The following is a 242,687-nucleotide window of genomic DNA, read 5'->3' as shown; positions in this document are numbered from 1 at the left end:
TCATAAAGGGCTTTCTCATCTGTTCCGCGCAACAGGCGTGGTGCGGGAGACGTTTGGCCTCCGTTTCCCAGACAAGGAGAGTAGGCCCAGAAAAGTTGTGGTTCACTCAAGGTCACACAGCTAGAATGGGAAGGAGGCTGATCGGGGACTCAAACCAGTTCTGACTGAGAATTCGGGGCTCAGAGGGAAGTTGGAAACAGAGGGAGAGGGAAAGCAAGGTTAACTAAAACAGTCTACCTAAGTGATAAGGTGGTCTCAAATAGGATAGAACTATTTGGGGATAATGAGAGAAAGGATAGCCTAAAACAGGAGATGCAAAGCATTCTGGAGAAGAGTTTAACTGTAACGCCACATCTTGCACTTTCGCATACACTGGGTTTCTCTGCTTCTGCCGGCCAACTTGGGACAGTGGCATTTCCTGGCTCCAGCCACCCTCCTTTCCTCTAGTCTTGAAGGGGGCGGAGCGGGGAAGTAGGGGGTTGGGGAGTAGAGGAGGAAAGGGGTGGAGTCGCTGGGGTGAATAAGTCCCATGATATGTGAGGTATCCACCGCCTGGGAGAGCATCACGTGTGGGAATGACACAACACCCAAGCCTCAAGCGGGCTGAGTCAAGCATGGCTTCCCCGTGTTCTCATCTAGCCTGCGCAAATGGGACGGAAGACACTCCCAAAAGCCCCTTCTCTCCCCCGCAGGTGACTCAGGAGTGCTTCGGCCCTGACTTCTCTAAAAATAGGGGGAGCGAAGGCAGGACTTGGATAAACAAGGGTTTAGTGGGGGAATCGAGCACCTCCTGGGATCATAAATACCCTCAAAGTTATGTTTACAAGTTCATGTTCTTCCTACCAAGCACTAGCTTGTCCTCCAAAGTCTCCCGATCTGAACCCACCTGGAAACCCACAAGAACAGTATGGAGGTTGGGTGAGGGCCTACCTATAAACTCAGAAAGACGAAAATGAACATACTAAGCCTTATGAGGTTAGAAGGGACGGTATTTGCAGCCTGTACTGTCCCTCTTTCTCACCCTCACCCCACATCCACCTTCATATTGTTTGTGTATACGTCCGGGTGTTAGGAATGCCGATCAGCTGGTTGGGTGTGAGCCCCAAATGCCCTTTCTCTCCTAAACCTCACATTTGAAAACCACAAAACAAGAGTCTTGCTCTGGGTCTTTGTTTCCTCTTTTCTTTTTCTCTTCTTGAGGGCTGTCACTTAGGCAACCTACCTCTGTATATGCCTTTATTTTCCTGGGAGTCAGAGGAACAGGAAAACTTAGGGCAAGGTTTTACTTTGTCTTTCCACAACATGATCATATACATCAGAAAATTTATGGAAAAAAATGTCTGTTAATTTTCAGGTATGAGATTATATTAAAGTCTTCATAATAAGTATGCTTCTTTAGGTATAAATTCAACATAGATGTGAGATATATATTTATGTCTTGATTTAAGCTTCTGCTAGCTATCAGAGATCACATTTAATTGTTTAAAATAGAATTCAGCCAAATATCCATCAACTGTTGAAAAGATAAATAAAATATGGTATATGCATATAATCCAATATTTATTATTCAGCAACACAGGAAACATGCCACAACATGAATGAACCTTGAATATAGTATGCTAAGTAAAAGAAACCAGTCACAAAGGACCACATATGAAAAATCACTGGTTGCCTAGGGCTGGCTGGAGGAATGAGAGAAAATAAGAGTGACTGCTAATGGGTATGGGGTTTCTTTTGGGGGTCATGAAAATGCTCTAAAATTGATTATGGTGATAGATACAAGACTCTGAATATACTAAAAGCCATTGAATTGTACACTGTAAATAGGTGAATTGTATGATATGTGAAATGAATCTCAATAAAGCTGTTAAAAAAATAAATAAAATTTATGGCTATGATGACTTGATAGTAAACCCAAATGGAGGCACCCAACTCAGAGTGATAGAGTGGAAAGAAAGCACTGTTTAGATTGAGAAACTTGTATTCTAGTATGAACAACATTTTGAACAACTTGGGCCAGAAACAAAAAAGTCAGTAGTTACTGAGTACCTACTGGATGCCAATCACTGTGATAAGGACCGTGAGCCTCAGCTTCTTCATCTGTATAATGAAGAGGTGTGTTACAGAATCTGTAAAGATTGCTTGCAATTCTAAAATCCTATGATTCTCGTTTGTAGGTGGGAGTAAAAGACAGGAGAGAGGGCCTTGAGGCTGAGTCCTGTAAGTCAACTCCTAATTATGTAGGCGGTAATACTACCCCCTGTGCTCAACTGCCTAGATAAACCCCCAGCACCCATCTCTAACTCCAAGGGCCAAGATTATTGTTAAAGACTCAGAGTCATTCAGGAAAGCAGGTCATGTTGTGGACTTTAGGGTAAGTGTTTACTCTTGATTCCTAAAAGGAAGGAAATTCCATTTTGAGAGGTTCTTTGGCCTTGCAGAAATAGTAAGGATGGTAATGGGGCAGCCGAGGGGAGGAGTTGATGAGGGCAGGAAGGGAGGAGTTTTTTCCTAAGCACAATAACTATAATCACTGGAACTCTGAAATTACTAGTCCTGTTATTTGTCTAGCCATCTGGAACTTTTACAGTTATGTCTCTGTGAATCAATTTCTCTGGTTTCACAGACTACGTTTCCCCCCATGGGGAGAGAGGGTTGCTGAAAGAGGAAGAGAAAAGAAGGCTCCCAGTGCCTAAGGCCCCCCACTTATGGTGGTGTGAAATGATAAGTGATTCATCACCCCATCCAAACTAGAACGGGCTTGGTGAGGCAGTCTAGCTACGGAACTCACGATTCTTGAAAAGTGCCAGAGGATTTTTCTGAACCCTCAGTTTTTCCTTTGAAAACCTTTTTAAGGTGTCAGGATACAATGGATAAATGCATCCAGGTTCAGGTTGCAAGCAGGCCTCTAGATGAAAGCAATTCTCTTGTAACACCCTCCTCCCCTCCCCCCTTCCCCCCCCACCCCGAACTTTGGACTACCAGAAATTGCCTCTGAGACAAGGAGGCTGAACATATGGCTGAAGCAAGAATCCCAGTATCTGGGGCTGTTTTTGATGGGTCCAGGGTATACTGGTCATATTTGTGCTCAGGTCTATTTTCTCTCTACTTCCATCTGACTTGGGTTAAGTGGAAGAGGATGCAGCCCATCACTCAACTCTCAGTATACTTTTTACACATAGAGCGGAAGTTCACTCTGGGAGTAAAAGATATGTCTTGAAAACAGTGAGTTTGAGGAGCAGCCCCGTGGCCAAGTGCTTAAGTTGGTGTGCTGTGGCCACCCAGGGTTTCGCCAGTTTGGATCCTGGGTGTGGACCTAGCACTGCTCTTCAAGCCATACTGAGGTGGTGACCCACATGGCACAACCGGAAGGACCTACAACTAGAATATACAACTATGTACTGGGGAGCTTTGGGGAGAAGGGGAAGAAGAAGGAGAAGAAAAAAGAAGATTGGCAACAGATGTTGGCTCAGGTGCCAATCTTCAAAAAAAAAACAGTGAGTTGGTTGGATTTTCCCCCCTATTATAGATGAAATACAGGGGCTGGCCGGGTGGTGCAGCGGTTAAGTGCACACATTCCCACTTTGGCAGCCCAGGGTTTGCTGGTTCGGATCCCGGGTATGGACATGGCACTGCTTGGCAAGCCATGCTGTGGTAGGCATCCCACATAAAAAAAGAGTGAGGAAGATGGGACGGATGATAGCTCAGGGCCAGTCTTCCTCAGCAAAAAGAGGAGGATTGGCAGCAGATGTTAGCTCAGGGCTAATCTTCCTCAAAAAAAAAAAAAGAAATACAACTCACTGTAGAAAACTTGCTAAATGCAGAAAACCACAGAGAGGAAAATTAAAATCACTCAGATAATCCCATCTCCCAGATATGACATGGTTAATGGTTAACATTTAACAATCCTAGGGTGATCCAAGAAGTCATCATTGCCTTTGTGGGAAGGAAGTCAAGTGCAAAGGCCTTGCTTTCTCTGGAGCAAGTAAGTATCCCATGAAACTTGCCAGCAAGCAATCTAAATTTTGTCCCCCTACTCCCTCACTTGGGTCTCCTAAGTAAATAGATGAGAAAGGTATAGATTAGAATTTTAGGAAACATCAGACAAACCTGGAGCCCATTTCCCAAAGTCTTTAAAAGATTTCACTGAGGATGACATTTCAAATCCATTGTAGTTTAGAAGATAATTTTGATATGCTTATTAACAGTTACGCTGAGAAAGGAAAGAGGATGAGAAGAAACTGTCTAATTTTTCTAAATGCCAATTAGTTTATGTATATGATTTTGGGGGAAGATCTCAATGACCCAAAATATCACTCCTGAAGTCTACCATCTTTAAGAAGTTGGTGCAATTCAGCCAGCACTTGTTGCCTGTTAAGTGCCGAGTCCTGTGCTAGGCTCAAGGTGAAGGTGCTAGGCCAAGGCCGAGATGAATCAGGCACAACACTTGCCCTCAAGATGAGCAGTCTAGTAAGGGAGGCAGGCCTGGGAAACATAAATCACATTCAAGTGCAACAATCTCAATATGTACAAGGTGCAATGATGGTAAAGAGGAAAGAATCGTTAACTCTTTCTGGAGGTTATTTAGGTAAACACCTCCTGGGGGATTTTGCAAAGGGGAAGGTAATCTAGGCAGAGGCTTCTTTGGAGGTTAACTCACAGAGAAATATGATTTATTTGTTTTGTTTAAATCTAATCTGGCCTACTTCCTGAGACCTCTCTCACAGAACAGACCTCATTCAAAGGAAGCTTGGTCTAAAGAGATTATTGAAACAGTCCCTTGAGGTCACATGCAGTCTCTCTTGGATAAGAATGCTGAGTCTTTGGGCTAATCTCTCTCCCTCCTGCTCCTCCCCTTAAGAGTATTCAGAGTATGGGGGAGAAGTACCTCTTCTGCCACATCATCAAGTGGATAAAGGTGAATGGGGACTTTGGCTCCAGGCAGTGACCTTTGCTCGCTGTCTTCTGGTCTCTAAGTGATGTTCCTTGCTTGCCTGGCCTCTGGATATCCAGCTGGCCTTCGAAGTTGAAGTTTTGAGCTGCTGCTACTCAGGGTCCATTCTTTTAGTATCGCTCCCTGTCTAAGCTGGCCGATGTTAGGGAGATGTCTCTGAAGTCTGCCTGTGATAGTAGCCTTCCCTGCAGCCCTCACTTCAGAGCCACCTGCTGCCACCCTAAGTTCCCTGGCTAGGCTTGGGAAGGCTGAACCTCTGAGCCTCCCACAGCCCAACCCCACAGCACAGCCAGCTTGCTGTGCTTGTTCCCTAGGTTGGTATGGGGTGGTCTTCAGGGCAGCATCTTTCTGAGCCCCAGATGAGAGGAGGGTAAGGCTCTCAGGGTTACTTTCATTTATTCATCCACCTGCTACTCTCTGGGACAAAGCCTGGACTTCCGAAAAAGTGTACACTGATAGTTTTATTTTCTTCATTCCTGTTCTTCTTGCCTCCATCCTACCAATCTTCCCATCTGAAAAGTGAGGCCTTTTCTCATACGTTCTTTCTGCATCTGAACTTCAACTCCCAGTGAAATCTTAACAGTGAGCAGAGGTATTTTCTCTCCAGCTTGGGAGCCCTGCAGGCTAGGCTACTGATCTGCCAAAAGTGGGGGGTACGGGGCGGGGGGCAGGGAGGCAGGAGGCGGTAGAACACTGTGGGTAGGGACCAGGAACTTTGGTTGGCCAAGCTGATGTCTTGGTGCATATGCTTAAGCTGATCTTACTTAGACCTTTCTCTTTGCATTCCATCTCTATCTGTCTAATCTGCCTCCCTGCCTCCCCATCCCCCATGGGCAGGTGATGGCGATGGTATGGGTGTGAGAAATATCTGAGAGATCCAATGGTCAGAACTTGGTAGATTTAGAGGGTGACCGAAAGCGACTCGTAGATTTCTGGCTTGAGCAAATGGGTAGATGGTGGTACCACCAATCAAGAGAGCCAATTCAGGAAGGAAAGTAGCTTTTGAAAATAATAAGTTCACTTCAGACACTTTTGGTGTGAGGTGCTTCTGGACTAGATCACAAAGAAAGATGGTGGTTGGACAAACCATTCAAACTCATTAATTTATGAACGCAGTTAAGCCTTGTTTGTGGATAATACACCTAGGAAGAATTACTTTAAGAAACACGTGATCCAATATTCACCCTTTACGTTTTGTTTAGTCAGCTGTTTCCCACCAAATAGCTAGTTAAAATCAGCAACCCTGAGGGAATGGCAATTTCTCTGGGTAAAGGAAAGAAGCCTGAGCTAATTTTGGAGTTTATATCACTGCTTCTTAGGAAGGGAGACGGGAAAAAGAAGTTAGATTAAGAAAGAGCATTAGGGGCTGGCACGGTGGCGCAGCGGTTAAAGTGCGCACGTTCTGCTTCGGCGGCCCGGGGTTCGCCAGTTCAGATCCAGGGTGCAGACATGGCACCGCTTAGCAAGCCACGCTGTGGCAGGTGTCCCACACATAAAGTGGAGGAAGATGGGCATGGATGTGAGCTCAGGGCCAGTCTTCCTCAGCAAAAAGAGGAGGATTGGCAGATGTTAGCTCAGGGCTAATCTTCCTCGGAAAAAAAAAAAAGAAAGAGCATTAGCGTTTTTTCCCCCAACTTTCCTCCCATTTTATAGCTAAGGAGACTGAGGCATAAAGAGTGAGAAGCTGTGAGTAGAAAGCAGAATGAGGGCACTGGCCACAGGGATGGAGGGGTGGGGAATGGAGATCCCAGAAGGTGGGAAGGAATCCCCAAAAACTAATTACAAAGACCACTGTAAAATAAGGCAAAATTGCTTTCAATTTGGCGCAGGATGGGTCCTGTCCCATGAGACTTTGCTACTTCTAGACAATGTATGGAACCTATCCTCAGGTTGCCACATCATCAAGAGGAGAGCTGACTATTCAAAAAGAAACTATATACGCGTAATCACTTTGCAAACTGTAAAGTGCAGTTACAAGTATTGTTAACACCAACCGCTATTCCTCAGAAAAGTACACAAACCCAGCCCTAAGGACAAGGCCAATCCTCAAGCAGAGAACAGGATATGAACAAACTGAAACACAATAACATACTGTTGAATATATTTTCTATTTACGGTAATCAGCTTATCTGAAATAAAACAGAGAAAGAGGGGCTGGTTGGGAACAAGGTGTGGTGTCTGGTCAGAAGGGAAATAATCCAGAGTCTCTATGACCTTTGTCACTTTTTTCCTCCACATGTTCATGTATGAAAATGACTCAGCCCTAATACTGGCGGCTTATTTTTAGTGGAGGCAACAGAGCCAGTTGAAAACCTAAGCATAGTAACCCCTGCCAGTCGACAGCCTCACACATCAGAAGCGGGGAACAGATACTCATTTGTTCATTTCAATTTGATATGTGTGACTCAAGGGGCACCAGAGAGTCTGTGTCTTTCAAGAACGTATTTGTGCTTTCTCTTTCCTTCTGCCACAGTGCTGGAAACTCCCTGTGGGAGAGTTACTCCTTTGGACGTGAGATTCCAGCATTCCAAGTTCCTGCAGGCAGCGGAGTGGAGTCCAGTTCCCTCATTTTCCCAGCGAGGAATCCTCCACAGTCCTGTGTACAGTTACAGCTGTGTCGGAACTAGTACCTAGAGCTCCAGACTCTCAGCTCAGTGCCCCATTCGACCTCCTGTTTTTCAAATTCCCTTCAAAAGCCAAATAATATCATACATTTGATATAAAACCATAGGTCTACAAGAAGCTATGTCCTGGGCGGATGTCCCATTCTAATGTAATGTAAATGTTGCATATAAGGGAATAACATTCTGTTGTTCACTACCAAATTAGGAGAAATAAAAACTCAGAGGGATGTATTCTTTACTACTTTATAAAAAAGTTAAAATTTAAAATCAGCCAAACACGAAGCAAGAAACAACAGTGATTGAGAGAGTACAAGGGGTCTGGAGTTAGCTGCTGGGGTCTGATTGAGCTTCTGCCACTTACCAGCTGTGACGACTTTGGCAAGTTACTCCCTGTACCTCAGTTTCCTCATCTGTAAAATGAGACTGAGAATAAGAGAACCCATCACATAGGGTTGTTGTGAAGGTTCAATGAGGTAATACACATAAAGCACTCACAATAGTGCCTGGTACGTAAGTTTTCAATAAACCTCAGCTAAGATTATTAATTGCTGCACATTTATTAGCCAGGAGCCACGCCCAGCTCCCTTTCCTGTGGGCATCTCTTCTTACTACAAGGCACTGTTTTTCACCAAAATCACACCCAGCATGTCTCTAGCAGTGTCTCCTTTCTCTCAGAGGGATCCTGCATTTTCTTCTTCATGCTTATGCAGGATGATTTTTTGTCCCTTGAAAACTACAGAGACCAGATATGTTCTGAGGAAAGGGGCCCACTGGAGATGGGACTCAAAGTCTTGACATGAGAAGAAAGCTTGAAGTAACTGGACCTGATTATGCTATTGAAGAGCAGCCTCCCAGGAGATCAGTGAGCCATCTTCAAAGAGCAGGTCATGTAGGGGGAGGACTAGAGGGAGGATTATAAGCAAAGCTATCAGGAGGTGCATGTTTTCTCAATATAAGAACTTTTTTTTATCTCAATAAAGCTGAAATTTAAAAAAATTTTTTTAATCAGTGTGAGTTGTCTGAAAATGGTTAGAGGGCATCTTGGGAAATAGTGGAGTCCCCAGCCGTGGAGTTGTTTAAGCCCAGCTTAGGCAGCACATGGCAGCGAGGTAGTCAGGGAAACACAACATGGGAGGTGGAATAGGTGAATTTTTGTTTTTTGACTTTTTTTTTGCTGAAGAAGATTCACCCTGAGCTAACATCTCTTGCCAATCTTCCTTTTTAAAAAAAATTTTTATGTGAGCCACCACCACAGCATGGCTGCTAACAGACAAGTGGTGTAGGTCTGCACCCGGGAACTGAACGCAGGCCGCCCAAGTGGAGCACTCGGAACTTAACCACTAGGCCACTGGGGCTGGCCCAGAAATAGGTGAGTTTTAAGATGCTGTTCACTAGATTTGTGATCTTAAAATTATTAGGCTGGCAAAATTTACCTTTGGAGCCAACTACTCCCCTTTTCTGGTACTTTTTCTGATTCTAATATTCTACCTCCATTGGTCCTCCATTGCTACTTGCTGCCATGGGCCACCTAAAGTCTTATACTGCGGTATCTCACACAGGCCCACCAGCTTCTCTACTCCTCCTTCTGTACCCAACCTTTAGTGTCCTGATCCCAACCAGCTGTTAAAGGAAAAAATTTAAAAAGGCTCCCCAAGCTAATTCTTACTAAAATGTAAATGGCTAAGTCATTCACTTTATGTGTTCCCTTCTCAGTGGTACATCCCTTTAAAAGGAAATACTTGTTTGCTAGTCGTGTGTTTGGTATAATCACAAGTATATAAAGATAAACAAAGACTATGAAGGGTACTGGAATATGCCACCCTAAAATACACTGCTTTGGCCTATGGTTTATTTTGAGCTAAAGGCCATTGAGACCATGCAGACTGGGGCCAGCCCAGTGGCATAGCAGTTAAAGTCTGTGTGCTCTACTTCAGTGGCCCAGGGTTCACAGGTTTGGATCTACATCCCTTTCATCAAGCCATGCTGTGGCAGCATCCCACATGTAAAATAGAGGAAGAGTGGCACAGATGTTCACTCAGGGACACTCTCCCTCAAGCAAAAAGAGGAGGATTGGCAGCGGATGTTAGCTCAGGACCAATCTTCCTCACCAAAAAAAAGAAACAAAAACCAGTAGACTCAAGAAAAGCTCTAAAAACAGGGCACAAGTTTTCCTTTTGTAAAGAAAATTTACATTTATAAACAAAATTTCCATTTGTAAAAGGCATCTCCTTCCCCCTAACCAGGAAGAGGAGGACTCTTGACAACTCTGATTAACAGAGAAGTCACCCAGTTAAATCTGCATAACAAACCTCACTACACAACATGTGTTTACCAGACTTTACCTGCCCAGACTTGCCTCCTCTGCCCAGAAGCCCAAAACCCCTTTTTCTTTGTTTAGTCTAAGACGGTATATGAGCCCAAATTCTAACCACTCCTTGAGGCTGCTTATCACTGGCTGCTCCCATATGTACGTGCATCATGCACGTATTAATAAACTTCTGTTTGTTTTTCTTTTGTTAATCCATCTTTGGCCAGTCTAATTTATAGGGTCCCAGCTGGAGAACCCAAAATGGGTAGAGGAAAAGATATGACTGGAAAGAAGTATGCAAATAATAATTTTTAGGCTGGTAGGATTAATTTTTCTTTCTTTTACATTTCCTTAAATACTGCCTTTGTAGTGTGTCTCATTAAAAACAAAAGCATGACACTCATGCTCATCCTGATCAGAACATGAGTAAACTGTGGAAAAGGAAGACCTGTTCCTACCAGGGATCTCTGGAGCCCTTTCCCAGAGGTCATTTTGTCTGACCTGTCTGACCTGTCTTCAACCGTCCTAGGCAGATAGTGGACCAAGTCTGGTTCCTAGACCGGGCTTCCAGAGGATTTGTTCAACCTGCTTTTATCCCTTCAGTGTTTCTCTTGTCTCCCTTTCTTCACCCAACTCCAGAGAGTTTTTCTCGTTCTTAGTAACTTCAATTTCTTTTTTTCCATGAGGAAGATTGTCCCTTAGCTAATGTCTGTTGCCAATCTTCCTCTTTTTGCTTGAGGAAGATTGTCACTGAGCTAACATCTGTGCCAGTCCTCCTCTATTTTGTATGTGGGACGCTGCCACAGTGTGGCTTGATGAGCAGTGTGTAGGTCCGTGCCCAGGATCCGAACCCATCAACCAAACCCCAGGTCACTGAAGCTGAGCACGCAAACTTAACCACTATGCCACTGGGCCTGCCCAATAACTTCAATTTTAATTGCAGAAAGTTTAGGGGGTCTTTCCAGACTACTCTCAGCTGGGTAGCTCCTAGAAAAGGACTAGATGCACAACTAGGCATGGGGACAAGGAGAAAACATTCCAACTGTGAGGCATGCCAGGGAAAGGGCAGAGGCAGGGTCATCTGGCAGGAGATGAAACACTCCAGAGAACCAGAATTGGATTAAACTATAATTTGTGGATTTAGAGGTAGGAGGTGAAAGTCCAAGGTACAGTGGCTGGACTGTGACTACACTGAGAAAGGAGAGACAAGATTGCAGCATACAATGCATTAATGAGAAGAAGGCAAAGACATGTCCTCATTTCCTAGCCCTCTTAGAGTTATGGGGGCCATTTGACCAGTTCTAGTCAATGGGCTGGAAGGAGCCATGATAGGTGTCACCTCCAGGCCAAACTAAGCATTTAAAGGCTACTGTGTGACCCTCCAGCTCCCTCTGCCCTGTTGTAGAGCAGGAAGGCTTTGTTTTGAGATGGCAGAGCCACACACTGAAAAGAGCCAGGCTCCTAGGGTCACGGCAGCGGGGAACTAATTGCAGAGGTGCTGCCTTGGAGCAGACTTTGGGCGAGTGAGAAAGTTTGGTTTCATTCAATGCAATTGACTGAATGTTGTGTCCCCCCCAAATTCGTATGTTGAAAATCTTAATTAATTAATTAATTAATTAATATTTTTTGAGGAAGATTAGTCCTCAGCTAACATCTACTGCCAATCCTGCTCTTTTTGCTGAGGAAGACTGGCCCTAAGCTAACATCCGTGCCCATCTTCCTCTACTTTATATGTTGGAGGCCTGCCACAGCATGGTGTACCAAGTGGTGCATAGGTCCACACCCAGGATCTGAACCAGCGAGCCCCAGGCCACCGAAGGGGAATGTGCGAACTTAATCGCTGCACCACCAGGCTGGCCCCCTGTTGAAAATCTTAACCCCCTAGGTGATGGTATTAGGAGGCAGGGCCTTTGGGAGGTGATTAGGTCTTGAGTGTGGAGTCCTCATGAACGGGATTAGCGTTCTTATAAACAAGACCATGGAGAGATCCTTGGCTGCTTCTACTGTGTGAGGTTACAATGAGAAGACTGCTATCGAGGAGGAAGGGGATTCTCAGCAGATGCCATCTGTTGGCACCATGATCTTGCACTTCCCAGTCTCCAGAATTGTGAGAAATAAATGTTTGTTGTGTAGAAGAGGAAGAAATTTTCCTGTCCCCTTCTAGGTTCTTCTGGCTGGTCTAAGAATTAAATCGACAGGAAACAGATGAACAGGAGAAAATCAAACAAAACTTACTAACATGTATATGAGAGAGACCCAGAAAGACTGAGTAACTCACCAAAATGGCCAAAGCCATCACCTTAAATACCATCTTCAGCTGAAGACAAAAAAGGATGTTGGGTGTAGAGGTTTGGGACTTCAAAGGGAAGGAGGCAATTCACATGGAGATGGAAAAGCAAATGTTTGGTAAACAAATGTTTGCCATGCCCCGCAGAGACAATGGGACCTGGGGGTCTCTAGGCCCTGGTCTCCCACCTAGTCTCCCCCACTCAATTAGCTCTTTGTAGACATCTCTGGTGATAGCTCTGTTCCTATTACAGGCCATTTATCTGAATTCTTTTAGGCAGTTAAGGGGGAGGTAACAAGAAAAACTTTTTGAGTCTTTTGTTTCTCAAAAATAATCCTCATGTTAAAGAGACACATTTTGGGGTGGTAAATTTTGTTCGCTTTGACTTGTTTATAAGCTGCCTAGTCTATGGGTTTTTTTTTTTTTTTGAGGAAGATTAGCCCTGAGCTAACATCTGCCGCCAATCCTCCTCTTTTTGCTGTGGAAGTCTGGCCCTGAGCTAACATCGGTGCCCATCTTCCTCTACTTTATATGTGGGACGCCTACCACAGCATGGCTTGCCAAGCGGTGCCATGTCCGCACCTGGGATCCAAACAGGCAAACCCCAGGCTGCTGAGAAGCAGAATGTGCAAACTTAACTGCTGCGCCACCGGGCCGGCCCCAATGGTATTTTTGTTACAGCAGCTGAATGGACTAAGACATTCAGCCACTGAGACTTGGGGATTGATTTTTTTTGCTGCAGCACAACCCAGCCTATCCTGACTGATACAAAAGGCACTCCAATCATAGTATTAAAGAAATCACAGATTATGTGGCATTCAGCCCCAATCTGAAGAGGCTGAAGGAAGGAAGGAAAGACACGCTGAACCACTCCAGTATCAGAATCATCATCAGTGAAGACGAGAGACCAGACCCATGTCAAAGGCTCCCAGTAGGGGTCCTGGAGAGTCAAACCACATGAAAGCAGGGAGGGGATTGATGCTAAGTCACTGTTCTGCATGTTGAGCCTCTTAAGCCACATACTCCTTCCCGCAGAGAGCCATAGCCTGAAAGACTAACCAGGCCAAGGCAAATGGAGAGACTGTTACAGGCAAAGAGCCCATGTTTTTGCTAAAGACTTTATTATATCTAGGTTTAGAAAGTGGAGATAAGAGGAGGGTTGTAAGAGAATGTAAAAATAAATGGGATTGAGGAGTGTAAGTAGAAAGATCAGTGGTATCAGGGTCCTCGTTCATAGGCAAGAGTAGAAAATGCAGAGATGTCAAAGGAAGGCAATGTAGTTGAATAGAAAGAAAAAAGATGACAGATGTAATTTGGGTTGGATTGTGATCCTTAAGTTCTCAGTGGGCCAGGGAAGTCTATGATTTCTGAGGACGTCATCATCTATGGTGCATAGCACGATAGTTAAGCACGTGAGCTCTAGAGCGATAGTAAGATAGATTCACAGCCAGGCTCTGCCTCTTAGAAGTCTTGTGGCCTTGGGTAAGTTGCTTAACCTCCCCATGCCTCACTTTCCCCATCTGTAAATAAGAATTAGAGTTGTGGGGCCAGCCCAGTGGTGCAGCAGTTAAGTTCGCACGTTCTGCTTCGGTGGCCCAGGGTTCGCTGGTTCGGAACCCGGGTGTGGAAATGGTCCCGCTTGTCAAACCATGCTGTGGTAGGCATCCCACATATAAAGTAGAGGAAGATGGGCACGGATGTTAGCTCAGGGCCAGTCTTCCTCAGCAAAAACAGGAGGATTGGCAGCAGATGTTAGCTTAGGGCTAATCTTCCTCAAAAAAAAAAAAAAAGAATCATGCTCACCTCCCATGGTTGTTGCACCAGACTATGTGAAGAGGCTCTCTGGATTTACTTCCTCCCTTAGCAAATAAAGCAGGTTTCCCAAAAGCTCACCCCCCGCCCCCAAGGATCAAGGCTTCACTCAGTATATTGAGTGAGAACATTGAATATCCCTATGCATATTCTAGAGCCAGAAGCAGACAGATGACCTGTAGTTTTTGCGAAACAGAGGCAATTACCTTCACCAAATGATCCTGCTGTTTGATTTATAGTTTGATTCTGGAGTCAAAGGTGGGAGGGTTCATACTTCATTCTTGCTTATGGGCGGTGAAGATCCCCTGGGGGCTCGTTCCCAATTAGCGTTATGAATGTTCTCTCTTTGCCCTGCATCCCAAGATGCCTTTCTCTTCCTCACACGTGGGCATAATGCATTAGTTGCTCTGAGTCCTTAAATCATTAATAACAGGACAGGCACAGCCTGAATCAGTTCTGCTCTTTGCACAGTCTTGGAGCTAGCCATCTTGTTGGTGTTGAATTATGATTTCTTTGCACCCCATAAGGATCCCCCGTGGAAGTGAGACCTGGGGATAAAGCCTTGAGCAGATTGAGACAGCACACATGTAGTTGAGGTCCAGCTCTGGCGCTGCACAGATTGGCTTAAATCCTGGTTCTACCACTTCTAGCTGTTTAAACTTGGGCAAGTTACTCACCCTCCCTGAGCTTCAGTTTCCTCACCTAAAAAATGAGGATAATAGCAGTATTTATCGCATTAAGTGTTTATGCGGATCAAACAAGTTACTGTAAGGAAAGCACTTTGTGCCTGGCACAGATCAGGCTTTCAATAAATGTTGGCTATTATTATTTATTTCTGTGTAACACGTGAATGGTAATTATTGCTCCATTTAAAACACTTTTTAGACCTGCAGATCACTATTATGCAGATAGTTCCTACAAGTCTCTCCTTAGGGCTAGCACCTCCTGAACCCGAGATAAAAGTCCTCAATTGATGATTGCATATTTTCTCTCTTGTGTCACCCTCCATCAGATACGTTACACCAAACTCCTCTTCCTCTAGCTGGCTTCCTCTGGTCTTCCTTATTTCTGTTAATATCTTTATTGTCACAGTTTCTTAGGTGTAAAATTTTGTCACTCGTAGCTATAAAAAAAACCCGAACAGCTGACTTTTATTATTTACTCTGTGCCAGACACTGTGTTAAATTTCTATTGGATTACTTTGTATAAGCCTCGCAACAATCTTATGAGGTAGTGACTATTATTACTCCCACTTAGCAAATATAGAAACTGAGGCTTAGTGATGTTGAATAGCCTGTCCAAGGTCACACGACCAGTAAGTGGCTGAGTCAAGAATCATTCCTGTATCTTTTGAAAATGGACCCACGCCTTAAGCGCTATCATTGCTAAGATATAGTTCCTCTCTATTCTTTTTAATCATAGCTAATCAATTCCCAAATCTTGTCAGTTTATCCCAGGAATTCTATCACAAACATTCCTTTGACCACTTTTATCCTCATACCTTGATTTCTGATGATGTCACATCTTCCTAATGGGTCTCTTTGCTTCTGGCCTCTCCCTGCCCAATCTGCCATCCAGATTACAGCTAGATTTTTTACTGTCTAAAACATAGCTCTCCCACATACCAGTGAATCTTAAGTAAATAGAATCATCTCTTTTGGTTTGTTTGTATCTCTGTGAAGTGAGTGAACAAGATGGCCTCGACAGTTTTTTTGAGTTCTAGAATTTTGCGATGTTTCTCATGTCACTGTTCTATCTCCAAAGCTTCAGTGACTTTCCATTAACTACAGCCAAAGGTCTCAGCTTCTTAGACTCGCATTCAAGGCTTGTTGCTAATCTGGTGGTCTCTCCCCTCACTGTTCTATAGAGCTCTATTAGGAGTGTCTAATCAGTTGCTCAGACATTTTCTACTTTTTTCTGCTTGCAACCTTTGCTCTTGGCTATTTTCCTGATCTCCCAGGATCTATGGACTTAGCTATTTACCATCTTCTTCTTGTGTATCCAAATCCTCCCTCCTATGTGAAATCTCCCCCTACTCTATCAGGGCAGCCCATGACCGCTCTTTCTCTCTCAGTGCAGTTCACTAAACATTACTCCTATTATTTTGAAGGGTACTATATTTGATTGGCAGGGATTTGTTTTTAGCAAGAGGAAGGTGGGAGGCCAGTGCTCCTGATGTCTGAGGTAGTAAATTCCCATTCTCGAGGCTTCAAGCAGAGACTGAATCCCCTTGCTAGAATTTCTGGAGAAGAGATTGGTCCATATGCTCATTAACATTATTGTTAGCTTTAAATTCTTACTGTTTGCTGATTTGGTTTGCAGAAAAATTTACCTGTGGAAGCCTGGTGGTTGTATGTAGGGTTGGGAAAGGAAGGTTAGGGTGAGTCATGTAATTAGGATGGCTTCCAGGAAGAGATGAGATCTTCCTGTTTAGTACTGCCCACCTCCCTTCTCCAGCATCTGCCTGGGCAAGACGCTCCTCACCTAATAAGGCTTAAATCATCATGTTAAAAGAACCTGGCTCTAGGACATGGTATTGTAGAGCCTATCAATCAAAGCATTGGAATCATTAAACTCTCAGGCTCCATCCCAGACCAACTGAGTGAGCATTTGCACTTTAACAAATCCCCATGGGGCCAGTCCCATGGTGCAGCAGTTAAGTTCCGCTTCGGCAGCCTGGGGTTTGCCAGTTCAGATCCCAGGTGTGGACCTATGCACTGCTAGTCAAGCCATGCTGTGGCAGGCATCCCACACTTAAAGTAAAGGAAGATGGGCATGGATGACAGCTCAGGGCCAGTCTTCCTTAGCAAAAAAAAAAAAGTGGAGGATTGGCAGGAGATATCAGCTCAGAGCTAGTCTTCCTCAAAAAAACCCAAATCCCTAGGTGATTCATTTGTACATAGAGGTTTTAGAAACACTAGTATGGTGGACTCCAACCACTAAAAAGGAGCTTTGTAGGGGCCAGCCTTGTGGTGTAGCAGTTAAGTGCACACGTTCCAATTTGGTGGCCCAGGGTTCATTGGTTCGGATCCCAGATGCGGACATGGCACCGCTTGGCAACCCATGCTGTGGCAGGTGTCCCACATATAAAGTAGAGGAAGATGGGCATGGATGTTAGCTCAGGGCCAGTGTTCCTCAGCAAAAAGAGGAGAATTGGCAGCAGATGTTAGCTCAGGGCTAATCTTCCTCAACAAAAAAAAAGAATCTTATATAAATGTCAATAGTATGTAACTTCTTTTTCTTTTAAACATTTTATTTTTCCTTTTTCGCCCCAAAGCCTCCCAGTACATAGTTGTATATATTTTAGTTGTGGGTCCTTCTAGTTGTGGCATATGGGACGCCACCTCAGCATGGCCTGATGAGTGGTGCCATGTCCAGGCCCAGGATTCGAACCAGTGAAACCCTGGCCCGACGAAGCGGAGTGTCGAACTCAACCACTGGGCCACGGGCCAGCCCCGAGTATGTAATTTCTTGCGCTTGGCTTTTTTCACTCAGCATAATTCTCTTGAGATCTATCCAAGTTGTTGCCTGTATCAATAGTTTTTTCTTTTGTATTGCTGAGTAGTGTTCCATGGTATGGATGGACCATAGTTCGTTTAAGCATTTACTTGACGGACATTCGGGTTTTTTCCAGTTTTTGGCCATTGCAAATAAAGCTGCTCTGAACATTTGTGCACAGGTTTTTGTGTGAACAGAACATAAATCTTGGGGCTGGCCCCATGGCCAAGTGGCTAAGTTGGCAGGCTCTGCTTCCCTGGCCCAGGGTTTTGCTGGTTCAGATCCTGGGCGCAGACATGGCACTGCTCATCAGGCCATGCTGAGGTAGCATCCCATATAGCAGAGAAGGACCTACAACTAGAGTATAAACTATGTATTGGGAGGCTTTGGGGAGAAGAATAATTAAAAAAGGAAAAAAGGGGCTGGCTCGGTTGCAGAGCGGTTAAGTTCGCATGTTCCATTTCGGTGGCCTGGGGTTCGCTAGTTCGGATCCCAGGTTCAGACTTATGTACCGCTTGTCAAGCCATGCTGTGGCAGGCGTCCCACATATAAAAAGTAGAGGAAGATGGGCACAGAAGTTAGCTCAGGGCCAATCTTCCTCAGCAAAAAGAGGAGGATTGGCAGTAGATGTTAGTCAGGGCTAATCTTTCTCAAAAAAAAAAAAGAGAAAAGAAAAAAAAGAACATAAGCCTTAATTTCTCTGGGATAAACACCTAAGAGTGCAATGGCTGGGTCATACGGTAAGTGCATGTTAAGTTTTATAAGAAACTGCCAAACTTTTCCAGAGGGGCTGTACTACTTTATGTTCCCACCAGCAATGTATGACTGGATCCAGTTTCTCCTCCTCATTGACAGCATCTGGTGTTGTCACTATGTTTTTATTTTAGCCATTACGACAGGTGTGTAGTGATATCTCATGTTTTTTTGTCTTTTGTTTTAGGAAGATTAGCCCTGAGCTAACTATTGCCGATCCTCCTCTTTTTGCTGAGGAAGACTGGCCCTGAGCTCACATCCATGCCCATCTTCCTCTACTTTATACGTGGGATGGCTACCACAGCATGGCTTTTGCCAAGCGGTGCCATGTCTGCACCCGGGATCCGAACCGGTGAACCCTGGGCCCTGAAACGGAATGTGCGAACTTAACTGCTGTGCCACTGGGCTGGCCCCTCAGTGTGGCTTTAATTTGCATTTTCCTAATGGCTAATGATGTGGAACATCTTTTCTTGTGCTTATTTATCATCTGTATATCCTTTTCAGTTAAATATCTATTCTTATCTTTTGCTTATTTTATAATTGGGTTTTTTTTTTTTTTTTTTTTACTGTTGGGTTGTGAGAGTTCTTTATATATTCTAGATACAAGCCTTTTTTGCTGGATATGTGGTCTGTAAATATTTTCTACCACTGTAGCTTGTTTTTCCATCCTCTTCACAGGGTCTTTCAAAGAACCAAAGCTTTCATTTTCAATAGGGTCCAATTTATCAACTTTTTCCTTTTATGGATTGTGCTTTTGGTGGCAAGTGTAAAAACTCTTTGCCTAGCTCTCAGTTCTAAATATTTTCTTTCTTTTTTTAATTGCGATATAATTGACATATAACATTAAATTAGTTTCAGTTGTACAACATAATGATTCTATATTTGTACATATTGCTAAACAATCACCACAATGTCTAGTTACCATCCGTCACCGCACAGTTACACATTTTTTTCTTGTGATGAGAACTTTTAAGATCTACTCTTTTAGCAACTTTCAAATATACAATACAGTACTTAAGATTTTTAAACCTTTTTCCTAAATGTTTTATAGTTTTACATTTTACATTTAAATTTATGATCCATTCTGAGCGATTCCTGTTTAAGGCAGGAGGTTTAGGAAGATGTTCACTTTTTTGGCCTATGGATATCCAGTTGCTGCAGCACCATTTGTTGAAAGGGCTTCTGATTCCACTTTTGTACCTTATTCCACCCATTCCTCAGAGAACAGTCAGAACGAGTTTTTAAAAACGTGTATCAGATGATGTTCAAAGCCCTCCAGCGACTTCCCTCCACCACACTTGCTGCCACTCCCTGCTGCAACCCTCGCCCGGATGGTCAGCCGATTGCTCCCTCCCTTCTTGTAGGTTTGTTCCATCGTCACTCGCTCAGAGAGATTTCCCCAACTACCCTTTTAAAGGAGTTTACTTCTTCCACCTTTCCTTCTTGCCCTGCGTTTTCTTAACAGGACCTACATCATGCAATCTATTGCCTATTAATTTGCTCATCTGTTTATTGTTTGGCCCTCCCCCAACCCCATCAGAAGCTGCAAAGGAGTCCACTGCTGTAGCCCCAGGCCCTGCAGTAGTGCCTGGCACACAGTAGGTACTCAATAAAGACCTTACTGCTTGACAGGCTGGAAGGAACGAGTCAATGTAAAGCGACAGCGACAGTCCCCTTCTGGGTCAGGCGCTCGCGAGCGCCACCTCTCGGGAAGCCAATGGCTCGCGAACGAAGGAAGTGAGTCACAGAATCGCAAAAAAAAATCAACGGAGCTTGCCGGAAGGGCACGAGAACGCAGTGCCGGAAGTTAAACCTCGGAAGGTTGCTCCGCAGAATGACGCCCGACTCACCGCAGGAAGCGTGGGCGAGTGGTGCTCTGCAAAATGGGCTCGGCGGCAGCCGAGCTGCGCAGGAGCGTTCCGCGCGTGCGGGCGCCGGCAGCCACGTGGGCCGGGGCAGGTTTCCGGTGCCGGGTGCAGCGGGCGCCGTGGGATCTCGAGCAGCTGGAGGGGTGAGAGGGGTTCGGGTTCGAAGAGGACTGCGAGCAGTGCGTGGCCGGGGATGGGGGAGGTGAAGAGGGCGGATGGGTTGCGCTGTGAGAGGTGGATCGGGTGTGGGGGACACCTGTCATCGCACGTCCCCCCACGTGGACTCGCCTTTGTCCGCGGCTGCCGTTCCCATCAGGCCGCCAGGATGGGGATTGTGCCCTGTTTGTCGCTGTCCGGTGCAGGGCTGGGCACGCAGGTGGCGCTCAGTGAGTGCGTGCTTAGTGAATGACAGGCGTGGTGCCACGGTGGGTGTGGAGGGCCCTCTATAGGGACCGTTCCTGGCTCCTTAGCCCCGTCTTCTCCTGGGGAATCCATGCTAGTTTCCAGCTGTCATCGGGAGTTCTCCGCCAGACCTGGGTCTTTCTCTCTTTCTCTTGGAAGGGCAGGGTCATTACCGTTTCAGACACTGTTGTGTTGCTCTTATTGAATTCTGGGCCCTGTGGCTTGGTACCAAGGACAGACACAGGAGTAAACCATTCCTGTTCAGTGGTCTCCCCTTACCCACGGTTTCGCTTTCCGAGGTTTCAGTTACTCGCGGTGAACCTCTATCGGGAAATATTAAATGGAAAATTCCAGAAACAGATAATTCATAAGTTTTAAATTGCCCGCCGTTTTAAGTAGCGTGGTGAAATCTCGCGCTGTCCTGCCCGGGATGTGGATCATTCTTTTGTCCAGCGGATCCACGCTGTAATATGCTACCCGGTTAGTCACTTAGTAGCCCTCTGGGTTATCAGATCGACTGAGGCAGTATCGGGTGCTTGAGTTCAAGTAACCCTTATTTTACTTAATGATGGCCCCAAAGCGCAAGAATAGCGATGTTGGCAGTTCGAATATTCCAAAGAGAAGCCGTAAAGTGCTTCCTTTAAGTGAAAAGGTGAACGTTCTCGACTTAATAAGGAAAGAAAAAAAATCGTATGCTGAGGTGGCTAAGATCTACGGTAAGAATGAATCTTCCATCCGTGAAATTGTGAAGAAGGAAAAAGAAATTCGTGCTAGTTTTGCTGTCGCACCTCTAACTGCAAAAGTTACGGCCACAGTGCGGGATAAGTGCTTAGTTAAGATGGAAAAGGCATTAAGTTTGTGGGTGGAAGACATGAACAGAAAATGCGTTCCGCTTGCTGGCAACATGTTGCGCCAGAAAGCACTGAATCTATATGAAGACTTCAGCAAGGGATCCCGTGAAACGAGTGACACCAAGACATTTACTGCAAGTAAGGGATGGTTACACAGATTCAGGAATAGGTTTGGACTGAGAAATATAAAAAGTACTGGAGAGGCTGTGCCTGCCGCCGAAGAAGCTGCTGCCACATTTCCGGCAGAGTTGAAGAAGTTGATTAAGGAGAAAGGATACCAGCCAAAGCAAGTCTTGGATTGCGATGAAACCGGGCTCTTCTGTACAGTACAGTACGATAAAATGTTTAGAGAGAGACACACACAGCCACGTAGCTTTTATTACAATATATCGTTATCATTGTTCCATTTTCTTACTAGTTATTGTTGTTAATCTCTTACCATGTGTAATTTATTAGTTAAACTTTATCATAACTATGTATACATAGGAAAAAGCATAGTATATATAGGCATACCTCGTTTTATTGCACTTCGCTTTATTTATGTTTTTTTTACAAGACCCTCCACGAGCAAAAAGATTACAACTCACTGAAGGCTCCGATGGTGGTTAGCATGTTTTGGCAAGAAAACGTTGTTTTATTAGACAATGTTATTGCCTACTTAATAGACTACAGTGTAGTGTAAACATAACTTTTATTTGCACTGGGAAACCAAAAAATTCATGTGACTCGCTTTATTGCAAGGTTAGCTTTATTGCAGTGGCTTAGAGCCAAACCTGCACTGTCTCCGAGGTCTGCCTGTATAGTGTTTGGTGCTGTCCTCGCTTTCAGGCATCCACTGCGGGGTCTTGGAACGTATGCAGATAAGGGGAGACTGCTTTATACAGGCCGCAGACCAGGGGGGAGACAGACACACAAACAGAAAATTCTAATATACCCTTAAGGTGCGGTAATAAGAGGTTAACAACTACAGTCCAGGCAGGTGGAGCCAGGCGCCGGTGCTGCTGTCCACACCGGGGATTGATTGTCTTTCAAGGTGCGGGCCTCCTCCTTTCTCATCTTGAGACAAAGCAGGTTGGGAACCAGACTTCTTTGTAAAAGGAAAGGTCTGGAATAGTTGCTCTCTAGGCTTCCTTCCATCACGATGTCCCATATCAGATGTTATTAAGGGCTCTAGTTCTCCCACAATCCTCCATTTATTAGTTAGTCACACTATTTATTACGCCTTATGCTGTAGCATAAATTTCACAGGGCTGGGAAATAGGGATTTTGGTCCTCATTCTGGTGTTCTAGATCTGTTTCCTTGTTTGTGAAAGGAAGGGGAAGTCATCTCTAAAACCCCTTCTAGTTCTAATACCATGACTGGCAGTAGATCAAATTGTATTTCATACTGCCTTGTCCCAGATGTAGCTTTCACATTAGCAGCGTAGTTTTCCTCATCTTGATAACTGAGAAAGATAGTCTTTTTTCTTTTTCTTTCTTTCTTTTTTTTTTTGGTGAAGAAGACTGGCCCTGAGCAAACATCTCTGGCCAATCTTCCTCTTTTTGCCTGAGGAAGGTTGTCACTTAGCTAACATTGGTGGCAGTCTTCCTTTATTATGTATGTGGGACACCACCACGGCATGGCTTGGTGAGCAGTGCATGGGTCCACACCTGGGATCTGAACCCACAACCCCCTGGGCTGCCAAAGCGGAGCGTGTGGACTTAATCACTACACCACCAGGCCGGCCCCAATAGTGTCTCTTTTTTTTTTTTTTAACATTCCATACCTTAGTTCTGCCACAGTATTGGGTATACAGCAGATGCTTAATAGAAGCTTATTGAATCAAATGGGATAGAAATTATAGCCCCTGCTCTTGGACCCCTCCCCACTCTGGGGTGTTAGCTCATCGATGAAGAGACTGAGGGCGGACTGGGTTTTTCCTAGAGAGACCTCACACTGACGTGACAGACTTAAACCAGCTTTACGGGATAATCTGCTTGGGAAGGATCGTGGTGCAGGCAGGGTATTCAGTGCTGTTTCCTTCCCTCACCCGTCCGCCCGCAGGACCATGGCCCACAGCGAGCGCACCTTCATCGCCATCAAGCCTGACGGGGTCCAGCGCAGCCTGGTGGGCGAGATCATCAAGCGCTTCGAGCAGAAGGGCTTCCGGCTCGTCGCCATGAAGTTCATGCGCGTGAGTGGGCTCCGTTCCTCTTCCTGCTCTTCTGTAGTCGGGGGCATGTCGTGGGTCAGCCTCTCTCTTTCTCCCGCCCCTCCTTTTAGTCTTCTCCATGTAGGGTGGACACAAATGTCCTGAAACCTGGAAACTCCTCTGCAGCCTAGCGTCGTGGCCAAGTCTTGGAACAAACCAAGTTATCTAAGACTTTTGGGAACAGCCCGCCTTTCCCTTAGCAACCCCGGCCCGCGTGTTACTGCAGCGCTGCGATTTCTGACTCACAGCCCCAGGCGTGTTTGCGTTTCTGCTCTTGAACTTCCGGAGCAGATGATTTTAGAGAACTTCCTCCTTTTTTTTTTTTTTTGAGGAAGAGTAGCCCTGAGCTAACATCTGCTGCCAATCCTCCTCTTTTTGCTGAGGAAGACTGGCCCTGAGCTAACATCCGTGCCCATCTGACTCTATATGTGGGACGCCTGCCACAGCATGGCTTGCCAACCCTGCCATGTCTGCACCTGGGATCTGAACCAGTGAACCCTGGGCCGTGGAAGCAGAACGTGCGCACTTAACCACTGTGCCACTGGGCTGGCTCCCTTTCTTCTTTTTGAGGCAGCTTATTTTTTTAGCAAGAAAACTCTTTCCATCCTTAGTTATCACCCGTTTAGTGTCTGGCATATATTAGGCACCATCGGGGCGCAGGGGGAAAGCTTGTTTTGCCCTTGGGGGAGGCCCATCTCAAAGAGCAGAGAGGAGACATCTGTAAAGCAATATTTCAAAAACTGCAAAGGATTGATTGGCCAAGAAGCCTTCTTTTTTTTTTTTTGAGGAAGATTAGCCCTGAGCTAACTACTGCCAATCCTCCTCTTTTTGCTGAAGAAGACTGGCCCTGAGCTCACATCCATGCCCATCTTCCTCTGCTTTATAGGTGGAACAACGCCACAGCATGGCTTGACAAGTGGTACATAGGTCCACACCTGGATCCAAACCAGTGAAGCCCAGGGCGCTGTAGTGGAACGTATGAACTTAACCACTGTGCCACCGGGCTGGCCCCAACCCGAGTGCAGTTTAAATTGTTTGATTTACAATTTAGTTCCTGTGTGATGTTTTAGAAAAACCTCCTTAATATAAGAGAGAGTCGACTGGTGTTACCGCTGAGGGGAGAGTGATGGATTGATTAGAGCAGAGTGTTGGACAAGCACTGCTGTCCAGAGTGTTTGCATGTTAGATTAGGTTTTGAAGGTAAAGTGAAATGAAAGTATTATTGATCAGGCATTTACCATGTACTGGGCACACATATTTTCTCATCCAGCCTTCATAACAGTGCAGAGAGGTGCTTAATCCTCTTCCCGTGGTTGTCAGTGGGGAGGAACCTGAGGCTTGGAGAGGTTAAGTAGTGTGCCTGAAGGCACACAGTCATTGATGCCACTGGGATTTTCTTTTTTTGCTGAGGAAGATTTGCCCTGAGCTAAAATCTGTGCCAGTCTTGCTCTATTTTGTATGTGGGACACTGCCACAGAATGGCTGCCACCAAGTGGTGTAGGTCCACACCTGGGGACTAACTGGGGCTGCCAAAGCAGAGCATGCCCAACTTAACCACTAGGCCATGGGGCCGGCGCCTGCAACTGGGATTTTAACTCGAGTCTCTCTGACTCCTAAGTGCATACATTTTCTCCTCGATGCTGAGTTTCCTATCAAGGATGTGGGCTTGCTGAAGACTGGGAGGAGCGATAGCTGGCATGAGTCTACAGGGTTATTTACATCTGATGTGGAGGAGGGAGGCAAGAGAAAACTGGAGGCCCCCCGCACCCCAAAAAAGCCTGTGATTGGTTTTGCAGAGTAAAGACAATCAGAGCCAACTAATAGAATTAAAACAGGGACTGGCTCCGTGACGAAGTGGTTCAGTTCATGCGCTCTGCTTCAGCGGCCCAGGGTTTCACTGGTTCGGATCCTGGGTGCGGACATGGCACTGCTCATCAGGCTACGTTGAGGTGGCGTCCCACATGCCACAACCAGAAGGACCTACAGCTAGAATATACAACTATGTACTGGGGGGCTTTGGGGAGAAGAAGAAGGAGAAAAAAAAGATGGGCAACAGATGTTAGCTCAGGGCCAATCTTTAAAAGAAAAAAAAGAATGAAAAGAGTGTTCTGGTAAGGGAAGGCCAGGTCAGTGTGTGGGAGTCTACCAATGTGGGTCTTCCATGTGGATGGAAGCGGGGAGGTGGGTGGTTAACATGAGTGATCACATGGTTATCTGGGGGCTGAACGGTAGGACATTCTGGATTTGCTTTTTGGCGGCAAATCTCCACGTTTGTGGGTATCACTGACGTGTGCAACATGCCTCATAGAATGCGGTACCACAGAACTGGAAAACTAAGGGGCCTCATTAGACCCTTCACAACCGTGTGTGCAGTGGCACAGAGAGGACGCAGTGGCAACGAGTTGGAACTGCCAAGCAGATGGTTCGCGCTCTGGCTAACTTGATTCGTTCCTACATTCCCGCCTTACATTGTGAGAGCTTCTAATTCATTCTGCGGCAGAATGATTTACTGCTAGATGTCACGTGCTTTTGAGTGGTTTGCAGATCCCCGTGGGGATTGCATGATCGCCACACCGGGCCTTTGTCCTCCGAGCAGATGTGAAGCGTCCCTGAGAAATGGCCTGGCTCAGTCTGCTTCTCCTCGAATGCTGAGACCCCTTCCCTCATCTCCCGCTAACATTTTAGTTGAGGCTTGCTCTGGGAATGGAAATTCATCATGCTGTTAGTTTTCTTGTCTGCGATGAGGGGGCTGGATTCGAGTCTAGTGGTCTGTGGTTTATTCTGATCAGTCAAGGGGGGAAACTGGCACAAAGCTGAAACAGTTCTGGCCTCCTCACTGCCCCCTCTGCAAGTGTTGAGAAGGAATCGCTATAACGGACTCCACGAGCTGAGAGCTCATGTTTCAAACGGCAGGGCGGGGGAGTGGGAAGTCACTAGATTGCTGGTTCTTAGATAGTCTTAGGGCCAGTTCTCATTCTCTCTCCTGCGCTGTAGGCTTCTGAAGACCTCCTCAAGGAACACTACAACGACCTGAAGGACCGTCCATTCTTTGCCGGGCTGGTGAAATACATGCACTCGGGGCCAGTGGTTGTCATGGTGAGTGTGCATGTGTGGGAAGTCACTGTGAATGGCTCAGTTGGGAGTGAAGGGTGGCTGTTGTGATTCCTGCTTCTCATGCCGGGTCCTCATGGATGCGGAGCAAGCTGGGGCTGGGAGGGTTAGACAGTTAGGATGTGTCAGCTCGCTGACACACCAAAGACAGGATGAACTGAAGACTCACGGCTGGGAGAGGTCAGGAGGGGTTTGCCCTATTGGAAGCTCCCGGAGTGGGGGGAGATGGTCTCGTGTTACCACAGTAATTCTTCTCCAAGTGTGTATAGGTTGTCATCTTTGTGCCAGGCTCTTTTCCAGGCACTGGGGATACAATCGTGAATGAGAGACTAACAGGTACCTGTTTTTGTAGCTTTCCTTGCCTACACATTTTGAAAGGGGAGGATGGGCAGATAATAAAGAAACCAAAAAATATATGTATCAGCTATTGATTAGTGATAGGCACAGAAATGAAATAGGATGATGTGATAGCAAGTGATCACTTTAGATTGGCTGGTCAAGGAGCATGATTTTCAAGCTGAGATCTGAATGAGAAGAAAGGCAGCTCTGCACAAATTCACAGTAAAGAGCCTTCTCAACTAAGAAAACAGCATGTGCAAAGGCCCCGGGGTGTGGACTTTTTGAAGTACAGAAAGAAGGTTGACGTGTCTGAAGCCTGGTGGGTGGAAGAGAAGGTTGAATGAGATAAGTTAAGAGGCACAGGTGGGGCCAGTTCATGTTGGACTATTTTGGCCATGGACTTCATGAGTCCTGGGCAGTTATGGGAGGTTTCACACTTGGCATTTTAAAAAGGCTACTCTGGCTGCTGTGTATTGTGCATTGTAGGGGCTGGCCGGGTGGCACAGCAGTTAAGTGAGCACGTTCTGCTTCGGCAGCCTGGGGTTTGCCGGTTCGGGTCCTAGGTTCAGACATGGCACCGCTTGGCAAGCCATGCTGTGGTAGGCGTCCCACATATAAAGTAGAAGAAAATGGGCACAGATTTGTGCTCAGGGCCAGTCTTCCTTAGCAAAAAGAGGAGGATTGGCAGCAGATGTTAGCTCAGGGCTAATCTTCCTCAAGGGGAAAAAACAAAAAGAATGGATTGTAGAAAGGCAAGAGTGGGATCAGGGAGACCAACATTCCCAGTGTGGGAACAAGTGGATACTCTGTCAGTATTTGCCCAATGAATGAAGGTCATTTTAAGGGAGCTTTTTCTTTTTTTAAATTAAGAGTTTTCGGGTTTTCTGCTGAGACTTCTTTTCTTCCTTGACCATGTCTTCTTTTGTCCTTTGAGGTCTGGGAGGGGCTGAATGTTGTGAAGACAGGCCGAGTGATGCTCGGGGAGACCAACCCTGCGGACTCCAAGCCTGGGACCATCCGTGGGGATTTTTGCATCCAAGTTGGCAGGTGGGAGTTGGTGCTTTTTACCCTTTCCCATGATCCAAGTTAGAATTCGAGTTCCTGAGGATGGACATGAGACCATATGCAGATCAATTTTTAACCAGAGTTCATAGTATTTCTCCCTCTGAAGTTGGTGTTCGGCTTCACGGGCTCTTCGCCTTTGGTTGTCAACATTGCTGTGGTTGTGTCTCTTGAGAGGGTGGACAATAAAAAACTCTGGTACAACACGCTCTCCTGGCCAGCGTCCTTCCAGAGGGCTTTCACTGCTTGCATCAGTGTTCCTGGGAGGGCTGGCTGTGGGGAGGGTGTCTTCATCCTTATGTTAACTGCAGTCCTGGTTTCTTTCTTCTGACCCAGACTGATGTACGTGGAGCTCTGGCTTTTTCTGCTGCGGCCGCTGTAGGCTTTCTGGCACTGGGAGTGAGGGGAGCTTCTGGGTGGTTTAATCCTTCTGGTCTTGGTCACACGGCCATCTCTTTCCCCATCCAGGAACATCATCCATGGCAGTGATTCCGTGGAGAGCGCAGAGAAGGAGATCGCCTTGTGGTTTCAGCCTGAGGAACTGGTCGATTACAAGAGCTGTGCTCAGAGCTGGATCTACGAGTGACGCGGCCGCAGACCGCGGTGCTTTCCCACTCCCTCGCCTCCCCTCCCACAGGCAGGGGCCAGGCTACAGCGAGTCTAGTTATTTCTGAGAACTTCCTTGTAATCTGGAGGGAAACTCTTGGAGCTGTGAGGGCTCCCTGTACAGTGTTACGTGCTACCATCAGATTAAAATGTTGCATCCCGTAGTTACTTTGTCTGGCTGTATTGCTTTGTATTCTTTTTGACTTTTTCGTGTGCTCTGGCTAACCTGAGCTAATAGAGAGAATAAATACTATAGAAATTATTTATATTGGCCTGAGAGATCACACACACACACACACACACACACACACACACATGTTCTTTGCCTGTTCCTCTCTTGCCCCCTGCATCCCGTCCACTCTTGGCACAGCCAGTCACCAGGCATCTGTCGAGGAGCTGCTAGGTGGCCAAGACTGTACTGGATGCAGAGAATTCACTAGAAATAAAAGATATCCTTCCTGCTCTTGAGAAGCTCTCAGGGACTCAGTTGTAACTACTCCAAAACAGAAGAGCTATGCCGAGAGTGGGCCTGGGTCCCTGGGATGACCTCAAAAGAAGATACAGAAATCTTGTAAGTAGCTTTGATTTGTTAGGATCTTGATTTGGTTGCTTCAAATGTCATGTGTACAAGATGGAAATCCACTTGTCTTTTATTTGAAAGTCCAAGCTAAAGATCTTCGGTACAGCACCGTGATTACAGTTAACAATCCTGTACTGTATACTTGAAATTTGCTGAGGGGGTAGATCTTAGGTGTTCTCACCATGTGCACACACACGCACACAGGAAAGAAAATGGTAACTGTTAAGTGATGGATATGTTAATTAGCTTGATTGTGGTGGTCATTTCACAATGTATATGTATATCAACACATCAAGTTGTACACCTTAAACACATACAAATTTTGTCAATTATATCCCAATAAAACTGAAAAAAAAAAAGTCCAAGCTGGTAAGTAGGGGTGGTGATAGTAGGGCTCATCCTTGGGGTTGTCCAGGGACTCAGTTCCCTCTACCCACTGCAAAACCCGTTACCACCCCTATGCCCTCCAGCAAGTTGAGGAGGCAAGTGGAAAGAGTGTCCCTTACTTTTAAGGGCACAACTCTGAATTTACCACCTTCACTTCCCCTTGCATCTCACCAGCCAGAACTTAGTCCTGTGGCTGTATCTGGTGACAAGAAAAACAACAGGGACCAGCCTCGGGGTGTAGTGGTTAAGTCCATGCACTCTGCTTTGGTGGCCTGGGTTTATGCCTTCCATCCTGGGCATGGACCTACAAGACTTGTCAGCCACACTGTGGTGGGCACCCACATACAAAAGAGAGGAAGACTGGCAGAGATGTTAGCTCAGGGCTAGTCTTCCTCAGCCAAAAAAAAAAAAAAAAAAAAAGAAACCACCACAACTGGAAAATGTTATCTTTATTTGGGTAACTTTGTACCCAGATAAAACTCAGGAGTTCTAATATGAGAAGGAAGAAAGTGGGGATAGATAGTGGGACAACTACTGATTTTTGCCACAAACTAGCAGGTTTTCTTTCTTGGTACTTTCCCTGTTCACCTGGGTTTGGTAGAGGCAACTGAGGGGAAGTGATTTCTCAGGAGGAGGCAGAGGAGGTCAGTTGGGATGGGGTTATTGTCTTTTTCCCCAGCTTTATTGAGGTCTAATTGACAAAACTGTAAGCTATGTAATGTGTGCGATGTGATGACTACATGGTGAAAGGATTCCCTCCATTGGGGGCTCCCTTGTTTTCAGCAGTGAAGGGCTCGATGAGTTTCTGTCTCACACAGAGGTGGTTTGCTTTGGCGGGTGAGAGTACCAGGACTTCTGGGGAATGAATACGTGTGTCAGGAGGCAGGGCGGGCTATACCTTCCCCAATGACAGTCTTTCCGGAAGGAAAGGAGAGGTGCAGGGCCCAGGGCTGGAACTGACGGCACTGCCAGGAGGCAAACAGCTCTCCACAGAAATGTCCAGTGAAATCCCCAGATTCCTTTCCACACTCGACGCTTGGTAACTGAAAATGAAGCCCAAATAAGAGTGTGCTTCAGACTGAGGCCAAAGGCAACACCGGGTGTTCCTGCTCCAGAACGAGGACTGCCAACGTGCTGTGGTTTAATGCTCAGCAACTAGAAGTCTGCAAAGCCAACGAGGTGTAACAGAGGCCTGGGTTGTCAGGACCAGGAGGCTGATGACACGTGGTTCCCGCGGCCGGCTCACCGTCCTGAAGAGAGACAGACACAGGGGCTCTGACCCTCCCCGAGATAAGCACTGATGGGCAGGGGTCAGTAAGTGCTGAGGGAGGGGCTCGCTGACTGCCCTGGGGAAGCTGGACACCACCAAACCGTGGGAGTGGAGGTGGGAATTGTCTGCAAACGGATGACAGGCCTGATTTGTCTGAGAGGATCTAGAATCTCGTCAAGGGTGTGTCTCAGACCGAACTGGATAATCTGACCTGACCACAGCCCTGCTGGGTGGGGAGGCCGGCAGGGAGGGAGCAGGCGCACTGCGGACAGCTTGGGGCAGCTCGCTCAGGCATCGCAACGCCGGAATGCCCTCCTCCAGGGAGCGGGGAGTCCTCAAAGCGGGACGGGGGTCCGACAGGGGTGGGAGGGGGCTCCGTGCAGGCAGAGGGGAGGTGGAGGCTCCTGCGGAGGCTACCAGTTTGAATGAGGGAGGTTGAACCAGGACTCGGGCAGAGGGGAGGGAAAAGGAAAACGATTTCCTCGGTGGAAGGATCAGGACTTCTGGGCGCAGGAAGAAGAAAGCTTAACTCTGGGTGCTCGGGTGGCTGGGGAAAGCAGGTCGTACTGACCGGGGAGAAGAACTCAAGAGCAAGAGCAGGTTTTCGTGCGCGCGCGCGTGCGGCGGGTGGCACTGAAGGGAGGAGGTGGGTTCGGACGTGCGCAGTCTTACTGGCGAGACCGGTAGGAGACAGGCGAGGAGGAGCAGAAATCACTTCCTGCCCCCGGAGCCGCGCCCGCTCAGTGCAAAGCCGGGGCGTGGACAGCGTGCTCCGGCCGCGTCGGCCCCGCGGGTTGGGCGGCAGGCCCTCCGGGGTGTGGCCGCCGCGCGCCCCTCCTCCGCCGCGGCCTCGCCTCCGGTGGTCGCCCGGCTCCCGGCTCCTGCTCCGGCTCCGGCTTCAGCTCTGCAGCGCGCTTGCACCGCCCCGCCAGCTCTCGGTAGGGGTGGGACCCTGCCCTCTCCCCCCCGGGGCCCTCACCCCGCGCCGCGTCGGCGGATTCCCCGCCCGCAGCCGCCCCCCGCCCCCCGAGGTCCCTGAGCTCTGCGCTGGCCCGGGAGCCCTGTCGCGTCCCCCTGCGGGCGTCCGGGGACTGCCGAGGGGCGGCGGCCCCAGGCCGGCAGGGCGGAGGCGCTCGGGAAGCCACGTGTCCCTGCGGCGGGCGGAGGGGGAGGCGGGGCGGGCGCGGCCGCGGGGGGTGGGGAGGGGCCCACGTGGTCTCGCGGCCGGGGGTCCCGGACCCCGCACAGCCCGGGTTGCTGCGGCCCCTGACTCGACTTCCCGCCCGCAGGACCATGGCCAACGTGGAGCGCACCTTCATCGCCATCAAGCCGGATGGTGTGCAGCGCAGCCTGGTGGGCGAGATCATCAAGCGCTTCGAGCAGAAGGGATTCCGCCTCGTGGCAATGAAGTTACTCCAGGTGACGCGCCCTCTCTCCCCGGCCCCCTCAGTAGCAGGGTCGCGGGTGTTTTTCCTTCCCGGCAGGGGCTCGTCGCGTCTCTTTTCCGAGTCGGGGTCCCACTTTGCTGATGTCGCCCCCGCGAGAATCCCTTTGGCCTTTGCCCTCTCCCCTGAGCCCTCTGGCCCAGTGACCCTCTCCCGAGGCCCGGGGGACAGACGCCCTTGGGAAGGTTAAGCGGAGGTAACGTGACTCCTGCTCGGGGCTGGCTTCCTTCCCGTGGCTGCGGCCCGTGGGCTGCCGCCTGCCCCGGCGTCGCAGCGGGGCAGCAGGGAGTGAGGAGAGCCTGCTCCCCGGCCCCCTTCCCCTGCCCCATGCGGGGCTCCTTGTGCCGAATGGAGGCCTGGAGTCCTTTGTGCGTGAGCTTGCAGCTCTGAGATGACTGAGGATTTCGGTGGGGTGACCCTTCCTCTGCCGACTCTCTGGCGGAGGGCAGTTACTGTATTTTCCACATTAAATTTGGGGCACAGATTTGGACCCCCAGGGATAAGTAAGTAAGTACGGACGGAAATTTTAATCAATCTCGTCAGTGAAGAGGAGAACGTTCTGGGTTAACATCTGAAGTGTTTAAAAGGGCATTGTGCATGGGCCAGAGGAGTTTGATATGACCTCTGTCTGGCATATTTATTTCCTTCAATTGCAGCCAACACTTAACTCCATAAATCTAGATTTTTCTTTTGAGGAAGGTCAGCCCTGAGCTAGCATCTGCCAATCCTCTTTTTGCTGAGGAAGACTGGCCATGAGCTAACATGCATGCCCATCTGCCTCTACTTTATATGTGGGACGCCTGCCACAGCATGGCTTGATGAGCGGTGCCGTGTCCGCACCAGGGATCCGAATTGCGGACCCCAGGATGCGAAAGCAGAACGGGCACACTTAACTGCTGCGCCACCGGCCGGCCCCCCTAAATCTAGATCTTCAAACCACCTACGTTTCAGGATTATGACCTCCATAAGTCACTGACATTCTCAGGGGTTCTTCATGATTAGAACAATCTTTCTGCTAAAATACCGTCAGTTTCGTGGTTTGGATGGCATTTTGTTTTATATGCACCTTAGGGATGTGGGCTAAAATACGGAACAGGGCTTTCGGAGGACCTACCCTGGTAATGGGGGTTCTGAGGTTGGGATGGAGGCATATCCCAGCCTTTCCAGTTTACTTCCTAACTGGCACCTCCTCTTCGATGCCAGGCCTCTGAGGACCTCCTGAAGCAGCACTACGTTGACCTGAAAGACCGCCCATTCTTCCCCGGGCTGGTGAAGTACATGCACTCTGGCCCCATCGTGGCCATGGTAAGTGCTTGTTGAAGGTAGGGATAAGTGTTTGTTCCTGCCGGTCCTGAATGGCAGATCCCATGCAATTCCTTTTCCTACTGTCAAGGTCTGGGAGGGGCTGAATGTGGTGAAGACAGGGCGAGTGATGCTCGGAGAGACCAATCCAGCAGATTCCAAGCCAGGCACCATTCGCGGGGACTTCTGCATTCAAGTTGGCAGGTAAGTCCTGAGCGGTGCCGATGACTCTTCCTCAAAGCCACTCAAATGGGGTATTAAAACAGACATTTTTGGCATATCCCAATTTTAGAAAAAATTTGAACTTTTAAATTAGGTGGTAATTATCATTGGATGAAAGCTTTCTTAAATAGTTACTTCCCTAGGCTGTTGCAAATTTTAACTAACGCGTTGCACAAGGGAGCTGCATGTGGTAGGTTCTGTGACACAACAGCAAGCGCAGAATGTGGGGAAAATAGGAGTTCTAGCCTCAGCTCTGCCCTTGGTGGCGCTACGTCCACGAGTGTGTCACTTAACCCTCTGGTTCCTTCACCTGTACAAGAACTTTACAGAGCTTTGAGATTCAAATGGAATAAAGGCATTGTCAATAAGCATGTCTTGGTTGGGCTTTGCAAATTATTCTAAGAAAATGCAGCAGAAATGGCCCTTGATAATGGATAGATCTCATCTAGTTCTGGGTTTGGTCTGGCTGTTCCTGTATTTTTTTCAAATTTGAGAAGGAATGTTTTGTGGCACAAATCTTGGGGTACAAGCACTATTTTGAAAACTTGGAAGCATAATAAAGGTCAACCAAGGAATACTTTTGAGCAAGTACTGCAGAGTTTTATACCTGCTTTTAAGAGGAAATACCCTGGGGGTAGTCTTCTGCTTCAAGTGGCATTTTGGCTCAAAAGGTCTGCAGTGGCTGTCCTTTGTTTTATCCATTAAACAGACTTTTGCACTTTAAAATGTAACTAGTAATTGTTCTCTTTCTTAGGAACATCATTCATGGCAGTGATTCAGTAAAAAGTGCTGAGAAAGAAATCAGCCTCTGGTTTAAGCCTGAAGAATTGGTTGACTACAAGTCTTGTGCTTTTGACTGGATCTATGAATGAGATGGGGAGGGCATCAGTGCCCTATGGCACCACTTGATGTGTCCCTGGACACAGCTCTTCATTCCACTCACTTGGAAGCAATAGGATTCATCTTTCTTTTCTAAAGCGTATTTACCAATAAAGCCTTTGGAAACTGGGTGCAGCCTCCTGTGCTTACTTGCTACTAAGCTGGAAGAAGTGACTTGGTTCCCTGGCTATCGTAGCATTATCCAGAACTAATTAATCCTACTTACTATGGAAGAACGATCTGATCCTTCTCAGCGCCTGAGTCTACTTCCAGACTCTAGGAGGGGAAGCAGTGAGGCTGAAGAGGACAAGTGTGGCGTTGGTTGTGCATCAAAGGAAACTAAAAATAATGAACATCATAAATATCCCAACTGCTTTAGCTGATGTAGAAATGTGCGTTTCTGTACAAAGAGTTTTGAAACTTGACGGAGTGAAACAGATTAGTGAAGGGGTCTAGATTTACATTTTTGTTGGGCAAGTTACGTATGAGGAAACAAGCCTGCAGACATCTGTAAAATGAGGGTAATACCACTGCAAGGCAGGGTTCAATGAGCTAACGGATATAAAACACTTAACCCTGGTCCACAGCTGGTACAGGCACTCCCCACAACCCTGCCCCCGCTTCCTACTCTCTTCCCTGGGATGAGAGTGTGCTCCCACCTGTTTCCTGGGCTAGAGGCAGTGCGTGGTTACAGAATTCATATTGCCTCCTTTTACGGTTAATTTTGCTGGGTTGGCAGTTGTAAAATGATGCCAAAGAGCACCTATCAATATGAATAATCTGTCACTATCACCCAGAGTCTGGCTTAAAAATCGGAGATTACTTAAAAATCGGAGATTACATAAACAGACTGACAGCCTGGTAGAAAAATGTGTCAGGAATTTAGTTTCAAGTCAGCAATTGACAAGAAATTTAACATTTTCTAAGTTTTTCAGTTTCACATTTAATCTCAGGTTTATGCTACATGCTTTCACTACATTAAGTAGAAGTAAGTTTGATTATCAGAATGACAGGTTGTGGAGCAGGCCTGGGGATTTGCATTTTAATGTGCCCCGGGGTGATCCTGTGCACACTGGATTAGCAGCAGCAGTTAAGTATGGGCTCGCTCTGTGCCAGGGCTGTTCTAAGAACATTACCCTCACGAATTCACGTAATCTTCACAACTCTTAGGAGGTTGGTATTAGTACTCCCATTTCACAACAGGTTACACACAGCCAGGTTACAGAGCTAACAAGGGAAGGAGTCACGTTCCAATGCAAGCAGTTCGCGTGACTCTATGCTCTTAGCCACGATGCTTTACTGCCTTTATACAGTTTTCCAAATGACATGAGAAAATCCTGAGTTTGGAGGGTTAAGAGAAGTCAAATTTGGAGCCGTGAGAGCTGAGAAGGATGCGAGTGTTATCACTTCCTCGGGGAGACATGAACGTGAAAGGGCAGACGATGGTGAGAGTGAAACTACTCCCTCTGGAGGAAGGTCGGGTCTTGGACCTAATCCTTTCCACCAGTGAGGTGTGTGGAAGTGCACAACTCACTCATTCAGAACCTTTTATGCTTTCAGTAAGACTTTGAACACATAGAAAATGCAATATTTAAAATGCATTACTTCTGACATAACTGTTTGTTGTTGATAGGCAAGTCCTATTTTGGCCTGCTTGTAAGGCTGGGAATTCTCAGTTTGTAAAAAGGAAGGAGGTTTTTTGTTTTTGTTTTTGTGAGGAAGATTGTCACTGAGCAAATATCTGTGCCAATCTTCCTCTTAAAGGGCAGAAATTAGGTTTTATTTTTGTTTCTCTTGGAATGCATTACATTTTTCCAAAGTGTGATGAAATTAACCCTTGAAGAAACCCGATCTATCTCATTACTATCTTATATCTGTAAAATTCTCTACAAACTGCTTTTACAGTAAAAGTTGAGTAAGTTTCCAAAGAATCAGCTGTTGGTAAAGAAGGGTGTCTTTGCATTCCCTCTTAAACAGGAAGAGCTAGCTAGGATAATTTATTTACATCCTACGGACTTTGCTGCTAAGGTTAACAGAGCTAAAAAAAAAAAAAAAGTCCCAAGCAAGTGTGCCAATCCTGAAACACCATGTTCTAGCTAAAGGGACTTAATTTCCCCACACGTGGTCCACACTCACCTCTGTCCCTGCTGTGGGTTGTGCCTTTCCCCTCTCTGTCCATGAAATCCTACCTCAGATGCAACCATGTCCATCTACCCACCCAAAGTCTCTTTCTCCCTTGTCAGCTAGTAAATTCTTCCTCGCTCACATGCTTGCTCTCCTTTGTCTGATTACATGCTCTTCGAGGAAGGAACTGATCTGACCTTCGCAGGGGCCTTTGATTGCTCATCAAAGGCACTCAGTATTTTGAATAAAAGAGGAAACCCCTCAAAGACCAAAGCATATTAAAGAATTGCTCAAATACAACTTAACTTTAACATTTTATTTTGTGTAAAAAAGGGCAAATTTAGTGAATTATTTTCATCTTGTACACAAAGTTATAATTTTAATGCTTTTCACATCCATGCTGAAAATTTGCCATTTGGTAAAAATGAAAGGAACATAAAGTTCTCTGAAGGAATTTTTCACGCCATTATATACACTTCATGAGAAAGTTTCAAATACTTTCTCAATGATCACAAGTTACCAAGAAAATAAAAGATTAAATTTGTACAGATATTGATCTATATATCAAATACATACAGAAATGATGTAAAAACCTTATGCAGTTTACTTTGACCTCTGTCCTCAAAAGATTTGCCCAGGGACAGATGCTTTTCTTTTGTACAAATGATTGTGGCTTTATTTAAAATATGAAAATCAAAGGAAGAAACCCAGTTTAATCACAGTATTTTTAAAATCCCTTCCCAATAGTAAAGGATCATTACCAAATATATAGCACCATAATACAAATATTGATGGGAGAGGGTATTCACATCACGCAAAATTAATAATAATAAAAACAAACAAACACTGAAAACCCGTGTTAGTATCCGTAGAAGAAGTTGTTGATAACAGCTTTAGCTTTCCTCATACACAGCAAGGAAAAGGTTAAAGAGTTTAAACTACGAAAAGTCTCCAAATAATCCTAATGGGAAAAAAATCAAAACAAACCCAAGGTCAGCAGTACACTTAGAAGCGGAGAAGAGCAGGGGCTATTGAGTTGTACAATTGGAGTTATGGCTAAGACGTGCATCTCCTCTGCAGTAACTTCTGTTCTGTTCAGCAGCAGGAGGAGCTGGAGTCTGAACAATGAAGAGGGCTTCAGATTGTGTTTAGACTGGAGGAAGTCCTTACCAACCTTTAACTGGTGGTCATGGGATCGAGACAGGAAACACTCTATGAACAGATGGGAAATCTGGAAACTCTCAGAGCCTGGTTTTGCTACAGAACTGGAAGCTTATAAAACCTGGCTACAAATGAGCATTTCACAGAACTAATTACCAGGCTCCAAGTCAAATCCCTCCTGGTTTATTCAGTTCCCCAGAGAGCTTTTAGGCCCAAAGCATTGGTAGGCACGCCATACATCTGGCTTCTTGTGCCCATGTCATGAAATCAGAGTCCTGGGTTTAGTTCAATGAGCCTGAGAATAAAGATTGTTGTAACCTTTGCTTTGGAAGTCTTCTAGGCTTGAAGTTTATGGGAAGATTCTTACAAGTTAAAGATTTGGGAAGTGTGAGGATGTCACATTTACAGTAGGTCCCTCTCAGTAATATTGTTTAAGATAAATATCCAGTAATTTAACAGCTGAGTTCACATATATTTGACACATGAGAATCAACTTGGCGTTGATATAATCTGCATTTATGCCCCTAAAGAGTCAGTATTAGGAAATGTTGACATGCGATTCCATACATTCTTACACTATAAAGTAACAAATTTTACTTCCAGTAGCAACTACAAAACCTTATGTTATTAACCCCTCTTGCATAGAATGAGGTAAACCTGTGCGTATTACCAATGCTATTATTCCCAAAAGTAGAGCAATATTTTAGAAAATAAATTGCTGGTTTTTAACGTTCTATGCATTTTAAAATTCAAACAAAAATCTTACCTAAAATGGTCTCCTGGGGCTTTCCATGAACATTTTTTAAAGCATTCCATAGGCTGAAGGACTGTAGAGGTTAATCATTTTGATTAATTTCTAATTAGCCCTCCCTATATTCCAGAGGAGATGGTCAATATTACCACTCTGAAGAGGCCAGGCTAAGACCCAGAAGCACTTCGAGAACAGATGCAATTAATTCCTGAGAGTTTAGTTTATGAACCTCACTGGTAAACGCTAGAGCTCTCATTCAGTCACAACTCAGAAAGTTAGAAAATGCAGAGAACAAACCTTTCACCAATTTATCCTTCTATCTTTGTTTTTAAAGGAAGCCATGTGAATTTCAAAATAGGGAATGTTCAAAATGGTCCAAATTGGTTATTACTGTTAAAATTAATTCTGAATACAATCAAAGACAATTCATACTATATATATATATATATATATATATATATATGGAATTTTAAGAAAATTAAATTCTCTTTCAAATTAGTTTTCTAACAAATCCAGGATAGTTAAAAGCAAAGCTGGAATGATTTTGAAATTGAAACTCATTTTGCCTTTAAACAACTGTTCATTTGATTCTTGTGGTAATACAGAACATCTGTTTCGGGGTGTGGTTCTATCAAGTATTATCTCACAGTCTGAGGGAAATGGCAGAGAACTGATCAGAATCCCGTTTGTGGGGTATTTTTTGGTAAGGAAAATAAAATAAACTTAGGACAATATTGCATTTTTCCCCAACCCCTCACTATGTAGACTGAGATCCTGTGTATCTTGTCAACCATTCCAGTTTAACACTTTAGTGTTAGGATAATTTTAATCATTTTTTTAATTAAAAGAGAACACATAAAAGTATCCAGAGTTCTTCCAGTTTCATATAGAACTCCAAATACATTTTCACAGAATGAAAAACATTTCTGTACAAACATTTAAAATGGGCTGCAAGAAAGGCGAACAAGCAGAACTGACTACCCCTTCGTGACCTCTGTGGTGAAGAACCCTGCAGGAGGGTTCATTGCATATTTCTGCAGCAAAGGAAGCTGGAGATGTGACTGGCCTAACTTTGAAAATCCCAAAATCTCCCAACAGGTACCAAGAAGGTTCATTTGTAATGACAGTTCATTTGCATTTACAACTATATCCTTCTTAAATCATTTTCTTCAATCCTGCTACCTAAACTTTAATCTTACCAAAAAAGTTAGAATTTCAGTTCTTGTTAACAATGCACATAAATCCAAACTTGGAAAATATTACAAAATTCTTTCAAAAGCTTCAAATACAACACAAAAATTGTCCATCTTTATAAATTGAAAAATTTCCCCCCACGACTAAAATAGTTTCCCCACCCACCTGAAAAATCTGGAACTGAAATTTTCTATGTTTAGCAAAATGTCCCAGTGGAGTAGCCGCGCTGCACAGCTGGATCGATTAGAAATCAGTCCTGTGTAAAAGGCGTCCCCTCCCGCCCGCAGGTTCTGAGCCATCTCATGGCTCTTGCTTGATGTAGAAGTTGGCAGAGCCATTGCTTTCCTGATCAGAGGCTCCTTGCAGGAAATTATAATCCTCTCCGTCTATCAACTCCTCCTTCAGCTGCAATGTGGTCACTGCGTGGAAGAGAGAAAGAGTTGATAAGCCTCGCTGGCATATTCACATTGCTCTTAATCTTCACATTCGTCCAGCCTCACAGTTAATAAGACGACTTCTTTTCTTTAATAACTCTTAAAATTACCCCCCTGAAGTATGAGCATTTAATTAATTTTAATTTTCAAAGTATATCAGCAGTCAAAGAAAGACCCAAAAAGGAATAATACTGCATCCTGGACACTGCACGATGAACATCTTCAATGAAATGCTCAAGGCAACAGTGCTCACTAATCTGACTAATTCGAATTGTTCTTATGATCAAGTATTCACTTTTATATCAATGTCTATACAAACAATGACATATTTCTTGCATGGTTCTGCATTATAATATTTAATAAGTAACAATGCCATAAATATGACTTTAATATAATGCTATTATCATCTCCAAGGAGTACCTTTATTAAAAAGACTCCCTGCAGGAAAAAGGTATAAATCTGATATTAAATAATATTAAAATATTATAAACAGTATAAAAGGTTATCTATAATATGAATATTACTTATATAAATTAATATAGTTATAAAAATAACAAACCTGAGATTAGATAAATACCTATATTAAAAGTAAAATCATGGAAAACTTCAGTAATCACTTTAGGCAAAATAAAAATTTATTGACATCATCAACATGAAATCATTGGTGCAAAATGGCTAATATTACCAATGGGATCACATAACAGAGGTACTGCCTGAGTTCTTATCTGATGACTTCTTTTTATTTTTTATTTTGCTGAGGAAGATTCACCTTGGGCTGACATCTGTTGCCAATCTTCCTCTTTTTTGCTTGAGGAAGATTCGCCCTGAGCTAACATCTGTGCCAATCTTCCTCTATTTTTACGTGGGTTGCCACCTCAGTATGGCCTCTGATGAGTGGTGTAGGTTTGGGCCCAGGAACCAAAGTGGAGTGCACTGAACTTAACCACTAGGCCACTGGGGCTGGCCCTGATGACTTCTTTTTAATGAAAACAAACCAACAGTATGAGCAGTCCTCAATGTATGAATAGGTCACGTTCCCAAATGTCTTTATTTCTACACACAACTGTTTTTCAGTTTCCAATATTTTCAGTCGGGTTTTGGTTTCTGTGTAGCCACTAAAGTCACAGAAGCCAGAATTCCTAGTGACCAGAGGGCCCTTTCTAACACCTGGGCAAAGATGAAGAGAAAGAAGAATTTTTTCTTTGCTAGGCTCAACACTGGTCTTAGACAAAAATTTTAGGCCTAGTTTAATTCTGAGATTTTCTGTCTCTTTTTACAAACCCCCTCTTGTTATTGCCCCTCAACACAACTACCCAGGAACTTCAGAGGGCCCTAAATCCTTTCCCTGAAGCCTACCCTCCACCTCCTACAGAGCTCCTCCAAAAAATTCATCGCTACTCTTCTAAGGAAAATGATCTCAGCTAGGTGTTTAAAACTGGGCTTACTAACTACCAACCTCTCAGAGATGTGTTTGGTTACTGTTTAACCAAAATTGAGTTGGTGAAGTTTCAAATAATGTAAAGAACGGGTGATCTGGAATGCTAACACACTCACTGGAATCTAATCCCACGGTGAGAAGTGCTGACGTTCTTCTCCAACTTTTCAGCCCACACAGGTCTGCTAAAGCAGAGGTCACAAACTCTGCTTCCCCCCTCACCTGTGCCCTATGGTTCTTTTAAAATTTGATGGGATATTTTGAAACAAGAGATTTCAGATAAAAAACTGAAAAGTAGGGAGACTTGGCCACATGAGACTAGCATTCTTGAAGGGCTGTGACCAGTGGGAATGGACTGGCTGCTACATGTTTTATCTGGGCAGCCTGAGGCCTCCTTCCGCCAGTGCTGGCCACAGGTAGGTATGGACGTGCATACAAGGTGTGACTCACACTCTTGCTGGTTGTGTCGCTCACTGAGGTAACCCTCTTGCTTCCTGAAGACACTGGCTCCAAATAAAAGGTAAGAGTTTTTTCTTCCATGATGGATCTTTTCATTATAATTAGTGAGAGGATGCACACAGTTGGCCCTCCATATCCGCGGGTTCCACATCTGCAGATAAGAAGGGCTGACTATGGGATTTGAGCATCCTTGAATTTTAGTATCCAAGAGGGGTCCTGGAACCAAGCCCCCATGGATATCAAGGGATGATTATATGTGGAATGTAAATTGGGAACTGCTCATACAGAAAAAAATGTCAATTTACAAGGAGAATTAGGACTCAAAGTATTTAGATGAGTGGTAAACCAATTAAGTTTTCATTGAAGCAGTAACTCGACAGTGTCTCCAAGTGCAACAATATTAAAATGGGTACAGCTTTAAAGTCAAATAGTGCAATCACAGAGAAATTCTTCATGTCTTGATTTTAGTTATAAAAGATTAGTTTCAAAAATAATGGTCTTTGACATCTTATTTCGTAATTTACAGAATAATCTTTTGAGAGATGCCAATTCATTTTATTTTACCTTGGTACTTGTTTTGGTAAATGGTGGTAAAAAACTTTAATAGCCCAAAGACAGAAAGGCGAATACACTACGCCTATAATAATAGAAAACAAACCAATCGGGTGGTTGAAAGGTAAAGCCAACAAGACCGTGCGGTTCTTCCTTTCCTGTAATAATCACTGAGTATAATGAAAATGCTTTTATGGGGAACGACATCTAGTATAGAATGGTTATCCTTCAAATCCAACCAACATGCATTAATAGTTAAGGACATTTGAACAATACCATGAAAATAAACCCATGGAAAAGAAAAAAACCCCAAGTTTCATTAAAGGTGCAGTACCCACAATAAAAGGTTGATTAAAACAACATCTTGTTATATGATGACCAGATGGCTAAACGAATGAGAAAAGAATTACTTCAAGACCAAACATGTTCCATTCAAACGGATGCCTGTTTTCCGTTTTTGAAAGGTAAGCTGAGATTCTACAGCACATCCTGAAGCCGTTCGCATTTACTGTTAACAACCAATTTCTGGATTATGCTTCTACTTGTGTTAAAATAAGGAAACAATGTGATTAAAAAAAGTAACTCAAGAAAAGGTGAAACATTCACTCAGATGCGTAATGTTTTAATGCAAAGTTTCACTGTTTTCATGGAACCTAAAATAAAACCTAGATGATATCGTCACACTAGTCATCTCTCCTTACCAGGCCTTACTCTCAATGAATGATGGATGAAATAAAATTGATCCTGTGCCTGAATGTCACTTTCTACGCAAATGTATTTTCTTGGCTCCACTTAAGGAAGTCACTTTGCTGACTCGAATCACTAACATTTCAGGAGATAAACTAACGGAAATCAGGTTCCTAGCTAGAAGCCCATCAATAAGAAACTCTCTCAATAGCTAATCAAACTGTACCTTTCAGATAGTTAAGACAGCAACGTGGTCCCTACAGAGTCTCACCAGAGTAAAACCACACCAAGTCTCACAACAGTGCCCCCAGCTCAGACAACTCTCCAGATACTGGTGGGAGAAGGAAGTCACTTAGGCGGCCTGTGGTTTCCATCCTCGAAGTCAAGTTCTGTTTTACATCAATCAGTAACCTCTCACAAAACAGGACATGCCTTCAAAATCAGTCTAATGCTTAAACAAAATACATCTAAAATCTGATAAAAATTCAAATAGATTCAGAGCTCACAATAGCCATAATTAATTACTTAGGTTCAAGAAGACACAGACTATTTCATAAATAACAAGTACAAAAGGGAAAAAAAGAGACAAACCAGAAAAGAAACCGATATGCTCTTTAGATAGATTTGAAGGTTTTTCCATTAAAGAGCAGAGAAACTTGGATTTGCAGTCCTAATCTTTTACACAAAAGAAGTACTGTGATTTCCTCTGGATATAAGGATATCAGAGTGATCTTCAGAGAAAGCGACTGGGAAGGGTCAAGATGACCAATACACTGTTAGGGAGGCAAAGTTAAAGAACACATCCAAAAATGGCACAAAACCCCAAAAAACCAAAAAGGGCCGATGATAACTTCAGGTGCAAAAATATTAGCAAACAGTCAAATGAGAAGAAACAGAGCTAGGTAGGCACTAAGTCCCATCAGGGTTTTCAACAAACAGAAGACATTTTAAAGAATGCTGCTTAGATAAAAACAATTTAGTTTAAAAGCAATAGTTAGGATACGGCAAAATATATGTTAAGGAAGGTACACCTTTGACTTTGAAGCTATCCGATCTGCACTCACGTCTATAGTTCATCATGCGCAAGTGAAACTTTCTGACGTCCTATAATAATATGTTTCTTCTTAACAATTACAAAGGGCAAAACCATTTGCAGTCTTCCTTACAATCTACTAGCTTGGCCTAACCAATCAAACTCAAATTAAATGTCATTAACCTAATTAATCACTGTACACACATAAATATGAAATTATGGAAATTTCATTCAAATTCAACAACAGAATTATACAGGTATTTTATTTCCAACTCCTATTATTCAAGTTGATATTACTCAACTAAGATTGTGGTAAATGTTACTACCAGAACCAAAATTACACTGGAACACAAAACACATCCTTTCTAATGAATGAGACACTCTGGAATGCTATGAACAAAGCTTCATCTTTGGATCTGATTAATCAAGTTGATCCCTAATGGCGCGTTTCTCCCCCAGTCAAGTTACAAAGAATTCTGCAATGAAAAATGTTCAACTATTTTAATGAAACCATGAAATAATACAAGTTGTTTCACAACTCTATCAACTGAAATTATAGCTTTACCATATTTTGAAGCTCACAATTGGTTTCTAACAATATAAAATCCTTCCCTCATGATTCATCCTAGTGAAGTGATTACCAAGGACTAGTGAAAATGAATTTTTTAGTTGAAAGAAAAAGAAAATTTAATGAGTCAGCGTCTGTCATGACAGACCATGCTTTGTCTCCCACCACCCTGTCCAGACCTTCACCCTCTGTGGTACCTGAGGTGCTGATGGGACTAATTACCTGTTTTGAGGCTGGGACTGAACTCTCGGCTAGTGCTGGGAGGTGGGAAGGCCTCCGGGGCTGTCTGTGCTGGAAGGGTTCGATATGGAGGAGGAGTCAACTCTTCGTCACCAGAGAAGCTCCTCCGCACCCCACCTGTCATGGGCAGGCTTGACAAACTGACAGGCTTCTTCCCAATTGGCATCTTCCTCTCTAAATATCAAGTCAAACTAAAGTAAGCTTTTACTTACATGCGTGGTAAGAAAAGTGCATTATCTAAAGTAGGAGAGGTTGTGTTGCATAGGATACTCTGAGAAGAGAACCAACTATGCAAGGTTTGTATTTCTGAAAGACAGGGGTGAGTGACTGTGTGTTTGAGTGTGTGTGTAGGAGTGGATGATGGGGAAGATTATTTCTAGTCCCCGAGTCTGGTAATCCTAGGTCCTGACTCTCAAATAAATTTAAAACAAAACAAAGCAAAATGAACTACAGAGAGCATTTAGTGCGGAGAATAGAATAGCTGGCTAATTTCCTTCAAGAAAATTTTAGCTTCAGGAAGGTTGAAAATCCAATGGAAGAGAGAGAGGGTTTTAAAACCCTACTTGTAGGTAGCATTTCATTGCCCATATAAAGCCAAACACTGGCCTTCAGGGAGAAATCAGTTTAATAAATGTATTACCTGGGTGACAGGTACTGATAGGAAATGTGCTCCCCTAACTTTGGTTTTATAATCCACTCCTTTAGAAAGCACTTATAATTCTTATTCTGAAAAGCATTTTTAAAATTTAAAGCTTGTTGCCTGCAAGTTCTTAATCTAACGTCTTTTGAAACACCCTCTTGTTATAGTTCATAAGCAAACAGAAGCCTCTGAAGAAATACAATGCTTTCAGCACCAAGAAAAAGAATACTCCAAACTTTGCAAATATGAACCACCAAGCATACTGCATGAATCAGGTTGAAAGCTGAAGGATACTTACATATCCTTGGACTATAAATTACATCTCTTTTCTTCCAGAGTAGACAAATGACCCAGGCAAGAGCAATCAGAAATTATGCTTTGCAAAAACAGGACTAAAAGATAAATCTAAGTCAGACAGTATTCCTATGTAAAACAATCTGGAAACCAAGCTACTAGTGAGTACATATTCAACTCTCAACTGCGAGACCAAAATCATGTGTAGCAATCACTGAGACTTTTTCTAATGTACTATACACTGAGAAGTAAAAATGCAAGGAGAATCTCGACTTCTCTAGTACTCACTCAAATAGCCCCTGAAGATGGTACGGAAATTAGTGCTGGCTTTCCTGTTCTAGAAATTTCTGCTCTAAAATGACTAATCCTTGAGAAAAAAGGCTTTCGAAATTGGACAGATCACATGCACACAACAGTCTATATCATCCTCTTGGCAGAACGTTCCTCTTACTTTTCAAAAGCACTCACTATGCCTTTACAGCATGAACACAGCTCAGCGGAAAACAAGCTAAAACAATGAAGCCAATCAACCGTCTACGTCTGTAAGAAAGGAGTATACCAAAGAACACACTGACGGATGACTTTCGGCACAAAAAGACCAAAGAGCTATAAGATGAAACAACAGGGCCAGCATGTAATCCCCTGTAGGCAAACTTAAAAACAGATAAAGGTTTGGTGGCCTATCTGCCATTGATATAAATCTGGAGGCAATGACTTAGGTTTCTGGACCCCAAATTCTTTCATATTTGGGTAAGTTTTGTGGGAAAAATGTCTACCTAATAAACCATCAGCTGAGTAATATATAAAAAAATAAACGGAGTAGACAGTACCCCTACAATGAAGACTGCTTCTTCTTCAACCACTATAATTCCTTATTCTCAATTCCAAAATTCAAAGACTTTTGGGAAACTTCAGCAAAACCAGACCTCACTTGGTGATACTATTTATAATCTTTATTTGACCCATTTAATGTAAATATTTATATATAGTTCGCTTCAGAAAATGCTCCAGAGTCTTCAAGGGGTGTTCCATAATATATGCTACACGGATTGTACTTCTTTTCTGAAATCTGAAAAATTCTAATTCTGAACACATCTGGCCCCAGTGGTTTTTAATAAGGGACTGTGGGTCCATAGTTCTCTTCCTTTCTATGTCCAAAGGACAATTTAAAGAGATGATGTCATTATATTAAGAGCTATTACAATGGTACTATTAAAGAACACATTACATTTATAGCTAAATTCATTTTTCCAGGTAATCCAGAAATCTGGTAATGTTAAACATCACTAAAAACTAAGGGTACTGATATTATCACTTCATTAATTTCATATTTCTTCCCTTGTCCCTAGCACATTAATTTAGAATCATTAGACCCCATAAGCCAGAAACAAACCCTGCAAGAGTCACACTGAGGGAAGCATGTGAATATTCAATACTCAGAAATTAGTTCCAAAATGTATACATCATATAGCCACTAATAAAATACATTCATAATTCACTATCTTGGAAAGAAAACCCTGAAATCTCAAAGTCTTGTCCAACAGAAAGTGAGAAGACAGGCTAAAGCAGCCTATGCTAGTCAACCTTACAGAAAGCTTAGTCATCATGTCTGCTAAGATTAGTCAGTGACAAAGTTCCCATGTGAATTCTCCTAATCATTTCCAGATAAATGGGAACTCGCTTTGATCTGCCTGGTCTGGCAATGCTCTCCACAGTTCTTTTAGGTGACTATCAAACCTGGCAAGCAGCTAGTAGGAAAAATCATTCTGAGCCTATAAGAGGCTTAGGCCCATAACATGAAAGGGGGTGCGAGACCGGCCCGAAGGGTATCACTGTTGTGAGGCTGACTTGGGTTTCCCACTCGGAGGAAACTAAAGCACCAGCACAGGGGCTGGGAGAGGTTTTCAGTTCCCCAGTGAGAAAATGATCAACAGATAACTATATTCAGAAAGGCAAGGGGATATTTAATTCTGTGTGCTGCTTCCATCTCTTGGTTGTTAATGAGAGATTAGCACTTATTTGAACATATGGCAAATCAGCCGGAAAAATCTGTTTTAGTTCTCAAATGCACTGTTTACTTTGAAAAAATCTTTATATAAAAATAATCTTATCTCAGAAGGAAATATTCCCTAAGTTTCCTAAGAGAAAAAACTGTGGCTTTTGATGGTAAGGAAAAAAGATTTTAAAGAATCAAATAGAGCTGTCAATATATTTAATGTTATTTTAGCTATTAATGCCAATAATCATTCATTGTAAGGTAAAATATAATATAGAAAGCATATTTAGAAAAGTTTTCTGAGCCTGACTTTGTTAGCCATCAACTTGAATTTCTTAGAAGTAACATTCTAGAGAGTTTTTATATATAAGAAGGATAGGGTTATTAGGCTCTGAGTCTACTGTAAGCATCAAGCATCTGCTTTTTAAATTTGTTTAATAAAAAAGGTTTTAAAAAAAGAATTTACATATTCCTTTACATATTACCTTGAGAATCATTTATAGACTGTTCTTTACCGTATGTGTTAAATATTATGGTGATCATTTTTCCTGTCAATCAGAATATAAGCATTTCTCATTACTGAAAAGGTTTGCCTTTTATGGCATACTGCACCTTTAAGCATAATACCTAACGCACAGTCATCAGCTCTCACAAGGGATATCATTTTCTGTGCGAGAATACCGTGACCCCAATCGGTTAGCAACTTAGGAAATGTATTAAACACCACGTGGTGACCCACTTTTCTTATGTCCTTTGTACTGCTGGGACTTAGCCTTTTTCTTCTGTTTTGATGAACCTGACTGGCTTTCTCTTGATGCTGAAAAATAAAAGGGAAAATTGGTACCAGATAACTGCTTACAACTCTAGACACAACTTAGATGAGCTATTTTTACCAAGACCACTATGCTTACAGAAGTACATGATACTGTGAAAACAAGGGTACTTGCTCCTGCAAAACCATACACCTCAGTACCAGACAGAATGCACTATTGATTCATAAGTACTTATATACCAATACATTTTTAGCCTTTAATTTTAAGCTCATTAAAATAAGTCTAATTTGGTGAGTGCTCTTACTGTTGTGTTTCTATAGTCATTATGTAACTGACTATTGAGTTCACACTGCCATGGTACACAGGGTCTCATTCTGTGATATTGTTGTTGAGTCTTAAGATCTTACCTGGCAACCAATCAGACATAGGTATATTCTTGTCCTGTGAGCTCACAAGATGATTTATGTGAGACAGTCCTCTGGAGAATTGCTGATTTTTACAAAAGGACACCTTTTCTGTATACCAACTTACACTGTGATGCTGGAGGCTGTAGTTGATATCCAGTTAATTGACACCACCCTACAGGATAGAGGTCAGGGGACTCACAGTCTACCCACTGATCATACTCTTCTTCCCATCCATCAAAATGTATCCTCAAGAGACGGTGAATAATTCGAGTTACTGTGGCTACACATATTAATCGTGGCTCCATGAGATCTACTGCTTCTAGTTTCATTCCTACACGAAATCCGTGATTTGGAACATCCTGACATGGAGAAGCAAAACATTAGCAACGGTGAAAAGAAGAATGCATATCTCCACTATCACTAAGAAAGAAAAAAATAAGCAATGTAACTAAATTATGTAACAAACCAAAAAATACCAAATAATTCTTTAATAACTGAAACATATAAGGTGAAGCACTTAAAAACTAGTTAGGAAATGTATTCATTTCTATTTTACTCAGATTAAAAAGGAAACAAAGTGTGAAAACAAGCTTCAATTCCTAGGTAAATACTTACATTGCTTTATTACTATATATTTGCTTATATTAATGTCCATTAAGAATTTCTAATATAAGACAAAGACATTTTGATCAACAATTTGCCTTTGTGAGGCATCAAAAAAAATTCCACATGATTATTATGATATAATTTAAATTTACCTTATTAAATAGTTTTACTGGTGCTGCAATGGAGCCAGTTTCCCTGAGGTAGTCAAACCATTTAAAAGGAAGTTTTGTATAACCTGGAACACACAACTGGTTTAAGTAGCAGTTCACTTAAAATTAGCATAAAATTAAAATGTAGGTTAAAAAAAGTGAGTACAGACGAAATCTCAGATTTTAGGTTATGTGATAAACTTTTAACTCAAGCTCTAGTACCGTTGAGTGCAATAACTTCTCGATGTTATAAGGATTTCCCATTTTTAGACAGACACAGGTGTACCAACTAGTCCTAATGCATAAGCGACTCTCCTCTCCTCTGTCTACCACAAGAATGACAGACTTTCTTTTTCCAACCCCTGGTTTAGAATAGTCTAGTATTTTACATCTTGCAGTGATATTTTTCTTCTTTGCAAGAAAGAAAACTGGCTGGGCAAATACTATTTTTATAGACCTTTTAGCTTCTCCCCCTTCTTTTCTTAAGAGAAAAACTCAAGGCTGAGATATTGAAATTAGGAAAGTCACAGGTTAAGCCATGAGAGCTATTTAAGGGTATGCCTTCTTTTAAAAAGCCACATGGTAATCTGAAGATGTAAACTTGCTTTCCCCTCAAAGGCTAAAATATCTGTTTTTACAAAAAGTTTATGTATGCAACAGCTCATTAAGCCTACGCCATCATTTCGAAAGAGCTTAAAAATACCAATTCATATTATAAAATGCACAGATGCTTAGGAAAAATTCTATACAAATGTAGTTTATTAAGGCTAGCTGAAATACAGTGCTCTATGTTTTTAGAACATATGTTTATATACACATAAATGGGTATGTTTATATATACATATAGACACATATATATCCACACCAACAAGAAATCTAGGGCTTTGTTAAATGTTGTAAACAGATACCATGTAAAAAGAAAACAAGGATGAAAACCCAGTATATATATACATTAGGATGAAGTACCTCTGGGTGGAGTAAGTTCAATCATGTTAATTTCACAGAAACCAACAGGGAAAATAGAAGGGGAGGTTGCATGATAACAGAACCAGTCAGATCCATCTGCTGCTTCTGAGCCATCGATCCCAATCATCAGGAATCCATCAGCCAGCACCTTTTAAATTAAGAGAATTCCAAGTATTTGAAATTAGACATCGCTATTATAAAAATGATCCTTTAAGTTGACGTTCTAAAAGAAAGGAAAATCTATTACATAAAGGTCTCTTAAAAGTGAAAAATGCTTCTTTATCGAATTATTTTAAATAATGGAAATTAAAACGAAAAATCTATTAAATTAGTAAATTCTAGTGTGTACAAGAAACAAAAGCAGGGTTACAGAGAAGCCACTGCAGAGGTCTAGGAACGAGTGCCTGTGCCCACGGCTAAGGCTGCCGGCTGCCTGCTGCTGTGGCTTCAGGAAATTGGGCTGAGCGCTCTGCTCTTTTATAATTTCACTATCTAGCCTTGGCGAGGCTCTAAATCCTGCTCAGTAGTAACTTCACTTCTTTCCTTCTCATTTATCACATAGAGTATTTTTCCCAAACCTTTTCCACCTTCTTCAAGCTTCAACTTTACCTGTCTCATTATAGAGATAACCATGCTCCTCCACGACAGAAGCTATGTTAGGGTCCTCACATTCCTTCCTTCACACCTTAGATTGCTGTAAAAAGTAGTCCTTTTCCTGTGCCTCCCCCACACCCACGACAAACTTCTCTGTCGTCCTATTACCACTGGTACCTTGCTTCAAAAACACCATCTCTTGTACTCCAATGTCTCCCAATTTCTATTATATCAACAATACTTAAAAGTATTCTATTTGAAACAGTTCACACTTACAGGAAAGGTACAAGAACAGTACAATGAACTCCTACATACAGCTCACCCGGAGACGCAATTCAAGTTGTATACTATGTAACTCCTTGCAGTCGGATTTCTGTCCTTACCATTGAACTGCTAAATTTGCCAATGATCTCCCAGTTTGTCACATCTGGTGTCTTTTTCCCAACATTTCCCCTCTTCAAACTCCAGCTTCCCTGCAGTATCCGGTATCTGTTGACTATTCTTAACTTCTGGAAACATCTTCTCCTGATTCTCATTACATTACAGCCTAGTGATCAATCTGCTCACCTCTCTGATCATTGCTTACACATTTCTTTTGGTGGCTGCCCTTTCACTGCCAAACCTTAAGTTTCTGATTTTGGCCTTTTCTTTCTGTCTGGTGATGTCATCCATCCAGGGCTTCAATAATCAATCCTATGCCAACAATTTTTCAAGTTTTATCAGGAGTTTGTCTCCCTTCCAGTGTCCCGAGCCTGCATTCTACCTGCAGGCTGAACATATTATAGTACAGGGCGTCAAACCAACAACTGCTTCTCTTATTCCTTCAAAGGTAATGAATCACCAGGTCCTACAACTTCTCCTAAACATCCAGTCCCTTGGTCCTTGCCATTAACTCTGTCCCCACTATCTTGTTTGATACCATTCCTTTTGGCCTTCCTCTATGGACATCTCTCTCTTACACAGTTTAACCTTCCCTGGGTAGGACCTCTGTTCATGCCAGAAACCTTTACCAACTTACCTTGTTTAACCAAGAAAGCTCAGAGGGCCTGACCAAGCATTCAAAACCTGCACTACCTGTTCCACATTATCTTTCAGTATCTGCCCGCAAGTTCCTTTCTCCTACTTATTTCTACTCTATTGGATATGTACAGTAACTTTCTCTTCAAGCTTAACAGCTTTGCCTAAGACCTCTGGAAAGGACTGCACCCACTCACGTGGCAGTCCTTTCTCCCTTTCTAAAAAGAACTGACTGGACCAAGGTAGCTAACCTTCAGGGGACCAAGCTAAAGACTAGGGTCAGCTATTTAGATTCTCTCTCAGTAATTAGAATGAACAGACACAGAGACTGTTGTCAAGCCATGGGTTGGACCTGGAACTGAAAGGCTGTGATACAGAATAGGGCTAGGGCCCACCATGTGCAGACTGAGTGAGTGAGCAAGACACAATTGAGAAAGAGTAAAGGAAAAGTGGCACAGACTCAGAGTAGAGAAGAGATGGGACAAAGAGGCCCCTGAGAGGTGGAGAGACTAACACTGGGTTTATGTCTTTCCAGTTCTCATCTGTGTCCTCGCATGTCTGTGAGACTGCCCACTGTGGAACCATCCTAGAGCTAACTTTAGTGTGTTTCTGTTCCTTATAAACAGAAAGCCTTGCCTAGAATAGCCAATGCAACGGGTGTGATGTGTACTGCATGTGAACTACCTGTCATCCTAAACGTGGCCTGTACTTTCCTATCTTGATGCTTTTGTGCACATTCTCTTCCCATGGCACAGTTTCCTCCTGCATCTCTGCTGGGCCTCATTCTTCCCATCCTTCAAGATGTTTTCAAATATTCTGTCCACTATAGAGCTTTCCCTGCCTCCTCTGAGAAGATGTGATCTCTCCTTTATTTGCAATCCAACAGTACTGTGTACCTTTCTTAAGTCACAGTTAATCTTGTATTAAACTTATTTTTATACATCTTACCTTGCTCTACAAGACTGTAAGCTTTTTAGAGTCCAAACAAACCTAGCATGGCAAGCATCAACTAAGAACTTCCTGAACGAAGTATGACCTACTCACTGGGTACTTCATCTTCATCACACACAAGAGACATTCTTTTGAGTCTCCAGGTGATTCTCAAGTACTTCGATGGTTAAGAACCACTGATCCAGAATCTACTTACGTAAAGCTGTAACTTAAATTGTGATGCGCATTTCAACACAGTTTAAAATCTTAAGCCCAAAGAATTTAAAACAGTTATGAAGGCTGCCATGTCCCAGGCACCTACATTCAAGGTCTCACAGTTAGATATGACTGACTCAAATTCTTGTCTTCCTCTGTACCTAACTAGTGATCAGAACCACCTGGAGACACAAAAGAATGTCAACACTAGGGCCCCAACCCAGATGGATTGAATCAGAATACCGGGGTAAGAAGCCTGGTCACCAGCATTTTTTTAAGTTCTCCAGGGGATTTTGTTGCCTGCTGAGAAATGAGAACCACTCTTCTAGATCTTCTCAGAAAAGCAGTTTTAGAAGAGAGGAAAAAGAGAAAAGAATGAAGCGCCACCAAAAGAAAGAAAAAGGCACAAAAAGGAAACACAGGAAACCGAAGATAAACTTGGCTTCCCGACAATTCTGTGCTGGACTAGCTTTGAGCAAGAGGTAACTTAAATAAACGTTGTTCCTCTAACTTAGGATATACTTCTGTAAATAAAGGGAGCAGACTCAAGATGACCATCTGGACAAGAAGCTATAGAAAAAGAGAACCTGTGATAAGAGAATTCAAATTTATTTTGAAATTATTAGTAACTTTCTATCCAGTGAGGATCCAGATACACACATTTTATGTCAAAATGAATGTTGGGGCCTCTTTCTCCTACTACCTTAAACCCAGTTCCTATAACTGCATTTCTATACTTTAAACCTATTCTCTTACCTTTCTAATGGTCGCAACACATATTGTAGAAAGATTTAATGGGTCAATAGCTTCCAATTTCATTCCTTCCTTGAACCATTCCCCACTCTGGTCTACTTCTTTTACCTAAAGAATTACAGGAAAGCACATCAACCGTTACAAATGTTATCATTTTAATAATTAAAATGTTACCAATCTGAAAAGGTTTACCAGATGAAAATACCAAAAGCCTTCTCCTACCTACCTAATATGAAAACTCAAACTTCCATTAGGGAATAGAGAGAAGTCAGGCAAACAGACAAAATTTTAAGAATAATTACAATCAATAGTTGTGACACCTAAGGATTACACGGTCTTAATTCTTTTAAGTGAACATATGTAATTGTGATTTTCATAATTTTAGGAAAAAAACCCACAACCCTCTTTCAAACCTAATTTACAAATGAGGGTTCTTATAAAAACTTCTTACCTTAGCAAATAAATGTGGTGGTGTATCAAAATGTCCATCCTGTTTCTTTGTAATATCTACAAGGAAAAGTTACACACTAATCTGTCAGCATTTGTGAGAAGACCAAAAACCACGTTTCTTTGAAGGTTTCAAACTCACAAGGTATGTATACTCTAAAACATGGCAAAAATACATGCCTTCTACATTTATGGTGAATAATATTCTTTAATAGTCTTTCTCTCTTCAGAGTACATGTGCTATTAAATACATTCCACCATTGAAAATGCTGGGAATTAGGGAATTACAGCTTTAGAAGTATGTCTTAATGTGTTTATGATTAAGTCTAACCACATTTAATCTTGCTATTTTGAGGAAAATTGAATGGAAAAAGAAAGGTTATCCTTAGATCTTTCAAATGGGCTGGATAAGAAAAGTATAAGGAAACAAATGTAGTCATGAACAAAAGTGTTATTTTTTAAGTGAGAACAAGTGGAAGGAATATAAAGGAATTAGTTGGGACACTAACATTCTAGTGGGAACCTTCCCTTATTAAGGTAGAATGAGCAGCCCAGACAACTGGAATGCTATTTTTGATCTATGCTATTCTATAGAGAAAAATAACCAAGTAGTACATTTCAGTCTCAATGATAACTTTCAAAAGGAGTTCTTGTGACAGGTGCTTACCAGATCTTTTGAATCGATGGCCTATGCTTCGAGACCAACCAATATGATGGATCAACGGGCTGTGCATATGGCACCAGAAGTCATCTGTTCTATCTTCACTCTCTTCGTACACTAGTCTTAATCTTCCTCCAATTACACTTTCCACCACTGCCACTCGTGTTCGACACAAATGCCTCTTGTCAACCACTTCTACTCTCATGCAGGGTTTGAAAGGATACTGCATACTCTCGGAAACCTTGAAACAAAAGCAGACAAAAACTGTTCAGAATTCATGACAAAGGTCTACAAATAATTTTAATACTGTACTATTAAAAATACTGAGTACACTCAATATTTAACAGAGGTCATTCTAGCTCACTAAAGCAAAAACTTTGGAGTTACTCCTTTCTTCAGAGCTCTCATTTAACACTGCAGTCCTTTCTAAGGTCCTGTCTTTACCTTTTGTGAGAAATCGGGAGGAAGTGTTTTGGCACCAGTAAGTCGTTTCACTAGAAAAGCTTTCCAGTTTGTATACTTATGCTGAATAGCTAAAACAAAAGAAATAACCAGTTACACTTTGGCAAAGAGCAGAACTGCTTCATAAACTATTTGCTAAAAAAAATAGTCACAAATCTCCCTGCAATTTAGAGTATTAATTAAGATTCTGAAGAAGAGTAACAGAAACAGAGAAAACAAGTATGTCTTGCCAACAAGTAAGGTACTTGAAACCAAAATATAGTATTTTAATTTATCATCCTAATGTTACTGTGTGTGAAACTGCACTAAAGCACATATATTTAAATTATAGTAAAGGTATAAGCTACTTACTTCTGGGAGGGACAAGAGGTTTTCCACTGGCTGCGCACCAACCAACTGGATGGATATCAGAACCACAAATATTGCACCAGAAGTCCAGACTAGAGTCATTTTCAAATCCTTCATATCTTAAAAGGGCATTGTAACCTGAAACCAACAAATCAATCACCATATAAGAAAATGAAGAGAAATAAAACAGGATATAGCTGCTGGCAGTGGTTGTCACACGTCTGTGCATCCGCAACAGAATCACGAGCAGGGCTTGCTAGACAGACAGAGGGCTGGGCCCCACCCGAGAGGTTCTGGGTTCGAAGGTTTTGGCTGAATCGATAATCTGCATTACTTTCTTTCTTTTTTTTTTTTTAAGACTGGCACCTGAGCTAACATCTGTTGCCAATCTTCTTCTTCTTCCCAAAGCCCCCCAGTACACAGCTGTATATCCTAGCTGTAGGTCCTTCTAGCTCTGCTACATAGGATGCCGCTTTAGCATGGCTTGATGAGCGGTGCCATGTCTGCACCCAGGATTCAAACTGGTGAACCCTGGGCCCAGCCCTGGAATCTGCATTTCTAACAAGTTCCCAGGTGATGCTGGTGCTACTGGCGTATGGATCAAACTTTCTGAGAACCATTTGTACAATGCAGTTTAACTGTTTTCAGAGCATGGCTTCTTCCTTTCAATATATTTTGATTTTATCCACAGCTTCTTAAATTCTAGAAAAGAAATTCTCAGTGAAAACAGGTGTGGGAAAGTCGTACTAGAATATAGTTTTGAAAATAAAGCAAGAACATTGTGGTAAATTAGCAAAACCTTGTCAAATCACAAAAATCTAGTTAAAGTATATTTCAAAGAAACTGCTTTATCCAGCTGACTGGGTGACCAATTATTTTTGGAGAATTTGGATGCTGATACTTTGAGTCTAAATTCTTCTGTTTATTTGGAAATAAGATTCAGAAATGCTAGGTAAAGAAGTTTAATAAACACAAATAAAAGTATGTGAAATCACTTGAAAACTCCATGTACTAAGCAAGAGAAAGCCTCATTTCCTAGAAAGAACAAAGAGTATATGATGGATCCTGTTCATAAATTTAATAAGCCTTATGTTGATAAGAGATTAAGGTTTAATTTAATGCCCTTAGCAAAATAAAAAAGGCCCAATAAATTTGCATCTGAGGCTGGGAGCTAAGTTCAGTCAGCATTTTCATGTGTTACTATCTATGATGAAAATTTATAACATGAATCCTTTAGTTTTAAAATTCAATAATTCACAGAACCATTTATGAGTTTGCTGTTGCTGAGCTCTAGTTTACGATTAACATCAGGCTCACTTACAAAATGTCATTAAAGTGGCTAAAATAAGACGATGCAATCAGATAAAACAGAAACGTAAAATCAGAGATGGGAGGTAAAAATAATTCTTGGATATTAAATATATTGATCTTTAGAGCTATTTAAATACAACTGACAAACATCTAGGACAGAAACAGCATACCGCTGTTTTAAATTATGGTGTGGAGAATAATAGAGGCATTGAGAGATGCTTATTAAAGCTGGGGAAACGTTTCACGGAAAAGGTGGGAACTGAACTGGATAATACATTAAGTACAGAGCATGGGCCACTTGTGCGAGTGAGCAAAGGCAGAGAGGTGGCAAAAAACAGGCTGCATTAGGGAGGACGGAGACTACTCTCATTAGAACAGATTATTTATGTTGCGGAGCAACAAAAAATTTGGTCAGTGGTATATGGTGCAACTCATCAATAGCTGTAAATGCTGACCATCTTGATCCTTTAAGGACAAAGAAGCTAGTAAAGACACTTGAACAGACAAACAGGATTAAGATCATTTTTAGGTAAATTGAGTCTATCACCAGTACATGTGGGCATTTTGGGAAGAAGGCCGGAGTTAAGACTAGAAAGAGAAGGATGAGTGAGAGACCTCTTCCAGTATCTCAAGACAACTCTTCTGATCTGAGTGGCGGCCCCTCCTCTAAAGTACTACAGTGTCCAGCTACACTACTCAGTGAGCACCTCGCCATAAAGGTATTCAACATTTGGCAGATGTGAACTTGCTGGAAAAAACAAGTCTTATACTTCTGCATATCACCTAATGCACTTATTTCATGAGCAATAAGGAAATAAGGCCTAGGCTACATGGAAACAGCGGGAATGAAGAAAAAGGAAGAACCCAAGACATACGAAATTACCAACCCTGGTTTACTTTTGGTATTATGGATCCTATCACTCTTTTTAGTACCTCAACTTTTTGTTACTTTTCAAAGTATTTTCCTATACCAGAGGTTGGCAAACTATATTGTGGCCCAAGGATCTGGCCTACTACCTGATGTTTTTTACACTCTGCCATGCAAAAATGGTTTTAACATTTTTAAATGTTTGAAGAAAAATCAAAAGAAGAATAACATTTCATGATTCATGACAATCACATGAAATTCGAGTTTCAGTGCTCACAGGTGAAGTTCTACTAGAGCGCGGCTATGCCTGCTCATCTATGTCCTGCTACAGCTGCTTTCAAGCTACAATGGTAGAGGTGAAAAGTTGTGACTGAGATTGTATTGCCCACAAAGCTGATATATTTACTGCCTGGTTTTTACAGAAAAAAATTTGCCAACCTCTCCTCTACCATCATATTTATTATTTATTTGGCAACACTTGCAAAACTGACAAATATGCTTTCTTACAACTTACAAATATAATCAGCATTTTCTAGTGAAAATAGTAACAATGTGTGCTGTTCACCTGCTAATTTTACAATCCCAGCAATCCAGAAGACTTTGGTAGGCAAGCTGCAGTCTGTATTAGGAACTTCTACTCTCACATTTTCTGAGATATCACCCCAGCAGGTCCCCATAGGTGCCTGTCATATAAAAATTATTAAATTATTATCTTATTAACATAAAGCCTAAAACATGTCATTCAAAATTAAACATGACCATCAATAATGGAAACATTAAACTAAAAATGGTATTTAATTCACTCATTTTTCTCTAAAAATAGCACTGTTATTTCTCTTTCCACAGAATTCTATTTGGCAAAAACCAGGGTCAGGGTAAAGCTCAAGAGGAAAAGAATTCACATATATTAGAACAGATCCACGTCGACTTCAAAATTCAATACTGTCCTCATACAAGAATTGAGCAGCAATTTTTTCAAAAGCTGAATCACAAACTTGGTAGGAGATTTCCCAGGATAAAGCTGACTTAAGAAACATTATTTTTAATATGCACTCAATAAACACAGTTTTACTTTAATTTCTAACTTTAAAAGATCTGGCCAAAAGGCAGAAAGAAAAATAATTCCAATCAGCAATGTGGTTCCCAAAAACACAGGAGAAACAAAACTTAGTTATCTACATTTTCAACTTAAGTTAAATCCATAGAACAGAAAGATAGTCTGTTAAAACAACATATGGCAAAAGCACTGGATAAAGTTATTAAAAGGGTGGGTTGAAGAGTCTTTGGAGACGCGTACCATGGTAAATTGTTAAATAATTTATTATTTCTAAATTTCTCACGTAGGAATTACTGTACCCAAGAGAAAACTTTCAGTGTTAGAACTGGTAACCACTTGCCTCCACACCAAATGGTTAAGATGGGGACTCAGAAAAATGATTAAATGAACACCACAAAGGGATTTTTCCAAAATCTAACATAGGTTCCCAAATTACAATTTCCATTACATTTTAATCATTAGAACTTGAGGCCATTTACAATTATTTGGGGTTTATGTAATGGTTAATTAAATCAAATAAGTGAATTCAGGAATATAAATGCTGATAACACCAGTCTCTGTGGCCCTTGATAATCTGGCTCCTCATTTAACTTAGAACCTGATCATAGAGAAAAGGATTAGGTGAGGTCATAATAAGAACAAATCAGGGAAAGACAAAATAGCTTCGAAGCTCAAAGATGAGCAAACAAAGACATCCAGCAGCCACACGAACCAGCCAATATGAACGCCGGGCAAATGTCTTCCACGCAAAGCCTCTCCTACTTTGGTGAATGCTAACCAACAGGAGGGTTAACCTAAAACTACTCGACCCCTACCCTCGATAGTTTATGGCATTTCTGAAGGAGAGGAAGAAACTGTCAAATATACTGAACTAGGATAAGTCTTGAAACCAAAGACAGAGTCAATTTACGGCTATTGCTTTAATTAGCAAGCAATGACTATACTCCAATACCTTGGAGACAGTGGCCTATCTCAACTATTTGTGATTCTGGAAAGGTACACATAACTATCTCCCTGAGCTGTGTGGAAAATAATACATCCACTATGACTATCTCTTTCTGCTTTTTTTAAATTGAAAGACTGGACTCTTCAGGTTCTGCTATCTCCCCCTATATCACTCTAGACTGTAGGGCCATCCCTATTGCCAGCAGATATGATCAGAAAAGGAGAGGCTGGAAGGAAGACAGCTAACAGATTAACGTATATTAACACAAAGACCATGTATTCGTTTCTGTGAGGATGAACCAATTAGAACAGATAGATGCAGTTAAATATATGCATTAAATTAAGGCAGACTATCCACCCTTCTTTGGCTGCCAAAGCCTGTGGAACAGGTTTATCTTTTGTTGAGAAGAGGCATGGTTACGCTGACAAGGTAGGGGTTAGGTTGGCACACTGCTAAGTGATTTTGGCATACAGGACTCCCCTTTGAGCGAAGATATGACAATGTCATACTGACTTTTAAAAAAAAGCTTTAACAACTGTTTGGAGAAAATAACTTTTAGTCATGTTTTATTAAAGAAAATAAAATATCCATATGCTCACTTAAAAAAACAAAGCTAAGGTTCCCTTTAGTGGGGGAATATTAAATAGTTTTGGTCCCTACAGTCTGGATTGGTATAGGAGAAAGTAGCAGAAAGTGACATTTGTTCTTGCCTGTAAGGTTGTGGTTCTGCTAGGCCCTCTTAAACCAATCCATATGGTTCACTCTAAGAAAAAAAATGAAAAAACAAAAACAACAAAAAAGAGCACCATAGTCATTGCATAGTATGTGCTCAATGTGTTGAAATAAGGTAATTTCACAGATACATCTGCCCTTTTGTTTAAAATGAATATTCTTAAGTGTGGAAGACTAAATGACCCAGGGCTTGACAGCCATCTTCATCCAAGTCATCTGTCTTCTCTTGCTGGCAGGAGGGACACCTCTGAAAGTCTGGATTGGCATAGCATGAACTAGCAGAACCATAATTTACAGGTAACAACAAATTTACCTTCCAGACTCAGGACGAGAGGTCCACCTCAGGCTCCTCCCAAACCAGGAAGATCTGCTTCACCACTTCCTGCTCCAGGGCCACTCGTGAGGGCTATCTGGGAGCGACTCTCCTTCCCTGCAAGGTAAGCTGTCATCAGGTCCTGCAGGACACGGCCAAATCCAAACGCTGAGGGCTCCCCAGCACAAATGTTTGACAACCTCCACCTGACTGTCTGTCTGTAAAAAGACAACTGGGTGGGAAGTCTTAGTTTCTGCACTTCAAGAACATTTCCAGATGGTCCAATAGCCCAGATGGCTAATATTTAGACTCTCATAGAGGGCTGATACTCTGCACTTATGATGCTTTATGGCAGAAATACAAATTTCCCTCCACAGAGCTGCCAACTTACAACTTTCAACCACCCACAATCTTTAGTAACAAAGAGTTTAAGTGGGCAGACGTTAGTCCTGAAGTTGCACATAGGTAACCAAGAAAGAATCAATCCCAATAATGATATGGCAATGTACAAAGAGCCACCATTAAAATACCTTACGACTAACAGGCATATGGTCACTAAAGTACATCTAATAGAGAAAGACAAAATATTATTTTGCCAAAAAGGGGAGAAAACATTACAGGAAATTAATTAGAAAGAAATCACAACTCTTAAATACTACTTGCTGGAATTCGGAGGAAGTAGAAACAAGAAAAAACACTGTTCCCTCTTTCTCCAGAAAGTCCACTCATCCTGTGACTTGATACCATAATCTACTTTTTGAGGTGGTGGCAACAGGGAGATGGGGTGTGCAAGGACAATACAAAAGGAAATGGGAGGCCTGGGGTAGAAGAAAGATTAAGAATGAGGGAATGCTATTTACATGTGAAAAGAGCTAGGAAGCAGTGACGACTAATTTGAAAGGCATAAAACAGTCCATAATTTTTTTTAAACCATATTATACTGTTTCAGAATTGGGAGATTCCAATAGAAAAACAAGAAACATTTTAGAAAAAAGACTAAAATTTAAAAAAAATCTAGATTATTTAGGGTTTCTTTAAAACATAAAAAACAGATGATTTCTATATTAGAGTCCACTGCTTTCGTGCAGAAAATCTATTTCATGGCAACACTCAAAAAAGTTAACTCAGATAGAGCACTCATAAATGACAGAAATGAATTCAAGTTTTATTTCCATTAGAAAGAAATTCTGCAATCTAAGATGACATATTGAAGATTCTAACGAGTTAAAATGAACACAAAGTCATTTATTTTCAACTTTCAGTAGAGTCATGTATATGTGTGGTCAAGGCTAGGGGAAGAAACAAAAAATAGTTTTACTTGAAAGAGATTATTTTACTAATAAACACATAACTGAGAAATGGATTAAGAGTTTTACTATGAACTATTGTTACTGTATATACACAAACAAAAAGGCCTTTGTTTTTCTCCTTAAAGTCCGAAAACATAGTTGTGATACTTGTTGCAAAGAAATATGGATAACCTTATCTGCTCAAAACAGTGGGCGTGCAGGTGAGGCACCCAACAGAGGATCAAAACAGATCACGTAAGTAACACCAGGGGTATTTGGGGGGGCAGGATGAAAGAGTATAGTAAACTTAGCTTCAAGTTACAGCATATATGTGTACAAAGGACCTTTTATAAAATACAAAACTACAACTATCCTCAAGGGAGAAAAAAGTACGATGATTACATTTCTGGTCTTACCAATGACATGACCAACAAAACACCAGAGTATCAAACAAAATAAATCTGATTGTAAATACATGACTGGAGGAATAGGATTTCAGCTTTTGTATGTTTCATGTACATTTAATATTAGCACATTTTGGCCTGTGCTGCACGCCTAGGAAAACTATTTCACTTGATTTTATAAGGCAAATAATGGAAAGACGAGCGCATCAGTTTAAAAGACTATAGTCTTTTAAAAAAAAAATTAAGAGTGCTTTAAAGGTAAGTGTTCTGCATACACACAGACCAAGTGGAGGCTCCCCTGGGTTCAAACATATTACTAAAAGAAGAAAATCATCTGTGAATTTCATTCATATATATAATGTACCTAACTGGCATGTGGCACTACAGTAGTATTTTGGAGATTCTTTCAGTTTAAGGATAGTTATGGATACTGTTTTTAGGGGCTGTGAAATAACAGAAAACATATATATTGGTCTCTGTCCCTGGTTCCTGGTACAGAGCTCTTAAAACCTTTGTAATTTCCTAAGTGGTAAGAGCACTAGGAGCATCTTTTGTTCTCATATTTGGTCTCTGACCCAAGGTCCTGACACAGAGCTCCTAAATCCCTTGGAATTTATGGGTGACAGGAGTGTCTTTTCTTCTAATGAGGTGACTCTTGGTATATAGCTTCAGGATGAGAGCTGGTCACCAGAAAGACCAAGCTATGATTAGAAGCTTGGAACGTTCAGTCCTATACCTCATCCTCCAGGAAAGGGAGAGGGGCCGGAGACTGAGTTAATGACTGATCATGCCTATGTGATGAAACCTCCAGAAAAATCCCAATATACGCAGTTTGGAGAGGTTCTGGGTTGATGAACAAGTGGAGGTGCTAGGAGAGTGATGAGCCTGGAGAGGGCATGGAGGCTCCATGCCCCTTCCCACATACCTTGCCCTATGTCTCTCTTCATCTGGCTGTTTCACCTGATTCCTTTATTATATCCTTTATAACAGACTAGTAAACGTGTTTCCCTGAGTTCTGTGAGCCACTCTAGCAAATTATCGAACCCAAGGAGGGGGTCATGGGAACCCTGATTTAGAGCCAGTAGGTCAGAAGTATAGGTGACAATCTGGAACTCGCGACTGGTGTCTGAAGTGGGCGCAATCTTGTCAGACTGAGCCCTTAACTTGTGGCATCTGATGCTAACTCTACGTAGATAGTGTCAGAACTGAACTGAATTATAGGACACCCAGCTGGTGTCAGAGAATTGCTTGATGTATGGAAAACCCACACATCTGGTGTCAAAAGTCTTGTGTAGTAGGAGTGTGTGAGTAAAGGAGAAATACAGAACTGAACCTATAGGGGCTTAATTCAAAACCACATCAAGAAAAAAAAGGAGAACCAGTCCTGATGGCCTAGTGGTTAAAGCTGGACGCGCTCTGCTTCAGAGGCCTGGTTTGGTTCCTAGGCGCGGAACCACACTAGATTGTCTGCCACTAGCCACGCTGTGGCAGCAGCTCACATAGAACGGGAAGGACACACAATTTAAATATACAACTAAGCATTGGAGCTTTGGGGAGGAAAAAGACAAAAAAAAAAAAAAAGGACTTTACCTCAATGAAAAGCAAGTTAAAGCCCAAAGTTGAAAATTACAATCCAGCTACTGAAAAAAGTAGCAAGAGTTTCTTTATTTATAACAAGAGATAGATTAGATGATTTTTAAGATGCCTTACAGCTTTGTAACCATATGATTTAGGATTAGTGAAAAGTGCTATTAGCTAATTCGTGGTTTCCAACCTCAGAGACTGCCAAGGAAGGGGGAGCCAAGGGTCAGGGGCCAAGGCTCCGGCCACACCACCCCGCCCCTGCCAGACCAATCAATGCAGCTTCTTCTTATCCTAGCTGTGTTTACTAGGGAAAAGGGGAATTCTGCTGCTAAAAAAAAAAGCCTGAAAAATACCACCTAGATAAAATGAAAGATATACCAGATATATGGCAATCATAATATACAGATTCCTAAGTAGATATATTTAATGAGAACTGAGGCTCAATTTCCATTGCTAATTATAAAAATGTCAAGCACCGTTGTAATCAAGTAATCACAGCAATTATTGAAAAGGATATAGTCCTATATCGTACTTTGCAGAGACTTCATTCCCAGAAGATTAAAGACACACCATGGAAAGAGGAATTCTTCTCTTGAAATTCTATAACTTTAGAATTAATCACAATCACATTTAAGTGCTGGCAACCATAAAGCATTTACTTGGAACCCTTAATCCAGAAGAGGGTGGGTTACGTTAAAGAAACAAGGCATTCGAGGCTCTGCCAGGGCCCCATGCCCAACTCCTGGTGCAATCACAACAGCTCTGCTTCCACGTTACACACTGGAGGTTTTTTATTTTTTGGAAGATTAGCCCTGAGCTAACATCTGTGCCCATCTTCCTTCACTTTATATGTGGCATGCCTACCACAGCATGGCTCACCAAGCAGTGCCATGCCCGCACCCGGGATCTGAACCAGCGAACCCCGGGCCACCAAAGCGGAACATGCGAACTTAACCGCTGCACCACCAGGCCAGCTCCTGGAGGTTTTTTAAAATCATGTTTGAAAAAGAATCTCCTAGGAGCAGGGAAAGGCTCCCAAACTCTGATCAAGTTGGAGACAAGGCAGATGTAGAGTCTAGACGAAGGGGGCCCGAATGATGAACCAGACTCAGGGCAGGTGTTAAGTCTCGGAAGAATAGAAGATTGATGATACAAGGCAGGGTCTCGCGCTTCCAGCAGCTCCTGACAACAGGTTTTCTAAAGTCAAAGCCAATAACTCTCTTTGGAGACCTAGAAAACGATCTTGGGGGAGAACCATGAAGAGTCAACTCTAAAGGACAAAATCAAGTGCAGTATGAGGTCTGACCTCTAAACCAAATGGCTTCAAATGAAGATGCTGGTTAAGGCAACAACGCAAACCCACTTGTACTAAAATACACTAACAAATTAACAATATAAATGTTTTCCTATTTGATAAGGAGAAGGCAGTAAAGAAAGATGAGTGGACTAGGAAGGCACAGGGTGACAGATGCCTCAATTCTGAGCAAAAAAAAGGAGGCTCCACAGTATGATTATTAATAATCCAGCTAAGGTTAGCTGCTCTATTTTTCATCAGACAACACTTCAATCTTAAAAAAGCAAACTCAAAAACAAAATCAATCAATTTTAGTATCAGAGATTTTCTTGCAAAGAACTTTAATATAGTATTACTATTCAAAGATAAAGACATGAAAAAAGTGATGTTTTTGGGACTCTGAAATGCTATTTTTTAAATATCCTGACTACTTAGGTAAAATAGCTTGACATGGTTTATGATATTAAAACATAAAAAACAGACTATTAAAATAAAGATAGGAAAAGAGATAAAGGCTATTCTGAAGGAGACAACAGACAAACATTCCAGGAATCTGCAATAAATTATCACAGCTGAGAACTTAATCTAGTCCTGAGCTTCTTAGTACCAGAAGGAACTATCCCTCAGAGGAGAGAAAGAGTTGCTTTGTAGTTCCCTTTAAAGCTGCTGCTGCTGTGTATTTAATATACCTCACAGATGTGACCCTATCATTAGACATTACAGTGAAATACATCACCTACTTCGCACTGAGATGAAGCATCTAAGATTCCACTTAGGCTGGTTCAGATAGTCAGCACGCGAGCATCTAAGGACTTAACACCCGTAGTTTCAAGAAAGAAGACTCGCAAATGAATCAACTCAGCTTTAATTTATGTTTCTGCCACTGAATTAATATTCTTGACCTTGCTCAAGATCCCTTATTGACCGTGAATGAAGGAAAATTCATTTGGATTTCCAGAGCAAGAAGTCAAGCTCAGTTCTGTCCACATGCTGTTATTTAAAAGTAAAGCCTTAACAAAATGCTAAGTGCAAACAAAATTTCATTCATTAATTTACTAAATTCTCTCTTCTTCTTATACATGGTCCGTAGCGGACAGAACCTTTAAATATAAATTAAACTTATAGTCGGGTTTAAAAAAGCATTGGACAGAATTACTCAGATAATTGAATCAAAAGGAATAGAATCAAAAGGAAAGAACTTATCATTAGGTATATTTTTAACATAATTCTGAATTATTTCAGATGTTCTGTAACAATTTACTTGCTAAAAACATCTTGCAAAGGGTTTTCCATGATATACAGCACATATTTCAGCCCATAAGAATATATTACTAATAGTTTCTTCTTTGTTTTTGTGATTTTACATTTGGAGACAAAAATAAAACGAAGAAAGAGCTTTCCTTTTCTGAATTATCAGGTCAAATCACAAAGATTTAGGTAATATAAATGATGGATGGTTTCTATTAGGTTGAACCACATGACATTGCTAATATGCAACCACTTTTGATATACAAAGGCAGCAATTTTATACGATTCAACTTAATATGAAAATCAGACGAGAAGAGTACTTTTCCTGGTTTAAAATAATTTCAGATTGCAATTTCTTTATACTAAGGTTTTACTTACAAAACTTACTGAAGTTATTTGTAGCTATTAATAAGTATAATAATTAATAAAAAAAGACATTTCCACTGCAACGTATAAGATAAAAACCTTCTAAGGATAAAATGTTTAGGTGTTATGCACCTTCAGATTTAATCAACTAGGAAGTATGTTAATACAAGGTGAGAAATTCCATACTCACATGTTTAAAGCAGGTAACTGGAGCTGCTATAAAGCTATTGCTATTGATGTAGTTGCCCCAGCTGAAACCTTCCATAGAGACTGCTGCTGAAACAAAACAAAGGTAGATATATTACAATGCTTAAATCTTCATAAGAAGGCTATTACTTTAAAATGTGAAATAATATGAAATTAATTTATCACCTTTAAAGAAAGTTTTCTTTTTTTCTGTAAGGATTAAAGAACTTCTCTAGAGAAACATGAACTTTAGGATACATCATATTTGCAAACAAACAGCAGTTTGAGTCTTCTTCACACAACACGTGCTCCTTGGGACGGAGTAAGAGCTCTCCAGTTAGGAAAGGCAGAGAACAGCGGAGAGCAGAGGTGTTCAGGCTAACAAACGCTGCCATGGCTGCCTTTGTGTCTTTATTCCCACGCAGCTCTTACTGTGCACCTTGGTGACATGTCCATCCAGCATCTACCATTTAATACATTTACTGCCTTTCTCCCTGCTTACCTCTTTACCTTTGCACTCCTGTTAAGAATCTTCCATTAGAAATGGTCCTTTCTTATTACTCTCTTCTCCCCAACCCCTTTGAAGCCTGCTAAATGTCCTACTTCTTTGCCAATTATCTCCACAATGCTCTCTACCATCCATGGCGTAGAGAATCAGTACATAAAAAATAAATAATAAACCAAATAAAAAACATTAATATTAAGGAGATTGCCACAAGTACTAGAACTTGTGAATGCAACTATTCTCTTCTAGAATAATTTACTGATACCAAAACCATCATCAGGAAGCCTAATGTCATAATGCGTTAACAGGGCATAGAAACAGCTTAGATAACCAGAATCCCAAATTAAAATGTCACTAATTAAAACCAGATGAATCAGTATCAAATATTTCACCTTTACTGCATTCACCCATATTACCTGCTTTAGTCTTTGCTTGATTTTGCAAGGTAGCTTGATACTGAGCATAGGCGGCTAGTTTAGCAACTAAAGGTTGTTTCTGAAGAACTTTTGCTTTCTTTGTTGGAGGCTTACCCTAAAACAAGAAGAGTTAAGTAAATAGGATTCTTTTTCATCCTCCCGGACACTGAAAACTCACTTGATTGCACACTACTCATTCTGCTTAAGTAAACATCGAGGGTTTAGAAAATTATTCAAGCGGAGGAAATACATAAAGAATTTTAACATGGGAAATCTTTTCTGGAGTTCTGCTACAATGTAGATTTCTAATATGGGTAGCAGAGCTGGCACAGACTAAAACAGCAATATGCAAATTAATATGTTAATAAAAAATTACACCCCATAAGATGTTAAAATATAGGCTGTGGTGGATACTTGATTCCTTCTTATACTAGATAAAACCAGTGGTTATTCACTCATGCAGGTTGCCAAGCATTGCTATTTATATGGTAAGAGAAGATAATTTAATGTTTAAAGAGCAAGTGACTGAGGTTTATACCTTTAGTGCTAATGCAAAAGATCAATGACAAAATGATCATTGGCCAAATTCAGTGTGACAAACTGCCATCCACTTGGGTACAGACCACTGCTCAGGATCTTTAGGTACTGTCTATCTGAAATATAGAAATACATCTAAGTGATGTATTTCCTTAATTTGGGGGATTTAAATAATCCTTTCAGTGCTATGTAATGATCACAATAAGTTAAATGAGAATAAGAAAAATGTGATCACTCAAGTAAAATACATTACAAAAATCAGTTACATAATGCCTTCAAAAAGTTTCTATGCCACAATACCAACAACTTAGTCAAATCATCAAATCTTCAGTCATTTTGTAGGCACTGATGTCTGTTTCAAGAAAGATGATTTTTTTTCCATATCATGAATGTTTTCAAAAAGGTCAGTTGGATTAACCAAATACATTTGGTCAAGGTATCATATGGGTTGTAATCTAAACTACAAAGCAAAGATGATGGGAACATAAAACCAAAGGGTAAATTATTTCCCCGCAAATGTTGAAAGATTCTGCCTTGATGTTAACTCAAAAGAAAACAAGGGGGGAAAAATGGATTCAATTTCTATATATAAAAAGTTGTTTATTATATTTATACTTGTTTCGAAAAAGCGTAAGTATTTTTAACTCACTTACACAAACAGTTCACAGTTTATTCTGGATAGTATGTCTTATCTATTTATAATAGCTGTTCAATTTTTAGACTGAACAAACTTTGGGACTCACCTATTTCCTAAAAATGTGGGGTGTAAAATGACAACTGGCCAATTGGGCAGAGGTGGAATGCAGTGAATCACAGTCAAATGACAGATCAACGGTGAAAGCCAGAGAAACGACAGACAGAAAGAATACGAAGGTCTCTGTACCGTTACCTGAAGTCTGGCCAAAATGCTTGCCTTCTTGGAGTTTGACGAATAACTTCTTGAACATGAAACGCTGCAGAAACGCTTTGTTTTAGAGTAAAAAGCATCTCGCACACCAACCATCCCACACATTTCGCAGGTAGCTAATTAACAAAATAAAAACATGGGCATTATGATAATATAATAACACCAATTTTTACCTAACAGTTTAATAATTTCTCCAACTGTCTAAAGGTTTTAATTTAAAAGTTTTCCTTAAGAGAAAATTTCTTCTATCTGTTACACAAATGATAAAATACCTACACAAAAATGAGAGAAAAAGACTGGTATGATGCCATGGCTAGGGGGTCCAGAAGGTCTGAAAATAGCTCAAGGTCAGAAAGACTTTAAAAAGGGTCAAAAGACACACAAATGTAAGTCAGATTCAACTAACATTTCCTAGTGCTCACCCAGCACCAGGAATTTTCATATACATCATGAGCTCCAGTGTTTGAAAGGATTATAAACAAAAGATGAAAAGAAATACAATGCCACTGAGGATTAATTCAAAGTACAGCACAAGCCTTTAAAACACTGCAAAGAGTGAAACCTAAAAAAAGCCAACTCCTGGAAAAATCCTAAGGGCAATGTGAAGATTTTCTTAAGTTATATTCAGAGGATGAGAAAAAAGGGATGGGTTCCAAGCTTGAGGTAAGTGCTCCATTATTCAGTGATGGAAGAAGGCAACAGAACTCTAACTATTATTGTGCCTCTTTGGTAAATCAGCATAATGGACAATAATCTGAAAAGCAAAATTAGAAGAACAAGGATCACAAGCTCAAAAAAGACAAACAGGTACATACCCAGCAGCAGACTGCAGAGTTATACGGTAGTTCCATTTTTAACTTTTTGTGGAATTGCCACATTGTTTTCCATAATGGCTGCACCAATTTACATTCTCACCAGGAGTGTACAAGCCTTCCCCTTTCTCCACATCCTTGCCAACACTTGTTAATTCTTGTCTTTTTGATAGAAGCCATCCTAACAGGTGTGAGGTGGTATCTCACTGTGGTTTTGATTTGCATTTCCCTGATTACTAGTGATGCTGAGCACCTTTTCATGTACCTAATGGCCATTTTTATATCTCTTTTGGAAAAATGTCTATTCAGGTCCTTTGCCCATTTTTTAATTGGGTTATTTACTTATTTGCTATCGAGTTAAATGAGTTCTTTATCTATTTTATTAATCCCTTATCAGATACAAGGTTTGCAAATATTTTCTCCCATTCTTTCGGTTGCCTTTTCAATTTGGTGACTGTTTCCTTCGTTGGGAAGAAACTCTTTAGTTTGATGTAGTCCCTCTCTTTATTTTAGCTTTTGTTCCCTGTACTTTTGGTGTCTTACCCCAAAAGTCGTTGCCAAAACCAATGTTAAGGAGCTTTTCCCCTATGTCTTCCTGGGGGGTTTTTACAGTTTCAGGTCTTAAGTCTTTAATTTGAGTTAATTTTTGTGAGCGATGTAAGATAGTGGTCCAGTTTCATTCTTTTGCATGTGGATGTCCAATTTTCCAAACACGATTCATTGAAGAGACTATCCTTTCCCCATGTGTGTTCTTGGTGCCCTCGTCAAAAATTATTTGACTGTGTGGGGGCAGGCCCTGTGGCCAAACGGTTAAGTTTGCGCACTCAGCTTCGATGGCCCAGGGTTTCACCGGTTTGGATCCTGGGTGTGGACATGGCACCACTCATCAGGCCATGCTGAGGCGGCATCCCACATGCCACAACTAGAAGGACCCACAACTAAAATATGCAACTAGGTACTGGGGGGATGGGGAGAAAAAGGAAAAATTTAAAAAAAAATCTTCAAAAAAAAAAATTAGTTGACTGTAAATCAGTACCTCGAAGAGATTAGCTGCACTCTCATGTTCAATGCAGCATTATTCACAATAACCAAGATAAGGAAACATCCTAAATGCCCTTTGATGGATGAGTGGGTAAGAAAATGTGGTAATCGGGGCCGGGCCCGTGGCGAAGTGGTTAAGTTCACGTGCTAAGCTTCGGGGGCCCAGGGTCTCACTGGTTCGAATCCTGGGCGTGGACGTGGCACTGCTCATCAAGCCATGCTGAGGCGGCATCCCACATACCACAACTAGAAGGACCCACAACTAAAAATACACAACTATGTACTGGGGGGCTTTGGGAGAAAAAATAAAATCTTTAAAAAAAAAAAGAAAAAGCATTCTCATTCTTTAAAAATAAATAAATAAAATAAAATGTGGTAATACATATATATGGTATATATTTATATATATAATAGAATATTATTCATTATAGAATATTCTTCAGCTGTAAGAAAAAGAAGGAAATCCTGTCATTTCTGACAACATGGATGAACCTGGAGGGCCTTATGCTAAGTGAAATAAGCCAGACAGAGAAAGAGAAACAGTGTATGGTATCACTTACATGTGGAATCTTAAAAAAAAAAAAAGCCTATTTCACAGAATGGTGGTTGCCAGAGGTTGGGAAGAGGGGGAAACGGGAGATGTAGGTCAAAGGGTACAAATCTTCAGTGATCAAAAGAGTAAGTTGTGAGGATCTAATGTACAGCATGTGACTATAGTTGATAATATGGTATTTTATACTTGAAAGTGGCTGAGAGTAAATCTTAAGTGCTCACACCACACACACAGTTAACTATGTGAGGTGATGGATGTGTTAATTATCTTGATCTTGGTAATCATTCCACAATATATACATACATCAAATCACCACATTGTATACTTTGAATATATACCATTATATCTGTCAATTGTTCTTCAATAGAGTTGGAAAAAAAGATAAACAGAAATAGAGTTGGAAAAAAAAATAATATAGCAAACAACTGTCTGAGTGCGTTCAAATCTCCACGCAAATGGGTAACACTGGAGGGACTTGTAGTTTAACCAGTACTTATACATCTATGAGAAATCACGGAAAAGATAAGGTGCCAGGAGATTAGGGAGGAACAAAGGGTGTCTAAGGTGGAAAAAGCGGAATGGTTCTCTGTTGTAAAATTCTACAACACATTATTAAAAAGGTTTGTGATCATCTTGGTAAAACAACTGTGCTCCCAAGGGAACAGAGTATCTTTGCCAAGAATTATACCTGTCAAACTAGAGCTCATGACTAGGATGTGAACTCCATCAGGGCAGGGACTTTATTCTGTATCGTTCATCTCTATCTCTAGTATATGAAACAGAGTCTGGCACATATAAAACTTTAATAACCTTATTTCCTTTTGTGATAAGAATCCCAGACTAGGGAGTTATAACCACATCATGGCAAGCTATCTATTAGTAGGAGTTAACACACTTGATACAATCTCTCATGTAGCTTTGTCAATAAAGGGCTGAGAAGTTTAAGCTGAAGTAGAAGACACTTAGGTAGGTTTTAACTGGTTGGATGACCACCCCTAGTGGGTCCTGATAAATGAAGTCAAGTTTTTTGATATGGTCTGTACCAGGCCCTGTGCTACTTAACTTCAAAGTCTAGAACAAGACCTACAGGGCATTATTATCGATGACACAGCATTCAATATTAGATGACAGAATTAAGAATCAAAAATTTCTAAGACCAAAATTTATTAAGAAAAAGGTTACATGGGGATCTTTAAAATCTTACACCTTGGGTTTAAAAAATCAACTGCAAAAGCCTAAGATTAGTTTAAATTGGTTTAGTTTGTGTGGTAAAGATCAAAAGGTTTCAGTTATTTGCAAATTCAGTATTAGTTTCAAAAAAGCTAAAGCAATTTTGCTGGTATGAACGGAAACACAATGTCCTGAAACAGGGAGATACAGGCTGAGCTGCCCCGTGCCCTCATCACACAGCGGGGCCACCCCTTTGCCTGAGGTCTTTTCCAGGACGTGGGACTTTCAATCCTAAAACCAGGACAGTCTCAGGCAAATCAGGACAAGGTGTCACCCTACACCATACAATCTGAAGTATCCCCAGAAGAAAGTGAGCAGGATGTTGAGGAATTAAATCACTGTGATACTGTGAGAAATGGCTGAAGCAACTAGGGTTACTAATGTACCCACGACACAAACTAGAACTAAGCATTCTAGTGTGAAGAGAAGAGATGTCATTGTAACGAGGACTGGAATTATTCTAATAATTCAAAGGGCAAAATTAAGACCAAAAGACAAAAGAGCAAGGATAATTTTGGTTCAATATAAAGAATCTTCTGGTAGTGAGAGATACCCTATCACACTGGCACTATTAAACAGAAAGCCTCGTAGGAGGAATTGTTACAGAGGAGACCTACCTTGACAGCCTCTTCCCACTCTCTAAGTCTATCCTACATGCTGTAAGGTGCACAGGGATTTACTAACCAACTACAGAATTTAAGTCCACATTAAGTTTCTAAACAGCCTTTTGCTTTCATCTCATTCTACTTGCTTTCCACCAGAGGTAGTAGGTAGGCAAAATAAAGAGATCCAACACAAACCCAGTGATCTGATCTAGACCCACAAGTTTCAGACTGTGTTTCTGCAAACTGCCCTCTAAAAATTCTTAGGAAGGGAAATGAGAGAAGAAACGGAATCAAACACACTCTCAAAGATAAAGCTGCATGACAGGTGAAGGCTGTTCCCCTGACGGCAGAAGTGTTTCTACTCACCCATGCCAGACTTGCCATCTGGGTAAGTGTAGACTTGGCCATTGTTTTTGATAATTGGGAGATTGGAAGGTAAAGGAGCAACTTCTTCTTCACTCTCCTCAGAGCTGGAGCTGCTACTTGTGTCCTCACTGCAGCTGTCATAACCGTCAAACATCCCGAACGAGTCTCTTCTCCTCCTTCCGGACTGTGAAGAAGGTTCAGTCTTAAAAGTAGAAGAAGTCAATAATACATGACACAGCACTCATACACACCCCCAAAAGACCTTAGTTGGAATGTCGGCATGTGAGATTTGAAAAACGAAAATCTAGCCCTGAGAAATAATAATTTTATTTTATAAAGAAAAGCTAAATGTCTGTGTCAAAATGGAGCCCTCCACTTTGGTGAGGAACAAATCTATTAGCTACTGTGTTAGCTAAAAAGAACAATGATGATGGCAAGAATACCGAATGGGAATCAGCACATCATCATGTAATTCAAGTTTTGCCATAAACTAGGCGTGTCACCTATGGACAGCTAATCTTCGACAAAGGAGCAGAGGGCCTACAATGGAGAAAAGAAAGTCTCTTCAACAAATGGTGCTGGGAAAACTGGACAGCCACATGCAAAAGATTGAAAATTGACCAGTCTTTTTCATCACACACCAAAATAAACTCAAAATGGATCAAAGACCTAAAGATTAGGCCTGAGACAATAAGTCTTTTGGAAGAGAATATAGGCAGTACACTCTTTGACATCAGTTTCAAAAGAATCTTTTCGGACACTGTAACTCCTCAGTTGAGGGAAACAATAGAAAGAATAAACAAATGGGACTTCATCAGACTAAAGAGCTTCTTCAAGGCAAGGGAAAACAGGATGGAAACAAAAAAACAGCTCACTAATTGGGAAAAAATATTTACAAGCCACTTATCCGACAAAGGGTTAATCTCCATAATATACAAAGAACTCACACGGCTTAACAACAAACAAACAAACAACCCGATCAAAAAATGGGCAGAGGACATGAACAGACATTTCTCAAAAGAAGATATGAATATGGCCAATAGACACATGAAAAGATGTTCATCATCGCTAATCATCAGGGAAATGCAAATCAAAACTACACTAAGATATCACCTTACACCCGTTAGATTGGCAAAAACATCCAAAACCAAGAGTGACAAATGTTGGAGAGGTTGTGGAGAAAAAGGAACCCTCATACACTGTTGGTGGGAATGCAAACTGGTACAGCCACTATGGAAAACAGTATGGAGATTTCTCAAAAAGTTAAAAATAGAAATACCCTATGACCCAGCCATCCCATTACTGGGTATCTATCCTAAGAACCTGATATCAGAAATCTCAAGAGTCCGTTGCACCCCTATGTTCATCGCAGCATTATTTACAATAGCCAAGACGTGGAACCAGCCTACATGCCCAGAAACTGATGATTGGATAAAGAAGATGTGGTATATATACACAATGGAATACTACTCAGCCATAAAAAAAGACAAAATTGGCCCATTCACAACAACGTGGATGGACCTCGAGGGTATTATGTTAAGCGAAATAAGCCAGTCAGAGAAAGACAAACTCTATATGACTCCACTCATAGGTGGAAATTAGTATACGGATAAGGAGATCTGATCGGTGGTTACCAGGGAAAAGGGGGGGTGGGGGGAGGGCACAGAGGGGGAAGTGGTGTACCCACAACATGACTAACAAAAATGTACAACTGAAATCTCACAAGGTTGTAATCTATCATAACATTAATAAAAAAAAAAAAAACTAGGCGTGTCACTTCTCTATAAAAAGTTTAGATAATAGGATTTCTTTTTTTAAAAAACTGTGTTGTAGGGCCGGCCCTGTGGCCAAGCGGTTAAGTTCGTGCGCTCCTCTTTGGTGGCCCAGGGTTTCGCCGGTTCGGATCCTGGGTGCAGACATGGCACTGCTCATCAGACCACGCTGAGGCAGCATCCCACATACCACAACTAGAAGGACCCACAACTAAAAACACCCAACTATGCACTGGGGGGCTTCGGGAGAAAAAGGAAAAATAAAAAACAAAGAACAAAAACAAACAAAAAACCTGTGTGGAGGGGCCAGCCTGGTGGCCTAGTAGTTAAGTTTGCAGGCTCAGCTTTGGCAGCTTGGGGTTCACAGGTTTGGATCCTGGGCGTGGACCTACACACTGCTCATTAAGCCATACTGTGGTGGCATCTCACGTACAAAACAGAGGAAGACTGGCACAGATGTTAGCTCAGCAACAATCTTCCTTAAGCAAAAAGAGGAAGATAGGCAATGCTGCCACAGCATGGCTGACGAGTGGTGTAGGTCCATGTCCGGGATCCAAACCTGGAAACCTGGGCTGCCAAAGTGGAGCACACTGAACTTAACCATGGGGCCAACCCCCTCATTTTTCTCCTTTAACATAAACAATGGTTAAAAAAAACCCAATTATCTCAAGCTAAACATTATTTCCTTTTCAAAGGAAAGGCACAAAGAAACGATATCATCTTCAGTGAATGCTACTTATTAATGCTCCTCTAAAAGATGTTTCCTCACTCAAGTCACAAAAAAACTGCCAACTAATATTGCCACCCCAACCTTTTCTGAAACAAACTCCAAAACTTCAAGTTTAGTGAGGAAAGTCAACAGAAAGTAAGAGACCACAAAGAGAAAAAAACCAGAATGTGTGAAATGAAAAAAAAAAAAATCAAACCATCAGTAAACAGACAGTGAGATAGAGTGAAAACTATTAACCAAAAAAATCTTTAGAGTTTGTCACCTCTCCTTATTCTTTTCCTTCAGTTAACATTCTTTTTGTATCATCTTACACTTTATGCATAATTTCTTTTCTGGCTAGTTTAACTTCTTAACATGACCAGTGAGAGAGCTGAAATCTGTTGTCCAAAGTTTGATGAGACATAACCATGCAGATGGGTCTCTTAGTATTGAATAAACTGTCATTTTCAGATATGCCAGTAATTGAACATTTGCATTGAGACAGGAAACTGATTTTCACTTCTATCAGGTATCATTATGAAAGTAACAAAATGGGTTTCTTAATCCACACAACAGAAATATCATATACCCAAATGAATACTGTTCTTTCTTTTTTTCCCCTAAGCTAACATCTATGCCAATCTTTTTTTTCCCTTCCATCCCTACAAAACCACAGTACATCGCTGAGTATAGTTGTAAATTCTTCTGGTTCTTCTATGTGAGCTGCCACCACAGGATGGCTACTGACAGACGAGTGGTGTAACAGTTCTGTGCCTGGGAGCCAATCCCAGGCCACTGAAGCAGAGCGCACTGACTCTAACTGCTAGGCATCAGGGCTGGCTCAATACTGTTACTTTAAGAAGTTCCCTGGGGGCCAGCCCAGTGGCACAGCGGTTAAATTTGCACGTTCCGCTTTGGTGGCCCGGGGTTCACCAGTTCAGATCCTGGGTGCAGACCTATGCACCACTTGGCAAGCCATGCTGTGGCAGGCGTCCCACATATAAAGTAGAGGAAAATGGGGACAGACATTAGCTCCGGGCTAATCTTCCTTAAAAAAAAAAAAAGTCATCCCCTTGGGAGGCTGTACACATGTTCTAATAATATTGCCACAACCTCCAACTTTCTTTCAGAGCTCTCCTTTAGACCCAATTTTAAAAAGAAAAACCTATTGTTTGTGATCACTTAGAATTATTCTCCCGTCCCCCAACAGTTTTCCCTAGCTAATTTAGCAGATTTAGTTCTGAGTAACTTCCTGGTATTTCTATAAACCAAACGTATCTTCAAAGAATCAAAATTTGCTACCACCAGGAGATTTCGAAAGAATAAATAAGACTCTGAAGGCAATTGGAAAGGAAAAGCCTAACAACGCTCTGAACTGGTAAGGTGGGAGGGAATGGGACAGTCCTGGGTCAGATGAAGTGTGGTGCTAAGGACACGGAAGTCTGACAGCCTTAGGTTTGAGACCCAGCTTTGCCATCTAGTACCTGTGAACTTGGGCACCTTAGGATTTTCCTCTCTTCTTCATTCACATTCCCCAACTCTTTATCAAGCATCTGTGTGTCTCACAGTAACGAGGCTACGACAGAGAGGCATACAGAGCAGACAAGATCCACGGTTCTCAAAGGTTACAGCCTACTGGCGGGAGAAATTCAAGCAATGCCACCTGATGACAGAGTAAATAACTAAGCCTGGGTAGTCAACTGAGATTGAGTGGTGAGGAAAGACCCTGAGGACAAAAAAAGGCAGCCACTTGAATATTCTAGGCAAAAGAAAGAGCAAGACAAAGACTTCCAGGCTGGAATACACTTGGTGCATTGAAAGGTGGGAGATGAGGCTGGAGGAGGATGCAATGACCAGATCACAAAGGGCCCTTGAAAGCCAGAGTAAAGAACTCACGTATTTTTCTCCCTGAGGGTAATGGAAAGACATATGAAATATTTATCACAGTGCCTGGAATACATACTTAAACACTGGCTAGCCTTCTAAGTTCTAACAAATTCATACAGCCCACCTCCATGCAAAAATGATCTTTTATACCCATAGTTTTCATACAAGTTTGTCCACTTTACAGGCAGCTTGGTTAGCAGCTAATGACATATTCATTGACCCTTAAATGTCAGTGTAAAATATCTTATTCTGACTCTACTTGTCACGGAATATAATTTTGAAATTTCAGGGGGTTAATTATTATGAACATTCTGGTTTCATTAGAGGCTGTTTCCATTAACACTGGGAAATTTTCTTTACTTCAAGGCCTCTTTGAACCTTTTCCAAATCATGTTCAAGGAAAATTGTTCTAGAGAAATGTTCTCTGACCTTTTCCACAGTTTCAGCACACAGAAAATGATCATCATACAATGTAACGCGAATAAGCCCCTGGATGCACCCAGCCTGAGGCCTCTGACTGTCCCAAGTATCGCAGGAATGAATATCTTGACATACACACAATGCAGGACACACTAGTTGGGACGCTGTGTTCTACTTGGGGAATATTGTTCCTTAAGTATTTTTTCTTAGATTAGGATGGAATACTTGTGAACTACACATATGAAGTGTAATCACTTTATCCTATGTAAAACTTACCATTTATTTACTGTAGGGGAACTTAACTGGAAACTCCTGCATCAGACCAAAACCTCTAAGGGGGCTGCAACTTCAACAAAATTTGCCAAGTGGGTGGGAAAAAAATTTGGACTACAAGCCAAGAGGATGACCTACAAGGGAGCCTTTTCTGCCCATGCTCTGGGTGGAGAGGCTTCTCTGAGATTTTGTAATCACAGGCCTGTCCTCCTGAGGGTGTCTCAGGTTATAACTTACCCTACCCTAGATGGTCAGGAAATCCCCCTAGGCCACTAGTGCTCCTTGCCACCAGCAAAAGCAATCCTAAACCATTTCAAGAAATAATCACCTACAATTCAGGGCTTTCAGTATTGCCACAGATTTTATCAAATATGAGGGCCCAATCAAATGTCAAACACACAATAAGCAATCCACCACAAGCCAAGTGTCAGCAGAAATAGATGAGGAATTCCAAATAGTTAGGTACCAGACTTGTGAGAGACAGAATATAAAATAACCATTCAAGAACCGATTAAAAAGAAAAATATTACTGAAAAATGAGCAAAGGAATATAAAGCAATCAGGCAGATTTGAAAAGAACCAAATAAAACTTTTGTAAATGAGAAATACCGGGGGCCGGCCCCATGGCTGAGTGGTTAAATTTGTGTACTCTGCCCTTGGTGGCCCAGGGTTTTGCTGGTTTGGACCCTGGGCGAGGACCTAGCACCGCTCACCAAGTCATGCTGAGGCGGCGTCCCACATAGCAGAGCCAGAAGGACCTACAGCTAGAATATACAACTATGTACTGGGGGGCTTTGGGGAGAAAAAGAAGAAAAGAAAGAAAAGATTGGCAACAGATGTTAGCTCAGGGCCAATCTTTATTAAAAAAAACAAAAGAAAAACATAACTGCTGTAAGTAAAAAGAACAAACTCAAAACACCTCAATGGATGGGACGAACAGCAGATGAGACATGGCTAAAAAAGAACTGGGAAAATGAAAGATACACATTAAGAAAATACCCAAACACAGCAAAGGAAAACAGAAACATGGAAAATAAGAGGTTAAAAGAGCAGAGACAGTGAAGATCTAATAAATGTCTGATACACATTCTCAAAGGAGAACATGGAGAACTGAGACAGGTAAAGCTGAACGAGATACCGGCTGAGAGCTTTACACAAATAATGAAAACACGAATTCACAGATAGACCTACAATACATATTAAGCACAACAAAAACATATCCACACCTAAAGAGATCTCAGTAAAAGTGCAGAACACCAGAGAGAAGATTTAAAAACCAACCAGCCACCACAGTGAATCTCACTAGTCACCACGCCCAACTCAGGCACATTCAGTCCCATCACCTGCTTAGTCACTAACCATTTAATATGAACAGACAGGCAAGGATCACTAATCATTTGAGAATGGCCTCTAAGAATGGGAAAGACCAAAAATGAATCTTCAGGAAAGAACAATCTAAAGGAAACAGAAACAATGCAGCGAACAAAAGGAAACTTCAAAAAATGAAATTAATTCTTCAGAGATATAAGAATGGAATATTATCAGTGAACAAGATAGATCTTGGAATTTAAAAACAGAAGAGGCAAACAATAAATTCAATAAATGGATAGTAAAATCAAGGAAATCGTTCAAAAAACACATGTGTGTGTATACATGAGACAGCAAGCTAGATAATAAAAGAGGAAAGATATGAGTTAAAACCAGAAGATCCAAAATCCAAAGAACAGAGATATTCAAGAAAGAGAAAAAAGATGTGGAAAAATTATATAAAGGAATGAAAAAACAACAAAAACTCCAGGAGCAAAAGAAAGAGTTTCTATATTGAGACACCATGTAAGCCCAGCGTAATGAGTAAAAAAAAAACACACACACACAACCTATACTGAGATACATCATTATAAAAATGCCAGAACTCATTGGCAATAGATGTTAGCTGAGGGCCAATCTTCCTTACCAAGAAAACCCACAAAAAACAAAAACAAAACTACAGAACAATATTCCTCATGAATACAGGATGCATATATTCTTAAAATTTTAGCAAACTGAATTGAACAACATATAAAAAGAATAAGATAGTATTACCAAGTGGGTTTATCCCAGGAATGTAAAGCTAATTTAACATTTCAAAAGCAATAAATTCACCATATTAACATAATAAAAAAGAAGTCATATGACCATTGTAAGAGATGTATAAAAAAGCATTTGACAAAATCCAACATCTATTCCTGATAAAAACCCTCAGCAAACTAGGAATAGAAGAGAACTTCCTCACCTGATAAAGAGCATTTAGAAAAATCCTAAAGCTAGTATCATATTGGTGAAAACCTGGATGTTTTCCCTCTAAGACTGGGAAAAAGATGAGTATATCTGCCTTTGTCACTTTTATTCAACATTATAATAGAGGTTCTAGCCTGTGCAATAAGGCAAGAAAAAGAAATAAAGGAATCCAGATTGGAAACAAAGGAAGAAATAAATCTTTATTCCCAGACAACATGACTGTCTATGTAGAAAATCTGATGGAATATACAAAAAGCTACCTGGGCTAACAAGTGAGTTTAGCAAGGATGTAGGACACAGTAAATAATATTACAAAATTAGTTGTATTTCTATATACTAGCAACAACCAACCAGAAAATGAAATTTTAAAAAATACCATTAAAAAATATGAAATAATTAGGAATAAATCTGGCAAAAGATGTGCAAGACCAATACCTTGAAAACTACTAAATGCTACTGAAAAACTAAAGAAAGATCTAAATAAATGGAGAGATGTACAGAAGAACCAATATTGTTGGATCAAAAGAATCAATATTGTTAAGTGCCAATTCTTCCCAAATTGATTTATAGATTCAACATAATCTAATCAAAATCACAGATTTTCTTTTTTGGTAGCAATTGACAAGCTGATTCTAAAATTGATATGGGACTGCAAACGACCTAGAATAGCCAAAACAAATTTGAAAAAAAAAACAAAGCTGCAAGACTTAACATTTCCTGACTCCAAGACATATAAGGAAGCTACACTAATCAAGGCAGTGGGATTTTGACATAAAGATAGACAAACAGATCAATCAGAACAGAACAGAGTCCAGAAATATACCCACACGTATGTGGGTCAATTGATTTTTGACAAGGGTAAAAAAATTCAGTAGAGAAAACAGTCTTTCAATGAAAAGGTGCTGAAACAAGTAGATAAACACGTGTAAAAAAAAACAGAATTTTGGCGCATACTTCACATCATACACAAAAATTAACTCAAAATGGATCACAGACCTAAACGTAAGAGCGAAAACTTCTAGAAAAAAAACTGGAGAAAATCTTCATGATCTTAGGTTAGGCATAAAGTTTTTAGATATGACATGAAAAGTATGATCCAGAAAAGAAAAAAATTGATAAACTAGACTTCATCAAAATTAAAATCTTCTAGTTTCTGAAAGACACTATTAAGAGAAAAAGACAAACCACAGACTGGAAAACAATATTTGCAAATCATATATCTAATAAAGGATTTGTATCTAGGATATATAAAGAACTATCAAAACTCAGTAACTGAAACAACCTAATTATAAAAGAAAACAGGTGGGCCGGCCTGGTGGCACAGTGGTTAAGTTTGCACGTTCCACTTTGGCAGCCCGGGGTTCATCAGTTCGGATCCCGGGTGCGGACATGGCACCGCTTGGGAAGCCATGCTGTGGTAGGCGTCCCACATATAAAGTAGAGGAAGATGGGCATGGATGTTAGCTCAGGGCCAGTCTTCCTCAGCAAAAAGAGGAGGAGGGGCAGCAGATGTTAGCTCAGGGCTATCTTCCTCAAAAGAAAAAAAAAAAAAGGAAAAAGATCTAAACAGACAATTCACATAGGAGATATATGGATGGGAAATAAGGACATGAAAAGAGGTTTAACACCATTAGTCATTAGGAAAATACAAATTAAAATCACGAGATACTCTTACACATCTATTAGAACGGTTAAAATTTTAAAAAAATCCTCTGTGTAGCAAATGGAACCTTCATACGATGCAGATGGAAATGCGAAATGGTACAAGCACTTTGGAAAACAGGCAGTTTCTTAAAATGTTAAATATACACAATTTACCACCCATTACACTCCTAGGTATTTATCTAAGAGAAATGAAATAGTATAATTTCTATACAGAGCCATATATATGATCATTAATAGCTCAAAACTGAAAACAACTCAAATGTCCATCAACAAGTGAATGAATAAACAAACTGTGGTGTATCCATACGATTCCATTTTGCTACTCAACAATAAAAGGAATGAATTATTGATACACACAACATGGATGTATCTCAAAATAATTATGCTGAGTGAAAACCAGAGTAAAATAAAGAGCACATGCTGTATGACTCTATTTATATAAAATTTTAGAAAATGTAAACTAATGTTAGTGACAGAAAACAGATCAGTAGTTCTCTGGGGAAGGGTTGGGGACCAGGGGTGGGAAAGAGAGGTTGTAAGGGGGCATGAGGAAATGTTCAGTGATGTTCTTTATCATGATTGTGGTGATGGTCTCAGGAGTGTACACTTGTCAAAACTTATTAAATTGTACACTTTAAAGATGTATAGTTCTAATTTTCTGTCAACTTTACTTCAATAAATCTGTTTAAAAAATCTATATCCAGTCAAACTATCAACCAAGCGCAATGGTAGAATATAGATATTTTTAGATATGCCAGGACTCAAAAAACTTAGCTCCTAAATTCACTTTTTCTCAGGAAATCACTGGAAGATATGCTTCATTATAACATCAAAGTAACGAAGAAAGAGGAAGATCCCACACAGGAGAGAGGTGAAGGGCATTTCTAAGACAATGAGAAAGGGATGTTCTAGGGTGACAGCTGTACAGGAGGCCTGGAAAACCAGAAAACCAGATTATCTTAAAGAAGGCGGATGGAGGATGGCTCTGGAGGGGCTCCCGGTAAAAACTGAACCTTTGTATTTGACACAGTTTGTTGGAGCGTTTGGGAAAAAAAGCAACGGACACTTCTAATATTAACTAAATAAAAAAAATGAGACAATTATTAACTCCAGGAAAAGAAGTTACACCAGAAAGGAAACAGTACAGTGACTGGCTGAGCAGCAGTAAATACTATTCATAGTTATACAAAAACATTAATGATTTAAGTAAAACTTGTGATATAAGGCAATGAAGTGGATAAGTGTGAAAACATATGGTGATTCCTCATCTCCCAATGAAATTAGTAACAGAAGTCAGTTTTTTGATGAACTTGAAGAAAATTTGGGGGAATGGAGATAAAAAGGGCAAACGTCAACTTATGTTTATTGCCCAAGCTATATCTTTTTTCCATAAACCTTAATTTATTAAATTTAAATGACTATTATTTATTATAAGATTATGTTCTCTCTACTTTCTTTTATTTAAAGATGGTAATAATAGATGGTTATTTTTACCATAGAATATTCAACTACTTACTTGGAAATTATTTATAACTTATATAATTTTAATAACACAAAGACCATCTGGATATCCTTTACCTTGATTAACTAGTTATTAGCATTTTGACCTACTTATTCCTCTCTCTCTCCATTTTTTTTTCCCCCCTGAACCATTTGTGAGTAATCTGCATGTTTCAAGGCCCTTTATCTCTAAATCAGGGCTAGCTGCATAGCTCAGGTTTCCCAACAGTGGCAATACTGACGTTTTGGACCAGATAATTCTTTGTTATGGGAGGCTATCTTGTGCATGATAAGATGTTTAGTATAATTTCTGGCAATAACATCTCCCCTAGTTCTGACAATCAGAAGTGCCTCGAGGTATTGCCAAGTGTCCCCTGGGGTACAAAACCACCCCAGTTGAGAACTAACGCCTCCTACTTCAATGTGCCTTTCCTGATAAGGACATTCTCTTACATAATCACAGCTCAGCTATCATCTTCAAGAAACTTAACATTAACCCACTACTTTCATCTACCATCCATATTCTGTCAACTGAGGTCTTTTTTTCTCCAGTCCAGTATCACATATTTCACCTGTTACATGTCTCAGGTCTTTAATGTGGAAGCAGACTGTTTTTCTTAACATTTGACATATTTTAACAATACAGCTCCCCCCTTTAAGAAAAAGAGTGGCCGGCCCAGTGGTGCAGCAGTTAAGTGCGCACATTCTGCTTTGGTGGCCCGGGGTTTGCCGGTGCGGATCCCAGGTGCAGACATGGCACCACTTGGCAAGCCATGCTGTGGTGGGCACCCCATGTATAAAGGAGAGGAAGATGGGCACGGATGTGAGCTCAGGGCCAGGCTTCCTCAGCAAAAAGAGGAGGACTGGAAGCAGTTGGCTCAAGGCTAATCTTCCTAAAAAAAAAGAAAAAGAAAAACTTTACCTTTCAGTTCTAGATTTACAGAAAACTTGCAAATACAGTAGATTTTCTAGACATCCCATGGCTTCCCCTATTAACATCTCAGATTAGTACTGTACATTTGCTACAATTAATGAATTAATATTGATCTATTACCATTAACTAAGTCGATACTTCATTCAGATTTCCTTCATTTTTACCTAACGTTCTTTTTCTGTTCCAGATCTCACATTACATTTAGTTGTCATGTCTCCTTAAGCTCCTCTTGGCTGTGACAATTTCTCAGGTTTTCCTGGTTTCTGATGACCTCGAGTTTTGGAGCAGCACTGGTCAGGTGGTTTGCTGAATGTTTCTCCAACGGGATTTGTCTCAAAATTTCCTCACGATGAGACTGGGGTTATACGTTTGTTTGGGAGACAGATCACAGAGGTCAAATGTCCCTTGAATCACATGATATCAAGGACACACACCACCACCATGACTTATTACTGCTGATGCTGACCTTGCTCACCTGCCTGAGGTAGTACCCATTAGGTTTCTCCACTATAAAATTCCTCTTAACCCTTTTCTACACCATACTCTTTCAAAGGAAGTGACTATGCACAGCCCACACTTAAGGAGTGGGGAGTTATGCTCCCCTTCCTTTGAGGATGGAGTATCTACACAAATTATTTGGAATTCTTCTGCATAGATTTCCTCTCCTTTTCTAAGAAAAGTTTCCTCCTTTTGGGTTTGAGGTTTTCTCATTAGATTCAGGCTGTGCATCCCCAGCTGAAATACTACATAACTGATGCTGTATCTCTCAGGGTAGCAAATCCAGACTACACGATGTCCATCTGCCCCTTACAGGTGATGCCAAGCTTGAAGATCTAGTCTAGCTGTGGTCCGGTTCTCCACCGTAGTCTTTACTATTTTCCCTCTTAATAAGCAATCTATGGGGAGAAACTTAAAGACCATGCAAATATTCTGCTCATCAAAATTTCACTCCAGATTTAGCATCCAATGACGACTCTCAGCCAATCTTTTTTGTTTTTTTTTTGAGGAAGATTAGCCCTGAGCTAACATCTGCCGCCAATCCTCCTCTTTTTGCTGAGGAAGACTGGCCCTGAGCTAACATGTGTGCCCATGTTCCTCTACTTTATATGTGGGATGCCTACCACAGCATGGCTTGCCAAGCAGTCTGTGTCTGTGTCACCAGGATCTGAACTGGTGAGCCCCGGGGTGCCAAAGCAGAATGTGTGCACTTAACCACTGCACCACCGGGCCGGCCTGGTCCAATCTTTAACTATGATTTTCCAACCCCAGAATCATTCCATATTCATCAGTTGGCATTCTTCTGTCAGGAACATCTGTTTTTTCTCTTATGGGTATTAACTCATGGATTCCTGCTTCCCAATAATTTATAATTCATTATTGTCCTTAATTATTTGAGGGCTCAAACTATCCCAGATTTGGGCAGTGGGAACCTCTTCAAGCCAACTCCAGTGTCATTGTGACATGCCCCTATCATTTTCTGAGCAATTCTTTACTCTCTGGCATAATAAGATATCCTAGGCTTGGCCCAGCCCCGGTGGCCTAGTGGTTAAGTTCAGCGCGCTCCGCTTTGGTGGCCCAGGTTCGGTTCCTGGGTGCAGACCTATACCACTGGTCTGCCAGTGGCACCAATGCTGTGGTGGCAGCTCACATACAAAAAGAGGAAGATCGGCCATGGATGTTAGCACAGGGCAAATCAGCCTCAGCCAAAAAAACAGATATCCTAGGCTTATTTTAGCTTATACTCATTTTCCTGTTCCAGCCCTGGAATCAACCATTTCTCTTAAGAGCCTTGGTTTCTTTTAGTGGGGAATGATAGTAGAAATAAAGATCTAGGTGCCCCGTGTGCTCATTGATACTGTGTCCTTCAGTGCATTGAGTTGGAATATACACACATACACCTATGTGATAATGTACACACATGTACTTTAGAAAACCATGAGTTCATACTTCTACCTTGAATTCCAATGCAGTATTTGTGTTTTTCTTCTTCCATAGTGAAAACCCTGGCTTGCAACAAAATAACACTTACTCATTTGCTCAATCCTTCTATATATTTCAATGGTTTCAGAAGCACAATATCCATACTGCTACAAAAAACAAACTTTGGGTTTAGAATTTCTCTGTAGTCCCTTCTCCCCAAACTGAGGGACAGGGTACTGAGGTGAGGAGTTACTTGGATTAGTTATTTTGCCCTCCTTCAATGTGCTTATGTCACTGATCTGAAATAAGTTGGGTCTGCCCTGCTTTTACTTTTTAGTCTCCCCTGCCATCCTTATTGAATTAATTTCATTTCTGGGGATTATCTAAAAAAAAAAAAAATCACCCTGCTTCCAAATATAAACAACTATACAAAAAGGTGTAACTTGGAGAAATGTAATTTCCTTTCCCGCCTTACCACCCACCCTCGTAGGCAGGTAACCAACTTTATTGCTTTCTGGTTCATCTTTCTTGTGTATGTTTGCAAAGGTAAATAGGTTTATGCATGTTTCCTTATTTCCTCTTCTTTCTTACACAAAAGGCCACACACTAAATTCTTCTGTCCTCTACTTTCATTAATTTAGAAATATCGCCTGGAAATCACACCATTTCAGTGCATAGACATCTCCCTCATTCTTTTTTCAGCTGCAGTACTCCACTGTGCAGATGTTTATCCAATCTATTGTTTGGATATGTAGTAGTTTTCAATGCTTTACAGTTCCAAATATTGCTGCAATGAACAAACTTATGCACATACATATTTTTTAATTGCTTAAGGTATACCTTCAGGGTATATTTTCAGAAGTGGGATTGCTGGGTAGAAGGGTAAATGTATATGTAATTTTGTTAGATACTGCCAAAATTCCCCTAAGAATTTTGCCATTTGGAATTGGCACCAGCAACAGCGAGAGTGTTTGATTTTTTTTGCCAATATGATGGATGAAAAGTGGTATGGCAGTGTAGTCTTTTTCTTTCTTTCTTTCAACTTTTTACTTGGAAATAACTTCAACCTTGCAGGAAAGCTGGAAGAATAGTACAATGAAATCCTATGTACTCTCCTCAGATTCACCAATTACTACCATTTTGCCCCACTTGTTTTATTCTTCTCTCTAAACATATAGATGTTTTCCTGAACCATCTGAGAGTAAGTTGCCCACATTATGTCTTTCTGACCCAGACTACTTCAGTGTGCATTTCCTAATAAAAACATTTTCATAACTACAGCACAGTTATAAGCTTCAGGAAATTTAACATTAATACGATACTTTCCAGTTATTTACCATCCACTGTTCGATGGACCCAATAATGTCCTTTGCAGCATTTCTTCCCTCCAGTCCAGGATCACATGCTGTATGTCTCCTTAGCTTCCTTTAATCTGGAATATCATTTCTGAAGAACGCAGCTCCTCTCCCTGCTTTTTAACACGTTTCCCATTTGGGGTTCATCTGATGTTTGCCCATAAGCCTACCCAAGTCATGTATCCTTCTCAGAAGATACATCCAGAGGCCCAAGATGCCTATCCGCCCCTCACTGGTCACGTTAATTTTGATTGCTGTGTCAAAGTGTTCAGCTTTTCTACAGTATATTTAGCATATTTCTCCTTGCAACTAATAAGCAATCATGGAGACACACTTTAAAACACACAAATTTTCTGTTCTCATGGAAATCCCTCCCCAGCCCTAAATTTAGCATCCAGTAACTCCCGCCAAAGCAAACATTACTATGATGGCCACAAAATGCTTTTCTAATTCTAGTTCTCCTTCACCAGTCAGCAGGACATCCTCCCATCGTTCCCTTTAGATCTACCTATTCTTTATCACTATGGGTTCACTAACTCCTATTTTTTTCCTCAATGGTTTATAATCCATTACTTCTTTATTATTTATTTTGGGGCTTAAATTGTCCCACGTTTGGCTACTGGGATCCCCTTGAACTGGCCCCTGTGTCCTTTTGACATGCCTCCATCAATTTTTTTTAATTTAAAAAAATTTTTTTTATTGAGTTATTGATAGCTTACAATCTTGTGAAATTTCAATTGTACATTAATGTTTGTCAGTCATGTTGTAGGTGCACCACTTCACCCTTTGTGCCCACGCCCCACCCCACCTTTCCCCTGGTATCCACTAAACTGTTCTTAGTCCACATTTTTAAATTCCTCATATGACTGGAGTCATACACAGATTATCCTTCTGTAGCTGGCTTATTTCACTTAACATAATTCCCTCGAGGTCCATCCATGTTATTGCAAATGGAATGATTTTGTTCTGTTTTGCAGCTGAGTAGTACTCCATTGTATATATGTACCACATCTTCTTTATCCATTCGTCTGCTGATGGACACTTAGGTTGCTTCCATGTCTTGGCTATTGTAAATAATGCTGCAATGAACATTGGGGTACATAGGACTTTTGGGATTGCTGACTTCAAGCTCTTTGGATAGATACCCAGTAGTGGAATGGCTGGATCGTATGGTAGTTTTATTTTTAATTTTTTGAGGAATCTCCATACTGTTTTCCATAGTGGCTGCACCAGTTTGCATTCCCACCAGCAGTGTATGAGGGTTCCTTTTTCTCCACAACCACTCCAACATTTGTTACTATTAGTTTTAGATATTTTTGTCATTCTAATGGGTGTAAGGCGATATTGTAGTGTAGTTTTGATTTGCATTTCCCTGATGATCAGCGATGATGAGCATCTTTTCATTTGCCTATTGGCCATCCGTATATCTTCTTTGGAGAAATGTCTGTTCATGTCTCCAGCCCATTTTTTGACCTCCATCAACTTTTGAGTACTGCCTTACGTGGTGGCATATCAAGATATTCCAGGTGCCAGCTCCAGGGCATAGTGGTTAAGTTCAGCATGCTCCACTCTGGTGGCCTGGGGTTTTCGGATCCTGGGCATAGACCTAGACCACTCATCAGCCATACCGTGGCAGCAACCCACATACAAAGTGGAGGAAGACTAGCTCAGTTGTTAGCTCAGAGCTAATCTTCCTCAAGCAAAAAGACGAGGAAACTTGGCAACAGATGTTAGCTCAGGGCAAATCTTTCTCAGCAAAAAAAAAAACAATAAAAAAGGTATTCCAGGACCATTTTGTACCTATGCTGCTCCAGCCCTGAAATCAACCATTTTCTCAAGGAGCTCTCATCCTTTTTAGTGGGGATTGGCATTAAAAACCAAGATATGCACAGTATAGTTTTACACTGAGTCATTTTTGTATTTTTACATGTGTGTGCAATTTGTCTGTTCTTATCTTTTGCCTTTTTTTCTTTAGGGTTTCTAGTCTTTTAAACATTTTTTTGAAGTTCTTTATATTTGGAATTTACCCTTTGTCTGTAATATATGGCAAGTTTTGATTTTGCTTAGTCTTTTGCCATGAAATTAAAATTTCTTTTTATGTAGTACAATTTATCAGTATTTTGTTTCATTGTATCTTGATTTTAAATCATGGTTAGAAAATTTTTCCTTATATCATGGAATAGAAAAATTCACCCATATTTTCCTCTATTTTTAGTTTTTTATATTTAGATGTCTAATTCATTTGGAATTTATTCTTATGTATGGTGCAAAGAATGATCTAATACTATTTTTCCCAAATGGTATCTAGTTGTGCCAACATCTTTTATTAAAATGTCTATTTTCTTTTAGTGATTTGAAATACCAGTTTAGTAAAGTACTAGATTACATACTTTCCATATGTAGTTGTGTCCATATCTGGACTTTATACTATTTTACTGGTCTTTTCTTTTTTTTTTTTAAGATTTTTTATTTTTCCTTTTTCTCCTGAAAGCCCCCTGGTACACAGCTGTATATTCTTTTTTTTTAAGATTTTATTTTTTTTTTCTCCCCACAGCCCCCCAGTACCTAGTTTTTAGTTGTGGGTCCTTCTAGCTGTGGCATGTGGGATGCCACCTCAGCATGGTCTGACGAGCAGTGCCTTGTCCACACCTGGGACTTGAACTGGCGAAACCCTGGGCCGCCAAAGAGAAGCATGAGAACTTAACCACTCGGCCACGGGGCCAGCCTCCACAGCTGTATATTCTTAGTTGTGGGTCCTTTTGGTTGTGGCATGTGGGATTCCGCCTCAGCATGGCTCAATGAGCGGTGCCATGGCCACGCCCAGGATCGGAACCAGCAAAACCCTGGGCCGCTGAAGCAGAGCGCGTGAACTTAATCACGTGGCCATGGGGCTGGCCCCAAGTGTCTCTATTCTTGTGCCAATATCTTGCTTTTTAAATTATAGAGGCTTCCTAGTATATTTCGATTACTGGTAGGGCCAGGCCCCCCTCAAAGGTCTTCCCTTTAATGTTTTGATATTCTTGCATGTTTATTTTCCCAAATGAACTTCAGTATTAACTAGTTTAGCTCTATATCAAAAAATTGCTGGTGTTTTTATTGGGATCTCATTAAACCTACTAATTTAAGAAGAGACATCTTCAAGATGTTGAGATGTCTTAACCAAGAACACGGGATTCTTTCTATTTGTTTAGGTTTACTTTCTGTCTTTCAGGAATGTTTTATAGTTTGTTTCATACAGGTTTTTAAACAATTCATGTTGAAAGCAAATCCCTAGGAATGTATTTTATTTATTTTTTTGTTGCTATTGCAAATGTGATTTTCCCTTTTGTTATACTAATTGGTTACTGAGTATACAAAGCTTTATTATTTTATATCCTGCAATCTTGCTGAATTATTTTGAAATAGTTTTATCATTGATTCTCTAGGGCTTTCCAGATAAATCATCATGTCACTGCAAAGCAATTTCTTTCTTTCCCCATCATTATGCCTATAATTGTTTCTCTCTCCTGTTTGTATCTGTTCCCACTTCCAGCACAATGTTAAATAGTGGAGACAAAGGGCACCCTTGCTTTGTTTCTCATCTTAATGTTTCCCTATTAAGACACTAGCTTCAGGATTAAGGTGTATCTATGTATGTTAAGTGCAAAATCATGTTAAGGTCCCCATTCTTTCCCATTTCTGTTTTCTCAACAGTTTTTATGAGGTGAATTTTGTCACAGACTTTTTCAGCATCTATAGAGAATGATTTTTCTCCTTACACCTATTAATATAATGAATTCTATCAGAGGAGTTCCCAATACTGAATTATCCTTGTATTCCAACTGTAAACCTCACTTCATCATATCTTTTCTTAATATGGTGTTAGAGATTGCACAATATTTAGGACTTCGCATCAATATCCATAAATATTTACCTGCAACTTTCATTTCTTGCTCTATCTTTAACAAGTTTAGAAATTGGTACTATTTTTGCTTCATAAAAATAATTAGAGTTTTTCTTCATCTTGCATGCTCTGAAAAAATTCATGTAGCAGTGGGAATATATGGTCTCTGAAGGTTTTGCAGAATTTCCCCATGAAATCACCTGGGCCTGGTGTTTTGTAGGATAGCTCCTTGATAAATTTCTTTATTTCTTCTATGGAAATTGTCTAAATTTTTTCTTTTTAATCTCTAATGAGGTCAATTTTCTTAAACTGTATTTTCCTAAGAAATAATCAATTTCATCTAGGTTTTCAAATTTATTTGCATAGAGGGGTGCAAAATTTTCTCAATTTCCTCTGTATCAAGTTATATTCCCCCTTGTCATTTCTTATTTTGTATATTTTTGCTTTCTCTTTTCCTCCTTGATTAATCTAGCTATTTATTTTGTCAATTTCCCCCCAAAAGTCCAGGACTGATTCATTAACTAGATACACAGTGTTTCTGTTCATTAACTCATTAATTTCTACATTTATCTTCAGTATTTTCTTTTTGTTGTTTTCTTTTGGCTTATTTTGTTGTCCTTTTTCACTTTCTGAGTTGGGAATTTATTTATTTTCATTCTTTTATTTTTACTGGGTTAAACCAAGCAGATTAGGCCCAGGATGAAGTTACTCAAGCTAAGCTTCATGTCAGCAAACCAAAATCTACCACGTTTCTATGCTCAGCTCTCCCAGAAAAAGCAGTCCCAGGTCATCCTATCAGCACTTGCCCATTCAGCACAAGTTATTTTACTACACTCCAAGACTTCCCTTTGCTCCATTAAGGACGGTACCCTCACTTTCACCAATCAGCAAAAGCCAGTGTAACTTCCTTGTTCCTGCTCACTTTGGTCTAGAAAAATCTTTCACCTTGCACAGCTCTTTGGAACTGCTTTCTATCTGCTAGATTGGATGCAGCCCAATTTATCAATCGCTTAATGAAGCCAATAAAATATTTTTAAAGTTTCCTCAGTTGAATTTTGTTCTTTAACAACTGATATAGGCATTCAGGACTATGAATTTTCCTCTGCTCGCTGACTGAAATATATTCCACAAGTCCTGATTTGTAGTATTTTTATTATCATTAGTTTTTAGAAATTCTGTAATCTGTTTGCATTCCCCTTTTACCCCAAAGTTAACTTTTTTAATTGAGGCATAATTTTAAAAGCATATCAAGATGCAGAAGTCTTCTGTTACTCTAGAAAGCTCCTTTACGTCCTTTCCCAGTCAATCCCTCTCTTCCCCAGAAGAGTTCTAGCACCATTAATTTTGCATATATTTAAGGTTTTACCTAAATGGAATAAAACTGTATGGACATTTTTGTATATAATTTATCTCACTCAGTGAGGAATTTTTGAGATTTTCCCATTTTATTGCATGAATGAACGGTTCATTGCTTTATACTGCTGAGTACCATTGCACTTTACCAATCTATTAGTTCACTTATTCACTCTCCATCCAGATTTGACTACTATGAATAAAGGAGCTCTGACAATCCTGTACAAGGTTCTCTAACATGACAGGAAGCTTCTAAAGTTCAAGGTGGAAGTGCCCTTTTGCTTTTTCATTTTCTTGTATGGGACCTACTGATGTTTTCCTAATATATGAACAATTTTTGTGACTATTATGTATTTGAAAGGGAGCATATTCTCTATCATTAGAATGTAGTGATGGATGTGCGTGAAGATCTGCCTTATTATGCTGTTTAGATCTTTCATACCCTTAATCTTTGTCTACTACACTCATCATGTGCTGAGTATTGAAGTCTCCAATTTTCAGTCTTTTTTTTTTGGTGAGGAAGCTAACATCTGTGCCAGTCTTCCTCTATTTTATATGTGCAATGCTGCCAAGCACGGCTTGATGGGTGTTGTGTAGATCTGCGCCCGGGATCCGAACCTGCGAACGTTGGGCTGCTGAAGCAGAGCATGTGGACTTAACTACTACACCACCGAGCCGGCCCCTAGTCTTTCTTTTTACTACTTCCATTTTTATAGTTTCTGCTCCAAACAGACTGTTGCTGCATTATTTGGTTCATGTATATTTATAACTGTTACATCTTTGTTGTGAACTGTGGCTTTTAGCATTATAAACTGTCTTCCTCTGCCTTATTTAATGCTTTTTGGTTTGACTTCTACTTTAGCGTCAGCATTGCCTGTCCTACTTTCTTATTATTTCTATTTGCTAGTCTATCTTTGTCCATCCCTTTATTTTTGGCTGTTTTAAGGGTCTTCATATGTTATAAAGTTGGGTTTCGATTTTTGAGCCAATTTGAAAATCTTTTTCTTTTAGTTGGTGAGAGAATCCTCACGGATATGACTGGTATGTTTCATTTCAATTCTGTCTTATTATTGTGTTATAATTACCATGTACATTATGTAATATTTACCATGTGATATTTTTCACTTCATGATGGTATTCTTTGGCCTTTTAAAACTGTCTTTCAATATTTTCATTTTCTTTCAGTATATGGAAGGTTTGTACTTTTTTTCTAGTGCTTACCTTTGAATTAATCTCTTTTACAGTTCTAGGTATCTTTCTTACCTAACCTTTCCCGTCTTTCAGTTTCATATAGTATCCTTTGAATCCCTTGTAATAGCTAAACTATAGTCATTAATCTTATTCTAGTTTTCCCTTTTCCTTCCCCCTTCCATGTTTTTTAACTGCATTCTTTATACTTTGACAGAACATATAACATTTACGTACTCTTCTTCTTCCTATGTCCCTACTCTTGGTTTTAATCTTAGCTCAAAAAGATACAAGAAATACTGTCACAGTCTTTTTGCAGAAAATTTCCTAAACATCTCCTTTAAACAAAGCTCACCCTTTAACAGTTTCCTCAGGAAGGGCTGGTCAGTACAGCATTCCCTGAGTTCTTGGCGTGTTCGAAACTGTTTTTATAGTCTTGACACTTGAAGGACAGCTGACTGGACAAAGTCTTTGGTTTTTTTTCCTTATGCTGCTCCACTATTGTCTTGCTTTGTATGCTGCTTTTAAGAAATATGATACCAGTCTAATTCTCTGGCCCTTGTAAATCACTTTATCTTTGTGCCTGGAGGCCCTGAGAATTTTTCTGTATGTTTAAAGTCATACAGCTTTACTAGAATATATCCTGGAGTTTACCTTCTGAGATGAACTTTTGATGTATAAATTCAGATCTTTTATTTCCAGAAAGTTTTCCTGGATTATAGTTTTAAACATTATGTTTTAAATCTTTTTCCTTCTTGAGGGACACCAATCACATGTGAGACTTTTTTGATCTATCTTCCATTTAAACTCTCAACTAAAAAAAAAGAATTTCATTTCATTCTCGTTTCCCTGCTTTTCCTCAATGCCTTTTATTATATTTGCATTTCAATCTACTGTTCAGTGGGAACCTTAAAACAGTCTTCGTTTCTAATACGATTTCAGTTTTTTCTCCTTTTCTGTTTAATCTACTCTCACTTTATTACTTCCTGTTTTTGTTCCTTTCTTAGTTTTATATTTCTGATTCAAGGTGGTTTTTCCCCCCATCACATCTCCAAATATTAGTTTGAGGATGTTTTATTTCATTTCGGGTGTTTCATCAATTTTCTTCTGCCTCATGTTTTTCTTTTTTTTTGGGCGGGGGGGGTAGAGATTTTCATCAGCTGAAATGCTTTGATTCACTGTGTTGTCTTACAGAAGTTCTCTGTGGATGTGGTCCATTCTTTTCTACTTCTATTCATTTCATGGTCAGAGTTCCTAGTTCACAAATGCTCTCAGGTTTATTTTCTCTTTTGTTTCCTGAAGGGTTATTGATTATTTCTTCTCTCTCTCCTCACTTCCATGGCGTTTAGTCTCCGTCTCTTCCCTATAATAAGGTTACCAGCTCTCACACTGCGGGCTTTCAAGCTCTTCTCCGAGCCTAGAACTGTGAACCATCACATTTTAAACCTCTGTTCAGTATTTTGGAACTTAGTGTGGATTTTTCTCTTTAAGAAATGATATTTTAGGGGCAAGCCCGGTGGCCGAGTGGTTAAGTTCATGTGCTCCACTGTGGCAGGATCCCACATGCCACAACTAGAAGGACCCACAACTAAAATATACAACTATGTACCAGGGGACTTTGGGGAGAAAAAGGAAAAATTAAAAGAAAAGAAATGATATTTTGCACTTCATCTAAGTCATCCATGCCCCTAAACTCTTTCAGTGAATCTGTTAAGCCGTCCCTGTCCCACTCTTCACATCCATGGGAATGGGCAGAAGGAGCTCTTGGAATCTAATTTAGTTCTTACAGGTAATTTGAAGGCTGTGGTAATCTGTTTGTCAACAACACTGAAGGCATGGGTGGTATGCGATTTATATGTGCTCTTTGTTCCTTTTATAGGTTTATAGAAAGGTGGGTAGGAAACCTGGATCAGGCTGCTCCCATTGTTCTCCAGACCCGGAAGTCTCACCTATATATTTCAGCAATATATTAGAATATATTAATTTAGAAATATTGCTTTTGCCATTTCATGAAACAGTTCTCTTGTCATCACTAGAGTCACTCGCCCCGCCCCCCTATGAGGAAAATTGGCTCTGAGCTAACATCTGTTGCCAATCTTCTTCTTTTTACCTGAGAAAGACTGTCCCTGAGCAAACATCTGTGCCAATCTTCCTCTATTTTACATGTGGGATGCCGCCACAGCATGGCTTGACGAGTGGTGTATAGGTCTGCACCCAGGATCTGAACCTCCAAACCCCAGGCCACCAAAGCGGAGTGCACAAACTCAACCACTACGCCAGCTGGCCGGCCCCTAGATTCACTTTTTATAACATCTGTTTTCCAGAGTAAGTCTTCTTCATTTTCATCTAAGTTGGTTCGGCAACACATTTTGCTCTATAGGAGTCTATCGGTAAATTCCATATGAACCTCTTCTTGGACTATTTTTGCTAGTGATTTGTAGACGGCCTCTTATGATATTAATACAATTAATATTTATAGGATGCTTAGTATGTGCTAGCGACATTCTGAGCACTTAACTGTATAGTAATGCAGTCATTCCTTTCAACTATCATTACTCCCATTTCATAGATGAGGAAGCAGAGGCTCAAACAGGCTAAGCAACCTGCTCAAGTTCATACAGCTGAAATGAACACTGGCAATATGAATCAAGGGAATAATCTCAAATCTATGTTAAATTTTAACCTTCTTTCTTTTTCTTAATTATGGTTCTGTCAGCTGACTTCTGAAAGTATAGAAAATAAGGATCAAATAAAACTGTTTCAGGTAATGTGATTTTTTGAATACTTTGCTCTCCAAAATAAAACTGAAAAACCATGTTAGGTGACTGCTTAAGGCTTTGAATATAAGGCGATGGGACGATTGCAGGTGAGCAAACCTTGCCTAATATTGGGGCAAATAAGGTAATTCTTCATCCACCACAGAGGAAGTCGAAAGATATCATCTAAAATTCACACACTCAGTAAGGTAAGCCTAGTATTTAGAATTATAGAGTAGATACTAGATGAAAAAGCTAAAAAACCTAAAAGTAGTTGTTGCATGAGAATTGAACTGGGAAGAGAAAAAGATTGCTGCAAGGGACCTGTTTTTGGAGGTACTTTTATCATTGTTTAACATTGTACTACCAAACGCATGTATTATTTGTATAAAAATAAAACAATTTTTATGAAGTATAAACTACCTTTTTAAAATAAATTACAACAGCAAATATTGAGATTGATGGCATCTGGCACTGGCAAATTTATCTGTGGGAGAAATACCACTCATACACACTCAGCAGGAAAGCAAACTTATGCCATTTTTTTGGAAGGCAATTTGACATTACTTATGAAAACAAAAAAAAAAACTGAGTATGCCTTTCATCAGGTAATTCCACTTTAGGAATGTGTACTTCAGAAATACTCATAGGACACAAGAATCTATGTGGCAGGACGCATCTTACAGTGGCAATGTAATAGCAAAAAACTGGAAGCAAGCTAACCATCAGTAGGAAAACAATCAGCAGTAGTTAAAATGCTGAGTGAAAAAAATAAATTACAAAATGTGAATAGGATGACTCACTTTTTATTAAAAGAAACAATATATGCTGGTATATGCAAGGTTGATATATCTATGTTTATTTATTTATGCATTTAGAAAGGTCCTAGAAGGAACAGCTAACTGTTAACATGGTGAAACGGGATGGGAGAATAATTTTCTTTTCTATATTTTTCATTTTCTTTTTTAAAACAGCAAATGCGTAATACTTCCGTAATGAAAAATAAAACCAAGGAGGCTTTTATGGTGACAAGATGTAAGGAGTCACAAATCACAGAATTTCATTTCTCTACTATAATTGTCACCCTGATGAACCTCCCTCCCTATAAAATTCATAAAGGAATAAAAAGGTATAATCATTAACTTAATGGAATAATCAACCAGAAGTTCCAAGTTCCAATAAAAGTGTAAACTTTTCTGGAGAAATTTTACAGAAGATATTTCAGATTCCAAATGCAAACAAGTATAAATATGTAACAAGTATTAATAGTATAATTCCAATTTGAATAAACTCATCAAAAGTTAACCAACTCTCCATTATTCAAATTAATAGGGAGCGGTGGCCCACAAAATGTTCAGAGCTTTATATTTAGTCTTGAAACACAAGTTTCCTAAAGCCTTAAATTTGAAAGTTGTATGCGTGAACTCACAAAGGTAAAAATAAGAATTAACAGACATTCTATGACTGGACCCAGCAGGAGTTAGAGAGCTATTTAGCTCTTGCTGGTCTTGTCCTCATTCCCACCATCAGGATGGAAAGCACAGCCTGGCATAGAGATACAATTCACCGGCCTCAGCAAAATGCCTTCATTCCTTCTAAGTTTACTATTAGGAGGAAAATAAATTGTAAGGATTTGAGATCATTGGGTTTTTGTTTCCCCTAAGTGCAACGTGAAAGAAAGAATAAATTCATATCAATGATACAATCAAGAGGAAAGTGAAAGCAATACTATCCTGAATAACCCCCTAGAGAAGCTGACAAGTACCAGGGACTGATAGGAGAGGACAATGTTCTACATACGCTAAGATTTAAAGCAACAGTGAGCAAAAGGAAGCTATTCTTTGATCTATAAGAATTAAAAATTTCTACCTCTGGGTTCAAGTTCTGGTTCTATCACTTGAGACTTTGGATATAATAATTACTTGGGTCTCAGTTTCCCTCTCTTCTAAATAAGGAAAACACCACTTACCACACAGGAAGGACGTATGATAAAATAAATTCACATGAATGGGCTTTCAGTTCTTCAGAAGAAAGCTATGAATCCTTAAGTATGAACCTGAAAAGCTAATTAAAAATAAGACGACCACGTCAAAATTAAGTCTGAAACACCGTAGCCTAGAGGGTCTTTAAGATCATTATCAGCTATCAATTCTACCCCAAATAACAGAAATTCATACTATGGCTGGGAACGTAGGCAAACGTAGTTTGTGCAATGAAACGCTATCATTTCTTATTATGTTAATACAGCAAAAATAAGTTAAACTGTTATTCAGTGATACACCCGAAATAAACTGATGTAAAAGGATATTCTCTCAGCATTTTGCTTTTAAAAATATATTTGGAGCTGGTTGCTCAAAAGATATAATCATTGACCAATAATAACCACAGGGTATTGATGAAACAATTAAAATAGGGTTAAACACGTGTACACAAGGGGGTTATTTCTCTGGTGTATAAAATAATTGGAAACTAGCTAATTGAAGTTTTAAAGTCTAAAAGTAAACTAATAGATGGTATTATCCAATATTTATTGAGCAATATATACAAATCATTAGGCCAAGCACCAGACATACAAAAAAGTGCTAGATTTAACATGCATGCCCTACGACTAGACTGCAAACTATGACCAGACAATTGGGAGGACAAGAAATTATTATATTAATTAATGAGCACTGTATACAACCTATTCTATAATAAAAGAAGTAGGAATTAGGTTAACACAGTGGCAAGGGAAAAAGAAAAAGGGATTCTGGGAAGATATCTTAACATCTTAACTATCATTTATAGCAGCTTACGTTTTCTTATATAATGGTCATGACATCTGATTGGAGGTTTACAGAAACCTTGGGACAGAGGCAAGGCTGATGCTTGGCCTGTATTTTAGATGGGAAAATGAAGCTCCAAGAGATGAGGCAATTTGCCTAAGCTCACAGGTCAGGAAGTGGCAAAGCTAGAGCCTGGCCAGTTTGCCAACTCTGTCCAGAGTTCATTTCTGCTATGCTAAATTTTAAGTTACTAATACTAAAGTGAGAACCAGAAGGGAGCCCAGAAATCTTCAAATGCAGTGTTTTCCTAACCAATCTGATCAAAAACTTTCTTGGCATGCACGAAAAACATAGATTCCCAGGCCCCACTGCAGACCTACTGAATGGTAACCTCCAGGGTAAAGGTTTGCATTTTTACAAGAGCCCCAGAAGGTGATTCTAGTGATTAGTTGAGCTTGGAAAACACTTGTTCTCTATCTGCATGTCCAATATGGCAGACATGTGGCTATTTAAACTCACACTGATTACATCAATAATAAGAACAATTGAGTTCCTCAGTCACACTAGCTACCTTTTAAGTGCTTAACAGCCACATGTGGCTACTGACTACCTTATTGGACAGCACAATGATGGACATTTCCATCACTGCGGAAACTTCCATTGGACAATGCTGATTCTAGACCAACCTTTCAACTGTGAGGACGAGAAAATTGAGGCACAGAATCTTGTCCAACAAGTGCCCAGAAGCTGCTTAGTGGCAGAACTGAAACTCTAACCTTGTCTGCCAGGGCCCTTCTTACTACATCCCTCCATCCCACCTCAAATTCAGGGTGTATTCAAATGGTATTATTTTCTGTCCACCTTTTCTTATGGGTTCCAGCAAAACAAGAAGAGAAATTCTAAATTTGTGGAGGAAAAATAGGCTTATTAAAAAATCATGTTCAAATCTAAACCAATCTGCAATCTTTGTATAAAATTAAAGGTAGTCTTGGACACTTAAGAATATTTTGGTGTTACAAGCATATCTTAGCTTGTTTTAACCATTTTAAGTTCTTCCTTTTCTTTGTCCTGAAGTTTTTTATCTTTCTCTTGGATTTGAAATCCTGAAACTAATGATATATTTTAACTGGCTTAACTTAAAATTATAAATGTGAAAGGGTTACATCTAATTTAGCAAATATTTTTAAGGATGAAAAATAGAGAAGCAAGGAGCAACCAAAAGAATAGTGACTTGTCTAATTTTAGAATGTGGTCACTCAAACCACTGAGCACTTGCGGCTTAGAGTAATTTAGTGGTTTAGTATTTATGACATTAATATGCTGTTTTCACATCTAAGCTATAGTTTTACCTTCTTTTCACTATTTTGTTATACTTTAAAACAATTTCAATTGCTTTGTTTGAATTTCCAATGTAACTGAAGGACTAGAAGCATTTGAACATCCAGGAAGGTTTAGACACCAACCAGGTCAACATACAACCAGCCATAAAAACTGTAACAGCGTCTTCTTTAAAAATAAAACCAGTTGTTCCTGTCTAGTATGTTTAGAACGCAAATGTCTCCAAGTCAGTCAACTTAAGTCATGACAGTTCACGTTTCAAGTAAGCAGGAAAATAACTTGGAACTCTGTATTAATTAAAACTTCAAAGATAGAATTATACAGCTCTATTAATTTCTTACAGTATCTAGTATTCATTTCCATGCTAAAGTCAGTGACTAGGCTGAGGAAGTATTATATGTCAAAGTTTGTACAAAATTAAAAATTAGATGTCAAAAAACATGACCCAACATAACACACTTATGAACAGATACTTATTCAAGACAGTTTTTGCCATAATTTGCAAGGCATCAGAAGCCTTGAGAATGGTGTTCTATATAAATAGAAGCTACTTGTTATTCAGAGAAGGAGGTGGTGTAAAAAAAGACAGTTATTTTCTTTCTAAACACTCATTGGTGTTGAGGTAAACAGATGAAAAAAAAATACAGCCTAAGCACACCAGAGCAGAGCAATAGTCTCTAAGTCATACAAGAGAGAGAAAAAAAATGTCTCTGCTCTAACATTTTAAACAGGGGACTGGGAGCTTAAAGTGAAATTTATTCTCTGGCTTTTAGACCAGATTCATGACTTCTACATTTTATCTGGTATGTCTTGACTCCCACCTCACCATATTAGGAAGAGGAAACATGTGCCCCCAAGATTCTTATGGCAATAAGACTTCTTTTGGAGGCAGCATAGCTCACCAAATAAACGAAAACATTAGAAAAACACTAAGTGACAATAGCAGAAACTGAACTATCTCAACCATCAAATAAATATTCGTGCATACTAATGTAAGGAGCATGAAAAATAACACAAACTCTAAGCAACTACTAAAGTGTTTCAAAAATTTCAAATCTCATAAGAGTTAAAACAAAAAAAAAGACAAGAAAGAAAGAAATGAAAGCATTGTGAAGGAGGGACCCTGAGAAGGAAGTCCAGCTTGAAAGGAACACATGGGTCAAAAGGAGGAGGGGGGAGTTCTGCTGACCATCCCTCTACCAGGAGATGTTTCTAACAGCTTCTGTACTATCCCCTAGAAGCATTTTTAGGCATCCTTAAGAAGTGATTTAGGCAACAAGCAAATGTGCTTTCAGATATGGGAACTAGAGAGACGATGCTGAAATTTTTAACTTCAAAAACACGCACTAGTGAGAGAAAACTCTCATGAAATCCGAAACCGTAATTCCCAAGCTTCCTGTTGAAAAATATCAGCAGTTCTCAGACATATAAACCAGCACATTTGAAACTGACCCAGCAAAGTTTTCAGCTGGCTCTCACTCTCTCTCAAACCCTCCTTCCTCCACTTCCCTGCTGTTCTTTCCTGGCACACAAAATATAGGCCAATGAGCAGTGGGTGGGTGAGGAGGATGTGAGAGAAAATTTGAGAAGTAAAAAACGGAGCAACTTAACAAGGACATGAATGAGACTGAAGGGTCTAATAAGGGCAGGCAAACAATAATTAGAACAACTGAAAAACGGACTGGGTTTCCTGGGCAGCAGCGAGCGCTCAGTGTTCGCAGGGGTTTAAGCAGAGGCCAGACTACCTACCACTTGTCAGAGAGGCTGCAGAGGGGACGGCTGCTTTGGGTGACCTCTAACGTCTCTTCCGACTCTGAAACGTTAGGATTCTTATTTCACAAAAGAGAACGCAACGGTCATAGAAGCCCACCGACCTAGAACCCTCTCAAACGAGCGGCCCTGGCGGCTGCTTCCCAAACACCACTCCCACACGTGCCCACCCCGCCCCCTTTCAATATTTCCACCTCCACGTGCAAAATGCCTCGCGGCACTCACCCCAAAGCGTACAGGTGCCTTCCCCCGCAAAGCACCCAAACCATGCCCCCCTGGGGGAAGTGAGGACTCCACTCTCCCACCCTGGGTAGCTAAAAAAGGAAAAGTCTCAAATTCAGCCTTTCCCCCAAGCCAGAGCTGAAGGGGGGAGGGGGGGCGGAACGCAGAGAAAAACTTTCTTCTAAATTTTTCTTCCAGAGAGTGGAGAGAGTAGAGTAAACCCGGACGAGTCCGGGGCTGAAGGGGTGGGGGGAGGGGAACCCCTGAATCGTTTAACGGCCGGTAGGGGGAGGGGGGCTCCGGAGGTGGAGGGGGCGTGGGATGGAGAAGCAGGCCTGGGAGCGGGGTCAGAGAGCTGCAGGGCTTCCTGGGGTCGGGGAGCTGCAGGGGTCCCCCCCACCTGGCACACAAAGCGGCTGCCGCGCTCGGCTCTCACCAGATCCTTTGTGTTTTCCATCAGGGCCTCATGGGTAAGGGTTGTCCGTGCTCCCCGGGCCCGCGGCGCCCCCTCCCCGAGCTGGGGTCAGGCGCCTCTCCCCGGGACTACGGCGACTACAGGGGGGCCCCGGTTGGGCCCAGACCGGTGGCGGCTGCGGCAGCCCCCGGATTTCCCCCCTTTAACTCGGGTGGCCCCAGGATATCAACAACATTAGCATAGCCCTCCCTCCCCAGCGCGCCTGCGCCGTGACCCGCGCCCCGATTGGCCCACTTCCCTACATACCCTCCTCTCTCTCTTCCAGCGTGGGACCCTCTGCAGGCTCCGTACTCCAAGGGCCGTACCAAGGCCAAGGGGGGAGGAAGGCAGTTGGGGCTCGTGTAAAGTCGAGTGGTTAAAAAGTCAGGAGGAGGAGCAGAGGTTTCACGCAGTCATCTTAGTTTATACTCTGACTTTCTTGTGCTCCTTTCACTCAGCTGCAGCTGCGAAGTTGTGTTGGAAAAAATTTTCCACTCCGGTCACGCCGCTTCCCCCTCCACCCGGAAGATTGGTCCTCCCGGAGGAACTCCCATACGGGGAGGGGCCCGTGCGGGGAGGGGGCGTTACGTAGGGAGCGAGGGCTGGTCACGTGGCAGCAGGCTGCGCAGGCTCCTTCCGGCCCCCCGGGGCCTCAGCCTCGGCGGACAGCAAGGAGCCTTGGCGCAGGCGCGGTGAGGTTCCACGTGAGCGCCTGCGTTTCTTCTCAAACCCGACGATGCCGCCGGAACGGAGGAGCCGAAGGAGACCGGACCGGAGAACCGGAGCGAGGCCGGACCGGAGAGTCGGAGCGGGGCCAGGCGGGCCGCCCCGAAAGGCTGCTCCTTCATCCCAGCGGAAACCGCCGGCTCGGCCGAGCGCAGCGGCCGCTGCGATGGCAGTCGCGGCGGCGGCGGCGGAGGAGAGACGGCTCCGGCAGCGGAACCGCCTGACGCTGGAGGAGGACAAGCCGGCCGTGGAGCGATGCCTGGAGGAGCTGGTCTTCGGCGGCGGCGAGGACGATGAGGACGCGCTGCTGCAGCGTCTGGGAGGCCCGCGGGTGAGGGAGGCCGCGGCGCGCGGGCTGGGCGCGCTCGGGCGGGGCGCGCGGTGGGCGGTGAGCCTTCGGGGGCGGAGCCTGGGCGACCTGCGGCGCCGGGGAGCGCTCAGGTGGGCGGGAGCCCGAGAACGCGGGCGCCGGGGACGCCGGAGAGAGTCTCGCGAGGGCGGGGACCGCGCCTTTCTCCGCCCCCGTGGGAGCCGCTGGGCCTGGTATTCAGCAGGCGCTCACCACGTCTTTGTTTCGCGAGCTGTAGTCGTGCGCATCTTTCGTGGCTCAGGCCCCCGCATCCTCTCCATCTCCAAAATGTTTCTTCCCTCGTGGTCGTTCGATCGCCTCCCGTGATAGCGTGCCGTGATTCACGAGTTCCGCTTGGTTTGTAGAATCAGAATTCTTGGGCACGGGCCTGGGAATCTGTGTTTTAACCATGTTCCCAAGTGATTGACTCGCCAGCTTTGGAGAATGACCGTGTACCTATTTCTCTATTCCACGAATATTTGTGAGCCCGTTGGGTGCCAGATACTTTTTCTGGCAATGAAAACCCTGCGTGATTGACTATAATTTTCCAACACTATTGTCATCCCTTTTATTCTATACCTGGCTTTTCTTCCAAGATGGGGAATCCCAGGCATTGTTCTAGGCAGTAGATGAGAAACAGTAATGGACAAAAACTGACAAAAATCCCTGCTTAGGTACTGCTCGCAAAGGCAGAAGGTAAAGGAGTTAAGTGAAATTCAAGTATGTCAGTGACAAGTGCTTAAGGGAAAACAAAAGCATTGGGGAAAGGGAGCTGAGTGTGTAGGGGAGGGCTGTGAAATTTGACGAGGGAGGCCCAGGAGAGCCTCACTGAGGATTGCTCAGCTTCATAAACAAGGCAGACCTGGCAGGAATCAGCTGATTGCTAGAACCTCCTTTGGTGCTTCTGGGAGAAGCTGCGAAAATCTGGTTGGGAGATGGAGAAATACAGCTGGAAATTGCTGAACCGTGTGCAGTTTCCTAGTCGGGAAAGCAGTCTATGTGAGGTGGGATTTCTTGGGCTCTGAAGGATCAGAGGCCCCTAATAGAGCGAGTAGAAATCACTTGGACATTTCTGCCATGTGGTTTTCGGAAAGCTTAAGCTCACCTTAGGGGGCCTTCTGTGGTTTAGATTTAGATTTGATAGTACAGTGTAAAGTTTCTTAAGGAGGTGGGCGGTCAAAAACGGTTGAGAAAAATGGAGAAGTGTGTCTAAGAAGATGAAATCGTAATTAATTGTGACATTCAGTCGTGTTGTTTTGTCTTTGATGCTGATCTGCCTCTGGTCCGGTGCTTTCTGTAGGTCTGGACTTTTTCCTGCTCCTTCATCTGTCAGCTTACCTTCGGTTGCTCTTGTCTGACTTGGTCTTTTCCGTTGAGCACATTGACTTTCTCTCCTTGACTGTTCCCTCTTACCTCGCCTGTCCAGCATGTGGTGCCATTCTCCAGTCTGCTCAATTTTGTTCTGCCTCCAGCATTTGCTGCGGTGGCATTCTGTCTCATCATTCATCAGAGGGCCGGAGAAAACAAAGCATTCTACAAGCTGTCTCACTGCGAGGTGTGTGTGTCTGCCACCAGAGCATGTGAAAAGCTCAGTGCGTGAGGGCTGTTCGTCTTCTCTAGGTTCAAGCGCAGGAAGACTCGGGTGACTCTGAAGTGGAGAATGAAGCAAAAGATAATTTTCCACCTCAAAAGAAGCCGGTTTGGGTGGACGAAGAAGATGAAGATGAGGAAATGTAAGTTGCCTGATTTTTTTCCAGAATCCCTGTGGATACTTTCAAAGTTGTTTCACAGGTTTTAAAAAAGTTTTTTTTAAGAATATGTGATTATGTGAAGACTTGAAAAATATTGGGAAGTATGGAAAAGGTCATTCATAATGCCACTGCTGAGGTAGAACCCTTGATAACACGTTGGTGTGCTTCTCTTCTCCTCTCTCTCAGTGCTGGATGGAGGAGTTGAGACAACACAGGTTTTTTTTTTTTTTTTAAAGATTTTGTTTTTCCTTTTTCTCCCCAAAGCCCCCCGGTACATAGTTGTGTATTTTTAGTTGTGGATCCTTCTACTTGTGGCGGAGTGCGGGAACTTTAACCATTCGGCCACGGGGCCGGCCCAACAACACAGGGTTTGGTGTCTGACCTGAGTTTGCCTCCTGATTTGGCCAGTTCCTAACTGACCGTGGGCAAGTTTAGAACCTACCTTGTCTTGTTTGTCAAATAGAGAGAATAATAGTGACTGTATCAGAAGGCTCATGAGATTGAAGGAAATAATGTATGTAGAGCTGTTCACACAATGCCTGAAACTGAGAAAAGGCTAAAAAAAGTTAGTACGCACAATATGTACTTTAAAAGATGAGAATCTACTGTATTGCATGTATTTCTCCTGCTTTACAAAAAAGCTTTATCCCTGTGGTCGAGTGGTTAAGTTCGTGCGCTCTGCTGCAGGTGGCCTAGTGTTTCGTTGGTTCGAATCCTGGGCGCGGACACGGCACTGCTCATCAGACCACGCTGAGGCAGCGTCCCACATGCCACAACTAGAAGGACCCCCAACGAAGAATATACAACTATGTACTGAGGGGCTTTGGGGAGAAAAAGGAAAAAAATAAAATCTTTAGAACAAACAAACAAAAAAACTTTTATAAACATTTTTTTTTTGAGGAAGATTAGCCCTGAGCTAACATCTGCTGCCAGTCCTCCTCCTCTTGCTGAGGAAGCCTGGCCCTGAGCTCACATCCGTGCCCATCTTCTTCTACTTTATATGTGGGACGCGTACCACAGTATGGCTTGCCAAGTGGTGCCGTGTCCGCACCTGGGATCTGAACCGATGAACCCCGGGCCACCAGAGAAGCGGAACGTGCGAACTTAACCGCTGCGCCACTGGGCCAGCCCCTTTGTAAACATTTTTAAATGGGTCTATTATCCGTTGTATGAATTAACCATAATTTATGTAGCTATTGTTGGACATATTTTATTTTTCTGTTTAATAAATTAACGACAAGATAAATATCTTTATGCATAAATCTTTTTCTTTTGTAATTATTTCTTTAAGAAGGATTCTTTGAGGTAGAAAATACTTAATCAAACAGTATAGGCATTTTTCAGGCTCTTGATAAATACTGTCAGACCAACCATGAGATTCTACCAATTTACTTCCCATTGAAAGGTGTCTGTTTCACTCCATTCTTGTAAGCAGCGATTTGTGTTTTTTCAGACTTTGTCAGTTTAATGGGTGGGAAATAGCTCCTTAATTTGTGTTGCAAAAACATTTTCTTTAGTTGTTGGTGTTTATTAGAAGTATTCTGTATTATGTCTGACAATTGGAGACTTTTTATTTTTTAAATAAAAATATATTTAAGGAGTACAGCATGATGATTTGCTCTACATATACCTAGTGAAATCATTATTACAGCAAGCGAATTAACATATCTATCTCTTCACATATTTACTATTTTTATTTGTGGTTAGAGCACCCGAAATCTACTCTCTTAGCAGATTTCCAGTATATGGTATAGTATTATTAATTATAGTCATGATGCTGTAGATTAGATTTCTAGACTTACTCATCTTACGTAACTGCAACTTTGTACCCTTTGACCAACATCTCCCCATTTCTCCCACCTCCCTGCCCCTGGTAACCACCATTCTACTCTCTGCTTCTGTGTGGTCTGCTGGTTTTGGATTCTACGTATAAGTGAGGTCATGCAGTATTTTTCTTGTATGTCTGTCTTATTTCACTTAGCATAATGTCCTGCAGGTTCCTCCGTGTTCTCAAAAATGGCAAGATGAGACTCTTTAATGATCATAGTAATCAGCTCCTTACATGTTGAGAATTTCAAACCTTTATCTGTCAAATTCATTGCAGGTTTTCTCCTCGCTTTCTGTTTGCCTTTTAATTTTGTTTTTAATGTTTGACATTCAGAATATTTACATTTTTATATAGTCACACTTATGAATCTTTTCTCCTTTTTTTTGCTGGTTTTAATAGTAAGGAGTCCATCAGAGAGAGACAAGGGTTTGCCTATGTTTTTCCTTCATAGTATTTTAAGATATGGTTTTTATGTATTTAGCTCTTTGTTTTGCCTGGAAATATTTTGGTGAATGGCATAAGCTGTGTCTAGATAAGCCATTATGAATTTGAAATGTTAGCTCTTCAAAGGGTAAACTCGATGATCTGAAATATTGGAGACTCCTGTTTGTTTTGGGAAGAATGGAGAATATGCATATGAGATGTTCCACATCTTACAAATCTTGACCTGTATTGTTCAATTAAATGTTTTCTCAAATATTAAAGCCAACAACTATTTATGTTGATTCTTTAAAAATCGTTTAAAGCATGCTGTTGTGTTTTTTATAGGGTTGACATGATGAATAATCGTTTTCGGAAAGATATGATGAAAAATGCCAGTGAAAGTAAACTTTCGAAAGAGGAACTTCAGAAGAGACTTAAAGAAGAGTAAGTGTCCTTTGTCGTATGATTTGACCAAGAGGTATTTATAACAGTAGTTTATTTTGAGTTGCTCAGTCTTTGGCTGTAACAGCTTTCTGGGTAGTGAGATTTCCATTTTGAAATAGTAAGAGCATTGCTACTGAAAGAAATGGTTAACTTCTAGCCTTTTGCGGGGAGAGGGAATGCAACAAGTACAAAATATTTGGAAGGAACTTGTAATCCCCCACCCAAATAGAATCAGTGATAATATTGCTTACTTGCTTGTTCATTTATATAATGGTAAACCATCTCTTGCTGCAACTTCTAAACTCTTCTAGTTGAACAGAGCTAGGAAATAAAATGTATATTTTAAGGTAATGATATTGTATTGCTATTTCCAGTTCAAACTTGCAGATCTTTAAAAATATTTTAAAATAGTTTTACTTTTGTATTGACATTTTTCTGTATTCCTAGAGGTTCATTGCATTATCACTATTTTTATTAAAGTAGGTTTATTGAGGTGTAATTTACACACAGTGAAATTTACCGTTTTTAAGTATCGTTCTATGAATTTTGGTAAACACGTATAGTCATGTAAGCACCACAACTATTAAGATATGGAATCGAGATATAGAACATTGCCATCACCCCAAAAAGTTCTCTTTGTACTCAGCCCTCTCCTTAACTTCTGACCCCTTTAGGCCCTGACAACCACTCGTCTGTTTTTTTGTCCTTATAGATTAGCCTTTTCCAGAATGTTGTATAAATGAAATCATACAACATGTAGTCTTTTGAATTTGTTAAACACATTTAGTGAATTTATTTCAGATATTTTATTTTTCAGCTTCAGAAGATCTTTTCAGCTTGAGGTCTTTTTTTTGGTTTGGTTTGCTTTAGTTCCTATTTCCCCTTTTCTTATGTTCATACTTCCTTTAAATACTTGAATATATTTGTATGAACTATTTCAGAGTCTTTGTGTACGAATTCCATCATATTTGTCATTTCTGTGTCTATTGCTATTGACTGATTTTCCTTCTGGTTATCAGTCATATTTTTCTGCTTCTCTGCATGTTTAGTAATTTTGATTGGATTCTGGGCGGTGTGAATGTTAAGTTGTCCAATGTCTCAATTTTGTTTTTTGCCTTTAGTGAGTGTTAAACTTTGTGTTGGCAGACAGTTAACTAGCTTGGAGATCAGTTTGATCCCTTCAAGATTTGTTTTTAGCTTTGTTCTAGACTAGCATTTACTCTAGGCAGGTTTAGCCCCATTACTAAGGGATCTCGACTGAATGCCCTGAGTGTTGGCTAAGGCCCTCCCCTCTGACTGGTTGGAACTCGAGTGAGCTTTGGTGAGCAGCTTACAGCTCCCTAGTGGTTCTTTGCCTGACCTCGTGGAGTGTCATCCTGTGAGCGCGCAGCTTGGTGTTCAGCAAAAGTGTCTGTGGACTGCTGTGTGCATTCTGGAGCTCTTTCTCTTCCTCTTCCACCGTCCACTGCCCCTCAAATTCCAATTGTCTTGGCCACTTCAAGTTTGAGCTTTTTCTCCTTGACTCTGTGCCAGGGTCTTATAAATGCCCTCAGGGAGAAATCCTGGTGATGGCGAGGCTCACTTTGTTATTTCCCTTTTCAGGGCTCACAGTCCTGTGTTGCCTGTTGTCCACCTTCTGAACACAGTTTGATATATTTTGTGCAGTTTTCTAGTTGTTTCTGGCTAGTAGACTTAGTTTGGTGGGCTTGTCTATACTTCTGCATCGAACAATTAAAATGACTCTCTGCACTCTTTGGGATCCCAGTCTCAGAATATAGCTATCATGCTTCTCCTGAAGCTTGTTTTTCCAGTGTGGAACACTCCTATTAGGTCAGAGGATGGGTGGTATTTTGTATGTGCGTACCAGTCTGGTTGTTTTCTGTCAGATGTGTTCCAGCGTGCTCTGTACTATAACATTGGTTTTTAAGTACAACGAGACTACTTAGTCCCAAGATCTGGGATGTGCTGATATGAGCAAATAAGACAACTTTGTAACTAGATGTAGGTAGTTGACAGCAAGTATGTATCCAGGTGTCCTGTAACCAGGTGTCCCGTATCTAGGACTGGTTGAGAAGGTGGGGTTTCCAATATAGGCAGGTTGGGACTTATTCTGTGTGAGCAGCCCTTCCGTTCTTAAAAAATAACTTCTTTGGAAGACATTCTACACGTGCTCCCAAGGGTGATCTAAGCTACGCTCTTTAAATGTATCAAGCTCTATTTACATACAATGGTTACCACAAAATGTTTTTTATATTTTTGCTTAGATTCCAGCATGCCATGGGAGGAGTACCCTCCTGGGCTGAGACTAAGAAGCGGAAAACATCTTCAGATGGTGAGTGTTGCTCCCTCTGTTTGAGTTAGTAAATAAGTCCCTATCCCTGTTCTATTGTTATTTCAGCTCTCTCATGAGGCTCGTTAAAATCTGGTGTTTCAAATATGTCTTTTTTATTTAAATGTCTGGTGTTGAAGTCTACCATTTCTCTGTGGGAAGTCCTTTTACAACAGTTTAAGGCTTACTTGATAGCATATTCTCCATGGTAAGGACAATAATAGATGAATTTTCTGTTGTTTTATCTGAACAGAACTGTGTTGCATTGAGGCATAGGATTAAGGGAAAATGAATTCTTGATTCAGAGCCCCTTCTGAAGGCACTGGCCCCTAATCTAGTGGTCCACTAGGAAGTGAGATGTCTTCCTAAGGAGCACACGTCAGGTCAGGCCCCGGTTATTCCTCACTTTATAAAAACTTATTTTTCAACTCCAGGTTTTAAGTTGGGCTTGTAATATAACTGTTTTCTGCTTTTTAGATCCTTGACTTTAGATATTATAAATATGGATAGTTGAGTGAAGATCTGATTTGTGTGCTTGGAGTTACAAATTTTAGACTTGGGGTTGACCTGTGAAATCCTCTAGGGAGTCCAGAGTGTGTCCTCCACATAATGCAGGAGCTCCTTCCTTAACGTCCTTGCTATCTGGTGAGCTTCTGTTTGATTACTGCCACCACCTCTCCCTCCCTTCTCCCCACCCCAGTCAGTCCTCGTGGGCTTCAAGTACAGGGAGCCCATTCAAGGAGCCAGTTGTTTTATATAATTCTGTTGGAAAGCTCAATCTGTTATTTTATTTTTTTTGGTGAGAAAGATTGTCCCTCAGCTAACATCTATGCCAGTCTTCCTCTATTTTGTATGTGGGATGCCACCATAGCATGGCTTGATGAGTGGTGTGTAGGTCTGCACCCAGGACCTGAACCCGCATTTAAACCCCAGGCCGCCAAAGCAGAGTGTGTGAACTTAACCACCATGCCATCTGGCTGGCTCCTAACGTTTTTTTACATGACATAATTTTTATGCCCTTGGTCACCAGTCTGTGCTCCTGGACAAAATAAAAGTTCATCATCTATTTTAGAATGCGGCATTCATAGAACTACAACATTTTAGATCTGAGTAATTATAGATAAGGTTATGCTAGCTGTTGAAAAAGAAAACCTCCCAGATCCTCATGGCTTAATCCAGTAGAAGTTGTTTTTTTTATATGCGCAAAATTGGAGTGGTGAGAAGGCAGTGATGTACCTCAGGGCCCAAGTTTATAGAAGTTCTGCCATCTTCAGGCTGGGTCTTTCAAAGTTGGCCCAGATGTTGACATCCACTTGGCTTATGGGGAAGAGAAAGAGGCTCACCCAAGGGAGATTCTCATTGGCCTGTCCTGGAAGTGGGACATGGTACTTTCACCCACATTTTATTGGCCGCAATTCAGTTACAAGGCCACGCTAACTGCATGAGATACCAGGAAATGTAGTTTGTGTCCAGAAGAAAAATGAAATGGCTTGGGTCAACAATTAGCCAGGGTGCTGCCATCTAGGATATCTTAGTCTAATTCATTCATTTTACAGATGAAAAGAGTGAGGTTCAAAAAGATCAAATTGACTTGTCTAAGGTATGCTTCTTATTGGCAGAGTGGTGACTAGAACCCAGCTTCACAGCTGTTTCCAACATGTGATTTGTTGTTTTTATCTATAAGTACTTCATTGAGTATCTTTAAAAGAGAAGTGCTCCCTTCTTTAAGCGTTCCATGATGCTGTCATCATACACTTCAAAAATCAACAGTAATTCGTTAATATTATAGATTGTTTTATTGTTGCTGTTTTGTTCATTTATCCCCCTCAATCTTTTTAGCTTGCTTTGTATTCTGCTTGGTCTTCATAGTGCTTTTGAACCTGGCTTGATGTTTTGGAAATTCTTACCTATTATCTCTTCAACTATTTTTTTTCCAGTCTTCCTTTCCTTCTGGGGTACCAATTACATGTATGTTAATTTTTTTTAACATATTCTCTGCTCTTTCCTGTATTTTCTATCTTTTTTGCTTTCTATATTTTAATCTGGATTATTTTTTCTGATCCATTTTTCAGACCACTGATTCTCTCAACTAATTTTGATATACTGTTAAAAACATCCTTTGGGGTCTTAATTTTAATTACTGTATTTTTCAGGTCTAGAATTTCCGTTTGGTTCTTTTTTATTTTATTGAGGAAGATTAGCCCTGAGCTAACATCTGCTGCCAATCCTCCTCTTTTTGTTGAGGAAGACTGGCCCTGAGCTAACATCCGTGCCCATCGTCCTCTGCTTTATATGTGGGACGCCTGCCACAGCATGGCTTGCCAAGCGGTGCCATGTCCGCACCCGGGATCCGAACTGGTGAACCCCGGGCTGCCAAAGTGGAACGTGCGAACTTAACCACTGCACCACTGGACTGGCCTCCATTTGGTTCTCTTTTTAATAGTCTAGTTCTCTGGCTCAATTCTCAACCTTGTCTTTCATTATTCTTGAACATGCTAAACATAATATTTTTAAAGTTTATGTCTGATAACTCCATTGTCTAGATCCCCTGCCAGGAGTGCCTGTCTTTCCTTAGATTTTCAGTCAAGTTGTCTTACCTTGACCTTGTTGTATTTCACTGAGTGCTGGACATTATATATGAAAATAGTATTGACTAATTAGAGATCTAGGACAGTATCATCTTTTCCAGAGAGTTTGTGTATTTGTTTCTGGGTAGGTGGCTGGGCAAGGGGCACTGACAATCCCAGAGCATCTTATTCCAGTGAGAAATTGTGGGGATTCAAAGCTGCTTTCAGTTCCTGGAAGATTTTCTCATAGTTCTTCGATTTCGCCCTTAATCTTAGATGTAGCCTTTTGTGGCTCCGATCCAAAGCCTGGTGATTTACCAGATCCCCTTAAGAACCTTAGAGGGCCTTTAGTGCTGCTTTTTGCCCTCTTAGCCCCATGATTGTTTTAGGAACTCTGCTCAGCTTCTCAGCTTTCTGGGGAAAAAAAAAAAAAAAAACCAAAAAACCAAAACACAACTTTGAAGTTCCGATTCACAGTTTGCTGACATCCATCTGTCAGTCAACCGTAAGTTCTGGTTCTTTTTCATGTGAGTTATTAAGCTAGATCTGCTGTCCCCCCTTTTGTCAATTTTCCAAAATTATGAGTTACTCTTTTTAAATTAAATGCTGACTTTATTTCATCTTGTTTTAGTCACCGTCTGTAAATGTGTGTCTTTTATTCTAGAGTCAGGCTTTGATTTTAACCATATATATTGAGCTCTGTGTTATCTTTTTCTTTTCCCAAATTTATTTTGCTGTTTTACCAATTGCAGCTTAAATAAAGTGGTTGGGAAGATGGGAGGGAAGTTGAAGTTTGAAATATAGTCATTGGGGTAGGTAATGGCCATCTCATTGATTCTAAAGATCAGCCTTGTGGGTTTGTTTGACTTAGATGAAAGTGAAGAGGATGAAGATGATTTGTTGCAAAGGACTGGGAATTTCATATCCACATCAACTTCTCTTCCTAAAGGCATCTTAAAGGTGAGAGTCAGTGAAGTTGTACCTACCCAGCTAATTACCTCTGAAATCCAGTATGCTTCCCAGTTACAAATGTATGGATTCCTGTTAGCTGTGGGATTAAATCTGTTTGCTGTTGTTTTGCCTTGGTAAATACTTGTTAGTTTTTTTTTTCCATTTGCAAAAATGATCAAGAAGATTAAATTATATCCCCAGGAATCTTTTAGGAGTCCTATGTGATTTCTCCTTTGCATTTCTCTTCATTTCTGTTGGCACCAGCCTCATTCATGCTGCTGTCGTCTCTCACGCTGTGTACTGCAGTAGCTTTGTGACTAGTCTCCCCACTTCTGCTTGACTTCTTCCTAAACTGTTCTTCATCTAGTAGCCAGAGGGATCTTTTAAAAAATAAAACATCAGGTCATGTCACTTTTCATTGCTTTTTGAAAACTTCTGCATTCCTTATCATACTCTACACTGCCTTTCCTGATCTGGCTTCTGTCTACGTCTAAAACTTCATCTCAGACCTTTTTTCCTTTATTCCCTCCTCGAGCCACACAGGCCTTCTTTTCTGTTTCTTGAACATGCTGAGTCTTTTCTTGCCTCAGAAACTTTGCTCATTCTCTTCCTTATACCTGTCTGTTCTTCAAGCACTGCTAATGGCCAACTTGTTCTTTCCTTTCTGCTCAGATGACACCTTAGAACTAAGTCTTTCCTGGCCATCCTATCTAAAGTGGCCTACTACTAGTTACTTTCTAACTCGTCACTGTGTCTAGCTTGTTTGTTGGAGTAGCAGAGTGCCTGCCCAGCACAGTGCTTCAGTTAAATATCTGTCAAATGAACAGATCTGTCTCTGACATAGATATTTTTCTCCATTATAAAATCGTCACATGTGTTTCTAGATAGAGGAAGGGACCCTGTTATGGCAAATTATTAGGAGACAGTGATTCTGTCTCTGCCCATCTTAAGACAGTTCATTCAGCTTCTCATAGGGTGAATTCGTTGAAAACATAGTCACCATAAAGATTTAACTTCAATGGTTGCAAACAAAGCATACATATACTTTCTTTTTTGTGTAATTGAATTTCTTTTTCCCCCTGAGGAAGACTTGCCCTGAGCTAACATCTGTTCCTAGTCTCCTTCTTCTTCTTTGTGAGCTGCTGCCACAGCATGGCCACTGACAGATGAGTGGTGTAGGTCTGTGCCTGGGAACTAAACCCAGGCCACTGAAGTGGAACATCCCAAACTTAACCACTAGGCTACCGGGGCTTGCCCTATAATTGAATTTTTAATACAGAAGGAAAGACCTGTAAAAACAGAAATAACTGGAAACAGTTGAAATGATGCATGGGATCACCATTACTTAAACCAGCAATCTTGTACCCTGGGAGGAGAACATAAGCAATCCATGTGCAACCATAGAACCGTGGGGATGACCACATAGTGCCTCTTATTTTGTGCCTTAAATGCAACGAGGCTGGAGTAGGAGTTTTAAGTAAACATTCCCTGGAAGTCAAAGTCTCCTGACCCAAATGGGTGTGTCGTGGGGAAATGACTGTATCCTGGTGCTCCATGACCTTAATGATTTAATCCCCTCATGAAAGATGATAAAAATGAGTTATTACATAGTAAAATGACTTGCTAGTTGGTAGCAGAGCTTTGGTCTTCTGATTACCATTCCAGTGCACTTTCTTCTGCCTTATAACTACTTTATAATGTCTTTCCTTCGTGTTTTAAAGCAAATAATGTTAATGCATTTGAATTGATAAAATTCCAGCTTTATTTTTCTGTAGATGAAGAACTGCCAGCATGCTAATGCTGAACGTCCTACCACTGCTCGGATCTCATCTGTGCAGTTCCATCCTCGTGCACAGGTTGTGATGGTCGCTGCACTGGATAACACTGTGTCACTGTTTCAGGTATGCATTTTTAAATGAGGACTTGGAGTGCAAAGTGTACTACCAGGATACAGGGTCTATGGGAAATTACCAAAAGGAATGTTTTCTACTTGCTTGTAGGTTGATGGAAAAACAAATCCTAAAATCCAGAGCATCTATTTGGAAAACTTTCCCATCTTTAAGGCTTGTTTCAGTGCTAATGGAGAAGTTGTTTTAGCCACGAGTACCCACAGCAAGGTTCTTTATGTCTATGATATGCTGGCTGGAAAGTTAATCCCTGTGCATCAAGTAAGAGGTAAGGTTTGTATTGAACACATAACTGGTCATCTCACCCCTTCCCCGCCCGCCCCCGCCCACAGCTGAGTTCATTTAACAGTATTTAGAACCACTTTTTTCCCTCCCCATAGGATTATTAAAAAACAAGAGTTTCTTTAGTTTTAGTATTTGGAAAATGGCATTGTGTCGTTGAGATAGTGTGTTTGAATGAAAACAGTGAACTGACTTTGTATTGAATACTTATTATGGGAAAATCATAATTTGGAAATGTCTCCCCCAGACCAGAAAAGCAGTTACAGATACTTGGCTGCGAAATTAGCAATTGATGCAGCTGAATGAGCATGAGCCTGGGAGCTGGAAGACCTGGGTGCCGCTTCCTTGGACACATCACTTCACCTCTCTGATCTTAAAGAAATTTGGATACCTTCTGGTTCTTCTAGTGTTTGTTAGCATAGAATTTTGGTTTACAGTTAAGGAAATAAGCACTGCTTTTGGAGGTTATGATGTGTTTTGAAGCATGAACTATCTTTCTTCTGTCTTACCCGTTCTTCCCCTGCGTTCCCCTGCCCCTGTTACCACAGAAAACATGACACCTTCCTGAATCCTTTGGGAACCAGGGCACTTGTACTGAGGTTGGCTGGGTTACATTATAAATCTTGGGAGGTGGTGTTGGCATGTGCTGCAGCTCGCTGGCCGTCTCCCTGTTAAACTGCCCCGCTGTGGGGCTGTAAAGGACAGGGCTAGCTCTGTACAGCGTCTTTCCTGCTAGTGGTTGAAAGTGAATCAGGCCAACTTTAGAAACATTTATGATGTTTATTTTCAGTGTTTCCAAACTTCTCTTTTTCTGTGTTCCCTGACACCTTTAGTGCTCCTTTCCGTGTAGGTTCTTAGTTTATCCAATCATGCTTTAAACTGGGCTTCTCAGACGTTAGTGTCCATGTGAATCACCTGGGGATCTTGTTAAAATGCGGATTCTGATTGTGTAGGTCTGAAATGGGGACTGATTTCTGCATATCTCACAGGCTCTCAGGTGGTGCTCATGGTGGTGCTGGTCCATGGACTGCACTCTGAGTTGAAAAGCCTTAAAGCATCTCCCATGTTAAAATAGAAAACAGTATATAGTAGTTAGTACTTTTACGTATCATTCCACTAATCAAAAGGAATGGGCCTTGGTTCTTTCCTTAAATCCTCTTGGGGAAAACAAACCAGGGGTTGGCCAAGATAGAGTAGTTAGTGACATTTACTGTGATCTGCTTGTGTTGAGGAGTGTGTATCCTAGTCACCAGCTACTTCTAAGACACAGCATTTATCTTTCCCTCTCAATATTTTCCCTTCTCCTTTTGACTCAGTAAGCATAGCTGGTAATGATGATAATAATAGTATTGATAAATCAAAGAGATTTCTTTTTGTGGTGATATGCTATTGAATGCTATTCTCACTGTCTCACCATTATTAAACACTCTAAATAACTCAGAAAATTGAGGACATTAGAATAAGGGGGGAAAATTGCTGACCAGTTAGGATATGCAAGCCTTATCCATATGCAAATTTGAAAAACGAAGAATACAGGATTGATGTAAATAGTGTGTTCCATTAATCTTTTGGGGTTCATAATGTGCGGTCCATGGACTCAGAATTCTCTGGATAGAATTCAGGGGCCTATGAAGTTAGGTGGGAAAAACATGACATCTTTCTTTTTACTCCCCTCTAACTGAAATTTAGCATTTCCTTCAGTCATGGATGTTTTGAATAATCATTAATTTGAGAAGGGGACCATACGCTTTACCAAACTGCCAAAAGGTCCTTGGCACAAAAAAGGTTACGACCCCCACGTTTCTAGTTCTGACTCCCAAAGCAGTTTCTGTTATATCATTTAGACAGGCATTCTTCAGAGAGAAGTCTTGTTCTTAGTAAACGTAGAAGGAGTTTCACCATTTGGGAATCACATTAGTTGGTCAGGCAGCCATTTTGGTGATAGGTGTTATGGTGTGGTGATCTCAGCCTCAGTGTTCTCTTTCTCTGAACTCGGGCCATAAGTGTTGAGAGAATTTTTTAAAAGCACTTGCCACATGGTAAATGCTCAATAAATGGCAACTGCTGACCTTGTTAGGAATAGCATATAACCTGTCTGATGACAATGAGACTAATATTTTAATTTAGCAGCTTAGAATCAATCCACTTATCGTCCTATGGAATTTGGCTCTATTCTAGTTAAATTGGCCATTCCTTTTCTTAACAGGTGCTCAGTGATTGACCTAAAAATCTTATTCACAAATCTATGAAGATTTGTATCTGACATCTTTAAAGCATTGTATCTTCTTTACCTAGGCCATATTATAAATTTTATCTGACTCCTATTTTGAAAAGTCCAGCATTTGTAAAGAGCAATTATAATACTATTTGCATTAATCAGTATTTTTTTGTGAGGCTAAAAGCAAAAGGGTATATACATATAACTATTATAACACACTGTAAGCTTGGATGAAAATAGTTGTTTCTTATTTTTGCAATTAATTCCTAGAGCAACTACCTGTCCTCATTTGTTTGAATTCTGGTGTTTCCTCCTTGAAGACAGCCCCTCTCTGCTGAACTGCCCAAAAACACAGGCTTACTCAGGCCAAAAGCATAAGGTCTTCAGCCACCTGCAGGCAGTGAGCAGTGGACTGTGTAATGAGTGCTCTGGCGCTTTGCCTGTGCTGCTGCCGCACTGGGTCTGGTTTCACACCGGGTCTCTGTTCACACTGGTCCTGCACAGTGTGAGGGAACTTGGTTCACTCTTGCTCTGATGAAACCTGTGCAGTCTGTAAACCTCCAGGGCTGCTGTGGTGGCTAGCTTTAGGCTCCATGGTGAATACTTTTGAGTTCTCTTTCATGTTCCCGCTGCCCAATACCGTGCCATTAGGACTGGGTCTGGAGGGGTTTCCAGCTGTAGCCTCACCCAGTGCTAGAACTAGCCTCCCTCCCCTGCTTTATTGTGTAATGATACTTTTCTTATGTTTGGAACTATTTCTATATACTGTAGTCAGTACGTAAGGTTTGTCCAGAATTTGGGGTGAAAGTTATTAGGAATAGATTCATTGTGAAGCAGCCTGGTCATCAGCAGAAGTAACCCCAGTGATTGGAAATAATGTGTCTGGATTGATTCCAATCAAGGGACCTAGGGTGTCATCTCTGGGGGCAGGACTAGAGTGGGAGGCTCTGTGTAGTGGTGTGAACCATCTAGACAAAGACCGTTAATAGGATAGAGATGGTCTGTAGGAGCCTTAAGCAGCATTTTCCTGTAGGGGAACAAGGGCTCTTCACTAGGTTTTTCTAAATTCCCTTTCTCTGATTAATATTTTAACTTAGCAACTTAAAATTTTTTTAAATAATTTTTTTTGACTAGGCAATAACGTTTACATGGTACAAAAATCTAATACATACGAATGGGTGGACAGTGAAGGTCTCTTCCTCTCCGTCTCCCTGGCCACCTCCTTCCCTTCTCTGGAGGTAGCCAATTGTACCCATTCTTTATGTATCCTTTCTTTTAGACAGCTTTTTAATAAGTAACTTGGCTCTCTAAGCAGTGTGATGTCAGAAGGAGTCTCCTGCATAGTCAGTACGAGACTTTTAGGTCTGGAAAAGGGACATGTCCCTTTGTAGATAAGTAAATTGACTCTTTGGTTTGTATACCTAGCTCTTGTGACTTGGTTACGTGAGTCACATCTTGAGAAGCTAATCATCTCTTGAATATACTGATATCTTGTGTTTGTTTTGGATCCACAAAGTTAAGGGTTAGACTCCCATTCATCGTGGGAACTCTAGTAGGTGGCCAGCAACTAGTTTCCACATGTTATGTCTTTGGCTGTCTCTAACGGCAGTATATTTCCCTCCTTGTAATCAGCTTTGTGACTAAGAAGTATAATTTATCCTTTTAGTTAATTGCAGATATTGTTGCTTGTATTTGGAAAATTAGTTGATATGTTACCTGTTTGGAGAGCTGAATCTCTGGGCTGCGATTAAAATGGTGAATGTTAACCAAGACAAGGAAGAGAAGTGTGCTAAACACTTTTTAATGACGTTATATTTGGGTCATGCTTAATGATGCATGGTGTCAGACTTATTTCGAGTCTGAGCCTAGGTTTTGGTTAATTTGAGCCACTTAGATGTTTTAAAAGGTCAGAAAGTCTCAATTCTCAATGAAAGATAGCTTTATTGAAAACCATATTAATCCTTATTTAATTGAATCATCTCCTTAGGTTTGAAAGAGAAGATAGTGAGGAGCTTCGAAGTCTCGCCAGATGGGTCCTTCTTGCTCATTAAAGGCGTTGCTGGATATTGTCATTTGCTGGCAATGAAGGTGAATCATTATTAGTTGCTGCTTGCTCTTCTAAGATTGAGGCATTAGTGTAGGAGTAGTCTTGAACCGTACCCTATGGTGTCCTTAAATCTGCCCCTCAAGTAGAGGAGCACAGTGGGAGAAGTTCCTGAGTATAGGGGAAAACCAGGTTGAGTAGGTGCCACAAAAGGGAGAGCTAGATTGTTTTATTCTGCACAGTGTGATTCTCGCATGCACCTGCTAACCATTTGGTAAGTAATACTTATTGATCTTTTAGACTAAAGAATTGATTGGGAGCATGAAAATTAATGGAAGGGTTGCAGCATCCACGTTCTCGTCCGATAGTAAGAAAGTATATGCGTCTTCAGGTAAGTTAATGACATGATGATCTGAAGCGTCTTTGAAGCTTTCGATGTGTTTCCATTTCAAATTTAACCAAAAACTGTGTTTTAGACTTTCTTATTTCAGTAAGAAAATCAGTTTTATTTTTAGAATTCATTTTTCATTGCCATTTGTCTCCTCATAGCAATAACTGCTGATAGTGAAGGGCTAACCATTTAATATGCGCTGTTAACATGTTTGGAGCAAAGATGGGAAGAAAATGCTTATTTAAAAGATGATTCATTTTAAGACTTCCCTACTTTCTTTTTGAGACGTACTTAGAATCATCACACCTTTTCTTTCAGCCCCTTTAGACTTCGCTATCATTTGGAGTTTTCTCCGTTATTGACTGAAAACAATTGAGATCTCATCCTTTCTGACATTTCTGTGGTTCTCTTGACCAACTCTCATCCTGATGGTCTCTAATGTATGCTCTCTGCCCTTCTGACTAGCCTGGGTCATCTTTGGCTCTCACTCCCTTTCCTGAAGGCTCTTTGAGGCCATCACAATCGCAGAGTAGCTCATGCTGTTTGGTGGTGGGAGGTATGAGAGTGGTTCTGCCTGGGAGTGGTAGTCTGCAATCTCTGCAGAGCTTTTTAGCATTATTTTAATTTTACCTCAGCTAGGAACATTTGATAATATGGCATTACTTTTTTTAAAAAAGGATTTGCTTTAGCATTGCCTCATGTTTAACTTTCATTCTGGTTTTGTCCTAGACTCAACCTTACACAAAGTTGAGTTACTTTGCATGTGTATTTTTTTAAATTTACTAATATAAGAAGCTCAGCAGCATACATATTCCCTGTATTATGCTAGGTGTTCTGAGAGGTAAGGAATAAATATTGGTTCAGAGTGATGTTCCTAATGAAATGGCCCTTGGATTCTGGAAGTTGAGAATTAGAGTCAGTCAGTGGGGGAGAAGAGGTGGAGGGTCAGCAGAGATACTGAAATTTGGCGTATAAATTGGATGCAGGTGCAAAATATTTACAAAGTTGGTCCCTACTCTAGAGGTCTAGTTTACCATACGGAGGGCCCTGAAAGCAGGGAAGGAGCGGTCAGAAGGCGACATCTAGATGAGCTTCCCGCCCGTGAGCTCTTCTCTTCCCATTGCAGTCTTTGCTCCGTAGACTAATCTTTAGACACCTTTCTTTATTGTAACATTACCCTGCAGACACATGTGATGGTTTTAAAATTTGACCCTGTTCAATTTTTTCCAAATGTATTTTACTACTACCTAACCTAAACCCTTCTGCCAGCCTGTCAAGTTTTATTTGTCTAGGAAATAGTTGAAACAGTGAGATTCATTGAATTCTCATTGGGGGAGATTAAGAGTATAGAAGAGTGAACTTTACAGCAATATCCACAGAAAAGGAAGAGATGAAATAGGTTTGAGATGAGTGTAGGGTCATAGAAATGTAGAGTGAGTGTGGGGAACAGGGTGATCATCTGTATCGAGTGCTGTAGGAGAGAGACAAAGAATAAGGACTGATTTTGGCAATTAGAGGGTCATTTCCATCATGAAAATATTTCTATTCTCTTCAGATTTAATATCCCCTCTTACTTTGCACACATTCTCCCTTCTCTAAACTATTTGTGCTTACTGCTCTCAGTTAGCATTTCTTGTTATTTAAGTGACTTGGTAATAGATAAATTGTGTGTGTCTTATTTAAATGGTGAATTCCCGGTGGTCTGGATCAGTTTGTTCTTCACTTCCTCCTCCTCCGTCGTCAGCATCGTCAGTCTGGTATCTGAGTCACCCAGCCTTACATTCGAGGTGCTCTAGTACCTCGTGATAGATGTTGGAAGACATATGCTGGTGGGTATTTTGTTTTTTCAGTTTTTGCTCCAATAACTTATTGGAATAAAATGTAGAAACTTTTTCTAGAAGCTAAACTCAAACCAAGACTTTGTGATTTTTTCACTCTGAATCTGAAGATACTGTGTAGTAATGACTAACTGAGGGTGCAGTTTTCTATGTATGAGACTGTGTATACGAGAAATATTTTTAGGCCGCTTTTCTAGACCTAGGACACTTAGAGTAGGTCATCATTTGTAGTCCCTTGTACTGTTAAAGAGGGACTAAGAATGGTCAGTTCACTTGCCTTTCAAGTTTAAAGCAAAATTAACTGAACCCTCTTTTGGCTCTTTCATGCAGCGGATGGGGAAGTTTACGTTTGGGATGTGAACTCTAGGAAGTGCCTTAACAGATTTGTTGATGAAGGCAGTTTATACGGGTTAAGCATTGCCACATCTAGGAACGGACAGTATGTAGCTTGTGGGTAAGTAAAGAGGTTCTAGTAACCTTTGATCACCTTGTGCTAATGAGAAAATATTAAAGGGTTGAATGTACTAGATGGTGCTTGAGTATAAAGTGTTCAATTATAGGAAATCGGTAAACCCAGATCTTTTACATTTTATTGTCTTAATGCAATGCTTAAGAATAATAATAATGGTGGTTTATCAGCTCTTTGGCAAAGAAAATACTAGACTGCCTTACATCATTGTATTTTCTCTTACATTTGAAGCATGTATTTGGCCACGTCAGGTTTTCCTGTTAGCTTAGTTTCTTGCCATTGATGAGGAAGTAGAATAAGATAAACTTTGGGTTTAAGTCTTAAAGATACCTAAGTTATTTTTTCCTTTATCTAGGAGGTATAAACCAGAAACGTGTTCCTTGGAAATAGTTTTTTGTATTGTAGAAACTTGGAAAATATTATCTGGAACATGTTACTGTGTTACGTTTATTACACTTGGGAAAAGATGGCTTTATTCTCCTACTTGACTCTAAAGGTGCAGGGTGGGAGGAGGCGCGTTAGATATTTACTCGTGATTCTAAACTGTCTTACCTACCAAACCATTAGGCAGCACGTGTAATTTTAGAGGTTTCAGAAGTGGATTTTTATGACTTTCTTAGACTAAACACAAGTGATCCGGAGAGATTTCAGTCAGATCCTGTCTGGGAGGGAGGTCAAAGGGGTCTTGCCTGTCCAGAAGCAGAGCGTACTCACCACTCTTTCTTCACTTCACTCCCTCCTTCAAGGTTAAAATTGAGGAACTGCTTGTAAATATCCCTACGCCCATTTGAAAATTGGTCAGCTACTACCTTTGGGGCCTGGGAGGAAAGGAAAGTAGAACCAGGCTGTGGAGCTTGGAGACCAGGCCAGCATCACGTGGACAGTGAGGCAGTAGGACAGTGGCAGGTAACTTGGTGTGGGAGTGCCCGAGTTAAGGTCCTTCCCTTTCGTGTGTTTCCACTAGTCAAACACCTGTGCCACCCTATAGGCAGGAACAGCTCAGTGTGAACCCCGCATCTGCCAGAGTGCTGTGCACTGTGGCAGCAAGTCACGATTAGCAGAACTTCTGGGAATAAAGCCCCTTTTAAATGAAGACTGGTGTGTAAACTAATGACAGGCAATTTTAAGTAGAACTGCTTTTGCCTCTGTGTGGGACAAGAATAACTGCACACAAATGACCTTCGTTCAAATTTGTGAAGTTAGTCTTTTTCTGGTCCTTGCCTTTCTTTTTTGTATCACTTTTTTTTTAATGCCCTTTGAAGGGTCCAAACAGGAAAGAATCTAATATTAGTAGTTTAAATTCACGTGATTTTAATTGCCCGTTGGTGTAATTGAATTCTGATGATTCTGATATGCTTGGTCAAAGAACATTGTTAAACCTGCAAGGAAAGGCCTTAACCTTTGTTAGAGGAATTTCTGATGTTAATAGGCAGGTGGGGAAGAGTTACTGGTGGTGGAGGAGCCAGAGGAGGAGAAGCTGAGCCCACCTGGCTGTCTGGGTGCCAGCTCCCTCCTTTCCTTTCTGTCGTGTCGTGTCGTGTCCCGTCCCACCCCGCTGCCTGCAACTGGTGTGAAAGCACTCTGTTCTGGCCTCTGCAGCTGGGAATTAACTCCTTCTTTGATCTCAGAACTTATGTGTTAGTATCGTTTAACTCTTCTCGTTCAGTGTCCTGACATAGGATGCTTTCTATGTGTGGTTTTGCTCTGAAAAGGAAATAGAGCAACTAAGAATGTTGCAAATAGAGAGCTCTTTTCGTTTATGTTACTGTTTTTTTACAGCTTTGGTTAATCTAAGGATTGCTGTATATTTTTAGCAAGTTTTCACAGTAATTCATCCAACATCAGTGTTAAACGTTCTTGGGAAGTCATTCTGGATTAACCCTTCATTTTATAGATGGGGGACTGATGCTCTGAAGCGTCCTGAAAGACACAGCTGGAAGGATTGACCTTGAACTCTGCGGTCTTACTTTTTCGGGTGCCGCGGCCTTCTCCCTCCACTGGGTAGAATCTGTAGTTAACTGGTACCTTGGCTGTATCTTCTGTAAGTGAAGAAGGGGAAAGAGTGGAGACATGGTGTACTCTCCCTTGCATATGACAGCCCTTTGTATGCATAGGCCCTTGCAGTCTCAGAAGGTAGCTCAGCAAATTCAGAGGGCCCCATAAGGTGACTTGGAGACTCCTCTTTGTTTTGTTGCTTTTGCTTTATTTTCTCTGCTTGCAGTGAAGAAGTTAGGAATGTCTCATGCTCTAGCCGTGGCACAGATCCCTAGCTTGGGCTCCTGCCTTTACTGGGGTATGCAAGCTATAAAAACCACTTTGGGGTCTTTGCATTTTGAGAATTGTAGGTCAATGCCATAGAAATACCTGTCTTCATATTTTCAAATCAAAATTCTGTCAGGTGATAAGACGTTTGTTGACTTTAGTCTTCATCAGCTTGTTAAAAATACACAAATTAAGATGGTCTTTTTACTTTGATTTCCATCTAAGTAGTTTTAAATTGTGCCTTGAATAATAATTATGGTAAAAAGATTATAATATTAATAGCAACCTTTTTTCCAGCGTTTATTGTGTGCCAAGGTCTGTTGTTTTCCATCTGTAACTATGTATGTATGTGTGTGTGTATATATATTAACTGTATATTTGTGTGTGTGTGTGTCCTTGTGAGGAAGATTGACCCTGAGCTAACATCTGTTGCCATCTTCCTCTTTTTGCTTGAGGAAGATTGTTGCTGAGCTAACGTCTATGCCAGTCTTCCTCTATTTTATGTGGGATGCCACCACAGCATGGCTTGACAAGCAGAGTGCTAGGTCCGTGCCCGGGATCTGAACCCGTGAACTTCACGCCGGCAAAGTGGAGTGTGTGAATTTAACCGCTGCGCCACTGGGCTGGTCCCTATATATATTTTTATATATAAATGAATTCTTGTTTCCTACTCCGAGATATAGGTACTGTTTTTTCCACTTTACAGGTGAGAAAGCTGAGGCACTGTGAGTTAGGTAACTTGGTTGAGGTCACACAAATAGTACGTGGTGGAACCAAAATTACAACCCAGATAGTCTGGCTCCAAAGCCTGAGTGCTTCACCCTCCACTGCCGTGTTTTAAGGCACACCTTTTGTTTGTGTTTTTTAATGTATAAATGGGACAGTTACTAGAAGTTTTGTAAATTAAGGAGTCTTAGAAGAGGTAAAGAAAATTTGTAGTGCAGTGTGTCTTAAATGTGAATCCTTCTGTGCCATCTACATAATCCCTTTGGAAAATCGTCTTCAACCATTCTGTGCTTCAGCTTTTACATAGCTTTATCTTTTATCTTTTTAAGTCTCTAAATGTACCTTGGATTGCTATTTTTCCTACTTACATCTGAGTTCTAAACCCTTAGCTTAAAACTTTGCTTCAGGATTTTTGTGATTTCAGTAACCTACCTGGATTTGGAGATGTGGAAGATAGTCTTCTGTAATTTAAAGCTAACAAATGGAAAGCTTCTCTTTCATCTTTGAACTGTAGGATATTTTCAGTGTTAGTTTATTCTCATCATGATTATCCTTTTTGTCTTCTCTCTCCATTTGTTTGTATATCTACTTTTAATTTCTGGATGGTGTCTTAGTGAAATCCTGCATGTCCATCACAGTAGCCACTAGCCACATATGGCTCTTTAAATTTAATTAAAATAAAAATTTAGTTTCTTAGTGGTATTATACATTCTAAGTGTGCAGTAGCCACGTGTCTGGTGGTTCCCAAAACAGCACAGATACAGCACATTTCCGTCATCACAGAGAGGTGTACTGGTAGCACTAAATCAATCATTTTATTGATAAGGAAACTAAGGGCTGATTTAGGTAATTTAAGTTTTGTTTATTGGTTGTTACTCATTAAACTGGTTATCTGCAGAGCTGGATCTGGAACTCAGGTTGTCTGGTTCCCAGTTCTGTGTTCTTTCCACACTGACACCTCCTGAATATTTTCGTTTTATTTTAAAAGAATAGTAGATAATTCAGAGCTATAGAAAAGTATGAAATTCTTTGAGGTAGGGCCTGGAATTAATAGTTCTTTAGTTTTAACAGTCTCAGTAAACATTTAAAATGGGTCTCATTTTACTTCATCTGAGACTCTTCAGGACGTGTATGTTTTATAATGCAAGAAAAACTTGTTTTATTCAGTGGTGTGTTTTTGCCTTGGTTTTCTCTTTCATGAAAGCATTTATTGAGCGTTGAGCTAGGGATTGTGGGTTAGAGGAACAGTACATCATCAGCCCACAGTTCATGATCTTGTGGTGGGGACAGATGTACATGTTTCTCTGTTTACTAGACAAGTTATCCTAAGGGCTGCCTTGAGATACAGTGTTTTCTAGGAGTCTACGGAATGGTGAAGGCTGTTAGAATTGAACATCTGGAACAATTTGTTTTGGAGATACTTGCACTTGAGCTGGGCATTGTGAGGGTTAGGTAGTATTCAAAGAAAAGCATTGCAGATTGTGGAAAGGGTAAAGGTGTGGAGGCGAGAGAATTCAGGTCTGCATTCCAAGTGGGGTGTAGACGGGATGACTGCAAAGGTAAGCAGGCAGGGATGACTTGTGAGGCGTTTTATGCTGTGTCCATGAGTGTGGACATTATTTTGAGTGGAAAGAAACCAAAAAAGGGTTTTTTTAAGCAGAGGAGAATCATGATGATGTCTGAATTTTAGGGTTTGAAGTAGATAATTCATGTGACAGCCTTTAGAAGGGGAACAGATCGCAGGGAGATGAGCTTTGAGGTCACTGCAGTAATCTAGGCAGTAGGTCATAATCACTAGGGCAGGGGGAATGGGAATGGGGAGGTGGGCCAAGGATGCTTGTAACGGATCTCATAACTGCTTAGAAAATTGGGAAGGGAGAGAAGCAAGGACATTCTCAGGCTCCAGGCCTGAGCAGCTAGAAGAGTGGACTTGTCATAGGATGAGAGAGGAAGAGGAGGAGTTGTGTCAGAAGGGATACGTTCATGTGGCTGTGTCGAAAGCAGTTAGAAATGTGGTGTGGAATTACAATGAAGAGGCTGATTTGGACATGATAGGTGATGGGTGGTCGGTCCATGGGAGTAAATGAGATGAGTGAGACACGAGAGGTAGGTCGAAAATAGAACTTTGGGGGCCGGAGTCGGTGGAGAAAGAGGTGACTGAGGATGAGAGAAGAAGTAGAGTTTAGTCTTAGAGAATTGAGTAAAGGAGAGGCTTTAGTTCTATTTAGAGCTTGTTTGATTTGAGGTTCTGTAGGACAGCTGTGGCTGTGGTTTTGTCTTAGACTCTTAATTTGAGGAGCAGACTTCCTTGGGCCACCCTCACGTGGCAATGAAGGGGCAGGAAGCAGCTGCATAGGAAGGTCACACGCAGACCGAGTGGGGTTGAGGCCTCGGAAGGAGGCAGGCGGTCCTGGACATTGGGCGGTTTCCGGTCCCTCAGTGGCGGTGTGTTTGTGTTCTGTGGTGTGGAGCTGCAGCTTCTCTCTCCCCTTTTACCTACATTCTTGGCCTTACTGGTTTGCCTCACCCTTGTTTCTCTGAGTGTGGTCCTTAGATGCCCTCCAGCCCCACAATACCTGAGGTAGTGGTTTAAAACCAAGATTCCTGGGCTGCACTCCAGCTCTGTGGATCAGAATGCTGGCACAGGCGCATGGGCACATGGAGCCCAGGAAGCTGCTTTTAACACACTCGGTGATTCTTATGCACTATCAAGTGTGAGAACCAGGGTCTTATTTGCATTTTTTCCTCTACCTCAGGGCATTTCAGCTTCAGCACTGTTGATATTTTGGATGGCTAGTTCTTTGTTCTGGGGTGTCCTGTGTACTGTAGGAAGTTTAGCAGCATCACTGACCTCTAGCCACTAGATGCCAGTAGCACAACTACACCCCCCACCCCTCAGCTGTGACAATCACAGTATCTCCGGACATTGCCGGATGTCCCTGGGGGTCACAGAATTGTCCCTGGTTGATAACAACTGTTCTGTCTTACGGTACCTTCTTGCTCATATTGTTAATTTTTTCGTGGCCCCCATGTGCTATATGCCTTTTCTTCTTTGACTCCTACCACCACTGCCACCATGGTTCCCAGCCCCAGTTCATAAGATAAACGTTGATCTGGCTGATTGCTGTCATTCCTGTTTGGAAAGAGTTTTGTGTAGCAGGACACTCTGGTTGCTCATCTACTGTGGATTGACTGCCCTTGATTCAGGAACCTGCTTCTGGTCCCATCAGCTGTGGCTGGGGGTGGAAGGATCAGTCTTGTCTGTTTCTTTGGTAGGAGTTCACGGGTGAGTGAATAAAAGCATGCTGATCTGTCCCTTTGTTCCTCTTCTCCCCCTCACCTGTGGTACCCTGGCTTTTACCTCCTGTCTGCCTTCCCCAGCTGAGGCCTACCTATTGCACAAAGCTTCCTCTGGGGCAGCTTCACCTCAGCTAATTTTTCCCTTCTTTGAGGTTCTAGATCACATATGGAGCTTGGTGCTGAGTGATGTTTCTTTTGTGTTTCTGACTATTTCATGCAGGTGTATGTTTTCTGGGATAAATTCCTTCTGATATTCTATTCCTGTGACACTTTGCACACCGCCGGACTTGTGGAGATCATTCAAAAATATCTACTAACCACTGTTAGTAGCATATTAGAATCAGTTATACTCTTTTAGCACAAATGGCATTATAGGAATAAGTTGCCATATCTCAAAATGATTAACTTGTGCCATTTTTCTTCCAAAAATTTAAGCAACAGTCAAGTAAGAATTAATAGGCATTATTTTAGGAGCCTCTGCTGTTCATGGTGGTAAGATTTGATCTAAAATTGATGTTTACAAGAGAGCTATATGGGTTATAATTTTTTGTCCTTAATCAAGATGGATTTAGACATAAATCAGTTTTCAGCAAGAAGAGAGATTTAGTATAAAGTAAATACGTTGAATAGATATTTTGATCCAAGTCAAAAATATAAATAAGGAAAAGATGAAATTTGTCTTAGTTTGGGCTGCTGTAGCAAAGTACTATAGACTGAGTGGCTTATAAACAACAGAAATTTATTTCTCATAATTGTGGCAGCTGGAAGTGTGAGATTAGGAGGCCAGCATGGTCAAGTTCTGGTGAGGGCCTTCTTCCAGGGTGCAGTAGGCTGACTTCTTGCTGCGTCCTCACATGGTGGGTAGAGAGCAAGAGAGCTCTCTGAGTCCCTTTATAAGGGCCCTAATCCCAGTCATGAGGGCTTCACCCTCATCACCTCATTATCTCCCAGAGGCCCTACCTCCTAATACTGTTACTTTGGGAGTTAGGATTTCAAACTGTGAATTTGGGGAGGGCCTTATGAACAAACATGAACAGTCATTCAGTCCATAACAAACTTATATAAACCAAGGATATATATATATAGTTTCTCCTGAGTAGTTAGCATGGTCTACATACAGTGAGCTCTGTTTAAGTTAAGGGATCCTTAGAATCAAATAAGAAAATGTATATGTAAGTAGTTTGAAGACTTTAAACTACTAAATTCTAACACTGTTTGTGTTGCGCGCTGGCTATAATTTCAAGCCATTGAATCTTTAGTGTGAACTGACTTTGTCTTGTTTATGCCTTGTGTCTGGTTCATTGTAGGTAGTAGTATTAAGTGGATAAGGGAGGCTGTTTGAGTGGTAGGAATGAGGGTACACTTGGTGGAATACGTGTGTATCACTCCTGTGAGTTTGAAGCTTGATTTCTTGCATCTTTCAAGTTTGTATTGCATTGCATTTGCTAATTAAGTTTTAACTAAGTATCTATGAATTACAAGTACCTTATTCCTGTTGCTTATAAATGATGCCCATAACATTAGGTGGTCTGAAGAGTGAGATCAAAGATGTTTACTGAAAGCTCTTGCCTGTTAATGAGTCTGTTGATGATAAGGTCAGGAGGTTTTACTTTTTATGAATATTGGCTGTACTTCGTTGCTGGCAGATGTTCTGGTAAACTTGGAGTGGATGATCACCTCCAAAACTCTTGAATGTAGATATTCCCAGTAGAGCAAAACTAAGATGCCTGCTATTGCTGCTGCTGGTCAGCACAGTTTTGGAGGTTCTCACAAGTAGAATAAAAAAGAAAGGAGGAGATCTCAGTTGGCGAGGAACAGCTGTCATTCACACATTGGGATGTTAGGTGAGCCATAAGTGCCGGGAGAATGGTGGTCTCCGTCTCTTTTGCTCACCTTTGCATCCCAGGCATTTAAATAGCGCCTTGCATGGAGTTGACATTGAGTAAATATTTATTAAGGGAATGAATAGTGGAGAGTCTCTGCCTTCTTGGATTTTCCAGCTAGACTCAATTGAAAAGCTGCCAGAGTTAGCACGAGTTGAGCAAGACTGCAGTAGACCTGGTGGAATGTGTCTAGCTTTGAGCTTGGGATGAACTCTCCAGCGCTGCTCCCTTTGTAACACGAAACGACTGCAAATACCAGTTTATGGGGTTAAATCTCTATGTGAAAGCCCTTTTGCTTGTTTTTAATCTGTTGTATTCGCTTTTCTCTTTGCAGTTCTAATTGTGGAGTGGTAAACATATACAGTCAAGATTCTTGTCTCCAGGAAACAAACCCAAAGCCGATAAAAGCTGTAATGAACTTGGTCACAGGTGCTACTTCTCTCACCTTCAATGCTACCTCAGAGATCTTGGCAATTGCTTCAGACAAAATGAAAGAAGCAGTCAGATTGGTAATGTTTCTTTACCCTTTCCTTTTATCATTGATAATTTTTAAATTAAATTGAAAACATGGAAAGATAACAGGGAAGCAGAGTGTTGGATTATTTTTAAAAGAGTAGCTTCTTTTGATGTAGAAATTATTAGGATTGTAGCTTTTGGGTGTGGTTATAGAAATGCACAGTAGCCACCAAATTTGTATTATGTCACTTCTTTTGGGAATGCTGTGCTGTCCACCTTAACATTTGTTAAGTGATGGTCTGCATTTTCAGGTGTTTCTTTTGACATATATGTTAAAGAATCTGTTCAAGGCAAACACTTCATTTCTCTAGTTTTCTTTTTTCATCTTTCTTTTTAAGGCCTGTTGTCTTAATGGAGTGGAGGCAATTCTTAGATTTTCAAAGTAAATTGAGCTTGAAAATAAGTTGTATAAAAAGATTACAATTTAAATACCTAGGTAGAATGTGTGACTGTGTCTGTGCCAGGAGTCCTCAGGACCACCCCCAGGTTTGGCAGTTTACTAAGAGGACCCCCAGAACTCGGTCTGTGGTTGTACTCATGCTAAGAGTTATTACAGGGAAGGGATATAAAGCAACGTCAGCGAAGGGAAAAGGGGTTTGGGGCGAAGTCTGGAGGAAACCAGGTGCATGCTTTCACGAGGCCTCTCCTGTTGGCATCACATGGGACATATTTAATTCCTCCAGCAAGGAGTTGTGACAACATGTGTTGTGTTGTCTACCAGGGAAGCTCATTTGAGACTTAATGCCCAAGCTTTTTGGTGGGGCTTGACCATGTAGGTACCCTCTGCCTAGCATGTACCAAAATTCTAGGCTCCCACAAATAAAAGCAGGTGTTCAGCTTAAATCATGGTGTGCAAATGGTTTAGGCATGGTGAGCCATCCTTATCATTTAGAGAAAGTTTCACATTAGTGTAGGGACCTGTTTACCAGTCAGGTTCCCAGACACCACCTAAGGGCCGCACTTGCAAGCAGGCCTTTCTAAGGATAGCAGCCTCGGGCCTGTGTTAACCTCAGAGCTCAGCTTAAATGTCACCATCTCTATGAAGTTTCCTCCTCTTCAGGCAGAATCAGTTTCGTCATTCATTTAACAGTTACCTGCTCTAGGCACCAGCTATACAGACGGTGTAGAACTTTGAATGGCAGTGTTGTGTTGTGCTGTTGTTACGTGTATACCACCAGATTGTAAGCACTTTACAGAGACTGTTTTTATCTTGCTCACTTAGCATACTTCATCTGCTTTGTATAATAGTATATAATTTATAAAGGTTTACACAAAAAAATTTTGAGCCAAATAACTGTCCTCAGAGGATTAATGTACCCAGAGTCAACAGCTAGTAAAGGGCAGAACTGTGCTTCTAGAGTCCACATTTTTTCTAGCACTTTAGTGGTTTTCCAGCTGAATTTCTCAGAGCCCTAGAATGTGTGCAGGACTTCTGACTCAAGTAGGGCAAGGAGGGGGCTGAGCTCTTATCTGTGTCTGATGGAGCAGCTTCGCTGTTACCTGTGGTGTACGTTAGCATTCTGCATAAGATTTTCTTTGAGGGGAGAAAGGATTCTGCTGGAAAAAGAGTTAGAAAAATGCAGTATTGTATTTATTGCCTGTCTGTTGAGTGACTCATTTGATATATGAGAAGGTTCTAATTCAAGTCGGCTTGGAAATCTCCACTCCTATAACGGGAGTAGTGAGCTAGTGCATATTAACCTTTTATCGTTTTAATGGTAGTAAATTGTTTTAGAAAACCATGGGCTCTGTCTCCTGTTGATATAATACGTCTGCAAGACGCCTAGTAGTTAGTTCTGCCTAGTTTGCTTCACTGATCATGGCGGCACTTACGTTTTTTTATTGTGGCAAAATCACACAAGGAATTCATTAGTAACAGCCAAATCCCATTTTTTATAATTTTTTTTTTTTTTTTTTTTTTTTTAAGATTTTTTTTTTTTTTATTTTTTCCTTTTTCTCCCCAAAGCCCCCCGGTACATAGTTGTATATTCTTCGTTGTGGGTCCTTCTAGTTGTGGCATGTGGGACGCTGCCTCAGCGTGGTTTGATGAGCAGTGCCATGTCCGCGCCCAGGATTCGAACCAACGAAACACTGGGCCGCCTGCAGCGGAGCGCGCGAACTTAACCACTCGGCCACGGGGCCAGCCCCCAAATCCCATTTTTTAAGTGGTAGTCAACCATAATATCTAATGGAAAGAAGCCAGGCAGAGCAGTTTCAGAATGCTTCAGTGAAACGGTGGTAGTATCAGTAAATGCAGTCTCTTATTATAATGATCCAAACCGTCCTGTTATCCCACCACAGAGCAGGATTATAAATCCACGCCACTGCACCAGTTAAGAGACCCAAAAGTTAAATTGTTGTTAACACCTACAGTCTTGGATGCGGTAGAAAGTTGTGGAACTTCTTATCCATTAAATTAAGGATGGGTGAGCTTTTACTTGTTGAATTTTGATATCTGGGCCTTTATGCCGTTGGAGATAAAAGGAACTTTCTAAGATTAAGAAATTGGGTTTTTATGGGACTTTTTATTAATTAATAGTTCAATTATAGCTTTTAATACAAGAGCCATAAGGAGAGGTTAGAGCGCAGCTGACCCTAACCAGGTGGGGGTCATTGGTCTGAGGGAGGATGTGCTAATGCGGAGAGAGATTACACTGGGGGGCTTTGCGAACAGATACAGTTGAATCTCTTAGGAAAGGACATTGTAAACATTTTTGCCCCTGATATCCAAGTCAGTAGAGGAGATAAAATATAAAAATAAGTTGTCACTAAGTTGGTGTTTATCCTCTGTCAGAAAGAACACACCAGCCTGTTGTGTGAAGGCATGGCCCTGTGTACAGTTGTATAGGTTATGCGTTGGACAAGGGCACCACGTCTAAGGGCCACCGTTTACACCGTAAGCTTTGTAAGTGTCTGTATTTAACACAGTATTCCTGGTACTCTGTTCTCTTTAGCTACAAAAATGCACAGCTGCCCTCTGGTAAAAATGGTCTTTAAAAAATAGCTGTGTCTTGTGCCCCAGTTTTTACTCTGTAGTGAGCTCCTGATTTGTAATCAGCACTTGGCTTGAGTATAAAGTTACATGAATCCAAATTAAGAGACTGTTTTTTCCAATTTAAGTTAGAAGATAAAAAGAGTGGTTTAATATAATTATCTTTAACAAGTCATTCAAGTAGAAAGGTTGGTTCTGGTGTATTTTGTTTTGGAAAAGTCAGAAAAACAGCTCCTCAAACTTCAAAGTCATGCCGGGAAAGTTCATGAGCAAATGTCTGGGGCATAGTTTAAGGGTATTGGGTTACGTATAGGATGGAAACAAAAGTAAGGCGTTGGACAGTTCTCTTCTTGGCACTCACAGCAAATGGTTATTTCCTGATGGTCTGCTCCCATGATGCTTTGGATCACCTGTTCAAAGTTGGTGCATACTGGGGGGATGCAAACTTGTAAAAACCTAAGCAAAATACAATTAAGAAGCCAAACCACTTATCAAAAATTCATATAATTTCTGCATTCTCAAACCAAGTGTAAATACATTTTGCATATCCATATTGTGGCTTCTCTCCTAAAATAATAGCCTGCTTTACTAAGTACTTTAAAAAATATATACTGAAATTTTCCAAGAAATCTGTATAGAAAGTGGTGTTTAAGAAATTTAAAAGTTAAGATTGAATCAGGGTTCTGCTTTAATGGGTCAGGACCACTTCTCATTAGCGTTAATGTCTTTGCATTGATGTCACACTGTGCAGGCAGAACCTGCCTTCTGGAGAAGTTGAGAATAACTGGAAATGGCTTAGAGATTGACTGTGAGCTTTACTTTGTTGAGGAAATGGTCACTGTTATGTATCAGAAGGAGTAGGGCCTAGTAAAGTGACTGACTGAAACCTGGTTGATAGACAGATGTATATATTAATGGGTTTTACTCTGTACTTGTCTGTGAAAAATCACTTTGATTGAATGGTTTCAAGTCTCATCTAAAAGTGTGGAGGATAACAGACTACCAAGATAAATAGCTGAATGAGAAGTCTGTATGTATTTGAATATGAAAGGTGTTAGATTTCTTAGAAGAGCTGGAGAACATTTGAAAGTGAGAGTTCTTAAAATCCTAGTTTGCTTAAGATAACTGCTTCTGTGCTTGGATTTTGTTTACCCACAAATTGGATTAGCACTTGTCTCACCCATCTTGGATTTGGGCCCATTCTTCCCAGAAGTAGACTCTCTTGGAATAATAGCCTCTGCCCCTCCTCATGCTTGGGCCCGGCCTTGAGGTGAGCTTTCGGTTCGCTCTAAGTCAGAACAGTTTGACTGGATGAACCAGGTTTTCATGATTCAGTCTTCCTTGAGGAGAGATGGCAGAAGGCAGAATATATGACATAGTTGAAAAGTAAACGTGTATAAAGGAAATAATGTGATATTGGAAGACTGTGAATTTGCGTAGGCTTCAGTTATGTAAAATCAGACTCTTCCTAATGTTTAAATATCTGTTCCCTGTGACCAAATTTTAGTCTTCTTTCCTGTGGTCATTAAGTTAGAGCAGTAATGGGTACTGCTGTTGACTTTTCACGTTAGTTTATTCATTCGTTTACTCATTCAGCAAACGTTTAGATCTCCCAGGCACCAGGGTAGGAAAAGCATCAGAAAATGCTTTCTTCTTTTTCCTCCCTGCCCTCTCAGTTAATAGCACGTTGAAAATCAAATTTTAATTTTGGAACACTTTACCTCATTAAGAGAACTATACCTTATGTGTGCTACAATCAAATGCACTTTCTGTTCCAGCAAAAAGATAAAATGAAGACTAGATTTTAAGAAAGATGAGTTCCCAGTTGTTGCAATTTAAAGCTTTTTATTTCCTGCAGGTTCATCTTCCTTCCTGTACAGTATTTTCAAACTTCCCAGTCATTAAAAAGAAGAATATTTCTCTTGTTCATACCATGGATTTTTCTCCCAGAAGTGGATATTTTGCCTTGGGGAATGAAAAGGGCAAAGCCCTGATGTATAGGTAGGTATTATTTATGTTTGAAAGAAATAGCGATAAACTTGAAAATGTGAAGAGATGCTATCATTACATTCCTATTTCTACAATTATGTACAATGTATTAATTCTACAATTTATTAATCAATTACAATGAGAAATTATTAAATGATAAATTGTAGAGTGTTCAGCTTGACTCTCATTGTCATTGTCTAATAAAATGTGCATTTTTCTACCATAAAATGTTACTAGCAGAAAAGTTCATTGAGGGAATTTGGGGGGTGGGGCGGGAGTGTAAGCTGTATTTTGAGAATGTCAAATTGAAAAAAAGTAGCCACTTTAATAATAATGCCACTTTCTTGGTGCCTTATGTTTTGATTAACCTTTGTTGATTTGACAATTCACTACTTGTTAGATTTAAGTGATTTTTTTTTTTTTTTTAAAGGGATTTCTTTCCCTTCAGCTGTAAATAAGGATGTTAACTACAAAGATACCGAAAAGTTAGGCTCTGCCCAGGTTCTTTTCTGCACTCAATATATTTGGCTATAAAGCAGGAACAGACAAAATCTCATTGTATCATTGCTAGAAGATATAGGTGACAAAGTGGCTCTTTGGGGAGCACTGAAGAGCTGGAAGCCTGTGACTTAACCCACAGCCCCCTTTCCTCGCTCCCTTGTGTTGGTAGTGAATGCTGCATAGAGGCCTGTGTTTATGTTCGTATGCTCAGGGAAGGCCTGCTTTCCTAGTGAACTGAAATCTAGGGTGAAGAAAAGGAGGAATGTAAATCGGTTTTCAGGAGATGGTTGTGAAGAGAGAATATAACAATAATATGGTTTAAAGTTCTACTTACTTTGAAAGGAAAATGGGTTACACCAGGAAAATTGATAATTCCATCAGTGTCATTTTGGATCATTTTTGGAGTGATTCTTTCCATTTGGATTCTATAAAAGGATGCAGATTATTACTGTACTTAGAAATTCTCTTCCAAAGCTTTGGTTTATTATAATAACGGAAATATTTTTCTCTAAGTCCCAAAGGCCATTAGATTTTTCACCAGAGCATTGCTCTCTAGTGAGACTTTCTAGCAAATGGGTTGAACTGACAGCATTTCTTTTGGGTATGGCTGATCAGGTATTTCACAGACCCCAGTTTGATGCTTAGGAGCAAGCTAAAATCTGAAGCATTAGCACTAGGGTCCTTCAGAATGTCAGACAGGGGAGTCTTATCCTAGCTGGCTGCTGAGAAGGATTGTGATTACATTCCCCGCCTCCAGTCTTCCTAAGTGCCGTTTCGTGATCTGAGTGACAGTATGCTGGGTAATCAGAAAGTTGTTGAGATGATTTCTCTTTTACTTTTTCAGGTTGCACCATTACTCAGACTTCTAAAGAGGTTATTTGAAGTAAGGACATCCTGTTTTATTGGTTCTACAGGTTTTAAGGTTGCACCCATTGCCTCAGTTGCTGGAGGGACTAGATTAGCTGATGTCTGTGTCTTTGCCCCTGGGTTGCTGTTGTCTTCAGTTAGGGTAGGAGGATGGAAGTAGATCAGGTACAGTCTAGTTGGACTTAGACCTTCTGTGGGAATTTCTTATCCCAAATCACAACACTCTGGCTCTGTTCTTCTGAGGTCAGATCTCTAATGTTGTATTCAGTGATGGTCATGAAAATTGTGATTACCAACCATTTAATCCACAAATGAGAATAGACTTGAGAGAGAGAGAGAAGTGTCTTCAGGTATAATTATAGCTTATGCGAGCTCAAGCCCTTGTATTCTGTGTGTGTTTTTTGAGAGATTATAAGTGACATGCCCAGCTAGTTAATGGTGGCTTGTCACAGAGCTAGTTAATGGCTGGGTCTTAGTTTTGTTACCCAGTGTTTAAAATGGTAGGGCATGCTTCCCTTCCCATGGCTTGACCTTTGACCTACGATATGGTGGTACTGAGGTTGAGCCTTGCACTTGGCCTGTTCATCACAGTTGACTATTTGGTCTTCTCTGAGATCCATAAATGTTGAGGAGAGACTCTGGGAGGGCATATAGATTTAATTAGGGAGAAGAAGTTTTGGAAGCAAAGGGATTTTGAGCAAAACAGCCAGGAGGGGAAAGCAGTCCAGATATCCTGCCTCCCAAAATTACAGTGCCAGTACGTATTGTTTGATGACTAGCAGCTGTAAATCAAGTGTGTAATTTCTCTTCTTTCCTCAGATCCAGTTGAGCCACAAGAGAAGCCTGTCCTGATATATCTTCTCAGAAACTTTCCTGAATGTGCGATAATATATGGATAATGATTTATTGAGCCAGCTGTGTTTAACAGAAATGTCTTAATAAACACGTGGCAACTTTTGTTTGAAAACAAGTGTATGTGGTTCTTCCCTCCCCACCTACACACATGCACACTGACTTGTATGCGTTTCTTTTAAGACTAAACATGAGAGAGAGGAAACACTGGTCTGTAGCAAAAAATAATAGAGGCAGATATGTTCCTATTTCACAATGAACCCTGATGAATAGTTCCCCCTTTTTCAGCATAGGTCTCTCCATGTTTTGGGGATTGGATAACAGAGGCTCTGATGAGCTATGGAGGTCATTTCGCTTGAGATGATGTCTCATGAAATGAATTTTGAACTTCAGGTTTTCCTAGAAAGGTGGTTATGGAGATGAAAAGGCTTTTCTGGGCTTGGCACTTGGAATGGTTATCAATGCTACTTGTCGGGGAAGAGGCATGTGAAAACCTGGCACACTTGTCCTAAATATTAGCCACTCCGCTTCCTGGAAATGTTCATTATGTCAACTTAAATGTTTCATTTGACTTAGGTTCCAGGGTTGACAATTGGTTCCATAATTCTTTAATCATAGTATAAGCTTGCTTTAGACTACTTCCTACATTTCTTGGGAAAAACTGACACTGTATTAGATATTTAAGTATTAAAGGGGTTAGTTAGGAGAAGTATCAACTAGGTCTATGAACTTTCACCCCACCTCCTTGCTAAACATGGAAGAGAAAAGTCAGGTGAGAGGAGGAAGTTTTTCCAGTGACAAAAAATGGCTCTGGCTCTGCCCAGAGAAGTAACAGATCCCACTTAACTGTCTTCAAACAAACAGGGCAGCGGCAGGTATCTTCAGGGTCTTCAAGGCCCTTCCCAGTCTACGGGCGATGACCTTGAGCAGCCCAGTAGGTGTGGGTTGTGTTCGCGTATTTCAGCATCTTTCTAAAACAACATTTTCTGTTCAGATGGACTATTGCTTTGTGATTGTGGAGACCCTTCTTCTGTTCCCTCCTTTTTCAGCAACATCTTCCATGATTAAATAATAGTAATGCTGAAAATTTCAGATTCCTGGCCCGGGTTGGCTTGTTAGGGTTATTTCTCTCTCGAGTTGCTAGGGGGCAGTGTTGGATTATGTGAGTAACTGAAGGCGAGGTGTTTTATAGCTTTTTACGGTCACCTTGTCTTTAGCTCCAGCTAAATCGTTTGTTTCAGAAACGGACACCAAGCCTTGTATGTGCTTATTTTGCTTATGGTTTTCAGCGTGTGAAAGATTTACAGGAATTTACCATTCTAGAGAAAACGATGGAAGCAGAGTTTAAGTTTTAACTCTACCTTGTTAACATGGCCGGATCGTTTTATACTCTACTAGAGGCAGAGTAAAGAATTCCCAGTTCTGATCTCCAAGATAGACAAATGTGCTATTTGTTCTACAGAGATGCTGCCGGTCCTCTGTCTTGTCTTTTCATGTTTTTTCCCCCTTGATGGGAGTTGGGAATTTGAGTCAGCCTCTCATTTCTACCCCTTGTGGCCAGTGCCAAGCTAACTCTTCAAGGGGATGAGAGCCACAATCATGAGCTCATTTACACAGTTCTCTATTGGCAGTTGCTAAGATAGCATGAATGTGGCTCGTATCTCTGTTTTGGGGGCCCATCTTGAGCTGTGAGGTGGTATTTTGCCGTCCAGAGCCACACAGAATGTAGTTGGGTTTACTTGGAGTGATGAATTGACAAGTTGACATCTTCGGAGTGTCCCACTCCTCTCTCCCTCCATCCCTGCTCATATTTGTTGAACTAAAGAATTATTAACCTATTGAAATTTCTCTTGTTTGAACAAATTACAGATGAGAAGTCTCTTGCCTTGCTGGATGTTGTGTGCGTGTGTGTGTGTTTCTGGTGGGGATGTGTGACCCTTTCTAAGTCTGCACAGAATGAAGTGACTAGCTGCAGGGTTTGTGACCAGCATGTTTACACTTCAGTTTGGGAATGGATGGAAGCCAGCAAATGCTGGAGAAATGAAGTGCTTGCTCACACCTGCAGTCAGCTCTTAAACTACTTGGGGTCCCACTATGTGCATCTTCAAGTTAACACAAGAAACAACATTGTCTGTTGTGTTGTTCTGTTCTGGAGGAAATGGGGCAAAAAGTGTGGAGAGGTCGAATGTGGGGTGGGAACAGAATTTCTGAGCCCCTGGTGCTGTACTTGTGCTGACATGAGGATATTCGCACAGTCTCATGAAATTCTCATTGTTCCTCTCTGTGGGAAGTAATAATTTCTTTTTACAGAGAAGTAAATTGAGGTTCAGAGAGGTCGAATATCCCAAGCCTAAAGCCATTACCACCACTGACCTTCAAGGTAGGGTGTGCATACCCCAACAGTATACAGCCCTGTTGAGGTATGCACACCAATTAGATTGTGGGGAGGAAATTCTAGAACTTCTTTGCTGTGTGAAAATATGTTTGTTTTTTTTTTTGAGGAAGATTAACCCTGAGCTAACATCTGCTGCCAATCCTCTCTTTGCTGAGTAAGACTGGCCCTGAACTAACATCCGTGCCCATCTTCCTCTACTTTATATGTGGGATGCCTACCACAGCATGGTTTGCCAAGCGGTGCCGTGTCTGGACCCAGGATCCGAACGGGCAGACCCTGGGCTGCCGAAGCGAAACGTGTGAACTTAGCTGCTGTGCTACCGGGCCAGCCCCGTATGTTTGTTTCATAATGTATTTATATTATAGATCATGTAGTTAATTTATTAAAAAATGTTTATATTGGGGATATATACTCAAAGATTTTTTACAAAAGGACCACTGATTTAGATGCCAAACCTACTGCCACACCAAACTTGACATATCCACAACTGGACACATTTCCACACCCTTCCCACCACTTTCCCAGACTTGCCTTTGTATTCCCTACGATGTTAACAGCTCCTCCATTAACCTAGTCACTTGAGCCAGGTACCTAAGACCCACTTTAAACCTGAGATTTTTCTCTACCCATGCCCCCACCACAAAGACTACTCATTGAGCAATTTTTCTCTCACAAAGTCCTTTTTGTTCCTATCCTACTGCCGCTTTCCCAGCTCTCATCAGCACTCACCTGTTAATCACCTACTTCACGCTTTTCAATTGGATCTCCACGTTCCAGCCAGACATTTAAAAAAACCAAAACGTGGTTATTATGGAAAACTGCCAACATACAAAAGAAGAGAGACTAGTATAATAAATCCCCTTGGGTGCTTCAGCATCCCACGTCAGCAAGGATCAGCTCCTGGAAGTCTTTATATCCCCACCCACAAACTCTCTGGTTATTTTGAAGCAGAGCCGAGATGTATCATTGCATCTGTAAATATTTGAGTATGTATAGAGATGTGTTTTAAAAATATAAATCTCAACATGCCACTCTTGCTTAGAATCCTTCAACAGCTCATCTCTTCCACACTCTTTAGTTTCTGCACCTATGGAAAGGGTATAAAAATAGACCTGCCTCGTAGGATTCAGAACAGCTCCCGGCCTGGAGTACGCTCTCAGTGAGCCTTAGCTGCCGTCATTATCATCATGACCGCCGTCAGGTACAAGATGATACTCAAGCTCCTTTGCTGGGCAGAAAGGCCCATTATTTCCGCCTCTTCCCATCACTCCAGCTTTCTCGCTCACCTTATGCTCCAGAAATCTTGAGCTACTTGAAATTCCCTGCATAAGTCAAGCTGTTTTCTCCCCCATGCCTTTGTTCTTGCTGATGCTTCCTCCTTGCCTCTTCTTTTTCCACTTTTCAAACACTGTGCATCCAGCAAGACTCAGATGGACTTCCGTTGTAGTACCAATATGCTTGTGCATTTGTTTCTTTGTTTGTATGGTCTTTCCGTGGAAGATTGGATGGCTTTCCAAAAAACACAGTAGAGAGAGAAAATATAATTGAATCAGGGCCTGGGGAAATGAACATAAGACAGGAAATTAGACCCCAAATATGTAGGCCATATGTGGTTACTAAGTTGAGCTGTAATCTCCCCCCCGTTTTTGGCCTAAGCGATAGTCAAATATATTTTTTTGAAACAAATGTATTTCAAGAAAGAGTGAAAGTCCTCTTTCCCCTCCCTAACCAAGGGAACCTCTGTTAACAGTTTGATGTGTTTTTAGTAGTTTTTTTTTTTTGTCATTGAGTCAATTATGTGTCCAGCTGCAAGAAACAAAACCTGGCAAATAGCGGCTTAAATCATAAGGACATTTATTGTTTAAGAAGTCCTTAAAGGTGGGGGTCAGCCCCGTGGCTGTGTGATTAAGTTCGCGCTCTGCTTTGGTGGCCCAGGGTTTCGCCGGTTCGGGTCTTGAGCGTGGACATGGCACCACTCATCAAGCCATGATGAGGTGGCACCCCACACGCCACAACTGGAAGGACCCACAACTAAAATTACACAACTATGTACTGGGAGGCTTTGGGGAGAAAAAGGAAAAATAAAATCTTTAAAAAGAAAAAAAAAGAAGTCCAGAGGTGGGTGACTAGCTTCAGAATCCATTCGGTGGCTCAACAATGCCCCATCTCTGGTTGGTGTGTCTGTGTTTCTCTTCACCTGTGTCTCATGGCTGCAAAATGGCTGCTGCACCTCAAGTGCCACATCCTCACACACCGTGAGAGCATTCCAAAGTGGAAGGAAGGGATGGGGAGAGAACAGCTTTCCTGGCAGGGCTTTTCCTTCCGACCAAAGGAGAAAGTCTTTTCTAGAAGTCTCCCTGCAGACTTCCCTGTGTTTCCTTGGCAGAATAGGGTTACAGGCTCACTCCCGACCAATCACTGGCAAAGAGGACCAACTTCCCATAAAACCAATCATGCTTCATCCCAGGGGCTGGCGGTGGGGCCTGCTTTTCCTGAGCACATAGCTATCTGCCCGTTGATTGAAAACACTGGGCGTTCTGTTTGCAAGGAGGAAGGGGGAGTAGGACTGACTCTTGGGAGAAAACCAACAGTGCTTACCATAGATGCATGCTTGCATTTAAAAATTTTTTTGTTTTATCTTTTAGTAGCAAGGGGCCCAAATTGTAATATTGTCCAACTCACTATTTTCACTTACCCAGCAGACATGGCAGTGCATATGGGTTTACCTCCTTTGTAACTATTGCATAGTATCTCTGACTGAGGAACATTTGGGTAGTTTCCTGTTTTTTATCATTGCAAACAATGCTGCAATTAACTTTCTTATACAGGTCTCTTTGTACCAAAAGGCTATGACAGTGACATTCCTACCAACAGTGGATGAGGGTCCCCTTCCCCTCTTTCTCTTTGACAGCTAAGCAGTGACAAAATTTTACCACTAGATATTATTGTTTATAATCTAATGAGTGAAAAACGATACCTATTATTATTTTACTTGGCGTGTGCTATGATTTTGATTCCTTCCATTGAAAAAGGACAATAAAAGTGATATGATTCACATTGTCCATAAGAGAAGCTAATCCTAGTTCCCCAGGGAAAGCAGACTCCCCCTCGCACCCCCACATTCTTAACAGGATTTGTTAACAAATCTCTCTCCTGCTGGTAGTTTATCCATCTTTGTGTCTCCAGCATCTAGTTCAATGCTTGCTCCACATATTAGATGTATAATTTTTTGAGCTTTAAAAATCTGACTTGATTACAGAGAGAACAAAGGGTAAATATGGACTAAGCACATTTTCTGGATCACAAATCAAGATGCATAGGTTGACTAAGGGTTTTTGTGAGAAACTGTCTTCGAGGAACAATATGAATGTAGAAATGACGAAACTTCTGAAGTATTTTGATAGTTTATACAGACAGCAGGTCAGAGTATTTGGAATTGGGACTATTTTGGAGGTTAAGCCTTAAGGAAGAGCTTAAGAGGGAACGCTGAGGTATAAGGAGAGATGAACTGTAGGTAGCCGGAGGCGAAACTGAAGTTAGTGGTTTTTAGAATAGATGATGAGTTGAAAATAAACCGTGAAACTTTGAATCAGCCAGCAGCTGGCAAATGTGTTTTCTCATTGACAGCTAAGCGGTGATAAAATTCCCTCACTGTAGGTCCTGACTCCCCTTCAGAAAGCTTATGTGGGCTTGGCATAGTAAAATGAAATCAAATTCCCAGAAGTTCTTCCAGTAAGATGATATACTGTTATTTTTATATGCCTCTCTTCTCCCTCAAACCTTTGCTTCCTAAAATGTAACATCTTCCTCCTGTGGTCCTCATCTGGATTTTCAAATCATCCATCCATCCATACATCTATCCATCCATCCATCCACCCACTCACCCATCCCATCCACCCAATGAATATCAATTGAGCGCCTGTGTATGTCAGGTACTATGTTGTTCATACTGGATTCCCAGCACTCATGGACAGATACAGTGCCTCCCCTCATGGAGGGCAAGTCACACATCAGACAGGTGATTACAAATTCAACAAGTGTGACCAAAGGAGAATGGCAGAGTGCTTTGCCAACATGGAGCCTGGAAACTTGACCTGGTCCGAAGGATCCTGGAAGGCTTCCTGAGGAAGCCATGCTTCAGTTGAGTTTGGAAGAGTGAGTAGGAGTTCACCAGGAGAAGGAGGAACATTTCCTTCCTGTCCCTCCCCACCACCTCGCCCCATTTCTCCCAGAGGCCTGCCCTCCGTGATGCTCTGTGGAATTCCCCGTCCCACTGTGAAAACTCCCTGTGCATCTCTGATTGCTTCTCTTTATCGGGAACCCTGGGTCCTCCCTGAAGCTCCTGGTCTCCAGCGACCTCTCCCTTCAATTTGGTTGCTTTGCCCCAGCCATCCCCTCCCCTCTCTCAGTTTGGTGAGAGGGAAGACTACAGCGACTCTTTCTTCTTAAACAATGTTCTAATATGACTTGGAAAGGGCATGGAGTAATCGTTTTGTCTTATTTCCAAATTTTGGATAACTTTTCTTATAACAGTTATAAGGCACTTTAGCAGTGGGTCCAACACAGAGTAAACTCTTAATATATGTTATATTACTCCTATTACTATTTTTAAAAGCCTCTGACAGTACATTGCCCGTAATAGGCACTCCATAAGTGCTGAGTCCCTTCCTCCATCCCAGTGCCCCATGGCCCAGGCAGGGCAGAGCAGTAGGGCCCCAAGAATCCTGTTTAGGAGGGACCTTGGAGGTCATCTGATCCCGACAGTGGAGTGCTTTGTCCAGGGTCACACAACTTGTTAATGCCAAAGTGAGCTAGACTTGGGATCTAGGTCTTAATGCTCAAACCCAAGTGTCCTGACTTGCACTTTAATGCTCTTCCTACTACAGTACCGTGTGCTCTCCAGTCTCTGTGGGGATATTAGGTGGGGCTCACTATCTCTGATCACTGAAAGGGTGACAAAGCTTTTGAGTCTGTGTTCTCAGAGGCTCTCTTGTCTCCTCTGCAAACAGTGGGCTGTCTTGTGCAACCCTGGACACTCCTAGGAACTCTCTCCTCTCTGGGAAGCATCTCTGGCTGCCTCTCAGGAAGGGAGTGGGGTGGGCAGAGGATGCAATGCCCCTTCCTGCTATTTCCAAATCCGTCCTGTTTTGAGGGTTTGGAGGACCTGTGTTCCTATCTCCCTAGATCCCTCAGTCTTTGCTTGGAGGTGCCCCCGAAGCATCCCTTCTGCTTTGCTTGTGGAGGCATTGCCTTCTAGGCGGCAGTTGGTACCTACTGTGCCTCTTCTGTTCTGTAGTTTTAAGGACACAAGGTCCTTTTAGAGATGTGCTCTGGGAGGCAGTACGGCATCACAGTTAAGAGCACAGAACCCGGAGTCAATCTACTTGCTTTTAAATGTTGGCTCTAACTTGGGCAAATTATTTATGCTCTCCAAGTCTCAGTCTCTTCACCTGTAAAAGAGGGACCACAATGGAGGCCACTTCAGAGGGTTGATGAAGAATTAAGGGATCCTACAGTGTATATAAAGCACATGGCCCAGTGCCTGGCACATGGCAAGCATTCAATAAATGCCAGCTGTTATTATTTTCTCATCTGATCCTACAGCAGCCTTGGGAGGCAGGCAGGGCATGTGTTATTAACCCTTTTATACCCTTGGGAAGGCTGAGTTTCAGAAATGTTAAATGACTTGAACAGAGGTCACAAATCCAGTAAATGGCAGTCAGGACCTCAGGTGTCCCGACTCTGAGTCCAGTGCTCCTTCTGTTCTCAGTGTGGCCTCTGGAACGAATGGTGATTCCCCTGGGGACCTGCCTGACTGACTTTCATGTCTGTGAATTCTCTCTCCTTCCTGCTGCTCCTCCTCCTGCCAGAATTCTGCCTGGTGCCAGTCTCCAGAAACCCACGGGCCAAACCTCTGCCTGTCGCTCCGATGCCATCAGGACGCAGGTATCTCTTGTGAGGGATCAGAAGTGGTCCTCAGTGGCTGAGAGGCTGCTGGGTTGGTTCATCCACGCAGGGGGTGCATTGACCCTTCAGCTGGCCGTTCACTTAGCTGTCTGTTGAGTGGAATTAGTTCAAGTCCCTACAACTTGAAATAAGACCTATCATATGTTTATGCCTTTGAAAATTGCATAATCATTGAATTCTTATAACAGGTATTGTAGCATATATATGCTATTGCTGAAAAGGTACTAAAGAGTTTTTACACTAGGGTACTTCCTACAAAGGGTAACTTGTTACACAATGCCTCTGGGTGTCTTGCTTTTGTATATCACTAAGAAAATTCCATTTCGTTCCATAAAAGCATTGGGTTTCATCCTTTTTTATTGTCCAAGGCATTGGCGGGGTAGATGCTAGTGCTTCCTTGTTCTCTGACCTGTGGAGTATTAATTTCTGAAGCGAAAAACTCTTTCACCTGTTGGCTGGGTGACTCTGGGTAAGTTACTGAACCTCTCTGAACCTTAGTTGACACATCTGAAATGATGATAATTATCCCTCAGAGATATGTAAAGCGTTCAATGAGATGATGTGCATAAGGGACCTCACATAGCAGTGTGCCTGAATTTGGTACGTGCTTGGTCAGCCTGAGTTTATCTTTACCTTATGTTTCTATCATCCTTCACACTTACCCAGCCGTAGTCACATGCATTATTCTATTTTCTTCTGACCCTGTGGAGCACATGGGACCAGCATTAATTTGAAATATAGATGAATATGGCTAAATTGCCTTACAAAAACCTTTATCAGTTTATACTCCCATTGACCCTGTGTGAAAATCTCTCATTTACTATCTTTACTTAGCATACTGGAAATTTTTAATTGAAAAATAAAACACAGATACAAAAACCCACACATAACAAATATGTGGCTTAATGAATTATTATAAGGCAAACACCACCCAGGTCAAGAAATAGAACTTTGCCCCCACTCCAGGAACCCCTCCATGTGCCCCATCCCGATCCAAAGCCTTTTTTCCTTATAAATAACCACTCTTCTGACTTTTATAGTGATTATTTCTTTGCTCTTTTTAGGTTTTTTAGTTTTTGTTTTTGTTATTTTAGTGAGGAAGATTGGCCCTGAGCTAACGTCTGTTGCCAATCTTCCTCTTTTGTTTGTTTCTTCCCATAGCCCAGTGCATCATTGTATATCCTAGTCGTAGGTCATTCTGGTTCTTCTACATGTGACACCGCCACAGCATGGCCTGATGAGTGGTGTGTAGCTCCATGCCCAGGATCCAAACCAGGAAACCCCCGGCTGCTGAATCTGAGTACACAAACCCAACCACTTGACCACTGGGCTGGCCCCTCTTTTCAGTTTTATTACTCAAATGTGTGTTTTGAGATAATATTGTTTAGTCTTGCCCATTTTAAAAAATATGGTATTTCTTTTAAGTCTCTTTTAATCTGTAAGTTCCTCCTCTGTCCTTTTTTTTTCTTTACAATTTGTCTATTGAAGAATTCAAGTCATTTGATTTGTAAGTTTCCCGCAGTTTGGGTTTTGCTGATGGCGTGCTCATAGTGCAGTTCAGCATATTCCTCAGTCCTCTGTTTTTCTTACAAATTGGCAGATTGATCAGAGACTGGGTCAGAACTCAGGGTCAATCTCTTTGGCAAAACTCTAGGTAGTCTTAGGCATGACTACAGGAGGTGCCGAATGTCTAATGATCTTTCTTTTAATGCTTAAGTTCATTAGGGATTGTGGAATGGAGAATTAGAATAGAGTGGAGAATTAGAATAGAATTCTAATTCTGTCATTTCTCTTTCATTTATTAGTTGGAATAGTTTTATAAGAGACACCTTCATTTATTATTTGGTTGCCCAGTGGTACAGTCAACTAGAAAAGGTGTGATAAATGCTGGATTATTTCCCTCTACTTACCATTTTTCAAGATGAGGAGTTAGTTTCCTATCATCCTCTGAGAGTGACCAATCTTTTTTTTTTTTTTTTTTTTAAATCATCACAGACCTATGGACTTAAGTATATTTGACAGGTTTTAATCTATTGCAATTATTATCACTGAAGCTCAAGTTGTACCATCTTTGGCCAATAGAAGCTTCCTCAAGTTTGCTCCTGAGTCCTTTTTGACATGACTCTAGCAGTTTTTTAATTGCTTCTTCACTATTTGGTGACAGTGTTCTAGATTCCTCTTGCATATTTCCTGCTCCGGACCTGGAATGATCCATTTCTTTGAGGATTACTGGTTTCTTCGAATGAGAAATTGTCTTTCAAGGCCACACACTCTGGTTGCTAGTGATGATCATTGTCACTGAGATTAGCGATTGTTTCCAGACTTTCTCAGCAGACAGAACTGGTGAGGGGGTTGGGGTGGGGGTGGATAATTTATTGCATGCGGATAACACTTGTCTGTGCCTTTGTTGGAGGAGGTCATCAAGAGGATGTGACCGCCAGTTGACCTGAGAGCTGGGCTGGCAATTAGAGGCTCCTCAGCCCCTCCCCTGTCCTTGGAATGTACACTCTACCTGCTTTTCCTGCACTAGAAGCTGCCTCAAGGACACAAGCTTGAGAACAATGTGTTGTTGAGACCATCTGGACAGTATGAGTGATTGAACACAGTTAAGGCCTCTATATAAACTTTAAGATTCTGGTAAGCGGGCGCGGCTTTGTACTTGTCTGCAGCGCCCAAGACAAACTGCATTAAGTAAGTTCCCTTGCCGCCTGCCAGTCTGGAGTGTCCTGCCTCTTTCTTCAGTCTCACCTTGCCCTCCCCCTTCAGGTGACAGTTTCAGATTTCACCCAGGAAACTCCCAAGTTTGCAAATCAACAGCCTTTTACACTCGAAGGTAAGTTTTACTAGATACTAAATCTTTGGCTCACACTTTCTTTCCTTGAGTATCTTAAATATGTTACTCTATTTCCTCTTGGCGTAAAGTGTTGCTGTTGAAAAGTCTGATAATTATCTGAATTTCTTTCCCTTATTAAGTCATATGTTCTTATTTTCTAGACAGTTAAAGGGTTTTTCTTTTTCTTTAAAAAGTCCAGTAATTTTACTAGAATGTCTTGGTGCTGGTCATTCTGGGTCAATATTCTTAGGTAAGAAGTCTGCTCTCTCAATATGAAGTTTCAAATCTTTTTCTGTTTCAGGAAAGTTTTCTTGAATTATAGTTTTTAGTATCTGTTCTGTTCCCTTGGTGTGGTCTTCTTTAGGGACTCTATTAATCTGTATGTATGATTTTCTTTGTCTATCTTCAATATTTGTCAGCTTCTCTTGAATCTTTTTTATCTCTTTCTTCATTTCCTTTTCCCCCCTGTTTTTCACCTTCTATTTCTCTTAAGAAACATGTTGTCTTTATTTGATCTTGTGTTCCTTCTAGTCTAGTCTTCATTTCTGAAATGATTTTTTTCTTTTCTTTTTAATTCTTCCCTGAGTTCTGTCACCTCACTTCCGAGTTTTTCTAATTCTGGTTTATAATTTTTTTTTATGTCTTGTAGTTTAAAAACTGTGTTTGAGCTTGATTTGAAACAGTCATAGTTTTATTTTGTTTTGTGGACATGTCTTTCTGTTATGCAGTTTCTCCGAGGTGTGGAGCCCAATCCTAGAATTAAGGCCCCAGTCTTTACCGCAGACCCCTTACACTACCCGAGAACTGGAGAGGGCCAAACCTTTCCCCATTTCGGCTGCTGTTTTCAGATTGGCCCTCCATTTTTCCTGGTCAATACCTGTGGGCTATTTCAGGGTTCTCCTCTTCTCAGGTACTGCCTAGTCGCTTCTCTTTCTCTCCTTTCTCCTGCATGGATGTGGCCAGTGCTTAGGTCTTGTGGCCATTGGTAGTTTGTCCCCATTTGTTTGTATTTGGGGGCTCATGAGTATACCATTCGTTTGTATTTGGGGGTTCATGAGTATACCATGTTACATTTTGATGTAAATGTTGCCCATTTTTGGTTTATTATCTAGTTGCTCTGTTTTTTGTTTTTTTGTTTTTTTTTTGGATTTGGAGATATTGAGAAATTATGATCCCACTGCTGCCATCTTCCCAGAATTCTCTTTATAACAATTTAAAATTTTTTGTGTGATATCATATACTGACATTAGGCTTAGTATATAAATATACATAAAATATATAATATAAAATAATCATATACGATAGAATGTGTATAACATATAATCATATTATATATGTATATTTGTGTACCTGTATATAATTCTACCACTACAACAAAATGTAACAAAAAGAGAGAAAACAATTACCCAAAACCCACAATACGTTAGCTGTTTTGCGTTCTTCCTCTGGTTTTGTCCATCAGATTTATTGGTTCATATCATACTTCACTCAGATTTAAAAATTTTTATCAAAGCCATAGTATGCATGGTTAAGAAATCGAGTGGTGCTGAAGGCTTACAATGAAAAAACAGTCCCTGCCTCACCCCTCCTAACTCTCAGTCCTACTCCTTACAGGCCGCCATTTTGAATCCCTTTAGCTGTTTCTTCTGGTAGTTGTTCCCATATCTCTAATATGCTCGTGCTACCATTCCATGGTCTACCGTCTTCAGACACTTCCTGATTACTCCCTGCTGTAACAAATGAGGATTTATGTCTATTGCACCAGTCTCCCCTCCCCATTCAATCCTCCCAATGTGGTAATTTCATTATTTTCAGTTAAATGAGTTCATTATTATGACCATGTAGATATTATTAACTACAAAAGGAAGTAGTATATTTTGATTACATTTAATTTCTTGTATTACCTTCTTTTATATCCACCTCCCGCCTCCCCCCTGACCCCCTAAGCTGTGCCATTGGATCAGTGTCTGCTCTCTGGAACCTTTCCTTCTGCCCCTATCTGGATTCTGGGATTCTCCTTGACTGCTCTCTTGGTTGTTATCCTGTTTCCCGGTCCCACATCTTCCATTTTGTTGGTTTAGTTCCTTGTTTTGCTGTAGCATATTCTCAAATGATTTCCTAAAATAAGGTGTATTGGAAACAAATTTCTTTAGAACTTGTATATGAAAATATCTACTTGAATCTGAAAAGTACCTTCCTTAGAATTTTGAGGCATTGTTCCTCTGGCACATACTGTTACTGTTGAGAAATCTGAGAATATTCTGATTCTATTTACCTTCAAGGTAACTTTTAAAAAAAAAAACTCTTCACTTGGAATCTTTTAAAATCTATTCTTTGTTCTTGGTACTGTAAGACTCTATAACGACTTGTTCTGATAGGTGTCTTTGTGCATCCTCTGTTCTGGGTACTCAGTGGAATGTACCGTGTGGAAACATCAACTCTGGGAATTATTTTCAACTATTTCATCCTCTCTAGTTTCTCTCTTCCCTCTTTTCAGAACTCCTAAGTCAATAGTTAGAGTTTGGACCTCTTGTGTGGATCTTCTATGTCTTTCTTTTTTTTTTCCTCTCTCATTTTCTGTCTTTCTGTGTTTTTATTTTGATTTCTGACTTTATCTTCTGACCTTTCTCTTGAATTTTCAGCTTTATCACATATATTTGAATCTCCTGCTCTGGTGATCTAGTGGTTAAAATTCAGCACTCTCACCACCACTGCCTAGGTTCACTTCTCGGTCTGGGAACCACATCACCTATCTGTTGGTTTTCATACTGTGGCTGCTGCGTGTTGCTGTGATTCTGAAAGCTCTGCCACCAGTATTTCAAATACCAGCAGGGTCACCCATGGTGGACAGGTTTTAGCAGAGCTTCCAGACTAGACAGACTAGGAAGAAGGACCTGGCCACTTCTGAAAAAATTGGCCACAAAAACTCTATTATTGGTCGTAGAGCATTGTCTGATACAGCTCTGGAAGGTGAGGTGATGGAGCAAAAAGACTTCATAGAGTCTTGTTCTTATTTTATGGATGCACTATCTTTTCTACTCTCCTTTAAGATAATATTTATAGATTATTAAGTTAGAATGTCACTATTTCTTGTTTATCTTTTTTTTTTTTTACCATGTGGGAGGTTTTTTGTTTTTAATGTTCCTTAAATAATCTGGTGATTCTTGGCTGGTCCTTTCAATTGAAAGAATGAGGCATGGCCAAGCTGATGGGAGCTCCGTATGTGAGTGGGAAGGGGGCACTGTATGACTGGCAGGCTTTGCTTTGGGTAAATAGAGAAGATACTATTTCTGTGCTGGAGGATAAAACCAGAATGAGATGGTCTTTTTTCCTGGGCCGACTTGATGTTTTTCCAGAGAAGAAACATCTAATCTTCAGCCACAGCAGGCGTGGAGAAATGTCTGCCTCCTCATTAGTGCTCTGTGAGGCTGGGGGCTGGGGGTGGGTGGTGGCAAAGAGACAGGTAGGGGTCCACTCTTCCTAACACAAACTTTCAAACAAGCAGAGGGATCACCTGTGTTTTCAGCCCTGAGTTTCACTTCTGCCTTTCTCTGAACTGGAGTCTCTGAGCCCTGAGCCTCTGCTGGGTTCTTTGAGGGCAAATTTCCTCTCTTTTTGTCTGTAGCACCCCTAGGAATATGCTCTAGTGGGCTTGCTTGCCCTGCTACATCAATTATCACTCTTCCGTTGGCTTCCTGATGTCTACAATTCTGTTGAAATCCCTTATTCACAATATACTTTCTCACTCCCGTTCTCTTTTTTGCGGGCATTAAAAAAAAATTCATTTACTATAAATTTAATGGAACCTAAAAAGAGAGAGGAGATATATATAGGTGTTCAGTCTACCATCTTCAACTGGAAACTTCTGGTATTCCAATTTAATGAATTTATATGACAAATTATTTGCTGGGCGACTGGGCAAGGCTATTTCTAATTGTCTCCTTTGGGCATGTATAAAAATATGCTTAATGTATGTCTCTGTGGACATATAAACCAAAAAAAGAGATGGCGCTCATTTAGTTAAGCTCCCTCGAATGGAATCGGTGCTGGGAAGTACCGGTGAACAGAAATCTGATTTACATTCTGCTAGATAGTGGAGTGAACCCAATGACACAGGTTTACTGCATTTGATTGTACTTTGGGCTTGTATTATTATCTCAATATTTTTGTGTTAGTGACAAAGAGAAGACTTAGGGTGTCTGGGATTCTTTGAAACCTCAGCACTAGATTGATTCTCATGACTGGAGCCAGACTCTGGCTCAGAATTCCAGTTTCTAAGCTTCCCTTCTTCGCCTTCTTAATATTCCTGCTGCACCCTGTACCCACTAATCTTTAAGTATCTCGTGATCAGGAAAAACGTCTAGCTCATCTTTGTGTATGCCGCATTGAGCACAGGGCCCAGCACATACCACGCCGTGAATGGACAAATGCTTACTTGTATGACTAGGTGTACGGTTTGTATTACGCGTTTACATATTTGTCTCTTCCTGTAAGAATGTAAGCATCTCAAGGGTAAGGATCAGCTCCTACTCATCTTTGCAACCCTTTTCTTAGTACTCACTGAATGAATTAACAAGACTAAGTGGGAACAGAATGTCAGAAGACCTTTAGCAAGGACCCATCCTTTTTGGGTCTCCTGATGTTTTAAGGGCCAAAAGTAATTTCACAGCTGTGGCTTCTAAGATTAAGAGAAGAGCTTGAACAAAGGCAAATTTACTCAAAGCACAGCTGTATCTGTGCATGTATTCAGGCCTGTCCCCAACAGCAGTACCTCCCATCCCCAGTTTGTGACAGATCTCAGAGTTGCATCCCCCAGAGCTGGCAGCATCACTTGTGCTGCTGGAAAAATGCATTCTTGCTCTCCTTAGCAGCTGATTAAATTCTATTCCCCGTGGTGCTTGGAGCTTACTTGAAGCCAGGGGAGCGGGGGCTGCCTAGACTAGATTTCTTCCTGAAATCTCACCAACTCCTAGAGGGCCCACCACATAGTCCCTGTTGCATGCACACTTCAGGTACTTCCCCCATCTGACCACAGGCCCAGCCACAGCCTGTGCAGTGTGCCCCTAGAATGCCACAGTAGACTTCTACCTGCTTCCCTTGGGGACAGCCTGGTACTCCACCCAGCTGGTTTCAGAGGCCTCGTGTGCTCCATAGCCTCGCCATGTTCTGTGTCCCATGCAATGTTGATGGTGATAGAACAATCCTTTGATGAGCGCTTACTGATGTGCCAGGTGTCAGACTAAGTGTGCTTCAAACCACATTTCATGGAATTCCCACAACCCAGTGAGCTCAGTATTATTGCAGATGAAGCCTCTGAGAAGTAAGGCCATTTTTCTCAAGGTCACAGTATGCGTAAGTAGAAGAGCCAGGTCTCAAACTCAGGCAAGTTGAGTATCCAAAATCTATGTTTCTAATGACTTGTCACAGGAGGGGTCCCAGGAAGCAGGCTCTGAGATGGAGATTCATGTGCAGGAGATTATGAAGAAGTGTTCCCAGGATGGACACCTGCGGAAGGGATGGGGTGAAAGCAGGAGGGGCAGAGGAAGGAGTTGAGCACTGATGAAGTCCCAGTGAAAGCCTCAGCCAGCCCTGGAGGACAGGGGAGCTGGGAGGGCCCTTTGGAATTATCCTGAGTCAGGTGCAGGAGCTGGAGGAAGGAGAAAGCCTGCAAAACACTGGAGGAACAATTCTATGTCCTCACTGCAGGGAAGCTTGTTGGTTCATTCACTTACTTGCTCATTCAGTCATTCATTCATTCGATGTCCCAGGTTTGGTGCTGGATGCTGGGAGAATACCAAGTGAAGTTTACAGTCAACATGGAGTTGATGAACACACGAGCTAGTGGAACTCAATTTGGTGGGTGCTAAGATAGAGGTGTGCACAGGGCTCCATGAGAAAATGGACATGGGCACTGAAGCCAGTGGGAGAAGCTGAGATATGTTGCCTTCCCAAGGCTGACTGAGCTGCACTGGGAGAGGGGGAGGAAGGGCATTCCAGGCTGTGGGAAAGGACCCTGCTGATGGCCAAGAGAGTGAGCTGGGGTCAGAAACAAGGTTATCAGACGTGCATGTGGGAGGATGATGAGGTAAGGGACTAACTTGATGTGATTTACCCCAGATTCTCCACCCCTCTTGATTCTCATCAAGAGAGAGGAGAGCAACATTGCCCTATGGGGGAACGCGTGACAGAACATAGAGGAGAGGTGGCAGATTATTACCAAGTTCCAAAGCCACAGGAGCAGGAACAAAATAGAAAGATTTTGGAAGAAGATGTGATCAGCCAAAAGCAATTTTTGTCCTCGTCTCCATTCCTGATAGATGAAGATGCAGAGAGCATGGGACTGGACATAAGAGGAGAAGCTGGGATAGTGAGGGATGGGTAGGGGGAAAACGAATGGTGGGGAAAATATACCAGTTAATTCTTCCAAGTACTATCCCACCACAGAGGAGTGCAGATATGTGGGCGGAAGATAAAGAGTAGATGAATCCCAGAGGCGGGACAAGCTAATGGTCAAGAATCCAGGGTGGGAACCTGACATCAAAGAGGATTGTCTGAGCTGGGGGCTGTGGACCTCAGGCTGGGGTTAGGGACCGAAGGGTGTGACCTTGCATATGTGGACTGAGGTGGGGCTACACAGGGTGAGGGTGAGAGCACAGGCCTCCAAGAAGGTAAGTAGTTTGCCCATGAAGAGAGGACAGGGAGGCAGCTAAAGAGGTCCTACCAGCTACCCCATGCTTGCCTCCAGGAACCAGGCCAAGTAGACAGAGGCAAAGTGAATGTTTGGCAGGGACCCAAGCTGAAGACCGGCTAGAGTCAGAACGGGTCAGTTGTGGAAGAATTTCTGAACAGTGGATTCTGAGGTGGCTGTGGCCCAGTTTGGTGTCTCCGACCTTGGCTTGGCATGGAGATCCCGGAAAACAAAGCTACAAGAGCAAAAAGGAAGGATGGGGATGCAATGAGTGGCTCTTATGGACTGAACTGTGTCCCCCCCCCCAAGTTCATATGTTGAAGTCCTAACCCCAACACCTCAAAATCTGAATGTATTTGGAGATAGGGCCTTTAAAGAGATAATGAAGGTAAAATGAGGTCCTATGGGTGGCCTCTAATCCAATATGACAGGTGTCCTTATAAAAAGAGAGGATTAGGACACAGAAGACACAGAGAGACGACCACGTGAACACACTGCAAGAAGGTGACCACCAACAAGCCAAGGACAGAGGCCTCGAAAGAAAGAAACTCTGCTGACACCTTGATCTCGGACTTCCAGCCTCCAGAATTGTGAGAAAACAAATTTCTGTTGTTTAAGCCGCCCAGTGCGTGGTATTTTGCAATGGCAATCTCAGCAAATGCACACAGTGGCCATCCATTCTCTTCTCTAAGTAGATTCCAGGCACACAAGTAATTGTTCAAGAAATGCTTATTGAGCACATGCGAGGTCCAAGCACCATGCAAACTGCTAGGGATAGTGAGGGATAAGGTACTCCCTGTCCTTAAGGATCTCACTGAAGGAGAAACCTTTGTAGAGGAATTAATGATCAGAAGGAGCTTCCTGGAAGAAATACTAATAAGAAAACCCAGCAGCTCAACAGGCGCTGTCTCATTCGATTCCCACAACAACAGTAGGGGTTGTTATCTGCATCTTCCTTCTGCTTTAGGGGTTCAGATACTAAGGTTCAGAGAGGCAAGTTCAGGGTCACAAGCCAGTAAGTGGCAGATATTTGGAGATGGATTCCTAATTCTGAAGCTGCATCGTCTCTAGTGCATCTCATTGACTCTTGCTGATGACACCTGTTCAACTTTGGAGTCTTGGCCAGTGGGATATTGTAGCCCTGGATATTCTCAAGATCTGATGTAAAGCTTTTGATATGGGAGGATTTCTGACCCCATTCCTCAAGAAGCAATAAGTTAGAGCACACCTCTTTAAGATAACTTCTGGGTATTTTCACAGTTGGAAAGAATCCATTTTTGGTGATTCTGAAGACCCTGCTTGGATTCCACTCTCCAGCTCTCAGGAAACTCAGGCCCCCTCATTTCTCCCTGGGTCTCACTGTTCACTTTTTCCTTCCATGAGGGGGAAGCTTCCCCAGACCCATCCAGCCTGTGGGACACACAGAGCTTCGTGAAGGATGCTCTGACCTGTGGTTCCTGTGATTGGTAGCTGTGATCATCGCCAACCTCGGGGAGCCTGCAGGTGGGGGGAGTGAGTGGCTGGCATCTCTGCTAAGAAAGGTGAAATGCATATAATTGCCACTGACATTTGCCTCTGCTGTAAATCCTCTCAAAGAGATCCCAAGTCTCTAATGGAATGCCTTCACAGGGAGATGGCATCCACTTGATGAATCAATTGTGGCTTCATTAGTCTCTCCCTGATATTTAATAGTAGCTGATACTGAGCACTCCAGGGGCCAGCTCATGTGCCAACACCAAGAGGAAAGGGGTCAGGCTGGGAGGGGTGAAGTCAACAAGGGAGGGGGCTGCTTTTCCTCTGGTGGGGGCACGTCCCTTGTCATGCTTCCTTACTCAGTCAGTTCTATAAAGGAAGATGAAACACAAAGAGAGAAAAATAAGCAAAGAATGCAATGGGAAGATAATTAGAAAGTGGGGGAAAGAATGAGATCTGGTATTTATGGGCACTCAAATCCCTCCTGAACTCAACCATTCTGGATTCTTCTGGAACTTCTGTCTACACACATCACCTCATTTAATCCTCACCCAGGCCCTCTGATTATCTTCATTTTGGAGAGAAGAAAGGGGGGGTTAAGGATTTTTGCCTGGTTGCCCAGGCATAAAGACTGAGGAAAGGCAAAGTTTATGCCCTTTGTACTACTCCAACATAGCCCAGTTCGTTTAAAATTAGAGGTGGGCAAACCACGCCCTGCAGGCTAAGTGGACGCCGCTGCCCAAATTTCTGGATGGCTATGATCTAAGAATGTATCGTACATTGTTAAATGGTTTAAAGAAAATCAAAAGAAGAAGAACATTTCATGACATGTGAACATCATAAGAAATTCAAATGTTGGTGTCCATAAATAAAGTTTTTTTGGAACACAGATCTGCTCATTCATTCACAGATTAGCTCTGGCTGCCTTTGCCCTACCATGGGGGTTGAGTGGTCATGACAGAGGCACTATGGCCAGCAAAACCTAAAATATTTACTATCTGGGCTTCTACAGAAAAAGTTTGCCAGCACTGTTCAGACAGATTCCTGGACACTTTGAATGACAGAAGAAGAGACGAATTGAGTTCAGACACGAATGCACACTGTGTTGATAATCGACTTTGTTAGACATAATTAAGTACTCCCAGTTTCAGAAACATGAAACACTGTTCTGTTGCCAGCCAGGAATGGCCCCGGAAGGGTTTTAGGATTTATAAGCATCATTAAATATTGCAGTAGAGATTGTTCAGCCACTTCAGTGATTTGCCTTGAAGGTACTTAATATTTTCAAGTAAATGCCAGGGATGGGGTTTTGAATGTAACTTGAAGACTTTGCTAATTTCTTTGTCCCTTGATTACTGCATGTGTGATTACTGCAAAAAATATTTACTTTCCCCAAATTTACTCAGCTCAGGGTTGGTGGCTGTCTAATTTATCAGTGTTGGTGGTATATATCACATTTGTCCAATTCAGGTAGAAAGGAGAAGCAAAAGAAGAAAGAAAAGAAGACAACCCATTGTAGGTTCTTACGAGGTCATGGTTTTATCGCAATACACTTTTAAAAGAACATGCATGAGCAAGTTGTCTCACTTTCCAATCCAAGAATGTTTGATTCCCCTGTGATGAAAAATTCTCTTTTCCAACATGGCTGCCTTGGATTCAAGAAAGTCCTCTTGTCCTCAACGTTTTTTTCCTGCTCATGATCCTCATGAAGATGGCAGGTTGACTGGATTTGTCCCATGTCTTCCTCAAGCTTTGCTTCTGTTGTGAACCTCTTGGACTCTTCTGGCTTAATCTTCCTCCCCACTGTTGCCATTCTATCTTAAACACCCACCTGCCTTACCTGGAGGTACATGTCTTATCATAGGATACTATCTGTCCACCTAGCTATTTCCTCTCGACCACGAGCTTCTTAAGGGGTGCTGTCTTATTTCTCTTACTTCTGTACCTCCAGCAACCTAAGAGTGTTTACCACAAAATTGATCCTTGTTAAATATTTATTGAATGAATGAGTGAATGAGTAGATAGGCTAGGGGGGACTTGCTAGGGAGAGTGCCCACTGGGGTGAAATTCTGGGACTGAAATGCATTGTTCCCATCTCCTGTGTATAAGAGAAAAGAGACAGTATCCATCAGCCCTCTGAGGAAGTATTCTCTTGACCACAGTGCCCCTTTGAACAGAGACAGGGGGAAACAGGTCTAGAGAAGGTAAATGTGAGGATTGAGGCTTTAAAACAAGCCCACAGACCTGCTGTCAGTAACGAGAACCACTTGCGTACAGTGCCTTGTGGTCTCCATGACCCCATTTGGACCTCCATAATGACCCTGTCGGGTGGATGTTGTTTTCTGTTTTACAAGGGAAAGAAACCAAACTCAGAAAGATTATCTAACCTCTCTGATATCACTTACTTAAATAAACAGCTGAGTAGGGACTCAAGCTTGGTCTTCTCTCTAGAACCTGGTAAATATTCCTCCAGGAGAAAATCGACCTATCTTTATAGTGGTGACTTCACAGAAAAATCTAAACGCTTTTTGTTCTTGCTTTCTGGTAATCTTGACTCATATAGGTAATTATCACATTCTCACACACTCTTCTCCTCCACCAAAACAAAAGAAAATAAAACCAAAAACAGATGCATTCATGCTCTTTGTCACAGGGCTTTTAATTGCTCTCTTACAATCGTTTTAACTGTAGAAGCCTGCCCTGCAGGGATGGTGGAAAGAGCTAGAGGGAGAACAGAGTTCTGACCTCATGGTGTGCAAGGATTAACACAGGGAGAGCCAAATTCAGTCATCAGATGCAGGCACTAGATGAGATGGGGGCTGTGGGCAATGCAGGAGAAGCTGGTGGGAACTGGCACAGAATAGATGCCGAGAGCAAGGTCACAGCCCAGCCAAAGGGTCAGAGACTGTGACTGCAAGTGAGGCTGTGGGTCGGCGTGGGAGGGAAGGTCCACCTGCCCACCGCTGCAGAAGCCTTGCCTGCTTTGTTTACTGCTGAATCTAGAAGGGTCCTGGTGTTTTCTGGGACAGAGAGGCTGCCGATTCACTCTGGCCAAGGTTCAGGGCCCAGTCAGGGGAGTGGTATAGCATTCATATCGGACCTAGTGGCTTGGGTGGGGTTTGTATGAGAAATTATGGAACCTGGCCTTTGTCTGTAGGGACACAGAGGAAAGTCTGACTCAGTGCTCTCTTTGTATCTCTCATGGTGTTGGGTACTGTGCCGGGCACACAGTAGGTGTTAAGCTCAATGAATGGCACTGCCAGCCATCCACTTCCCCAGAACCAAAGCCAAGAGTCAATTTTGGTACCTCTTTCTTTCACCCTCTGGTCAATGATATGGCTGTAATAGCTTGTAACTCTGACCGTTACCCTCTACCCTGTAGCCACCACCCAGCCCAAGGTGACGGCACCTTTCTCGGAGTTCTGTGACAGCCTCCTATCTGCTCTCTTATTCCCTGGAGCGTGTGCCTTCTGCCACTGCCACCACTCCCAGCCTGTCCTCTACACTGCATTCAGGGATCTTTCCAAATGCAAATCTGACTATGTCCCAGAGCCCCCACTCCCTTTCCATTCTTTAAATCTCATCTCTAACATCACCTTCTTCAACCAGGTTGGGTCCTTCTGTTATTAGCTTTGTAAGCACCCTATACTGTTCCTTTCAAGCCCTTATCATGGTTTTTAATTACACATTTTTTGGCATGTGATTAATTTCTGTCTCCTCCACTAGACTTTAACTTCCACAAGGGGAAGGACAGTGTCTATTTTTTGCTCATCCATGACCGTGTTTCCCAAGCAACCAACACTTGGTGATTGTTAAATAAATAAATAAATTTTAGTGAATAAGGGAATTCATAAACAAACTGATGGATGATGTGACAGGGAGTCGTGACTCAAGGCAGCCTGCTGTGCAGGGATCAAGGGAAAACCAAACAAGACAGAACACCAGACTGAGACCTCTCACCTCCCGCGAGAAGATGGAGACTCATTTCTGAAACACCCACTTAAAAACATGTTTCGTTATTCTAAAATGCTTCTCTAAATGGATGTAGTGAACTGAAACTGGGAATCATATAATGTAATCTGACAAAAAAAATTAAGCAAATTGGCTCCTATCTAGGCAAAAATAGACAGACTAGAAACTATAGCGTAATATTCATGGATCTTTTAGAGCAGAGAGGAGGAGAGAGTGAAGGAGCGAAGGCAGGTGTGAAGGTGGGCTCGTATCACGGTAATGTGGACTTCCTTCGGCCACTTGGTGCTTGAATGATTTTGGCTTTGGACCAAAGGCATTGCTTCACTGTGCTGCTTTCTCCAGAAAACACGTCTCCCTCCACTGTGCATCTCCAGGTTTCATTGCCTTCAGGGATGGTTGAGTTGACCACACTTTACAGAGGGGACCACTGAAGCTAAGTGAGGATAATAACTAGGCCAGAGGTGACAAATACATGTTTTCTCCTTAGCCCAAACCCCTCCTTCATCCAGTGCATATGTACCGCTCCATAAATGAAAACCATTCTTAGCTGTGGCCGGGAATCTATGGTTAGTCATGTTAGCTGTTGGAGATAAACATTTATCCCTCAAGTCCCCTCTGTGGGTTGGTGTCCAAAGGACTAGCCTAGCTCCCAGTCCCTGTTTCTAACCTCCCTTGAGTCAGGAGCAGGTGGGAAGGGGTGGGAGAGCAGAGGTGGGGGGCAGCGGGAAGAGGGGCAGAGTTGTGTTAATAAGTATTGATAGTGCGATAGAAAGATCTCAGGAGTTGGAGGCAGACACACTAGGGTCAGATCAGGGCTGATCTTGTAGGAATTTATTAAACCTCTCTGAGCTTTCGCCTTCCCATCTGTGAAACAATTATAATAAGATCTGCCTTGCAGGATCACTGTAAGCATTGAATACGTAAAGTGGCCAGCAAGGACACCGTGCATACGGTTGGGAGCCATTAGTATTCGCTCCCTTCCCTTTTCCTTCCTTTCTCCTTTAGGAAGTAGCATGGTGCAGAGGATGGCGAGACCAACCTGGGTGAGATCCTGCCTTGGCTATGGATTAGCTGTGCGGTCCTGCACAGATAGCTTAACTTCTCAGAGCCTCCCTTTCCTCATCTGTAAACAGGGGATAGCCAGGGAGGGAGGGCCATCTCCCAGGTTGAGCCTTACACAAGATAATGCACGCACAGTTCCTGGTGCAGACTTGTGGGGTGAATTCGTTATGTGCATATTTCCTCTTCCACGTTGCTTTGTGGATTGATGGAGTGATTCATAGTTATTTGCCCATCTGGGGTGATTGAGTCTTACAACACGTACACACACGCACGGACACACACATGCGCACACACACACTCTCGAAAGGAAATGTGAGTCCAGGAGTAGCCCCACAGAATATTAACCAAGACATCTGCTTTGACAGCCTGTCTGCACAAAGGGTTGTTTGTGGATCCCGCGTGCATTGGTATGCCAACCGTGTACCAAAATCCTGCCTCTGTACAAGGCGGAACTTCTGTCGCAGACGGACTGGGCTCTGTCTGAGCCACTCGGCTTCCCAGACATCCTGATGACAAAACTCCCTCTCTGTTATTTCCGGAAGGGTAGCTCCTTTCATTTCATTTATAAAAATGACCATAAAAAGGAAACCCAAACCTCACATCCTAAGCTAACCCCAAGGGCGTTTTTTCTACATTTGTCCACAGATGAGGTAACATATTCCCTTTTTAGAGGTGTTCTTAGCACCACGGTTTTCTGGAAACGTGGGAAGGGTGAGTGTTCCATGTGCTGAAGAGACAGGTGCCTTCCTCTAGCATCGCTAGTTCTCTGGAAGCTCCCAAAGCAGCCATTTTCCATCACCATTATGTGAAAGCCAGAGAGAGGAGAAAGGGTTTCTATCAAAATTCTGCCTGTCCCAGACTGTGTTTAAATAACTCCCTGGTTTGAAGTCAGACCCACCTGAGTTTAGTTCCCGGCTCAGCCATTTACTTACCTTGAGGAGATGTCTTAGTCTTTGTAAACCTCGATTTTCTCATCTGTAGAATGGGCGTGGGAGGAGCGTTACCACCTCATAAGCTTGTTAGGAGGGTTAAATGCTATAAGGAAGGTGCACCATCTGGCATGGACAGCATAGCCACCGGCAAAGTCACTCCCTCCTTCCCTTCATCTTCTTAATCTGTTCAAAAGTTGAGTGACTTAGGTGTGATAATGGTAAGCTCCCTCAAACAGGGAATGATTCTAGATGGCCACCTAGCCTAAGAGGACAGCAGGTCTCCAGGTCACTTCTGGGCAGCCCTTGCAGGGCCTTGGAACCCATTTGACGGAACAAAGCGAGGCATGTAGGAAAGCTGTGATTGCATATGCTGAGGCCTGATCCCAGGGCGCCCTCTCACCTGCTCCCCAGGCCCTACCTTCCCACTCAGTCTTTCTCACAGTCATTCTGCAGTTGTGGTCACTGAGATGAGACTTCCTTCTTTCCCACTGTGCAGGTGACATCATCTGGGCACTGAGGACCTTCTGGTGGTAGCTGGCTGCTTCCTGATTGGCTGAGGTTTAAGCAGTGCATAATGATCACGTGTCGTGTGCATAAACAGTGCTTAATGATAAGTCAGGTGTTGCTTTCTTCAGGCTGTTGCATCTCTACCCCAGCCCCGCTCCCCTGTCCCTCAGGCAGTTTTGTCTGCCCTTCCCTTTTCAGAGCGGATCAAGGGAAAAAGCACAGGTCTTGGAGTCAGACCACACATTCAGGATCAGGACCTTCATGTGTGACTTCTGACAATGATTTAACTTTTCTGAGTCCCCCTTTACTCATCTGCAAAATAGGGGGGTTATGGCTGTCTCAGTGTTTTCCAAAGGGTCTTCTATGGAATCCTGGTTTGAGAGGATGCCACAGGTATCACAAGAACAAAGAGGGATGTGACCAGATAAGTGTGGGCAACAGTGGGTCAGGTGAAGACAAAGACTCTTCTGCACTGTAGGGCTTCTCTTCATGCAATGTGAATCTTCAAGAAGGGGATATAATAGTCAACATTTCCAAATTTACTATTATTATTTTTTTTGGTGAAGAAGATTGGCTTTGAGCTAACATCTGTGCCAATCTTCCTCTATTTTGTACGTGGGATGCCACCACAGCATGGCTTGATGAGTGGTGTGTAGGTCCATGCCTGAGATCTGAACCTGTGAACTCCAGGCTGCCGAAGCGGAGCATGTGAACTGAACCACTACACCAGAAGGTTGGCCCCAAACTGATTTTACCCCATTTTCCCCACAAACAGAATATCCCCTTAGACGTGAAAGGTGATATAGTGTAGTGGTTCAGGACACTGACTTGGGAGCCAGAGTGCCCGAGTACAAGGCCCGCCTTTTCCACTTACTAGTTGTATTAGTTATTTACTGCTGCATGATAAATTAGACAAACCTAGTGGCTGAAAATAGCACATGTTTATTATCTCATACTTCCCATGGGTCAGGATTCCTGGAGAGCTTAGCTGAGTCATTGCTTCAGTCTCTCTCACAAGGCTGCAATCAAGGTGTCAGCCAGGGTTGGGGTCTCATCTGAAGTCTCTGCTGGGAAAGGATGTACTTCTAAGCCCATGTGGTTGTTGGCAGGATTGAGTTCCCTGTGGGCTGTTGGCTAGAGGCTGCCCTCAGTTTCTTGCCATGTGGGCCTCGCCAAGAGGGCAGCCTGCTTCCTCAAATCCAGCAAGGGAACAAGTCTGCCAGCGAGATGGAAGTCACAGTCTTATGTAGCCTATTCATGGAAGTGACAGCCTGTCACCTTTGCCTTATTCTCTTGGTTAGAAGCAGTCACTTGGCCAGTCTACACTCAAGGAGAGAGACTATGCCAGGGCTTGAACACCGGGAGGCAGGGCTCATCGGGGGCCATCTGAGAGTCTGCCTGTCCCACTAACATCACACATGACAACTTAACTCTGTGCCTTAGTCTTCTTATCTGTAGAACTGGGATGACAACGATGCCTTCTTTATAAAGTTGTAATTAAATGAGTTAACATATAGAAAAGTATCTGGCAAATAGCAGGCACTATATATATACTGGCTCTTATTATTACCAAGTCCGGTGTCTGGCACACTGAGAAAACACAGTCAACATTGGTTGAATGAATGAATCAAGGATTTGACTTGCACTACACGGAACACACTTTGAGAACGGCAGCCCTCCTTAGAAATGCTGCAAGGATTAAATGCAAAGAGCTATGTGATGCTCCTGGCACAGCCCCTGGCGAGTGCCAGGTCCCCACTCGATGCTAGGTCCCCATCCTACTTCGGGTTTGTATGTCCAGTCTGAGATTGGAAGCCCAGAGAAGTCAGGTCCAGTTTCCCCGTTTACTCCTCCCGCTCTTTCTCCCTCTCTCTCCCCCTCCTACACCAATAGTAATTTTCTCAGTACAGTGGCTGGTATGATGCCATGAGCAGTTAAATGCTTCATAGGGGCTGTGGATGAGGTTGGCAATGACAATTAAGTGTACTTGAGGGGACTGAGCAGCAATGGAAATGAGGCGAATGGGAATAAGAGAATAAAGATCTAAAGAAGCAGAAAAAAAGAGACAGAAAGGACCACTTTGAAGAGCAATGCTATATTTTCTCTATGTACCTAAGAGGTGATTTAACATTCACTCCTAAAATCTTGAAAAACACAGTCCTACGTTTTTCCTTCCATCTTAGCTGCTTGTAATTACTGTATTCAAAGCAGATATTCCTTCTCAGTCTTATTCTCCTCGGCAAATGTCTGCATGGCATCCACCTTTTTTGTGTGTGTGAGGAAGATTGGCCCTGAGCTAACATCTGTTGCCAATCTTCCTCTTTTTTGCTTGAGGAAGATTGTCACTGAGCTAACACCTGTGCCAGTCTTCCTCTATTTTCTATGTGAGATGCCACCACAGCTTGATGAGCAGTGTGTTGGTCCATGCCCAGGATCTGAACCTGCGAACCCTGGGCCACTGAAACAGAGCACGTGAACTTAACCACTATGCCACCAGGCTGGCCCCTTGGCATTTACAATTGATTTGTTTTGCAACTTTCACTATACCTCTTGAGTTAATAAAAACAACTGACAGCTGCCCCATGCTCTACGTTTGCAGAGTGCCTTCATACACATTATCCCTTTGAACCTCAAAACAATCCAATGAGGCCGATATTGCTATTGTCCTCATTTTATGGTGGACAGAAGACTAGGGGCCACTGAAATGAAGTGGCCTTGAGCAGATGTCAGCATCAGAACCTCTATTGCAGCATCAAACTCTGAGCCAAGGCATTCTTCCCACTGCAGTGGATACTAATAGGAAGCTGTTCATAAATTGTGGGAGATGAACTCAGGTCCTTCTATAGCAATGCCACCTGTTGGTTGCTACCGGAGGAACAAAGAGCAGCTTCGATTTTGAGGAAGAGTTCTCAAAACTCTTTCTACTGGGCCTCCTTGAGTCTCACAAGACACCTTTCTATTTTAAGCTGCCTTCCTTCAAAGCACAGAAACAATTGGGAGCCAGGCAGGGGAAGGGGAGAGCCTTCCTGGGATGGTTTCCTTGGCTTGTCAGGAAAGTTCTCTGACATCTGTTGGCTTCTGTGCCCCATGTTGGCTGTCCTCCACAGGGCAGGCACATTGCTGTGATGCCAGCCACTGGGCAGCACGTCCAGGGACTCAGGCCACTCCTGTCCCTCATTGCCCAAAAAAGGGTGACAATAACAGCCTCTGAATGTATTCCCCTTTGCTGTCTGGGAGAGACCAGTCTGGAGCACAGTTTTCTTGTGGAGATGTCCTGAATCTAGGAACCTCCTGGAACCAGGAGACCCTACCTTCCATGCCCATAGTGCTTTAGTCCAGAGGTTCTCAACCAGGAGTGATTTTGTCCCCTTTCTACCCCTCTGGGGACATTAGGCAATGTCTGGAGACAGTTTGGGTTCTTCCAACTTGGGGGAGGGGAGGGCTTGTTACTAGCATGTAGAGGGTAGAAGTCAGGGGTGCTGCTAAACATCCTACAGTGCACAGGACAGCCCCTCCAACAAAGACTGACCCAACCCCAAATGTCAGTAGTGCTGAGGCTGAGAAATTCTGCTTAGCTCTACTCTTTTAGAAGCTTCAACGGGGTTGGGGGTCCAGGTGGAAGAAGGAGGCAGCTGCCTGGTTGTCTTGGCCACTTCTGTAGGATGCTCTTTAGGGATGGGCTCAGACTGCTAAGTAGGTACTTGTTTCCGGGGCACCCCATCCCTTCTTACTCCCTTCCACTTACCTAGCCCTCCCGTGTCTGTTTAATTCTGCTTGAAACCAGTGCTGTTTGACAGGGCAGAAACGTCTTCCCCGTAGTTCCTATGCCTGGCCTGCTTTTGGCCGTGGCCTTGATGGCTCTGGTTGGGAATTCATGTGTCACTGTTTGGAGAGAGTCATATTTTTTACAGCAACATAGCCCATTTTACCTTTATAGTAATTGTTTTGGAATAAGAAGTAATCATCCAGGACTGACCAACTTGCTATACTAAGCGCTCCTTCCTCACTCCTGGCAAATTGCTTTGAGAATTGAACAAAGCCCGGCTCAATCATGCAGGATATCCATTCCAAAGGATGCCGGGGAAGTGAATCTCTGTTAAGCCAGCCCGAGTCATGCCTCCTCCTCCTTCTTCCCAGGGATCAAATGGTGAGCGTGCGCTTCATCCCGCATGCCCCTCCTCTTGCGGATGGGCGCCTTAAGCCTGGGGCTTGACCAGGGCATTTGCGATGCTCATGGGGCTGCATAGGAAACTTGTAGCAACAGACTGTTCTGTTAAAGAGCTTTTGGTCCTTGGGGCTGACGTCAGAGTCGGCGCTTTCCACGTGGCTGTTGAAATTAATTTATGGCAGTCTTTCCCTGACATAGCTTTTGTGGATGTTAAATAGGTATTGCATGAAAAAGTAGTCAAATGAGTTTGGAGAATCCGTGTTCTTTTCCGCAGGACTTCTGATGGTCTTTAAATTGTTAACCAGCTGTGTGAATTGTTAAGAGGAGGATTATAGCATGTAGTAGTCCACACATTTATTTGGTCTCAGAACTCTATTTTTATGGAGCATCTCCCATGATCAGTGATCCACAGGATGGGATTTTGGAATATTGCAAAGGGAAAGGGTTTATCTCCTCTCCTCTTTTTTCCCTCCCCTCCTCTCCTTGTTCCTTTCTTTCTCTCTGTCTCTCCCTCTCTCTCTCTCTCTCTCTCTCTCACACACACACACACACACACACACACACACACACACACGCACACTCAATTGGAGGGGGAATATGCTTCCAGGAAATGTAATGAGTTTTTTTCCTTGTCTTGAGCTCCTTATATAGATATGATCCAAGATCGTTGTCTTAAAGAAGTCCTCTTTTTATTCATATAACTTCAAAAGTGCTGCTCCCTCTCCCTGTAGGGAGTACTCACCATCCCTTTCCCCAAGCTAACTCCTGCTCGCTCACCTTCTAGGGCTCAGCTTAAAGAGCACATCATCGGAAAAGCTCTTCCTGACCCTCCTCCCAGTGGAGATCTGGGACCACATCCCATGGAGCTCAGCTCCTTATTAGCTGCACGAACTCACGGGTTCAGCTGTCAACATAAGATTGAGATGTGTTAATTATCCTCATCTTGGTAGTCATTTCACAGTGTATATGTTTATCAACTCCTCATGTTGTACATGTTAAATATATACAATTATGCTTGTCAATTATTTATTTATTCCTTGATAAAGCTGGGAAAAATTTTAAAAATTAGAAAATTAAAAAATAAAAAGATTTTAAAATTAAAAACAAGATAGCCTATACATATGATTTCTGCATGCACCTGGCGTTTGTATTTGAAGTCCAAGAAGAGGGTGGTGGTTACTCGGTGCTTGAAGGATGATGGCAAGGCTAGGAGTTGGCAAACCCAGTTCTTAGGCAGAGATCTTCCCTCCAGCTGGAGCGGAGGTCCCCCCCAGAGTCCTGCGCTGTGTGGAGGTCTGCCTCCAGGCAGCCGCTGCTGCTGCCCCACGGCGGGGAGTCAGGAGCCCAGGGTTTCAGGCACACTTTAAATACCCTCTCAAGGCCTGAGGTCTGTGATTATGCAGGTGATGGAGCTGTAACATGCTGATCTCCTAGATAATTATTTCCATTTCTATGATCTCCCCACAAACCGTATTATAGAGACTGTTGCCGCCTTGGCTGTTAACTATGTGATTGGGAGTCAAAATGAACGGGATAGCATGAGCTAACATCCCCGCAGCACCATAAGGTTTATGAGTCAAGTCTCAGAGCAGCCCTGTGAGCCCATTGTCTCTGGATGATGCTGAAACCACAGCCGTTCTATTCATCCTCTTACTCATTGAACAGATACTGATGAGTTTGACCCTGAGCCAGGCTCCATCCATGCTGGGTGTGGGGCATTTAGAAATGAATAGGATAAGGTCTTTACCCCCAGGGGCATCATCCTCCACTTCTCCAAACCAAAAGCTCCAACCTCTCCCCCGCTGCACCTCCAGTCTGCAGCCGGGTAAAATTGAACCTCTTGAGTTCACTCACTTTCCATCGCTGCCACCATTACTCTAGCTCATCCATGTCACCTCTTGCCTCAGTGGTCCAGCTCCTTCCTTTACAGGTGAGGAAATTTAGGAGGCTCTTTCTCCTCCTCTCCCCAGGCCCTCACCTTGGCGTGTAGAGGAGGGAACTTTTGCATCCTGCCTCTCTCCTCAGGGGAGTGCTGCTGTGTAAGCTCAGTTCCTCTTTCTGCCCTCTTACTTGTTTCTCTTCCTCTAAAGCAGAGGATTGGTTTAGTCATGTTTTACTGGCGGGCAGGGTTCCTGGTGTGTCCACTCTGCCTTTTTGACATGTTTGTCCCAGGATTCAAAGAACTCTGATCTCACCCCTTGCCTGACCAGGTGGGACATCCTCGAGGTCCTGGGGGTCTAAGGTCTAAATTTGGGGAGGGAGCAGGAGGTCTCTACATTGGCCGCAGTCCAATTTGTGTTTGCCCTTCCAGCTTTGTCAGAGGGCTCTTCCTTTTGGGCGTTAATGGGTACAAAAGCTGCCCATTAGTAAATCTTATACTCTTTTTCCTCTTGTGTGTCTTTCGTGGAGAGGAAAAAAGGCAGGTGTCAGTGTTCTGGCCCCAACCCTACCCCAGACCTCTAAACTTAGAGGCAGAGAGGGTAAGGGGCTCACTCAAAGCTGTGGGGGCTCTTGGCAGATATGGGACTTGAACTGTGGTCTCTTGGCCCAGTGCTGTTTTCTCCACATCTCTCTCTCCTCAAATGAGCAGAGCTCACCTTTGGCGCTCTGCTTGTTGAAAAGAAGATACAGCCATGTGGACACAAAGATAAAAAATGGACTCTGGACCAGAGATACTGTGGTGTCTGAATTTCTAATCTCCCCTGATGTCTTAGTTGCCTCATCTGGAAGAAGGCTTAATCACGGTATCTTCCTCCTAGCGTTATGATGGGCATGAGAAGAGATCATCCATCGAGCGTGCACAGCATAGTGCCTGGCAGAGAGTAAGTGCTCAATAAATGTTACCTATTTTTATTTCCTACCAAATGAAACGATCAAAAGGCTTTCAAGATGGAAAAATCTGGGCCAAGAAAAGGAAAACAGAGTCCAGCAGATGTGAAGTACAAGCCGAGGTGTTTCCCTAATGACCAGTGAGAGCACCAGCTCTGGTTTCAAGGAGCGGTAATTCCCATCTGGAACCCACCTGGGTATTGTAACTCTTCCCTGCTGGCCGTGCGGCCCAGGCTGAATGCTCTCAGTGTATGCGTCTAGAACACCACAGGCGCTAATATCTATAAATAGGGAGGAAGCCAGAAATGAGAGCTCATTAAGTTCTCACTGACTGCTGAAAAGTAAATTAGAAAAAATAAACAGAGCCGAACATTTGTGTAAACCTCAATCTTTTTGATGTTTTTCAATTAGCCGAGCCATTTTTCATGTGAAAAATTAATAGCTGTCATGTGCCACCTGGCTATAGAATCCAGTGACAAATTTGTTTTAATGACCGCTGTCATATCTCTGGAGTTAGCTAGGCGTGACCAGTTACAGGCCATCTGGGGTGGGAGGAGGCAAAAGGGAGGGAGTTGGCCTTTCCCTCTGATGCGCCAGACACTGTGCTGATCTCAGGAGGTACACCATCCATTGAATTTCCTCCAGGGCCTGGTGAAGCCATTATTATCCTCCTTTTATAGATGAGGTTCAGAGAGGTGAAGGAACTTGCCCAAGGTCACACAGTAGATGAGCAGGGCAGTCTGATTCTACAGTCTGTTCTATTAAGCCACACTGCGCAGAGGGAGAAAGATTCAGCAGGAAGGCAGGAGGTGTCTGGGAGGCTCTAGCGGGCAGCCTGAAGCAGGGGTGGGGCTGGAATGAAGTGAAGGCAGTTGAAGTGGGCGGAGTCCAGCTGCAGGAACTCTGGTGTAGGAGATACTTAGGATTCAGTTGGCAGGGAGCTCTCTCTGAATAACAGAGTACCTGCCTCCAAACAGGGGCTCCAGTCACTGGGAGAGGGACAGCAAGAGCAAGGCAGGAGTCAGGCAGGATGTCTGTCCAAGGGGGGCCCTGAGTTAGCAGGTACTCAGCAAACGTTCAGTAAGACCATTGAGCAGTTTATGAGAATAAGACCTTAGAGGCCGACACCGGGGCCGAGGCCCATCTCTGATGCTGGAGCAACCCCATGAGGGTGGGATAGCAGCAAGGACGGCTTTGTGCTGAGGCCACACTTTCAATCTGGGGCTGCCTTTGCTTGGGGGAGTGAGGGAGGCACAGAGCCGGCATGCGCGGTCAGAGACCTCAGCCTGGGCAGAGCTGGAGCAGGGGTGCAGAGCTGGGAGCAGGCAGGGCCTGACCTCCATGACGACAGCCTTCACCGATTGCTGGACGGGCCTCTTTACACTCAGCATCTTTCTTCACGAAACAGCATCAGGAGAAAGACACTACTATCCCTTTTTGTAGATCAAGAAGCAGAAGTTCAGAGAAGTGAGGTAACTTGCTTAAGGATACACAGGGGCCAGCTGACAGAGTAGAAATGCAACCCAAAGACCTGTGTGTGTTCCACCTTCCCCCTCCGTGCCAGCTCCCTGCCATCCCCACGCAAACAGTTGATTACTTTCTCCATCCACTCCTTCCTTCCTGCCCAGAGGTGCAGAAACAGCAGCAGCCCTGGCTCTGATTTCCTGGGCATTCTAACCTGGATGGAGGAGATGGCCTTGGCTGTAGGGACAAATCTGCTGAGGATGGCGCACACGTGGACGTCCCGGACTGAAAGTGGGACCACTGGACCCGACAGTTGCAGCTTATCCTTCCTTTTGGTAACGCACGATTGGGCAAGAGAAGAAAAAGACGCTGCCCAAGCGATCCTTTCATTTCAAAGAGAATTTCTCCAAGGTGCAGGATCAGTGGATGCGATCCCGGCTGTGGCAGGTCTCCGCTCCGGGGAAGGGCAGTTTAGGAACGGCTCTGCCGTGAGGCAGGGGAGGGACCCAGTGACCTCAGCAGGGTTTCTTGCAGCCACAGGTCCTCTCAGGAGTTTTGCTGATTGGTTTGAACTTGACTTTGAACCTGGTAGTAGATAGAGGTGTTAAGGTTTTACAAAGGTCCCTCTTTCTATTTGGTTTCCTTTCTATTTCTAATTACTGAAGTTTAGAATTACTCCGTTTGCCCTTTTGTAGTTTGGTGACTGCTATTTTTTGTTGTTGCTGTTTCTTTTGGCCATTTGAATATTCTTTGATGTCTACACCAGCAGACTCCTGGAATTCACACTCTTCTTCCTGACGTTTCTGGAGAGACGGTACTTGTTCCAGCTCTGGCCTTGCTGGCCGACTGTTAAAAGTCAGTTCTCTCTGTCTCTGTCTCTGTTCCTCTCTCTTTTCAGCATTATCTATCTACCAATTCATCCATTCATCGATTAAACCATTCGTCTGTCTAACTATCCACCAATTATTCCTCCAGGCATGCCATGGCTCTGTGTTAGCAAAGATTAAGATGCTTGGCTAAAGGATGTAGACCACTCATGCTTCCCGATAGGCATAGAAACCAAAGAGAGTTAAAAGATATAGGGAAAACTCAGTTAATCTCAAACCTCATCTGACTTTATTCTCTTTCTTCCCCTAAAGTGTTCTTTTGTCTGTGTTGGAGACAGAGAAGAAGGAAAATCAGACACGTTGACTGGGGTTCTAGACTCCACCTCTAGAGGGCAGATTTGTAAGTTTGAAGAAAGGAGGGTGGCTACCCAAGGATCCTGAGATCAGGTAGTCAGGGGCCAGAGTGGCTGTGATGCTGCTGCTGGTTGATCCCTCCTGAGTGACCACAGCAGGCCTCTGCGTCTGCGCCCTAGATCCCAGGTGAGGGTTTGGGAATCATTGCTCACCCTTGATCAGCTTGTCCTTCGTCTTTGGCATCGTTCCATACATTCCTGACTCCAATAAATAGTCTTGGAATGGGAAGGTCCTGAAATCCTCTCCAGGCACCGATCTGTCTCTCTTTGTGGCCCTGTAAGAACGCCGGACAAACCTCTGGTGTCCCAGGGCTGTGGTTTCTCTGCTTCCCTCCGTTCTCCCAGAATATTCTGGGTTGAATGAAATCGTGTTGCTTCATCCTTCTATTTCCATCAACACGTGGAAGTGGATTTTATATAATGGCTATTAAAAAAAGTTCTTAAATATTTGAATTCTACTTCAGCAGGTCTGCTGAATTTAAAGCACCATATTGACAAATTTCTTTAATAGTGTCATATCAAAAAATAAAGCTTGATGTTGTAATTTTCTGCAGTAACAAAAAAAGGATATCTCTCTTATAATATGTTGTTTAAGGTTGCGAACTGTCCTTTCTTCAAAGGGATCATTTTAAGAGTGAGGACTTAGAAGTCAGATCCGTTGGGTTCAAATCCTGACTTCACCACCAATTTGCTGTGTTACGATGAGCAAATTGCTTAACCTCCCCCTGCCTCAGTTTTCTTATGTGTAAGATGTAGAAAGAGTGCTAGTAATTACTATGGTTTGGCTAGTGATGCTGTGGATTGGCTTGCTCGATCTCCATGCTGCCCTCCTTCCAGGCTGCCTCCCTGTACTTTAGAGCCTGGAAAGCTAAGTCTACGTTTTCCAGATGCCCTTGCAGCCACGGTTCAGAATGCAGTGTAGGGTCTGCTAATCAGAGACATTTGCCTGGGATTTGGAAGGCCGAGTGAGGAGGAGGCACAGACCTTCCTCCTGGCCCTTCTGCTGGTAATCAAGGGTGTGGAGCAGCAAGAGCTTTTGCAGCAACGTTCCGGTATCCTGTCCCCAGCCTCCTGGGATGAGAGGTAGTTATGGGAACAGCAGTGGGGGTGAAGGATCCTTGATCCTAGTTTCCGATGGCTGGCTCACAGCGATGAGCTGTGCTGTGGACTCAGTAGTTCAAGTGTCGGCCTCAGGGGAACACCTCCCAAAGTTGACCAGGTCTTATTGTCCTGGAAATCAGTCTCGGACACCTAGACAGCCCTTCTAATGACTTTGTGGTGCCCAATTTCCTTTATGACATCCCTTCCTGCTTAAAAGACCCGGAGTTGTTCCAGTTTCTTATACTGACCCCCGAGTGATGCAAGTACCTTCCAGGGTTGTTGTGAGAATTCAGGGAGGTCACGAAAGAGCTAAGCGTCAGGGCCTGGCACGTGGTTGCATAGTCAGTGTTTCAGAAACATCAGTTATGATCACCTTTGCTGTTCCCGTTATTCTATTCCAAATTCTTGTCCTCCCCTGGTCCTGGGAGCACAGCTGAAAACAATAGGCAGCTGTCATCTTCCAAAAGGTCTTACAGTCCAGGGGACTTAAAATGAGATTCATTTTTATGAATTGATTTTAATGATCAATAATAGTTCCTTTTATTTACTTATCTATTTATTTTTGAGGAAGATTAGCCCTGAGCTAACATCTGCTGCCAATCCTCCTCTTTTTGCTGAGGAAGATTGTCACTGAGGTAGCATCTTCCTCTACTTTATATGTGGGATGCCTGCCACAGCATGGCTTGATGAGTGGTGTGTAGGTCTGCGCCCAGGATCCAAACCGGCGAACCCTGGGCCCCCAAAGTGGGATCCGTGAACTTAACTGCTACGCCACTGGGCCAGCCCCAGCAGTTCTTTTAAAAAAATACTCCATTCCTTTTTTTGAAAAAATAAAAAGCTGGCCAACCAACATCACCAGGTCCCTCATTTTTTATTTTTTCACGCCTGTGAGTACGGAACGCCTGGGAATCCCCATCCTAGATGGCACCCCAGCCCCTGACACCATACCCTGTTCCCAGAGGCCAGGCCTCACGCTGCTGGGAGCAGCCCATGAGCTTCGGGAACCCAGGGAAGCCGAGAGCTCAGCTCCTCCTTCTGTGACTGCACTTGGCCCGGTGACTGGCAGGAGCAGGTCTCGGGGAAGCAGGATGAATGAATGAACAGCTGGATGCCCTGCCTGACACTGGTTTCCCAGCCCTGCATCTGGGCCAGCATTTCTCAGCTACGCCCAGACATTAGAATCACCTGGGAGCTTTAAAAAATTCTCATGCTCAGGACTCAACTCCATGATTTAATCAGTTTGGGGTGCACCCCTGACCTCTGTATTTTTTAAAGGCCCTTTGATCCCCTGTCTCCCACCAGCAGCCCTACGAATCACTTCCTGCAGGACCCCACAATATAATGATTAGCTGTAGGTATGTAAATCCTATTGGAATCCATTGCAGTGGTCCCAGCGGTCTGCTAAGAAGCAGCAACATCAACCAGTTTGCGTTTAGCTTTCCTTTGTTGTCTCTCCACCCTGAGCGGGGCGGGCGTGACAGGGGGCTGGGTGAAGACCCAGTGACCCGGTGAGTTTGGTGAGAGGTTCCTCCTTCACCCCCTCAGTTCCAGGATCTGCTCTTGGGCTTCTCTGAGGCCGTCCTCCTGACGCCCGCCAAAGAACTTGCTTCATTCTGACTTCCTGGGAGTGACATCCTTGGGAAAGATAGCCTCTGTGCACTCCCCCATCCCTTGGAAACATGTAGACATTTTGCTATTATTGTTTAAAGAATGATTATTGCTGGAACCTTTTGTGCGTTCACAATGTAGAGAGAGGAGTAGTTTGGCCAAGAGTCTGTCTGAGTATTTCCATCTTCTTCTGCAGGAGTCTCTGGTTCTGGGGGCTGCCTCCCGCCCGTCCTATGCAGTGTGGTGGGCAGTAGCTGGAATCCATTCCAGTCATTGCAGTCTACGTTTTGCACGTGCTGTGAGGGCGCTGGGGAATCAGAGATGGACAAGAGCCAGTGCCTGCCTTCCAGGCTTTCGCAGCCAAGTCCAAAAGGGCAGCAATGTCACTGCAACCCCAGAAGCATTTATAGGGAAAAGGCAGACTGCGGTTGAACAAAGCTAGACTCTTAAAGGGAGAATGGACATTTGCCAAGTGGAGAGGGAGGGGAAGGGCATGGCTAGCAGAGGAAACAGCCTTGGCAAAGGCACAGAGGCAAGCTGTAGGGCACAAAGCGGGAGCGACAGCAGCAGCGGGAAGAGGCCAGGTCATGAAGGTCCTCCCAGCCAGGCTCAGGAGCTGGGATGTGGTCCTGGGAGAATGGGGAGCCATGGAAGGGTTTAAGCAAGGCAATGACTTACCAGAATTTGCCTAATAGAGGGATTCCAGGCAGGACTGTGTGGCGGAGAGGCACAGTGTTGGATGCAGATCCCCCAGATTCTTATCCTTGCTGTGCTGCGTAAATAACCAACTGTCCTTGGACTAGTCGCCTCGCTTCTTTCACCCTCAGTGTCCTATAAAATGGGCATGATAACAAATTATAATATCCTCCTATCCAGAGGCAGAAATACAGTAGGAAATCTAAAGGAAATGTGTGTCCTTGAGCAGCTGGGCCTATTCTGGGTGCTGGGGTTCGGGGTTTAGAATCCCTTTGAGTGGGATGTGCGAAGTGGGCTGGCTCTGCTCTGTGTGGCAGCAGATGTGAGGCTGCCTAATCCCCTGTACATTCTAAGCCTCCCCACCCCTCACCCCTGCAAGGCTCCTGTCCCCACTGCAGGTGGCTCGTCTCGGGTGCTTTCTAGGGAGAGTGCACTTCCAGGTGGCACATTGCCCTCTCCTCCCCAAAGAGGGATGGGGATAGGCAGGCTCCCCTTTGGCGCCCTCAATGGCATGATTGCCTGCCCTGGTGGGAGGAGGTGGGAAAGTCATGCACATGTGCCCAGAGGAACTTCATGGCCCCAAGGATGCTCAGAACAAAATTGAAGGAAACTGTTTCAAGAAACAGAGGTGGCTTCTTGCTGAGGTCAGTGGTTTGTATTGTCATAAATAGGCCAGGATGGTGTGGAGAGGCCTGGTGGGCAGCTCTAAGGAGAGGGTGGGTGGAGCTGAAACCATCCTAGTCACTTGTGCCTGCATGAGGCAGTCAAGAATTTCCTCATTCCGAGTTCTTGTCTTGACACCTGTTTGCTGTGTGATCTTAGAAAAGTCCCGCAACCTTTCTGGCATTTGTTTCTTTATTTGCAAACAGGGGTTTTGAGATCCTTCGTAGTTCTAAAATTCTGTGGTGTTAATAACTACACTAGGGGCTGGCCCCATGGCCGAGTGGTAAGTCCATATCCTCCACTTGGGCAGCCCAGGGTTTTGCCAGTTTGAATCCTGGGCACAGACATGGCCCTGCTCATCAGGCCATGCTGAGGTGGCGTCCCACATAGCAGAGCCAGAAGGACCTACAACTAGAATATACAAGTATGTACTGGGCGCTTTGGGGAGAAGAAGGGGGAAAAAAAAAAGAAGAAGATTGGCAACAGATGTTAGCTCAGGGCCCATCTTAAAAAAAAAAAAAAGACACAAGTTAATATCTGGTAATTGGAAATAACAACTGGACTTTAGTAATAAGAAATTATACTTGAATCAAGTAACTGGAAATACTGAAACAATTTATTTTAATATGTTCTAGGGTTCTGACTTTTCATTATTTCCAGTTCACCTCCCCCAGTCCTCTCAAAGGCCTCTAATTAGCTCATAGGCCTTTGGGATGATGGTGATCGAACCCAACTTATGTGAGATGCATTCAGGCCCAAGATGGAGGGAGTCTTGGCTTAGTGGTCCTCAAGCTCTAGCAGGCATTAGTGTAAAAATGCCCAATACTTGAGGGGGCCTGAGGGAGACCCCTACTGTATTAGTCTGCCAGGGCTGCCATGACAAAATACCACGGACTGGGTGGTTTCAAAAATAGAAATTTATTGCTCACAGTCCTGGAGGCTGGAAGTCCAAGATCAAGGTACCTGCAGGGCTGGTTTCCCCTGAAGGCTCTGTCCTTGACTTGTCTCTACATTCTCCCTGTGTCCTCACATGGCCCTTCCTCTGTGGGCCCTCTCCTGGTCTCTCCCTCTTCTTAGAAGGACACCAGTCCTATTGGGTTAGGACCCCACCCTCATGACCTCATTTAAGCTGAAGTCCCTCCTTAAAGGTCTCATCTCCAGGTGCAGTCACATTGCGGGTTAGGGCTTCAACCTATGAATTCTCAGGGCACACATTCAGTCCATAACACTTATAACCCCCAAATTCTAGCATTGTGGGGAAGTAGAATTGAAGCCAGATGATCTGAGTTCAAGTTGCCTCCTTCCCTGACCCCACACTGCTCTTGGGCTAGCTCCTCCCCTTTCTGGGCCTGCTTTTTATTTATTTTGATTTGATTTGATTTTACTTTTTCTGGTGAGGAGGATTGGCCCCGAGCTAATGTTTGTTGCCAATCTTCCTCTTTTTGTTTGAGGAAGATTGGCCCTGAGCTAACATCTATGCCGATCTTCCTCTATTGTGTATGTGGGACGCCGCCACAGCATAGCTTGATGAGCAGTGCGTAGGTTTGTGACCAGGATCTGAACCCTTGAACTGTGGGCTGCCAAAGTGGAGCACACAGACTTAACCACTACACCACCAAGCTGGCCCCTAGGGCCCGCCTTTTAGAGTGAAATGACAGGGTTTGAGCAGAAGTCCCCTCTGGCTGAGCCATTCTAGGTTCCTAAGGGTCAGGACACAGTCTAAGGAAGGGGAGCCCAGCAGGTTCCATGTCTGTGCAGCGCAGATGTCAGGGCAGGGTCCACATGTGGGCTTATGTGAGTGCCGTCCAGGGTTGCTGCCCTGCAGGGTTTCTGGGTATGATTTTTTATGACAAAACAACATTTTTCTCTTTGCATCGACTTTGATGGCAAGATCCCTGCTGCCACACCCTTTTGGGATTCCTTTCACGTGCTCATAGCTTGATGGCTTGAGAGGACCACTCCCCATCAACCCAGCTGGGACTTGATAATCTTACAGAGACCAGTGAATGACGCACTTCCCAGGAATCCTAGTGTGGTGGGACAAGCTGCGGGCTGAGGGTCAGAAGTCTTGGGTCCCAGGTCTGTTACAAGATTCAGCAGCTCCTCCTGGCTCCCTACCTGTAAAATGATTTAGGGTGAGCTCACTGACTTCTCGGCAACAGGGATGGGAGATGGTTTGTTTTTTTCAAAAATTTTTTCTGGCTTTATTTGCATATAATTGACATATAACACTGTGTGAGTTTAAGGTGTTCAACATGCTGATCTGATACACTTATATATTGCAAAATGCTTGCCACTGTAGAGTCAGCTAACGCCTCCACCACATCACATAGCTACCATTTCTTTTTTATGGTGAGAACATTTAAGATATACTCTCTTAGCACCTTTCCAATATATAATACAGTATTATTAACTATAATCACCATGCTGTACATTAGATCCCCAGAACTTACTCCTCTTATAACTGGAAGTTTGCACTCTCATCTCCCCAACCTCCCAGGCCCTGGTAATCACCATTCTACTCTCTGTTTCTTTGAGTTCAGCTTTTTTAGATTCTGGTACCAGCCCTGATACTGGTTTCCCTACATTAAACCCAGCATATGTGGGGTTAAAACAAAAGTGCTCATTTCCTGCTTACTCCCTGGCTTCCTGGCTCCAGGATCCACTATCCTCCCTGGAGACAAATGGCCAAGGATAACTACCTGGATTTGTTATCTTCTCCCCACAAGGAGCTACAGGCTGGTGGGAAAGCTGCTGAACAGCAAGGTCACGGGCTCCCTCCTCTCTGCAAGCAGTCTCAAGGCCAAAGACAGGCTGGTGGGAAAGCTCTGACCAGCAAGGCCATATGCTCCCCCTCCTCTCTCTAAAACCCCAAATAAAAACTCTTCCTTTTAGCTTTTCAGGGAGTTTGGGATTTCAGTGTTAGCTGCCCTTTCTCCTTGCTCAGTGCTGTGCAATAATAAAATTCCTGCTTTCTTCCACCACACCCGGTGTCAACGGGTGCTCAACGGGTGAGCAAACTTGCTTCAGGTTAGATATCACTTCCACATATAAGTGAGATCATACAGTATTTGTCTTTCTCTCTCTGGCTTATTTCACTTAACATAATGCCCTCAAGGTCCATCCACGTTGTTGCAAATGGCAGGATTTCCTTCTTTCTCATGGCTGAGTCATATTCCTTTGTGTATATATATGTATGTATATATACACCACATCTTCTTTAGCCATTCATCCATTGGCAGACACTTAGGTTGTTTCCACGTCTTGGCTCTTGTGCGTAACGCTGCAGTGAATGTGGGGGTGCAGACAGGGAGGGAGTTTTGAGTCCCCTTCTGGCATGGATGTCTTAGGATTCTTCATGCCCTCTAAGAGCAATTCTTTGCTTTTCATATTCAAATAGACTTGCCCTTGCATCTCTTTTCTCTTTTCCCCCATCCAGTTGGCATCACTCAAAGTTCCTTTTAAGATTTTATGACTTTTCTGAAATTATTTTCCAAGTCTGACTAGCTCTTTGATCCAGCCTTTGTGTTTTCCTTTGGCACTGCGGGTAGGAGGCAAGCGGGCCGCGCTGGGGGCAGGCTTCCTTCTGGGCCACTGACAGTTGCTGTGGCCGTGCAGGGCTATCATTACTGTCATCCTCTCTGCACAGGCAGAGTTAGGTTTTGATCACCTTACTCTGGTTTGAGAGCTGTTGTCTGGTTGCTCACGGAACAAATGCTTTGAGTTTCTTCCTGTGTCACCCTGCAAAGAATTTTCCCTGCTACTTCACTCTGGACCCTAAGCTCCCTGAATGAATGGGCAGCTGTAACGCTGTTGTGTTTGAGTGCTGACAAAGGACCAGGAGATCAGAAATTGGGGTCCAGGAGATGGGAGCCCTCCTTTCTCTATATTTCCTATCTGTAGAGACTCTTACACTTTAGCGTCTTAATCCTTGAACCTGATTTGTAGTCCTCTCTCAGGGCTGCCATAACAGAACACCACAAACTGGGTGGCTTAAGACAGTAGAAATCAGGGTGTCCCAGGGCCAAGATCCCTCTGAAAGCTTAGGAGAGACCCCCTCTTTGCCTCTTCCTATCTTCTCGTGGTTTGTGGCAATTGGCGTTCCTCGGCTTGCAGATGCCTCACTCCAATCTCTGCCTCCTTTCCCGCATGGCCTTCTCCCCTCACGTGTCTGGGTGTTTCCTGATAAAGACACCAGACATTTTGGATTAAGGGTCTATTCTCCTCCAGTATGACCCCATTTTAACTAATTACACCTGCAATGACTCTGTTACCAAATAAGGTCACATTTTATGATACTGGGGGTTAGGACTTTGATTTTTTTTTTTTTTGGTAGGGGAAGACAATTTAATACATAACATCACTATAAGTGAGATCCTGATTTTTATAGATGAGAAAACAGGCTCAGAGAATTTCGTGACTCCTATAAATTCATACATACGGCAAGTAGCAGAGTCAGAATTCGGGGTGTAACTCACCCGGTTCTGATGCCCACATGTTCCTTACTATAACAGGGCATTTCTACTCACAGCCTCTGGATCACCTGGATCAGAAGCACCTGGGGCAGGGGGTGCTTGTTTCACACACCTGGGCACAGGGAAACTGCATTTTTAGTGAGCTGCCCAGATGCTTCTGAGGCATGCAAAAACTAGGGAACTCCTGCATTACATCTTGGTTCCCGTCTCGGGCTGAGGGAGGTGGTGAGTTGAAGAGCTGCTGGCTGTCCAGATGGGAAGTGGTGGGTGGATGAGTATAAGAGCCAAGGTCTAAACCGGTGGTTCTCGCTCTCTACTGTGAACATGTACCATCCAGGGATCTTGTTAAAATGCAGATTCAGATTCAAGAGGTCTCGGGTGGGAGCTGTGTTTCTGCATTTTTAACAAGCTCCCAGGCCATGTTGATGCTGAGTTTCCACGGACCACACTTTGATTCGTGGGGCTTTAACAGGCTGTCCTAGATGAGACATGGAGGGTGATGAACCAAGTGTGGATTCTCCATCCTGGCTGCAGTTTCGGACCCCTGGTGAATTTTTGACGTACCAATCTCCAGGGGCCATCCCTAGAGAGTGTTGGTATTTTGTAAAAGCTCCTCAGGTAATTCCATTGTGTGGCCAAGGTTAGGAAACACTACTGTGAAGCAAGATGAGGGACATAAGAACACCCATGTAGAAGCGGGCGTCGGCTTTTCCCTTGCCCTGTACGACTTCCTTTGGAAAGTCTCTGTCTCACCCCACTGACTTGCTGCTGCTAATCCCGCAGCTGGATTCAGAGCCAAGGAATGAGGTCTAGTTCACCTGCCTGGAGGGGATGGGGTGAGGGGCTGTCCCTGTGCCCTGCTAGTGTTTACGCCAGACCATGGGGTGCTGAGCTGCAGGCTGATGGGGGTGTGAGTTTTCCCAGGGGCCCTGGAACTCAGACTGTTGTTCTTTCCTAGCTGGAGTTCAAATCCCTGACTTCCTCTTTTAAAGTATCCCCTCCCTTGTCTACCAGCCCTTTACTCTCCAACTCACTTCCCTCCTCCAGCCATTGGACGGCTTCTCTGATGAGCCCACCACACCCAAGCAGTTCACACTGGGTAGGGTCCGCTCCAGTGGGCAGTGTATGGGTTGTGTTTGTTTGACTTCCGTCCCTAACAACCCCTCCCCACTTTGACCTGGATTTGACAGTCATATTAAACTGTCTCTGGGGCCCTGTAGTGGGAGGTAGTTTAGAGCAGCAGTTAAAAGCTTTGGCTTCAGGCCAATCTGAGGTTTCTGCCCAGCTCTGCCTCCCTCTAGGCTGTGGTCTTGGGGTAGCTTTTTAACCTGTGTCTCAGTCTCCTCATCTGTAAAATGGAGCTGAACAGTAGTTTCTATCTCACAGGGATAATGAGAATTGAACAGGAGGATTTATGGAAAGCATCTAGGACGGTGCCTGCACATGTAAACGTGTCTTCATAGCGCAAGTCTCTGGAACCTGGGTGACGCTGACAGCAAGGGCCCTCTGCTGCCCAGGGCTCAGGACCCTGCTGGTCTGCCTCTGTCCCAAGAAAAGGGCAAAATGGGCAGGTTTGAAAAGAGTCCTTGGGTCAACTCATTCCTCATGTGATCCGTCTGTTCTTTTCTATTCTTCTTCTCTCTTATCTGCTCTTAATTTTTTTTTAAAACCACACTTCTGGAGTAAATTGAATTGTCATTCAATGAGACAATATGATGCAGTGGTTGAGAACAGGGCCTCTGGAGCCCACTACCTGGCCTTGCAATGGCTCTTTAGGAGCTATGTCGGCTTGGGCAAATTTCTAACGTCTCTGCATCTCAGCTTCCTCATCTGTGGAACGAGGATAATAACAGGACATGTCTTCTAGGGGTGCTGAGACAGTGCAGGGAAAGTACATAGGACAGAGCCTGGCACAAAGACAATACTCAGTCTCTATGACTTATTGTTGACCACAAACCCTATGTTATGAGACTTCCCATCTCTTTTAATCCTAGAACTACCCTGTGAGGTAGGAGGTGTTATCTCATTTCACAGATGAGGAAATGGAGGCTCAGAGATTTGGGAACTGGCCCAAGGTCATAGAGCTAGTGAATGGTAGAGCCAAGATTTGAACCTTGGACTTTTAACTAAAAATTCTGAGGTCTTTCTTCTCTGGGAGTTCTTAATCTGGGGACCAAGAACACCTGGTGGATTATCTGTAGGTTTCATTGGTTTTGGGAACCCTTTGGAATTGTTTCAGAATTGGGTGTTTGTATTTTGGGGGCAAAGTCCATAGCTTTCTTTAGATGCATGGAATGAACCAGTGCATTATGCCAGCTTTCTTATAAGATGCAAAAATGGTTTAATTAACTCCAAATATATGAAACTGCCATTGCTGAGATCATGCAAATAATTGAGCTCTAATGCAGCTGGATTTCTAGAATTAATAATTTCTGCATTCATATTCAACGCACATCACACTAGCGCCTCTAGTGCCATTTTGGTCTCAGTGGCTTCTGAGAAGGATAGGATGGTCCAGACACCTGGACCAGTCACCCCCTGGAGTCCTGGGCTTCAATCTCAGCTCTGCTTCCACCCCCCAGGACTTTATCTCCCTTGCCTGTAAAGCGTGGGGATTGCCCAGATGGTCTTTGAGTCTCCCCTGACCTTCATGGGTCATTTTGCTGACGTCTTTCTTATATGAAGTCAAGATGAAGATCAGGAGTCTCCTTTCTTAATCAAGGTGCAGGCACATTTTGGGTAGATGGGGTAACACAGCCAGTCAGACATTCATTTGCTACATCTGGGGATGAGCAAAGTTGAGTGGGAGCCTCATGCATAACTCCTCCTCTCTTTTCCCCCTCTATGGTCACTACTGAGGACTGTAGGGTTAGAGTTGGGAGAGGCCATGGAGGTAGCTCTTAGTTTATCCTCTCATGCTCCTGAGCAGCCTGAGGCCTCAAGGTGGGGAGTACCTTCCATAAGGTCACGTGGCTAGGAAGTGGTTGGACTGGGACTTGAACCCAGGTTTTCAGACTCCAATTCCAATGTCTGTACAAAGCCGAACTAGTACACAAAGAGACCTAGGGATCCTGTCAGGACTACCCAGGTGTGACGAATCTGTGGGCTCGGGGGATCCTGGGACACATTTCTAGGAATGCTGTGCTCTCCCCTCCCAGAGCCTCATCATGGACGTAGCCTTCCACTCATTGGAGGAGGAGAGGCGAGGATGGAAGGGGAATATTGGTCCCAGGGTATGTGCCCCTATCCTGGACAAGGGGCAGTGTCGATGCCTTCAGCCCCCTGGGGCTCTGACCTAAGGCTGGCCATTGTTGACAGCACACTCCAGGCTGCCAGCTTCCTTCTTCAAAGGGCCCCCAAGGGGGATTGGACATAGGCTGTCATGCTCCATTCCTAGGTGGCAGATCCCAGAGTTAAGGGAGAAAAGACCCCACTAGGAGCTTTCCTTCCATCCCTGTGACTGTTCTCAGGGCCTCCCTCCCTTTGGAAGCTCTGGGTCCACTCTTCACATTCTGAGGGGGGAGCTGGGGAGCTGGAAAACATGCTGGCCCTGTCGGTCAGCTCCGCATCACTTGGTCATCTCACCCACAGATCAGAGTGGGAATGGATCCAACCTCCTGCTTCTGGGTTCGGGGTGGTCAGAGCCAGGGCAGGTTCCACTTGGGGCTGGGAGGAGGCCAGCATGGCAGTCAGGCACGGGGAAGTGGGTGAGGGTGCTGAGGAGGTGGGGTACGTGAGATGCGTTTCACAATGACAGGAATGAGCCTTGAATTCTTTCATCTTCCTCAGCGGCTTCGAAGCCCCTGGATGGAGCACTGCATGGGCACTGATAGACTCTCTACCAGAGCGTTATTCCCTGATCCTTTGTCTCACATCACTCTGGTTATCCTGCATCTGCTCTGACAGTCAACAAACACTTGCTGAGCACCTACTGGGTGCCCGTAAAGGAGACCCAGGCAAGGCCAGTTGCTTCAGTTGAACGCAAAGGAGGGAGGGATGAATTTTGTCGGAGGGATGTCAGAGAGCTTTCCAGGGGTAACGATTTTGTTTGCTTTTTTGTTGGGCTTTGGTGTTTCTCAAGGATTTCTTGATGTGAAAAATGGAGAAGGATTTCCAAGTAGAGGGAACAGCTTGACTGAAGGCATGAGCTTATTCAGAGAAGGGGGTGCAGACTGGGGTGGCTCAGGCCAGAGAGTGTGGGCCCTCGTACGTCACGCAAGGCATCTTAGGCTTCACTCTTTAGTGACAGGGGGCCAGGGAAGGGTTTTAAGTAAGAAAGCAGCAAGGTTGGCTCTGTTTTGGAGAAAATTCAGTCACTTTGGTGGCTGCTACAGACTGAATATCTGCATCTCCCTCAGATTTACATGTTGAAAGCTAATCCCCAGGTGATGGTATTTGGAGCTGGGGCCTTCGGGCAAAGCCCTCGTGAATGGGATTAGTGTTCTTATGAGAGAGACCCCAGCAAGCCACCTCACCCCTTCAGTGACGTGAGAACACAGCAAGAAGAAGGCTATGAATGCGGCCGTGGGTTCTCATCAGAACCAACCATGCGGACACCCTGATCTCAGACTTTCAACCTCCAGAACCATGAGGAAGAAATTTCTGTTATTTATAAGCCCCCCAGGCTGTGGTGGTTTGTTATATCAGCCAGAACTAAGACAGTGGCTGTGGAGGCAATAGATTGTAGAGAAGAGACCTGAGAGAGAGGGTCGCTCCTGCAGCCGTCACAGTTTCCTGGGTGATCTGTGATGCCTATTTCTTAACACGACTCTTTGAAGAAGCTAGGGTTACCTCTTTGAAATGAACTAACCAACCAACTAACCAACCCATCGCCTCTCCCCAGTTTCATAAGGATTCTAGATGGCCAAGATTTTACTCTCTTTGGTGCTTGTTAAAGGATGTAAGGATTAAAAAGCAAACTTCAAATTGCCCCTGGGGTTCCTTGGCTAGACTGAATGTGGGTGGTGCCTGGATGTGGAAAATCCTTGAAGTTCTTTGGAAATAACAGGAAAATGGGTTCATTATTACTTTCCCTTTGCTCTAAGCACAGGGTCAGTCGAAAGAGCTTGGGGGTCAGAAGTGTGGATCCTGGAGTTAAACCCCGGGTCAGCTACTTCCTAGCTATGAGCCCCTGGATTAGTTTCTTTGTCTTCCTGACCCTCAGTTTACCTAACTGCAAAGTGGCGATAATAATATCTAACCCAGAGAATGAAATGACAGGTGCGTCTAGGATATTTTCTGCAGGCATTGGGTAAGAGCTAGTCTGTCGATAGGAAGCAGGAATTCTGCCAGTGACTTCATAGTGTGGGGCATCTCCAGGGAGTGGCTCTCCAGGCCTGGCCTTCCAGGCCCACCTGCCAGTCACTTATTCCTTTAGTCCATGTGAGTGGGCATCCATGTCAAGCCAGGCTCAGAAAGAGGAGCTGGGACGACAGGATGTGAGAACCAGCATCTGCCCTTAGGGGACGCAGAGATTTGTGCCAGGAGCAGCATGGGCTTTTTCTCCTAATTCTGCTTCTCCCTGGTTGGTTATTAGCACTCTTATTCCTCCTGAGTGGGAACTGCTACTGCTAGGGGCAGCATCCCTGGGGGCATGCTGGCAGCAGGGGGTTAAGAACCAGCCAGGAGATGCACCTGTGGACCCAGGAGGATTGAGCTCCTTTTCTCTCCAGTGATGGGTTCACTATCCCTGTCCTTCTCACTGCCCATACTGGTTTCTTTTTAATGTAAAAAGTAACATGCATGGTTACATATGTTCTCCTAAAATTATATCTTGCTAGCTGCCTGTTCCTCCATCCATCATAATAATGGCTAACATGTGAAGCTTTTCCCTCACTGTCCCGAGTCTTTCAGAGTTGAGTCTCTCACTGTGAGAGAGATGCCACTATTGTCTCTGTTTTTAAGAAGAGAAAATGAGATATGCAGATGTTGAGTAATTTGCCCACGGTCATATATTAGGAAGTGGCAGAGCCAGCCAGGATCGCCTGCAGTTGGGCCCCAGAGCCCAAGCAGTGAACCCCTAGAAGCCACACAGCTTTTCTGCTTGTGGATGGCACCGAGACACGCCCGTGGTGACTGGCCCCGAGTACTAACGCTGGCTATTTCTGAGTGGCTGGATTTGGGGTGATTTGTGACTGTCTTCTTCAAAGTCTTCAGTAGTGTTTTAATTTTTAAATGATGCGCATGTACCATTTTTATAACAATGAAATAAATTAAAAGAGCTAGTCGCAGAGAATCCCCAAAGCATATGGTTTGCAAGAGACTAGACGGGAAACAGGGGTTTGTTTGTTTTTGGTCAGGCAAAGGGAAGGGCTGTGAGAGGCAGTCGGAGGAAGCCACTTTGATCTTGACCGTCATCGTCTGGTGCTCCTAGGACACTGACGGTGGTTGGGATGCTTTACGGCCTCACACTTCCTCTGCCACTAGATGGCAGTCACAGCACAACGATGGACTGGCTTGCAGCCTCCTTGAAGAGACTTGAGTGCCTGTCTCCTGACTACAGAGATGCCTCCTGGTACACAGTGGGAAGAAGGGGCTTTTAGAGAGAGATAGTAAAGCCCACATCCCCTGCTCACCCAAACCCCAGGCAGCCAGGCCGTCGTATTCAGATGGCTTCTGGCGCTGTACCCCACAGCTCTCCCCAAAACAGGGCTGCATCATCCACTTTGCTTTCTAATGAAAGAGACATAGAGACAAAATGACATAGAGGTTTCCGGGCTTGGGATGTGCACCGCCAAGCCTGAAGAATAAGTTGTTTCTAATCTGTGTGCTTATTTATCCTGTGATAATGTAGATTCTTTTTGCTCCACAGAAAGAAATTGGTGCTGGCCTTTCGGGTGCAGAGGCTACAAGACAAGTCCCAGAACAGGAAGCTGGCAGCCTTCACAGGGGTCTTTCCAGGTGAGTGGCTAGGAAGGGCAGCTTCAATGGAGGCCCAGCTTTGGGGCCAATCCCTAGGGAGGAAGACTGCCAAGAACAAGACTGGGTCCTGGTCCCTGTGATGACACTGGGGAAGAGCACAGGTGACTGGGGAGGGAACGTTGGAGTGGGGGCCACTGCATTTCTACCCCTTGAATGCCCAATAGGGACTGGACTCAGGCGTGGAAGCAGGGGCAGGACTCCTATGTCAGTTATTTGCTAGCTGCTGTAACAGATGCAACTTCAAATGCTGGTGACTTAGGACAACAGAAGTTCATTTCCTGCTCGTGTAATGTTTGAGCTGGGTGATCCTGACCAGCAAGCAGGCAGCTCTTCTCCAAGTGGTGATTCGGGGACCCAGGCTCCTTCTAGCTTGTGGCTCTGCCATTTTCAACACGTGACTTATGAGCACTCTTAGAAGAAAAGGAAAGAGCATGGAAGAGCATGCATGAGAGGTTTTAAGGGCCAGGCCCAGCAAGGGTGGAGACGTCGCTCCCACCTCTATTCCATTGGCCAGAAATGAGTTGCATGGCCACGCCTAACTACAAGGAGGCTAGGAGATGTGGTCCTGTGTGTGCCCAGGAGGACGAAGACGTGGATTTTGTGTATAATTAGCCAGTCCCTGCCCCAAGGCTCATTATTGAAATAGCTGGACTATAGAGTTTATCCCAAAGAAATAATTAGATTTGCATACAAATTTGTGCAGGAAGATGTTCATTTCTCTGTTCTCATAAAAGTAAATATTTAGAATCAACTTAAATATTTAGCAATAAGAGATAAAGGGCTTATGGTCTATTTACACAAAGGAATTCTATGCTGCCACTAAAAATCATGCTGTCGAAGGATGAATTTTGGCCCCACAGTTGTCAGAGTGCTTTACTAAGTAGTAATCCCAGGAGGCCCAGGACTCATGTAAGGCAAGAATAAAATACAATCAGACATTAGCTATTTTCATTTAAATGTTATACCACTTAGAGTCATATACAAAATATTTACTTTAAATATAATGCTTTAGAATATTCTCTCTGCATTTTTAAGAACACATTTCCTCAAAAGCAAAATGCACAACTGAATTATACTGCAGACCTTGTGGGAGACTGTTTCATCCTCTTCTTATCTCCCTGGTTCAGTGTCTGGCTCCCACCCTGACCATCAGCCTCGCGGGGCAGAGACTCTGTCAGGCTTCTTTACTGTGCTGCACACAGTGCGGGGCCGATAAAAGGCATTTGGTAAATATTTATTGACTAAAGTTCAGTTGAATAGGATGACGTCAAATGAAAAAACAGCTTGAGTGAAAAAAGCAAGAAAAACCTCCAAACATTCAGTATGATACCAGTTACCTAAAAAGAAGTTCATAGAGGCATTCAAAAAGACTGCAGAACAGCATTGTGTCATGTTCTTTCCTTTACAATTGTCTCTATTTTCCATTGTTTTTACAGCGGATCATTTATATAATCATTCACATCTATTGTTTGCATAGTCACGATGAAAAGAAACAGTTGTTCTTAAAAGAGACGCTGTAGGGACCAGAAATGCGACTCTGAGTCTGTATCCAATACCTCCTGGCAATATGGGGAGGTGTGGGGAGCTACTGAAATCACTGATGCTCAGACCCTTAGTCTGTGAGCTGGGGCAGAGCCCAGCCTGAAGCTGGGGAGCTGAGGAGCTGGGGGCACGGAGGCGGGGGCCTGGGAGGGGAGCTGACACTTCTCTCTTGGGTGTGCATCCTGAGACCTTCTTGATGTTCCCCTGGAAGTGTGAGCATGTCCCTCATCTGTGCTGAGAGTAGTGGTTTAGCCTCTGGGAAGAAGTGTGGGGTGGGGGAGATGCCATCACAGCAGCACAGGCTGGGCAGTTGGTTCTGTATCCCTTCTGGGAGCGTCCCCACCCTCCCCAGGTTGCCAGATAAAATACAAGATGCCCAGTTAAATTTGAATTTCAGATAAACAGCAAATCATATTTTAGTATAAATATGTCCCAAGTATTACACATTTTACATAACTCTACCAAGCTCCAGAGCCTTGAATTGGTGAAACCTCCTGCTTTGTAAGAAGGGAGGAGTTGTATAAGCCCCTATCATAGTTGGGACCCTAAAACCAGTCAAATTAGCCTCCTGACACCCTCTGTCCGCCTCCTTTTCCTCTTCTCAACTTCTGCCTTCCTCCTGCAAGACAGCCAGCAGCCACGTCTAAACCCAGGGCTGCATGGCCAGCCTCAGGCGTGTTGCTTCAGGGTGTTTCCCCTGAAAAAGCCCTCCTGGGGCAAATCGGACCTGCAGACTCTTCTAGGTGCCTTTGCAGGGCTCACTCCCCTTGGCAGCCGCTTTCTTCTGGTGACTCTGCCCCTTGTTGGGCTGCCACCTCCCAGGTCTCTCTTTCCCTGGGTCCTCAACAAAGTTGCAAGGCTCCCGGCTTCTCCCTGAGCCTCTTCTGCCTGAAAGCATCTTGTTGCCTTTTGGAGGTTTTCTCAAGACTGCCCACATCTCTAGGGGAACAGATCTGGATAAAAATGACAAGCATTTTCATTGTCATACATTTCCTAGACATTTAAAAACATTTGCAAGAGCCATCCTGTGGTGTGCTGGCACTGAGTGGGGCCTAGCAAGGGAGCAAGGGAGGTGGAGGGAGAGAGAAGCCAGGGAAAGATGTTTCCAGGCTGAGAAGCCAGGGATGGAGTCGCCGGCTGGGCTTGAGGCCGGGAAGACTTCACACTTCGAAGCAGAGTGTGGGTGGAGTCCATGCGAGGAGACAGAGGCAGAGAACAGGATAATCTCGCCAGCAAATGAGGCAAACAGGGGTTCAGAGGCGAACATGGAAGGGTCTGATTTGAGTCCAGCAGATGATGCACTGGGACGGCCAGCTGTCTGCCCTCCTGCCTAGCTGCCAGGTACCAGTGTAATTGGGAGCAAGGCCTGCCTCTCTCAGGCCCGCTTGTCAAATAAAAACCAAATCGTTCTTTTGGGTTGCTTGTTGATTTTGAAAAGCAAGTCTTCAGAGCAGGGTTGTGAATAAATCATCAATGAATATGGGATTTTCCATTTTTCAAGACAGTAGTTCGAACCAAATGAAGTTGCCAATACTTCTCTGCTTTGGACCTACAAAAAGATTGGTTTATATGCCATGATCATCAAACTACACACACACAGATGCACGCATGCACATAAGCATGTATTCCCATGCACAGATCGACTTTTGTTACCTGGGGTTGGCAAATTGGCTCAGAATGACCAGCCCTGTCACAGGCAACTGCTGCTGCTGACAGCGTGACAGAATGTCTCCCGGAGTTTTCCTTGGAATTTTAAATTGAATTGAACAAGTTTGCACAATATCTCTGCTTACTCAGTGCTGCCTTCTTCCGGAGAAAGTGCTTTGCTTCTGGTTTCTCCAAGAGACCTCACAGCCTTGGTGGAACATACCCCTCAGCCTGTCCCAGCGAGTCAGGGAGAGTCCTGCTGGGGTCAAGTTCTCTTTGCTGCAAAGCCTGCGGTAGTTTTGGAAATGTCAGCCACACCCTGAATTGTTGTGTGTATTGCTGTTGTCAACTTGTATATTAGCTGTAACTGTCTGGGGCCTCCTGATCCTTCTGCTTGTCAAAAGGCCTCCTGGATTCTGTGCTTTTCAACCATTGTCCTATGCCTGTGACCCTGTGACCTCCTGAGATGTTCACATGTGAGAAGGAAAACAGAAGGAGACTAGATGTCCCTGAGAATGTGGGCAGCATGTGGAAACCCCACCCAGGATGGTAAAGCAGGTTCAAGGCCTGTGCCAGTTAAAACAGCAGGTGGCACAAAGTTTCAGTGAGACTGAAAGTAGATGACCTGGACAAGTCCAGAAACCTGGGGAGGAGAGTGTTTGGCCTATGAGTATTCATGTGGAATGCAGTCTGTTGTGATGGGGTGATATCTTCTTTAACTGTCCTAACATAGGTCCTTTATTTGCTAGCTGTGTGACCTTAGGCAAGTTACTCAGACCCTCTGAGCCTCAGTTTTCTCTTCTGTAAAATGGGGAGAATAACTCTTACCTCATGGGGTGGCAGTAAGCATCTGACGAAGAAAGATGAGAAAGGTAAACTGTGAAAGCTGCATGTAAATGTCACATGAGCTGAACAGTGAGAATTCCCTTCGTGGAGGGCAGTTGAGGGAGGGAAGAGGTAGTTTCTCTGAGACTTTGAGAATCAGACCATCAGAGAACGAACCCACTAGCCTACGAGGAAGAATGGACTGCAGTTCTGGGGGAGTGGACAGGAAGGGAGCTAGGTTGCTAGGGAACCAGACTGAGTCTTGCTGGGATGAAGTATGCGATGCAGGATGCCAGATGTTCATGATCAATTTGGACTCTTCTGAGCTGCCAGTGACTGAGGGTTCCCCCTGCACTGCCAGAACCATTGTGTGGCTTCAGCCTGCTATTCTCTCAGGGCTCTAGAAACATAGAGGGCCCAGGAGTATCTCCCTTATAGACTATTCTTCAAGGGCTTAGAGACAGTATGTTGTCGTGTAGTGTTTTCCAAGCATCAATGGCCATACAACGCTTTAGACATCATAATGTAGCAATGTACAGCAACAGCAGTTTGAGCATAAATGTTCAATAATCAGCATTGAAATCTTGAATATACACAGAAATTACAGGACAAAGTACCTGCCATAACCTGTGATTTTCTAAGAGATGCTTCTGCTAGGAGCTCCATGGTACCTGGTACTTACCCGTCACAGCACTTGGCCTCCTTGCAAAGACAGAATCTTAAATAAAAGTGATGGAACACAACCCAAAGTAGCTTAAGCCAAAAAAAGAAGAGAATTTCTTGGCTCAATTACTGGAAACATCAGTGCGGCAGCTAATTTTAAGGCTCTGTGTCTCTCTCTCCTTCTCTCAGTTTCTTGGACATGTTATCTCCACTGACGGCAAGATGGCCATCAGCATTCCATACTTGCATCCTACCAGTGGCTTAGCAACACCAGCGGAAAGACAGGGTCTTTCGGGATAGCAATGGCAGAAAAGTTCCAGGGAGACTCTGATGGGCTTGTCTGTGGTCTCATGGCTATTCCTGAACCAATCATTGTGGCCAGGAGGATGGGGTTTCCTGGTTGACCTTTTGGAAAGAGTGGGTGGAATCGGCCTCCTTTCTGTATCACAGAGAAGGCATTCCCTGTTGGAAAGGGGAGTTCTACTGCTGGAAGAAAGGGAGGAGTAGGGTGCTGGAGGGCAAAAACAATGAGCCCCTCCTGCAGTACTTTAATGCCACAGCTCGTGAATTGTCTACTGCTAGCTCTCCCAGGCAAGGACTGTGTCTGTCTCACTCACCACAGTACCCTCAGCATAGCACTTGGCACAGAGTCAATGCTTAATACATGTTTATTGAATTGATGGACAAATGAACAAATGAATGAGATACTTCAGCAAGTTAAGTTGGTAAATTCTGCATCTTTAATGAGACTTCCTTTTATTCGTAGGTATAACATATGGTTTCTTTTTTTTAGAAAATTGAGATGAAATTTACGTAACATAAAATTAATCATCTGAAAGTGTACAATTCAGTGGTATCTAGTACATTCCCAATGTTGTGCAACCAGCACCTATATCAAGTTCTAAAACATTTTCGTCACCCTGAAAGAAAACCCCTCAACTATTAAAGCTGTCACTCCATTAACCATGCTCCCCACCTCCCGCCTCCCGACCCCTGGGCGGTCCTTGGCAACCACCAATCTGCTTTCTGTCTCTATGGATTAACCTATTCTGGATATTTCATATAACATATTGTTTCTTAATGAAAGTAACAAGTTTGTGGGGTATTTTTCTTAAATTTACCAAACTGAAGAAAAATAATTACTTCTAAAATTTGGTGACAAAGTACTCAAAGCAGCTTGTGCCAGTTTAATGGAGAAAAAAGGGATTACCAATCCGCCTGAGTTCCTTCCAGAAGTCAAGCCCAGTCAGAGGGTCTGGTACCAGGGTCTGAAGACTTGCCAGAACTCTGTCTTTTGTCTCTACTTCTTTCCACCCATCAGTTGCTTCTTTCTCTGCTCAGATGGGTTTTTTCTGCTTTTTGGAGCGTGTGGCAGAAGATGCCCTCTCCCTAAATGACAGCTTTATCCCTTCTGTTCCTGCCGCATTCAGAGGTTCTGGATCCACTTCCTAATTTCTAAGAGAGGGAACGGATTGGTCTAGCCTGGACCAGGTGTCCTTCCCCAGTCCCACCAACTACTGAGGGTCTCGGAGCAAGGCCATCTGATGAAAGAGCTCTATGGAGGGCAGAGGGTGACATGGACCCAAGCCAGCAGGGAGAGGACCAGCAGCTACTCAAAGGCTGGGGCTTCTCATCTGGAGACCTGCCTGTGGCTCGTAAGCCAAAGGGCTGCTCTGGCCTCCTGGAGCATGGCTGTAATTGATTTTGCTTTAGAGGATTTCATGACCCTTCCTGAGATAATAAAAAGGACTAACATAAAATTCTCCCAAACAAAATCAATTGCTTTCCTTTTCCCACCCGCATCCAGAGGCAGTCTGTCGTTCCTCTGAGTGAGCAGACTCCTGAAGCGTGCAGCCAGGGCCCGGGGGAGGCCGGCTGCCTGGTCTGGAGGGCGTCCGTGCCAGTGTGAGGCAGGTTTTAGCGGGCAATCTGAATTACAGTGTTCTGAGTCGCACGTCCCTCCTGGACCTTGCCCTAGATCTTGGTCCAGGAGGTTTTCGACTCCTCCTGACAGAAGACTTTGAAGTCAGCTGGCTTCCTAGTGCCAGAGGAGGAGAAGGTGTGCATCTGGGGCTTAAGCATGGTGGTGACAGGTTAAAGGTGGGGATTCCCAGCTACTCGGCTCATAAAAGGCATCTTCTGGGCAGTGGTTAGGAGAAGGGCCCCGGTGTCTTCAGGTGGGCAGTAAGCATCGAACTGCTGTGGGCTCCACTGACAGCTAAGCAGAAAGAGTTCTTTGCTGCAAGAGCAAGGGCCACACGCTCAGGAGCCTACCTGGAACCATAGTTCCAAAATCCAGGTGAGCTCCGGGTTCCAGACCAACCCAACCAAGCACCCCTGTAGACTCCCCAGGTTGAGGAAGGAGAATGAGCATGCACTTTGGAGCCAGGCAAAACTATGTTTGGATTCTGGCTCTGCTTCTTATGAGTCGTGTGACCTTAGACAACTCAGCCTCAGCTTCCTCGTCTATAGAATAAGGCTAATAATGTACATCTTCCGTTCTATGGATGTAAGGATCATATGAGGCACAGAGCTTAGCTTGGCAGTACAAAGGAGCTATGCTCACCCTAAAGAAACAAAAACTGTTGAATGTGTGATTGCACAGTTGGTTAGAAACAACACTCACTGCTTTGGTTTATCCGGAATCTCTCTTTATCTGTGTCCAAGCTCATACCTTAAATTGCTGCTTGTCTCTGGGCAAGGGGCTTCAACTCTTTTGTCCTCAGTTTTCTCATCTGTAAAATGAGGTTGTTAGATAAGATCATCTTTAAGGTCCCTCCTGGCAGGGAAGGCTAGGCACATGGGGTCTTCTGGGAAGGGAGCATGAGTGCCCCAAAGCCTAGTCAAGGCTGATCACTTACAAGACTGCCAGAAACCGAGGGCTCCTCCCTTGGAATCCAGTGATCTGGAAAGACTTAAGCAGAGAGAGTGCTTTCTCAATGTGTGTGGAGGAGAGAGGCGGGCTGCCATTTGACATTCCAGATTTTGTGCTTTGCTAATATAGCTTGAAGTTACCAGTCCAGGAAGGCTTGTGAATTACAAATAGCTTTTCAATATGAAATGCCATTTGAGTATGATATCAAAGATGACTCATTCATACTGGCAATTTACAACGAGTAGAGGGAATTATCTTTTTATAAGGACTTTTCCATGTAGTTTGGGAGCAGAAAATCCAACGTTGTGGAAGATAGTTGACCCAAGGAACCCAGAGCCACAGTATCACCATGATAATGGCCATTTCTATGGACATCCATGAATCCTTGTTTGCAGTACTCAAGAAATGGGTTTGGGCATTATTCGGGAACCAATTTATTTGTTCCCTCCCTCATACAGCTCAGCCCAGAGTAATCATGAAACATGTCAGCCATTTTTCCTGGGATCGCAGGCTGACTTCGGGCCTCTCGGAATGGACTGTGTGTGGTGATGGACCCATATGTATGCTGACTGACAGGTACTTCTCCTGGGTGTGCTGGGCGAGGAGGCCACACCTTGTAGGGGAGAGGACACTGGAGTTGGAGACAAACTGCCAGTCTTAGTCCTGGCGCGTCTCCTTTACTTTGTGGTTTTGTACCAGTTGTTTCATCTGCCTGAGCTTCAGCTTCTTGTCTGTAACATAGAGAGAGACCTCTGTGCTCCCTCCCTCCCAGGTAAGGTTGTCAGGAGGGGGCGTGAGATAACACATGTTGAAAATGCTTTGCACACTGTAAAGCTCTATCATCTCTCTATCTATCCATCCAATCTATCTATATCTATCATCCGTCTATCTGTCTATCATCTATCTATCTATCTGATATTCTGCTTATTGCAACCACTGTTGCTAGTTGATTATTATAGCTCCTTGTCAGTGAAGATACCCTCAGTCTTTGGGGTAAAAGGGGATTCTGGGAGGACTTGGGGGGGCTCTAGGGGGAGGTGGTTTACTTTGTTACCCCCTTTATCCATGGTCCCCCAGCTAGGAAGGGTGGCTCAGTCTTTGACCTTGCCTACACCCACGCCGATGCAAATTCCCCAGTGTTTTTGAACTCTGCTCTGTGGAACCTTAAATCATTCAGGGATTCTGCACATGTCTGATGGTCACTGTTGTAGACGCTGGGGATGCAGCAGTGGTCTTCTTACTTAATGCCCCAATGATGGCTCTTGTACCAACTGGTGGGATTGGAATCCTCATCCACCTCTGGCTGAGGGTATACTTGGTTACCTTGTTTGTCCCCAAATACAAACATCTAGAAATGCCCATACACATCATGCTGAGGAAGCCTCCAGACCTCTAGGGCTGCATGGGGCTCCTCTCCTTCTCCCCTTTCTGGGGTTTGGTGATCTACTGGAGAGCGTTCGCTCAAATATGCTGCTCTAAGTTCCTTAGCCGGGCAACCCGGGGAGACAGCAGGGCGCCTGCAGGATGCTTGTCCTTGCCAAGTGCAGGAGTAATTAACGTGGCAAGAGGAGGGAGGGGAGCAACGTGGATTTCATCACTTGGCAGCTTCGCCTCTGGAGAATATGGTGTGATTTGGGAAATAACCCTTTAGGCTCACTGTAGCATTTTTCTTTGAATAAATGACAAACATCCATCATGTAATACATCCCTTGCAACATTTCAGCCTGTCACCAATGACCTTATTGGAAAGAACATTTGATTTAAGATTTAAACCTTTCACGACAACCTCTCTTAGCTTGGATACATATATTTGAGATAAAATTAATGTGGTTTTTGCCTGCGGTCAAGCAGTAAATCCACGACTTTTCTGGGTTTAAGAATTAGCAATCTTCTTTCTTCCCCCCTCTGCAATTCTTTAAAACAAATGTGCTTAAATATCAGCCCCCACCAGCTCCTGGAAATATAGTGGGATGACTTCATCCATTTTTGACCAACTGATGGTATATTCTCTGAGGTGTCAAAAGAATTATTATCTTATTTTAGGAGTCAAGGTTGGAGCAGCAAGTGTCTGTTATTCTCTCTGATAGCTGTACATCAGATTCTTAACTGATGTCCCCGTGGCTGAGGAAATGATTTAAGTCAGGAGAAAAGACAATGAATATTGTAGGGGCATCTGACAGCTTCCGTAAAGCTGAAGAAATGTTGTTGCTTCTGTGAGAAGTTTTACTTTAAAATGTATCCATCTGCAACACCTTAGTCCAAACGTTTTTAACCTGTGATAGGACAGATGTGGCCCTGACCTTGGGATCCTTCTCTTAGGATGTTCAAGTGTGCACACCAATTTTTCCTGAACTAGGCCAATTGATGGGGGATTGGCACACGAATGCAGCATTTTTATGCTTTTAGGAAACTGCAGCCTCTTCTGAGTCCCGACCAGCTCCTTGAGGAGGTCTCTGGCACCAGAGGGCAGTGGCCAGTGACGCATCTTCCCTGAGGAAGGAACTGAGTCCCTTACTGAAATGGGATTGAAATGGGGAAAGTGCCTACGCTTGCACCACAATGTGCCAGGTTCTGCACCAGGCAGTGTTGCAGGTGAACGAGACAGACATGGTCTCCGAGCCTATGGTGGTGACGTCCAGCGGGGGAAAACAGGTAAGTCAAGAGGCAATTACTAGAACGTTGATAAACGCTGAGAGAGGGAAGCACGGGGCCCTGTGAGAATATATGGCTGGGGGAACTTACTAGTCGGGGGTGCCTGGATGCCCTCCTGGGGGAGGTGACATTTATGCTGAGGCCTGTGTTTGTCACAGTGGAAGCGTGGAACATAGGCCATGAAGCAGGGCTGGCTTCTGCTCACCCCACCTTACAGAGATTGTCATGAAGATTCTACTCCAGCTAACTCTTCTTCCTGGGGCACGGCCAGAATTACCCTGACCCCCACGAACCTTTCTGAAAAATTTATCACCCACACTTCCTCTTCCATTAGGCTGGGGTCCCTAACCCACAGGGGGCCCTATTTCTTCTTTGTGCACAGATCCCTGGTGGGGTGGTCTCAATGACTCTTCAGGTTTCCCAGAGAGGCCTGAATTCCAGGGGGCCCTCCATTTAGTCTTTCAGACTGGGGCCCTCAACCCACATGGAGAAAGAGTGCATACCTGAGGCTCAGACTGGTTTGAGAGTCAGGTTATGGGACATAGAAAAGACCAGCACAAGCTCACCAGGGGCCTGGGTTGGCCCCGAGCAGAGCCTTGGGGAGTAATGGGTCAGGACTGGGCCTGTGGACTGGCTGGACCTGAGAGATATGGTCAGGGCCACACAGCCCCGAATGCCTGGCAGGCTGAGCTCGTTTAGGGCACAGAGCTCAAACTGGGTGGTCCTTGGTGGTGAGGCTTGCTGGGTTTGGGGTGTGGTGCCTCTTCTGTGTAATGGAGAACGGGCCCAGCTTCTCAGCATTCTCAGGAAACTTCTTCCTGTGTCAGCCCTGAGCTCCTTTGCAGGCAGACCATAAAGGGCCCCGGGCTTGCACCCTACTACCTGGGGGAATCTGCCCGGGGACCCTCCCAAAGGGGCTCTCTGCCTTGAAGCCTACCCTTGCTTTCCGTTCTGCTTGGGCTCTGCTCCTGCCCCCATCCATCTGGCTCTTCCCTGGATTTCCAGTCACACTCTTGTCCTGCAAACTGCACTAGGCCCCCAGCTCTGAATCCAGCCCATTCCCATGTACAGCCCTTCATGCTGAGACTCCAGCCCTGTCCTGAGCATGGGGTCCTTGCTCTGGAAAGCTTGGGACAGGCTCCTGGGCACCCCTCCTGTCCCTCTCAGGGCAGGCCTGGGGCCCTGAGAGAAACCAATTGGTGGCAAGAGCTCCAGGTGAAAGGCAGCTGCTGTGGAAACCCAGACTGCAGTAGAGATTGGTGTGTAGACGGTGGGAGGAGCTGGGCCGCCAGAGGGTGCTGTGGCGGAGGAAGGAGCTGGGAGCGAAGCTCTGGCCCAGGGAGGGGGGATGCACAGGGGAGCTGAGAGGAGTGATCCCTGCCCTCCCCAGTTCCTTCCAAGATTGGGTGGTGGCCCGGGGCAGGGAGGAGAACAGATCCCTGCACCCGAGACCCTGTAGGTCCAACTGAGGAGAGCGTTGGAGGCGTCAATCCCTGACCTTCCCTCACATGAGCTCCTCCATATCTGCTCCCCTCAGCAACACCATTTGCTTTGCTTATGTCAGAAGCCGGGAGTCTCCTTGCCATCCCTCTCCGTCTCCTTCCACAACCAGTCCACCACTCTTCCCCCAAAACATCCGGAACCTGTTCACATCTCTCCAGCCGAGCTGCCTCCAGGTTGGGTCACTCCTGGGTCACCGTCACCTCTCCCCTAGACCCCAGCCCGTGACAGCCTCCTACGAGTCCCTGCCTCTTCCCTCTGCCCTCTCCACTGCGTTCTCCACACCACTCCCAGAGCGGTCTTTTAAATATGGAAATGTGCTCATGCCACTTCTGTTGAAAGCTTTTCTGCTTATGTCACTTAGAGTAAACCATAAGATCCCCAACTCTGCCTGTGCGGCCATTACAATCTGTTCTTTGCTCACCTCTCCAGTCTCCGCTCAGGCTCCCCAACCTCTCTTGTGTTCTGGGCTGCAGATGCTCTGGGCTCCAGTCAGGCTTTTCATTGCTAGCTTTTCTTTTTTGCTTTCCTGAGAGACTCCTCAGTCTAAGTTAGGGGCCACAGTTATATTCTCTTATACCATTCCATTCCGTCCTTTTCCTTCATTGTGCTTCCATGATTTGCAATAATATACTAATTGGAGTGATGGTTGTCTGTCTTACCTACTTGTCTGCACACTCTGTGAGGAAAGGGAGTAGGGATGTTTTGTCCAATATCCTTGAACAGGGCCTGGCACCCAGTAGACACCAATATTTGTCGAATGACAGATTGACTTATGGAATGATACTCTACCATCCAATATGGTAGCCCATAACCTCATGTGGCTGTTTAAATTTAAATTAATTAAAATTAAATAAAGTTAAAAATTCATTTCCTCAGACACTCTGGACACATTTCCAGTGCTCAATAGCCACTTCCGGCTAATGGCTACTGCATCGGACAGCACAGAACATTTCCACCATGGCAGAAAGTTCTATTGGGCTGTGCTGTTAGCAAGTGTGAATATCAGTCCCTTCATTCAGGTGGTTAAGAAATGTAATTTTTCTATGACTGAATTTGATTTTTATTTCAGGCTCCTATTCTGCTGGGTAAGGGACATTCGCTAGTTTATTGGGGGTCCCTCTCCCATTTCCTGGGGTGGGACAAATTCTAAGAGGCTTATGCAATGCCAGGGTCTCTGGTGGGGACTGGTGGCATCCGTGCTGTCATTCCTGAGGTGTCCTCCTCCTCATCTGGGCATTCGTCCATGAAGGACAAATAGCGCTGAAAGCTTTGTAATGAAAAAGAGCAACCCTAGCCTCCCCCTCTCCCTCCTCCACTCCTTCTCATTCCCCAGAGGCATCCCTTTCCATTTTTTAAAAGCTATTTCTCCAGGTTCATAAATAATGTGTGTGTATGGCTCTCTTTTGATTTGTCTACTCTAGACATTCTCTACTTAGTTCCTATTATGGTGGATGAGAAGTTTTTGCTTTTATTCACCTCCTTAAACTCGCCCATCCTTTCCATTTAGTTATAGTACAGTTTTTTGACAATAAAAAGTATTTCATTATTATAACTCTACCACTATTGTTCATTATTGAATGCACCATGATCCTATGTTCTTTCTAGAACAAGCTTTTTAAAAAGTTAATAATTGTGACATTTTATTTGTTTTCTTTGCATTTCTGGCTAAACCTCCTCATAACCTCCAGTAATTCTGTGAAACTTTTTCTTGGTACAAATTTCCACAGTCAAGATTTTTTTCCTCCAGGAGACATTCCTCTCGGAGTCCTCCGTCCTCCTGCCCCGGCCACTGAATGGCCATCATCCTGGGCTCCCCTTACTTCTTGCCTGTGTTGGAAACTCCGTTTCCTAAACCCCGTAGCTCTGTTTTCCGAGATTTAGTCCTTCATGTTGGCTGAGTACAGCTTCTGTCCGTTGTTTAAGACAGGAGTGTGTGGAGGTAAAGTTTTTGAGCCTATGAACGTCTGAAAGTATCTTTATTCCAGCCTCACATTTGATTGATAGTTTGGTGAGGGCAAGAATTTTAGGCTGAAAGTAATTTTCGGTCAGAATGTAAGGTCTTGCTTCATTATCTTCTACCTTCTAGTGTTGCTGTTGAGAAGTCCTAAACTAGTCCATAACGCTAGTGATAGAGAGAAAGAGAGAGAGACAGAGACACAGAGAGAGAGAGAGAGAGAGACCCAGATGTAAACTGCAGCGTGTCTTTTGTACCCTAATCTTGGAAGTGACTTACCATCGCTTCTGCTGCGTTCTATTGGCCACGCAGACTGACCCTGGTGCAGTGTGGGAGGAAATAATGCAAATGTGTGAATAGCAGGAGATGGGGATCATTGGCTCCATTTTAGAGGTTAGCTCTAACAGGGTCTGTTTGTTCTCTATACAGGTTTTCAAGAAGTCCCCCATTTTCAGTGCCCCACCTTTCAGCGTATCCTTTGCCTTCAATCTTTTTGCCTTCATGAGGGTCTGAGCGGAGGAACGGGTTCATTTCTCATGATCTCTTACTCTGGGCATTCAGCTTTGACCTTTCTCTTATTGGGTCATTTTTCATTCCTCTATTCTTCTCCATTTCTATAGGTCATGGTTTTATTTTACAGATAACTTGTAGCCTCATTAATATGGAGTTTCTGTGTCTGTGACTTGCTCTCCTTGTTATTTTGGGATGATTTTTGAGAAGGGAAGGCAGTAGGAAGAGTTTTGCTTTACCATTTTGGAATCCGAAGTCTTCCCAGGAAATCTGCAGCTAGTCAGTCCAGCTTTGCTCTCCTTCCTGGATCTTCTATGCCCCCAATCCACTCAGGACTTATGGTTTTCAGTTCACAAGCCAGGAATTGACCCCCTTATTCTCTGTATTTTGCTATGTGATACCTTTCCTAAGATGGTTAGCATAGAACGGATGCTCAGATTTGTGGACAGAGAAGGACAAAGAATAAAGGAAATGTATGGAGTTGGGACATCTGGTAATTTATCAAAATGTTACTCTGCTACAATAACTAAAGATTAGAAAAATTAAAGATCAGGAACGCTGGAAGCAGCGGGGAGGAGCTGGGCATGAGTCACGAGGTGTGCTTTCAAATTTAAAACGGTAACCATAAGGAAACACCAACCCGAATGCTAGAAACCAAGAAGAAGGGACCTTGGCAGGTTATTAGAGGACTCCAAGAAACCTTAGCACCCAGCATTTGATGACTCACTCGACATCTAGCTAAAGAGATCATCTTTTCAGTCCCTCACTTTAAAAATGGGGAAACTGAGGGGGCTGGCCCCGTGGCCGAGTGGTTAAGTTCGCGCGCTCCGCTGCAGGCGGTCCAGTGTTTCGTTGGTTCGAATCCTGGGCGCGGACATGGCACTGCTCATCAAACCACGCTGAGGCAGCGTCCCACATGCCGCAACTAGAAGGACCCACAACGAAGAATATACAACTATGTACTGGGGGGCTTTGGGGAAAAAAAAAAGGAAAAAAATAAAATCTTTAAAAAAAAAAAAAAATGGGGAAACTGAGGTCCGAGAAGGGAAGGGACTTGACCAAGGTCACTGAGTCAGTTAAGAGCGGAGGTGGAATCTGAATTTTGGTGCTTTTATCATTGCACCATGAACCCTTCTATATTTTTATGACATCCCTCCTTTCTTATCATTTGTGCAACGTTTTTGACAATTATCTAGCCACCTCTTTATTTCCAAAGATCAAGAACATAATTTTTACTGAGGTCCAGATGGCCTTTTCTCTGTGATCAGTCTTGATAACGGCACTTCTGTGCAGGGAATGAGTACAGAAGTTCAGGAAGCAGTTTAAAGGTAAGCAGTCATCTTTCGGCAGGACTTCATAGAGCTTGTAGCCTATTTGCGTACATTGTGACTCTTCAAGGAGGCTTAGTCTGCTGGGGCTTCCATAACAAGACACCTCAGACTGGGTGGCTTCAAGAGCAGACGTGGATTTTCTTTCAGTTCCTGAGGGGAAGTCTGAGATCAAGGTGTCAGGAGTGTTGGTTTCTCCTGAGACCTCTCTGTGTGCCCAAATTTCCCTTTTTTATGAGGATACCAGTCGGATTGCATTAGGGCCCACTCTAAAGGCCTCATTTTAAGTTAATGACCTGTTCAAAGCCCCATCTCCAAATAAAGTCACATTATGAGGCACTGAGGGTTAATGCTTCAACATATGAATTTTGGGGAGGGGGGCACAATTTAGCTCATAACAGTGAGTGTTTCCCCGTCTTAGTGGCTGGTGGAATCCTTTGCAGTGTTGAGAAATTTGTTTTTTAGAGAACAGTCATCAGGAAATGATGCTCTGGGGAAACAAAGTAAACAGACCACAGCTGAGATGAAGCATGAGCCGCTCCAGTGTCCATAGTTTGAGATGACTCATCTCATGATGAGAATCAGGAGTGTATCGTTGGGGTGTCTAGGGCAAGAGATGGAGCTGGCCGAAAAGAACAGTTTTTTGTTTTTTAAACAATATGAGATGGCACATAGAATGAAAGGAAGGGCTCCAGGGACAGAGCCTCTGTTTCTTTGTCTCTCGGTGTCTCTTTCATCTTTACCTCTCTCCGCTTGGTTTCATTTAATTTCGTTCCCTTTTCCTGTAGAGGGTTTTTTTTCACGACCCTCAAAGCTAGAGATATTCCTTGTCAGCTCCAGTGTAAAAAGACTCCCATGGCCCCAGCTTGGGTCACATTTGTGGAGAGATTTTTGGTTCTTTTATTGGCCAAAGAATATGGGGCAAATAAAGATAACATCCAGTGCAGAGAAGTACATAGAGCATTATCATGTTGCAGTCATACTGAAGGAAGGACACAGTGGTCCAGCCCCAGGGCATGCAGAGCTGTTGGGGAAGAGAAGTGTCTTCCAGTCTCTATATTGGATGAGTCAGGGTTTGCTCTGTGTTCTTTTAGGTGGTGGTCCATCAGGTGTAGGCACAAGAGGAGACACAGGAGAGGCTCAGGAAAACAAAGTTTATTATATTCACAGGTCCCAGAAACAGGTGGCATGCCATGCAGGGCTGCATGGGGAAGCACCAGTGTCAGTCGGGGGCAGAAGGGCAGGAGCAGGGGGAGAGCCAAGGTGTTTACTGGAGTTTCCCTGGGAAAGGCAAGGCAGGACAAGGAAAGCTGTTTAGGGTTGGCTAGTTTAATAATTTTGGAGGGTTTCAGGCTGTTGAGGTGGTCCCTAGTTGCCTGTATCTGGCCCTGGGATGATTAAGGCAGAGGAATATTGCCTCTTGGGGTGTACGGGTCAGATAGAGGAGGTATGGAGCTGGATGGGTTAGTTTACATATAAGGACATGCTCCTGGCTGAGTCCTTTGCTGTCTCTAAGAACTGGCTAGCCCCAGGAGAGAGAGTCTTTCTTCATCTGGAAAGGTTTTTAAGATGCTGAAACATCCTAATATACAGAAAATAAAATTATTAACAGTACAAGGTTCAATCAGAGAAGCAGAAACCCAAGGAGATACACACATAGTTGTAGGATTAGACCTTTCTCGATTATGCAAGTCAGTTACGCAGTCTCTGCTAGGCTGTTGTCTGTGTTTGAAGTCCCTGCTGGAGCTTGTCATTCTCAGGTAGGCTGTAAGGAAGGGAAGATGGATTTAAAGTGGGAGAGTCAAGACAAGCTGACACCATGAGCATGAGTAAGAACCCATGAGGACGGACTAGAACCCGTGTCAGTTCTCACTGCCTCCAACCTTGATGCTGAGGCATCCTGTGGGACAAGCAGGAGCCCTTCCTCACAGAGCTAAACACATGCAGGCCCAGGAGTGGGAGAAGCTGAAGGAGGGCCCGGGGGGAGGGGCAGTTGCAGGCCCCACAGCTGCCCCGTGCCAATGAGGTGAGTCACCAGATAAGCATCAACTTGCTGAGTTGCGAAAGAGGCTGGTGACCCTGCCCCAACCTGCCAAGTGTGAAAACACAGCGTGGCTGCTCCTTCCCTTCCTCCCCATCTTCCACGAGAGTCTCTCTGCTGCTTCACGTTAACTGGAAGCACACAGGGAAGGACATTTTGGGAAACTGAGCTCAGCCTAGATAAGCTGACACATCACCAAGACACCACCTTTGTCCGGTTGGAGCACCAGATGGGAGGACTTGCTGAGGATGTTTGTGTGTGTGTGTGTGTTTGTGCGTCCATATGAAGCAGGGCAGCAGCTGTGGAAGGAATGGGTGCTCAGAGCAGAGGAAAGAGCTGTGAGGAATCTTCACAGGGTGGAGGGAGCTATTCTGAGGGCTGAGCTGTGGGAGACTCATTCTTTCTGCTCATCTCCCCACTGCCTATGACATTAGTTCCTGTGAGGAGTGTGGAGACCATGGAAACCAGCATTCCTTTCTTTTAGTTTTTCTTACTTTAAAAGTCCAAATTCTCCCATGAAGCTGAAGGACTGGAAGTCTAGAACATTGGGCTCAGGCTGGAGACACCCAACGCCTCTGTTGTACACTGAGGAAAAAGAAGGTTGCACACGCTTACACACCAATGTCCCGTGACTTTTCAATAGTAAGGCCAGTCAAGGGTCAGCATCTTCAAACAGATTTTAATGGTCTCATTAAGGAGTTGTAATGGTTGTTGTATTGCGGCTGGTCTGTTTGGGTTAGTTAGTTTGGGTACACAATTTTGAGCTTAGAACTGAGGGTAGGCACCAGTAAGAGAGAAAATAAAGAGGACTATGAATTTCTGGGTAACAGGTCAAAAACATTTTAGGTGCCAAAAAGTGGCTCATGACAGAGGATCTCTGGCTGAGCCATGGCCTCCATCAACACTTCCTTTAGGGGTTTCTGCCTTCAGAATCCCCCCGGATCCCACCATGCTCAATGGCTCCTAATTTAGAGAACAGCAATGCCCATCTTTCTTTGTGTTAAAGGGTAATTGTCCTCCACTATTCTTCCATTCAACAGTTTTCTGAGAGTTGATTCTGTTCCCAGCTCTGTGGGAGGTCCTGGGAATACAGGCTTAGCCCTTGGGAACACGTGGTCAAATGAGTGAGGGGGGACAAAGTCTAGTGGTTCTGTTCAATGGGGTTTAGAGCAATTATTAGCCTTCCTTTTGGTCTCCATTGCCATTTTTAGACCATTACTCATCCATCCTCATGAAAAAACCTTTCTCCTTTGAGGTTATCATCATCTCGCCAATAAGACTTTAGAGAGGAGGCACCAAGGTGGTGGGGCCTTGAAGGAGGGGCAGTTCTTCAGGCTGAAAGAGCTGAGGGAGAGGCTAAAGAAGGGCATTAGAGGCAGAGCAAAGAGCAGGTTAAATATATCCTTAGAATTTTAGGCTTTTGGGTACCGTTCTCAGTTTCCCTTAGTTTCCAGTGAGATTACCCTCCTGGCTGCAGAAAAATGTCCCATTACCCATCCCCCGGGAGAATATCTGCTAGTCTCAGCTTTCTCAATCTACTTTGCAGAGTAAAGTTTCCTTGTAGCACTGTTTCGAGGAAATTTAGTCCTTGAAGTCAACAGAAAAAGAAATCAATGAACTGCAGGGGACCATTTAGCATTGAGACTGATTTTAAGTGGGAAAGGTACAAGGATAAACGCCTGTGTGCAAATTGTGGTTCTTTTCTACAATTGTGTTTGCATAAATGGCTCATGGCCAAAGATTTCCCTTAGGAGAAGTTTGAGTCATTTTTTTTTTCTTCACCAGTCCTAGAGGAAGTATAATTGCCATGAAGTTTGTAGGCTCACTTAAGAGTTTAACCCATTTACCAAAGCAGGTCCTAAATGCAAACAACAACAACGTGGTTTCATATTTTTTGAGTTGTATGGTGGTTGATCACCCATAATTTCAGAAACACTGATTCGGTATGCAAGAGAAGAAGCCTTTGATTAGGTTTAAATGGACATCTTGAATAGAGTCTGAAATGCGAAAAGAAAGCAGCCCTGCCCTTTGATTCTGCAAAAATAAAACCAATTTGCTTTGAAAAAACTTATCTCCATTTCTTTCTCTTTTCATATTTGCAAGTTAAATAGGATTAAATCCCAATCAGCCATTCATTGTACACTTGCCAAATATATGGACTTAGACTTGGCTGGGAGTCAGGGCTCCTCACGGCCAAGTTGAGTGTCAGGTGCTTTGATTTATCGGGAACGTCAGGAACTGCTTGTGGTATCATCTTTTGCTGCTCAGAAAATGTGTCTTTTTCTTTTTCCCTCATAATTTAGAACTCCATCTCTCACAACTATAGACAGCATATAACTTTTGAGAATGCAGAGCATGGCTAAAGATATTGGAATGCATAACACAGGGCAACATAAAAGGAATACATCAATTCAAAGTATCTAAAATCAATGGCCACTCACAAAGTTCTGTTTTATTTTTTGATATTCATTTTAACTTCCATTTCAATTTTGAGACCCCATAGAATGAGTATTTCATGGTTTCTTCTTACTACCACGGAGAAGATTTTTTGAAAACTAAGAATCTGCTTTGTGGTGGCCAAGCTCCAGTAATAAACACAGTCCTTTCCTAACTCAGTCACCTGGGGACTGAGATGTCAGAGTAGATAACTGTTCAAGAGAGGAAATGAGATTTCATCAGCTACCCTGTCGCCTCCAGAGCACAGTCAGATGGTCTTTATTGGATGGAAGTAAAAACGGCTCTTTATTTATTTTTTTGGCACAAGAATTTTGGCTAAAATAAGACCAGGACTTTTATGCTGAGGGTTTGGTAAAGGGAAGCGCAAGGGGTAAATGTCTGTGTATAGCCCGCTCACTGTACCCAGAACTTGTTCTCTGTATTCATAACCTGTGACTGCCCTAAAGGGACAGCTTAAAATTCAAAGCATGCAGATCTTTGGCTGTTTGATTTCAGACACCAAACTGGACTCGGGCTGATAAACACACGCCGCACGCATGCCCCTCCCCCCCTCTCCGTGTTCCGTTTCGCTGGGCTCAGCAGAGAGGCCGAGCCCTGTCAGCTCCGGGCTGGAAGGATCCCCGCTTTCCTCCCTGCTCTGCAGGAGTTTCATTGTTCCAATCGAGAGTCTCCTGAACTACCTCCGTTTCTCCTGTGTGTTTGAAACCGAAGTCTAGAGGGGCCCGGATGAGAGCAAGCTCGCACTTATTTCGCTTCCTTTCCATGGGCTGGAGGGATGGGGGGAGATTTACCGACACAGTGATGACCCCACCTCCCTTTTGGGAGAACAGCCATGTGGTCATAAGGCCCACGAGATCTTAGTGACAAATGACACCATCGATGCTGCCAGGGCATGATGACTCCATCCCCCACGATTCTGGGGTGTGGTGTGGCTGAGGGCTTTCATTGACCAGACTCTTTCACTTTCTCTTCCTTTCTTCTAATTCTTGGCTTGTTGAGGTCAAGACTCAGCTCTGTATTTCCTTAAATGGGCAAATTTTGAATTAATCATTGAAAGCTCAGACACAGGGCTTAGGTTACTTGTCTTTCTGGGCAATGATGGTCTTACAGCTAAGTCTCAGGACTTTCCTAAAAGGATGACACTGTCATCCACGTCCTTTTGGGGAAATGAACACCTTTGCTTCTAGGGGCAGAGCAGCTGGCAGCATTAGATTCTGGCCCTGTTGGTGTCTTTTCCTCTACTGGGCTGATGGCTGTAGGGCAAGGAAGTGGGAATTTGTGGTTAGCAGTTCACAGAGTTCTCATTCTTCATGATTAGGTGGTTCATTATTAATGATTCTTCGGTACTCCAAGCACTAATAAAACTAATGATTACTTTTGAATATCAGCAAAAGACTTGCTGTGTCCCTTTTAGAGAGAGGAGGTTATCAAGCACATATGTTTTCCAGTGAGTGTCCAGCCTAGATTGCCTCTTTTGTACCTGCTCTCTCCCCCTAGGTGTGGACCTCTAAGAGCCTGGGTCCATGCTATGTGATCTCAGCCCCTCAACTACACACAGCTGACTGAGCCAAGGCTGGACACCTGACTCAGGGAGACTGTATGGACCAAGTATTTGGGTCCTCCCCAAATTCATGTGTTGAAACCCTCCCCCATAATGTGATGGTACTAGGAGCTAGAGGTTGGGAGGTAATTAGGGTTAGCTGAGGTCACAAGCGTGGAGCCCTCATGAATGGGATTGGTGCCCATATAAGAGTCATGAGAGAGCTCGCTTCTTGTCTCTCTTTCCCCCATGTGAGGTTACAATGAGTAGTCAGCAGTCTACAACCAGGAAGAGGGTTCACACCAGAACCCAACAATGCTGGCATCCCGATCTTGGACTTCCAGTTTCCAGAGTGAGAGAAATAAAGTCCTCTTGTAATAAGCCACCTGGTCCATGGTACTTTGCTATGGCAGCCCAAACGAAGACAGGGATCTATGATGCGTTGAGCCAATCTATTATTTCTATTGGTAAATGGCATCAAAGGCCATAGAGACTGGCTGGATGAGATGGTATTGGGAAGGGAAAGTCACACAATATTGGGACCAGAGTTGGTGCCAAGGCCAGCCAGACCTGTGGGCAAGCTGAGGGTGTGGGGGGAGACTCCAGAACCTTGCCCAGAAGCTGGTCTTTGGAGAACATGAGCAGACGGAAGCAGAGCTACGGGAGCACATGGTCCAGAGGAAGAGTTGTGGGGTCACCCTCAGTCCACTGTGGCCCAGTTTTCTGTCCTTGGATGCTCAGCTGCTTGTTGGTGTCCTACAATGACTTTATCCAATTTGAGTGGATTTCTCTTCCTTGCAAGCAAACAACCCCTGACCAGATGAGTGGCCTCTGAGGGCCAGAGGTGACTCATCACAGGGCCAGGAATAGTCGGAGTCTCAGTGTGGAGATAGGCAGCTCCCAGGTGGGTCAGGGCCTTGGAGCCAGAGCGCCCTATGTATGCCAGGCAGGGCATGCTGCACAAGGGTCCCCGGGGGACAAGTGTCCTGTGGGGAACAGGGAAGAGAAAAAGATGGAATGTTACCGAGGGCCTGTTGGGTCCTGGGCACTGTGTTAGGTGCTTTACAAATGTGTCTTTTTTTGTCTTTTGGTGGTTGTGGTTGGCTGAATAATTGCCCCCCAAATATGTCCACATCCTGATCCCCAGAACATTTCAATGTAATTTTATATGGCAAAAGGAACTTTGCAGATGTGATTAAGCTAAGAATCTTGAGATGGAGATTATCCTGGATTATCCAGATGGGTTTAATGTAATCACAAGTGTCCTTAGGAGAGGGAGGCAGGAGAGTCAGAGAGAAGGCAATGTGATGTACAAGAGACTGGAGTGATACACTTTGCAGATGGACGAAGGGGCCACAAGCCAAGGAATACAGGCGGCCACTAAAAGCTGAACAAAGCAAGGAAATGGACCCTCCCCTCAGAACTCCCAGAAGGAACCAGTCCTGCTGACACCTTGACTTTAGCTCAGTGAATTGGAGTTCCGACTTCTGACCTCCAAACCGTGAGAGAGTTAATCTGAATGGTTTAAGCCATTAAATTTGTGGCAATTTGTTACAGCAGAAATAGGACACTAATACAGTAGTATTCTTATAATCCCCACTTTTATAAACAAGGAAGCTCAGAGAGGTTGGATAACTTGCCCAAGGACACACAGCTAGTAAGAGATGAAACAAAGCTTTGGTCCCAAGACTGTCAGACCTCCAGCCTCTGCATTTCCCATGATCTGATTTGCTGCCTCAGGAATCTTCTTTCCTAAGCACATCTTTGAACACGTCAAAGGCTCGATCTGTGTCCATCAGGTTAACACAGGAGCTGGGGTGGCCTGGAGCCTGTGGGAAAATTTCACCTTGTTATTTATTGCAGAAGAAAGTGGCATTTCTCCCACTTTGGAGTAAGTTATTTAATCACTACGTATGGGAAATGAGGGAAGAAGAAATCTTCTTGTTTCCAAAGTGAAGCCAGGTTTTAAGGAGGAAATACAGCAATGTTTTAGCTTCATTTTCCCTGGCTGCTCCATGCCTCTCGGCTCAGGGTCACTCCTGCTCCGTTGAAAGGAATGAATGTTTATTGACTTCCCATGAACATAAAGACAATGGTTCCCATTCATAAGCACTTACTATGTGCCAGGCACTGTGCGAGGCAATTTACAAGTAATCCTCAAACTGAGCCTGCAAAGTACATGTTACTCTGCTCATCTCATCAATCGGGAAGCAAGGGCTAGGATAAATGAAGGCATTTTGCCCAACAACTGGTCAGCTAGGATTCAGACCTAGGCTTTTCCGAATCTGAAGTGTTTGTTATTTCTAGAAGTTATAGAACGTTTTTCTCTGGGCATTTTATTGCCTGTTTCTATACATCCTGCAGGTCTCAGCTCCGATGGCACTTCCTTCAGGCAGACTTCCCTTGTACGCAGGGTCCTCCTTAGTGCTGGGTGCTCATCCACTCAGTGCCATCTTCTCGCTGTGTTGTAATTGTCGGCTCCTGTCTGTGTCCCCACTATTCCACAGACCCCTGAGGGCAAAGCCTTGGTCTTCTTCACCATTGCATACCAACTGCCCTGTACAGAGCAGGCGCTCAATAATTGCTTGCTGAATATATAAATGAATGAACGCCACACACTCACACAAATGCTGTCACTGAAGATTATTATAAACCTTAGATGCCATTTGGGGGAGGCACCATAATTTGCAAGGTGCATTCAGATATTATCACTTAAAAAATATAGATCTCATGAAGGGGGATACAAATGAGTGATTATGATGACTTTATCGGAACAACGTTTTGGTGTTCAGCTAAATCTTAAAAGGCTTATTTTACCACATGCAAGAAAATTCCCCCAAATCATCAAATTGGTTTCCTTAATGCTGACATTCCCTACAGATTGGCACAGAAGGGCTATAAAGACATTGGTTGGTTCCCAGAGTGTCTTTGGACTTTTATTTTCAAAGCATCCCTTAGGATGTGTTCATTGCATTCACTCATTCCATTTCTGGCTCAAAATTTATTCCTCTGGGTCCACTTGAATGCAAGTCCCTTAAGGGCAGGGCTCTGTCTTGTTCACTGCCATGTGCCCCTGGCACCTAGGACAGTGCCTGGCTCGTGGGAGGCTGTCAGTTAATATTTAGTGATTAATTTATGGGTGCCTCCTAGTCACTATAGTGAAAGGATAGAGCAGGGAGGGCACATGCAGGAGCTGTGGGTGGGGAGGTAGGAACCTGTAGGTGTCTCGCTCCCTAACACAATGGGTACTGCTAACCCAGTTTGCCTGCTATCCCTGGCCCACCAAGCTAGGCAGAATCATCCACACTCCGTGCCTTATACTCCTTTATACCTCCCAAACAAGCCCTGAATTTCAGAGAATGTTCTAGGCAATCACTCAAGTGCCTCATTACTCACTTTTGCCCTGACCTTCTCTCCTTTTCATTTTGTCTCCTTGTCCCACATTCCTCAACATGGCCACAGCTCTAGTCTTCAGCTTTGATCCTGGCTCATGGTCTTTCCTTGGAGCCAGAGCGCCTGGGTGTGAATTTGAGCTTCACTCACTGTCTAGCTGTGTGGCCTTGGGCATATTCCTTAACCCCTCTGCTTCTGAGATTCCTGGCTGGTAAACTGAAGATAATAGCCATGCCCCTCAGAAAGCTGGTGGGAGGATTAGCTGAGCTAATATGTGTGAAGTGCTTAGACCAACGCCTAACATGCAGTAAGCACTAAATCTCTAATTGCTGTTATTATTTTTATCATGCTGTCCTTCTTGGGCTCTCAACGGGCCATCAGAGCAAGGCAGACGGAGCCTCGGCACAGGATGGAACCCTTGGTAATGCCCATGACTTCCGCAGCAGTGTGGTTATGTAGACTGTTGCCAGGCAGACAGTCTTTCCCTCAACTGACCTAGAGAAACCCCCCAAGTCCAGAGGGTGAGAGCTGTTTCTGTGCTGCTCCATCCAGTTACCTCTGAGTCTACATGGAGCTCTCGTTGCTGGATGCCTGGGGGACTCTGCTCTCTCTGACCACTTCCTACTCTGGGATCTCTTGGTCTTTTCAGCCTCTCGCTTCTCCCCGCAGAATCCTGGCTCTATCCTGGAGGGTCTCACCATAGCACCGACCCTGGGTACTCAGGTCCTGCTGAGTCATCAGAGAGATACCTCTCTAAGAGCAAAATCCTTTGCTTTGCTATTACCGACAGCCTTTGCAGCAGAACCTGGGGGCATTACTATCCCAGCAAAGTGCCTCTTTTTCTGCCATACCAGGGACCCCCCCACTCTGGAAGGGGTGAGTGTGGGAAGAACAGGATGAGGGAGCCAGAAAAACACCTCTTCTCATGTCTTAGAGTACCGCAAGAGCACCTTTCCTGGGGGTGGGCAGTGGGAGTGGCATCAGCCTGGAGTAGTGAATTACTTGGGATCAAGCTGCACCCTGGAGTTTAATTTCAAACCATGCAGCTGGAGCCTGACTGCTACTAAAACCCACCTGCTCGCATTGCCATGCAAACCCTGATGGAAACAGGCGTGAATTTGCAAGAAGGGCACCAAGTAGCAGACGTGTGTCAATACGGGGCTTTCAACTCAGGCGAGGAAATAAATCTCATTTTGGAATTAATGTCATGATTGACTTTAGAGCATATAAACTTGTTATGTAATTGATCTCCGAGCAAAGTGAGAATGTGACCCGCAGGTACAGGTTGCACACTGACATTTTGTTCTCTGCCTTCTCTCCCCCATCTCACCTTCTCCTTCTGTATCCTGGGGATGGCTGGCCTGGACCAATGAGAACCGATCTGTTTTTCTGTTTAATGATACCTGGGGGAAAGATGTGCTAAAGTAACTGACTCCTCAGCCCACTGCTGGTTTAACTGTTGTTCTAGCCATAAAGTTATGCCCTAGGTCTGACTTGCATCCTTTGTGCTGTGTCCTGAGTTTGTTTTTATTAGTTGCAAATTGCAGAGGACACAAACAGTAACAGGTTTGAACCTTTTAAAGGCTGTCGTAGTGGTTATCTCGTGGTCTGTCCATCCCTAACACATCCACCACCAATGACATCATGCCCCCACCCCTTCTCCTCACGCCCTCCCTTGCTGCACCCTGATCCTTACCACCTCCCTTCTCCATTAACCCAGCGAGTGGGGACCGAGAACTCGGATCCCGCTGATGGGAAAATGGTGTAAGCTGTGATGAGAAGTGTACCACTAAATTTTAAAAGTCCGAGTATCCTGGCTTTGAAGCTTGGTCTGATTTATTTACGGGCTGGCCTCTGTCACCCAGAGTACAGCATTATATCAGGCAGCGTGCTGAAGGTGCCCCTGGTGGTTTATGGCTGTGATAATGGAGTTGTTACGGGCCCCGGCGAGCTGGAATTTATCAAGGCCCAGGTTCTCCCTTGTGTAGCTGACTCTGAGATATCACTTAACCTCTGTTAACAACAATAACAGTAGTAATAATAATATTAATAAAATAGCTCCTGCCTGCTAAGCCTTTATTAGGAGACTGGCACACATGTTAATACTTAAATGCATTATTTCATGCTCCTCAAACTGTCTCGTAAGGTAGACATTATTCAATCCCTAATTTACAGGTGAGGAAACTGAGGCATGTTGAAGTTAAGCGGTGTCCCCAAGGCCACACAGTGGTTAGGATTTGAGCTGGGAATTCAAACACAGACAGTCAGAATCCAGCATTTTAAATTTAATTTTTATGGGTATTATTCTGAGAGCTTTATTTGCTCCTTGAACTAACAGCCTCTGTGGAGATAAACAAAGATGATCAATCTGAGAACAAGTGTTGCTTCTTGACAGCAAGAGAGTCAGCCACCAGCACTTGTGGTTGGCACCGCGCTGCCAGCAGCCACAGGCAGAAGAGGACGCTCTCGCTTTGAAATTGACATCGACATCGAGGGGCTTCTTATTCTCAGCACCCTCCGACTTGTGTGTGTGCATGAATGTGTGTGGATGTGCACGCGTGTTCGCAAAGGCAGCTGTGGTCGGCACGGAGCGTCCTGGGAACTTCCTGGTTGGGAGGGCCGAGCACCGATGTCCTTTGGCCTGTCCTGCTCTGTCCCACTTCGTGTTTTCCACTGTGGGTTTCTGGAGCTCCCTTCAGGGGGCCAGGGATGGCAGAGACAGGGTCGTTCCCCACCCCCACTCCATGGCACCTGCACTCCAGGTGCTAATCGCCCTCCTGTAGGTTCGTCATATGCAGGTTCCATCAGCCCTTCCTTGGGGACGGTGACCTGCGGCACAGGATGGCTTTAATGCACACACCTCAGTTAGACCTCAGAGCTGTGAGGGAGGGGCGGGCTCGGATGGGGAGGCAGGGAGCGTGACTAATAAAAATCAGCCAAGGGATTAAGAGACCAGTGGTTCCCAGACCAAGCTGTAGTCAGTTTGGTGGATATGAATGCAGCTAAAGGAAGAATCAGTCTAACAGTAGGGAACTGGTTAAATGGATTGTGGCACATACTTACAAAGGGCTACCATGCGACCATTAAATTAATGATCCAGAAGAATATTTGGCAACATGAAAAGTTGGTTGCTGCATATTATTTAGCAAAGAAAAAGTCACCAGAAAGTATATACAACATGATCATTCTTATTAAGGCACATATGTGTATATATGCGTATATTTATGTGTATGGTCATATGCCACATAACAATGTTTCTCTTAATGACGAACTGCAAAGAGCTGTGCTAGTTAAGGGACTAGAACATTCTAGTTACAAAAAAGAGGAGTGCTGTCCCCCATGAGAAACAGGCATTTTGAATTCTGATTCATAACTGGTCTGCTGTGAGCTTGGTTAATGGGAATCTGTCCAGAGTGATTGGTTAGTCAGCTCTTCGGCCTGCAAGCTCAGGACCAGCCCCAGGGAGGCAGTGGTGCGGCTGCAGACCTCTTGCCAGAGCTGGTCAGCTGGCTTTTCTCTGGCAACATCTCTCCTTGGAAGAGAGCGTGATGTACTGGAATGGGCTCAAACTGGCAACTGGGTAGACCCATAGTCAAAACCTAGCGCTGTCATTTCTTAGCAGTGTGTGTTGAGCTGCTTTCTTAATCTCTCTGAGACTTGCCTTTCTCATCTGAAAAATGGGCATAAAAATACACCATGGAGTTCATCTGGAGATTGAATAAAATATAGAATGTAAAATTCCTGGCACATGGATGGCATGTAACAGGGGCTAGTTCCCTTCTCCTTGTTTATCTGCACTATCAGGGAGGGCAGGAAGAACAGACAATACCCCTGCTATCCCTGATCTTGGATCCAGAGAGATTATGAGCTTTGCTCATGTTGACACAGTAAAACCAGACCACAGCTCAGGTCTTCTCCTTGCTTGCTGTGGCTTCCATGACAATATGGCCTTGGGTCAGCCCAGAGCAGGGGTTGGCAAACTATGGCCCACAGGCCAAATCAGGCCCACTGCCTGTTTTGCTTGTTTGTATGTTTGTTTGGTGAGGAAGATTGTCGCTGAGTTAACATCTGTGCCAATCTTCCTCTAGTTTGTACGTGGGATGCCGCCACAGCGTGGCTTGAGGAGGAGTGTGTAGGTGTGTGCCTGGGATCTGAACCCGCAAACCCTGCACAGCTGAAGCAGAGCATGGGAACTTAACCACTACACCACTGGGCTGGCCTCACACAGACTGCTTTTGTCAGTAAAGTTTATTGGAAAACAGCCACACTCACTCATTTACGTATTATCTGTGGCTCAACAGCAGAGCTGAGCCTGCACGGCCCACAAAACCTAAGATATCTATTAACTGGTCCTTTTCAGAGAAAGTTTGCCAATCCCTGGTGTAGAACGTTGTTGTCTTCTTAGGTCGGAGGAATTTCAGAGCAGGGAATCAAGAATCAAGACAGAGAAGAAACCCTCAAAAGTTTGAAGAAGAGAGAGATTTGGGAGAAAACATTGGCTTCCAGGGAAAGGAGGGAGAGAATGAAGGGAGAATATAGACCTTCAGCAGACCTGGCAATAGCCTCGAAAGACTGGCCAAGAAATATTAGGAAACTGATAAATCTGCTCCCTTTAATTCCATTGTCTCTGTGGGGGATGCAAAGCTGTTTCCAGAGATTATGAGAAAGTATGTGTTGAATGTCTGGCAAAAGGCCAAGTCTCGAGATGGTCCTTCTGAAAGCCTGGCTGGTGACAGTGCTTTCATCTACTGTTTGTCTTCTCTGCCTCTGTGCTCTGACTTCAGGACCTGGAACTTCATGTTTCTTGGAAATCCATCATCCTCTATAGCCAATTGGCCCCCAAGCCCTGTCTCCTCTGACTCCTTAAATATACCTTCAGTCCGTCTTTCCTCTCCATCTCCACTGCCACAATGCTAGTTCTGCCCTCACCATCTCTCACTAGTATTATTGTAATAACATCCATCCACCCATCCATCCACCCATCCATCCATCCATCCATCCATCCACCCATCCACCCATCCATCCATCCATCCATCCATCTACCCATCCACCCACCCATCCATCCATCCATCCATCCATCCATCCATCCATCCATCCATCTATTCATCCAGTTGTACTGAGTACCTGCCACGTGCCGTGTACTGGGCTGAGCCCTGGGACTCAATGCAGAAGACACTACTGTCTTTGCCTTCAAGACCTCACTAGCTAATGGTCTTTAATAACTGAATTTCCACTTCTAGCCTCACCTCCACCCTGGCTCTCCTTCTTCCCTGTTTGCAGGGTGCTCTTTTGAAAACATATGTCTGATTCTGCTATTCCTCTAGTTAAAACCCTTAATCACTTCTCATTGCTTGTAGAACAAAGTGCAAAGTCCTTTGTGAGGCATTTAGGCTCCTTTGCAAGTTGATTCCCACTCATCTTCCTAGGCTTCTCTGCCACAAATCTAAATTTTAGCAAACAACTCTGAGTTATAGTTCAAGCTTGACAGGATGTTTCATACTGTTAGTCAGGGTAAGTAATGCTAGGGTTGCTGAGGTAACAAATAAAAGCTGAAATCTCAGTGCCTTAACACAATAAAATTTTATGTATCTCTTGTCTACAGTCCAATGTGATGGTCCTGGTTGGGTGGCTTTCCTGGGCACCCCTCCTCCAAGCAATGACTTGGGGATCTAGGTCCTTCCATTTCTAGAAGTGACTGCAAGCTCATCCTGGAGTCATCCAGCCAGCAGATGAGAGGATGAACCTGCTTGGAGGGCTACTCAGGAAGTGTAAGTAGCCGGACCTTACATCACTTCTGGTCCCATTTTACTGGCTAGAATTCAATCATGTGACCCCAGTTAACCGCAAGGGAGACTGGGAAATGCAGTTTAGCTGTATGCCTAAGGGATGAAGAAATGGAGTCGACGAACAAACAGCACTGTCTATTATTTAAATCTTTGTATTTTTGCCCTTGCTGTTTCCTCTGCCTAGACTCTCCTTCCCCTGCTTCTCTGGGCATATGAGCATCCCCTCATCCTTGAAGGCCCAGCCTAAACATCACCACTTCCAAAGGAAAGCCTTTCCTAGTCCCACACGAATCCCAGTCCCTCTCTTCGCTTCCACAGCACTTTGTCTATTGTCAGCATTGATCAGACTTTTCTATGTGCTAGACCCTGTTCTGAGCTCTTTACGCACATTAACCCTTATGATCCTCACACAAACTCTATGAAGTAGGTACATTATTATCTCCAATTCAGAGATGAGGGACCCGAGGCATAGGAGATAAAGCAAATGTTCAAGGGCTTTATTACTATATCACAGTTCATTGCACTGATTTGTCTTCCAGTTTGTCACTCCTTTGGGACCATGAGCTCTTCACAGGCAGGAGCCTGGTCTTATTCATCTTCTATGCCTGCAAATGACATGTCCTCAGGAACTATATATTGTGTGAAGAGAAGTTGCCTTTCAACACATTAATATATGTATTGATCAGTGAATTTGTTTTATACTGATGCATCATAGGGTATGCTCAACAAATATGTATTCCCTGATTGGTTTAAGAGTTGAGTCATCAGTCAGCGCTGAGCGGCTCATTCTTTTAGAAGGAGCACATGACCAGCTGGACGCTCCAGGGGTGTTTACAGCTGCTGCAGGAGAAAGCTATTCCTGACACTGTACTTGCCTTGCAAGCTGTTCACTCTTGGTCATCATGGGCTTCTCATGATGAGCTTCAGACAGCTGGGCTGCACTGTGATCCATCGCGTGCCAAGCTCAAACACATTTGTTCCTGATCCCAAGACTTAAGTCAAATCTGATGTCACATGCTTTTAATTTGACCTTTGGGAAAGCTTTGATTCCATCATTCAATAGGGTGACCAACAGAACTTTTGGGCTCAGAGAACCAGAAGTGCAGTTAAATTGTTCCCATGAATCGAACCTGAATTATATGCTAACCTTTGAGTGAGGTGTAAGGCGTGTATGGTTCATTCACTGTAAGCGCTCACTGTCTGGGGCTGAAGGAGGAGATAGATCATCAATAAAGTCTGCCTGATAGGGTTTCTGTGAGGAGTAACGGTATAGTGCAGCGGGTAAAGCACACAGAACAGGGTCAGACATGTTAGTCAGTGCTCAATTAGTATTAGCTGTTATGTTATTATGAATCCATTATAGTGTGATGAGTGTTATCTTGGCGATGTGAACAAAATGCTTTTGGAGCACAGAGTATCCAGTCATGCCTGGAGAACTCGAGGAGACATTCACAGAGAGAGTGAGATTTGAACAAGACTCTGATGAATGAGTAGGAGTGCTTTGGATAGATAAGACAATGGCAAGGGTGGGGATGGGTATTACAGGCAGAGGAAACTAGAAGTATGAAAATAAATTTTTTTCTCTGAGGATAACAAGCAGTTTTGGTAAGAAGCGTAGCAGGTACTACAAGAGAAAGGAGGGGAAATAGAAAAGGTGGTGTGGTAGATGGAAAAGGTATATCTTCCCACCCCTTGCCCAACGCCCACATCCTAAACCCTGGTACCTATGAATATGTTACCTTGCGTGGCAAAGGGGAATTAAAGTTGTAAATGGAATTAAGGTTGCTAATCAGTTGACCTTAAAATAGGGAGATTATCCTGGATTATCTGGGTGGCTTCAGTATAATCACAAGTGTGCTTAAAAGTGAAAGAGAGAGGCAGAAGAGGGAGTCTAAGTGATGCAATATGAGAACGACTCAACTCTCTTTGAACTCAACTGGCTTTGAAGATGGAGAAAGGAGATGAGCCAAGGAATGCGAGTGGCCCCTACAGCTCTGCTGACGCCTTGATTTTTGTTCAGTGAGACCTGTGTTGACTTCTAACCTCCAGCACTGTGGGGTAATAAATTTGTGTTGTTTAAGCCACTGAGGTCGTGGTGATTTGTTACAGTAGCAGAGGGAACTAAGACAGATCAGGAAGGGAGCGTGAAGGACAGGGGCTGGAAGGGTGGGCGAAACCATGTTATGGAAAGCCTCATAGGTTACACCCTCTTTGTAGGGTCCCCAAAAAGTATTCTCTCTCTTGATATGTTCTGCAAAAATAGAGTCCAGAGATCAAATAACTTTGTATATCGTTGAATCCTCTAGTCCTCATTTGAAAGTTCATAATGAACATTAATAACTTAAAGTTCCCAAGAAGTCCTGCAGTAAAGAGATCTGTTTAACTTCGTTTAATCAAATTTTCCAAAATTTACCTAATCATCAAGTTTCTCTTTTTTTTTCCTTCACATAAGACCTGTTGAAATCCCAACACCCTTTGGAAAATTTTGCTATAGATGATGGGAACCCATCAGAGTTTTAATTTTAATAAATGAATTTGTTTTTCTAGTTGAAAAGGTAGTGTAACCTTGTTATGAAAAATAGATAAAAGGAAAAAGTCACAGTTAATTTCATCACCTCAATCCAACTAGTAGTTAGTGTATTTTTATGTCTGTTTTTTACACATATCTATTCTTTTGCATAGTTTTAGTATGCAAAGTTAGTTTAAAATTATTTGAATGGCATTTGGTAATATTGCCATGTTTTTCTATTCAGTATCCATTCCACCTTTTTCAAGTAACAAGAGCACAATTCCTTCCCTACCCCAATGTTCCCAATAATGTAGTACAAGAGAAAGGAGGAAGCAAAGAAAATGTCAGTGAAGATAAGTAGAAATCATGAAGTAAGATGGCAGAAGCCTGGTCCATATCTATCAATAATCACAATAAATGCAAAAGGATTAAAATCACCAGTTAAATGGTAGATTGCCAGATCGGATTAAAAAGAGTAAGTGGGATGTGAAGAAGTGACTGACAGGACATCATACTTTTGGAAATTAGGCTGTGGATGGAAAGATTGAGACAGGATAGTTCTATGAGTCAGAAACTGCTTTGAGGGAGACGTTTTTAGAACTTGAATATTGGGTCCTTCCAAAGCTATGTGATGAGCAAGGAGAAAGAGGAAGACTTTGTTCTTTGACTTTGCCCCAAAGGATAGGCGTTGCCTTCCAAAAGAGTGATATCTTAGTGTGTAACTACTAGAATTTAAAAATTGTTTGGCAATGGGTTTGAGATGGAAGGAAGGGATGATTATCAAAAGGTCTTTGAAACAGAGAAAAGGCCTAGAAAAATCTTGCAGAAACACATTATCCATTTATGATGCTTTAGTTACCCAACGGCATCACTACAAACTGTCATTCTACTGTAGAGCTGAAAGTATACCTTACAGGGTTAGTAAATGATTTCAAGGCAGCATGGTGTGATGGAAAGATTTCTGGATTTGAGTCGGAATCTTGTCCTGAATCCCAGCTCCGTGATTGAGTGGCTGTGAGCTTAGACAAACTCCTTCAGCTGTCTGGGCCTCAGGATCCCTTGATGGGAAACAAGGGCACTGGATGATACAATCTCTGGGATGTATCCTAGCTTTCACCTTTTCTGAAGAGCTCTATTCCTTCATAAGTCTCAGGGAAATGATATCATCCCAATTCATTGAGGTCAATTCTTTCCTCTACCCCAAATCCATAGCTTGCCCTGGAAATGGGATGAAGCACTGGATCTTGAGACGATGTGTTTGAGTAACTGGGACATTTGTTGTACCTCTACACATCTCAAGATAGAGTAGTTTCTCAAGCAGCATTTACCAAAATGTATGTCAGGGAACACTAGTCCTATGAGATATTCTGTCAAGTAAATTTGGGAAATGCATTCCCTATGTCTCTTTAGAGATTCCCAATGAATAGCAGCGAGTTAAAGAATTGTGAGCTGGAGCTGAACAGGGTTAAGACTGATTATCACCAAGCCTCCAGGAATAAGGTGAGCATTCGTAGAGTCACTCATCAAAGGCCTCCAGACTCATGTTGTGGGCAAAGTGGGAGGGAAGAGTTTGTTCTTTACTCTTGGCCCTAAGGGTAGGCATCGCTCTCCAGGGAGTAGGTCTGTATGAGTGCTTATTGGAATTAAAAAATCATTTGGTAGTGAGGATGTGGTCAGGGGATGGAATGGTGACAAAGGAAGGCTGTGGGGTGAGTAGGGCCTGCACCCAGTATGAGGCTGTCTGTTTTACTGAGGGGCAGACAAAATCCTCTTTCTCGGGAGCGGTGTAAGTGACAAGAGCTTGGTGGGTGGCACCTTGGATAGCGAATTTTTGGAACCAAACTGCTGCTAGAAAGCACTGACTCATAGCCTTTTTTTGTTTCCATAAGGTTGGGAAAAAGATCAAACCTTAGGTTGGGCGGCAACATCCTTTGGTTGAAGAGGGGTGGGGGCGTGTGTACTACCACTCGACCAACTTGCTTTTGTGGATTCAGAGAAGTGTCAACTAGAATGTCTTCCCTTGTTGTGGCCTGGCCAACCTTCAGCACACTGCCTACAGAACACCAGTGACACTACCCAGAGTGCACCAGTGAAACTCCCTACAGTGTACCTGTGTAAGCACCGACAGTGTGCTAGCGTCGCTGTCTATAGTGTGCCAGAGTAACTGCCTGCAGTGTATCTAAGTAACTGCATGGGGTGCAGTAATGCCGCTCCCTACATTATACCAGTGTAACTACATACATTGTACTAGTGTTACTGCCTACAGTGTATCTGTGTAACTCTACAGTGTACTCGTGTAATTCCCTATAGTCTACCACTGTAACTGCTTCTAGTGTACTAGTGTTACTGCCTACAGTGTGCCAGGATCTGGGGTAGCTCCTGGGGATTTTGGAGGTGAATAAGACATGGCCTTCCTGCAAGGACCTCAGAATCCAGGCTAGCTAGAAAATCTAGGAAATGGACTAAGAGCTTTATCTAACAAAGCTTGGGTATTAGGAGAACAAGATGGTGGCGTGTAACAGAATCTGTGAGTCTTGGGGAAGTTTACCTGGGGGAGGTGATGCCTGAGCTGGGTTATGAAGGCTGTGTAGGCATTAGCCAGATGAAGCGTGTGGGCAAATGAGCCAGGAGGGCATTTTGGGCACAGCTGGGAACAACAGCATTGAGGGGCAAGGCAGTGAGTGGGGGACGAGAAGCTGGTCTGTGTTGCTGGAAGGAAGTGTGTGAGTGGGGAGAGGTGCGAGGTCAGAATCAGGTTACAAGGGATCTGATCCCCATTCTAAGGAAGCAGGGCTGCCCTTAGCCTCTGGTTAGTGATTTTCAAAGTTTGATCCCCATGCTCTTTGCATCAGAATTGTCTTACAGGCTTGTTAAAAATTCAGCATCTACTGAATCAGAGCCTTTGGATGAGCCACCCAGAAATCTGCATTTTAGAGAAGCTCCCAGGCGATTCTGGTGTACACTGAAGTTGAGAACTGCCACTTCAGGAGACAAGAGTCACTGAAGAGTTTCAAGCGGTGAAGTTGCCGAATGTGTGGTTTTTTTAACTCGCCCTGGAGTGGAGGGTAGGGTAGAATAGATCAAAGCAGGGAGACCACTTAAGAGACTCTTGATAATCGTGGTGGAAGTTGAGTGTGAACTCACCACAGTAGGGTAGCCAGGATGCAGAGAAACACCGATGTGGCCACAGAGGCGCTGAGCTCTCACCTGGGGCCTCAATGGTTAGTACTGCTTTAGAAAAAGGCACCGAGCATGGACTCACCCGGCTGATGAGGGGCACGAGGAGGGTAAAGTTAATTGGGAGAATGGTCTTTGGAAAATGTTGGAGGTAGTAAAGCGATTCTAAGTGATAAAGCTCAAAAGCCAGACTCCGTTTCAGTGTCTAGGCTAAATGAAATAATACTTCGGGATAATGCACATGGATGGCGGTGTCTGAGAATCGCCAGCTAGCAGGATGCATGTGCACACGTGGGTGCATTAGGGAGCAGAGCACTTCCTCTTCGCTTATAAAAGGGAAGATGTTCAATGTTTGCGGAAAAGGCCAGAGGCTCCCCATAGGCAGAACAGGAACATCAGAGTGAGCCTAACGCAGGAGTTTCCAAGCGGTGGGATTTGAGTTCTCTTCCCATCCCCCCTCCAAGAAACCCAGAGCCTTTGCAGGATGTATCTATTGTTAACGGATTGGTGTTTAACCTTTCAGACCTTCTTCTACGTATAAATGTACATATAATATATTTCTATGGAAATACATAGTTTTATTTTGTGCATGCATGTGTTTTATTCAGGTCAATTTAAGAGATTCTCTTTTTTTATTTAAGAAAACTTTTCCCCAGTTTTATTGAGATATAATTGACATAGAACATTGTATTAGCTTAAGATGTACAATATTGTGATTTGGATATTGCAAAATGATCACCACAATAGGTTTAATTAATGTCCATTACGTCACATAGTTACAATTTTTTTTTTTTAAAGAGTGGCACCTGAGCTAACAACTGTTGCCTATCTTCTTTTTTTTTCCTTCTTCTTTTTCTCCCCAAATCTCCCCAGTACGTAGTTGCATATTTTAGTTGTGGGTCCTTCTAGTTGTGGCATGTGGGACGCCGCCCCAGCATGGCCTGACGAGTGGTGCCATGTCTGTGCCCAGGATCCGAACCAGAGAAACCCTGGGCCGCTGAAGTGGAGCGGGCAAACTTAACCACTCGGCCATGGGGCCGGCCTCACAATTTTTTTTTTCTTGTGGTGAGAATTTTTAAGATCTATACTCTTAGCAACTTTCAAATATACAATACTATGTTGTTAACCATAGTCATCATGTTGTACATTACAGCCCCAGGACTTATGTATCTTATAACTGGAAGTTTGTATTTTGTGATCAACTTTACCCGTTTCCCCCATCCTCCACCCCCAACCTCTGGCAACCACCCATCTGTTCCCTGTTTCTATGAGTTTGCTTTCTTTAGATTCCCCATATAAGTGAGATCATACACTATTTGTCTTTCTCTGTCTGATTTATTTCACTCAGCATAATGCCCTCAAGTTCCATTCTTGTTGTCACAAATGTCAGGATTTCCTTCCTCTTTATGGCAGAATAATATTCTATTATATATATACCACAAACTTCTTTATCCATTCATCCGTTGATAAATACTGAGGTTGTTTCTATGTCTTGGCTACTGTAAATAATGCTGCAATGAATGTGGGGGTGCAGATGTCTATTTGAGATAGTGATCTCGCTTTCTTTGGATATATACTCAGAAGTGGAATTGCTGGATCATATGGTTGTCCTATTTTTAATTTTTTGAGGAACCTCCATACTGTTTTCCATAGTGGCTGCGCCAATTTACATTCCCACCAGCAGTGCACAAGGGTTCCCTTTGTTCCGCATCCTCACCAACACTGATAGCCATTCTAACAGATGTGAGGTGATATCTCGTTGTGGTTTTGATTTGCATTTCCCTGATGATTAGTGATGTTGAACACGCTTTCACTTATCTGTTGGCTTTTGCATGCTTTCTTTGGAAAAACGTCAATTCAATTCCTCTCCCCATTTTTGTACGGGATTGTTTGTTCTTTTGCTGTTGAGTTGCATGAAGCTCTTGGTATACTTTGGATATTATCCCCTTCTCAGATATATGATTTGCAAGGTTGGCTTTTTACTTTCTTGATGGTTTCCTTTGTTGTGCAGAAACTTTTTAGTTTGATGTAGCTCCACATGTTTCTTTTTGCTTTTGGTGTCAAATGCATGTATGTTTTTTGCAGGCCTTGAATACTGTACATAAACTGCAACTGGATTTTTTCTTTTAACAATCTGTTTTGGAGAAGTTTCCATGTTAGTTTGTGTAGATCCGATCTGTTTTTTGAAACTGCTGCGTTTTCCTCGATATGGAGCTACTTTTCCATTTCAGACTCAAGGGTGATCCAAATGCAGAACTTCTTCCCTTGCACCAGGTGGGGACTGTGAACATCCTCATCCTTTCCTCCCTGTATCTCCCCCGACACCAAAGCTAGACTTTCCCTTCTTGTTCTCTGAATCTTCACCTCACTGCAGTTAAACCTCTTCTCCTGGTAGCCAGCCAAGCCACATCTTTGAGATGCCACCTGGCTATACCTGGTGGGAACAAGAGAGCTTGCTGCCTGCATTCCTGTTGTTGAAGAAAGCCTTCATGGGGAAACATTTGGGAATTCTACGTATGGCACATTGACTTGTGATGTGCCTTCATAGCCACAGGGCTCTGACGATACATAGTATCTTTGGCACATTCTTATCTGAACTGAGCAATCCTGTTTCCATGTCTTTACTATTTACCTTTGTATAAGTTCAAGAGTCTGCTAACAGAGGAAGGGCATTCCTTTTTCTTTCTTTCTTTTATTTTTTGGTGAGGGAGGTTGTCACTGAGCTAACATCTGTGTCCATCTTCCTCTATTTTTTCTATGTGAGACACCACCACAGCATGGCTTGGTGAGCGGTGTGTAGGTCCATGCCTGGGATCTGAACCCTGGGCCGCCAAAGTGCAGCATGTGAACTTAACCATTATGCCACCAGGCTGGCCCCAGGAAGGGCATTTCTTGAAGAGAGAGCCCACTGGGAGAAAAAAGAAAAGCATTTGATAAAAGATTTCAGGATTTGGAAAACCATAGTTATAATTTCAGCCCTTGAAAGCGATGTTAAGGTTACAGCAGATTTGTCCCAACCACATCTCTTCACGCAGACATCAGCACAGGTTACTTGTAACAATCCCAGCCAAGGAGAGGAGATGGATACTGGATGCAGATAATTGGAAGGTCTCAGCAAACCATGGAACCAGGGTCATTGAGACATCTCTGGCTTTTCCACCCACATGCTAATGCAAGAGTCGTGTGGGGTTTAATTTAATTGAAGCAGTCAGAATGGAAACAGCTGAAAACCTGCTCCTTCTATTTATTCTCTGGGTTTCTATGGAGAGAGGAGCTCTGAGTGGTGATCTTTTAAAGAGGGATGTATTAGGAAAATAGTTCCCTGCTGGTCAGGGAGGAACTTGGGCTTGGGCGGAGGAGGTGACTGTATTCGAAGGACACTTTGAAGGGTGCTGTGTGGTGATGGGAAGGAGAGGGAAGCAGAACTTATGTCCCCTTGAGTTTTATTAACAGTAATGATAATAATAACATAATAATAGCTCACACTCACATTCTTTTCAGCACCTGCTGGATTATTTTCACTGTTTTAATTAATTCTCAGGCATCTACGAGATGGGCAGGGCAGAACTGTTATCCCCATTTTACTACTGAGGTTCAGAGAGTTAAGTTCGTTGCCTGGGGTCACACAGCTTCAAATAAGGGACAGTGCGCAAATTGGAAAATAGGGCATGCGACCCTTTAGGGTTTGTTTTTAATGTCTACTCTATATGGTCAATGATATAGAGATCCAGATTGAGGGGGGAAAAAGTACAGGAGGGCAACACGTTGGCCAGAGAAAGATCAGATTTAACTGACGACAAGATCATTAGCCATCGTTGTAGGCTCTCCGAGTACACTGATGGGCAGGTGTGCCAGTCTCACAATCAACGAGCTCTTTCTAAGGGCTCGCAGTCTTTCATCCCCCTCTCCCACCACTTGGCATCATGAGCACTCTGGAAAGTGTATTTTCCTCAGAGGCCATGGCTCAGGATTCTTCAGAGTTGTTTACTTTCTTTCTTAAGGGTCAGGAGGACAGCAGAATGATCAGCATCCTGAGAAGAGTATTTGACCATTCTGGATCAGAGAGAGGCCCTGCAGCACGTGGACTGAGACCGTGTAGGCAGGCGGAGCTTCACAGTGTAGGAGCAGAGGCAAGGTCATATCCAGGGAGGTTTCACTACTGAAGAGGGAGGAGAGAACGAGCGAGGAGGTCACGAGGCCTTGGGATCTGGGGAGGGGTGGGATGTGGTGTGGCGGGGTCAGGCAGTTCTGAGATTATGAAGGATCCACCCTTGACGGTTCTGGCTACGTGGCACGGGGGGCGTGAGAGGGGTGCGTGGGATTGCTCCCTTAAGGGGCTGAGCAGGTAGACAGGGCCCAGGACAATGCCTTAAACATGCTTGAATCATGCCTGCCCTTTGTATGGTGCTTTTCAATTTCCAAAGCACTTCCTCCTCAGCATGCAATATGTTTGCTGCATTAATCTGAATAAAGCTGGGTGGGGGGGGGGGGTCTCTGTTACAAGTTATTCCTTGGAAGTTCACAGGTGTCCATACACATCACGATAATTTCAGAAAATGTCACTGACTCTGATGAGGTTTGGTACGCACCTCAACTTCAATTTTTGGGGTAGCTTATCATCTTGGAATGAAACAGCAGCAGGTACGTTCCTGTGGCTGCACTGGGACAAGGCTACAGTCCAGGCAACCACAGAGGAATGTGCTAAGGCTGGCTTCCTCTTGGCAAGAAATAGTGAGCAGGATGGAGCCGAGAATTACCTTTGAAATAAGAGAGTGACAAGAACATCTTGGCACAGGTAGTCAACAGAGGGACAATCACTGCCACCAGTGACCTCTCTCATCTCTAACTCCACCAGCCTTTCATCTCGTTCTCTCTCTTGTGACATGTTGAAGTGGAAATTTCTTGTTTTGGGGCTACTCAGGTCCGTCCCTTCTTCTTTCGGTAACAGCACCCAGAATTTCCTTTGGGCGAACCCTCCTCCCTCCCCCACAGGCCACATCTGTGGGTGAAGATGGCACCATTGCTGGCTTTGGGGTGGATCATGGGACCACACCTGGCCAGTCAGACCACTGAGTGCCTCTAGCCACAGTGACTGGTTCAGGAATGGGCACGTGACCAGGATTTAGTGGGGGCTACATGGACGAGAAGCATTCTCTTTCTGCTGCCTTGGACCTTGATGATGTGAGGATGGGAGACTCTAGATGTTAGTAGCTACCTTGCCCCTGTGAGGGTAGATGGAATACTTAAAAGGGCTTAAGTGAAGAGAGGTTAACCTCAGGACTATTTACAGAGGCCTGGGGGAGGATGAAGGGAGCCGAGAGAATGTAGTGAAGCACCCAGGGGCTAGCAACAGTGGGCAGCCTTGGTACCCTTAGTCCGAAGGAGCAAGGGGAGGGAACAGTGTTACCAGAGCTGGACAAGAGCTGGAGCCACAGAACAGGAATGCAGCTGCTGCCAGTCTGACAAGGCAGAGAGGAAGTGGGGATGGGCTGGCCTTGACCTCACCCTCATCAACGCTTCCAGTCTTGTGCTGGTACCTGCATTGGCTGGACACAATCAAAGCCAGAGTCAAGCGCAGGTCAGCCCCCAAGATGCAGCGCATGGTAGAGAAGGGGAGAGAATGGGGGAAGGTAAAAGGAGAAAACCAGCACGAAGCTGCTCTTGCTGTCCATTAGATTTGTCAGTTAAGAGAGCCAGTAATCCTCCTTGTTGCTTTGGCTGGTTTGGGTGTCTGCTCTATCCTTTGTCCTGCAGGAGTCCTACGTGGAACATAAACTCACTAGCTCACTCTTATTGTAGTTACCGGGTATGTCTCATCTCCCCTACGAGATGTGAACTCTTTGAGGGCGTCTGGGACCGTCCTTTGTGCTTCTGTATTCTCAGTGAAGTGTCTGGTGTGTAGTAGATGCTCAGGAAATGCTTGCTGAAGTGAATGGAACTGAGTCCCAGGCAGAGGGAATAACTCATGCAAAGGCGCAAGGCACGTTCCACCACGGCAGACCGTGATGTCAGCAAACGTGGGTGTTGGAATGCGTGGCATTTAGTTGCAAGGTGGTCAGACATCCTGGGCTGCTTCACCCCTGCTGTGAAAGCAGTGAAGACTTGAGCTCCCTGAAGAGGAATTGAGGCGAGGGTGTGGGAGGGTGGGAGGGAGCAGAGAGAAGAGCCTCGGTGTTCCAGGCGATGGGGACTAATTCAGCCACCATGGACTCTGATGGGCAGAACAGCCAAGGCGGAATTTCACAGGGGCAATAAGGTGTTCAGCAAGAAAAACTGGGGCAGAACCTCAGTGTTAAAAGAGAGATCGTCTGATGGAATCTCCAACACGTGACCCTGTAAGTGTGGAGTTGGGGTGGGAGGGCAGGATGGACGACTCTGAAGTACCAGCAGAAAGTCGATGATCCAGGATAACATGCTAATACCTCAGGAGGAAAAGAAACTGCAGGTCAGGGTGAAAAAAATTCAGGGAAGGGTTCTGGTTGACCTGGTGGGGTCTGATGTCCCTCCCTTCTACCAACCACAGAGGCCAGGAGCTCTCGTGCGTCTTTCTGCACCATTTGCCAGAAAAGGTGGCGAAAAGGCTGCTGGGAAGAGAAACTACATGTGCTGATATTTCTAACCGTTTCAGTCAGCGGAGCCAGTATCCATATCTTGTTGTCTCAGATAGCATTGCAAAGATTGCACACCAGAGGGGGTAATCTGGGGTTCTAAGGGACCGTAAAGTGCTACAGGCAAAAAAGGTGTGGGGTAGTCTTAAACAGTTGGATGGAAAACTGGAAGCGACACAGTCAAACTCTGAATGCATTCTGGGCATTCAGATTATCATGCCTTAAGGCAGTGTTTCTCAAAGAGTGGTCTGGGGATCCATGGGGGACCCTGAGACCCTTCCAGAAGGTCCTCAAGGTCAAAACTATTTGCATAATAATCTAAGAAGTTATTTGCTTATTTCACTCTCATTCTCTCCAGAGTGTCCAGTGGAGAAGGAGAGTGACGTGTTCCAAGGTCTGTCTGGCACGTGACGATGCTGCAGACTGAATGAAGAATCGGCAATGAGAACCCAGCTCCTCTATGAAGCCAGACATCAAAGAGGTCTTCAAAAATGCAAAACAGTGCCACCCTTCTCGCTATTACTTTTGTTTCTGAAAGTAGTTATTTTACACAAAAATAAATTATTTATGTTAGCCATGCAACATGTTTATTGTTATTTCTGAGATTAATTAACATATAAGTATTTAAAAAATTTCTAAGTTTTGATTTCTAATATGGTAAGTATGAATAGATATACCCTGCATAAACAAAAGCTCTTTGGAGTCCTCATTAATGTTTTTCTTTTCTTTTTTTTTTTTGGTGAGGAAGATTGGCTCTGAGCTAACATCTGTGCCAATCATCCTCTACTTTGTATGTGGGATGCTACCACAGCATGGCTTGATGAGCGGTGTGTAGGTCTGTGCCTGGCATCCAGGCCTGTGAACCCTGGGACCGCCAAAGCAGAGTGTATGAACTTAACCACTACACCACTGGGCCAGCCCCTATCGTTAATTTTTAAGATTGTGAAGGGGTCCTGGGACCAAAAAGTTTGGGAGTCACTGCCTTAAGCTAGTGATAAATCCCTGGCAACACATAGGGGAAGGGAATTCATGTTTTTCCAGCTTGCATTTTTGTTTCCGGTATAGTCTGTTTTAAAACAAGGTTGCACTGAACGGATGATAATACTTGTCATCCTGTGGCGATGGCCCCATGCAGGGAGTAGTGCAAAGTTCATGCATGAAATTGAGGCAGACTGTCCTGTCTTTAACTTCCACTTCTTTTAGGCAAATGATCATGTTTGAATTACTATTTCTGAAGTTCAATTTCTCATTGGTAAAATGTAGAAGGTAACAGCCCCCCATCTCACTGGAATTTTGTGAAAACTGAATGAAGTGTTTATGAAAGAATCTAATCCGTTGCCTGGTAATAACAGGGGCTCCGTAAATATTAGTCCCCTTTCTTCCTGGTCGGATCACTTAAAGGATCAATCCTTTCAGAATCTCTAAAAAGGGTTCTTGTCTGAGTGGTTCCCAAAGAAAGTTCTGCCTGGTCTCTGGCCTCTTTTGGTCCCATAAGTCTCTTAGCCCTGAAGAATCAACTCACTGCCTCATAGAACCTTGTTTTGTACAATGCCAAGACCACTGAATTATATTTCCTGGATTTGCTTACTCTTGGTGGATACGTTCTATAGTGAAGCCACAAAGGGAATTTTATATAGAGATATATCGTCAGTGGACTTTTTACAAACACCCCTTCCTCTTCCTTTGGGATCAGAATTGGCTTGGAGGAGTGGGCGAAGGCCCCAGTCGGAGAGTTACCTAGCAACTGTTGGAATGCAGGTGAAATCTGCTAATTAGACTGGTATGGAGTGTGGTTGGCAAGGAGTTGCCTAGCAACCAGCAGTCTCCGGGCCCTCATTGCAGATTTTGGTGGAGGGCATCCATACTGCCTCCAGAAGGGTTCCCCCAAAGTTGCTTGCTCATGGAAATTTTCAACCAAATTTATCCATCCTGAAAATCTCTGTCTGCCTCTCTCCTTTCCCTGCTCCCCCCCACCACCACTTTCTCTGTTTCTCCTCATCAATTTATCAACTTGGCAGCTAAAAGAAAGTTGAACGTTTGGAGGAAGCAACAAGGCCAAGGGGAAAGAGCATGAGTTCTGGAGCCAAATAAATACAGATTTCAAACCCATTCTGCCACTCACTGGTTCTATGAGTTAGATAAGTTGCTTCATCTCTCTGAGTCAGTTTCTTCATCTGTGAAACGGGGGATAACAGAGCCAAGCTCAGAAGGCTATGGTGAAGTTTAAATTACATAAGGCCCAGACTCCCTGGCACATGGCGACATTCACTAAACATTACCTCCTTCGGTGCCTTCTCTTTGTAAATTAGATAGTCCCAACTCAGTATAGAATCAATCAGAAGGATTAAAATATTAGTAATGCATGCCTGAAACACAAACATTACAGAGGAGTATACTATAGTTATCATACATGATACTATATTTTATATAAATATATTGGGAAACACTTCTCCCACCAGCTCCTCAAAAATAGACATTTAGAAATGGAAAAAGAGAACAAAACGTGTTTAAACACTGGTGAAGGTTTATTTTGCCATCCTGCCCATAGAAGATGCTGTCGGATCAAGAATCTGTTTTTACATCAGAAACATCCAGATGCCGCGGTGGACAGAAGAGCAGTTCCTCAAAGACGTCCACGTCCGACTCCTCGGAATCTGAGAATACGTTTCTTTACATGGTGAAGTGAATTTCGCCGATGTGATTAAGGGTGTTGAGTTGAGGAGATTATCTTGGATTGTCATCAAGGTGCTTATAAGGGAAAGGGGGAGGCCGGGAGGAGAGGACAGAAGCAGAGATCAGAGAGGACGGAGGTTTGCAGACGCTACAATGCTGGTTCTTCAGAAGGAAGGGGTCACGAGTCAAGGAATGCTGTGGTCTCTAGAAGCTGGAAAAGGCCAGGGAACCGACTCTGGAGGAATCCAGCCTGCTGCCACCTTGATTTTAGCCCAATGAGATGCATTTCGGACTTTTCATCTCCAGAACCCTAAGATAATAAATTTGTGTTGTTTTTAAGCTATTAAATTATTATTTTTCATGGCAGCAACAGGAAACTCATAAGATGCCTTTGAGAGTTTGGGGGGCTCAGATACCTGGAAACTTGAGCCCACTGTGTTCCCTCGACTAGTTGAGACAAGTTGATTCTTCTTTCTGAACTTGTTTTTCACCTGTTTATGGGAGGCATTGACTAAACCAGGATGTCTCCCTGGGGTCCCTTCTGGTATGAGTTTACGGCTCTGTGGTCCAGGACTGTCTAGTGGAGGCAGTTGGAGTGAGTGACTAAAAATGTCACTAGGTTCTTTGGAGGGCTTGTGTTCATTCGACAAACTGGTGCTTCCTAGGTGCCAGGTGCTGTGCTAATTGCTGAGAATATAGGCAAATAGTTTCTTCCCCTGCAGAAATCAGAGTCCAGTGGGAGACGGGGAGAAGAGGATGAGACATAAGTGCTGGCCCAGGGGGATTCAAGGCGCGGTGGGGGCAAGGCTAAGGCACCTGACTGATGTGAAGGTGGCAGCGAGAGTTCCCAGAAGAGGTGAAGGATCACGAGAGTTTAGCAGGACAGAGGAGTGAGGCTGGTTTCCCGCCGGAGCCTGCAAAGGCAGGGAGACATGGGAGCTGGCTGTCTGTGTTACAGCAAAGAGGAAAGGTGGCTGCATGAGCGGAGGAAGGTGCCCCGGGCTCAGGCTGGGGATGGAGGCAGGAGTCAGAGCCAGGAGAGCCTCATAAGTCACACCGAGGGCAGCAGGGAGCCCTAAAAGGTTTTCCGTGGGGCACGGCAAGATATCCTTCATGTGCTGTGACGATTTTTCACTTCGGCATTTTAAAACTAGAGAGACTGTGGGATAAAGAGACTTGCCAACCAGTTACTGTTATATTGTGGATATTAAAAAATGGGAAGACCTAGAGAAAAATATGTCAAAGCATTAACTCTGGACCTAAAATGCCTGATTTTAAATGTTGGTTCTCTCACTGGCCAGCTGTGTGACCTTGGGCAAATTGCTCAACTCTTTGGCGCCTCAGTTTCCTCTCCTATAAAATGGAGATAATAGCGGAATTGCCTCAGAGAAATAAATGAATACAATAAAATGTTAGAACACTGCCTAGAATCCAGCAAACGTTCTATAAGTCTTTGCTATTTTAATTTCTAAGATCCCACTGGTCGGAGTCCTTTCAATGTGACCCTCAGTAGCACCCTGTTTGGTGGGAGGGAGGCGGTTCTCTTAGACCAGGTCCAAGGGGCCTCATTACTGCTTGTGGTAAGGTTACCAAGGTGGACCCTGTCAAAATACCAACTCTCTTTTAACTCTGTTTGGCTGCAAAGACTCCACAGAGACCATTAAAGTGACACTCCGGAGTATTTCAGGAATGTTCTCTGCATCCTGGTGCCCCAGTTGGACAGGCCTGGCAGGGTAGCCCGAGGCAAAACTTGTGTGGAGGCCAAGCTTCTCTTTGGCTTCCTCTGCTGTCCCTTGAGAGGGTCTGCCGGGCTGTTTGACCTTAGGCAAGGTACTCACCTCTTCCAGGTTTAGCTTCCTCATCCGTAAACTGGGGATAATGATAATTCTGCCTTTACCTCAAAGAATTGTTCATTCATTGTATTAGTTACCTATTACCGTGTAACAAATTATCCCCAAACTTAGTGGCTTAAAACAGCAAACGTTTATTATCTCTTGGTTTCTGCTGGTCAGGAATCTATGCATGGCACAGCTGAGTGCCTCTGGCTTTGGGTCTCTCTTGAGGTTGTCATCAAGCTGTGGGCCAAGGCTGCTGTCACCTCAAGGCTCTGGGGCTCAGAGAATCTGCTTTCCGGCTCCCTCACATCTCCTTGGTGTCTGTATCAGTCTGCTAGGACTGCCATAATGAAATGCCACAGGTTGAGCGGCTTAAACAGCAGAAATTTATTTCCTCACAGTTTTGGAGGCCGGAAGTCCAAGATGAAGGTGCCAGCAGGTCTGGTTTCTTCTGAGGCCTCGCTCCCTGCCTTGCAGTTGGCTGCCTTCTCTTTATGGCCTCACACGGTCTTTCCTCTCTGTGTGTTGGCCTACCTGGTGCCTCTTTCTTCTTATAAGGACACAAGTCACATGGATTAGGGTCCTAGCCTTGTATCCTCAGTTAACCTTAATGACCTATTTAAAGGCCCTAACTCCAAATACAGTCACATTGGGGATTAGGGCTTCAACATATAAATTTTGGGGGGGGAGCACAATTCAGTGCATAACAGTTGCTCACCACATGGGCTTCTCCATAAGCTGCCTCAGTGTCCTCACTACATGGCAGCTAGAGATCCCAGAGACAGTCAGAAAGTGCTCCCCAAACACAGTCTTTTTGTAACCTAATCTTGGACGTGACCTCCTGTCACATCCGGTGTCTCCTGTTTGTTAGAACCGAGTCACTCAGTTCAGCCCACAAATTACATAAGGGCATGCGTACCAGGAGGAGGGATCCTCGGGGCCACTTAAAGCTGCTTATCACAGTCACTCATTCATACAACAGACATTTCCTGAGTGCCTACTATGTGCCCCTGGTGATGCAACAGCAAATAAGCAAACAAGGTTCTGCACCTCCTCGAGCGTGCACTTTGGCAGGAGAGATAGGCTCTGTATCTCGAGTTGTAGCTAGAGAAGCATCCATATCTACATCTGTATCTACTTCCCTAGACACAAATGTATACGTCGAAGGAGTAGATCTAGAACTATCTATTTATCTACGGAAATGGATACGGTAGCCAGATATGTAGAAGTAGATGGAGATTTACGTCTTCTATCTAGAAAGTAGATAGAAATACAGATCTCTCTATATTTAGGGTCAGGCAGCGATCAGTGCTCTGTAGGCATATGGAGAAGGATCGGGGACGGTGGCATGGAGAGAGAGGTGTGTCTATGGATGTGGTCCTGGGCAGCCTCTCTGTTAGGGTGACTGAGGCCTGCAGTAAGGGAGAGCGGGAGCCTGGGGAAAGAGCCTGTGCTGCTTTGCTGTACCCATGAAGCAAAGTCGCACGTGAGAAAATACCTAGTCAGTGGAGACAACTGTATTGTGCTGTTGTTATTGTCGACAGTTTCCGTTGTCCGCCCACCCCATGCTCCCTTCATCCCATCTGCCTTGTTAAGAGATTAGCTAATAAATGCTTTGCAAATTATTTGTCCAGTCATTGCTTTTTCCCCCTGTAGAGGGAATATCTCTGTTGTTTCTTCTGATTACGTAGTGATCCATGCTCACTGTAGACAAAACTCAATACGGTACAGGCAATGAAATTTTCAGAAGAGGTGCTTGTGACCAAGAAAGGCCTTGACTAAGGAAGAGAATTAAAACATACGGATGCTGCTGATCCTGGGTGCTGCTGAGGTGCAACGTCCCAGGTGAACTTCCCCACATCTGAGAGCTGCGTGCGATCACCTCGGCTTCATAGATGGGGGAATGGGCGCTCATGTGCCCAGAGTCCGTAGCACTGGGATGCAGCCCCAGGCCTTCTCCACCCGTGCTGGTTCCTCCGTTTGGCGCTGTTCTCAGTGAATGCATATCCAGACAGAGCCACGTGTGAGATGTTATTTTGAGTGAGAGACTTGCTGATGCCCCTTTGCATTGACCCTCTGCCCTCATCCGGTCTCTGCTTCTTGTGGAAGG

General features: G+C 43.2%; 4 protein-coding genes and 1 long non-coding RNA gene across 33 annotated transcripts; 4 read left to right on the top strand and 1 right to left on the bottom strand.

Annotated features, from left to right (window-relative positions):
- Positions 1 to 20,052: 20,052 nt before the first annotated feature.
- On the top strand, positions 20,053 to 28,831 carry LOC106826468 (nucleoside diphosphate kinase A 1). 6 transcript variants are annotated; one of them, XM_014833816.3, is made up of 5 exons: positions 20,053 to 20,247; positions 23,402 to 23,531; positions 26,544 to 26,645; positions 27,934 to 28,046; positions 28,530 to 28,831. In XM_014833816.3, the coding sequence occupies exons 1-5, from the start codon at positions 20,120 to 20,122 to the stop codon at positions 28,645 to 28,647; spliced, it is 591 nt and encodes a 196-aa protein (XP_014689302.2). In that variant the 5' UTR covers positions 20,053 to 20,119; the 3' UTR covers positions 28,648 to 28,831. The 6 variants fall into 6 exon arrangements, with proteins under 6 accessions (XP_014689302.2, XP_070339102.1, XP_070339098.1 ...); XM_070483001.1 differs by having other exon boundaries at positions 20,208 to 20,283; XM_070482997.1 differs by lacking the exon at positions 20,053 to 20,247 and adding an exon at positions 20,914 to 21,688.
- Positions 28,832 to 31,168: 2,337 nt separating this feature from the next.
- Positions 31,169 to 34,882, top strand: LOC106826470 (nucleoside diphosphate kinase B). The gene is made up of 5 exons (XM_044745212.2): positions 31,169 to 31,842; positions 32,194 to 32,323; positions 33,553 to 33,654; positions 33,743 to 33,855; positions 34,628 to 34,882. Exons 2-5 carry the CDS (start codon positions 32,198 to 32,200, stop codon positions 34,743 to 34,745), a joined length of 459 nt encoding a protein of 152 aa, XP_044601147.1. The 5' UTR covers positions 31,169 to 31,842; positions 32,194 to 32,197; the 3' UTR covers positions 34,746 to 34,882.
- Positions 34,883 to 39,598: 4,716 nt separating this feature from the next.
- On the bottom strand, positions 39,599 to 106,259 carry MBTD1 (mbt domain containing 1). 22 transcript variants are annotated; one of them, XM_014833589.3, is made up of 18 exons: positions 105,643 to 105,887; positions 104,964 to 105,027; positions 101,081 to 101,175; positions 75,220 to 75,421; positions 70,589 to 70,728; positions 69,169 to 69,283; positions 68,252 to 68,334; positions 59,394 to 59,511; positions 56,653 to 56,787; positions 56,284 to 56,372; positions 55,846 to 56,080; positions 55,183 to 55,238; positions 54,735 to 54,839; positions 51,222 to 51,369; positions 50,259 to 50,341; positions 49,625 to 49,859; positions 49,060 to 49,137; positions 39,599 to 40,401 (listed from the first exon to the last, which is right to left on the bottom strand). In XM_014833589.3, the coding sequence occupies exons 4-18, from the start codon at positions 75,371 to 75,373 to the stop codon at positions 40,283 to 40,285; spliced, it is 1,893 nt and encodes a 630-aa protein (XP_014689075.1). In that variant the 5' UTR covers positions 75,374 to 75,421; positions 101,081 to 101,175; positions 104,964 to 105,027; positions 105,643 to 105,887; the 3' UTR covers positions 39,599 to 40,282. The 22 variants fall into 22 exon arrangements, 21 of the variants coding, with proteins under 21 accessions (XP_014689075.1, XP_014689079.1, XP_070339085.1 ...); XM_014833593.3 differs by having other exon boundaries at positions 70,595 to 70,728; positions 75,220 to 75,403; positions 105,643 to 105,881; XM_014833590.3 differs by having other exon boundaries at positions 39,605 to 40,401; positions 68,252 to 68,337; positions 70,595 to 70,728; positions 105,643 to 105,885.
- A 137-nt stretch (positions 106,260 to 106,396) lies between these two features.
- On the top strand, positions 106,397 to 142,183 carry UTP18 (UTP18 small subunit processome component). 2 transcript variants are annotated; one of them, XM_014833594.3, is made up of 14 exons: positions 106,397 to 106,717; positions 108,356 to 108,468; positions 111,083 to 111,181; positions 113,446 to 113,513; positions 116,949 to 117,037; positions 118,804 to 118,929; positions 119,029 to 119,203; positions 123,423 to 123,523; positions 123,780 to 123,870; positions 126,039 to 126,162; positions 134,683 to 134,857; positions 139,715 to 139,857; positions 141,191 to 141,229; positions 142,033 to 142,183. In XM_014833594.3, exons 1-13 carry the CDS (start codon positions 106,397 to 106,399, stop codon positions 141,213 to 141,215), a joined length of 1,650 nt encoding a protein of 549 aa, XP_014689080.1. In that variant the 3' UTR covers positions 141,216 to 141,229; positions 142,033 to 142,183. The 2 variants fall into 2 exon arrangements, with proteins under 2 accessions (XP_014689080.1, XP_044601144.1); XM_044745209.2 differs by lacking the exon at positions 141,191 to 141,229.
- Positions 142,184 to 152,970: 10,787 nt separating this feature from the next.
- On the top strand, positions 152,971 to 236,650 carry LOC106826274 (uncharacterized). Of its 2 annotated transcripts, XR_011493786.1 has the most exons (4): positions 152,971 to 153,260; positions 192,950 to 193,038; positions 203,018 to 203,263; positions 236,428 to 236,650. It is a non-coding gene; the product is annotated as an uncharacterized lncRNA (long non-coding RNA). The 2 variants fall into 2 exon arrangements; XR_011493787.1 differs by lacking the exon at positions 203,018 to 203,263 and having other exon boundaries at positions 152,979 to 153,260; positions 236,428 to 236,644.
- The last annotated feature ends 6,037 nt before the right edge of the window (positions 236,651 to 242,687 follow it).

The sequence above is a fragment of the Equus asinus genome, chromosome 13 (assembly GCF_041296235.1).
Source record: "Equus asinus isolate D_3611 breed Donkey chromosome 13, EquAss-T2T_v2, whole genome shotgun sequence".
Taxonomy (NCBI): Eukaryota; Metazoa; Chordata; class Mammalia; order Perissodactyla; family Equidae; genus Equus; species Equus asinus.
Note: the sequence above shows the minus strand (reverse complement) of the source record. Positions and strands in the feature narration are given on the sequence as shown.

Coding starts and splice junctions, on each gene's coding strand:
- UTP18 (XM_014833594.3), top strand. CDS start 106,397: ATGCCGCCGGAACGGAGGAGCCGAAGGAGACCGGACCGGAGAACCGGA. Junction 118,930..119,028: donor ACACTGTGTCACTGTTTCAG/GTATGCATTTTT, acceptor ACTTGCTTGTAG/GTTGATGGAAAAACAAATCC. Junction 126,163..134,682: donor GGACAGTATGTAGCTTGTGG/GTAAGTAAAGAG, acceptor TTCTCTTTGCAG/TTCTAATTGTGGAGTGGTAA.
- LOC106826468 (XM_070482997.1), top strand. CDS start 21,072: ATGATGGCCCCAAAGCGCAAGAATAGCGATGTTGGCAGTTCGAATATT. Junction 23,532..26,543: donor TCGCCATGAAGTTCATGCGC/GTGAGTGGGCTC, acceptor CCTGCGCTGTAG/GCTTCTGAAGACCTCCTCAA. Junction 26,646..27,933: donor CGGGGCCAGTGGTTGTCATG/GTGAGTGTGCAT, acceptor TTGTCCTTTGAG/GTCTGGGAGGGGCTGAATGT.
- LOC106826470 (XM_044745212.2), top strand. CDS start 32,198: ATGGCCAACGTGGAGCGCACCTTCATCGCCATCAAGCCGGATGGTGTG. Junction 33,655..33,742: donor CTGGCCCCATCGTGGCCATG/GTAAGTGCTTGT, acceptor CCTACTGTCAAG/GTCTGGGAGGGGCTGAATGT. Junction 33,856..34,627: donor TTCTGCATTCAAGTTGGCAG/GTAAGTCCTGAG, acceptor TCTCTTTCTTAG/GAACATCATTCATGGCAGTG.
- MBTD1 (XM_070482983.1), bottom strand. CDS start 105,663: ATGGAAAACACAAAGGATCTG. Junction 70,729..75,219: donor AGATGGCAAGTCTGGCATGG/GTGAGTAGAAAC, acceptor TTTGTTAATTAG/CTACCTGCGAAATGTGTGGG. Junction 59,512..68,251: donor CAGTTACCTGCTTTAAACAT/GTGAGTATGGAA, acceptor TTTATATGACAG/GCACCTATGGGGACCTGCTG.